At 41.2% G+C, this 216,344-nt stretch overlaps 7 protein-coding genes and 2 non-coding genes across 15 annotated transcripts; 2 read left to right on the top strand and 7 right to left on the bottom strand.

The window, feature by feature from the left end:
• Window positions 1-24,441: 24,441 nt before the first annotated feature.
• SERHL2 (serine hydrolase like 2) lies at window positions 24,442-41,602 on the top strand. Its single transcript, XM_063133636.1, has 12 exons — window positions 24,442-24,590; window positions 26,237-26,386; window positions 26,478-26,591; window positions 27,860-27,901; window positions 28,512-28,531; window positions 28,714-28,782; window positions 33,339-33,451; window positions 35,406-35,485; window positions 36,138-36,172; window positions 39,564-39,628; window positions 39,977-40,061; window positions 41,053-41,602. The coding sequence occupies exons 1-12, from the start codon at window positions 24,584-24,586 to the stop codon at window positions 41,170-41,172; spliced, it is 900 nt and encodes a 299-aa protein (XP_062989706.1). The 5' UTR covers window positions 24,442-24,583; the 3' UTR covers window positions 41,173-41,602.
• A 2,619-nt stretch (window positions 41,603-44,221) lies between these two features.
• Window positions 44,222-52,897, bottom strand: RRP7A (ribosomal RNA processing 7 homolog A). Its single transcript, XM_063133637.1, has 7 exons — window positions 52,811-52,897; window positions 50,466-50,608; window positions 49,363-49,488; window positions 48,537-48,660; window positions 47,274-47,371; window positions 46,600-46,798; window positions 44,222-44,655 (listed from the first exon to the last, which is right to left on the bottom strand). The coding sequence occupies exons 1-7, from the start codon at window positions 52,872-52,874 to the stop codon at window positions 44,570-44,572; spliced, it is 840 nt and encodes a 279-aa protein (XP_062989707.1). The 5' UTR covers window positions 52,875-52,897; the 3' UTR covers window positions 44,222-44,569.
• A 1,611-nt stretch (window positions 52,898-54,508) lies between these two features.
• On the bottom strand, window positions 54,509-70,590 carry POLDIP3 (DNA polymerase delta interacting protein 3). 2 transcript variants are annotated; one of them, XM_063133640.1, is made up of 9 exons: window positions 70,457-70,590; window positions 66,422-66,809; window positions 62,884-62,958; window positions 61,689-61,784; window positions 59,941-60,123; window positions 59,429-59,506; window positions 58,390-58,519; window positions 56,996-57,062; window positions 54,509-56,640 (listed from the first exon to the last, which is right to left on the bottom strand). In XM_063133640.1, exons 1-9 carry the CDS (start codon window positions 70,567-70,569, stop codon window positions 56,466-56,468), a joined length of 1,305 nt encoding a protein of 434 aa, XP_062989710.1. In that variant the 5' UTR covers window positions 70,570-70,590; the 3' UTR covers window positions 54,509-56,465. The 2 variants fall into 2 exon arrangements, with proteins under 2 accessions (XP_062989710.1, XP_062989708.1); XM_063133638.1 differs by having other exon boundaries at window positions 62,884-62,961.
• Window positions 70,591-70,953: 363 nt separating this feature from the next.
• On the top strand, window positions 70,954-71,103 carry LOC134404359 (U12 minor spliceosomal RNA). The gene has a single exon (XR_010025868.1). It is a non-coding gene; the product is annotated as a U12 minor spliceosomal RNA (small nuclear RNA).
• Window positions 71,104-77,384: 6,281 nt separating this feature from the next.
• LUC7L2 (LUC7 like 2, pre-mRNA splicing factor) lies at window positions 77,385-105,401 on the bottom strand. Of its 3 annotated transcripts, none has more exons than XM_063133642.1 (11): window positions 105,064-105,401; window positions 93,157-93,227; window positions 91,619-91,713; window positions 85,367-85,465; window positions 84,406-84,516; window positions 83,025-83,168; window positions 81,226-81,402; window positions 80,880-80,971; window positions 80,391-80,420; window positions 79,207-79,401; window positions 77,385-77,791 (listed from the first exon to the last, which is right to left on the bottom strand). In XM_063133642.1, exons 2-11 carry the CDS (start codon window positions 93,212-93,214, stop codon window positions 77,590-77,592), a joined length of 1,203 nt encoding a protein of 400 aa, XP_062989712.1. In that variant the 5' UTR covers window positions 93,215-93,227; window positions 105,064-105,401; the 3' UTR covers window positions 77,385-77,589. The 3 variants fall into 3 exon arrangements, with proteins under 3 accessions (XP_062989712.1, XP_062989713.1, XP_062989711.1); XM_063133643.1 differs by lacking the exon at window positions 105,064-105,401 and adding an exon at window positions 92,315-92,353 and having other exon boundaries at window positions 93,157-93,217; XM_063133641.1 differs by lacking the exon at window positions 93,157-93,227 and having other exon boundaries at window positions 105,064-105,400.
• A 3,335-nt stretch (window positions 105,402-108,736) lies between these two features.
• Window positions 108,737-110,590, bottom strand: FMC1 (formation of mitochondrial complex V assembly factor 1 homolog). The gene is made up of 2 exons (XM_063133644.1): window positions 110,432-110,590; window positions 108,737-109,029 (listed from the first exon to the last, which is right to left on the bottom strand). Exons 1-2 carry the CDS (start codon window positions 110,567-110,569, stop codon window positions 108,826-108,828), a joined length of 342 nt encoding a protein of 113 aa, XP_062989714.1. The 5' UTR covers window positions 110,570-110,590; the 3' UTR covers window positions 108,737-108,825.
• A 1,544-nt stretch (window positions 110,591-112,134) lies between these two features.
• On the bottom strand, window positions 112,135-112,207 carry TRNAR-CCU (transfer RNA arginine (anticodon CCU)). Its single transcript has one exon. It is a non-coding gene; the product is annotated as a tRNA-Arg (tRNA).
• Window positions 112,208-114,400: 2,193 nt separating this feature from the next.
• On the bottom strand, window positions 114,401-163,064 carry UBN2 (ubinuclein 2). Of its 2 annotated transcripts, XM_063133645.1 has the most exons (18): window positions 162,406-163,064; window positions 155,155-155,247; window positions 154,030-154,131; window positions 151,763-151,900; window positions 150,547-150,659; window positions 149,011-149,506; window positions 147,644-147,714; window positions 146,088-146,217; window positions 144,491-144,609; window positions 141,454-141,567; window positions 139,963-140,106; window positions 137,861-137,911; window positions 135,087-135,129; window positions 132,280-133,818; window positions 131,847-131,900; window positions 127,748-127,994; window positions 126,896-126,985; window positions 114,401-123,699 (listed from the first exon to the last, which is right to left on the bottom strand). In XM_063133645.1, the coding sequence occupies exons 1-18, from the start codon at window positions 162,895-162,897 to the stop codon at window positions 123,650-123,652; spliced, it is 4,086 nt and encodes a 1,361-aa protein (XP_062989715.1). In that variant the 5' UTR covers window positions 162,898-163,064; the 3' UTR covers window positions 114,401-123,649. The 2 variants fall into 2 exon arrangements, with proteins under 2 accessions (XP_062989715.1, XP_062989716.1); XM_063133646.1 differs by lacking the exon at window positions 131,847-131,900.
• Window positions 163,065-166,809: 3,745 nt separating this feature from the next.
• IFT56 (intraflagellar transport 56) lies at window positions 166,810-200,808 on the bottom strand. Of its 3 annotated transcripts, none has more exons than XM_063133648.1 (18): window positions 200,766-200,808; window positions 200,366-200,503; window positions 199,245-199,337; window positions 197,447-197,561; window positions 197,188-197,237; window positions 196,479-196,624; window positions 195,683-195,854; window positions 195,280-195,354; window positions 194,793-194,895; window positions 192,854-192,909; window positions 191,551-191,604; window positions 190,244-190,307; window positions 187,294-187,382; window positions 183,999-184,082; window positions 181,818-181,887; window positions 172,986-173,092; window positions 171,786-171,919; window positions 166,810-167,784 (listed from the first exon to the last, which is right to left on the bottom strand). In XM_063133648.1, the coding sequence occupies exons 2-18, from the start codon at window positions 200,501-200,503 to the stop codon at window positions 167,673-167,675; spliced, it is 1,662 nt and encodes a 553-aa protein (XP_062989718.1). In that variant the 5' UTR covers window positions 200,766-200,808; the 3' UTR covers window positions 166,810-167,672. The 3 variants fall into 3 exon arrangements, with proteins under 3 accessions (XP_062989718.1, XP_062989717.1, XP_062989719.1); XM_063133647.1 differs by lacking the exon at window positions 200,766-200,808 and adding an exon at window positions 200,601-200,665; XM_063133649.1 differs by lacking the exons at window positions 199,245-199,337; window positions 200,766-200,808 and adding an exon at window positions 200,601-200,665.
• Between the last annotated feature and the right edge of the window lie 15,536 nt (window positions 200,809-216,344).

Here is a 216,344-nt window from a genome sequence, read left to right on the forward strand (position 1 = left end):
GTTGCTGCGTGTGTTCATCTGTCTTCTCTATGATCATCTCCCAGAGAAGAACCCACAGATCGAAGGAAGACGATACTTTCAAGCCATCACTATCTGTGCCTTGGGCCCTGGAGAGAACAATATAAACGTTGGACAGTTACTTGAGCAAAAGGCATGAACTGAACATGTACGGAAACTAGAAGCAGCAGTGCCAAATTAGAAAGCTGAGGAGTACTATTATGCCATTTCATTCACTATCCCAAAATCCACACATGCTTGAGAGTCTAAAGGTTTGGGCAACTTCAGGGGGGGCCCAGGGTCAATCCCCCCCCTTCATGAGCCATACACCTGCCACTGTTGTGGCAAAAAAAATATGTTGGTTTGCTGCTGAATTAAAGGAGCAAATTGCAACAGAGACTTAAATGGGATAAACTTAGATTGTTTTCCATTTTTTCCTGCTACCACACCACCAAATTTCAGCAGCACAGTGGATGTGGGGGGCACTCCAGAGGACAGGGGGCCTGCATGTGGGTCACATGCTGACTACCTTGCTTTAGACTATGAAGGAATTTAAATTTTATTTTGTGTGAAACTAAGTTTTCTTTTGCAGAAAACTACTCAACTGTGATGACAATAAGCAATGAAAAGATGATGACGATAATAATAGCAGTAGTAGACTTTGAGGACTTCTAGAGTTTTCTAAGTATATCTTATTAATCCTTTCAACAAGCCTCTAAGGCAAGTCATTATTATTATTCCATTATTGCAGACAGGAGCTCCAAGAAGATAGTGGCTGCGTTCGGACAACACAATAGTCAATGGTGGATTAATAGCCAACTCCATGGTTGATTACTGAGGGGGTACTCCCCACATGATATTATCATAATCAATCACAGTATGGATTAAAGCCAGTGTCAAGTTGATTATTAGTCAAAAAGGTGTGTTTGATTGACACATTCCCTGCCCTCTCTACCCACCTCAGCCCTCCTGCTGGTATCTCATCAGCCATTGCGAGTTCTACCAGCTGGTCTAAAGTGGTAGCTGCCCCTTGGGTCACTTTTGCTACGGGACTTTGTAGTTGCCGAAAATAACCTACTGTGTGCAACAAAATAGTCAATGGTGCATGACATGATAACCAACATTCGCTCAAATAATAAACTTTGCACAACGTTGGTTATTAGCATTGGTTATTTCAGCCAAATAATCAACTGTGGTGTGAAAAAGTCTCAACAGACAACACAACAACCAACACTTGACTTTTTAACCTACCCATTGACTATTTAACCCACCATTGGTTGTTGTGTCATCCGAACCCAGTCAGTGCATTTTTAAAATGCCACCTGTGGAGTACATGGCAAAAGTGGGATCCGAACTAGGGATGTGACAGCTCAGGCTCTTTTAGTCATTAAACTACATTAACTCAAACTGATTCTACTACTAGTTCTCATGATTACAAACCAGACACAATCCTGAAAGGTTTATTCATAATTCTAAGAATTTTGGATCAGCCACACCAAAACAGCATAACAAGCTATAAGATTGAGCTGGAGATGCTTTGAGTTATTTATAGGAGTGATCAAGGCATTTCAATTTATGGACATTTCTGTGTTAAAGTGAAGTGACACAAGAGGAATGAAGTTAAGGATAAGTGGCTTGTAGACAAAACAGGGTTTTTTTCTTATTCATTACCATTTCCAACCCACATTATCTTGGGGGGCATAATGTAGAATCAGATAAATATTTGAACTATATAAACATACAAAGAAAATATCTCTAAACCTAGACCCTGATACATTAAACCCATGCTGAAAATAGAATCATAGAATAGTAGAGTTGGAAGGGGCCTACAAGGCCATCGAGTCCAACCCCCTGCTCAATGCAAGAATCTACCTTAAAACATACCTGACAGCTGTCTTATAGCATTCCCAATAACACACAAGGTACCTCCTTTCCTTGAATCAGATTTACAGATGATAAACTAACACTATGTATGTTGACTAAGAAGTAAGGTCCACTTAACTCCATGGGGCTTATTCCCAGGTAGGTGGGTATGGGGTTGCAGCCTTAATTCTCTTATATTAGTGATACTAGTTACTGGATTATCATTTCTAAACAGTCCAAAAACTGCCACCATGGTTACACTGCAAAACTCACAAGTAAGCCTCATCTATAATAAAACACTGGGTTATGGGATAATGGTTCTGTAGGGTAAACTATAAAAGCAATAGAGCAGACAAGAAGAAATCTAAGATGATACACTTAGCACAGGGAATATATAAAAGTAACTCTCAGTTTTCAGTTTCTTGTCAGTAACCTTTCAAGTGAATGTTAGCGGCATTTCGTTTTCTCAAAGCCTTTCCTCAGTTTAAGCATGGTATTTACTCATGCAGCATTTGATTCTTCTGTTCCCTTTCTCTCCCTCCCATTCAGCCTGAGGGTGTGCCCATTCTTTCCCAATGTCTTCCCACTCCAGCAAACAGTTTTCCGTTCCAGTAAACAACTGTTTGGGGTTCATTGTTCCTCAAGGGTGCTAGCTACCCACCCACTCTGAGTAACTTAGCCTTGAGCAGCACTGCAGGAAGACAGTTGGAGCTCAAAACACAATGTTAACAAGGTTACATATCATAAACCTTAATAACTACTAGTGCGTCAGAAGCTTCTACAAGACACCACTTGCAAGAGTTACAGAAAACTGGATCACAATGGTGACAAAGATATGGTGGGTAAGATTGGTTTTATGTGCCCAAATGAAGCCTCATGATATGTACCCTAACATGAATGCACAGCTGGAACGTAACCAGATCTAATGTTTGAGAATGTTAGAACAAAGTTAATAGCCAAGGAGTGTGTGTGTGCTATGTAAATACTGTTAGAAAATTCCAAGCAATAAGCTTTGTTCTGTTGATATAAATTATCCAATCTCTTGCATACTTTCTGCTATGATCATTATTTCTGATCTTATCTTCCTCTTACCGTTTTTTTGTTTACATAGCAAGAAAATTTCCTCTCTAAATATTTCAATGTTACTCTGGTGGACTGTAATTAACATTGTTATTACCGTCCACTGTTATTGCTGATAGCACTGCACAGGGCATGTCTAGATGGGGCGATATCCTGGGAATCATCCCAGGATCGTCCCTGTGCGTCCACATGATGCACAGGGGATCCGAGGAGCAGGGAGGGATGATTCCTCCCTTTCCCCGGGATATGGCCCTACCCTTCCATACCAGTTTTTCCCACTGTCTCGGGATGATCCCGAGACCGGAGGACATGTGGCCCGCCATCGTGGTTTTGTCCTGGCTCCTTGTGAGTAAATGCGAGGAGCTGGGACCCAGTCAATTTCAGCAATACTAGGCCAGGTGGACCAACAATCGCACTCTGCAAGACAGCTTCCTATGTTCCCTATTTCTAATGGGATATGCCAGTCTTCTCAACCTGGTGCACTCTAGATGTGTTCCACCACAACTCCCGTAATTCCCAGCCAGCATAACCATTGGCCAAACTGGTTGGGAATTACAGGATTGTGGAATGACAGATCTGGAAAGTACCAGGTTGAGGAAGGGTGAGCTAGGCTGTACAAAACTACTACTTCTGGACATTGCCAACAACTGGGAAATCATTCCAGGTGTGTGTGTGAGAGAGAGAGAGGGAGGGAGGGAGAATTGGCTTGTAAGGACAAACCCAACTGTGCCTTAATCCAGCCTTCTCTAATGCGCTGCCCTCCAGATGTTTGGGGCTAAAACTCCATTACCCCTAACCACTGGCCAAGGCTGCCGGGAGTTCTGATGCCCTTCAGATGCTTTGAACTACACTGGAGAAGGGTGGAACTGTTCTACCTTTCCTGAGTCAAGTTGTTCCCTCAAACAAGTTCACGATCAGAATTTCCTGTAAGAATACAGCTATCTAGCTTTCCCCAATGTTCCAGATGAAGAATTGAGGCCTAGTTGCTATTTTGATTTGGAATGTGACCATTGATCATGCTTTCACTTAATATTTCTTAAGACTGTTAGACTACATGCAGGTTTCACTTGATTTCAACCAAGGAAAGGCTATGGGGTGAAGTATAATTTAGAAGTGTGATTACCCTCCTAATATTTGAAGATTACAAGTCTACATCAGGAGTAGGCAACCTGGTGACTTCCAGATGACTACAACTCCTATAAGCCCCAGCCAGCATGGCCAAAATAAGGGTTATGAGAGTTATAGTCCAAAACATCTGGAGGGCACCAGGTTGCCCTATTCCTGACCCGTATTTATGCTCTTTGCAGTGGCATAAGTTATTTTCAACAGATGTTATCTCAACCAATTTCTAAACAGTATTTATGATTCTATTTATGGTTCCTCAAGTGTAATACATGACTCAAAAAGGTGTGAACTGAGTACTGATGTACAGCACTTCCAATTAAAGGGTAGGTTCAGTTTACTGTGTAACTGCTGCAGTCTCAAAGATAAGACATAAGCACCACATCTCACTGTCATTTGTACAATATTTACTGCTTTTTTCGTGAAGAGATTGTGTGGGTGGAGGGTGTTGCAGATTAGCTTCACTGCTTGCAAGTTTCAACCCAGTCCACTCCTACCTCCTGCCCTTTCAGATAGGAGGGCAAGCACAGTATCTTCTTGAAGAAAAATACAGGCTCCTACCCCAAGCTGTTTCATCCCATTCAGCATCACTTCCGAAAATGGCAAGAGTCAAAGAATGATACTTAGGCCATTCAGTGCTAGAGGTTTGATCCCTGGCATTTTCAGGTAGGGCTTGAAACACTGGAGAACAGCTGTCAGTCAGTGCCGACAACACTGGGTTAGATGGACCAATGGTCTGACTCGGTATAAGGCACTTTATATCATATGGTTGACTCCAATGCTCTGGCATGACTAACAATGCTTATGGGTGATCCAAAAGAGTTCATGGTTGTCTGTCTCACTCTGCTGCCAGGCATCTGGCAAAATTTGAAAGTTTCCACTATCCTTTGGCATTTTAAAACATATTTTAGAAATTTCCCCCAAGTTTTCAAGAGGCATAGCATTAAAAAAAAATCTAGCACAGTATGCCTTGTATTTACTGTATCAGTTCTTATAAAACATCGCCCCAGTGCCTTTAAACCTATTCAGAAATGGTATACCTCTGACTGCCAGATGCTGCAAACAAACAGTTCATGGTCATCTGAAACGTCTGGGCAGCCACTGTGGACTAGTGGGACCTGATCTATTTGCAGAACCAAAGTAGATAGTCTTTTTTTCCTAGAAAAGATTGCTTAAACCACATTAAAGTAAGTCTACCAGCCTTCTAATACAGGAAATGTTACCAAGCAAACAAAACTGAGAGAGAAATCTAACATCTCATCTGCTATTAAGTAGTCATAAAGAGAAGTTTCATCTTCTCAAATCAACCACTTCAGAACAAAGTGGGGATAATTCTTACATCATTTTCTCTGGCTTAGAATTAGTCCTAACATATTGGAGATGGACTAAAAAGGAAACAAGGCTAGCCTATTGGCAATACTGTTCTAAAATTAAATGGCATTCTCAAGAGAGGAATCCTACCAATGAAGTAAACTTCAGAACACAAAGAGCAGCTTTTCATACTATGTAGCCAGTGGTCCAATCCATATCTTTAGAAGACATTTTGGGAATGTTATTAAGATGCGTCAAGAGAAAATATGACTTCACTAGGGTTTTATATAACCTGATTGCTCATGATTTTGCAAAGCTCCTGGAATTTGCAGGTCACATCTATGGGTCAGGATGGAGTCCATAATCAGTTTTCTCTGCATGCATATGCCCTTGCATATTTGTAAATAAACAGATACAGAGCTCCATCACACCTACTTTTCCCCCCTGGGTTGCCTCCACAATTTCCACCTCCATTTCATTATCATGTCAAGCTAATGGTCCCTTTCACATGTGTTTGTGGTATCACCACTGTACCAGTAAAATCTCCTTTCGCTTGTTTGCCCCACCCTGCTTCACTTGTTCTCCTTCCAACTCCAGTTCATTGGTACTTGTCATTGATGGACATTGTGCTGGACAGGTGCCCTCCCCCTCACTCTGATTTTGTTGTCTAGTGTTTTACCGATTTAATGTTTTATCGGCTATGTGCCATTTCTGCAGGACAGGCATGACGTCATGTGAGTACCAAATGGCAATCCAGGCATGAAGCCCACAAGTAGGAACTGAAACAAAATACTGCAGTATCAAGTGCTCCTGTTCAGGATTCTCACCAGCCAGCCATGCCCTTTTTCACAACATTCCATTACACACACACACACACACACACACACGCACACACAGAGTTTCCTATCCTCCACCCCAAAACTCAGTGTTCTGAAGTCACTGAGCATACTCAGTCCTCATAGGGCTGCTTTGATTCCCGACCCGCAGTGGGTTCCCCCCCCTAAAAACAACAACAACAACAACAACAACATAAATTTAAAGCAACACTGAAGGGATCTAATCTTTATTATTTAAAGGTGGAATCCTATACATGTTTAGCCAGAAAAAATCCTCTGACTTCCAGCATGCTGCAACCAGCCATGTTGGTTGGGGCATGCTCAGAGTCAAAGGACTTTTTCTGACTGAGGCATGCTGGGAGACAGAGGGCTTTTTTCTGTCTAAACATGCATAGGATTGCGCCCTAAGGCACTCATTTGTTCTATATAACCGACACAATCTCACTATGGGATCATCTATGATAAACACAGACTCCAGGACTCAAATAACAATGTTATATGAGATATCTTTAACCTTTGGTTTTTATTTCACCACAGTCAACAAGTTAAAAGAAAGCAATTCTGAAACTTTGGCATTATGCTTCAAACTCAGAGCATCGGAAATAGTGCACATAGTAAGTATATGAATACTGCGAGAGTGTGCTGAGAATGAAGCAGAAGAGATTAACGTGTTTTATTATTTCCTCTTCTGAATAAAATGATAGATGCTTCTTCACAAAAGTTCAGAATTCCATAAGTTGCCGATAAACCTGCATTAAAGTATTTGAAACTATTATTCTCATCACAGTGCAACCATCACGGTCACAAATTATTGAACAGCTCCTTAACAAAGACAAGAAATGCATGGTATTTATTTTTGAGGACTTTTTATTAGCACATCAAATGTGGCCCTACATCCATCATGGGTGTCCAAACTTTGTTGCCACAATTCTATTCACCTAATATATGGTTTATAATGTTGCAGGTATCCTTGAGAATATAGGTAAGTAGGCCTTATACTACTTGGGTATTTCTCATCACCTGCTCTCAAAAAGTAAAGAGGGCTAAATACACAAATATTGCCTTTTTTTCTAAACAAGTTTTCCAGATGTTCTAAATTTTTCAAACACCTTTGTCCCATATGATGCCACTTTTTCTACAAAGGACTACAGAACAGTAGCTCTCAGTTGTACTTTACCAAGTGGGAATTCACTGAAAATTCAATACTCAGATCTCTTTTTATTGTGTTGTGTTCTTTTAACTGTTTGTATTCTATTTTACTCTTTTAATTCTTTATATTGTATTTTATTATTTTAACCATTTATAATCTGCCCAGAGAATGGCTGTTTGGGGGGGGGGGCTATAAATAAATAAATAAATAAATAAATCTCACCTTGCCCTAACCATGCTTAGGATCCTGTCCTAGCATTAACTGAAGGAAAACACCCTGGTGATCCACCCACAGTGACCCTATGACTTACCTGTGGGTCTAGAACCCAATTTGGGGACAGCTGACAAACTGAAAAAGGCACATTTTAAGGAAGTGAAAGGGATGTCTTGGGCCAGATCTACACCAAGCAGAATAAAACACTTTGAAAAAGGTTCGAGAACTGTATATGGAGTGTGTCCTGGGCCCCAACAGTTGTCACTACTGTTATAAAGCGTTTTAAAGCAGTAGCGTAGATCCTGCCTTGGACAGATTCATCAACATTTCCATCTGAAATAAAGAACTTTCGACTTTACAAATGGTTTATTTCAAGCTCTACGACTAGTTCTCAGTCACTAACCTTCTAGCCCAAATGCTCTCATCTTTAGTCCCATATCAAGCAATTAATTATTCAGGAGGCAAATGTGCAACATAAATACTAAACATTCAGTTGCACCAACAGACAGCCAAGGACTTGCCAGCAAATCTAATGTTACTAATGTGGGACTTTCTATGCTTCAAAATATAATCATATTATAATCAAAACACTTTAATTGCTTACTACCAGGGTTACTGCACCCCCATCTTTTCTAATTACTTAGCACCTGAAAGGGGGGGGGGCAATTACCCAGTGATCTAGCAAAATAGCAGCTGCTTCAACAGAAGTAGATGATATATCTAAAACAGGATGGCAAAAGAAGCCAACCTTTGAAAAAGAAACTTCGAGGGGTTCGCAGAGAACTCGTGTGGGTCTAACAAACAGATAAGAAATCCTCACCTGACACACACACAACGTGGGAAAAGAGAAGTCGCGCCTCCCCAAGTTCGTCGCAAGCTTTAACAACAAACGACTGCAAATCACAATGCATAGACTTAAAGCGGCAATCGCGTGCACACTTACTTCGCTGTGGACGTCCCATTGAACAAAGAGTCCTACTTCCAAATAAGCCTGGTAGGATCGGGTGGAAAGGAGGCCATTCAAAAGATGGGCTTTGATCAATTTGCGAGTGGTCGTTGCATCTGTCCAGCGTTAGATCTCCCAAATCAAGGCTGGACTCTAGGTAAGGGCAGGCGCCTGCGAATACCAGCGCCTGCTCTTATTTAGCCACTTTTGCAGCGCTCTCTTCATCTCCAGGAGCTATTAAAAAAGACTTTGAGGTTAGCCGCTGTTTCCTTCACGAACTGTGACTCAAACAACCCGTTTGAAGCAGGCAGGGGCAACCAACAGTAAATATTTCCTCTAGGGAAGAGGGGGAGAGAGGGGGGGGTTGAAACCTCCTTGTATTCGACGGCTCCCACGAGCAGAACAGCTCATAGGAACAACCCGCCGCCCCCCCTCCCCGCCTCTAATTGAAGCCAGATGCGGATCCTTCCGCGGGATTTCAGCCTGCTTTGCCAGCGGCCCTGGCGGCTCTCCGCTTTGTCTAAGTTGTAACCTCTGACGCCGCTGGCTCGGCAGGGACCCCCACGCGTTCCCAAGCGGAAAGGGGGAAGGGGGCTTCGGTCTCTTTTGTCTGCAGCCGTCAGGAAGTGCCAGGCAGGTAAACTACACGAGCAATGAGGGTCACACAACGGCAGCCAAAAGGCGCGCGCTCTGAACTCCGGATGCTCGTGCCAAGCTGGCCGTGAATGAATTCTAGTTCTAGTTGCTTCTTTCCTGACGCAAGTGCAGTGGACTCAGGTCTCCTTCCCCGGGAGTCCCCCTGCAAGGCGTCCGTCCCAGCCCCTTTCCTTGAGGTGCTTGAAGTAACAAAGGGAGTGTTAGAGGGGGCAAACTTACTCCAGGCTATGCGCTTTGGCCGAGGCAGGCGAATCGTCCCGCTGGTTTCCCGTTTATTGGAGCGCCCTCAAAAGTTTGCCGCAAAAAGGGGAAAGAAACGTTCTCCAAGTAAAACTTTCGAGAAGGGAGGGGGGTGGACACCTGCCTTCCTAACCTCCGCGCCTGGCTTGGGTTTTTTAAAACGTTGGTTCTTTTTTTGCAACTAATTGCCAAAAGAAAGAAAGAAAGCCCCTCCAAAGTCGCAGTAAGTAGAAATAAACAAAAGGCAGGAAAGTAATCAGAGACGGGTCTGGAGATCGAAATCCCGACCTAACGAGTTCTAGCGGCGACGAGAGCAACGCGCAGCTGCAGCGCCGACCTCCTGGCGGGCGGGCTTGCAGCCGGAGGAGGAGGCGGCGGCGGTGCGGGGAGAGGAAAGAAGCAGCCGCGGCAACTCCTTGTTGCACGCGTTCCCGCGATGCTGAGTTGCGCGCTGAAAGCTCGTGCGCTGCTCCAAGGAAACGACGAAGCTCCTTCTTTCCAGAATGGAAACTTAAGGGCCTAGTAGAAAGTGCCACCCCCTAATATGAAACGTAAAGGGCTGCCGGGTGGACCCACCGACCCACTCCCGTGACGCAGCAGCAAAATTACTGAAAATATAGTCGAAATGAGGGGAACTGCTTGAATTAATGATTACTGCAGCAATTGATAATCAGCATTTACACCATGTTGAACCTCCGCCCCCCCCCCCCCCGGTTCCAATGAAGCCCTCTTGAGATTGCCAGAATGGCTACGCCACCTTTCTAGGAAGCTGAAATGTTTCCCCTGAGGCTTAGTTACTAGACGCAAGAACTTTTTAAGTTAAAGTATGCTGGTGTTTTGGCACTATCCCTTGGGCTTTCAACCCACCCACACAAGAGCCTCTCTGAAATTGAATTTGGCCCTCTGACTGAAAGAGGTTCACACTATCCAGTTTTCTGAAGGGCCCTCCACAAATCCAGCCTGGGAGATATCAGCTGGCCAAAGTTACCAAGGCTGTAACGTATACACACCAACGCCTACCTGGGAGTAGGTTCCATGGAACTCCGTGGGACTTTCCCAGTAGACATGCATAGGATAGAACTGCAAGTGAATTATATAGCTAGGTTGAGATTTGTATCTGTGATTCCCCAACTTAAGTTCAATGATTTGTCTGCTGTATCACACCATAGTGGGGCAGGCAAAATCCCATAAACCTGCGAAAGGAAATTTAATGCTCAAGATTAGTAGTTAGAAGTAAGGCTGTCAACAGATGAAATAGTTTTTGTTTATTCATCATTTACCTGGATAGAGAATGGACTAATTTATTAAATTTATATGGATTTATTATGCCTTATGGTCTATCCTTTTAAAAACAACAATTGTCAAAGTGACTTACAATATCTGAAAAACTCAATGTAACTTCTTACTCTATTTTTTTAAGTCGAGAGAAGAGACAGATCAACATTGCTAAAACAAACAAGAGATTGTTAAAATCTTTCAACCCAGTTAGCCTATCAGAGAACAAAGGTCTTACATTTTAACCAAGTGGTGGAAGGTCATTATTATTATTATTATTATTATTATTATTATTATTTATATAGCACCATCAATGTGCATGGTGCTGTACAGAGTAAAACAGTACATAGCAAGACCCTGCCGCATAGGCTTACATTCTAATAAAATCATAGTAAAGCAATAAGGAGGGGAAGAGAATGCAAACAGGCACTGGGTAGGATAAACAGGCACAGGGTAGGGTAAAACTAGCAGTATAGAGTTCAAACAACATCAAGTTTTAAAAGCTTTAGGAAAAAGAAAAGTTTTTAGCTGAGCTTTAAAAGCTGCGATTGAACTTGTGGATCTCAGATGTTCTGGAAGAGCGTTCCAGGCGTAAGAGGCAGCAGAAGAAAATGGACAAAGCCGAGCAAGGGAAGTAGAGACCCTTGGGCAGGTGAGAAACATGGCATCAGAGGAACGAAGAGCACAAGCGGGGCAATAGTGTGAGATGAGAGAGGAGAGATAGGAAGGAGCTAGACCATGAAAAGCTTTGAAGGTCAACAGAAGAAGTTTATATTGGATTCTGAAGTGAATTGGAAGCCAATGAAGAGATTTCAGAAGTGGAGTAACATGATCAGAGCGGCGAGCCAAGAAGATGATCTTAGTGGCAGAGTGGTGGACCGAGACCAATGGACTGCTGTGAGAAGAAGGAAGGCCAGTGAGAAGAAGGTTGCAGTAGTCCAACCGAGAAATAACCAATGCATGAACAAGCGTCTTGGCAGAAGAGACAGACAGAAATGATCGAATCCTGGCAATATTATACAGGAAAAAACGACAGGATTTAGCTACTGCCTCAATATGAGGAATAAAGGAGAGCAAGGAATCAAATATAAAGCCAAGACTACGAGCTTCCTTGACCGGAGTAAGCGTAACATCATTGACAGTAAGAGAGAATGAGCGATGAGGGGAAGGTTTAGGAGGAAAAACAAGCAATTCAGTCTTTGCCATATTAAGTTTCAAACGACGATGAAGCAGCGAAGCTGAGATATCTGAAAGACATGCCGAGATACGATCGTGAACATCAGGAGAAAGTTCCGGAGATGAGAGATATAATTGTGTATCATCGGCATACAGATGATATTGGAGGCCGTGAGATTGAATAAGCTTACCCAAGGGCAACATGTATAAAGAAAACAACAATGGACCAAGCACCGAGCCTTGCAGGACCCCTACTGAAAGGGGAAAAGAGGAAGACGAGCTGCCATTAGCCAACACGCTGAAAGAGCGACCCGCTAGATAGGAGGCAAACCAGTTATAGACAGAGCCACAAAGACCAAGGTCATGAAGGGAATCTAAGAGAAGATCATGATCAACCGTGTCAAAGGCTGCAGTTAGATCAAGGAGAATAAGAACGGAATAAAGGCCTTTAGACTTGGCAGTGAGAAGATCATTAGAAAAGAAGCTAAGGTGAAGCATCCTAGCCAGAGGCCCTTTTCAGAAGACACCTTAAACCATGCCTTTAAACATGGTGAATAAGGCTTTTTATCTTATTCACTGTGGTTAAAGCTGTGGTTTAATGTGTTTTCTGAACAGAGCCAGAGAGTTCCATAGCCTAGATACACAGCTACAGAGAAGATCCTCTCTCACATCCCAGCCAGACATATGTCAGCCTCCGACAGGGCAGGTCACAAAGAAGACGCTCCCCTATGATGAGTCTTAAAGAGTGGGCAGACTCCTATCAGAAGTGATGGCTATCTAGATATCCTACACCCAAACCATTTAGGGCTTTAAAGGTACTGACCAGCATGTTTTGAACTGGGCCTGGAAACAAATCAGAAGCCACTGCATAACAAGTGTGTGACATGCTCCCAAGAATGGCTATTATATTCTGGACCTGCTGAAGTTTCTGGTCATTTTTCCAAGGCAACCACCATGTAGAACACATTGTCATAACCAAGTCTTGATGAACTAGCAGGTGGCTGGCTCTGACATCTCTAGGAACAGGCTTGGTACTTCTACTGAATCTGCTCTAAGTGTGGCATCCAAGTCAAAATGAATGCAAGCAATAAGATTCCTCATGAGTTTTTCTGCACCAATGCTCTGATTGTCATCTCTGCCATTTCATCTCCCCAAGCTTCCTGGAAAATCAGAGAACTTGTTTGGCTCTACCATGCAGAAGAGGATGCTCAAGACCGAAAATAAAAACTGCTCAGGATATTTCCCTTGTCCAGGGGTCGACCAGGGCTTAGACAGATTGGCTTACTAGAGTAACAGGAAAATCCCCCGGAGCCATCAGAGAGCTTCTGGATATGCTTCCCCACTTGTGGTATTGCTCTCTAGGATTTTGAGACTGGCTAAAAATTAACAAAAGCTATAAATGATACTGAAATACAATGCATTTGAAGAATACATGTAACATTTCCAAGATGCAGGTTATACGGGATATATTCAGATTCTTTAAAAATCTGTAGCATGATTAGACTTATTCTTCATCTTTCTCTTCACAGCTTCCTTTAAGTATTCTTATACTTGGGAAAGTAAAAGGGTGAGCCAATTTTACTCTTGCCAGGAATCATATTAGCAAGCCTTTGCACAGAAACAGGCTCCTCCCTTCCCTCTCCACGACCAAGGCAGTTCATTCAGGAACTGCAACAAATGCTTTCCAGGAAAGTGATGCCTGTTTAATGCTGGTGGAGAAATGACCCAAGTCCATGAGGCACTATTCATTCATTCATGAGGCACATTTCTTCTTACAGTCTGAATACCTAAACCTATTTTTCTGTGTTCAGGAAATAAGTCTTTTGAAACATAAACCATTGCTGGAACTTTGCTCTACTGCTAGGGGAACCTTTTCCTTTCACTGCCCTGGCTTTATTCCTTCTTGAGGCAGGGTGCTGTCAGTCTGATAAAGCTAACCTAGAGATTAGCACATTCAAATTAACAGAAGGACAGCATGTGTAATTAGGTATTTTGGTTTAGATAGTAGAGTGGAGCATTTTTGTACAGTTCCTGGGAAAGATCAGACTTCTTCCAGAAAATGTGCTTTATTGATAGAGCAAATGTAAGGTAAATTACTGAAAGCTGTCCTAGGGGCTGCCTATATGGCGCCGGGTTGCCGCCACCTTAAGCAAAACCCCACGCTTCCTCTGCAGCAGGTTGGTGACTAATCCCGATGCAGAGAAAGGGTGCAGGGTTTCCAGCAGCCATTTGCCTGCTGGGCCCGCCCCATGCCCGGGCGGATGGTGACCAATCAGGGGGCGCCATCTGCCCAGGAACACCTGTGCCACTCCAAAGTGAGGATGTGTTGTACTCGCCTGGCTCCAGGGGGAAAATCAGGGTAAGTCCCCAACTTTTAAAAGTCGCAACTTTGCAGGAAATCCTTGCAATGGCTGTGGTGTTGTATAACCTATGCAGCGCCACCAGGCACCCACTGCGGGGCTTCCAGACAATCTAGGCAGCCCCACAGATGGGGGAATGAGAGGTGAAAAGAGAAATAGAAGCAGCAACAAGGTGAATTAAACTGTATGGTGATGCAGGAGAGTGTAAAAGTTGGGAGCATCAAGATGGAGGAACTGAAAGAGAGAGGAAGAGGTTTTTATTTATCCTTCTTTGCAATCTGTCAAAAGCATGCAAGGGTGGGAGAATAGGGATCTTCACATGGATATCTGCTGGAATTTGGGGGGGGGGGTGTTGAGAGAAAAGCTGCACAGTTTGTGGCTGTAATTTGCATGCACAGCATATGCTGCTATAAGACACCTGTGCACTTTCCTTGCATGTGCTGTTTGTTTCTTAGTATCATATTCTATGACATTTCGAAAATCTATACAGCATAGTAGAAGATTCTGGAAATCGAATGGCACTAATACAGAAGACTGTTATATTCAAGAAGCATCATGAACACCAACAAAACTTTTTTTGGTATGAGGGATTATAAATACACACCCAGGAATAAGAGGAAAACCCCCAAAAGGCATAACACAGTACAGCTGTTAAGAATATCATATCATCTATTGCCCATATAACATTGACAACTTCACCTGACTCATCCTAGAATGATTTCTTTCATCTTGGAAATACTGGTGAACACACTCTAAAATATCTTCCCCAATTTGGTGCCCTCCAGATATTTCGTACTATAACTCCAGCATTCTGGACCATTGGCTGTGCTGGCTGGGGCTGATTGGAGCTGAAGTCCAAAACAGCTGAAGGGCCCCCGCTCGGGCAAGGCAGATGTTGAGAGTAGCTGTGGAATCTGTGGGGAGTGTCTTTAGCAGTGGAAGAAGGAAGGAGTATGCTTGAACAAGTTTTAGGGTCTAGGACTAATCACTTTGCTTTTCACATTGTTATCAGCCACTTTTTCCATCAGCTGAAGAATACAATTTTTGCATGGTTTGAAATCTGAGTGACAGCTATGTTATTTTAGAATTGCATATTTTTCTCGAAATGTATATTTTGTGTATGGTTATACATTTTTAAGATCTGGTGATTAAGGCCTGGGCACAGATCTAACAAGATAGGTAGATCTAGCCACTGAAAAATTTATATACCAGGTCTACTCTACTGTTATTTCTCAACAGGTAGAACTGGTGTCCAGACAATGTCTTTCCACCCACAGCCAAAAACCATGACTCCCATCACTCCTGCTATGTTCTTTTGGGCTCAATTAAGATATGGGGGCTGACCTGCTCAGCTTGCAGCCCACTGCTAGGCTCTACTCTACAGGCACGATAGATTCAGGTACCTTCACAAGAGGTTTTTTATTTCTACAATACATGAGAAAACACTATCTTTGTAGAGCTGTCACAGCTCCAAGGACATCACTAAGAGAGATGAGAGGTTCCACTTAGGCTTCCTGCAAGAGCTAAAAATGACAGGTTCTCTTAAAGATGAATATATTCACAACAACCTGTTTTAAGCCTTAATAAATTGCACTGCCACTACAGTCAGTTTCACAGCCCCATCTGCATTTCCCTAAAACACCCACAACATTGGACTGTGCTGCAAAGTTGTCATACGGTACTGTAACACACACACACACACACATTTCAAAACAAAGAATAACAACACTGAGCTACTTTGCAGGACTTTATTTATTTATTTATTACATTTTTATACCGCCCAATAGCTGAAGCTCTCTTGCCGACTTGTGCAATCCACCCTTTCTCAGCCATGGCCCTGTCTCTTGAAGCATGGATATATAGCTTCGTCCCCGTACCTGTTTCCCTTGAATTATCCCCTACAGCGCTAAGCTGGCATTGTTGTTGCTGCTGCAGCTGCTAAATCACACCCTGGGCGGTAGTGCTCCTAAGATCCTTTGCAAAGGGTTTAAGGGGGGAAAGGTAAAAAAATCATAAAAAATCAATGGATGACCTAATCTGATTCAAATTTGTTATACTTAAAGCTGTCCTTAATATCTATTACTGTGCCAATTTTGATGTCTTTATCTTTAAAGCTTACACAGATGTAAGCATTTGTTTAATTTTTCTTTAAACATATCAAATCCTGCTCCTGCGCCCCAGTGGCTGCTCGGAAAACCACAAATGATTCGCTTGAAAACTACTAGAAAAATAGCTTGATTCTTTTCCCTTTATAGCACAATTAAAGCAGGATGCATGGGAGTACTTCACAGTCAAAGCAGATTATAAACTGAAAAACTTCAGAGTACTTCACAATAAAAGCAGATTATAAACTGGAAAACTTCAGAGTCCTTTGCACGCAATTTGCAGTGATTGCACAGTATAACACTGGTGTGATAAAGCTCATAAAATGAAAGCTGGGAATCTGGAGACTTTGGCTCATCCCCTGGGGGGTCATTTGCTCTTCCTTGTCCTTTTCTGTTGGTTGCCCGTGAGCATGGGTGAAATTTGGAATGGCTATCATAATATGACAGTCATGTCTCCCCCCCTGCCTCTTATGTTCCCTTTCAGTACTATCAGCGGCTACTAGCCCTGATGCTTATGTGCTACCTCCAGTATCTGAGGCAGTAAGCCTGTGTGCACCAGTAACTGGTTAAAGAACAGAAAGCAAAAAGTAGGAATAAATGGTCAATTCTCCCAATGGAGAGAAGTAAATAGTGGGGTCCTACAGGGATCGGTATTGGGACCAATTCTTTTCAACTTGTTCATAAATGATCTGCAATTAGGAGTGAGCAGTGGAGTGGGCAAGTTTGCTGATGACACCAAATTCTTTAAGGTTGTTAAAACACAATGGGATTGTTAAGAGATCCAAAGGGATCTCTCCAAGCTTGGAGAGTGGCATCCAAATGGCAGATGCTGTTCAATGTAAGCAAATGTAAGGTGATACACGTTGGCTCAAAAAAACCCAACTTCAAGTATAACCTAATGGGATCTCAGCTGGTGGTGACCGAACAAGAAAGAGATCTTGGGATTGTGGTGGACAGCTCGATGAAAATGTCCACCCAGTGTGTGGCCGCTGTAAAGAAGGTAAACTCCATGATAGGCATTATAAGAAAAGGAATTGAGAATAAAACAACCAGTATCATACTGCCCTTATACAAATCTATGGTATGACCACACTTAGAATACTGTGTACAGTTCTGTTCACCACACCTAAAAAAGAATATTATAGAGCTGGAAAAAGTGCAGAAAAGGGCAACTAAAATTATTAAGGGGCTGGAGCTTCTCCCCTTTGAGGGAAGGTTACAACAACTGGGATTGTTAAGGTTGGGAAAAAGGAGGCTAAGGGGAGACATGATAGAAGTGTACAAAATTATGCATGTTATGGAGAATGTGGATAGGGAGACATTTTCCTCCCTCTCTCAAAATACTAGAACCCGTAGTCATCCCATGAAGCTGATTGATGGGAGATCCAGGACAAATAAAAGGAAGTACTTCTTCACACAGCGCATAGTGAAATTATGGAACTCACTACCACAAGATGTAGTGATGGCCACCAATCTGGATGGCTTTAAAAGGGGGTTGGATAAATTCCTGGAGGCGAAGGCTATCAATGGCTCCTATCCCTGATGGTTGGGTGCTATCTCCAGTATTCAAGGCAATAAGCCTGTGTGAACCAGTTGCTGGGGAACATGGGTGGGAGGGTGCTGTTGCACGATGTCCTGCTTGTTCATCCCTGGCCGATGACTGGTTGGTCACTGTGTGAACAGAGTGCTGGACTAGATGGACCCTTGGTCTGATCCAGCATTAGGGCACTTCTTATGTTCTCAACATGGGTGGGGTGGTGGTGCTGTTGCACCATGTCCTGCTTTGTTGGATTCTGGTCAACAGCTGGTTGGCTACTGTATCAACAGAGTGCTGGACTAGATGGATCCTTGGTCTGATCCCACATGGCACTTATGTACTTTTCCAGGCTTTGTGGGTGAAAGCATAGGGCTTTATGGTGCTTTTACATACCAACATTAAAAGCCCAGTCCTACATATGTTTTACAAGTAGAGGGGGAATGTTAAACCACAAAAAGTCAGTGTACATAAGGAGTGCATCTTTCCTTGTGATTCTGGGACTGGCAGGGATTATCCTTCCAAGCAACAACACCCCTTCCTAGATGGACATTCCTGTGTTTCCCCCTCACTTCACCTGTGGGCTTGGGGGGTGGGGACCCTCATTGATTCACATTAAAGTGAACTCAGCCAGGGGCCCATGTCAGGTAGAACAAGATGGGAAGTCAGTGACTTCCATAGTCACAATCAGCAAGGGATGTTTTATGAGGCAGGTGCTCCAGAAGGCTATCAAACCAAAAGCCTAACAGGCCTTGGTGCTGCCTGATTGGGCGTGCCAGGAAGCTAGCCTCGTTGTCCCTTCAAGGTCAATACTCTACCATTTGCCTTGCAGCTACTCTCAGCTGGGCTCCATGGAACCCCACCCCAGGTTTAATTTACTGACCTGACCTGGCTAGCCCTTGCCTGGTTTGGGGGAATTGGAGATGGGGCAGGCCTCTGTGGCATCAAGTGCTGTTGCCGCTCTCTGAATGGAGCTCCTTTGAGGTGGAGGAGCCTGGTTGTGCTGTTGCCTGCTACTACTCTGTTGCCTTGCGAGGAGGCACTCCTACAGGGGCATCTCCCCCTCCCATGGGTGCTTTACTGACCTCCTATCCTGTCCTGATCCTTGCCAGTATGGCATGAAATTGAAAGTAGAGATAGATGAGGGGCAAGCACAGCATGAGCAGCCTTTGTTGCCACTCTCAGAATGATGTCATGACTAGAATCCAGGGGAGGGGGCAGTAGTTGCACCATCTTGCTCCTATAAAGGGATGCCCATATCCAGGTGATTCTTGCATGTTCCTGGTAAAGGGATGAGCAGTTGGTGCGTGTGTGGAGATTTACTGTGTAGAGAGCTGCCTAGTTTGCATGTAATAGTGAGAAATTGTGGGCTAGTTAACCCAGCGTATGGCGAGCTTACACGCTGCCACCATCTCTAAATATGCAGCCTCCAATTGGAGGCTGTTCTGTGACTTTCTAACCCTGACGTTATGAGTTAATCATGGGTTAAAGAACCCAAAGTTAACCTACAATTAGTTGTTAGGTTAACTTTGTTTTGTTTAAACCACAAGTATCCAGGTTCAGATGACACAGAACAACCTTCAATGGGGCTGATTGGAGGTTGCACATTCAGAATGGCAGCAGTACACACCAGGCATGCACCGTGGCAAATGCTGGGTTAATTAACCTAAGATTTGCTGCCATTACATGTGAACAAGACCTATGTCTGGGTATGCACTTTGTTTGGAAACATTTCCAGAAAGGAAAGGATTGGGGGTTGTCACAAAAAATTATCACTAGTGTTCATGCAATTTTCAAGGATCCATCCTCCCCCTCCACTGCAGCTCACCCCATTCACAGGGTCCTCTAACTCTCAGTGTAACATTTTCAGTGGTCTGGAGGACTTGCCATGGGGAGGACAGGACAGGGACATCTGCTTCTGCCAGCTTAGTTGCATGTGCCTAAATCTAGATCCAAGCCAGTGAAACTTACTTCCAACTGCCTATGCTTAGCATCAACCTATTAGAAGGGCTATAACATATCCAGAAAAGTTTATTCCCAATTCTTGCATACAGGAATTGCTGTTTGTAGAAGCTGCTGATCAAGTTAAATTCTCTTACTTCTATTAGCAATTTTGCACAATTTTTCAAAAATTTATTTGTTTCAGGATACAAAGGTATTTGCCATAGCACCATTTAAATTAGTATAGCTAGTCAGCGATCATAGTCGGAAGTTAGTTGGTTATCATTTTTTGACTGTCTTCCCGTTGAGTGGTTCTCATGAAACAGACTTCATTGGAAAGCACTTGACACATAGATTCCACAAATAACAATGGTTTTCACTCTAATTCAAAGTCAGGAGTTTATTTATATCCATAAAGCTTTTAAAAAAAGAATTAGGCTATCTTCTATAACAATGTATTATGAAGTTTTATTTTTAATATAAAAATGTCATGTATAATAAAACAAACATAATTAATTGTAAATTGGAGCAAAATGAAATATGAGCACACAAAAAAGTCTCTGTATGTCTTTGTAAACACAGGTGCAGGCCAAGAGACACCTACACTTAAAAGTAACCCAGTCAAAGTTTAGTTAGTTTTTTCTCTGTGAATTACATTTGTGGGTAATCAACTGGTAATTATGTAAACAGAAGGTACTTCATGAAAATATATGAACATATGAAGCAGCCTTATACTGCTAGTTCATCTAGCCTAGTGTGACCTGTTCTGACTCTCTCTCTCTCTCTCTCTCTCTCTCTCTCTCTCTCTCTCTCTCTCTCTCTCTCTCTCACACACACACACACACACAGTTTCAATATATACCCGAGTTCCTACTGATGCTTAGTAAGGTGTTCCTTCTGTGAAGTATATTATAAAACACTTGCTTGTCCATGTCTTTCCCCTTAAATGAACATGAATTATCTTAGGATGATGTGATGCTTAGATCATCGAGCTTGTCCAGGAAAATTCATTTACTAGGATTATTTTGAATGGAGGGGTGTATGGCATTCACAGCTTTCCAGTAAATGCCTAGTTCCATTTATTCACTGAGCCTTTGTATGTGTGTGTGTGTGTGTGTGTGTGTGTGTGTGTGTTAAAGTGTTTATTTCTTTACTCTTGTCATCCTCTGAACTTTTTGCCTGCTTAGCCTTACTGAAAAGTAATGCATTTATGGTAAGTTAAGCCGTCTTGTGCTAGAGTTTTTGCTTAAAACAGTTTCCTATTGTGGGAAAGTGTGCTTTTGTGTTTAAATGAATGAGATTGTGGGAAATAATAATTTGCATTCCAGTTAGATTTACAACCTTAGTTCTGGCAGAGCTCCTGTGCCCTAACAGCTGAAATGAGCAGGTGAAGCTTTTCCTGGCATGCAGATGAAGCTTTTTCCTGGCATGCAGGTGAAGTAATGCTGAATTTCATCTGTTGAATTCCTACGTGTGATGATACAACTGTTCAAGGAACAGGACAGGAAGAAAGTTGGCAATCCTAGTTCAAATCCAGCAATTAAAATATTTGAGTGGTTGCATGGCTTTTGCTGCAAATAAGAAAATGGATCCTGTGACATATTGCTGGGGACTACAAAATCTGGCATGAATCTCTAGTGACGCCTGCTGTTCCGCATTATTTTTACTTGCTAATTACAATGTATGATCTGTGGCAGCATTCAGCAGCGATCATATTCAGCTTTCAAAGATGAAGTTACCTGTAGTGGCCACCAGGGGCTACTGTTTTCTATAATTTGGGCTGATGGCTGCAAGGATTTTTATTATCAGCAAAACACCTGACCTCACAAAAGGGTTTGTAAAGGTCAAACATCCTGAGGTCCTGGGTGCAATGCATCCCTCTGAGTCTGACTAATAGAGATAGTATGTGTGTCTGGCAAACACATACACACACAGGATGGCCAGGTGTCCTTTTTTATAGAGGTCAGTCCTCTATTTGAAAGACTGTTCAGTCCAATTCCAGTTTCAAGATAATGAACCATAAGAACTGTTGTCCATCGACAGTCAGCGTCTGGACAACAGGCTGAATTGCCAGGCACACAGGTCGCTTGGTTATAGTTTTCCACATTATGATGAAATGTATTTTTATTTAAATCATAATTTCTAAATTTGCTTCTATACAAATAAATTATGTAAATCACTGTCCTCTTTTGTCTTCTTTATTGGTGATGCATTGGTCAATAGCATAATGTTGGAACAGTGGGATGTATTATTATGGTTAACCCAAAGTGAGAAATTCCAGGAGAACAGACTTTACCCATTTAGTTTCCTTTGGAAGGAAGTCACAGGGAGTTTACAGTGCTTTGTAATATTTGCATTTACTTACAAGTATACAGTTTGGGCATAGGTGAAAGCACAGTTTAAACAGTCCGACAGATAGTCCACATTCCACTGCTCTCTCATAAGATCTCTTCAGAGAAAGCCAGCATTCCAAAACCTCTGTCTTTCAAACTGTTGCCTTCCCCTTTTGTTTTCTTTGGCACAGAGAGCTTCCCCCCACAACCCAGGTCTAAGGAGTGTGGGGAGAGAGAAAAAGCCCCCTTTCCCCCCAAAATGGTTGTCAGCCTTCCAGAAGAATCTCCAACTATCCTAGGAATTAAACATCTTCAAACATTAATTATACCCTTGGAGGAGGGAGGGCTACACATCAGCTCCTCCCTCAACATGCCCACACGTGTGGTCCCATCCTGACCTTCCCAGAACGAGCAGGAAGGTCTGAAGGGTGATTCTGAGCCTGTTTGGCAGAAAAAGATGTAGAATTCTCCCCATGATGTCTCAGGACTCTCTGTCATAGGGAGGATTTTTCTAAGTATGTTCGGCTGAATGTGCTTAGAATTCTGCTAAATACCTTTCCACTTAACACAGGAAAGTCAAGGTGGTCTGAATAGGGGCTACTTTTGGCCTGCTATTGGTTTGGCAGGTTGGGTGTTGTTTATCACTAATAATGTCACAGGTATTACCAGGGCCTTTTTAAGACACTGAGAGGCCTAGGGCAGAATGTTCATTTGAAGCCCCCTCAAATGCAGTCCACTCTGGTAGATCTCTGTGAGCACACTAGGGACTGTAGGCACCATCCTGTGCGCCCCACCCCCAGTGTATGTCTGAGTATGGTTGGGCTGGTTTGCTGCTATTAGCGCTGCCTGTGTCTGCTGCAACCATCTTGCTCATGCTGTCATGACAAAAGGAGACAGCCAACAGTAGACATATGTGAGGGCTGAGGCCGCCTGTGCCCCCCTCCCTTGAAAAGGCCCTTAGCACTATCCATTAGTATCCTATGAGGCTTATACATCCACATTCCCCATAGCACTTATGAACAATAGCAATGGAATAACAATAGCAATAGAACTTTCCCTAGTAACAAACTATTGTGGCGTGAGTGCTGTGAATATGAAACAACAGCAACACAAAAATGCTGCCCAGAGAAAAGATGTCTTAACAACTTGCAGTGTATGATTAACAAGGAGGCAATTATTGTGGGGGAGAAAATGGAGTCTCAAAAAGGTCCAGGTATTAAGGCTTCAGCCAATGACTCACTAAGGCACTAACTCAATGAGACTTACTTCTGAGTAGACATGTATAGGATTGTGTGAACCGCCCAGAGAGCTTCGGCTATTGGGCGGTATAAAAATGTAATAAATAAATAAATAAATAAATAAAAAATTGTGCTATGGGTGGTCTTGAGACAGTGGGGGAAAGTTACTTGCCCATTTCCCTGTCTTGGGGAAAAAACAACATAATGATGGCTTACAATGGAGATATGTGCATTAAAGACGGTGTTTTATTTATTTTATTTTCAATGTTTATATTTGGCTCAATAGCAAAGGTTCTCTGGGTGGTTTAAAGTAAAAAAAATGAAAAGATAAAAACAAATGGAATTTAAAATGTAATAAAACCAGCAACCAAAGTAAATCAGCAACAGCAAATAACATTAGCAAAAAGGATGTGTAAAGCACTAAAGGACTTTATGGCTGTAATCCTATGGGGGCAAAGTCCTACAACTCCCAGCATTCCACAGCCAGCCCTGTAGGACATTGCTCTGTATAAACAAGCCTAAAAAAACTGGAGAGGGGGAGGGGAGGGAAAGAAGTAGTAGCAGCAGTCTTCTGGTACTGAAAAGACCACAACACAGGCGCCAGGCGAAACTCTCGGGGGAGGGCATCCTACAACCGGGGAGCCACCAGTAGTCATTCACTGCATCTCATTTACACAAACCATGAGTGATGGTTTCAGCTCATGACGCTCTTTGTCAAGTTGCTTATTCAAACCAGTTGCCTTTCCTGCCGTTGGTAAAAAACAACCACCACCCCGTAACCCTTTGGATTAAAACCTCCTCTCCCAGTGCAATGCTCTGGTATACTTAGAAGTAAGTCCCACCATGTTCAATGGGATTTACTCTATGTAAGTTGAAGTTTTGGGATGCGATCCCACTGAACTGCAGCAGACTTACTTCCGAGTAAGCATGTACTGGATTTGCACCGCCCATCTATTTGAATTCCTCTAGTAATTACAGTCTACTTCCACGGGACTACACTGCGCAACAATGCAAAGTAGGAGCCAAGTAGCACCGGGTCCCTTTAAGTGTTGCAAGCCCTCGCTATGCCGGTTGCAAGGGGAAGAGCCTCCTCTGCGCTTCCGGCTACCGCTGATGGGAAAGTTGCTTTTCTTGTAGAACAGCCGGGGAGGAGCAAGAAGTTCCCGAGCCCCTCGTGAGTGAGCTGGACGGGTGACCGCAGGAGCGATGGCAGGTCAGGTGTGGGACTAAGCCTCTCGTTCTGCTCTTACTGTAACCTCGGACGAGATGACACGTCCATTCTTCGGCTTTCCTTGTTAATTCACGCTGGTAGGAAAGCTGGTGCTGCGGCAAGTGCTTTTGTAGCCAGGAGGAAGCCTTTGGCTAATTATGCATCACTGCAGCCCCCACCAATGAACGGTAGGGAATATTGATAACTAGGTGATACACCCGGAGTTGCCCTAAGATATATGTCTGCGGCCAGGGCCGGTGCCAGACTATTTTGCGCCCTAGGCAAGGTGAGCTACTTTCACCGCACCGCCCCCCCCCCCAAAATGCCAACTTTGATTTTTAAGCAGCTCTGGGAGGGTGGCTTCCGGGTGGAAGTCCGAACGTGGAGCCACCCCCCACCCCCACCCCAGCGTCCCTGGCTTCGCTTTGGCTGGGTGGGCGTGGGGTGCCATCTTGCCCAATGCGCGTGAGTGCTGCGCTGTGCCCGGCGCCCCTCTTAGCTTGGCGCTCTAGGCGGCCGCCTGAGTGGCTTCTATGGTAGCACCGGCCCTGTCTGCGGCGTCATCATCTTAAAGTAGTAGGCCAGTGCTAAGCCTGTGAGTTAACCTTTAAACAAAGTAAATACATTTCTTTTTTCCCTCTCTCACTACAAGCCTGCAAGGCAGGCTGGTCCTAGTTCTGTGAGGTAACTTTAAAACAAATTAAATTCCTTCTCTCTACCCACCCACCCTCACCCTCAATGCATGGCTAGGGCCTCCTTGAAGCTGCCACCATGATTTTCCTTGTCCTCGCAGAAAACAAAAACTTCAACTCCTGGCATGCCTTTCACTGTGGTTCCCAACTTGCCCAATGGGAGTCCTGCCACTGAGGCCCGTGGGAAGTGAAGTCTGGCAGAGCCAGTCCACACTGCACTGTCCAACTGCTGCCCGTAGGTAGGCATAACTACCCCAACCTGGTGGCCTTCAGATTTTTGGACTATAACTCCCATCAGCCTCTGCCACCATGACCAGTGCTCAGTGTTGGGAGTTTTAATCTGTATCATCTGATGTAATATCCAATGCTAGTCCTAGTTAGAGTAGAGCCATTGAAATGAATGAGGTTAGTCAAGACTTACTTGTCCCATTCATTTCAATAGGTCTACTCTACAAAGAACTAACATTAGATACTACTAGAGGTTGGGGAAGGTCTTGCTATTTACTGTGTAATCTGTACAGCACCATGTACATTGATGGTGCTATATAAATAAATAATAATAATAATAATAAAGGCTGTAATGGGGACTCATAAAAACTATAACTCAATAAACTTGCAAGGATGACTTATAACAGCAAGCTCATGAAACACTCACTGCAGAGGGACAGACAGCATTAAAAGCCTGCCTAAAAGGATGGCTTTCACCTTTCTTTTGAAGGCTGGATGAGAAGGAGCAGGCAGGCCTCCTCTAAGCTGGTGGCTTGGAGAGAGGGGCCAGGATCTGTTTATGAAATTGAGGTGGAGTCCAATTGGTTACAAGACATGAGCAAATGTCTTCACTGGTGGCACTTAGAAAAAACCTCTTTTCGGTGCTGAATAGTTGACTCACTTTCTCTGCATGTGCCCTGGTGTGGTGAAAGTTTGCCAGGACTGTGATCTGCTGCTGTTTCATTTCAGGCATGGTCTCGGAGCTGAAGTTCTTGGTGCCCTGGGGCCACCTTGCAGCCAAGGCATGGGGATCTCCACAAGGCCGACCTGTGGTCTGTTTGCATGGATGGCAGGACAACGCTAACACATTCAGCAGGCTCATTCCTTTACTGCCTAAAGGTGGGTTTGTTCTAATTAATTGGGGGGTCTCTGTTATCTGCTGGAGTGTGGATTAGTATGTGACTCATTTCTGTTGCCCTTGTTCTTTCAGACTGTTATTACATGGCAGTGGATTTGGGTGGGCATGGCCTGTCATCCCACCGGCCGGCAGGGTATCCGTATCACTTCCTAGACTATGTGAATGATGTGCGCAGGGTAGTAGCAGGTGAGCTTCTTACTCCCCTATAGCATATAGAAAGCTTCTCAGTGGTCTGAATCTACATTGTTCCTGGCTGCAGGTTTGTTTTCTCTCTGTCTCTGTCTTCCTGGCAAATCTAGTGAAAAATTATGCTCCTGGTTCCACTGACCTTCGTGTGATTCCTCATCAACCCACTTTCAAGGACAGACTTAAAACCGCTTGGCCCTGTTTCTACTTAGACAGGCCCCAAACTCTCCTAAGTAAAACTCACACTGTCTAGGGGCGCAAAGATTTCTCTGCCCATAATTAAAGAGCCTTTTAGAGGGCCACTTTGAGCACTTGCACCTTACTGGCACAGTTTTCCAGTTTGTGCATTGTTCCAATAGGGTTAGAATTGATCTCAAAAGCTGTAACAATAAAAACATTGATTTTTCACTAGGTTTGCCAGCAGAGGTTGGGCTGAAATGCCATGTGGCAAGTTACGACCTGGAACACTGAGTTGTAGAAGAGTGATATAAACGTTTTATGAATCTTTTTTTCAGCACTGTCAGGATACATTTGACCTTATCCATCAAGGGAAGGTTAAAGCATTTCTCCCCTCTTCCCCAGCATAGACAAAATTTAACATTTGGCCCTTTTTAGCCACTTTGATGGCTGAGCATGTTAGGGTGGGGGATCTTAGATCTTTCTTTCTTTCTTTCTTTCTTTCTTTCTTTCTTTCTTTCTTTCTTTCTTCTTTCTTTCTTTCTTTCTTTCTTTCTTTCTTTCCCTTCCTCTTGTTTCCATGTGACATAGAGTGTGAGCTATGGCCATTCAGCTTTCATAATGACAACATTTAAAAATTCTTGGGACCAAGGAGTCATTGTCCTGCAGATGTTGATGTCCTGTATGGAGCAGCTCTCTGCCTCTGAGACTCATACCATTTCCAAAGCCACCCCACCCCTAGGTTTTTAAACTAGGAATCATCCACTTCCTCCTAAGCGTCTTCTCAGCTATCTGCTCTTCAAAGGACACAATTAGACATTCCCAATCAGGGCATTTCTCTTGAATGGTGCAAAGGGACACTCTGAGTTTATAGCACATGCCAGTTCAGACTAGCCTCCCCCCCGGTTGGGTATGATGGGAGTTGTAGTCCAACACAACTGGAGGGCACCAGGCTGTGAAAAGTTGGTCTGGATGATGTGGGCTCATGTTCTTTTTTAGATGCTGCTGCCCATGTAGAGCATGTGGGGTTTAGACTATTTGGGTCTTAACTCAGACTCTCTTTTCTAAGGGAGATCTTTCTTTCGTTTTAGCATTGAATTGGAGTCAATTTTCCCTCATGGGTCACAGTTTAGGTAAGTGCCTCTTGGTTTTTTGGCAGCTCGATGTTTCTTTCGTACTAATGAATAATTAACTTCTAGCCAAACATTTTGAATATTACTGAAGCATTTCTTTCAGAGACATAGATCTCCTCTCTTTTTGTTCACCTGTTGTCACATTAACAGTGAGTTTCTACTCTTGAGATGCAAGGGGTGGGTTAATTATTTTATTATAATTATTTACATCTCACCTTTCAGGATATGGACCTCCAAGATGGTTTGTCTTATGAGTAACATCAAAATACATTCAAACACATACAGCCAATAAACAATATCAACATATTACAGGTCATGAGGATCCTTCCCACAGGGCAGTTGGTAGTAGATGGCCTATGAGGAAAGGGGGTAGCCCAGCTGGAACTGGAGCAGGCATATGGTCTTCACCTCATTTGGCTCCTTGCTCTCCTTGAATCCTTACCACAGGGCAGCTGGTGATCAGAGGCCCTGCGGGTGGGGTCAGGAAGGGGACAGGCCAGCTGGAGCAGGCTTCGAAGTCGTCTTTGCGTGCCTCCCTCCCTCCCACATGGGTAAGGGTAGTCTTGGTTCTGGGTTCATCCTAACCCCCACTTCCTTTTCTTTCATATAGGTGGAGTAGTTGCAGGCATGGTGAGTATGTTCTTCATGGGGTGTTCCCCTATAGAAGTGTTTTCTTTTTGGAACATATTTTCTTTTGTATCTAAACCAAAATGAAATTAAGAAATGTAATCCAGGCAGCAAAATTGATAGAAATGACACTTGTGCCTGGGATAAAGGAACTGAACACCTTTTCTCTTCCTGTGTCTTCCTAGTTTGCGTGTGTTTTCCCTGAAATGGTGGACAAGCTGATCCTGTTGGAATCATTTGGCCCAGGACCTAAGGTTAGCGTCCAAAGCCTTTCCATACATTTGAGAGACATGACATAAACTGAATGAAAGGAGGTTATATTTGGGTGGGTGGGGGAAGCCTGCGATGGGGCAGTTGGGAGACAGCATCACCTCTGCCTTCCTCTGTAAGGGGGGAATATGTGGCAAGAGAGTAGAACAAAAATACCTTTGCTCGCTTTACAATGGACAAGTTGCTTTTCGAGTTGCTGTAGAAACCACAGCTAAACTGTTTGCTACTTGGAATTGGGTTTAGGCCCACATTGTATTCTACCTTTCAAGACAAAATTGCAATGAACCCCCATTCTTCCCTTTGTTGAGATTTGGGGCTGATTCCTCAGTCCACTGCCTTTTTATCCCCGCCAATATTGTAACAGTGACGGTGATGGAGTTTTTCTGCTGCTGGTGCAGTGAGGAGGCCCCTGGTGACAAATGTCCTTCTTCACCTGCAGAGAAAAAGGTCCACAGGCAGGGAGGGAATCCCCCAGCACTCTCCCACGGAGTGTACAGTGGCTCCCTAACCCTTTGTGTGGCGTTACTGCTGTCCTAATCAGACGAAGAGGAGTGGTTTCCTGACCAGTCAAGACCAAACCACAATATTAAAAAGGGGTCAGGAGAACTATTATGATAACACCAAAATTATTTATCAACACAATGGTAACATGAAGTATATACAAATTCACAGCAAAGTACAAAAAAACATTTTTTTCCAGTTGCCAGACGTAGCAACAAAACTTCTAAGGGCACAATGCTATGCGTGTTTAGACAGAAAAAGTCCTGTATCTTCCTGCTAGCTGAGAAGTGCTGGGAGTTGTGGGAGTTTTTTCTGTATAAACCTGCATAGGATTAGGCCCTACATTCCATAGTTAAATACAGCGGATATTGAAAGACACAGGAAACAACCAATTATAAATGACCAATACTTCAGGTTCCCAAGAAAAATCTATTACAGATGATTGCTATCAATTGCCAGATGCGTTGTTTTTTCAGTGGCACATCTGAGAACTTGAATAAATTGCCTCAGAATGAATCCAGAAAACATGGTGTCCAAGCTTATACCTATGTTGTACTCCATTCAGTGAGCGGTGAAGACTTTTTTAAAAAAAAATCCCAGTATTTTAGCATCCTAGTCTTTTAGCTCTGCTGTTTCAAATGTATATTTTAAATCTCTGTATTGCTGCTAGGTTTTATTTTGGTTGTACTTTTCTACTGAGGTTTTAAGCTTCCATATTTTATATTTTATGCTTAACCTTGTGGTTTTAATTTTTGTGAACCACCCAGAAAGCTTTGGCTATTGGGCAGTATAGAAATGAAAATAATTAATATCAGTGGACCTGCTCTTAAAAATAAAATTATAAAATAGGTTCATTTTAATATCTTACTCATTTTGCTCCTTTATTTTATTTTTATATCAACCTTATTGTAAACGGAGAGCACCATATAATAAAAAAAAACCAATGAAGGGCTTCTGTGATACCTACATGCTCCATTTTTATTATTGGGTTTATAAATTATGTTAGTGTTATCAGGCTATTTTTAAGTAGAATTTGTAGCTTTTGTTGACATTTTAAAATATTATGACTGCAGTCTTGTACATAGTTACCTGGAAGTAAGCTCCACTTGAATTCAATGATGCTTATTTCTGAATGCCTAGTGTCAACTAGTAAAACACACTGTCTTTAATAAAGAGAGGTGGTTTCTCTTTCATTAACCAGATGAAATACAACATTTAGCTTTTAATTAGAAATGCAAATAATTTTACAAAGAAGTGCTACTGCCAGCTTGATGTAGGTGGAATCCCATCCATCAAACAAGCTGAGATTAAATCCAGGAAAAAGGCAAAGATGCTGTTGATCAAGAGAAAGTGTGGCTTCAGAACTGGGATTCAACCTGTTTTGGATGGGGTCACCCTCCTCCTGGAAGATCCGGTTTGTAGCTTGGCTGGGCTCTTACATCCTACGACGCCCCTGGATCTTCAGGGGACAGTGGTGGTGAGGAATGCATTTGCACAACTGTGACTAGTACACCAGCTGCAACCATTCCGGAGTCAGTCTGATCTGACAGCATAGATGCCCTAGGGCATGTCTAGACCACAAGCCTGGAGCGGGAGGATCACGCGATATGATGATCGTGAGAGCCTCCCCCTCAGTCTACATGTGGCGCGTGACGTCCCTGGGGGACGGAGGACGTCACGCCCACCATTTTGTGTTTTTATTGAAGATGAGCGCAGGAGCGCTCCATGCAAAGGTTCGTGTTTTTTACTGTTTTTTTAAATTTCCTCTCCCCACCCCCAATGGGCACGGAGCTCCTGAAGAGCTCCGTGCCTGGGTCCCCGCTCCTCGCGGTTAGTCATGAGGAGCTGGGACGAAAACGGAACACCTGGCCACACCTCCCGTGGTCTTGGGATCATCCTGGGACCGCAGGAAAAAACGGGATTAAAGGGTAGGGCCACATCCTGGGGAAGGGGAGGGATCATCCCTCCCTGCTCCTGGGATCCCCTGTGCGTCATGTGGACACACAGGGACGATCCCCAGAATATCGCCCCGTCTAGACATGCCCTTAGTTACACCACACTTCGCCTACTGTCATGTGCTCTATGTGGGGGTACTCTTGAAGAATGTCCAGAAGCTTCAGTTGGTCCAAAATGTGGCCCCCTTAGTTACATCACCCCAATTCTGATTGCCTGTTGTTTTCCTGGCACAATTAAAGGTGGTGTTAACCTATAAAGTCTTAAATGGCTTGGGGCTTGGCTACCTGCGAAACCACCTCTCTCTCTCTCTGAGCCTGCTCTGTCATGAAGATCGGCAGGAGAGGCCCTTTTGAAGACCTCCCCCCCCACCGCCCCTGCTCATAGAGCCCTGCTTGTTGGGCAAGTGGGAGACGGCTTTCTCCTGTCTTGCTCCCACACTCTGGAGTGTGCTCCCTCTGGTTGGCCCCTATTCTCTCTGCATTCAGGAAGAGAATTAAGATGCATCTTTTCAATTTGGCTGCTTAGATTTTTAGGTTTTAAAGGTTGTTTTTAATGTTTTACTATGTTTGTTTTTCATTTGTTTTCTGAATTTTTGGAAACCGCCTTGGTTGGTTACAGAAAGGCGGTATAGAAATACAATAAATAACAACCTAATATAATTGGTTAGGGCAAAGGGTTTTTTTCTCACTGATTACAAGGATTGTACTGCAGGCTCCATTCTCTGTTCTTCCAGCCTTGCTTTTAATCTGGGTTCTTTGCTTGTTCCAGTTGGTTAGCAGTATAAATACAACCAGAAAAAGTTTTCTTGTACAGAGAGACTTGCTCTGCTTCCCCATCTAAAAGTGGGCTAGATGGAACAACTATTAGGTAGATTCACAGTTGGCTACAGAATCGAACTCAAAGAGTACTTATCAATGGAACCTTCTCAAACTGGGGAGAGGCAACGAGTGGGGTACCGCAGGGCTCAGTCCTGGGCTCAGTGCTCTTCAACATTTTTATTAATGATTTGGGCAAAGAGGTGCAGGGAACGCTTATCAAATTTGCAGATGACACCAAATTGGGTGGGATAGCTAATACCCTGGAAGACAGAAACAAACTTCAAAGTGATCTTGATAGGCTGGAGTGCTGGGCTGAAAACAACAGAATGAAATTTAATAGGGATAACTGCCAAGTTCTACATTTAGGGAATAGAAACCAAAGGCACAGTTACAAGACGGGGGGATACTTTGCTCAGCAATAATACAAACGAGAAAGATCTTGGAATTGTTGTAGATCGCAAGCTGAATATGAGCCAACAGTGCGATATCGCTGCAAGAAAGGCAAATGCTATTTTGGGCTGCATTAATAGAAGTATAGCTTCCAAAACACGTGAGGTACTGGTTCCTCTCCATTTGGCCCTGGTTAGGACTCATTTAGAGTATTGCGTCCAGTTCTGGGCTCCACAATTCAAGAAGGACACAGACAAGCTGGAGCGTGTTCAGAGGAGGGCAACCAGGTTGATCAGGGGTCTGGAAACAAAGCCCTATGAAGAGAGACTGAAAGAACTGGGCATGTTTAGCCTGGATAAGAGAAGATTGAGGGGAGACATGATAGCACTCTTCAAATACTCTTCTCGATCATCCCAGAGTGCAGGACAGGAAGCCAGATTCCGGCTGGACATCAGGAAGAACTTCCTGACTGTTAGAGCAGTACGACAATGGAACCAGTTACCTAGGGAGGTTGTGGGCTCTCCCACACTAGAGGCCTTCAAGAGGCAGCTGGACAACCATCTGTCAGGGATGCTTTAGGGTGGATTCCTGCATTGAGCAGGGGGTTGGACTCGATGGCCTTTTAGGCCCCTTCCAACTCTGCGATTCTATGATCTTCACACCTCTAAACTGAAGCTAATCTGTCGGGAACAATGATAAACTGGAAATCCCCCTGATCGCCTCATTCACTTGCCAGAGGAGGGAGGGCTTGGGCCCATAATTATCCTGGCAAGTTGCTTTGTTGCCTTGTTCTGCTGGCTGCTGCTGTTTCTGTGTCTTGAGGGGCCTGGAGTACAAGGAGCTACAGAAAGCTGATCGTTGCTTCTGATTTCTAGGACTGGGGGAAAATGCTGAAGTTAAAGCGAATGGTAATTGAGAAACTGCTGGAATTTGAGGCCAACCAGCAACATCCCCCTAAAGTGCGCAGCCCTCAAGAGGCTCTTCAGAGGTGAGTTCTCTCCTTGGTCTCTGCAGTCGTTGTTCAGGCCTTGTGCTGGGCCACGGCAGGAGATGACCTGCCAAATGTGTGCCTTTAGGTTTAGCCCAATGGCTGATCCTCCTCATAATCTGCTGATCTGAAAGCTCTGCTTCTCAGCGTGGGGAATAGGAAAGGCACTGTGCTTCATAAGAGCAATTTGGTTGCAAATTCTCTTCCCTTTTGAAACAAACAAAACCACAGCTAGGATACTGGATGGGGAGCAAAAATGCAGGACAAGCAGGGAACTGATGCTCAGAATTTAAGAGCATAAGAAGAGCCATGCTAGGTCTGACCAAGGGTCCATCTAGTCCAGCATTCTGTTCACACAGTGGCCGACCAGCTGCCCATGGGAAACCTACAAGCAGGACATGAGTGCAACAGCACCTTCCTGCCCATGTTCCCCAGCAACTGGTGTATATCTCCTTACTGCCTCTGACATCGGAAGTAGCACAATTTAAGTATTTTGTTCAAATGCCTGCTCTGTCACAGACTTTTAAAGTTTTAAAAACTTACAGGCTTTTCAAACATAACTGGTTACTGTTTCATACCAATGAACCACCAGGCTGGAGCACGTGCATGGCACGCAGAAGATCCCTGGTTCGATTCCCAGTTTCTCCAGGTAAGGCGAGGAAAGAATCCTGCCTGCAACCCTTGGGAGCTGCTGCCAGTCAGTGTCGACAATACTGGACTAGATGGACCAATGGTTTGACTCTGTATAAGGCAGCTTCCTATGTTCCTAGTCTCTCAGGAAGTGCGCAAGGAACTAAAGTGGTGCAATAGCACGAGATGCTAATAAAGCAATCCAGGCTCACTTCAGGCTTCCGCCAGTCTAAGGTTGGAAGTATATATCTTTGTTGCAGCTTTTGGAAATGTTGCCTACTGTGAGTTTGTGAACCCAGTTAAATTGTGGTGTTCTACAATATTAGGGATTTGGATGAAAGGGTACACTTAGCACAAGGGTGCAGACCCTCAGGTCTGGGGTCAAATCCATCCCTGAGGGTTTCCCCAGATAGCCATGTCTCCTTTCCCCTGGCCACTGACCCATTGACTGCTTCCTGGCTTTTGTGCAGTTTTCTCTTCATTCTAAAAGGTTGAAATGCAGTAAGAGCTTTCAACTCAAATATCCTGGTAATTTTGGTATTTTGGCCCCACTCCTTTTGCCCTGACCACCACTGGAATGTGGCCCCCGACAGCTTCTCTGAAATGGAATTGGCCCTCTGGCTGCAAGAGGTTCAGCTAGGCCTGTGCAAGCCTTGGGATTTGGATCTGGAAATTCAAATCCTGGTGGCCATTTTATGATGGAGCGGACATTTCATGTGCACAGCCTGAGGGACCTGATCCTACAACTCCCAGGGTGCACTGCCTGGGAGGGAGGGGCTTACTGGGAGCCCAGGAACAGTACATACATGGGTGGCTGCGCAATCCATTCAGGGGTGTGCACGTCATGAAACACATGGGCAGCCAGGTGATCGCAGCAATGAAGTCACAACTGTGCACCATTCCTGGGGCCCCAGTAAGTTCCTCCCTCCCAGGCAGTGCATCCTGGGAGTTGTAGGATCTTTCCAATGTACTGGCTCCCTTGGGCTGTGCACATAAAGTGCCGGTTCTGTCAAAAAATGGCCACTGGGATTTGGATTTCCGGAGCCGAATCCTGGGGCTTGCACAGGCCTACATTCACTACCTCTGAGTTAGCACTTAACTGAATAAAACGAAACAAGGAGGACTTGCAAAAAGGGCAAGCTAAAACTTAACAAAAACAGGTAACTGGGCTGATTGCAGAAAGATGGGATTCAAGATGGAGAGCTTTGGCTGTGTAACATTTGATAAGTAGCTGGGATAAGTAGATGGTGGCACTTCAATGAATAGATTTCCTGCCCACTTATTCAGCATCCAACTTGTGCACATTTCCCCTTGACTCCCATAGGCTATTAGAGGCAAACAAGCACCTAACAGAAGAGAGTGGAAATATATTATTGCAGCGAGGGGCTATGGAAGTGTCAGGAGGTAAGGAGACACTGCAGTGAGCGAACTGTTGTGCAGGACTGAACCCTGGCACCAGGTGAGTGCAGTCCGCTGGCAGAGCGCGCGTCGTTTCACTCATAAGAAGCCCCCGGTTTAATAGCTGCCCTCTCTAATTAAGAGGTCTGTGGTAGCAGGGCTGCTGGAGAGTCCTGCCTGAGGCTGCTGCCGGTTGCACTAGTGAGCAAGCTGGACCAGTGATTTGACTCTGCCGAAGGCTTTGAACATCCCAATTGATCTCGTGCAGCAATTGAAGTATCCTGTGCTTAAGTATTCAGTTCTGCTTTTAGGGTTGAATCCAGGATCTGCCTTACATGGACGGAAGGGCTCTGCTCCTGGGAAGTGCCTCTGTCTGTTTTTCGGGGTCCCTGCAGCATGCCCCACTCAGCAGGATTCCCCAACCCTCGGTTTCGAGGGGCTGCCCTGGGGAGGAAGTGGTGGGGAAGCCTGCATCTGGCCGCGCAGTCACACACCTTTACATTTGGATCCAACCCTTAAACCCTAATCCAAGTTCCACCATTCACTCCAGGTTACCATTGATTATAATTTCCCTCAATACTGCTGTATTAGAGGAAAAGAAAATGGAGGGAAAGTTTGTGTATCACAAAATCTCAGATCTGCTTCTCTTGTTCTGCAGGTTTAGTTTATAACAGAGATGTGAGAATCGCTATGGTAAGCTGTGCTCTAATCTTATTTTCATTTCTGTTTTTCTCAAATGTCTTTGTTTGTGGGAATAGCAGGTTGGATGTAGATGAACTGGGCCCAAATCCCTTTTCAGGCTTGAGCTTTCTTAACTTGCCTTTGGTATGTTGGTCTCTCTGCCTCAGTTCTTCCCGTCAAATGAATTGCTATGATTTTCCAAATGATTTTCTTAATTTGATGTAGTCAGTTTTGCCAAATAACTTTCGAGAACAAATGTCCTCCCATTGTCCCTGAAGTCAAGGTGTAATATGGCCAATCATTTTATTTTTTATTTTTTTTGCAATTAACTATCCCAAATTTGCTGGTGGATAGTAGCTTTAGCTTTTGAATATCCAAGAGCTGAAAGAACATTAGGAGAGAATCCCAGATTCTGTAATTTCTTATTCAATGTCCTTTTCCATTTTGTCTGGAAGACAACAGTTAGTGTTACTGGGGCCAATCCCAAAGGAAAGAAAATCATCTTCAGCCAAAGATTTATCTTGTGTACTCATGAACGGGCCTCTATAGAAATTTGCCCCACTTCTAATCATAAAATTATATTGGATACACACCTTGGGGCTCCAAATATGACTCAGAAATGTGGTTTCTATAACTTCAGATGGGACATAATTGCTTTAAGCATATATCTGTGAACCGTATAGCATCTGAGCAGTAGCCTTAGTTATACAGTGCCTTGCATAAGTATTCACACACACCCTTTGACTTGTCCACATTTTGTTGTGTTGCAATCTGGAATTAAAATGGAGTTAATTGGCATATTTACCATTTGATTTACACAACATATTTAACACTTTTAAGGTTCAAAATATTTTTATTGTGGCACAAAAGTTATTTAAACAAAAATAAACTGGCATTTGTTGCTTGCGTAAGTATTCACCCCCCTGAGTCAATACTTGGTAGAAGCACCTTTGGCAGCAATTACAGCTGTGAGTCTTTTGTGCAACTGGATCCTGCAATATGTGCCCATTTTGGGGGGCAAAATTGCTCAAGCTCTGTCAGATTGGATGGCGACCATTACGAACAGCAATTTTCAAGTCTTGCCACAGATTCTCAATCTGAATGAGGTCTGGGCTTTGACTGGGCCATTCTAAGACATTCAGGTTCTTGTTTTTAAATTACTCCAGTGTAGCTTTGGTTGTGTGTTTAAGGTCATTATCCGGCTGGACGGCAAACCTCCGCTGCAGTCCTAGGTATCCTGCAAACTGAAACCAGTTTTCCTCTAGAAATGTCCTGTATTTGGCTCCATCCGTCTTGCCCTCAATCCTGACTAGCTTCCCAGTCCTTGCCAATGAAAAGCGTCCTCCTAACATGATGCTGCCACCACCATTCTTCACCGTGGGGATGGTGTTCTCTGGGCGATGAGCACTCTTGTCTTTGCACCGCACATAAGTGTTTTGCGCTAAGGCCAAAATGTTCAACTTTGGTCTCATCAGACCAGAAAACCTTTTCCCACTTGTCTGCTGTCTCTCCCACATGACTTTTAACAAAATCCAAACTAGATTTGCTATGGTTCTACCCCCTCTCCCCAAGCTATGGCTTTCTTCTCACCACTCTTCCATAAAGCCAAGCTTCATGGAAGATATTTGTCCGGGTGAGTTGCCCATGGATTGTTTCTCCCATCTCCGCTTTGGATCTCTCCAGCTCGTTCAGTTACCATTGGCCTCTTGGTTGCTTGTGTGACTAATGCCCTCCTTACCCGGTCACTGAGTTTTGGTGGACAGCCTTCTCTAGGCAGTCACAATTGGTGCTATATTCTTTCCATTTTGTAATAATGGATTTAACGGTGCTCCGGGGGATGTTTATTGTTTGGGATATATTTTCATAACCACCCGATTAGTGCTTCTCTAGAATTTTATCATGAGCTTAATTTGATAGCTCCTTGGCCTTCCTAATGCTGTTCATTTAGATATGCTCTCTAACAAACTCTGGGGCCTTCCAAAAACAGGTGTGTTGTATCTGAGATCATGTGACACTTGAATGTGGACTCCAACTAATTATGTGACTTCTGAAGGCAGTTGGTTGCACCAGAGCTGATTTAGGGGTATCACAGCACAAGAGAGTGAATACTTATGCAATCAAGACCTCTCAGTTTTGTATTTCTAAATCATTCTGTAAAACATATAAATTCTTTCCCCACTTCAGCATTATGGATTATTTTGTGTAGATCAGTGAGAAGAAATCCTGATTAACTCCATTTTAATTCCAGGTTGTAACACAACAAAATGTGGACAAGACAAAGGGATTTCTGTGAATATTTACGCAAGGCACTGTAAATACAAGCATGGCTGAAAGGATATTTGGTGTAAAATAAGCCAAGTTGTCTGTACATTGTAACCTGTTCCATAGAATGCTCATTTATCAGCCACCTGTTTTTGATCCTCCTCCTAGTAAAATCTAGGACCTTGGACTTGGCATAATTCATTAACAAGAATTCGTTTTGCTGTAGGTGTCCAAAGCTCTTAAAAGGTGCCTCAGACTATTTGTCAGTGACTGATCTGAGTAAAGGAGAATTGACAGAGGACTATTTGTCAATTTGGGATGGTGGGAGTTTATCTCTGCTACATTTTTAACCAAAGAATATAAAAATTAAACAGAGTAGGAGCGAGAATACTGTACGTTAACTCCATTGAAAGTTGGTTGGTATAGGTCCAGATAAGTGACTCACACAACTACATCTTACCCACAGATAAGTGTTTTCATAAAGGCTGCGGATGAGTGTTAGCAGTCGCCTATCAGTATTGGTAGCCTCAGTTTTTCCCCATAGTCTATCCCTTGAAATCAGGTCAAAGGCTGATCTGAAATCAATGAAAGCTGCAGAAAGCCCCCACCTCCAATTGTTGTTGTATATATATATATATATATTTCAACAAGCAGTACCCAGGATTGTATTAAGCAGTTGCTGCACCGGTGTAGAAATCAGCACCCTAGAAACCTCAGTGATTGTGCGTGAGTTTGGAGTAAACCCAAGCCCCATCTCAGCTTTGGCTGAGACCTTGAAGAGTCACTGCCAGTCAATGTAGAGATAGCAGAGCTAGATGGACCAATTTCATAGCTTCTCTTTCTCTGCCTGTTACTGGTTTCTTTTATAAAAGCACAGGGATTTTTAGTGTTTCACAAAATGCCTAAAAGAGGGAGAATGACTTAATGGCTGACTTTTGCAGACACTTCCTGGTATATTTTCAAACCTATTTCCTATATTATGAAGGGTAGTTGCTTGGACACATCCAATCTGATTTTCAGGAATGCAGACAAGCAAGCCATCAAGCTCTTCAAGAAATCCCATGTGCTCAGAAAAATGCAGAAAACTGGCTAGACTTGTCTGTTTCACTTGCTTGTGTGTCATTTTATATTCCATGTGTAGCAAATCCCTTGGGATGAAAATTTAAACATCTTGAAAGCAATCCAGGCTGATGTACTGTTGATCACGTAAGTGATGTATAAGTGCCTCACTATTTGTTGGTTTTTTTGCCTGAGAAAGGGGTTGATGGGGGTGATTCAGAAAAATCCATTGCTCCACCTGTCTGTTCCAAAAGTAAGGCTGAATAAACGCTTTGTAGAGAACTGCTGTGGTACCATGGACATATATTAAACCACTAGTCAATGCATCTTCCCAGTGTCAGTCAGGCCAAGTTAGTCTGTCCTTTATCAACAGCAGTCACACAGATGAATGCAAGCTACCGATGAATCTTACGTAACTATAGCATGCATATTACTTAACGTATTTCTGTATTTGTGCAACCAGAACCAACTAAAACTTTGGAGTTTTTTTTCTAGAGCACAAAGTGGGATTTCTTCTGGAAGTTACTATGCTGTCCCTGATGATCAACTCCAGGAAACATTCAGGACCTTCCTAAAAGAGGTGAGTAAACTGGGTAGCCTGGACGACACCCTTGGCTTGGCCTGTTTTTGCATTGGCTTTATTGTGCAGTGGCTTCTCTCACTTTGGTATGCATATCTCAGGCGCCAAAGGAAGATATAGGAATAGGGCTAGATGTATCTGACAGTTGTCATTACAAAGTTGGTAATGGGTGCAGAATTTGCTCTATCACTCTGCTTTGATGGGCTTGAAAAGCTAGAAGTAATTCTTAATGAAATATCACTAAATGGGGAACAGAGCAAACAGGAAAAAGAAAACAGGGCAGTTTGCACAGGATTCCAGTGTGCAGTTTTAGTGCCCTGCATGCTTCTGCTCTTCTCCTGGATAGGAAAAAGCAAAATTATGTAAAATAAGCTTGCATGATGGCTATAGCATAAGCTCCCTCTAGCTCAACAGGTTTTCCAGGTCTGTCCTGGAAAACTTGTTGCACCAGCAAACACTATTGGATTGTTAGAGGTAGTGTACACTAGCGTAACATAATTTACATTAGTACTAGTGCCAAATCTTATTTTGAGTTGGTTCTTTTTAAGCCTTTACTGAACACAGGTCATATTAAGAGTTCATTAAAACTGCTGCATGGCTTCTAAGCTTTCACTGCCAGATACAGAAGCTTCTGGATTACCCAGCCTGCCTTTACAAGCTCATTAATAAGACCAGCTGAAGTGCTTCCAGTTTACTCAGGCCTTCTAAATGACTCATGCAGTCTGGATCTCTGTTTTAAAATCTGTGTTTAATTTTGATGTGCTATGGGTTTGTCATATCGGGTTTGTATATTGCTCTTGATTGTATGGTTTCTATTTCATTCTGCTTTTAAATTGTTATGTTTATTAGGCACACAGAGATTTTTATGGGACACATACAAATGTCATTAATAATAAAGACATGTTAATAGCATCTGTCAGTTACACTATTTCAAATCCCTGGATTTTCTCTTGTGTAATCTGTTTCTCACCATTTTCTCCCTTGCCTTTAGCGTTTTCACTTCGTCAGAGTTGCTGGAAATCACTTTGTCCACCTGAATGAGCCTGAGGTTGTGGCTGGGATAATCAGCACCTTCTTAAGTAAGGACCAGCACCTCAAAGCTAATCTGTAGCCATCATCAACATCATAGTGGTCCTAACCAACAGATGGATTCCATGTGAAGACCCGGTCCTGCTTTAGAGAGAATAGTGTTGTTGAGCTCTGTGCAAGAGTAAAGCTTGTGCCCTAGTATTGACAGCTTGCACAGGAGAGAACTTCTGGACATCCAAGGTTCCTGTAGTAGGATGGAGTGAACAGTTGAACCATATGTACTATTGCCAAGAATGTGCCTTAAATTAGGAAAAACCTTTTTGCTGCTTATTCATTATTGTCTGGCCATGAAGCATTTAGTATGAACAGTTTTGTTATATTTGTACTGAATGGCTAAGTCAGATTCAGATTTTCCTTAATGCCTTGATGTTTTATACACAAAAGCTGAGTAGGAGCATATGTGCGGACTGTGGGATTGTCTTCAAATTTTAAATTCATGTGCTTGATATTAAGGTTCTTGTCACAGCAGATTTCTTTTTTAGGTCAGAGCCTGGTGTCCTTAATAGACAACAGCCGTCAAGTCAATAAAGGGAAAGGTTTTCGCTACTCAGGATGGTTAGGAGCTAAAAACAACTTTGTAATAACCTGAAGGTATTTTAGGAAATATGGTTTATTTCTAATTTTTAAAAAAAGCCCTAACCAGTTTCAGATTGCCTTTCCAAAATTTTGTTGTTTATTCGTTCAGTCGTTTCCGACTCTTCGTGACTTCATGGACCAACCCACGCCAGAGCTTTCTGTCGTCTGTCGCCACCCCTAGCTTCCCCAAGGTCAAGTCTGTCACCTCCAGAATATCATCCATCCATCTTGTCCTTGGTCGGCCCCTCTTCCTTTTGCCTTCCACTTTCCCTAGCATCAGCTTCTTCTCCAGGGTCTCCTGTCTTCTCCTTATGTGGCCAAAGTACTTCAGTTTTGCCTTTAATACCATTCCCTCAAGTGAGCAGTCTGGCTTTATTTCCTGGAGTATGGACTGGTTTGATCTTCTTGCAGTCCAAGGCACTCTCAGAATTTTCCTCCAACACCACAGTTCAAAAGCATCTATCTTCCTTCACTCAGCTTTCCTTATGGTCCAGCTCTCGCAGCCATAGGTTACTACGGGGAATACCATTGCTTTAACTATGCGGACCTTTGCTGTCAGTGTGGTGTCTCTGCTCTTAACTATATTTTATCAAGATTTGTCATTGCTCTCCTCCCAAGAAGTAAATGTCTTCTGATTTCCTGGCTGCAGTCAGCGTCTGCAGTAATCTTTGCACCCAGAAATACAAAGTCTGTCACTGCCTCCACGTTTTCTCCCTCTATTTGCCAGTTATCAATCAAGCTGGTTGCCATAATCTTGGTTTTTTTGAGGTTTAACTGCAACCCAGCTTTTGCACTTTCTTCTTTCACCTTCGTCATAATGCTCCTCAGCTCCTCCTCGCTTTCAGCCATCAATGTGGTGTCATCTGCATATCTGAGATTGTTAATGTTTCTTCCTGCGATTTTAACTCCAGCCTTGGATTCATCAAGCCCAGCACGTCGCATGATGTGTTCTGCATACAAGTTGAATAGGTAAGGTGAGAGTATACAACCCTGCCGTACTCCTTTCCCAATCTTAAACCAGTCCGTTGTTCCGTGGTCTGTTGTTACCGTTGCTACTTGTTCGTTATACAGATTCCTCAGGAGGCAGACAAGATGACTTGGTATCCCCATACCACCAAGAACTTGCCACAGTTTGTTATGATCCACACAGTCAAAAGCTTTAGAATAGTCAATAAAACAGAAATAGATGTTTTTCTGGAACTCCCTGGCTTTCTCCATTATCCAGCGGATATTGGCAATTTGGTCTCTAGTTCCTCTGCCTTTTCTAAACCCAGCTTGTACATCTGGCAATTCTCGCTCCATGAATTGCTGGAGTCTACCTTGCAGGATCTTGAGCATTACCTTGCTGGCATGTGAAATAAGTGCCACTGTCCAATAGTTGGAACATTCTTTAGTGTTTCCCTTTTTTGGTATGGGGATATAAGTTGATTTTTTCCAGTCTGATGGCCATTCTTGTGTTTTCCAAATTTGCTGGCATATGGCATGCAGCATCATCTTGCAATATTTTAAACAGTTCAGCTGGGATACCGTCGTCTCCTGCTGCCTTGTTATTAGCAATGCTTCTTAAGGCCCATTCAACCTCACTCTTCAGGATGTCTGGCTCTAACTCACTGACCACACCGTCTGAGCTATCCCCAATATTATTATCCTTCCTATACAGATCTTCCGTATATTCTTGCCACCTTTTCTTGATCTCTTCTGTTTCTGTTAGGTCCTTGCCATCTTTGTTTTTGATCATACCCATTTTTGCCTGGAATTTACCTCCGATGTTTCTAATTTTCTGGAAGAGGTCTCTTGTCCTTCCTATTCTATTGTCTTCTTCCACTTCCGCGCATTGCTTGTTTAAAAATAATCCCTTATCTCTTCTGGCTAACCTCTGGAATTTTGCATTTAATTGGGCATATCTCCCCCTATCACTGCCTTTTGCTTTCCTTCTTTCTTGGGCTACTTCCAGTGACTTCACCATTAAATGATGCAAGTTGACTGTACTGATAGAAGTGGGAATAAATTTAGTTTCCCCACCCCCACCCCTTTGCTTACTTTGGCAGTTCTTGATCTTTAAGGTGGCAATGGTTACCACCCTGACTATGGCCTGTACTTGCAGCTCATGTTCTGTTAATGCCCTTATATGAGACGGTGCAAGCAGGATCAAACATGTGCTCTGTAATGGACAGATATGTTATTTAGCTTGTAGCACAGATAAATTGTATGTCTGTCATGGTAAAATTCAGTAACACTGCTGGTGGTTCATCTCTGAGTATCCTGTTCCAGGCATAGCTGTTCTATATTGTTTCAAAATGTAAACCTGTATTGAAGATAACATTTTTCCAATCCACCACTTGAAGTCACTTCAAAACCTTGATTAGAGCTGCTACATTTTATATTTGAGATAACCTCCCTTGGCACTAGCTGAGTGTGTGGCAAAGTGAACTACTGCCTTTCAGCTATCTTCATTTCCCCAGAATTCCTCTTTGAAAAGTGGCAGATCAATGAAGTAGAGAGCACATAGAAAATTTTATTTACAATTGAAGCCACACATCTGCTTCACCCAGAAAACTGCCTCAGATGTCCTTACACCAGACGCCATGGAGTGAAATCAAGGTTGTGTCAGGGATTTGTTTGCAGTCTGTCATACAAGGATATCCACTAGTGAACTATCACCATTACACACAATCTTAGCAAACCCTCCAGCTGCTTCGTCTGTCACAATCCAGGAGATTATTAATAATGGTGGGTAAGCAGGTAACAAGGTTGACTCCCCCAAAGCCCCAGGAAAACCATGCTGTCTGTGCACTTCTTACTGTGGCTACTGTTCATTTGGGAACAACTGCAGATTCTGCAACTCAGAAGGGCCGAAACTTTCGCTGAGCCCGCATAAGTGCAATTTTCTGCTTGTCCTCTTCAAATTTCTTCCTCAGCTGAGCTATGTCTGAAAGACACAGAGAGAGAGGTGCAGTGTAAGACAAGACCGGTTAGGTAAATGAAACCTTAAGAGACATCATCAGTGTAGCACTTAACCATTCCCATCCACGCAAGATTTCAACCCTGCTATTTGCTTCGAAGTATGTTATGAAATCAGCCAGGGGGTTTCAAACAGGGTTGCAGTGAGAGTTCAGATGAAGTTCAAGCTGACCCCCACCAGTCAAAGAAGGTTCTACCAAGACCAAGCAAATGGACAGTCTGATGGGGTGAAAGTGGGTCAAGGGAATGCATTTATCACCTCCAGCTTAGTCACTGCTGCGTCACCAGTTGAGGAATCAATTAGGAGGGCTCTCAGCCAAGCCTGGAGGCCAAGGATGGGCACCTGTGGCCCTTGGCCAAATTTCATGCCGCCTTCTTCAAGCGATCTGTTCACACATGTCTACCAAAAACCATTTCACCCTCACTTGGCATCCCACTAGGCAGGGAGGAAAAGGGGGAGGAAGAGCAAAAGAAAGGGGTGGCCCCACTGCTGGGCTGCATCCCTGCCCACAAGGAGCATGTGGCACCACCAGATTACCCAAAAGGAACACGGGCCTCAATAGAAAAGGGTTTTTTTGCTCTGCTGTAAGCTATAAATTTTAGCAGTATTAAATGTAAAATCAAAGAGTTACCGCTTGCAGCCTTATGAAAATGCACACCATCCGCACCCTGTACAACTATTCATACAACAAAGTTCAATTTAAAGCAACAGGAATTTTTGCTGGAGACCATTATGCAGCCACCTGGTTCACACATCACAACCTACAGTGGGGCTGCACAAGAGCGAACAAGCTGTCTTCCATGCCTTTAACCAGACAAACTATGGGTTGTTCATCATATCACTTATTGATTGGCTATAGAGAGCCCCAAGATTTCATTGTCCTTTACAAGATAACTGAAATCCGTCTAAAGCTAGAACTTGTTCGTTAAACAGGAGCATTTATTTCTTTATTTTTCTGGAAATCGCTCCTCCAGAACCACCCTATTCTCTTGGGATTTATTATTTTTGTAATCGAAGGGTATAACTCCCTTATAACCCCTGAACTCAATGAATTTCACCAGTCCTCCAAGTGTACCACTTATGAATTTTGCTGGCAGATACTCAGCCTAGGTTTTGGAGGCTCCTGGCTGGGTGGCCCATTCTTGAACCCTCAAAGCCCTGAACAACAGGTAGTTCCAGGAAACAGTCCTGCTCTGATAATCCTAATCTGATTTAGCCTGAAACTACGGCTTTGAGTGCTCCTCTTCTGCACTCCTACTTCCAGTGGACTGTGTCCAGAAACGCCTTGCCAAAGCCAAAGCCTTTTTGGTCTTATCTTGGCATTAATGATCACCACTCTCCCTTTCCTGTGTTTTGGTCAGAGAATAAGGAAGGAAAACTAAAACCAACCCCTTGCTATGGTCAGCTTTTTAAATCTTGCTGCAGGTCCTCCCCTTCCCTGGAAGCCAAAGAAATCCACTGCTTTGCTGCAGCATCATTTTCCATCCATTCCCATCTCAAAGAAAGCCAGGACAAGCAATAGTTTTGTTATACATTTTTAAAATAAAAATCAATTTCATTCCTGTTGTTTCTTGGGTACATTACAAGGGTATTCTGCTACCTAGATTAAATGATCCTGAAATTACACAATCTGCTCTTTTATGCCCTGTACACAGGAAATGTACTTTGTAGACAAGTATAGAGACATGTGTCCTGATCAAGCATACAGCACAATGGAATGCCTACCGTGTGTAAAAAAATATATAACACAGAGACTTTATAAACCTGCCATTCTACAAAGCTAACCACGCCTATCTAACCATGCTGGAGGAACTCCGTGAGACATAATCGGAAGCCTGCAACTCTTGTTATATCCACTGACATTTCCCTGCATCAGCTCCCAGTGAAGGGATCTAGCAGTCAATTACTTACGTTCCCTCTTGGTGTCACGATGCTGCCAAGCATAGAAGTTGAGCAGCTCCTTGCGCGCTCTCTTGCGCTTCTCCCTCTCCAGGGCCCGCAAGTTGGCCGCCTCTGTCCGTGGGAGTCCAGGCCTTCGACCTTTCCTTGTGACCTTCACCCACCCTTCCTCATCTGGGATACCATCCTCCTCTTCAGCTTTGGCTTCTTCCTGTGTCAATAAAAGGGACACATGGAGAAATGGAAAACCAGAGCAGTTCAGGCTGTTAGAAAACGGTTGCTTCGATTTTAGTTACCTGAACTCAGAAATACTGTTTGTAATCCATTGGACAGTCCACCAGGACTTCATAGCCCTTGCGTGAAGGACTCCTTTGCCATGCACAAAGTGCCTGGAAACTGTCAGCCAGGACACATCCTCCAAATATCCCAGATCTAGATTTACCTCATCAGCACTGAAAAGGAAATAACCCTGGCCAAGCCCACTGTAACATATTGGGGGGACAGGACACCTCCTATCATGCTTGCATGCAAGAGTTCTTTGTTGTCATTTATGCATGTGTTACATTATACCTCTCCCATCCCTTCAAGCTCAATGTGGCATATATGGTACCGAAAAACTGACCTGGACTGAAAGGACCCTTCAAAAGTACTTGGTTAGCACAATTACAATTTCCAGTAGTCCATACCTTTGCAACCTTTTGGTCATAGGCTAGCATGAATGCATCCACCTCTGTCTTCAGCTCAGCAGGATCCACAATTGAAGTGGCATATCTGTCAATCCATTCTGAGATAAAGAGGAAAAAAGTCAGCCATTACCTTGGAGTGGAAGCATTATCAAGATATCAGAAAGGGGTGGGGCACATTGGGAGCCTGATACCTCTTCATTCATTCCAAAGCATGGACTGAATTGTGAGGGCCCACAAATGAAAGAAAGCAAATTACTATCTGAAGGAACTACAACTTGCGTAACTTGAATACTTGTCTGTGAGCCTCTTTGCTCTAAGGCCAATGAGTAGCTGTTTTAATTGCGGCTACAATATCATTCATTCATTTCATTTCTTGCCTTTTAATACTGCCCAATATCCGAAGCTCTCTGGGTGGCTTACAAAAATATACTAAATACAACAACATTTAACAATATACTAATCAACAATATCACAATAATATTCAGAAATATACTAAATACAAGTTTACAGCAAAACAGACCAGATAAGAAGATTTTAAAAATCTTGGTATGCAGGTGCAGTTAAGAAATACCAGTGCAATTGCACAAACCTAGTGCCTGGCTATTGAATTCGATCCTATTATAAGAAGATCTAACTTCCTCAAAGCAAGTTCTGATTGCCACCATTCCCTGGAAATCAAAGGAAGGAGATGCCCAGTCACATCATGGCAAAAGTTAAAAAAGAACATTGTGATGCAACCTTCTTTTGCTTCTCAGGGCTGCAGTCCCTGGCAATGCTATAAAACTGAATGCCCAGGCATGCTGGATTGATTGCCACTATTACCCCCTCATTCTCTTCCTTACTTTAGAGAATGGCGGTAGATGGAAATGGTGGCGGGGGGAGAATCAACCTGTTCTCTGTGGCTGTAGTTTTGCATTTGGGTGAGATCGGGCTGAATAAGGTGTCTACGAGGAAGGAATAAGACTAGGTTGAGGAAACTACCATAGCTAAATTGAGAGATGAGCACCTAATTTGGCTGACACCAGCATTTTATTTATTATTTATTTATCCCATTCCTCACAGCAGTTTTAAGAGGTAGGTAAAACTGAGAGATCATGATGGGCTGAAGTCAAGCAGCTGATGGGGGAGCTGAATCTTGATCCTCCTGATCTGTTCAACCCTTGTCAATGAGTGTCGTGTGCAGCCACAAATGGAATCCCTACACACCCATATACCAGACTCGGAAAACAAGAGGGAAATTCTAGACATCTGTGCTTTACTTACTATGAATACCAGTTTGGAGAGGATGCGTGCTTGAAGATATCACTAGGGGTTCTTGCGCTGAAAAAGATTTGGCAGCCTGCACCCCAGCAGGACTCTTGAATATCACATAAGCGACTTGGAATCCCTATGGCGCAAGAAACAAATTAGTATGGGCTAGGTCTATTTTCACTTACATATGGCTGAAGGATGAGATGCTCAGCCATGTAAATAAGCATTGAAGGATGGCAATCAAATATCCTTGCTCTACTTGGTTGTACATTTGTCTTCTTTGTGTCTCCCCTCCCACCTGGAAACCAGATCACACTTTCTTCTATGGATTGGCTCTTTTAACACTTGAGAGGGAGAGAAAGAGAGAGTCTCCATCATGCATATTGCCTCTAGGGTTCAGCTCTGTGTCTGGTTTGCTGCATGCAGGTGAATTTTTAATGGGGATTGGGAGGGGGGGTGCAATGGAAGAGAAAGAAAGAGAAGAGAGCCATGTGCATCTTCCAGAGCTAAATACCAAACCATGACCTGGATACTGTAGGCAGCGCATGCTCTCCTTCCCCCCAATATCATTAAAGGGCTATTTCCATTATAACGCCTGGGGAAGGGGAGGTAGTACATTCAGAGTCCAAGGTGCAATTCTGTGCTATGCAAGCTGCACTTCTTAGTTTCAGAGATCCTGACATACAGGCAAGCATCCATGTGCAAGTGAGCCCAGGAGTTTGTAACAAAAGGATAGTCATGCTGCATTTGCTCTGGTCTTTTTAGGAGAGCTCCCTTCCTCATCTCAAAATGCTGATCCCTCAGCGTTGTCCCATCCTGCTCAACGTTCTTGGTTTACCAAAGGCTTCTTAGAATTGAAGAACTTGGACTTGGGGGCTTCTGACTTTTCTCCCAGCCTTGGCTTTTCACACATCTCCACAGACTGTACAGAGCAGAAGCGAGAGAACAGCTTTGACAAACATTCCTTCAAGAAAGAAAATAAAAGTTCAGCACAATTCTTGGCAATCTAAGAGGCACTTTTAAAAATATATAAATGTTTTCATTTCATTTTATTGTAAGGTAATAGCAATTTTAACATATAACCAAATCACCAACAGTACACAATGTTTAGGCTGAAATTGTCCGTTACCCTGCCTGACAAATATACTAGGCTGTAACCTCTCTAGCTGATAACTGGTCACTGATTTCTCTTAAATGCCCTCAGCAGCCTAATCTACTTGGGGCATGCTGCAGTCTCCTACTTCGACTGACAATATATTTGAACAAAAGGACACCAGGAAGAGTCACCAAACGTGTTGGCTCAGATGCCTGCCTACTGTTATTTACCCAAGTGTAATACCTCCTCCCCAAATAACAATGGATCAGATAGGTCTACACCTGGAAATCAAAGATCTATTGTCAATATCTATTATGTATACATTTAGGTAGTTAAGGAATGGAAATAAGTCCAGACACCTAACAGAAAGAACTGATCCCACAGTTACAGGCCAAGACTAGTTTTTAGATTACTGGCACTGTTGATCCACCCTACACAGTCATTACTCCCAACAACCAGCTGCAGGCCCATACCTACAAACTCCTAATGCAGATGCCTACATTGCCTGTACTTAAGGAAATCCCAACAACTGGGACATTACAGCTGTCCCTAGTAATTCAGTCAATCAACACTGTAGTTCACTGACTTAGACAACCAAGGCAATCCAACATTTTTCAGTAGTCAGGGATCTGCAGCTCACAAGTTATGAATTCTATGTTTGCTATTTTAGACATATGTGTGTGTGTTTTTAAAAAAATAGCCACAAAGTAATTTTTAATTATCGTTTCAAAGCCAGAAGAACCCACAAGACTCACAAACCTCTGTCCTCATAAGATTATCTTCTCTTAAAAGATCTACTAATTATACATATTTGTAACCTTCTCTGCAGCTCCAAATAAGCTCACCTCTGTACAATATGGGGGGACATTCAGGACAAAAAGAGTACAGTTTTGAGGCCTGCTTGGATCTGTGTCCTCTCTGACTTTGTGTTCCTTCACATAGAGGTAGTGAGGCGACTGACGTTTTTCAGAAAACTTAACAGGGATAGCTAAAAAGAAAGAGAAACATTTTGTTAGCAAAGAACATCAGCGAGAACCATATCCTAAAGAACAGTATGATTTAAAAATAACCAGCCAATTTTAACAAATAAAGCTCCCACCCTCACAATGAAGCTATTAGTCCACAATTTCTCTGTAACATCCAGCTGTCCTGGAAATGCAGGTGTGCAAGGTTGTCTAAAAAAACCAAATCCCAAGCTTATAGGAATTTTGGGGAGTGCAGTCATACCTGAACAATGCAGAAAGGCCAAGAGACAAAGATCTAGTGTTCAAGGCCAAAACAGAAATGTTTATTGACATTTCTATACATGACTAAGAAAAGTAAGTGGGGGGAGGGTCTATTTTTTATGACAAAATGAGCTCAGTCAAGGAGAGCTTGACTGCACCGCTTCAGAATTTTTTCTCCTAAACCTGGCTCACTGACATCAGAAGAGAACTGGAACAAAAGAGCCTGAAGCAACAGAGCATGGTGAGGAAAGGCAGAGGGAGGGTTCAGCTCCCTTCACCTGTGGGCACATTTTGTTGTAGGAAGTAGATCTCACTCTGCACCATATACGAACTGGGAGGACAAAAAATATGACTGCAGGTGGCTCCCACATGGCTGAATACTCCATTCCAATCCCACCGCCGCTCCCCAGCCTTCCACATAGAAAACCAGGTGCAAGGGAAAGGTACTAGATATCCTTCTCTCTAGCATCATCTTCTATATGCAGGAATTTTTGGTTCAGGTATTTTTGATACAGATGAACATTCCATACTGATTTTATTATTATTGGCGTGTTTTGTTTTGTTTTTTAAATAAACTGATATTTTGCTGAAGGGTGATATATGGACAAACAAAACAAATAAACTCCATTATGTAAAGTCTTACTTGTTTACCACCATGGAGTTAAAAAGAAATCAGAAAGACTATCTCAATGTCCAGTATTGGGCAAAAGGTGGGATACAAATAAACATAATAAACATAATAATAAACATAATAATAATAATAATAATAATAATAATAATAATAATAATAATAATGTCTCAATGTACCAGTTCTTGGTTTTCACTGAGCAGCTAGTTTAGTGAGTCCTACAGATGGAAATCAAGGTAGAAATTCAAGATTTTAATGAAACTGTGGATGGCCTCCTCCACCCCCAATGGTAGCAGCAAAACCTTCAATTTCTTTCTAACTGAGGTCTTATTCATGTGAATATTTAGTTAGTTTTTCAGCATTTACAAAATAGCCTGACCAATGCAAATACAGTCCATTACTTTTCATGTTGCAGGCTGCAGAGGGCTGTGATTAGGAGAGGCTGGCCCACAACAGCTCTGCAGTGTGGTTCACTCTGCATGGTGGAAGTTGGGCTAAAGCTGAGGGAGTAGTTTTACAACTCTGCAGTACAGTGCACTGCTGTTATACGTTCACTGCAAGTTAAGGATCCTGCTGAAAGAGAGTTGGTTATGACAACCCTGCAATGTAGTCTACTGTTAATATTGCAGATCAGAGATGAAGCTAAGCCTTGTTCGGATCCCCAACCAAAAAGCCCTCTTACAAGCCACACCTCAAGTTGCACCAAAGGTGTCTTTACTAAAATTGCTCCCTTAGTCCTCCGCCCAGGCCAAACCCAGCACTCGGTTGCGTGCAGATAGATGCCTTGCATTCCACTGACAGGATAAACTAAAAATAAATAAATAAATCCACAAGAAGTAAGTCCTGAATTCCAAAGAAGCAAAAACTACAGTCTTTGCTGCTATTTTTTGTTTTTGCCGGGTTTCTTCCGGCAAGGGGGTGGCATTTCGGAGAAACCCGAACTGTTGGATCTCCTCCATAGATATGGGAAGGTCTCTCTTCCATCCTGGGGGGGGGGGGGGAGGGGAGGGCAGGGGAGGGCGGGCAGCGAAATGAGAAATACGAGCGACGGTCTTCTCGTGTGTGCGTGTGGCGCGCGCGCGCGTGTACATACACCCCATTTTCTGGTTTACCACCTCGCCGGGAGCCACGACAAGAACCTTATAGAAACGGCGCTGTGTGTACCCCGCTCAGCCATGGTGGCTGGCAGGCAAACAGAGCGAGCCCGGGCAAGCAGGAGAACCGCCAAAGGCACGTGGCCTCTATTCTCCCTCGCCCCATCGATTCTCCTCCCCAGTCGCGGAGGAATAACGACACCCCACCACCACCACCACGACCCGCCACGTTATTTCCTCACCCGTGTATCCTAGCTGAGGGACGGGTCCTCCCGCTTTTGCACGCTGCCGCCCAGACGTCGCCATCTTCGCTTACCAGGAGGAAGTTGTGTCGCCTTTAGTCAACTATTGTTTACCGCAAAGGTTCCTGGGAGTAGTAGTTTCCCCTTAGAGGGGCGGGTTGGAGACATTCTGCTGGTTCTTGGGAAGCAAATTGAGGACCTGTTGAGAGAACCTCTCCAGCTTTTGGCCCTTCAGCATAGAATTGGTGGACAACTTGGCGCCTTCCAGATGTCCTGGACTAAAACTCTCATTAGCTCCGCCAGCATGGCCAGTGGTTAGAGAGGACGGGGCTTATAGCTCAGACAATCGGGAGGGGACCAGATAATCTATCCTCCAATAATGCACGTTTATCCAGAAGTAAAGCCCACACATTAAGTAGGGGCGCCTAGAATTGCAGTCTTAGTTCCTAAAATGGTATGTGCCACCAATCAAGTTAGACTTTCTCCTCTTCCTGTTTAGAAGATGGTTTAGGCTGGGCAGGCATTTTGCTTGATGGCACATAAAGGCTGGAAACAGGCTCCGGCACTGAGCTCTGATCAGATTATGGCCCACACACTTTCAATAGAGGCTGGCCTTATTACCATTCTACTTCTAAAAAGTTTTACTTCCGGTTGTTTTGCTTTAAAATGTGTTGGTACTCCAAAGCTTTGTAATGTGCTGCTGCAGATAATTTTTTGTAACGTCCTTTTACTGGATAAGGGTGCAGCTTGCTTAGCACAATTTAGAGGTTCAGGCTGACAAAGAAAGACTATGCTGTTAAGAGCCTATGGCAGTGTTCATCACACATGTATTTCTGAGCTTAGTTGCATTTAACTTTTAACCAAAGCTTTGATTAAAAAATATTTTGTACAATTATCTTAACGAGTATTCAAAAACCTTATCAGTATTTAGAGAGTGTACTTTATTAATAGGCTGGTTTTAAGGTTTGAAAGTCTTATCGTATAGTCACTCACTAATTCCCAATGATAGCTCCTTTCCCTTGCTCATAATCATTATATACTTATAAATCTTTACAAGATCTGGATCTTGTTAGATCTAAGAGTCATAAAAGGTCTTTATCTTAAGAGTTCCATTGAATATTTTCCACTTTGACAGGTAAATGAGCATATGGTAGACCTGTGAAAATGCCCCTCAGTGTAAGCATGGAGCTAGTCATGCAAAACAGACAGACAGCTCCATCTAGTTAAAGGAGGGAGTTAAACAACGTATATTCTCATTTATACATCTTAAGCTTATTTATAGTCCACACAAGAAAGAATCTATTCTTTCTTGGATTTTTCAGACACTCCCACCCACAAAAATACTTTCTGCACATTAAAAAAAGCATCTCAAGGCTGCTCTGAACCCTGTTAATTTGACATTTTTAGTTATTTATTATTTATTTATTACATTTCTATACCGCCCAATAGCTGAAGCTCTCTGGGCGGTTCACAAAACCGCCTTTTCACGTACTGGGAGTAGGGTCTCCCCCATTGTTGGGCAGCATTTAAACATATCAGCCTCTAGAGGCAGGCTTAAGTGATATAGTTCAGGGAAAGCTCTTATCATTTCATCCTGTTGTTCGGCCAAAATAAAAGCCCTCCAAAGTGAAAAACATAGCCCTGCTCCACTGACTTATTTGTTGATTTTCCTTCCAATCTGAAAGAAGTAGGGCAGAATTGTCTCAATATAACAAATGTTTATTCAGAAACATAATACATAGTGTCCTCCAGCCCCAACCTTCCCTTCCCCTGTAGTCAACCACTGCTGCTAATGAAACATGGGTATAGGGAATAGCAGTTCTGCACAAAAAAATAAAATAAAAAAGTATCTAGTTCACAAGCACATCTCCCCAGTAACGGTGAAGTTATGATCAGTCCAAAATTAATAATCCAGATTAACAAATCCCATTGGGAACAAAACTCCTTCCATGTCCGTTTAGGGTTATAACATAACATAACTGGTATGTTCCTGCTAGATTAAATCAAGTGTACAGAATGAAAAACAGGAAAGAAGAATCCATTGAATTGAAGGCTTTACACGATTTTAGCAGAGAACAGAAATGCTTAAATCTTGTAGTTGGAAGGATAAAAACTTAAGCCCTCAACCAGAGGTTCAGTCTCCTGATTTACTATAAAATTAATACAATTGAACTGTTGTCAGTTTTCCATTTCCACTGGGTTAATCTGCTAGCAAAAAGGAGTGTGTCTTTGCTTTAAGTAAAGACTGGCATGTCACAGAAACTTCTACATGGATTAGTACATCCTCCTAGCTTCCCTAGAAGTAACACCTTTTATTTCTCACCTCCCTTCCCTGTTCTATATCAAACCGGTATGCAGATGCGGCATTATATCATCTACAGGGGGCACTCACCACTTTTCAATACAAACAAATAAGCAACAGTGCTGCATGGTGGCACCAGCAGCATCTTGCCCAAACAGAGTACAGTGCTGAAAGGTGAAATTATTAGAATTGGTAATTCCTTGAGAGCAGGTGGTAGGGTTTGTCTCTGGTATATTATATGTGACAAGACCAACTTCTGGCTACAATAAGCAACCTTCGTTGAGGGATGAGAGAAGGACAAGGACAATTGAGAATCCTGGTTGGAATAGTTTTAACAGGTCAATCACTGAAATTTGCTGTGATGTCACTATCACCTAGCAAGGTACAGGTGCAGCATAACATAGACGTGATTCCAATTCTATCAGGACAAGCAGAATGAGGCCCTCTGCTTGCTGCAGTGCTTGTCAAGCACCACACAGGAGAGGTAGCTTGCCCTCCTTCCTGTAAAACTGAACTGGAAGAAACTAGAAAAACTTTCCTCCCTAATATACAATTCCACTGTAAAAGTCTAGGGAGAACATAATAATATGGATGCTACAAAGTGAAAAGAAACGTTTTGCTGTTGCCCAAACAAAGCCCATACATTCTCATGGAGAGAGCATGCATTTGTGAGACATGTTGGATTGAAGTTCATACCAATGCTAGGGCTTGATCCTCAGCAATGCATTACCAATTATCACCATGGTAATGGAAGAGTTGAGGTGTAAAACAAGCTATATTCCTGTACCTATATATACTCCCAGTGCATTCACTGTCCCTTCCATCAGCTACTAGATGAACAGCATTTACAGCTTCTCCTTTACTAATTTTAGAATTGTAGAACAGCTAAACCTATCAAATGCATGGGAGTATAGTATTATACTTGGCATCAACCTCAGATGCAATGAAATGAAATGTAGTTTATCATCAGTAAAAAGAAAAAGGGACTCCATCTCTTACTCAAAGGATGCTGAGCCCCCAAAGATGCTTATCACACCCATTGCCAGGTGCACTTTTACAGGCTAGATACTGCCTAGGGGTGGGGTGGGCAAAGGAAGGAGTTACATGGTCTAAGCTTGGTGATATATATCTCACTGGAGGAAGGGAAGATTATTCCATTAGAAATATGTGGACAAAAACTCCAACTATGAAAACAGAACACACACATTAGGGAGAACACTATTGTACAGGAAGGTAGCAATTGTAGAAAAACAAAGGTTTCAGCACGGTCAAACACAACAGTTGTGTTCCCGCACTTGTCTCCCCATTTCCCACGCTCAACAAGTTTTCCAGTCCGCTCCTCGCCCCCACTCCTCAAAGTTTGATTTTGAACTCTGTCGGCTGCACAGAGGTGGAGGTGCCAGAGGATTTGAAGAGGGCCTTCAAGATGGTATCAGGATCCACTTCAGCTGGTGGATTTGAGGGGGCTCCTGCACTTGTCCGACGTGGTTCACCTTCCTTCTTCACTGAGGGGGTGTCACTCAATCGACTAGGGAGAACACCCAAGAGATACAATATTTAGCCTCATCATAGAGCAAATACTGAGCCAAACATCAAGTGTTTACTCTTTTCAGTAATTTCCTTCGATCAATTCACATTGTTGAACCAAAATCATTCATCAGATTATCAAGATGAGAATCCGGGAGAAGTACAGCAAAGACGCATACTGCTGAAAATCTGTGCAGCAGAGCATGAAAATTATAACAGGGAAATGAGTAGCGAGGCTCTAATCCCCATTTCAGCAAACCTCACTTGAATATCTAGCTAGTGAACAAGAATTCTAAGACATCTTGTCCCAGAGCCTCTCAGCACAGTTTTATGAATACAAGCCCATAAGCACTTACAGCAAGATAGGTTGGTCTGATGTGATGATATTTCCATTTAAATGAAGATTACATTTCATTGGTTGGCCTGATGGAGAGAAACAAAGGGAATTAAGCATGATAACCTAGAAAGATGCAAAACTATGGATTAAGGTATTTCACTTGCATTTAACCTCTCTTGCTAAGGGTAGTAGGCGAATTTCCTCTTCTATTGCACAACCACAGCTGTTCCAAGATTAGTGTTCAAATAAACCAAATGGCACACAGCAGGTTGGTTGAGCCATTTAAGATGAGACTGTGCAGATACAGCAATACAAAGACATTTATTCTTCATGCCTCGAAACCCAGAACTACAATTCTTGTATTAATTAAATTACTTTGTATTTAGTAGCAGAAGTATGTACATGCCAAAAAAACACCCCTTCTCCTTTTAGTAACAGGAAGGTAATTCATTGGCAAATTTCTGCACAAATGTATATAATTTATGTCAATGTAAGTTGCCTTTGAAAAACAATAAGCATTAGATTCATGCCCTAAAAACCTGGCAAAAGAGGAAACATTTTTATTGCCTGAACCTTGGTTTCCAGAAAATGTTTGAAGTGCAGCATATCTGCTGTTTATAATTTAAAATCATGCAAATGAAAACCCCTAATTCAAAAACTAAAGTTTAAAACAAAAACCTGTAAAACAATTCACCCAAGAGATAGCTGACCCTGAAGCATCTTGCTAGTACTTTAAGAAAACAGAGTCACAGAAGACGGACAGCTAACTGATTCAGACTGGTAGAAATTCAAATAATTTAAGTGGTAGCTAGCATCACTTTAACCTGAACACCGAATTACATATTATGGCAGTAAAATCAGATCTGCCCCAACCAGGCAGAAAGTGGGAGATTGTCAAGGTGCAATTTAATAAGCAAGAAAGGGTATATGGGCAGGAAGTGATGAACTCTCTGATACCAGTAAACTTACTTGGGAAGCCGACTGGCAGAAAGATAAATAGCAGGTGCTGGAAGGTTCTGCTCTGTGCACTCCTTTTTGCCTCTCTATTTTGAAAGCATCTTTTATGGACAATGACAATTCCCCAACTAGTTATAAAAACTATGGAACACTGAATTTTCCACCAACTTTCAATGGCTTTTATTCTGACAAACTTGGGGTGTATGCAGCCATTATAGGCCAAGCTGACATCTGTCTACATGCCTGCACTGCCTCTCCCCAACCTATGCAATTTTTCTGGCTTTATGCCAAGCTCCTGCTCCAGTAATAATCCTGGAGAACTAATCTTAACCCCTCACAACCGTAGTAAATATCACCTTTCCTGGCTTTCTACAAACAGAAGATACATCTGCAGCATTAATCACGTTCTTTGGTGAAGCAAAATACTCCTGCCTTCTACACGAGGCTCACACTTACCATCGAGACATCTGTTATTATATTTCTTATATGCAGTAATAGCATCTTCCTTTTTCACGAACACCACCTCAGCCATTCCGGGATGCACTAGACGGGCACGCTTCAGGGCACCACACACACAGAACAACTCCTGAGGAAAGAGCAAAGCGCAGTAGGTTTTGATTGGAGAGCTGTACTATTGTCACAGCTTTGAATCACAGCATGTGGAGGAGACAAAAAGGGCAGCGTCCAATAGGGCTGCTGCACATGCGCCACTGATGGAGCACTAGCATAAATTAGCACAATACTAATCACGTAAGCTGGTGCAGCAGATTTTCCGTTTCCAAATATCTTTAGGTAGTCAGCTAAGAATCAGGACATGAAGGCAACTGCCTTCTCATATTTGTTCCCAGCATTTGGTAATCAGAACATGGGTGCTGCATGTAGCTATCCACAGTTAATAGTAAGACTGATTTATCCTCTATGTCTATGCCTTTTTAAAAAGCCATTAAAGCCAGTAGTCTTCACTACATTGTGTAGCCATGAATTATTGTGCTTTGTATAAAGTTCTTGCATTCCTAATGTCACACACAACTAGAATAAAGCTACACTGGGTTCTCCAATTTTTCCACCAAAAATCAAAGAGAGAATGAGAAGTGAGGGAGGGAGAGAGTGAACATAGGTAACAGTGAGGCTGTTATCAGATCACTGCCTGTGCAGAGTTCCAGCTTCCACAAACTTTGGAAATTTTCCTGCTATGTCAAATTTAGACATTCTTATGTCTTCCAGGCCGTCATGCAGAAGAGTAGTTTAGGCACACACAGGGAAGGCTCTCCTTGGAGCTGCTATATTTCTGCCTGTATATACAACATTCAGTTGCCTGAACATATCTGAGGGTCTTGGAGCTTATTCAGGCAGCTACTTAGGTTCGTACTGCAGCCAGCTAAGATTCCCCAGGCTCTCCAGAGAAAGCACATAAGCAATGCTATTTTACACACTAGAAACAACATGGATAAGGGAAACACATTAACCCCAGATCCCAGCAATTTACAATACTCACAACAATGTCCTCTTCTGTGACTCGAGGGTGCAAATTATTCACAGTCATCTTAGTACCTTCTAATGGGCTGAAGGCCAGCTGCCAAGAAAAAGGTAGGTCATGTGCAGATAGTTGGAGAAGGCATGACAGAAAAACACAGACTGAAATAAACAGGACTCTTGAGAAGTGGGGGAACGATGAAGGGAAGGGGTAAGATTCAACAAAGACCAGGCTTCAGTTAAAATTCCATTGCTAAATGGAAATGTAAAAGAGTTAAAGATCCCTGCTAATCTCTTAGATTGTTATTTCATCCAACTATTCGATATAACAAAGTTCAGCCCAGTAAATGTGAGAAAAAAAGGTCTCAAATTCTGTTAGTTATTCACGTTTCAGCCATTTCTGTCCTTTGGTCTGGGTGAACAATAGAAAATGTGTCCCATCTTGCTGTACTTCAACAGAATTTTTATTTCCCCCCACTGTAGAATAGGCATCTAGCTGTCACACAAAGAATCTCTCTTCCCTCATTGACTCACCTCAACTGGCGGTGGCTCTTTAGGGGGTTCTTCCTTGGTCACCAACGTTCGGGACATGTTTGTAAGGCCCTTTGTCCGGATGGGGGAAGGTGGAGCTGGGGGTGCTGTATAGGCATCATTCTGAACCACTTTTGTGAGAGGAACCGTCTTTGATATAGAGAATTTGTTGCCACTGAGTCCAGCCTACATAAAAAGAGAATGAAAATCCCTGGATGTTGCAAGTGCCAGAACCAATTCCTTAAAACAATAATAGCCAATCAGCACTATTTCCTATCCCAGAAAGATTTAACCCCAAGAACCAAAGCCAATGTGAGGTACAAAAGTTTTGCAATTACTCATCCTCTAACTGTTGGTCAGTTAATGCATTCCAGGATATATTGGAAAATTCCCTCTAACATTTATTTAAACAAGGTGACTCAGAAGTACTTTGCATTTTATTTATGACTCAGAAATGCATGCATTTTAGAGTATTCTGAAACCTGAAGCATTTCACATTTTGCATAGAAATAGCATATCCCATGTTTTAACAATTTTGCAAGTAAGAATGGAATATAGCTTTCTTCCCTAGAAATGCCACAGATGCATTGAAGTTAGTGTAGTACAGCAGTGTCTCCAGCAGAACTTGCTGCCAGCTTTAGGATGTCACAGTATGATCACATATAGTCCGCAGGAGTCATTTGGTACCATGGAGCAGCTAAATTCAGCATCTTTGTAAGTCCTCGGAGGACTGTTAAATCTCTGGGAGATGGGAACTAAGGATCTGTACTACTTTGTATGGTTGCTGTTGCTGGATTAATTTGTGATGGTATTGGACCATAATAAAGTGATTGCTTGAGTCAGAGTAAGCCTATTAGACCAGTGGCACTGTTCCAGAGAACACTGTTTGTGGTGTTTTTGAGCTGGAGACTTCTCCAGCTTAAAGCAGGAGCAAGAGGCACATAATCAGATAGATCACAAATGGTGGTTTACTTTTATTTCATAAAATAATGTACTCACGGAAAATAAAGAAGCAATGTATTTAAGCTACAGGATGTGCTGCTATGGGATGCTATCAGGTACATTAAACAATTAAGGTTCAGTAAATACTTCTGACGTTCTTTCTTAGCCTCTGGAGGCAGAAGTGAATTAGGAGGGATCATTTTGCAACAGACCTGCAAAACACCTTGTGCTGTTGCAAACAAGACAGGAACTACCATATTGGATCATAACAATTTTGGAATGGATGTACTCCTTCCACATGACGATCACCAAAAGCTAAGTTGTAAATCTTCAAGTAATGACACCTCCAGAAATATGGTGGGGCAGGTTTAGTACTGACACAAGGGAAGAGTGGGCCAGGCTAAACTACAAAAGGAGACCACAGCTGTCTCCTTTCCACTTGCGTTTTTGTCCATCATTGGTCAGAATAAATGTACACTACAATGAAATCTAGACTCAGTGAGAAGACAAGATTTATATTTCTGGCTTGCCCAAGCAATGAGGAGATGGGTTAACTGCACACCTAAAAGCAAGAGATTACATTTTATGCCAGAGATGCAGGCTGTTGCCACTCGTCTGCGTTGTTTAGAACAGAATTATAATGGAATAGAGAGGGGCCATCATAGTTGCAAACCTGAAAAAGAATGAAAGGCCCATAAAACTGGAACCAGTATGCTCATCCACTATGAAGTCAGAGCATAGGTATGTCTGTCTGCATATGCCTGCTGGGGTCAAGGGGAGAAGGCAAGACCATCAAAGCACACCCTTACCGCACTGTGCAGAAAGCTGTTTGCGGTGGTGATTTTCATCTGTTTGTTAGGAAGGGGAGATACAGTTTCATCATCATCTTCTACATCATACAGGCACTAAAAACAGGTAGAAAACAAGTGACTCATAAATGCAAATGGTTGATTTGACATTTCTGATTCTTGGTAGGGATGGGTAAGAATTTTGTTAATTTAATTTTTTTGATAAGACGTAGCAAATATTTTCTTCATGTAAATGGGACAGAAGGAACTTGACATTTAAACAAAATTGAACATAGGAGTAACTAAAGGATTTGTCCACATAAGGCCAGGGCTTTGAGTGTTTAGCTCTTAAAAATTGTGTTTGAGTCCCTGTGTATTAAACTATGTTTGTGATGCCAAACTAAGGTTGCCATTTCTTTTTTCTGTCAGGCTCCTCATCTTTATCAGCTATATGGCAGGCAGGCACAATTCAACATTTCTCCGTGTTGAAAATAGCTGTATCTACTGAATTTGACCAGAGCAGATGGTAAAAATTTCATTTTGTTTTTTCTTTGTTTATTAATAAGAAAGAAAAATCTGCTAAGCTCATTATATACAGAATGGAAAGAACTTGAGATCTTAAAAATTCAAACATGGGAGAAAGCAAAAATGACAAATTCATCCATCCGAAGCCATTAGTGTGAAATGGGTATTCCAAGGAGTCTGGGCTACTTTGGGGTAGACTGTTAAATGCTTCCATTTGGTTCTCAGCCATCTATCAAGAACCGTAGGGACATTGATATGTGTGCCTATTTCACTGCTGTGACACTCACTGGCCAACTGTTTTTTCTGAACACATGTATCATCAGTAAAATAGACATGCATGTAGCATGCAAGTGACATTTGCTGCATCTTTAGACAAATTTTAAACATGAAAACATAAAGGATGTCTTATATATCAGTCAGTGCTCACGGAAAGGCTTCAAAACTGCACAAATGAATAATACCAGGTGTCATTCACAAGCCCACGACTTCTTGTAAATACTCATATTTTCACAAGAGTTGCTTACTGGTCATACAATTCAAAACGTAAGGGCCAAACTAAGTGTGGCATTAAATGGGTTTTTGGATTTGAAATGCAGACAGTAGTTGTAAGAGGGGGGGGTGACAAAGCGGATCAGGAGCACAGCAGGTGGGGAATGTAGCATCTCCCACCCTGCCACCGAATGACACGCACCTGTTTGTGTGTGTGATTATTCACGATGTTGACCTTCATACCTGCAGGGTGAGTGTGTGATGGAGTTGCAGCCTTCTGCTGTGATGGGGGTGGGGGAGAAGAAAGACACATCATTAATAATGGAGTACCCACCTCCTGGCCTTAATTTATAGAAAGTTACAAAGATTATTTATTTAATTAATTTTTATACTACCCAATAGCAGATGATGTGAGTTGCCTTTGTTCAATGCTAACAAATGTGCCAATAATTTGGGCAACATTTACCAAATATTTAAGGCAAGAAAACCACATTTTTTAAAAAAAACAGGGCTGTTGAATCTTCCAGCCCGATGACCAAATTCTATTTCAGAGAAGCTTTTGGGGGCTGCAGTCCAATGGTGGACAGGGACAGAAGAAGAGGGGGTATGGCCAGAATACTCACATATTCTGGAATAGTAGAGTTGGAAGGGGCCTATAAGGCCATTGAGTCCAGCCCCTTGCTCAGTGCTGGAATCCACCTTAAAGCATACCCGACAGATGGCTGCCCAGCTGCCTCTTGAATGCTTCTAGGGTGGGACAGCCCATGACCCCCCTAGTAATTGGTTCCATTGCCATAGTGCTCTAACAGTCAGGAAGGTTTTCCTGATGTCCAGCCGGAATCTGGTTTCCTGTAACTTGAGCCCGTTATTCCATGCCTTGCACTCTAGGGATGATCGAGAAGAGATCCTGGCCCTCCTCTGTGTGACCTTTCAAATATTTGAAGAGCGCTATCATGTCTCCCCTCAGTCTTCTCTTCTCAAAGCTAAACATGCCCAGTTCTTTCAGTCTCTTCTCATAGGGCTTTGTTTCCATTGCCCTCCTCACAACCCACTCCAGCTTGTCTGCATCTTTCTTGAAGTGTGGTGCTCAGAACTGGATGCGATACTCGAGATGAGGCCTAACCAGTGCCAAACAGAGCAGAATCTATACCTTGTGAGATTTGGAAGCTATACTTCTATTAATGCAGTCCAAAATAGCATTTGCTTTTTTTGCAGCCACATCACACTTTGCACTGTCGGCTCATATTCGGCTTGTGATCTACAACAATTCCAAAATCCTTCTCATTTGTAGTATTCCTGAGCCAAGTATCCCCCATTTGTAACTGTGCATTTGGTTTCTTTTTCCTAGGTATAGAATGGTATTTATCTCTATTAAATTTCATTCTGTTTTCAGCCCAGCACTCCAGCCTATCAAGATCACTTTGAAGTTTGTTTCTGTCTTCCAGGGTATTAACCATCCCACCCAATTTTGTGTCATCTGCAAATATGATAAGCATTTTCTGCATCTCCTTGCCCAATAATTAATAAATAAATATTTTCGCTTAAAGCTTTTACTAACTGTAATTAAACCTTAGGAGAGACATTTCAACATTTCAGAATGGCGGAAAGTCCGCACAAAACTGGAAATCCAAACTATTAGTGGTTGGGGAAAGGGGTTGTAGCCATCTGTGGAACCCCAGAAGGCCAAACTGGGACACCAGGCAGATCAAATTTGGCCGAGCCTGAAGTTCAACACCCCGTTTTACAATCTCTCCCAGTACTTGCAACTTTTGCTGGAAGGATAAATGGTTTTTTAATAAAACGTTGTGCAAGATAGTACAATCAGACTTCCTAGAAATTCAGCAGATCATTTTCTTTTACGTAGACAGGGAAAGCATAACTGCAACTTCTGCCTTCAGTTCTACATTTTCCAATTCCACAGTTTTTACTGAATCAGGCTCAGAGTAGGTTAATAAACCTATGATTTGCTGGGTTGCATGCTGTGTGTCAGCCACTTCTGCTTTGCATAATCAACTTCTGATCAGCCCAATCATAGGTACTTACATGATATTATTCATGGGTTAGTTCAAATGTTTAACTCACGAACAACTCAAAGTATTCAGGTTGACACATCACGCAAACAACAGCAGTTTATACACAGCACACAACCCAACAAAACAGTGGATTAAGCTATGTTTTCCTGCCTGTATGTGCAAACAGGACCTCCGTGATGAGTAAGCCAGCCCCTACTAAGCATGTTGAGCCCAGGACTTCCTCCCAAAGATAAGCTGCAGAAGGGGAGGGATGATTCCTAACCTCTGCCCAGACCTAAACCGAGCAGAAATCTGGGATTTGTTTTGGCTCTTCAATTGCCAATTCTGGCTTTGAAGTGGAGGGGGAAAGCAGAGGTGTGTGGTTTGTCTCTGTGCCTGTTAGGTATAGAGGCAAATCAAGCCAATATGCCTCCACCTGCCTTGACCAGCTCAGCATTGGAGGGGCGGGGGAGATGGAGGAGGGTAGGCTTGTTTCTACATGTGTCACTAACATATATGATGGTTTATGCATATTGCAAAGTCGTTAGTGGGCAGAAAGAGGATGCCTTGCCAAGCATTCTGCTACTTACGGCACTTATTTTTATTTATTATTGCATTTATATCCCGCCTTTTTTCCTCTAAGGAACCCAAGGCGGTCTACATAATCCTCCTCCTCTCCATTTTAACCTCACAACAACAACCCTGTGAGGTGGGTTGGGGCTGAGAGTCAGCGACTGGCCCAAAGTCACCCAGTGGGTTTTCATGGCCGAGTGGACTACAACCTGGATCTTCCAACTCCCAGTCCAATACTTTAGCCACTACACCACACTGGCTCTATTATTATTATTATTATTATTATTATTATTGTTGTTGTTGTTGTTGCATTTGTATACCGCCCCATAGCTGAAGCTCTACATGCACAATATGGGCTTCTCTGTGGGGAAGCTGTAAAGTGGTGCACAATCTAGCTTTGCAAGCCAGGTGGCAGACTAATCATTGTGCAATAGTCTGTACTTAATGTCTGGAGCAGTGCTGGGTTATCTTACACAGTACCATTTCTGTTTTAAGAGGTGCGGACTAATTTCCATCCTTCCCTTGCACTTCCATGACACATTTGAATAAGCTTAAGTGGGAGGCATAGATATTTCAAACATATAAAACTACCATTTCAATTACTGAAGATGCAAGGTAAATTAGAACTTCATACAAGCCTTCCTACACTCTATCCAAGGGGGAAAATATACTAGAAATTACATTATAAAATAATACAACTAAAGCAATTACATATAAAACAAATCTAAGTTCCCACATATATGTAAACTTGACTGAAAATTACTAGAAGCATATCTAGTAATATTTTCCAGACAGTTTCAGTAAGGTGAGCAGTAATGAAAGAGCAATAGAATTCTCTTGTATCTGACCTATGGATAAGCAAAGGAGACTACACCTCTGAGATACATTTAGTCATTTTGAAAATCCAGGTAAAGCACATGTGTTGTTTCATCTTGCAGAAAAAATATTCAACAAGTAGAACTAGGTTATCTATTCATTAAAGCTCAGATTAAGAAACAAAGCAGAACCAGGACTGACATGTAAGGATTCTTCTTCTTTTATTATAATTATACTCATTAATGCTTTCACCAATGGTTTCCCTTGAAATACCTGCACCAGCAGCTTCCAGTCCATACAGTTACTGTATGGACTCTTAGGGTGGTAACCCTAACCTACCTGAATGGTCTTTGTGATCTTCATGGCAGGGGCCACTGTTTCCACAACAGTGTTCACTGTGGCTGCAGTCGGAGCATTCCTTTTCAAACTAATTTTCTCTCTGGCATCAACAACTTTGGTCACCTTTTCGACACTCTGTTGCTTTCGGGAATTCAGCATCTCCCGGGCATCTTGCACTTTCCCTTGGATTTTGAACCTGGCATCTTTTTGAAGCAGTTTCTCCCGGGCATCTTTCACACCGATTTTGTGTCGGGCATCAGTAAGACCAATCTTTTGACGTGCATCAAATGTCCGCTGAAAGCCAACACTTGGTGCTGGTCTGCTTAGAAAAGTTTGTTGGACTCCAATGCGAGATCTGATACCTCCAAATACTGGCCTTGTGTTCAGTCTGGAACAGAAATGTCAAGTGTTAAAGGCAACATTCAAAAACTTAAAAACAATTACCTAACAGAAGAACTCAACCCACTGACAGAAGGAAGAGGCCGAATTGCAGACTCAGAGATCTTAACATCTGAACTGCAACAGAACAACTCTGCCTTTCCAAGGCCAAAGTTAATGACAAAAGAGTGCAGGAAGCAGAGACATGTGGAGGAGCTGCCAACTTTATCCAATATTACACTAGTAACGTGCAAGGATGATTGTATGTTCCCCTGAAACACAAAGCTGAAACAGAAGTGAATTATTTGCCTCTCTCGGCTTCCAAAATTTGAAAATCAGTTTTCTACATCAGGTCTTGTCCTTGAAAACTATGGGGCTGTTCGCATGACTCAACAGCCTAAAAATGAGGCTGTGGCACGTGCAGCTGCAATTTGAATGTACAACCTCTGCTCAGGGGTTATCGTCATATGAACCTATTGAGCGTAGGTTATGTGAGATTCAAACAACCCTCACATGACCCACGCTTGCCAAGTTTGTATGACTTGACAACCCCTGAACAGGTCTGGATATGCAACCTGATGCCCAGGGACATCACGTTTGTTGGGACCACAGTGTGTCATCCAAACCCAGTCTCTGCTACAAGGTATTATGCCAAAATTATGGGAAATAGCACAAGTTAAAATAATATGATTCAATCACTTCAACCCTTAAAGAAATGTCCTGGTATGTATGACTATCAGATGTTTTGTAAATTGTAACAAGAACACATAAAAATTAATTTCCAACCACGTTTCAAAGAACACATGCGCTGTCCCTGATGCTTCTATGTTCATCCCATTTCACTCACACTAACTGACTCTGGATAAAAATCAAAGCTAAAGATGTGTTGATTTACTAGGAAAATTATCTTGGGTTGTAGTGGATAGCTTGATGAAAATATCGAGCCAGTAAGTAGGTGCTGTGAAAAGTTAAATTTCACACAGAAGGTATCATTGGGAAAGGAATCCAAACTAGAAGTGCCTTTATAAAATTCTATGGTGCAACCACGTGTGGAATACTGTGTACAGTTCTGGTCATTGCATCTCAAAAAAGAATACTGTAGAGCTGAAAAAGATGCAGAAAAGGGAAAAGAAAATTATCAAGAGCTGGAGCATGTGGAAATGTTACAACCCTTGGGGCTTTTTAGTTTACAAAAAGTAGGGAGGGCATGATAGAGTATATAAAATTATGCACAGTGTAGAAAAGGGGGACAGGCAGAAGTTTACCTTCCTTTTTGAACCCAAATTGCTCAATGATGCTGAGTGGTGTGTGATTTGGGACAGAAAATACTTCTTCACACAACACCTAGTAGAATTATGAATTTGCTGCCACAAGATGTACTGACTGCCATGAACTTGGACAGTTCTAAAGAAGGCTTAGACAAATTTATGGAAGATAAGGCTATCAATGGCTGCTAGTCATGAAGGCTATATATTACCTCTAGTAACAGAGGCAATATGAATGCCAGTTGCTGGGGAACCTGAGCAGGAGGGTGCTATTACACTCATCTCCTGCTTGTGGACTCCCTATAGGCACCTGACTGGTCACTATGGAAACAGAATGTGGACTTCATAGATCTTTAGTCTGATCACACATATATCTCTTATTTTTTATGGTAAGTACCTGTTCAATTGGGAGTATAGAAATCTGATGCTAGCACCTGGAAATCTGAGCTCTTTGTTTAGCCCTGTGCAGACTCAGTACCTAAAAATCTAATCTTGACATCTGGCAACTATATCATATAGGATGCTCTGGTTTTCACAGTAGATAAGCAGAATACGACACATTATTTAGCTGAATGGTCCACCATGAAGCATATTGCTCTGCGATGTCACTTATGGATGACTGTCCATACTACAGCATTCTTGGAGACAAGGCTTCTGTAGGGTAAATTTAACCAATTTCTATGTTATCCAATACCAAATTCAGTCAAATGCACAACAGATAACACTCTTGGCTCTATTTTATTTATTATTGCATTTATATCCCGCCTTTTTTCCTGCAAGGAACCCAAGGCGGTGTATATAATCCTCCCCACTCCACTTAATCCTAACAACAACCCTGTGAGGTGGGTTGGGCTGAGAGTTTGTGTCCCAAAGTCACCCAGTGGGTTTCCACGGCCGAGTGGGGACTAGAACCCGGATCTCCCAACTCCCAGTCCGACACTCTAGCCGCTACACCACACTGGCTCGCAAAGCAATAACAATTGCTTAGGGAGACTGCAGAACCACCTTTCATTGAACCTTACAATGGGTACAGGCAGACACCTGTATTTTAAACGTGAGTTTGACTGGCTATCTTGGTGGGATGCTTCTAGCTCAAGGACATAACACTATCCAAATCCTGTACATTATTGCAAGGTTTTCTCCTTCATACGTTTAGGATAAACAATAATACTATAGCTTTGCTGGCAAAAACAGCTAAATGGCTTGCCTCATGTTATACCAAGGCAAAAGAATGTTCATTACAAACAGCACAGTGGCACCTATAGAATGTGAAGAACAGAAAATATACAAGAGAGAGCTCAAATATCCCATCTTACTACTAAGCATAATTTAGAAATGACAATAGTGCATTGAGAGCTAAACACAAGAAGACAAGAGCACTTACAATTTAAACAAGACCAACAATAGTGATGCAGGGAATTAACACACAGAAAGGATGATTTGGATAGCAGTGGAATGAGACGTGATTCAGGAAATATTTTGTTGTATTCAAAAAACTCCAGGTAGAACTGAGGAACGGGGTAGCCTGACAAAAAGAGAGGGAAACTATTCTGGACAGAAGGAAGAAATGGGTGTGTGTGTGTGACATTAGAACCGAATATAACAGAACAAAGAGCCCAAGAGGAGTGAAGGGTTGAGAAGCCACGGACAGAGAAGCAGAGAGTCTGACAAGCACAATGTGGAAAGCAAATTAGCAGGGCTGGCCCAACTGCACAAGCAACAGGGCACTTGTGGGTAGTTGTTCCTGGGTGCCAACGACACAGCCTGCGATCCAATGCAAAGCACTACAGTATCCTGCGAGGCACAGGGTACCTTTTGGCTTACAGAGCGGCAAAATGCATTGGGCCACCTCTGGCGGCAAAGGGCCAGTATCCATGCCCCAAAATGAGGTGATAGGAACAGAGTAATAGGGGGAACCATTCCGGAGACCTGAACGTGAGGGAAACGGGAGGGAGGCTGCAATGGTCCCTTCAGAGACTCATTGGTACTGACAGGCATATTCGGGGGCGGGGAAGCGGGTCAAAAGCTCTCCATTCAGACCCACGTACGCTGAGCCCCCTCCCCCCGCCCCACGGTACCGCATCCTGTGCCTGTCTCTGGGACCCCAGCCGGCCCTCCTCCCACCCCACCTCGGAGGTTCCCTCCCGCTGTCGACACCACTTCGCGGCTCAGGATGGTTCAACAGAACGGAACCCTCCCGTGGGCTACGACTGACAAGAGGGAGAGCCAATCAGAGGAAAGCGTGCCAGTCTCGGCCAGAACCTCCCGGAACAGAGCCCGGATCCAGCCTGAGGCGGAGGGGTGGGGGGCAGGGACACTCGTTCGTTGTTAACGGAGGCCCAGCCCGCGGCCTCTATCAGCCAGACCCCTTCCTCAGCTGAGCTCAGCTCACCTCCCTTTCACATTCACATTGACGCCGCGTTTCCTGATCAGCTCGTCCAGAGACAAGTCCGCCATGTTGTCGCTAGGCCCGGAGATAAGTCGCAACGACCGAAGCCCGGACATGAGACTCAACTACTTCCGATCTCACGCGGCTCCCTCCCACTGCACCCCTCCTCCTGCGCGCGCAACTGTACATTGTCTCGCGACTCTGGTTAGCAGGGCGTGCACGCGATTAGAGCCTGGAGAGCTTCGCGGGTACTGGCTTCCCATAAGGCCTCGCGGCAAGAATTCTTATTTGCATACAGATCGAAGGTGTGCGTAAGTGGTATTTTTTTCATCCCTAAGGCGCTTTTTTCTTTTCTTTTTTAATGAGATACAAGCTGAATGACAGAACTTGAAGTTGTATTCAGGAGCTGCTATGATTCTTTGTCTTCAACTTAATCTGTTCACCCTCACCTATAAAGTAGGTGGGCAAAGCCACATGCCTTCCCAGCAAGGCGTGTTTTTATGCCTTAAACTTATGAGTAAGGAAAATAACGATCCGGGGTGACGCCCGGGTCCTCACTGCTAATGTGAGAGGAATTTTTGAACGGGTACAGGTCGTCCCTATGGTGACCCGCCTACTTAGCGGGATGCCTGGGTGCATTGATCTGCCCGACCTATCCTGATGAAACCGTTAAAAAAAAGTTTTAGTACCTCGATTTAAGGGAGACAACATTCGTATTTGTTGAAGTATTTTTTTAATAAATGGCTGCGCATTTTTCTACGGCCTAGTTCTATTGCTGAAAAGCTTTTGATTAGGGAGATTCATACTTTTAAATTCCAAAATCCACGACTGGGTAACGTTTTTATTCTCACTTTGTTTGGCAGAAAAAAGGTGTTAAAAAAGGCAGGGGGAGAAACTGACATAATTTACGGGCAATTGAACCAAAGAACATTATTTCGTACATAGTAGCACGCTGTCATACCCACTCACACAAAGACATTTTTCCCCTTAACTCCCCCGCTTACAACCACCACCATAATCCAATCCAGTTGAGGGCAACACCCTGGCATTTTGCTTTTCTGGATGCTGGGTGAGGCTGCAGGCATGTGCAGTAGCTGAATATACTGTGAGGCATGCTCAAATGCATTCTTAAGATGCCATCTAACAAGTACATATTAATTCGAATTAAAATACCTCACTAGAATGGAGAGGAGATATGAGAGGTCAGTTGTTTACACTATATAAACCTATTAATTTATGGTTATGGTTTATAAAAAGTTTCTACAAGCCTCCAGTTAAATTGTGACAATACAAGCATAATCCCATGCAGATTTAGACAGACAGTCTAAACATGGATAGGACTGTGCCCTAATAAACTGAGCCTTAAATGATTATTTATATACATTTCCCCCTTGTTTCTGGAGTAACTGCTTTCTCTTTCTCCAATATATATATAGTAAATTATATTCCTGTTCCAAGAAAAAAAATGTTCCCAGACTATGTTGGTATGAGTATAGGGATTTCTGCAAGTCTGCCAAACATCCAAGAACAGCCTACATAAAACAGCATGAAAGGGACAAGCAATGTGGAATTTTGCTGTCAAGATTAGATACAGAACCTTGTAAAATCTCAGATTTTGAGTTTTTTCTAGCACTGAGGCATTTCCATCAGCCCCACATAGGCCCATTCCACTCCACATAGGTGTATGGTTCCACCCACCCCCAACCAAATGCGTCTCCGCCACCATCCTCACAAATACCCCAATATCAGCAATTCTACAAAACAAAAAGTATTTGTAATAAAACAAATGAATTGGGGGATTAAAAAACATGCTTCTAGACTTCTGTCCTTCTAGTTAGCACCATAGTCTGTATTTCATTGGGATCAATAGCATAGCTGAATGGAGTCCATCTCTGCATATATCTCACTAGCTCATACATGTGGAGCTTCTAGTGATAGTTTACCTCAATAATCAGCAATATGATCTTTGGATTCCACCAAATAAAGAAAATTATTTGCAGAATGTAACTGGCATTCTCCATAACTGAGCTATTTTCAGTCAGAATCAGTCTCATGGATGTACTGTGTGCACATTCCATCAACCCATTTGTATAGTGGCAATTTGTACATGTATACTGGTTGTTTAGCTTTCCTTAACTCAGGTTGTTGTCTATCTAAACTTACAGTTTAGCTTGTGTGTATATCTCCCAGCTATTTTATTTCAGCCTCCATTCAAGTCAATAGATCATTTATTTAAAGCATGTATTTAAATATAAACGATATTTCTACTTGATAACAGGCCTCCAAGGTGGGTTACAATAAAATCCTCTGTATGTGTTCACTTTGTGCGTAGGATGAATTCATATTACCATGCTTACCCTTAAAGCATTTTTGGTTGCTTTTTTTAAAAAAAAGTGCTTAAAAGTTGCAAATAGAACAGTTAGAGCTGATATCACTGTAAGATCTTCGATTTGCACCTCATTAATTGTAGTTGTGTTGAACACAATTTTATTTAAATACAAGAGTATGGAGCATGGCCTCTGAATTAAATCAGAGCAGCTGTGCTGATAGAGGGAAAGGGTTAACTTTTCCCCCTTCTGTTTCCCTAATCTTAATCCCCCATCGCTCCACAGAACAAATGTGTGCATATGGTGGTGTCACAAACAGGCATATTAAAAAAATTAGGAATAGCCACGAATGTTTCTAATCATCCCAATGGAATTAGCCTTCAAAATCCAGCCAGTAGAAGGTTTACACTAACTCCTCTTATGAGAAAAGGTTGAGCCAAATGCTCTATTCATATATAGTACAATCCATGGTTATTTGCTCATTACAAGTGAATATAGGATAGCTCATTTTTCAGCATGAAAGCAAACACGAGGAAACACACATTCAATCTCAAAGGAATCATTGATATGAACATTACAGATGTACAAGGCAGTAGGGACAGAGATCTGGAAAGGACATTGCTTATAAAACCAACAAAATCTACAAAATTTATTTTTCTTTAACCGATTAAAAGAAGTCAAACACAGCAAACACACTGCCATTCCAAGGTGGCAGATGAGACTGTAAGGAAGGAGGGAAGCAGACCAAGTCTAAACTATAATAGCCCATTTTCAAGAGGCAGAGTTCACAGATCTGTCATTACAACTAAAAAATAATAATTCCATACTCATTGTCCAAATTTATATACAATATACCTCTTATTTTCCAACATGGCAGAGACAAGGATGCTGAAAGAAAATTAAAATGCATGGGAGGTTGACTGATAAATGTAGGACACAGGTTGAAAGCAACAGAAAGCATTAGAGGTCTGTGGAGTTGAGAGGTCTCATATTCTGGTACAAGCTAACTAACCCAGACTTACTCTGGGTAGTGTAGGCTTGGTGGATACTGCCTAGCATAACACTGGGACCTCTTTGGACAGCTGCCCCATCCCCCATCTCATCATCCCTGTGGGCCACTAAAACCACAGATTAGAATGGGAGGCTATGACCACTATTACTGAATCCATTGTAAAGCATTTTCATTTTAACAACAAAAATTGGTTACTTAAATTCTATGCCATATTTACAGAGGCCAATCTCTATCCACACTAACAAAAGTCTGTATAATTTATACCTTAGCCAAATGCAAAGGGGTAGGGAGAAATAAGGTATGAGATTTTACTTTGAAACCATACTAGAATACAGAAATTAAGAATTACTTAAACATCTCAGAATATACCACAAAATATGACTATTAGTCCATCTTTAAAACCTTTAAAATACTATAAAAATACACATTATGCAGGTTCGTTTAACCTCAGCATAGGGTGTAAAGCTTAGTTGAGTTACTTCTAACTCAAGGCAGAAACCAATGTGGGGCTTAAACCCCTGCCGATTCCCTTCTGCAAGTGGTGGATCCTGCTGATTCCATTGTGCATGCAAGACCCACCGCTTACACAAGGAAGATTTAGTGCTTCCTAAGGGATGCCACAAAACAAGTGGAAACGCTAATTTCTGGAAGGCAGGTCAGCAGAGCTCTCTTATACAAGCTCCACTGACCTGCCTCCTTACAGAAATCAAGATTACTGTTTGCTTTAGTTTTCCCTAGAAGCATTAAAACAGTGGGGCGCTTGCACAGCACAATCACAGGGTGAAAGAGAATCAGCAAAGATCTAAGTGCCCTGTTGGATTCTCTCCTAAGGATCTCTTACATAAGGCTGAATGATCGAAGGGAAAAGATGGACAGTTGGGACTCAATTTATAAAGATAGCAACATGATTAAGGTACTTTACGCCAAACCAGAAAACTTAAATTTGGTACACACCTATCCCAAGATACCCTGAAAGTTAAAATATTCAAAAATAAGACATTTGTGTTTCTCCCGTGCAACCGGGGACATGAAGCATATCCTAAAAGTAGAGAAAGTGAATATACGTTTTTCTCCCCTTAGTACTAGAACCCAGGGTCATCCAATGAAGAATGGTGGAAACTTCAAGACAAAAAGTAGTACTTCACAGAGCACATTGTTAAACTATGGAATTCAGTTCCACAAAATGTAGTGGTCATCAACTTAAACGGCTTTAAAAGTGGATTAAACAAATTAATGGAAAATGATCAATGACTACTAGTCATGATGGCTAGAAACAATACAGTTCAATACAATACAAGTGACCCAGTTCACATGTAATAGCTAACTGTGGGTTGTTTGATTGTGCAAACCCTAACCCTAAACAACCCAGTGCCAGGCTTCGATATCACAATAGCCACCCAGTAATGTTCTTGGGTTGTTTAGGAAAGCAGAAGCAGGAGGGAAACAGCTTGCTTGCTCACTCACAAACCCATAGTTGCTATGGGAACTGTATTCCCACTTCTCATATGTAAACCCACCTTGAGGGAGAGACATGCATAGATGAGTGTAATGTGCAAGCTGAATTTGTTTAAGTGTATTATTAGCACTTTATATCTATAACACAAGTTAAATTCAGTATGCATCCTGGATAAAGCATATCCAAATAGATCAAAACATTGGCAATACTTGCTAGCTATTTTAAGTTCAGAACAAACAAGTTTAAACAAGCATATTTAAATGGAATGACTATCAGATGCCAACATGTTGCCCTAATTTAAGGAAATTGCTTTGTAGCATTTCAGTATCTGAGCTCTGGCCATTACATTGTGTCCTTAAGTATGTGTAGAATAGATGGGTCCAAAAAGATAATTCTTTGCTTGTCAGGAGTTAGCAAGCAGGCTGTGATGTCAAGGAGGCAATTTTGGGGCAATGAGCCTTAAAAAATTGTTTAGTTTTGGCTTATACTACCAGTAGTTTTAACTGGAAACTGATCCAGTTACCCAACTTCTTGGTTCTGAGGTACAAGCTTCCAAAAGGATCTCACGTTCTCAAAATGTTTGATTGGTGTTCAAGCCACTTGTTCTCTAGTCTTCAGTTTACAAGATAGTTTATTTCACTCTGATGTTGCAAAGATAAAAGTGCAATCGTACATGTTTAGACAGAAAAAGTCTTACAATTCCCATCATTCCTTAGCCAACATGGCTAGTTGGGGAAGGCAGGGAGCTGCAGTACTTTTTTTCTGACTAAACATGCATTGGATTGCACCCTTATTGTCCTAGAGATACTTACATTCTACAGCAAGGGGTGGACTGAAGGTATTTCTCGGTCCGTTGGCCACCTAGCACTTGCTGGGATTCTTGCAAAGAACACTGAACTAGCTGGATCTTGGCATGATCTAGCAAGGCACTTATGTTTTTAAGCAAAGGTCTGTACACAAGGTCACAGGCTATGGTTTATACAAGGGTTGTTTTAACCTTTGCACAACCCCTGCCACCTGGGTTCAGATGACTCAAGCTGTACCTTGAATATTCAAAATGGCCACCACACGTGAGGCTTAGCTAGAGTGGGCTGTTTGATTGTGTGAAATGACCAATGTGTATTTGTGAACATAAATAAATGGAAGGCAGTGTACACACTCATATTGGGATGCCAAGAATGCTTATCCAATCACATTTGTGCTGGATTAAGCTTCTGTGAGTATGGAAATACAAATATTCTAATCTTACAACTAACCTACCCAATTGGAAGCATCCAGTGTAATAGTTAGGATAATTTATCTTATCCTCCCTGTAGATAGTTTGCATTTAATAAAGGGAACCTATTTATAATATATGTATGTGCACAAAGTGCTATCTTCAATTTAAAAAAATACCACCGTGTAGCTTCCAGGATCATCTGACTTGATAAAGAGCACAGATGTTAGCAACATGCAGTTTAGTTGTGAAGAAGGAGTGGGGAACACACAACTATTTCACTTGACAAAACTGTTAATTTTTGTTTATTTTTTTATTATTATTGGTTGTGGTTTTTTATTTTGTTTTTTGTTTTTTTACAATTAAGGATGTGCAGTTAACACCCCACAAGAAAAAGCAGAAAAAGTCTTATGGGGGAAAAAAAACCAAGTATACTGAACACATACCAATCAAATGGTACAGAGATATGGGACTGGCTTTGATTTCAAAGTTGCAATAGAAATTTTAAAAAAAGATGAAATGCAACAACTTTTCAATTTCCAAGTTTAAATAGGCACTGTAAAAAAACCAAAAAAACATTTTTTTCCGTTTTCTCCAGCACACGTCCCCAATCTAAACATACTGCCAAACATCTTAGGCTCTTGAGAAGCAACTGAGAACACAATCTTACAGTGATAATAAAAGCTTGGGACCCACCCACCCACTTTAAAAACCACTCAGTGCTGCTGATGGGACAGGAGCAAAATTAGTGGAGCTTATAAAGGTTTGAAAGCATCCAAGGCAAAGAGCACAATATAGCTTGTTCACTATAACTCGTATTGAAAAAGGAGAATAAAACATTGAGATCTACATCTTCGTACATAAAATTGTTGTATTTTTGGGAGAGATCTTTGAAAATATGTTTTACAAGTTTATTGGAAGGGGGGAAGGACACTGCTTTAGCTGTCATCAATTGAAAGGGGTGAATTCAGGCTTCATTATAACCATTTTTATACACTGTACATCATCTAACCTAGTTGGATCAGTGTGTGGAACTGCTCATTGGTGTCCCTTTGAATAACTGTAAACTAAACCACAGTATGCAACTCCATAGGAAGCTAAAGGATCAAGTGAATGTACAGCCAGTTATATTTCCCCTGCTTCACGTTCCTCTGAGCTTCTCCTGTCTTCTGATCGGCCATTAGCACTTTCATAGGAACGCTTCCTGTCTTTGCAGTCTCGGTCTCTAGGTGACTTTTCTCTGGTGGGGCTCCTTTCTTTGTCACGTGATGTTCTGTTGCGGTCTCTTGATCGTTCTTGATCTCTGGAAGATCTTTCTTTTGAAGGCCTGAAAAAATTACAACACATTGAAAATCTACATTACTTCACAAACTTATTATTTATTAATTTTAGCTAGAGAGACCAGTCTACTAAGGTACTACACCATGTACAGAAAGCTCAAAATGAAGAACCAAATTGTTGCTGGCTAGCATATTAACTACTGGTCATAAACAGAGCAAATAAATTCCTTGAAAAGAGTTCAAGCTAATGTTCTCTTCACCTGACTTGTCAGGGAAAGAGTTTGCACATTTGTAGAATGACAAGGGCTGTGTTTGGACAGCATGGTAGTCAACGGTGGGGTAATAAATCAACTCGACAGTTTATCTTGGGGGTCCTCCCCACACATGATAATAATCAACTGTGGTGTGGATTAGGATCAGCGTTGAGTTGACTATTAGTCCATGCTGAGTTGACTCACTCATCCCCTGCCTTCTCTCCTCCCGCTAGTATCCCATCAGCCATTGCTGCCAAAAAAGCATCTATCTGGCTGAAATAACCCACACAAAGAATCAACACTCTGCACAATTGGCTGTTTGAACCACTGTTGGTTATCGTGTGGAGTGGCAGCCTCCACTTTGACAGCTTTTACCTTGCAACTCAGTGGTTAACAAAAATAATCGATGGTGGCTGCCACACCACACGATAACCAACAGTGGTTCAAATAGCCAACTCTGCAGAGCGTTGGTTCTTTGTGTGGGTTATTTCAGCCAGATAACCAACCATTGGTTAAAAAAATCCCTCCACACAACATGACAACCATCAACTATTTTAACCACCACTGGTTATCGTGTTGTCTGAACCCAGTCAAAGGCTCCCTGCTTCCGGTACTACAGCATTATTTTTTATATTCTGACACCATTATTACGTTTCAACCACAACAAACAAGAGATTCAGAACTATAGTACTGCCAATTATCTTAACTAGTGATGACCTATGGTTATAAATGAACTTGGACTTGGAGACTGGTCCCTGTACAAGTAGCTTTCAATCTAAAAATTGACACTGGAGGAGACAAAGGGCAAAAGAAAAGATGAGTTACTGACAAGAAATTTAAAGAGAAGATGATGATGATGATGAAGAATTGCATTTATATCCTGGCTTTTTCCTCCAAGGAACCCAAGGTGGCGTACATAATCCTTCTCCTGTCTATTTTATCCTCACAACAACCCTGTGAGGTAGGTTGGGCTGAGAGTCTGTGACTGACCCAAAGTCACCCAGTGGGTTTTCCAAGGCCAAGTGGGGACTAGAACCCGAATCTCCCAATGCCAAGTCCAACACTTTAGCCACTATACCACACTGGCTCTCAGAATTACTATAACGCCCCCCAGTTTGAAAAGAGTTGCATGCATGCTAAGAGCTGTACTCTAATATCAAAGTATCAGGGGATGATAATTAAAGTTTTGGGGCAAATCCAAATGTTACCCTTTTTTAGAACTGCGTTCTCTGCTCTTGTCCCTGGAACTATGCCTGCTCCTCTGGTGGCTGCGGCTCCTGCTGCGACTGGTAGAGCGAGACCTGTGACGGTGACGTTTCTCACGGGACCTGGAGCGAGTTCTTTTCTTTCGTTCACGTGAGGAGGAACGAGATCGATGTCTGCGGCGATCTCGGGATCTAGATCTGAAGAGAGTTTTAAGGTGAATGAGAAGCTACTGAGTCAACCCCACATGCAAGGTCTTTTCCTGGCAACATCTATTACCAAGAGTTTGCAAGTTTTAATGATCAGCAGAATGTCTGAGGCAGACGGGCATCACTATAACCCGAAAATCTAAATAGTAGCTGATTAAGAATAGCTACAGAGAAATCACTTCCTACACTGTCTGCCACTGCCAAGGCAGCAGCACTCTACACTTATTCCAGGATATGCTATGTAGGAATTTGCATCTTCTGGATTTAAAAAACCAAAACAACAACCTACTTCTAACTCTAACTAATATTCCCATTGATCTAAAAACAGCAGTCAATTCACCCCCATATATCTTAAACTTCAAGTGGTAGCTTACTATTCAACACTATTACTATTTTTGTACATCACTTAGAAATTTCTTTAATATAAGCAATTCATAACTATTGTTAAATAATTAAATAAAAAGCCAGTAATAATGTGCTCCACAGTCACAATGAGCCCTGTAGTATCTAGATTAAGCTTCAATTCTACAGCAGACTCACCTTGCCTTTTGAAACTAAAATGTCTACCCCTGATCTCAGCATTAATAAGAGCGTACCTAAGATTCCAAGTTTCCCAGCAACAAGCACAAATACCCAAGTTACACAGGAAACGAGGCATGGTTGTGACCCAGTGGGATTTCTTCATGGCTAGTGATGAAACACTAGAGCAGGGAAAAGGAATCTGTGGTACTCTAGATATTGCTGAATTACATTTCCCTTCATCCTAGTACATGCTGGCTGAGACTGATGGGAGCTGGTGTCTAGCATCTGAATTTTCCCTTCTCCATGCTATGGGCTTGTGAAGGTATCTGTTAAGAATTAACAATGGAAGCCCCATTGTTGGGTCCGGGAATCAAGATTATGCCTCTTGTCTTGAGAAAACCTTCTACACTTAATGGCTCAAACTTATGAAAATTTATAGGAAAAAGAAGACACCCTACCTTTTGGGGTTCTTGCTATGGGATCGAGATCTGCAAACAAGGGTAAAATAAAGATGGACATTAAAAGAGGACATTATTAATGAAAAGCATTTTGTTTGTTAACTGCACAATTGATGATGAAAACTGTCTAAAATCTAGGTCAAAAACTGAAGATACTGCACCAAAAAGATTCTTCCATGCGGCCTATTCCATTTTTCACTAATGAAATCCACACCTCTAGCTCTTCAAAATACATCACACTTGCCAAATACATGCAAGTAAAATAGTTCAAGACTGTTCAGCCCCTAAGAAAGGCTAATATTGAAATGCATCAGGCACATTTAAAGCTGTGAGCATTTTCATCTTTGCTGCTCCATTTATAAAAAAACTCTTAGTGGTAGCATTGAAGCTGCAGGACCACTTTCTAAAATGACAGAAACCTTATAAAATAGTGGCAGGAAGTGCAAATATGTACTATCATGCAGATCAACAACAAGACTAGATTTCTACCTCCTTAGCTTCTCCCTTTCTTCTCTCTCCCTTTCTTCTCTTCGTTTTAGACGTTCCTGATTTCGTTTCTCCTGCTTGTCAGCCACAATTCTCTGAAAAAGATGATTTTAAAATAAATAAAACTAAAATCTTCAGAAGATAGTTCTTAAACACAAGCCTAAGTCAAGTTCCTACCTACTTAAAGTGCAGTAAGGCATAATCATTCACACTGTTTCTTTTCTAAAGCAACCCCTCATTCCCAGCCGCACCAGTATGAATTTCAAATAAAGTATCAACTAATACAAAGCTATAAAAATAGTCTGACCAATAACAATCACTAAGTTTGAAGAAAGCAGTACGTATTTACCCTAAGTTCTTCAAGCTTCTCTCTTATTTCAATAAAACCCAAGTGCAATTTTCCTCCAAAGTGATCAGCAAGCCGCCTGTCATTATCATGTAGACCAAGATAAGCTGAGCACACTTCACAGACCCGAAGCTTCTGTTGTTGGAAGCTGGAAGCAGGCATGGAATTCCTGTATACCTCCTGGGAGAGACAACACAATACTTCTTTCAAATACATTAACAAAACAAAAATTCTTAATGGGTACAGAATGTTCTTTGCTAGCTGGAACAGTTTTAACAACATGTCCCTTCCTTAAACAGGAATAGGAGATTTGGCCAAGGATAAGAGATCCAAGCACAATCAGCACCCTCCAGTTACAAACTCTCAGTGAGTTCAGATTTAAAGACCTCCCTTTGCCTCCATTCTCTGTTATATGTGATTGTTTTCCTGGTTGTTTCTTCTGCTGTCACATTGTTAGGTAATTCTGAAACCAAAAGTAAAGAGGTTGTAATGGCCACTTATTTCTATCAAGTGGGACCTCCAACAAATTGTTGCAATGTATCTTTACCTCTTAACAGGAATGTTCCTGTTCAGGGTTCTAGCCAGCCACACTCTCCTCTGCTGTGCTATCAAGCAGGCCAATTCACTCTCCCTCTCTCCCCACCCCATTTTTTCTCTTCCATCCAACTGACACATCATTCTGTAGCTGCTGGAGGCCACTCAGCTTAGTCCTCACAGGGATCTGGGGGTAGAGGAGCTGCCCCCTTAGTATATCTTCTAAAGATGGTGTGTGAGTGTATTTCTGCAATCCTCCCTGTTGCTTCTCAGTGGCTCTATTTTGGCAACAAGTTCAGTATCTGAGGTGTGATTAGCTTAGGGAAGTGGAATAACTAGCTGATTACCTTCCCCATGTGTGATCCTTCCCCATGTGTGATCCCCCTTACTGTGGCAGCAGGTGTGAGGAGGAGCTTGTGGGGAGCCACCATTTTAGAGTGCATGTAATAACATTGTTGTAAGCCGCCTTGTGAGGGCTGCTGCCCTGACAGGTGGCCAAGAAATGTTATAAATAAATAAACAATTTAAAACTGATTCAAACAATGTTTCGTATGTGCATGGGAGAGAAAAAACTACATAGATCATGCTAATAAGCATTTTCAGGAAGAACTTAAGCAATCCTACAGTAACTAGTTAAAAAGCTGAAAAATGGGTGAAATCATACTGATGAGATTATTTTTGTTTCTGTACCTAAGTCATGACCTTTTTCTTGGCCAGGATTTGTCATCACCATTGACCCCGTCATCCCTGAATCTTTTGGAACACACAAAGGATATGGAGGGGAAGGAGGTCAATGTCTCACTTTGGACTGGTCTTTTGCAGAATAGTGGTTTTGCAATAGACCCTTCCCCAAATCTTCTGGCATACACAGGGGCTTCACTCTCACTATGCACCAGGCTTCCAGAAAGGGAAGAAGTAGCATGAGTTCCTCACACAACTTCTGCCTTTCCTCCATGCTTGGTAAGACGTGAGATTAGAATATATATATATATATATATATATATATATATATATATATACACACACACACACACACACACACACACACACCACCCAAACTGTTAAATCATATGCCGATTTCCTTGACTTTTAGGGACTATTAGTATAGTAAAAGCAATTTAAACCATCTTCCTATATGCTAACAGTGTGGATTAATCTGTTCATAGAGAATATTAATTGGAAGAATATTAAGGTTAGGGCCACTGTTTGAACCTTGTCACCCAAAGACCAACAGAAAGTAACTGCTGAAGAATGCAAATTCAGATTACCTCTGCTTCTCTCTTCTTTGCCCTAGCTTTCTCCACTTCATCCATTACTTTCTGTGACTCTTCTACATTTCCATCAGCTCCAAGTTGTTCTACTTTGGCAAGCAGCTTCCCAATTTCCTCATTCAATTCATGGACTCGTTCAGCCTTTAGCAGGGGAAAGTAAGACAAACACAAGAATTCAGAAATATGCAAAAGCCACTATACATAAGCAACAAATAGGACCTGCAACAAAATGATGCAGTGCAGGTGCTCCTGTTCAGTATTCCAGCCATGTTCTCTTCCAAGATACTTCATACCATTACCTGTCCCCCTATTTTTTTCCATTTTCCCCTCCAGTCAGCATTTTGTGGGCATGAGAAAACATAGTGTTTATAAGGCTGTTTGGTCCCCCGCTTAAGAGATTCTGTATTTCTGTATGCTGATAACTGCCATCTTTTTTGGGGGGTGGTGCCATTTTGGTCATGTACGAATAGGCACTTGGTGAATGAGTTTGCTGTTAATATAAAATTATATGAGGTCTTAAAATCACAGAAGTTTAACAAAGCCTAATTATGGTTTTTAAACAAAAAATTGGCTACTAGTCTCTCATTCCCTGAGTAAATAGGATGTAACACAAGATACTTAGAAGTAATTGCTCTTCATATTATTTTCACCAGAATTAATTTGTCTATGGTATTTCTTGAAAGAACAGCTGACATTGTTACAAGTCAATATAAAAGATCAACAGCACATGCAAATTGGCCATTAATCACGTAACATCAGCAATTGAGATGACATTGGGATAGGGGTTGGTGTTTCATTCCTTCTTAGATTATCTGCATAACCCCAGAAGATCTTCCTACCCCTCTAAGGGAAAAAGAAAAGAAAAATAAGCAGGGAAGTTTCAGTGTGTACAGGTTCTTAAAACCTGCTCTTGCATCTCTAGTTTATTGTTCTTTCTTTCAAGCCAATGCATTTATTTTCAGTCTGATTCAAGAAGCTTGCAATTGAAATATTTTAAAAATGACTAAAATCAAGAGAATTTGGCCCAGATCATTATTATTATTATTATTTATTTATATAGCACCATCAATGTACATGGTGCTGTACAGAGTAAAACAGTAAATAGCAAGACCCTGCCGCATAGGCTTACAATCTAATATCAGCAAACCTTAGGTCAAAATCCCATAGCTCTGCATGTTATCCTTTCTCAGCTGTAGTTCAACACCTGCAAAATGGAACTGCTAATAACCTCAGAGGGTTGCCAGGATGCTTAAGGAGACAAGTGGGATAATTCTGTTAAATTCTGTACAGTAAAGAGTTGCTGTAGAAATAATAGTAAGAACCAAGCTAGAAGAATTATCAAACGAGTGCCCTGAAGAATGAGAGTTTAAAACCTTACTTTGGCTGCAACTTCAGCACTGATCTCTTCTTGGGTTTCTGCCAGTCTTTTCTTTGCCACTTCAGTTCTTCTATCACAGTCAGCAATAAACGACTGTAGATGATCCATTGCCTACAGCATCAATCAAAATATGATCGCTATTGGAATTAAGTATTTCTTCATAAGGTAAAGTTAATTTACCAATGGCTAGTTTAACGTAAAAATGTTTGTCTTATGCTCTTTATTCTGTTTTCTACTTGAGTAACTGTGTACACCATCTGGGAGTTCCTAAAGCAAATGCAGCTAAGATTTTCATGAATGCGTATTTTCAGTGTACACTTTTAAGTCTTTGACACTCTTTCATGCACTGATCACACTGAAATCCAGTTCAAACATTCAGCCAATAGAGGTGCACTATCTTTTTGGCCCCAAGAGCTGCATTTGGGGTTGGCTGCACGGTCTGAGCTGCGCATGTACCTATATGTCTTTCAAACATTCTTATCTCCAATCACTAATCGGAAATAAAAATAGTGTTTCCCTACTTGCAGCTGAATAAAACCTCATTTCTTCTGTTTTCCATTCCGTGGTCTTTTCTTGCCATCCAGCTACAGCTTGTGCAGAGCCCACCTGCAAACTCCATAACCTGCACCCAAAGGTTGCATGCTGCCCATGAGCCACAGGTTGTGCACCCCGGGTTAGAGGGTACAGTTCTATGAGGGGACTGAGCCATATCTGTTACTGAATTTAAACTGACAAGGAAAGAGGCATTAAAAATGGGGAAGGAACAGGAGTAAGGATTTCTCATAAAGAGCAATACTGCAAGTTCTGGTCAAATAATTCTGAAATATTTGGCAGTCACTACAATCCCTGATAGAATTAAGGCTTTTAAAAACACAATTGTACCATATACTAGTCTGATATCCTCCCCATTCTCTATTTCTTAGCCTTTATAAGGTGGAGATAGTACAAAGGCAAAACATACATCAAGCTCAAAGAAAAAGTCTTGTTCTTTGGATGCGATTTCATAATCTGCTCTTAATGCTAAGTCATGCACCTTCAGACATTCTCCAAGATCCATCCTCTGAAAAGACAAAAGCAGCATTTTACAAGGAAATATTGCATAATTAGTGACTAGAGATCATATTCTGTTCTGATACAATAGAGAAGACCACTTTCAAATCATTTGTATAACATAACAATCCATAATTATTAGAACATGGTAGATTTATTCCCATTGTAAGTCTGCACTGAAGTCTCCACAAACCTCAGTACAACCATGCTCACAAAATAGAACAGCAAGTAAATATTTGTTTCAACTTCAGCCATATATGATGTAGCCATAGCAGCATTTTTTAAAATACTTGGAAAGCTGGAAAAGCCTCAATATGTTTTCCCATGTATGCCACTAACAATAAGCTGTGACAAATAACAAGATGACAATGGGCTGGTTCGCATGATCAAAATAAGCCACAGGTAGTTTATTTAAGTCACGGCATGTGCAGGGTGAAATTTCCATCATCACGCCTGGGCACAGCTTGCCGTGTTGTCTGAACTCGGGCAGCATGGCTTGTCTGAGGGAGAACCGTTATTTATTTACTATATTTCCATACCAACCAATAGCCAAAGCTCTCTGGGTAGTTCACAACAATTAAAAACATAACATACAAGACAATAAAATACAATATAAAAATGTAAAAGTTTAAAACTACAGTATAAAAAATAAGAACCAAACAGAATCTAGCAGCAGTACCAAGATTTAAAATACTGTATCACATTTAAAACAGCAACTGGAAAACTAAAATTAAAAACCAACACTAAAGCTAAAAACCTTCTCACTGATGGCCTCCATGATAGCATAGGGGAAAGTACTGTCTATCACAGAGTTTAGAGCAGCCTTCCCCAAACTCGTTCCCTTCCAGATGTTTTGGACCTTAATTCCCATCAGCTCCAGCCAGCATGACTGGAGGGTAGCAGATCTGGGAGAGACTAGGAGCTCCATCCGACGAGCGTTTTATTGCACACTCATTGCTGGGCACTCACGGATCTTCGCGGGTCCTTCTCACAAAGTCGTCTGCCTCCCGTCCCTTCTGGCCTTCCTCGCGCCAAAAAAACCACCCAGAAAGTCCAATATATTTTTTAAAATGGAAGTTACTGCTATCTCCTGCTGCATGCAGGAGAAGCAGCACAATCAGAACAGCCCCCTGAATGGGCCATATGTATGTTGTTTACTTCCTCTTTTGAAAAAGAAAGTATCAAGCAACGAAAGCGGGAGCAGAGAAGCGTGGGTAAAGAAGAGTGATTTCCCCCCTGTCTGATGGAGCTCTAGTTTAGAACAATACTCAAGAGGTGAAACAAGTTCCCTTTTTAAATACAGGTTCTCAAGTACCAACTCTGTGAAATAAATACAAGCATCAGGATTGATATCTAATGGCACAGTAGCATTTATATGGCACCCCGGCTAACCTCCCTAAAGAGGTTGGACTGGCACCTACACTATACTCCTTTAGATGCCAGGTGAAGACCTTTTTATTTTCTCAGCATTTTAACAGTCTAGTAACTTAATTTTAACTTTGCTGTTTTAAATTTGTATTTTAAATCTGTATTAGTTTCTGCATTGCTGCTTGATTTTATACTGGTTGTTTTATATTTTGAATGGTTTTTGTGGTTTTAATTTTTGAAAACCACCTAGAGAGCTGCAGCTATTGGGCAGTATTAAAATGCAATAAATAAATAAATAAATAAATAAATATCAAATGCATAGTGAAATAGATGGTAAAGGGGCTATACAAATAATTGGATGCCATTAGTTACAGCCAATATACACCGATTTGAAGAAAATACGATTTATGTACTAATTATCTTGAAAAAGCATTAAGAATTTGACCAGTTTAAATCTAAGGACAGAAGAGTGATGTATGTAAAAGATTGACATCTTTAATATTTATGATAATCAGTACCTCCACTTTAACCAGAACACTTAAGTCCAATAAAACCTATGCAGAATCTTACCCTGGAAAAGAAAATGAAATAGCATGACAGACTGTATATGCCCTACATACTTTTTTAGCCATGCATCCCATGTTACAACATTTGTGAAATATACTAAAACGATAACACCTAAGTGCTATTATTCACTTTAACTCTTATCAAGTTACTAGAAAAAATACAATCTAAGCTAGGAAAAGTGCAGAAAAGGGCAACTAAATGATTAAGGGGCTAGAGCATCTCCCCCTCTGAGGGAAGGTTACATCAACTGGGATTGTCTAGCTTGGAAAAAAGGAGGCCAAGGGGAGACATGATAAAGGTGTACAAAATTATGCATGGTATGGAGAATGTGGATAGGGAGACATTTTTCTCCCTCTCTCAAAATATTAGAACCCGGGGTCATCCCATGAAGGTGACTGGTGGGAGATCCAGGAAAATAAAAGGAAAGACTTCTTCACACAGCACATAGTGAAATTATGGAACTCACTACCACAAGATGTAGTGACGGCCACCAATTTGGATGGCTTTAAAAGGGGGTTGGATAAATTCCTGGAGGAAAAGGCTATCAATGGCTACTAGCCCTGATGGTTGTGTGCTATCTCCAGTATTCGAGGCAGTAAGCCTGTGTGCACCAGTTGCTGGGGAACATGGGTGGGAGGGTGCTGTTGCACCATGTCCTGCTTGTTCATCCCTGGCCGTTGGCTACTGTGTGAACAGAGTGCTGGACTAGATGGACCCTTGGTCTGATCCAGCATCAGGGCACTTCTTAGGTTCTTAAATATTATATAACTAATCAAATACATCCTTAAAAACCTATGATCCTATCTGATCATACAATTAGCAACTAATATAGAACTTAAGATCGACAATTCTCTCTTACTTGGAATGTTTATTAATGCAATGAATTATAGTCCAATTCAGCTCTGCAGCCGCAACCAGACTGTTCTTTTTTCCTGTTGGTATATTTAGTTACATAAATCTGATATTAAATCCTTAGAGAGGCTAGGACACTGGGGGTTTGCTTATACTGCAAACTGTCAAAATGTCTTTTTCTTATATTCTTGAGAAATGTAGCAAAATAATTGCTTTATGTGGTTTGATCATGCCCAGCTGTGACTTATGATGTTCCAGTTTGTTTCTGTTCGGACCAATAGAAGTTTAGCAATGGTTTTGGGACTCCTGAATTTGTTTGGTTCCTATTCACTTTGGAAAATTTAAATATTCAACCTTGGAACAAAGTAAGCATGGACACAGTACTTCGGTGCACACCAGGAGGGGGAGAGGACAGAGGAGTATATTTTGCCATCTAGCAGCAGCCTCTTGTGCCACATAGGAGGTTTCCTAACTTTTGGAGGAATTTTTCCAGTATGCATTCAGAGAAACACAAAAAAATCACCATATGCAAGCAAAAGCGACCTTGTACTTCTCTAGATCCAAGACTCAGATTACAATACTGATTTGTGCAGCCAAGGTGATTAATACTGGGATCTACATATTTGCTCACCATGGCAAACAACCCTCCTCCCTGCTTTTGCAAGCCCCTGTCATACTTCTGAGCTTGGCTGGAGATTGCCCCTGCAATCATGCGGCTCTATGGCAGCATTTCCCAAGTTCAATATGAATGCAGGAATAAGCTCCCAGCAGCCTCATGAGTTCTTTGTGTGTGGTAGAGCCTTGCTCCTGATATCATGCTGTGCTACTGAGGAACTGTGAGTGCCTTTAAAGCTCAATATGTCAAATATAAGACCCTGCCCTTTTTCCTAGGTAGGGAATTGGCTGATCTGGGGGCTAGAATAGCTTTTGGCTGCCTCTTAAGGTTGCTAAAACTTGTAGGCCCCTTATTAACATTATTACAGTATTGTATCATTATCTTAATACAAAATAGACCCCCCCCAAAAGAAAAATACTAAGATCTTCTTAGATCACTTGACACTGAAGGCTGCAATATGAAAAATGTATCAAGTATAAAAAATTATAGCCAGTATCTTGCAAACTCACACAATATTCACTTCTTTGCTATGATATTCTCTTTTTCTGGTCTTGTGAAGCCACATACCTCAGAGCTTGGATGCTGGCAGACTGCTGCCCAGGGCACTGCCTGGGACCCTGGAGCCTGCCGACATAATGGAGCTAATCTTTTAACCAGCAACTATATCAGCCTTTAGAAAGAAGAGCTTTTCACAACTTAACAGCTACTGAGGCTGGCTTATCATTAAAGCATAGAAGCACAGTGCTCTGCAGTTCAAAAGGATGGTACCCACTCCTTTTTTTCAAAATTCTTTATTCCAAGAAGCCTTTCCTTAATATGCAGCCTTGAATCTGTTTTTGCTTCTTTTAAATTTTGTTTTAACTATTTTATTCTGTTTTTATTTTCATTTTATCTTGTACATCGCTCTGAAATTTTTCAATGGGGAGCGGTATATAAATATTCTAAATAAATAAATAAATAAATTTGGCTATTTATCTTCTGCTGGGAGACACAAACTTCTTTGGGTTGTTCCCCTCACCACATTATTCTTTCGCATCCATCCTTTTTCTGCCTCCCCTGTTGCTTTCTACTTTTTCAGATTTCTCAGATCTATTCTGAACAGTTAATCAAATGGTAAACTTTACCCTACTCAGTATGTCAGGTAGGCTAGAAATGTTCTCAACAACATCTAGTCTTCTATGTGCGGAGATTTAAAAAAAAATTTAAAAAAATTGGCAGGCCAGTCAATCAAAACACACCCACCCCTGAAAACGCAGCAGTCTGAAGTGGTATTGCCCAGAATAGTTTTCTCACATTACAGAGCAGAACTGTTCCTGGGCTGTACCACTATAACCTGCCACTACAGAATGTATATTTCTATAAACCAGACAAAGTGAGACCATAAACATATCGGTAATATTGACAATAACTCACCACTCGATTTCATTTCTCGACCTACATTTTTTGTTTTCTTTCTTTTCCCCCAAACATAGTACAGCAACCCCTTCCCAAAACAAAATACATTTGGTCCCAAGTATATCAGGGTGTGATTAGAATTTCTTACAAATGATACTATGAGCAAAACCAAGAATAAAGAATTTTTCAATATGTAAGAAATAGAGAAAGTCCACATTTTAATGTTAAGTCTTTACATTTTTTAAATAAAATGTCCTAGCTATGCCTAACAGAATGTGCTCTGTAACTGTAAGATCTCTATTGCTAGATGCTGATAACTTTGTTATAGGGGAGAACCTCCATCCTGCAGGCTTATTCCAGCCCGCAGAATATTCTGGCCTATGGCACCTTCAGGAATTCTTCCAGGGGTGGGGGGATGGCCTCTGATCAGAGGTAATATTGTGGCCAGGAATTCCCTTATGAGCACTGTGGATGATAGGAGACTTGGCCAGCACTGGAAGGAGCATCTCTTTCCTGCACCATCCAAATCTGTTCATGCGCTGCATGTTTCCCCCATGGGACCGATGAAACAGCATGCAAGGCCCCACACCTTCTCCACTGGGGAAGATGCCACAGGGGTGAAGCATTCCTGGCCAAGCCAGCAGCTGGAGTGTTCCTCTAGCTGATGACAACGCAGTTGGGCTAGCTTCACTGTGAATCCTCCCACAATGGGGAAGGCTGGCATGCAGCAAGTCAGGGTCCCAGCTCCACATAAGGCCGGTTTACTCCTCCAGCTGTCCTTTCAGTTGAGGCCCTGTTTCACTGCACACTGGCCTCCCCAACAGGGGAACATGGTTTCCTGGCAGATGTGTCAGGTGGATGCACCTAATTAGTCTGTTGGGAAGCAAATGAAGGCAGTAGGCATGGCCTTGGCCCCATATGTCATTCATCCCATGGAGGGACGGATGAGAGGGTCATCCAGTTCCACACTCTACTACAGTTCTCTGCCTGTTATAGGACCTGGCCATCTGCAAAGCATTCAGCTTATGTGACAAGACACAGCTGGAAAATAAAGTGGATCCAGAGAATATGAAGTTGGCCACCCCCAATTTAGACACTAACACAAATTCTTTCATTTAGAATAGTGAAAGACCGTCTTCTTTCAAACAGATTGCTTATATGTACAAATGGCCCAAGATATAGTTTTAATGTTTTAATGTCTAAGAATGTCTGGAATTAAAGGCTGCTTTGTGTTGTTCAGAGTCTTGATACTACTAACTCTGATAAAATTGACATGATTGCCAACTGCATTCAAATCTTGATACTTCTTCACAAAGATACTGATAGGGAAGAGATTTCTGCCAAAGAATAATATAAAATACGCACTGTTCCAGAGAGGACATCATGAGGGCAGCAGCTGAGAAGATGACTTTTGCATACTCTGTCATCACTGAATTTGATTCGCTGACGGGTAGTATCCCCTGTAACACAGAAACACACATTTCTGATTAGACAGATATAAAACTCTATGAACTAGCGCTGTTTCACTATTGCTCAAAGGACTGTTCTCCATTTCACACAACAAGAATCTAATAAATTAGAAACAGAAGAGTTAATACTACTTTAATCTCAGTAATGGATTGCATGTGATAACTATTTTATGTACCACCCGACACTAAAGAAACGCAAGAAATCTAAAAATATAGCTACACTGAGTAACAATATATTGCCTCTAAAACATAAGTACAGATGCCGCAGATTTCTATTTCTATTCCTATTAATGTGGACTGCCCTTGCCATTAGTATGAAAAGCCTTGCAAGCATTTACTAAATATTTCTTGAGTGTCTACGGAATGCCAGCTGCCATTTCTTCAAGACCTTATTTATGGCATTGATGCTTTTACTTCGAGCAGATTCAAGACAGATTGAAGTGTTTTTATAAACCTAGAACACTGGAAGAAATAAAAAATGCCTACAAGCAGCATTATTTAAGAGAGCTGAAACCCCATAAGATGAACACTTTGCATCTGCATTAAGGACAAACTGAGACTTCTATGAACACAAAAGCATCAGCCTGCTTACCACACATTGAAGTCCAATTGCAAGTCTAATCAATCACATCTGTGAACAAGGTTGGAAATATTAGGTCTAAATGATAAACTCAACACCTGGCTACTGATGTATGGCAGGATTAATATTCTTTTCAGAAAAGGGATAGTGGAATAGTTACTATTTCATATTGAAAAGGAGGTCCCTGAAAAAAGTATTTTCAGTCTGCAGATGCAGCAGCAGTTCTACAACTCATGTTTTTCATTTTTTTAATTTACCCCTTAAATTGTAATTATGCAAATGAAAACCTACTGGTGAATTACTGAAGCAGATAAGAGCTGCTGAGAGAAGGATATTTTGCAACTTTATCCCAACTTCATTCACCTCAGAAGGTACAGATGTTTGCTGTTATAAATGCAGTCACTATCCTATTCCAATAAGCCTGAAATAGGCAACTTAAGTTTCTGCAGTGGCTCTACACTCTAAATCCTTGATTTAATCATTTCATTGTTTAATTCCAGTTTAATTCTCTGCCCTATGGAGAACTAAAATGTAACATTTTCAGATGGGCTGTATTCCACTTAAATATTTGTTTCAGAAATCAAAGTTTATCTAGAGGCTAATTATATGTAATTTACAAACTAGAACAGCTTCAGAGTCATTCAACAATAGGTTTTCAGAAGCTAACTCTCTAGATTTAATCATTTTCTACTAATGAAAATTTGGAGTTGTCTTTAAAAGTCATGCCTGCTACTGCAGAAGGTTTGAGAAACTGGGATATTTTCCCACTAGTTTCTCTTTCTCTCTCTTTTTTAAATACACAAGTCGCTGATTCCACATTAATTAACACATCTGAAAAGTTAGCGATAACTCACGGCTCGGCGAATGCGGGGCCTTTCTGACACTCCCTTGCAGAATGAAGTAGGCAGGCATAGATACATTGAACCTTTATAAATAAAACAAGGGGCCAGATTGTTCAGTTTGTATATAATAAAGTCTGCCAGCATTTTCATTACAGCATCTAGAAATACATGTTGAATGTAAAGAATGGTGGGAAAATTGAATTATTTTGTGCCTGACAGCAATGTGCTAGCTTGTTGTTCAGGGGAGTTTACTGAAAGAAATCTCTGTCCCTAAACTATGGCTGGAAAAATATTTTAATTCCTAGGTATCGATATTTTCTTTCTTTTTTTTTATTCCCATCTTCATTCATCTAAGATTATCCAGAATCCTAAGAATTTGATTTTGGGCCTAAAATGTGGATTCTGATGCCCAGAATTTAAAGTATTTTTTCCAGCCTTGCTGATGACTATTTTGTTTTTTAAAACCTTATTTTTCAGCTGTTGCAACTTCTCAAAATGTACATCATTACATAAAAATGAACTCTCATTGGAGCCTTGCCAATTTTTAAACAAATTTAAAACAGCATTTTGCTCATCTATTTAAAAGACAAGTTTGATTGCTACTATATCTATTCATCAGCACTTATAGTTACCATGGTATTTTTTTTTTTTAAAAAAAGAAGTGTTTAAAAAAAGAAGAAACTTTTACTGCTCTATAGTTACATATTCCAATGTCCTCAGAGGGGGGTTATTCTTGCAATTGTAGCAGTGAATGTATGCGAACACAAAACTAAGTTCATCTTTAGAAACAGCAGCTTCCTTTTTTGCAAGGTGTCTGGCCCAAACCATATTTCCATATAATATACCTAACTATGAGGACAATTGCTACATTTACAACGACCAGACTCACATGATCAAAAAGCCCACCACGCCATGATCAGCACATGCTGAGCAGGATTTGAATCTTGAATTAAACATTAATGTCTTGTGCTCCCACAAGTCCACTTACCAGCTCAGTAAGGGCCCTTGCTGAGGGTGAGCTACAACCCTTTCTCAAGGTAAAAAATCTCATTTTGTTTTGTCATTGCAGTACTCCCAAGGGCCTCCACCTCGCTTAAGGAACACCTCCTCGCATATGTACCTGCCCAGACCATCAGGGGTCCTTCTCCGAGAGCTCCTACCAAAGGAACTGAGGCAGGTGGCTACCAGGAGGGCCTTTTCTGTTGTGGCACCCTGGCTGTGGAATGAGCTCCCTAAAGAGGTTCACCTGGCACCTACACTATACTCTTTTGGATGCCAGGTGAAGACCTTATTTTCTCAGCATTTTAACAGTTAAGCTAATTTTAACTTTGCTGCTCTAAATTTGTATTTTAAATCTGTATTAATTTCTGCATTGCTGCTTCATTTTATCCTGGTTGTGTCTTTATATTGTATTTTATATTGTGCTTTTATACTGGTTGTTTTGTATTTTGAATGGTTTTTATGGGTTGTTGGGGTTTTTAAACCGCCCAGAGAGCTTTGGCTATTGGGCAGTATAAAAATGCAATAAATAATAAAGTTCTCTGGCTTTTTTAGGCTCGTTAGCCCCATTTTTAAAAAAATCTAGCCCTCTGAAACAACTTGTAATTTATCAGATTTTGATCAAATATGTCTGGCATTGCTAACATGCAAAAAATTATGGCCACCAAGACTCTATCCCTTCATGAAGGGGGAAAGGTGAGGGCTTGTCTCTAACGTCACAGTGAACATCCAAGGCACCCAAACATCTCTGAAATACAGTGTGAGTTAGGGATGATTCCTCACTACGAGCCCTTCTTCCAAGCTTGGGGAGGGAATTTATCAATATTGTGCTGCACTTCCAAGAAGTTTTGAATGTCTTAGAAGCCCAGCACACCTGCAAAAATAGCTCCAACATACACCAAGCTCAGTCACACTCACTTCGAGGCACGTTGGATTGATGTAAATCAAGGAAACTTAAATCACTGGTCATGATTTAAATCAGCAAGAAAAAAGGTAAATCTAAATCACTGAATTAAATAACATGTTCCACTGAAATGTTTTCATATATTTCCTGAACAATGATACAAATCTAACAGCTAAACCATGTTAATTTGCAACTAGAGGGAATATTATTTACACTGTTTCATGCTTACAAACATGCTCTACATCTCACTGTATATATTTTGCATGCTTATTTCCAGATAGAGGGGATGTCTTTTTTTAAAAAAAAAAAACTCACATATGGGGTCTTTCTTATTACAAGTACCCATGACAATTTGAGGTTAACAGGATAATTCTATGTATTTACTCAGAAATAACAGGCTGATCCATATTGTACAATTTTGTCTTTTTCCCCCGTTCCTATGCTGCTCCTTTCTGTTTTGCTCAGTCTTAGCCCAGCTTTGTCCTCCCAAAAGCTAAGTAAATGCCCATGACTGAAGGGTCAAAGTGATTTTTGATATTTATTGGGCAGACTAGAATAGTTTTTCATCAGGTGAAAATTAAATGGCTACCTTTGGTAGGTAGAACATTAATACTAACATTTGTGAAAAAACAGTACAGTCAACATGCTTATAGATTATTTAATGTAACCTATTCATTTAGAGAAACTTAGTATTTAATTTTTTTTAAAAAAAAAAAAAACAATTCTGCAAATACAATTTTTCTATACATTTATTTTAATCACAGATGTTTATCCACCCTGTGTATATATTGTCTTTCTGTCTTAACTAACTCCTCTGCCTTGCTTGGCCCCACTCCATTACCACATAAACACAGAATAATCCTATCCTATCTGTGTCTTTTCACTTTAGTCAGAGAAACAGAAACTAAAAGCCCAGAACTGTCAAGAATTAAGAACTGGTAGTTAGGTTGGACAGAACTATTGTCATGAGATGAAAAACTAAAATGAATGCCCATACTTGACTAAATTTTCTACCAATGTGTATGACAGAGCTATTCATTTTTATGACACTATGAAATGGAGGCTTAGCAAGTTTATAATGAAATTTAATTGTAACTGATATTTTTTTAAAGTAACTTTACTGTTTGTAAGAGATTTTTAAAGAAAAAAATCTGTTTTTAATTTTAAAAATCTGTTTTTTTAAAAAAAACACACCACCATTATTTTTATCCACCATGCTTGGCGGTGGGTAGATGCTTACCATTGTAAGCCAATTTTGGGTCCCAAGAACATACCGACTGCTGAAACTATATTTAGAAGGGTTGTTCTAGAATACTTTGATACCAACCATACATTTTACAGTTAGAACTATGCAAAATGCAACTGGCATTATAATAAGGGCTCAAATGTGAAAATAAGGTAGCAGACCAACTCCTCAGGATCAAGCCATTTTTTCACATAGCTTTAATATGCTGCCAAACCTCAGCAGTGCTAGCTGTGTTAGATACATACATATGAAACTTTAACATCACGTCTCCAAACCCTGTGGTATAAAGGGTGCCCTGTGGCACTTCCTACATGGGAGTGTAGGAGCAGCCATCAGAGTTATACAGGGCAGAGGGAGATACAGAGAGAGGAGAAAATTGCATCTTAATAAGAGAGGGTGCAAACAACAGGGTGTTGGTTGTTCCCAAACTTTCCTCCAATTCAAATAACTTGGATGGCCTTGGCAACAGACCCCCTGGGTTGAAATTGCTGCTGGTGAATGCCAGGTCAGTGAATGGGAAAACAACTCCTATCCAGGACTTGACCCTGCATGAGCATGCTGACCTGGCTTGTATCACAGAGACATAGTTGGATGAAGCTGGGGGAGTTAATCTCTCTCAGCTTTGCCCACCAGGATTCTCAGTCCAGCAGCAGGCAAGGCCTGGGGGGCAGGGAGGTGGAGTGGCAGTGGTCTATAGGGATTCCATCCCCCTGACCATGTGTCCTGTCCCACAATCTGCGGGGTTCAAATGTGTGTACCCGAAGGTGGATTCTGTTGGTGTACCGTCCACCCTGCTGCTCAACGTTCTCCCTTCCTGAGCTAGCCAGGGCAGTCTCGGGGTTGGTGTTGGAGTCCCCTCAGCTTGTTGTACTGGGGGATTTTAACATCCATGCTGAGGCTGCCCTGTCGGGAGTGGCTCAGGACTTCATGTCCGCCATGACAACCATGGGTCTGTCCCAAATAGTATCTGGCCCCAACCATGCTGCTGGGTACACTTTGGACCTTGTTTTCTGTGCAGGATGGGGTGATGGGGATTTGATAGTGGAGGAACTCTGTTGTCATGGACAAATCACTACCTGGTGGGGTTTAGACTTGCTGGCACTCAGAACCTCTGCAGGGGTGAAGGACCGATTAAGATGGCCCACGCCAGGAGGCTGCTGGATCCGAATGGTTTCCTGATGGCTCTTGGGGATTTTCCTGTTGCCTCGGCAGGCGATTCTGTTAATGTCCTGGTCGATCAGTCATAGAAATCAACCAATTTGCATGACTATGTTAATTTCTTGAATTATTTGATCATGGTAATATAACTTACCACTGGAGCTTGGAGACTCTGGCTCTGACTTTAAATGCCCAGGTAGCATTAGTGATATGAAACATCTTCCACTAACTTAAGCAGATGTGACAGATCTGTCATCTCCCAAACAGATCTGCTATTGTCCATGCCCTGGTAATTTCCAGCCTAGATTATTCAATGCACTGTATGTTGGACTGTCTTTGAAGATTACTCAAATTGCACCAGTTAAGTTACCGATTGATCCTACCTGCAGGGAACACATTTCAACAGTGCTGAAACAGCTCCACTGGCTTTCTATTTGTTTCCAGGCACAAATCAGAGTGCTGCTTTTTAAACTTTAAGCTTGGGACCCTAGGTATCTGAAAGACTACCTACTCCCATATGAATCTGCTTGGATATTAAGATCCACTTCAGAGGCCTTCAGAGATGGGGAAGATGGCAACCAAGGAAAGGATGTTTTCATTGGTGGCACTCAGATTGTAGAACAGGTCCCCATGAACTGTCTTTGTTAAGTTTTAGCTGGAAGGCTAGTATCTTTTGTTTGCCCACACCTTTTTATGAACAATTATTTACAGCTTCTGATAACTTTTATACAAACTGATCTATTACTGTTATAGCTGGTGTTATTTAATTTTTTATCATCTAAACTGGTTTATTGATATTCATTGTACACTACTTTGAAATTTTTAATCAAGTTTTAAAGCAGGATATTTTTGAAATATTAAACTAAATGATTTAAAACAGAGAACATGTTCGGAATTGGATTTAACTAAGGCTACAATCCTAACCACACCAATGAAGGAGTAAGTAATATCAAGTACAACTGTCCTTCTGAATACACATGCAAAACATTTGTTCATATAACACAACAGCCCACTGTGGGTTATTTAGCCCACAGAGAAGCTGAACATATGTGGCTGCCATTTTCTATATCTAATCCTTGCTTGTCATGTCATTGGATCCCAGCGAGTGTGGGTTATGTGAGGATTGTTAACCCCAGACCAAGAAAACAACTAGCCAAATCCAAATAGGCCTATCATTTAGCTCTTTTCCAGCTAATTGTATGGAGAAGAGAGACAGACACCTGTATCAAGAGTACTATTAAACGTATTTCATATCCATACCTTTCCCATTTCAAAAATAAGTAGGGCTCACTCCTAAATCAGAGTAGGAGTACAGCCTTAGTTATCTTTCTACTGCATTTGCTAAAGTTATATTGAGCTGAAACAGTCCTAAGGAACTTTGAGCCCAATCTACACTCTGGCCCAGTTTGCACATAAGGACAATCTATGGGCTGTTGGGGCTGAGCACAAGCAAACTGCCTCCTGCCTGCTCACCACTTCAGAAACAAGCCATTGTCAGTTGTGACATCCGAAACCTGTCCTCTGGGTTGTGGAAGGTTACACAACCCAGAGTGCCAGGTTCAGACATTATGACCAACTATCTAAGAATGGGTTGTTTCAGAAAGTAGATGCAAAACGGAAATGTTAAGCAGCGGGAGGCAGTGCTCACTCCCACATGCCCCTGCCAATTCATGGGTTGTTAACCCATGAACTGGCATTACATGTGAAACAGGTGTAGTGGTTTTGACCAGAAGAAATGGCGAGGAGGCTTAGTGAGTTCTCACATGTCTGTGCAGTATTATACAAATCTATATCAATATCCAATATACACACATTTATTATCATATTATGCATAAATAGAAGTCAGTATAGTCAAATGTAGGTAGCTGAAAGAGGCCTCTTCAATAGCAAAGCCCTCACCCCACCAATTAGTGCTAGGCAGCTGTAGCTTCATATCTTTTGCCTCTACTCTCAGTGATAAGGGTGTTGTGCACTACTTCATTCCTTAACCTGGGAGCCTTCTTCCCTTTGCTTAGGAAAGTTTTGGCTTCCTAAAGAAAACAGATCATCACGTTCCCAGGGTAGGGCAAAATGTCTGAAAGATATACATAACCTTGAGAACAAGGTGTCTTCACACTGTTCCCCTTCTACCCTCCTCCTCTATCTCTCACGTACCTGGTAGCTCATCCACTGAGCCCTTCTTCCTTGTGGTGCTACTCTTCAATGCCAGGTCAGTCCGCAATAAGACCTCTCTTATTCATGATTTAATCCTGGATGAGAGGGCTGACCTGGTGTGCATTACTGAGCTGGGTGGGGTTGATCTGACTCAGCTCTACCCATCTGGGTACTCAGTGCAGCACCAACATAGACTGGAGGGACGGGGTGGGGGAGTCGACGTGATTCATAGATCTTCCATCTCTATCACCAGGAAACCACTCCATCTTGGAGCGGGCCTTGAGGGTTTGCACCTGGTGTTGGGCCATAGAGACAGATTGGGGATGCTGCTGGTATACCGCCCACCCTGCTGCCCGGCATCCTCCCTGACCGAGCTGGCAGAGGCAGTCTCGAGTGTGGTGTTGGAGGAACCCAGAACGGTGGTTCTGGGCGACTTCAACTTTCATGCTGAGGCTGTCTCTGGGGCTCCGGCTCGGGACTTTATGGCCTCCATGACAACTATGGGGCTGTCTCAGTTTATCATTGGCCCAACACATAAAGCAGGGCATACCCTTGATTTGGTTTTTGCTCCAAGCTGTGAGATGGATAGTCTGAAGATTGGGGGGGTTGGTTTTTCCAAGTAACCCCATTGTGATGGTCGGACCATTTCCTGGTGAGATTTGAACTCACGGCATTACTACCCTCCTTCAAGGGTGAGGGACCCATTCGGATGGTCAGCCCCAGGAGACTGATGGAATCCAATGGATTTCTGAATGCTCTTGGGGATTTTCCAGTGGAGAGAGCTGGTGATCCAGCCGAGGCCCTAGCCTCACTATGGAACGGTGAGATGCGGAGGGCCATCGACTTGATTGCACCTGAGTGCTCTCTCCAGTCCTGTAGAGCCCGCTCTGCTCCTTGGTATACTAAGGAGTTGCGGTCAATGAAACAGGCTGGACGTTGGCTTGAGCGTAAATGGCACAAGACTCAAAGCGAAGATGACCAAGCACGCTGTAGAGCGCATAATCGTGCCTATTGCGTGGCATTGCGGGCAGCAAAGAAGGCTTATTTTGCTGCCTCCATTGCATCCTTGAGTAGCCGTCCAGCGGAGCTCTTCCGGGTGGTCCAGGGGCTGCTAACATCTTCCCCAGCAAATGGGGCCCTGGCCTCGTTGAGGACCCGCTGTGACCTTTTTGCATCACACTTTGAAGACAAGATCGCTTCTCTCCGCAGCGAGCTTGACGTTGTTGTTAGTGCAGCTCCAGTTCAGGTGTCCCATGCCACCATCTGCCCGATTTTGTGGGATCAGTTCCAGTTATTGCGGCCTGATGATGTGGACACGGTGCTTGCAGCAATGCGATCGACCACTTGCCCTCTTGATCCCTGTCCCTCCTGGCTTATAAAAGCAAGCCGAGGGGGTTTGACTGGATGGGTTCAGGGGGTGATAAATGCTTCCCTCCGGGAAGGGGTGGTCCCTGCTGTCCTTAAGGAGGCAGTAGTTCAACCGCTCCTGAAGAAGCCTACCCTGGACCCGATGGTATTAGGCAACTACCGCCCAGTTGCAAACACTCCCTTTTTAGGGAAGGTACTTGAGAGGGTTGTGGCAGAGCAACTGCAGGCACTCTTGGAGGATACTGATTATCTAGACCCATTCCAGTCTGGGTTCAGATCTGGTTACAGGACGGAATTGGCCTTCGTCGCCCTGATGGATGACCTTTATCGAGAGAGCGACAGGGGGAATGCAATCCTGTTAATCCTGCTCGATCTCTTGTCAGCTTTTGATACCATCGACTATGGTATCCTCCTGGATCGACTCTGTGGGATGGGCATCGGAGGCACTGTGTTACAGTGGTTCCAGTCCTACCTACGGGGTCGTTTTCAGAGAGTAGCATTGGGTGACCAGTTCTTGGCCTCTTGGCAATTGAGCTATGGAGTGTCGCAGGGCACCATCTTGACCCCAACATTATTTAACATCTATATGAAGCCGTTGGGAGCAGTCATTAGGGGATTTGAAGCTAAATGCCATCAATACGCTGATGACACGCAGCTCTATCTCCCTGTGACAACTGAATCAGGTGAGGCTGTGCAGGTCCTGGACCAGTGCCTAGACTCAGTAATGGGCTGGATGAGGGCCAATAAACTGAGACTGAATCCTGGCAAGACAGAAGCCCTGTGGGTGAGTGGTTCCCGAGTCTGGGAGACAGGCTCATTGCCTGTTCTGGATGGGGCTGCACTGCCTCTGAAAGAACAGGTTCGTAGTTTGGGGGTACTCTTAGACCCATTTCTGTCGTTGGAGGCTCGAGTAGCTGCCACGGCTTGGAGTGCCTTTACCATCTTCGGTTGGTTCACCAACTACGGCCTCTTCTGAACAGGGATAGCTTGGCCACGGTGGTACAGGCACTGGTAACCTCAAGATTGGATTACTGCAACGCACTTATGTGGGGCTACCCTTGAAGTTGCTCCGGAAGCTAGAGCTAGTGCAGAATGCTGCAGCTCGGCTGTTGTCTGGAGTGGCCATCTCCAGCATGTAACTCCTCTGCTGAGGGAACTGCACTGGCTGCCTATTCGCTACCGGGCCAGGTTTAAGGTTCTTGTACTTGTGTACAAAGCCCTGAACAACTTGGGACCTGAGAGAGCACCTTCTCCCTTACCAACGTGCCCGGTCACTGAGGTCATCCGAGGGCCTGCTCCTGGTGGTTCCACATAGATCCATCCTCCGATTGGAGTCCACCAGGGGAAAAGCCTTCAGTATGGTGGCTCCCCTCCTGCGGAATTCCCTGCCTCTGGAGATCAGGCAAGCGCCAACCTTGTACTCCTTTTGGCGCTTCCTAAAAACATCTTTATTCCAAGAAGCCTTTCTTTAATATGCAGCTTTGAATCTCTGTTTTTGCTTCTTTTAAATTTTGTTTTAACTGTTTTATTCTGTTTTTATTTTCATTTTATCTTGTACACTGCTCTGAAATTTTTCAATGGGGAGCAGTATATAAATATTCTAAATAAATTAATTAATAAATAAACAAAGGAGTCGTGAACAAGCCTGAAGAATCTGCTTCAACCCCAAGGAGAAGCATTCCATATGTCATACAACTAGTGGACAACTACTTTGTACCCTGAAGGGGGGTAAGCTTTCTTTGTTTATTCTTTCTACCTCCATATATCATCTTTTGTGTTTTCAATAAACTGTTAAACTGATCCATTTGTGATCTGTATCATTTTCATCACCCTGGAACCTAAGCTTAGGCGGGAACCAGATCAATCAGGATCCCATAAATTAAGCAATTCAAGCAGCAAGTCTCTTTGTTTATCAGTTTTCTTAACACCTGTTATACAAGAACAAAATTGTGAAACAAAAGAAGAATTTTAGTTTGGCATGAACTTTTAAGGATTTAAATGTAAACTGGCCCAAAAACACAAGACACCAGAAAACCTTATTTTACTGTGCAATACATCTTTGATTACACAGAAATAAGTCCTACTAAATTCAATAGGGCTTCCTCTTGGGATTAGGACTGCAGGCTTAGTGATAGAATATCGGGTCAGCATCCAATGGTGCCCTTGCATGGGCAGCCCAGGCTCATCACCACCAGTGCAAGCGCACTTCCCACCACTGGCAGCCATGGTGCAGCGCTTCTGGGAACAAGCACCTTAACAAGTGGAAATGCTCATTTCTGGAAGGGATAGGCATGCCTGGCTTGGGCTAATTCTGCAAGGGCACCATTGGATCCAACCCTCTATCTTTTTACTGCATTTTTGTGTCAGTCAGTCCTGGTACTAAACACAATTAACTGTCTATATAGCATTTAAACAAAACCGTAGACATACTTTGCCCTAAATAATGTTTGCATGAAAGATTTTTTTTAAAAATGGAGGTATTCTCTGAACACTGAATTTCATTTTATTACTAACCACGTATATTGTTTAAACTTTCTCACTATAATTCAGTAATATTATTATCATCATCCCCCCCCGCCCCCTTTGGTAAAAGGAAGAGCTGAAGTGATCAGAACAAAATCAAAGACGATACAAACAGAAAAAAAAACACAATCACAAAAAGTTAAAGAGGGGGTGAGAACTACCTAAACAGCCACACTGCCAGAAAATGTTCATATATTACCGTGGATCAACTGAATCTGAGTGGTTATGATATGATACTATACCAAGAAAAATGAATTGCTGAGGGGGATATGAGCATATTTTAGAAAGATAGAAGAGGGAGAATTCTATCATCATCCCCCAAGTAGAAGAACACATTAACTTAGATCTGCTTCTTAGTTTAGGTTGTATGGAAAGCCCATAAGATCACTTCACAGATGAAGCAAACTGCAAGTGGCTGTAAAGCCTCTTATTTGAACTTTTTATGTACAAGTATCTAGCTTTTTCATGTAGCAGCACACATTCATTCAACATTTCTGACCTTCCCAATACATCTTTTTAATTGTATCGGCAAAACAGAATCCACAATAAAAACTAAAATTATATTCACCACTATGAAACTTTGTGGAAAGCAGTATATAAATCTGATTAATAAAGAAAATATAGCTAATGGATGAAATTATTTTGAATTTTATTCAGAAGCATGAATGAGACATCAGAACATATGCTTACCTGTTGTAGCTTTATTGAGACATATTGTCAGAATGGCCCCTTGTGAAAGCTTATTCTTATATGGGTTTTAATTCCAATTAAATCATTCATTTTTCAAAGAAAAATTAAAAGGGCAAAAAGAAAATTACTCCAATGTTCTAAAACACAAACAATTCTCAGAACATAAGAATGCTTTCACACAACAAATTCAATCAGCTACCGATTATACCAGAATTACGCCAAAATGTCTACAGCTACTTCTTTGCAATGTTAGTTGCATAGCATTAACTTGAAATGCTGGTTTGGGTCAGATTCCCAGTAGAATGGCCATAAAAAAAAACCACAACACGTACTACACATCAGTTTTGTAGAGTGGCCATAACGAGCTCAGGCTTCTCCTCCCACCCACCCCCAGCCCTCAAAACAGCCCTTCCAGTCAGAATAAGGCGAACTGCTGTTTCACTGAGTCAAGATGAACTGAAAAATGGGGCAATGCACATTTTGATGTTAACTACGTCCAGATGCTTTAGTTACTCCAGTGTCACCTCAAAATCTCACCTTCGCGCGTTGCGGACGAAAGAGACGCCTCCCCTTTGCCGTAGGAAGCGGTATCCCGCCCCCGCGCCTTCATCCAGTAGAACCCAGCGGCGCTCTCCTGCCCCACCTGCGCCGGCATCCACAGAGCCCCCGACCATCGCCCACCCGAACGCGGGGGCCTCTCTCCCCCCCTGCCTGGAACCCGCCCCTAGCGGGGAGGAGGAAAGAGCCGAGGCGCAGGCGCTGCCAATCATCATCGCACTAGGCCTTTCCTGCTTCTGCTTTTTCTCTCCCCCTGCTCCTCCCCCGGCGAGACACGTCCCCGCCTTCTCCGAGCCTGACAGCAGGCAACACTTCTTACCGTCCCGGGAGGTGCCCATGAGCTGATCCAGCATCGCGCGCATTTGGGCCTGTGCCGACATCCTGAAAGCGCGCGGGGCCCGGGAGGGCCGGCCAAGTCCGAGTAAGCCCCGCCCACCGCGGCCTAGAGGATGTCGAACCCGACGCCGCGGTCGCTTCTCTCAGGGGCGAGCTCAGTCGGAATGGCTCTTTCTCGCTCCCTGAGGACGGAGCAGGTACAATGGCGCCGCCGGCTTCCGTTCTTGCCGAAAAGGAAAGTGGATAACCGCCTCGTGCCCGTCGCTATCTCAGGACCGCGAGTCCCCTCGCGCGCTCGCCCCCTTCACGCCTGCCTCACTAGGCGCGCGCCCGCTGCCTGGCGGTAACGGACATCCGTGCGTGCGCGCGCCCCCCCATCTCCCGCCTTCCCTGACGATCACCACCCCTCTCATTGGCTAAACAGAATGGGCCACCAGCCCGTAGCGTCAGGCGTTCCGGCTTTGCCTATTGGTGCTTGAGCTCTTTGGAGGATCAGTTCGTTGCTTCTTTCTGTGACGTAGCTCCTTTGAATTGGATGAGCGTCATTGGTCTACCATTGTCGAATTCATAGAAAATAATTCACCATCGCGCCCTCCCCCAACAATCCAGTCTATTTATCGCTCTGCCTATTGAAACTTCCAGAAGAACTTTTTGTTTCCAATCTGTTGTCAGAATTTAGGGAAGGGAAGGAAGTTCCCCTGAATTCAGTGGGGTTTACTCCCCATTTTGTGACGCATAAAAGGGGTGGGGGGACTTGCATATGTTCTCCTTTTCGTAGCTTTGCAGCGCAATCCTCCTAATACTGTTTACGCAAGACTTACTGGCTGAATTCGGACGGCACGCTAATCAACGGTTGATTTCCATTTTGTTCCTATTATCCCTCGCCGTTGATCATTGTGTCATCCGAACTCAAACCCCGGACTTCAAGTAAGGGTTAGATTGTTGCAAAGTGGGGCTGAGCTGTCCTTGAAGACGGTTTACATGTAGTTCACATAAAATTAGGGCAGCTTGGTTGCTAACTAGGATCCGGGGTCCGAAATACATTTTGCCAGCCTTAAAATAGGCGCTCTGGCTCCTGGTGCTGATTTTTACCTTGAGAAAGCGGGTTGGGACCAGGATCCTTCAAGAGCCTTATTCTCCACCCACCCCACATGAACTTGCCTTGGTACTATGATCCTCATCAAAGACCCTTCTGTGGGTCTCTTATTTTAATAGACTTACTCTAAGTGTGACAAAGTCTCCACCCAACCCTATGTTTTTATCGTATTAGCCTTTTGTTACTCTTTCTATTTTATGTTGTAACAATTTTAAGCAACAATATTGTCTACTGATGTTATTTATAACTATCGATCACCATATCTATTTTCTTGGTATGTGTCCAAATACCAACTGATCTTATTTTAGATGACTTTCTGTTGGTGCACCCTGAAGATATGGAAGACAAGGTGCTTGGTGGAGTATGGCCACTTGACCTTCTTAGCTGTTAACATCTAGTCTTGAAAGAAGCATTTGCAAGACTGCACTTTAATAAATCCTCTTTGGACCCCAAGGATCACCATTATTGCAAATATCCCTTTTCTTTGGGTAAGGTTTTTGAGAAAGTGACTGCCATACAACCCCATGCAAATTAATTTATTGATTTATTGCATTGTTATTCCATTTTTTCCAGACAATCAACTGTCTCCCAAAGTGGCTCACAGCAAGAGAGGCCCTGTCACCAGGCATACAAACTAAAAGGACAAGACACACAAGGGCAGAATAGTGGATGGAAAAGGAAGAGGAGGGTGATCAGTTTTTCAACAAGTCTGGAACAAGATGATGAACTATAAGCAGATATTTAAATGCCCTTTGGGCCAGGCTGACCTTCCCTTGCTGCTGATCTTGCTTAAATAAAATTATTGTTCCTTAGGCCAATGGATGGGGTAGAGAAATCTTTCCCTTGACTTTTGCAATTCCAGGGCAACTGTCATTTGCAATAGTGTATTGTTTCTCAGAGAGGAACTAACTGCTCCTTCTCTGGCTGATGAATGGGCCAGACTGATCTCCCCCTTGGCTTGATGTCATTCCTGGGAAGAAAGGGATGCAGCTTCCCAAAGGCCCCAAGAACCTAGCCGTTGCCACCAACTAGTCTGCTTTCCAATCTCAAGACAACTGTGTTAGAGCCAAGTGTTCTTTCTGGTAGGGAGGGGGGAGCACATTCCCTGCAACTGCTCCTTCTCTGACCAATGGTTGGGCCAGATTGCTGTTGCCTTGGGCTGTTATTCCTGGGAAGCAGAGTGTGAGAACAACTTCCCAGGGCCCTGGTTGAGATGAAATGGATTATTTCGATCCATTTCAATTGGCTTTCAAGCTTGGCACTGGCATGGTCATACTTTGGTCCCTCCAGTGGATGGCCTGTACTAGGAGAGGGGTGAAGAGCATAACCATTCTTTTCTTGGAACTTTTGGTACCATTGACCATAGCATCCTAGTTTCACTCCTACCTGGCCTGATGGTTCCAGAAGGTAGTGCTGGGAAACTACTGCTTGGTCTCGAGGCATATCCTAGGAGATTTGTCTCGCATGCTTTTTAATGCATTATTTATAAATTATGGAATATCACATGATCAGTAAAAACAATAAAATCACAACAAAATCACATAGAACAGGACAGCTAAAAAGTATTTTTTTAAACTATGACTTAATGTGATTTAACAGCTATATGGAACAACCAAATGACGTGAACTGGGTTGAGGTGTCATCAGTATTTGATAATACCCCGTTATTTTTCTTTTGTTGGCTTCAGGTAAAATGGTGATGTGTTGGACTGGTCAAAGGCCAATAAACAAACTTAATGCAGACAAACAGAAACTGCTGGCAGGTGATCTATCTTATCATGGCAGGAAGAAGGGATTCATCCTGGCCAGGTCAAGATTAAATTGTAGGATTAGGTTCACAATCTAGAGATGCAGTTAGATATATCATTGCCACTGAATTTTCAAGTGCCACCCATAGCATACAATGTCTTTCAGCAGCTTAGGGTGGTGTACCAGCTACAATCTCTCCTGGACAGAGATAGCCTGGGCAGTTATCCATAACCAGGTAACTCAAGATTAGATTGTGTTGTTTATGGAGTTGCCTTTGAAGACTTCATGGAACCTTCAGTTAGTAGAAAATATTACTGCTAGGTTAAGTAGACCAGCTGTATTTATTATATCTCATCAGTTCTTAAAAAGCTTGCTGTGGTCTTTCAGGAGATGATTTTCCTTTTAAAGAATTGTGAAGTTTCCAGGTTCTGACATTTGGGCCCTTTAAAACTACCAGATTCCAAGATAGTATTAACAGTGGAAGCCTATGTAGGTTTACTCAGAAATAGGTCCCACTGTTTAGTGGGATTTACCCTCAGGTAAATGTGCATAGAATTACAGCTTAAATTGGTATTTCTTGCTCAAGGAATCTGGGAAGATCTTAACTGAAAAGACAATGCAGTATTCATCACAGGCACATTCTACATTGTTTTCTCACTACAGCTAACACTTCACTTTGGTAGTGCTATCAGGCTGAAAATGAGCATTGAATAATTAACTCCGTACATAATTATCAGAAGATCTTGGAGACAATTGCTCTAAACATACTTTAAACTTAAGGGCAACACAAATACCTAATCAGAAATCCTATATTTAATACAAGCATTTTATTTAAACAAATACAGTGTCTTGGAAAACACTGTTCATTATAAAGTTATTGTGAAGTATTCTCCCTTTATATCTATGGCTCCCATCCTTTCCCTCCAGGTTGCCGTGGTAGTTTAAGGCCTACAAGTCCAGCCACTTCCTCTGCTGACCGCTCTCCTTTTCCATGATATTCTTTATGTAGTGCTAAGTGCTCCCGGACACTACGCAGAAGACAGAGATAGGTGGCAGCCTGAAAATGTAGGTCATGTTGAGCCCTACATAATTTTTCACTGGTTACCTGGAGATAGAGAAGAAGATGAACATAAGAAATTTAGTACTTTCATTCTAGATTTTCAGGAGATTTTTAGTATGTTGCTTAGGGACAAATAGAGGCTACATTCCTACATGATATAAAGCAGAGGGACCTTCAGCAGCACAGTGTCACCCCACTGGTGGATTCTCTCCTGTCTGCAAGAGTGGCACTTATACCATTCAATCATATTCTCAGAGCAGTTTACATAATAATAATAATAATAATAATAATAATAATAATAATAATAATAGAAAGATAAACCAGGTAACAGATTTAATACCGAAATCTTTAGGAAAATAAAACCGGTGCAGAAAGGATAATAAGTTTGCTGTCAGGCAAACCTCTCTGGGGAGAGCACTGCATGATTGCAGCACTACCAGCAAGATGGTGGGGACCATCACAAGAGACCAGAATGTATGGATGGATACATATGAAAATAGGCAACCCTTCAAGTACCCTGTTCCTAAGCCATGATAGATTTTAAAGGTCAAAACCAGCATTTTGAATTGGCTCTAGAAATGGACTAGGAGCCAACACAGTTGGTATAGAACAAGTGTAATATGACCACAACACCCAGTCCCAGTTAGAAATCTCAGAGCTGCATTGTGGCCTACCTGCAGTTTCCAAAAAAGTCTTCAAAGGCAGTCCCCTAAATGGGACATTAGTTTTCCAAAGCATGGAAAACTGAGGCCAGTCTATCAGCTTGGAAAGTTCGCACACCAGCACAGTTGGGGCACCAGCGTAAGGTGGTATGGCTGCTTAGCTCAGTTGTAAGAATTTGATCATATAAACACATCTGTGAGGATTCCCCTAAGAACATTTTTTATTCCCTCACATAAAGTTTATTTCCAGAGGACTCTATTAGCTGTGAAAGGAGAGATGAAAAGACAGCTTCCACCACTCAATGGAAGGCTCAAGTTGTTTAAAAGTGCAGCACATCACAAATTGTATCCAGAGAAAGGGGGTGGGGGCAGTAGATAGCGGAGGTACAAAATGTACTATACAATCTTCTCTAGTGGAACTGGAAGTTAGTCATCTAGGGCAGCCCCAGGCAGTGTGCATGACAGTAATCTACTTCCAAAAAGTAATAGTCATGAACATCATCATCATCATTATTATTATTAGATTTTAGTCATGGTTTAGCTATTAACAAAATCCTGTAAGAACATAGTAATTGTCATGCTGGATCAGACCAAGGGTTCATCTAGTTCAGATTGTTCTCAAGCCTTCAACCCAAAAGTTTGGAGCACCACTGTGGCTAGTCCCCCGAAATCGAAAACGGTGGGAACCTGGGACACTATCAAAGCAAATGATGTGAGCAGTTACGAGATAGCGAGTCCTAGAAAGGTCCCTTGCATCCAAAGCTGCCCCCGCCTCGCCAACATACCCGGTGTGCGCGGAAGGCCTCCCTCAAATACTGATAAGCCGGGGAGTCCCGGTAGGAGCGGCCGGCCTCTCCTTGAGCATAACGGAGCTCGTGCATTAGGCTACGAAAGGTGCGAAGAGGCGGCCCGAGCGCCGCCATCTTCCCTATCGAAAGTTCTTCGCTCGCCCTCTAGCCCGCAGAATGCAGCCAATCAGAGCGCTACTCCTTCAACCAACGACCAATAAGAAATAGGCCTTTCTCCTGCCAGAGGCAACGGCTCAACGAGTCACGATCCAAGCCGCGCCCAAACCTTGGTAGTCTCGTCCCTAACTTCAGAGCAGCTCAAGCGAATCGACTTAGGCAGTCTTTCCCAACTTAGCGCCCTCTACATGTGTTGAACTACAACTCCCATACTTCCCTGCCATCATGGCCATTGTCCATGCTGGCTGGGAGTTATGGGAGTTGCAGTCGTTGCCACACGCCTCAAGTTGGGGCAGGGTCAGCGTTCACTGGAAGTTACCGCAAAGAAGTTCGGTGCTGGTTAGGAGCAGCCGTAGAAAAAAGACGGTGTCTCCAACCCTGCCTCTCAATGGGCTTCAGTCGCCAGTAGTATGTCGCCCCTGAAAGTGTTCAAAGGAACCACCTCGATCCCCAAGATGATGACCCCCCATTTATTCATTCGCCCGTCCAATCTCAAGGCGAGCCTTATATTTAACCGCTCCCCATTCAAAATTTCCGAGCGGTGTACAAGGTAAAATTAACACATTAAAAATAGATTTTTAAAAGAAGCAAAATGCAAAGTGAGCCCTGGCTGGTTATCAAGGGAAGGCTTCCTGAAACATAGTTTTTCAGGAGGCTCCGAAAGGAAGACAAAGTTGGAGCCTGCCTGACCTCCACAGGAAAGGAATTCCATAGGAGGGGGGCCACCACTCCGAAGGCTCTTCCCCTGGTGGACTCCAATCGGAGGATGGGTCTATGTGGAACCACCAAGAGCAGGCCCTCGGATGACCTCAGTGAAGGGGCAGGTTGATAGGGGAGAAGACGCTCTTTCAGGTATCCTGCTCCCAAGTTGTAATGTCCTCACATTTAAATGCAATCCGCTTTAAAATGAATATATCCCCATAAAATAGCCAAATCCATACTATCTTATATTTAATATATTATGTATAACGTTTCAGCATGACCTTTTGTTGATATTTAAATTAAAAAAGGCGAAACCGTAGCATTTTTCCTGCTTGTAAAACATTATACGTCCATGGGTTGAACGACGCGCCCTTGTACGGGACGAAATTCTTGGCGGAGAGTATTATCTACCTCGATTAGAAGCCATTAGCTGGAATAATTTTTCGCGGACCCCAGGCTCAAGTATTGCTGATTCTCCACCCCCACCTCTATATTTTTCAATATAATCTCAAATATCACTTCAACACCATGCACTGTAGCAAAGAGAGTTTATTGCTAAATGGCAGTATAGCTTCATAGCGAAATTAATACGCAGCAGATTCGCATAGGTACCTCTGTCCTTTTGAATAAAAAGCAAAATAACAAACTTACTCTAGAGAAATACTTGGAGAAGTTCAGTCAGCCTATGTTACTATTCTGCCTTCCTAACATCACATACAGTAACGTTATAGTATAACGCTAGTTGGGTGCTGAGAAGTCCAGTGCATGGCATCAAAACTGTATCAAAATGTAAATTGAGCAGGGGGAGGGGGGAAAAAGACCACCCCAGATGGGACTCGAACCCACAATCCCTGGCTTAGGAGGCCAATGCCTTATCCATTAGGCCACTGGGGCTGACACGATCCGGATTCTTCCAATCATGCAATTGTAGCTCATGTTACAATTCGTAGTTAAATCCCACCCTTTTGAAGTACGTTAAACGTTATCATTCGGTGATTCTGTGACGTTTAAAAAAACGGAAATTACACCACAGATTTCTGGACGTATCACAGTGCGCGGCGGCGGCCATAGAAAAATCAGATACATTTAGAAGGTAGATTTCGAAGGTATAGCATTTTTTTCAGACAACACTTCCTGTTCCGATCAGAATCTTGCATACGTGGAGCAGGTGTTGGAAATATAAAGGAAGCGATGAGAGAATATACATCAAAGAGGCCAGGCTTTGAGGCTTCCTTTTTGTACTTCTTCTGTTCAGACGATGTGTGTCTACCTCATTGGCTATTAAGAATGAACTCTTGAGTTGTTGCTTTTGCTTATCAAAGTTTGCATGTTGATGAGCGTAGAAGAAAGACAATAGCCAGGAAGACTGTCAAAAGCGAGCATTTAGAGTTTCGTTGACAAACACATTGCAAAAGAATAACCGTTTTACAGCCTTTGCATGTTTACTCGGAAGTAAGTCCCACTGGTACTTTCTCAGGTTTGTAGCTTTAGAAAACGCAGAGCTTTGGTCTCTTCCATCTTAATTTTGTTGGTCATATCTGCTATGCTTGTACAAGGTATTTTTTTTAAAAAAAAAACATCCGTATTTTTTGCATGCATGCCTGCATGGTGGATTTGATCATTCTTCCAACTTTGAAATTTATCTTCTCATTTCAAGATTATTTATTGAGTAGACTGCTTATCATATTTTTAAAAAATATGATAAGACTACCTCTTGTAAGGGGTAGTCTCTCACTGGTGACCCAAAGCTTATTTTGGGATTCAAAACCCACAGTACCTTATTTCTAAATGGGGGCCCCAGGGCATAAAGGCTGAGCTGTATCTGAAATAGGACTGTCTTATGGTCATGGAGATATATGATATACTGTAGTTCAAAGCTTATTTTAGGGTGCAGGGGCATATAAACTTCAGCACTTTATTTAGACTGCTCACACATCTTTGTTGAATTAGGAAACCGGACTAGGAACAAGTAACTAGGAACCAGCTTCAGTTTTACTCTGATCATCCATCATCTAAACCAGACTTGCTGCAAACCAAGATCTGTACTCATCAGCTTATCTGAGACAAGCTCATAGCAGTGAGGAAGTACTGCTGGTTGGGAATAAATCTGATCCACATATAGATGTACAATGTGTTGTAAATGGAACTGGTTCACAGCTTGGGGGTGTTTCCACATCCAGTTCCACTCCTAAAAGCTAAGGCTTTTTTAAACTGGGAGAACTGGTGAGGTCTGACTGAACAGTCATGCATGTCTTGGTAACATCCATATTAGACAACTGTATTGTACTATATATGGGGGAATACGTGTTCTGTCTGAAAGCCTCAGCTGGTACAGAATACACCTGTAAGACTCAACTGAGATCTGACAGGCTGTTTATAAAACCCTCCTAGGTTATCTTTTCTGGCACTAAATCTGCTTGCAGGCTCAATTCAAAGATATTTAAAACACTAACCTGCCTAGGACCAGGATAGCTTAAATTAGCAGTGGGGAATATCTGATCCTCCAGTTGTTGGATCGTAACTCCGCATCACTCCTACCCACCATAACCAATGGTGAAGAATGATGGGAGCTGCAGCCCAACATTTGAAGGGCCACACATTTCCCATCCCTGGCTTAAGTTCTGCCTCTTCCAGATGAACCTACCCACCTCTATATCCCTGGCCAAAACCCTGATTCATATCCCCATGAGGTAGAAGAGCCTTTTCAGCCACTGTGAGTAAGCAGAGTATTTCTCTTCAGCCAAAAGATTACCTTGGCCCACTACTTACTTTCTGTTGTTCTGTGAATATGTTTTAGTGATTATTTGGGGTGGGACTAATCAACATTTGTTGTGATAGGTTTTATTTATTTATTTATTAATTACATTTCTATACCGCCCAATAGCCGGAGCTCTCTGGGCGGTTTTGCTTTTATTGTACTCTAAAGCAGTATTGGCTGCATTATTTCCCACCCCCCCATGGATTTGTCAGTTTATTTTTACTGGGTTTTAAATATGCATTTATATTTGTTAGCTACCTTGCATGTTTAGTTTACTAGACAGAAGGGTAAAATATAAAAGTTTAGTAAATAATTTACATCAAACAGGCTTATATGTACATTCCTCTTTTATTTAATACAGCACAGACACATGACACATACAAAAGAAAAACACTCATGAAGGCCCTGCCATGCTTAAAGACAGGTACATCTACACTCAATTGAACAAGGCTCCCACTTCAGATTAGATATCTGCTAGCTAGCTACAGATGGGTTCTCAGAGGAAGCCTGTTGCCCCCACCAAAAATAATCTGCACCCTGTTTGGAAGAGTGAAACTGGGAGAGAGTAATTTCTGGACCCTAGAGGCAGGTAGGTCCTTGAAGTAAAATCACTCTCTTCTAGACATCTCAAGCAATGAGATTTTAGAACAAATACATGTTACTTACTATTTTATTCTTCAGGTCTAACCCATGAAAAAGTGTGCTAGGAGGGAAAGTATTTGCTTCCCAGCTAATTCAGTTGCATTTTTAAAATGGAACAAGCCTGAATGCACATTTAGAACTGGTGCAGGCTTTTTGTGGCAGCAGCTTTCCCTTTTTCCTACTCCAGTTTTACATAGAAAGTAAGCAGGCACCAATTCTTGTGGTAAGGAGCCCCACATACTTAAAAAAAATACAAAAAGGAGGGTGACGGGTATTTACAAAATTCATGGCTGGTACAATACATTATTTAAGACACACTATGCTACAATCTTTCAGGTCCTGAGATTATTACAAAAAAAGTTAATTCAAATATTGTGTTCAGATTCAGTTTGAGAGAGGAGGAAAAGATAAAATCATTTCTTTAGAATCTAGTATCCCTTCACCTCAACAGAACACATCTCCCTAAAAAGCAAAACCAAAAGGAGTTGGCACCAGTCTCTAAGTAGCTGTGCTTGGCTACTCATACCCCTCATCACTTGGAGAAGCTATTTATGTTCATTGCATGGAGTACATATCACATGAATTTACTTTAAGGGAGTACTCTTCCCCACATGAAGCCACAGGCTTTCCCCTAGTTTTAGAAATATTCAGGTAGTAACTAGCAAGTAAGCCTATATATTGTGGAACCAAGCTATACACAGAACAGAATTACTGCTTCAGGTGAGTTTGCGAAGTATGGTTTATTACAGCACCACTACTTGATAAGAAAACTTGTTACATTAAAGAAGGCCACACAAAAACTATTGTGATTGATTGTGTATAAGTATTCATGTGTCAGTTTTATCAAATAGTGAGCTAACCTTGTGGAAGTTTCTTTGCTCCTCATTTTGTATAGTTGGCCAGCTCTTAAAAGCTGATTTTTCCACCAAATGTTAAAAAGAGAACACAATCACAGATACTATATTCAGCAGGGTTTGTACTACAATAGAATTGTTAGCTTTTAAATTTGGAAGTTCTACTGTTGATGAATTTTATTAGGAAAAGTATCTTATGCTTGTGTTCTGAAATGAATTATTTCAGCTTAACACTCCACATTTATAACCACACAGATGCCAAACAATAGAAATCATCTGATTACCTAGAAAATACTAACATTAAGTTAACCATTATATGTAATATCCAGGTACTGAGTGTGGTAAAAAATATTGATTGGGGGGAGCTAGTTTATAATGCTAACAATGTAACACTGCTCAGCAGCTTCTGAGAAAGTGAAGATAATCTTATTTAAGTAAAGTAAATGTAATGGACTTTTTGCTAGCTAGCAGTCGAAATACTTTTAAAACTATTTAAATCTATTGCCAACACTGAGATTGCAAGTAAAGAAGTGCACCAGTTGCCACATCAGGGCATCTTCTGAATTCTTCAATCCACAGAAGGTCCAACACTGGAGGGTGCAAGAGGCAGCAGAAAAATATTCGGATCCCAATGCAACTTACATTTAAAGGAGATTCTGCCTAGAGGGAGATCTAGTTAGCTGTCTGACATTGCTCTCTGTACAGGTGAGGTATTTATTCACTTGCAGATTTACTAATTTCCATTTGGTGGTGGTAAAAAGAGGAAAACTTCACCCTGTTACTTTTTATGTCTGCATATTCAATGCATAACACCATCAGATTTTAGTATCCCATGAAGCCTCTCGTGACATTAGCTTTGTACTACTGAAAGCATTTCAGATTTTTATCTAGAGTTTAATTTCCATGTTACAAAAATATTCCTGTAGTATACACATTCAAAGGGATATTGTCATGTTTCTTTGGGTAGATGTTACATTATCAGGGGGAAAGTATACATAATACTGAATGTGAAATCTAGCTATATGCATAGTTTATTTTACTGCTTTCTAAAATCAAACTAAGGCCTTATAGAGAAGGGAGAGGCTGAAAATAAAACTCCCTCTAGTGCTGGAAACCACTCACCTCTAAGCTTTGAGTGCCATGCCTACTATTTAGATCCTTAAAAGTTTGCTGGTTTCTCCCAATTTATTTTTACATTGGGCAAGAACACCCTCACTCATCTCTACTGTTAAGCATTGGCACACCAAGTGAAAATGCCTCAGTACTGAGCAAGGTGAGCAGTAATAAAATGTAGTGTATCCTAATGTTGTTTTTACCATTAGATCAACCGATTACAGTTAAGAAGGCTTCAGAAATTATTTTTAGTTAGATGGAACAAAGATACTCTTTCTCGCACAAAAATTAACATTTATTGTAAAATGAAGTTAGAGAAGCCTTGTTTTGCGCTATGGGAATAGAAATTCAACTAGAGTAAAGGACTGGGAGTGGTCTAAAGAAGGGATTGGATTCAGATTTAGGTATCTGCAACAGGATGGGCAGAAGTAGAATTCTGCTCACAGAGGCAATTCTTCCAATTTGGAGGGATCCCCCTTTTCCCTCTGCTCTCCACACCACAGCCTACTCCACTTAACAGGATCTCCCAGTCCTCTGTGTTAGGAGGTAGAACAGGGAAGTCCACTCCCACCAACCCCTTTGCACAAACTTAAATCTGGATTCAACCCATGAACTTTACATTTCCTGGAGAGGTGGGTCCAGCTGGTTCCTTAGCTGACACTCAAAGCTCTTCAAGTCACTTCAACTACAAAACATAGGAACTGTTAAAAGGGGAAAAAGAAAAAGAATAGAGCAATGCAGTGCTGAGAAAGGGTTCAGAACAGACTGACAGTAATTTATGAACTGTCACACTGATTCCATATAACAATTTTCCTATCCCCTCCATCCACAGAGAATGTCACATTTGGGAAATTCTTTTTAATGGATAAAATTAAGTTAAGAGCAAAGGAGATGCTCATTCTTTCCAAATTGCTTCAAGTCCTTAAAACTCAATTTTAAGCCATAGCTATATACTCCAACAAGCAGCAGCATGACAACCCATATCTTCCCTTCTAATAAGTGTATTCAAAATCTTTCTTGAGTGGAGGAAGGACAGTCTCCTCTACAATAAGAAAAAATGCTACTCTCTATATAGAAGACACATCCTGAGCTACCTTCACCTATTACTATGTGATGGTTATTTAAGCTTATTCAGAGTGCCCAACCATCCATTCAGAGTTGATTTTAGACAGTACACAGATTTGTTTCTAGGATATAATAGAATCTTGTTAAATAATATACTGTTAAAAAACCCAAATTTAAGTTTTACAAATATATAACCAGATTTAAAATACATGATTTTGATTTCTAGGCTGCATTCTAATTCTCACCAGTTAATTGATTTACCACAGTAACGTTTGTAAAAAAAAAGAAAAGGGAAAAAAAGGAATTTTGACATGAAGTGAAATCTTGCTGTGATCATTTGTATGAAACTATTTCACTACTCTTTAATTTAGCAAGTATGCTACATATAGCAAGATTATTTTGACAAAGATTTAAAAATACATTTCTGAGCAACACAAGAAAGATCTCGTTGTATTTGGTGAACTGCAAGTCTGATTAATTTAGAATATTCAGTTACTACTCTCACCACCAGACAGTGATCCAAAGCAGCAGGTCTATCAGGCACGGGTAGAGCCATATGAAAAGGATTCAGTTTTAGCTGCAGAGTAAGCTTCTTCTTTTTTTTTTTTTTGCTGCCAAAGCTGAAATAGCTTGCTAGTCTGATAATAATTGTACTTATTCAAATTTAATTTCTGTACCCTGTGGAAATGTTCTGGTCTAACTATTTCATGCTAAGAACATTCTCTTTTGTAGGGAATTACTTCAACTTTTAAGAATGCCAGCTCACGATTATTCAGAGATAGAAATGTAATAAATGAATGAATTCAATATTTATACCATTACCAGACTGGCACTATATTAACTTGCAACCTGAAATTCCAATGGGAATGCCTCAGTTGGTTTCCCATCAACCACTTCCTTACTGTTGCTCAAAAACATGTAGTTACTATATACTCTGACCTGTATCAGTGCTCACCTTCATAAGTAAACATTAATGCTACAGAAAACAGATGGAACATTAGGACTCTCGGGAATACTGCTGCATGTCAAAGCAAGCACATAAGAATGTATGTCATGGTACAGCAGCTATAACATTACACACATTGAACACTAATTACAGAAGGGAAAAGTCATTTTAACAGCCATATAGTCATCTTGGCAGGTTCAAGGTTCTTCCAAATACCTCCTAGCACTTTAGGACCTCTGAGTATACTTTGTAGGAAAAGGAGGGAACAAAAAGAAAAGGCACTTAACCAAAGGACAAAGGCCTGAATCAAGTAAGTTGGAGGGGTAACACCATTCAGAGACAAAACAAAATTATATAAAAACATTTAAAGGTTTCCATAAAATTATAATTGCATAAAACATTGGTTGACCAGTTGTTCATATACTATATTTACCTCTGTGTAACATTTTTGGAAAACAGAGCAAGTGACTACAGTGACCTCCTACATAGGAAGAGAAATGGATGAAAACCTTCCAAAGCTTAGCTTGATTGCAGGTTTTGCTTTTTTTCCTGCAATACTATCCTGAAAAGTCCAAAAATAAAATAATAATAAGAGGAATCGCTATACCTTTTGCCAATGCACTCCAAGAAACCAAGACACTCTAATGATCTTGTGGGCAAAGAACTCTAAAACCAATCTGTAAACTAGATTTAAATTGACTTATAGCCAAAAGTTCTTTTCATGAATGTAGCAGCAAACATGATAAGAGAGTTGGGGTTCCTAAAAAATTCTTCTGACAGATGGTTATGGTTCACTATAACTGATGGTAGCTTGGGAATTGCAGAATCTTTACTTTTACATCAGCTGCTTTGGATCAAGCGGAGGCTATATGTAGGTTGGATTAGCCAGCTAAGAACAGGAGGGAGCGTACCTTGGTTGCCTGCCCCACTCAAGCCTAAAGGATAAAAAATCACTTCTAATTTCATGGAAACAGATGTCAAACCCACAGCACCCACACTTGGGACTTTGACTCAACATTCCCATCAGTCTTCCTAGAAACAATACAATATAAAAGGCTGAGCAAAATGGAATGATTTAAGCCATTAACTTTTATCTTGGGGGTAGGGGAGAGCCATGTATTAAGACATCTGAAGTTTTGCATCTTGTAGTTCAATGCCTTTCTCCATACTTTGCAGACATCCCAAATAACCTAGTAATTGCTATTGTGCCCCTATAGGGTTAAATACACATAGCACAAGGCATAATTTAAAAGATATTCAGCTTCAAAACCTGTATTTGAAAATTATTGCTTGTATTTGAGGCTCAGAGTGAGCTTGCCATTTTAACTCCCAAGTCCTCAATCAATTCAGCTCAGCTGTCCAGAATGACAGCTTTGACTCTTATTGCTTGTGAATACTGAGGGGATTTATTACAAGAGCAAATTCCCATAGGCATTTAATACAAGTCAGATTCTTAAAAATGGCCTAAATGAAGACTTTGTGTGCAAGAACTACACCAAATTAAACTTTGTACTGGAATGCTGCTGATACCATTAGTAGCCTCTTCATCAGTTCTGGAATAGCCAGCTCATGTCTCTATGCCCCTTTATTTTAAAACAACACCACTGGGAATCACTGTTAAGATTCATTCCAGTCTCAACATCCTTTTTTTTTTTTAAGAGAGTACATCGGGAACACCTGGTATCTATCACTATTTTAACTCAATATGACCAGATACATCCAGTTGGTTGGTTGAGAAAGTTAGACATGTGCCCAGATTGTTCCGGTTTGGATATTTAGCCAAAAAAGCTCCAACTGAATTGCTATATTGTCTGACCCATTAACTCTTTAATCAATTTAATATACTACCAGAATATGCATGCAATATGTTGGATGACAGATAGAAGGCAACATATGCTATTCTATTCTGTAGGGCTAGTTTTCATTCTCTAGTAACTTAAACTTTCACCAGAACTAAACATTTGCTTTGAAAATATGGAAAACCTTAAAAGGAAGTAAGACTACTACGAATTCTCTTTAGCATGTTATTTCTAGAAGTGAAAAATGTCTGGAAGAAAAAGCTAAGACCTTGCCTGAAAAGGTTTGACGATCCATACTTTCTACCATCATATACTAGAGCAGGAGTGCAAAAAGTAGTCCACATGCCATTTCTGATGGCCCACCAGACCCCCTGCATCTGCCCTTGCAGTGGCACTTTTCATCTGTTGTTAATGCTAGCTTGGGTGTTGGGGTGGTTAGGGTAGGGGTCTCAAACAGCAGTGCTAAAGCACCGATCCATGCCACTTCTGGGTCACTGGGAAAGGGAGAAGGTTGCTGCAGTGACCCAAAACAGCCTGGATTGCTGCTTTAGTACTGCTAATGGGTAATATTCTCTTCCCTGCTTCATTTAAGTAGGTAATATTCACTTGTCCTCTTCTGTTCCCTCTAGTAACAAACAGAACGGGGAAAGTGAATACTATCTATCAAAGACGTAGTTTTCATAATATAGCCTGGAAAGGCTCACCATGTGTCAAATTCCTTGTATGGTTAGCAGATGTAACCTCATGTTTAATGGTATTTCTTGAAACAGATTGCAAACATGTTCCTCTGTCTCAAGCCTTATCTGTTATATATCATTTTGTGCCAGAGTAAAAGTTAGCAATTTCAACATATCCACAATTTAAAAATATATACTTAATTTGCAACACAGACTTTTTGTTGCCACAAGGGAGAAACTAACAATGTAGCAACAAACCCTCAGAGAACTGAAGACTTTGTTTATGCATGGAAGATATGCTTGTGGGGAACAAAGATGTTTTATCTTTATCTCAAGGGTAAGCAAATCAAGTAAGAAAAGTAAAGAAACCAATTAATATTTTGGGGAATCGAAGGCTTTGGAGAATATATGAGCCAAAAACTGTTTCAACAAAGTATGGCTACTTAACATTATAATTTCCTCTACCAAACTACTTAAGGAAGTTTTTGAAAAGCCCTTTGTTTACCTTGTATAAAGGTAAAAGTTCAAGATTTAAATTGAGCTTATCTGTTATTCACAATTTTGTGCAAAGTTCTTTATTAATGGGCTCAACCCAACATTCAGTTACTATGTATATATTATATATTTTTTAAATATATGCATGTTTTTACATATACAATTAGTGAAAAATCTAAATTAGTAAGATAAGCTATCTGGCTTTCTCAGAAAAAACAGCACACCTTTGTAAACCTGATAACTAAAAAAATATCTGGCAGAAGACAGCAGAAGTATAATCTTGGTCACTAGACAATAAAGCTATATGCAATAAAGCTATATGAAGTAGAACTTCTAGACAAAGCCAGAGAATCCTCTGAAATTTCTATTGTAGCTACTCATGCTGCTCAACAGACAAGCTGTATATAAGTTTGAAATGCTCTATTCAGCAGTGCAAGTGGATGCAGTTGAAGTTTCAAAGAAACCTCCAGTTATACAAGCTCTCCTGCATGTGCATATACCTTTGTTGGATGATGGTCTTTATTACCTGGGGTGTTAAAAACTGGCCAATTCTAACTCAAAGTTGAAAATATCTCTGGTCATATGAGATTTAATTGAGAGAAAAGGCTTTCTATTAGGGACTCTGGTTGCTAGATTAGAAGACCATGAAATATTTTACATCAGAATGTGTCACGCCTTCTTGATTTTTCATCTCACTTTATATTTTGACCCAATATTCTTACTGCACTAATTATAAGCTGCAATACAAGAGTTTCCTAAATTTGTTTCCCAAACATCTAACATACTGCTATCAAAAATAAAGTCAGCCAGAAGTTGTATCATTGTGCAACAGTGGAGTTAGGTTTTATACCTCCCAGCTATGAAGATCTTTAGGAAAACTGGAGATACGAATTTTAAGCCTAGGCAGAAGGCACCTCAACCACTCTTTGGAGAAAGCTTTGAACAGTACTGAAAAAAGCAAGGTCTTGTACAGAAGCAAGCTGCTCATAGTTTTTGTTTGCTGGGAATTCATACAGTGTGCAACTTTTCAGAGCTATCAGAAGAGGGAGAACCACAGACAGGACTATCTTCACAAAGGGTAGAAACTAGGAATTACTGGACTACAGTAATATATGAAAAATAAGGCAACTCTGAAGTAGTACAGTAAGTCTAAAGGGGAAAAAAACTTCAGAAGATATTGAAAGCAAGATCTGGGCTGATGAAGCCAAATTAGTGCTCATTGAATATCTGAAGTAAAATGGGAGGTTCTAGTTCCATTTTTAAAAATGGGATTTAAAACAGGTTACAAAACACCTTCCAATGTTTCCCATCCCCCTCTTGAACATCTGAGACATAAAAAGCCCTGTTCTGGTCAATGGCATTAACTATAGTGAAAGATCCTCAAAATAAGACCTTTGCAATCTTCAGGGTCTTCAAAGAGAAATAGTGGGCAAGTGGCCTTGGCTTTGTGTGGAGAAAACGTTTTCTTCCTTTCTGTTTCTACACAAATAACTATTTTTGCTCTACACTTCACAATATTCAAACCTATACAGAATGTTCCCGACTGGCATATATTGTAGACGTCACTGGGTCTCCAGCTTGTCAATAGGATGGATGGCCTCCCTTGCGTGATGTAGACATCTATTTTAGCTTCCTTTCACAGATCCTCTATCAGATATCAGCCTGAAAGAAGGTTTGTGCTGCTGTAGGTTTGACAACTGAACCTATTTGGCCAACCCTTTCTGAGCTACTCAAAGGATAAAAGGCTTTGGGAGTTCTTTAGGAGAGATCAAACTATGTGTCGCTTTTACAAGAACACTTTCCTCCTTTTCCTTCTCTCTTGGATCAAGTATTGTTTTCTTTTTCTTCTTCTCACCACAGTGCTTGGGATCAGAATATGTAAACATTGACAGAAACAGCAGCTCTGTGTCCATGTAAGCACTTTCCCAACTGGTCAGTCTCCACCAGCAAAGCAGAACCACTTTAACTCCCCCTGCTCATCAGGATATCACTGGGGTTTCCTCTGTAACTTAGTGTCCCCTTTACTTTGGCCTCCATCTGGAATTTGAAAATGAAAAGGGGAAAACATTTCACGTAAGGCATATTTGCTTATAATTATGGAAGCTATACCCATAAATGGCACATCCTAAAATGGCAGTCTTTAGAACAAAATGCATTTTAATTTGTGGAACTTATTGCCCCATAATGCTGCTGAATTCCAATACTCAGAACTGGAGGCTGAGTATTGTGGGGCCCTCTAAACTCCACAGAAAGTTTTTTTAAAAAATCCCCTCTCCTTTCTGGTGCACCCTCCATCGTTTGCTACTTTGGTGGCAACATGCAGCAGTACTGGCTGCCACTGCCAAGCAACTCCACTTCATTTTGTCATTTGCACATGCTTGAAATGCATGAATACATGGGAAAGGGTTAATATGGAGGAGGGTGCTTGGTCCCAGGGCTCGTTATCTGATGGAAGAAGTAATAATAATAATTTTAAAAAGCAGGAAAAGACCATCATCACAATACAGCAGCCAATTAGAGCAAGTTGAGGACTTTACAGAGGGCTGGCTGGGTTAGAACGGGTGCTGAGGAGTCTGCATGGGGAAATTATTACCAGCTATTCAACTTGATTGTCCTGTACCTTCCTGACTGATCTGTGGCAAAGAGTGGGCCGACTCAGACTGAAGTGGTGCCGCCGGTGGCCAGCACGGATCTACTGCGTTGCCTCTAGTTAAGCACGTTGCTTGTTTTTGTTTGTTTTTAATTCACTTTTTGCAGCCAGCAGCATGTCCCCTGGCTTCCCCACATTCTTTTTGCTGGCTACTGTACTGGCTGGTGCTTCCTTGCTCCTCAGTTGATGGGACTCACTCATGATCAACAGGGCCATGTTGCTGCCTGAGTGCATATTTGCTTGCCTTGCTTAATCACTGGGTTGGGTTTCTTCCCCCACCCCCAAATTTGTTGGGTTGGTAACTTAAAATATATTGATCAGTGTGTGGAAACCCTTCTAAAGAGGGCCAAAATATCTGCTTTACTTGCATTATGTAGTTCTGGCTATTATGTTTCCTTTATTTTTGTGCAAGTGCATGCAGTCCTGATCTGGATCATGAGGCTTTGGAAGAGGAAGATTTAAGCTTCTCCCCTCACCCATTTCCCTTCCCCCACCCCCACGGTCAAACTGGGGGGGGGGGAGCTTAAAACCAGCTTTTGGATTGAGACGGCAAGTGTTTATATGAAAATAAGAAAAATAGTAGCCTGAATTACAGCAATGTGATTAGTAGGGCCTCTGAAGGCAGTCAGGCAGCATGTTGGACACTCATAAGGCTAGAGGGAGAGCACTGCAGCCAGTTCTGTTCAGGCTGAGCAATGTTCTTTGTGTTTCTTCTTAACAATTATACCCGTATGTTGTACTGGAGCTTTTGTTGCTACTGCTGCTGTTTGCCTTTCTTGATCATTGATCTTGGCTTTCTTCTGCTGCTCTTTCTTCCTGTCTTTGCTATGTTTATATTGTCCTCCTCCACCACCTTTCCACAGGTATTTCTCTCCATTGGATTGTTTCCTGTCCTTCTTGGCTTTTTCCATTTCTGCTCAGTTTACACTCCTACTCCCCCTCGTTGCTTAAGAGAACAGCCAGCAACAGTAGCAGCTCCATCCCTGTCATTGCTTGTTCTGTTGTGGTGATGGTGGTGAAGGAGTGTATTTTACCTTAGGGTTGCAATAATCTATTGGAATGGCTACTAAAATATGGATTTTTACTGTAATCTCTGGAATACGGTGTGAGAGAGAAATTTTATCTTATGGCTGCAATTATTAATTTAAATTGCCTTGGCTGCAAAATGATGCCCCCATTTTTTAAAAAATAAAATTCTGTGGGGGTGGGGTAACAACAAATTAAATTAATCCATGAAAAATCCTCTCCCCACTTCCTGATGTGGGCTTTGTGGCTGTCCAATTGGGTCCAATTATTGTGGGTTTAAAAACTTTTTTCTGTGGGTTGTGACTGGAGAAATTCATGGGTGATATAATATGCATTTAAGTCTGTGTGCCAATTGTTATGCCTTTTATGTTACAATGTCTGCATATCCTCCCTTTCTTGCTCCCAGTAACCCCAGGCTCAACCTGCAACCCTCACATTGCCTGCTATTAGAATGACTGCAGACTACTCCACTTCATCTTTGAACTGTAAACATGCAGACCCTGACCTCGTCATCAAGTCAGAGGGTTTTTTCCTCTCTTATTCCCATCTGCTTTTTGTAAAATCTTGCCCAATGAGGAAAACTTGAAATCTTTTGGTTGGCCTTTTGAGATGATGATGATAGCAACAACCACTATTAAGACCATGCGTAGTTTCTCTCTCTCTCCTTTTTAAGTCACTGCGCTGTACCTGGCTTTTTGATGTGTTCCATCAATAAAAGTAATAATAATTCATTATTACAGAGAAATTCACACAAAGAGAAAAGCAAAGCAGAAGGAGAGGCAGAAATTAGTAGTCAAAGACTTGGGAGAGGGGATGTATTTTCAGTGAAGTTACAATTGATAGGAGGGGAAGGTATGCATGAAACCTTGCACACTGTCTTTGCCAATGGGCTTACTCAGGAAACACATCACATAAGAATTATTAGCTGGATTAATCTAGCCCTTTGAAACTGGGATAAATCTCTAGGCAATTAATGTTATCAGGGGACAAAACATAAGGAATCCAAAGTGCAGTAAAGGGTCTCACAACATCACAGCATGTGGCAAATGTACACTTGGCTCCGCTTCTGCCAGTGGCCCACCCTTTGCTCCCCATCCCCACCCTGCTCCATCAGAATCTAGCAACCACCACTGGTCAGAATAGGCCAATATCAACTCAAGTAGTCACTCAAGTAGGCCACTCTCTAGCAACTGACTTCCAGAAGCAGAAATATGAGACATATGATAATTGCCCTGTTTCACCGACATTTCACTCCAATACTTTCTGGGAACTGATCAGGGAGATACAATGTGAATGGGCCCACTTCACTAGTTGCTTTCTCCCTGCAATGACAAGAAGGGTGGGAAGGGTATATGAAAGCCCAAAATTTATCCCAGATTGAAAACTATCCCTGGGACGTAATGGCTGAACAGGCCCACGGACATTCTTAAAAGCAATTGCTGGGTTCTAATGTTTTCTGAAGTGCTTCTGGCAGCTCTCATGGACAGGACCTGAGATACAATGAGAAAAAATTATCCTTCCACGCTTAAAAAGGTGAAGATAGAATTATTTAGTTACCTGTATAAGCTTGCTGCAAGTGAGCAGGCAGAGGTGTGTGAGACAGGGCTGCTGCATGCTGAGCTCCTGGCTGTAAACCCTTCAGTAAATCTGGTGGCATAAATAAGAAAAAACAATTACAACCACAAGAGTTAAGAGCAAATGGATGCAAAGAATCTGCTTTGCATTGATTCAAAGAGCAGATTTACTCAATTCTGTCCAATACGTTTTCAGCATATGCATTTATCAGTAGTTAAGCTGCATGCACAACGTTGTCAACCAACATGATAACCTAAGGATAAATATTGTTTATTATCACTTCTGTTCCCAGGATAAGTTACCCAGTAGCAGAACAAGAAATATAGTTTAATATAATATTTAAAAAGAGGGAATCCATTCAAAAATAAATGCAACATCAGAACTAAAAGCTTTAGGAAAGATACATTCTCCCAAACAACTCAAATAGCAGCAGCTCTATGATGTCCATATCAAAGGACTGCTACTATCCATATACTGTTAGTAAGATCTGGAATATATAGAAGGAAAAATCTTTTACATAAAAGGTTAAATAAAATACAAAAAGCAAAGTTTTAATTTTCTATAAAGGACATACTGTTCATCTTAATCAGTTTTCCGGGATGAAGTATATCAGAGTCTATCATTATAAACAATGTTTTTTATATTCAAATTAGCATAGAGAAAATCCAGAAAGGAAACTACTCAGAAATATGTATATTTCTGAGTAGAAACATGACATTGGAAGTTCAAAGAAAACAGCCATTAACAAGAAATAGAAATATTACAGAATTCACAGCTAAGTATTTAAGCAGGAGATGTTTTTAGTTGAATGGCAAACATGTTAGCTTTACTTACTCTGAGCTAGGCTGTGGTGGAAAGCCGCTGAGGTAGATCCCGAGGTGGTTGTCACTCCAGCCGTGTCTGTTCCAAAGCCGAGTAGCTCCAATGGAAACTGAAAGGGCACAGTTACTGGAACAAGGCTACCCAGCATCCCAAAAGGAGCCAATGGAGCAGATGTCACATTCTGATTGGTTACAGACAAGGGTGATGTCATGAGAGTCAAAGGTGAAGCATTTGCCAGTAATGATGCGCCTGTTGTTGACTGTAAAGAGATAGGTGTTATTTTAAACATGTTTTTTTAGCCTTTCTCGGGGGCACATAAGAAATTTAATTAAAATGTGTCTGAAATCCAGATTTAATTAAAACTAATAAAGCTCAAGCTTTCCTCCATGTTAGCTCCAGATACAACTTTTATCAAAGATTCAGGTTCTGAGTGGCAAGTGCTCTCTTCCTTTTTCCTTGCTGTTAGTGTAAATGACTGGTTCATACGTAATAGTTTTAAAACGTGATAGTTTTAAGTTGGAAAGTTCCATAATGCTTTAACCATTCCCTCAGCTTTTCTTCCCCATAATGTTGCTCCAATTACGCTTCTGTTTTAAATAAACTGGGTTTTAAAGGTATATATTACATCACAGCACAATCCAATATATGTTTATCTAGCAGAAAGTCTCCATGTTTTCAATAGGGCTTACCCCTAGTAAAAGTGGTTAGGATTGCAGCCACAGTTTAGAGAACAAAGCAGCCATAACTTAAAAAAACAACAACCAAGCATAAGTAGAGAAGTGTTTCTAGAGTAACTGCAATTTATGTATGTGTCGTCAACCAAATGTATTCATTTCATATTGATCATGGAATGGAGAGCAGCCAAGAATCCAATGCAATTATTTACATGTGTGTACTAAAACTAAATTGTCTAATTCATTCCAGTCAGCCAGATCTTCCATTGCCCCACAACTTCACTAAAATGAAAACTAACCCATTAATGCTATTGATTTAAACTCAAAGATCACTTTGGTTCAGGAGAATGGAAGATCCTATTTGACTATATGGTAACTGAAATTTTAAGGCATTTCTTAAAGAACCCAAGTATACATAGATGGATTACTAGACCAATACAAAATGATGGTGTTAGAGAATAGAATATATGTGGCACAACCTAGAGAAGGCTAGGACATAACTACATCAGTTCTCAATATTCATCAAGTGTGACTTAAGGCACAATATTCATCAAGTGTGACTTAAGACTTAAGGCACAGCTAAAAAAATTCTGGATTAGACCTTTAGTCAATATCTGTCCCATTAAAAAAATGCCTTATTTGTAAATGCTTTGTCCATTATCATATCTGCCATGCAATGAAATCCTAATATCTTCCTACTATTCTCTCAAAAGAACTGGCAGGACAGTTTTCTTGCTCGTCAAGAGGGAACACATGTGTGTCTTGACAGAGTTAAGAATTTTCTAGGATTTTCAAGTACACCTAGTATTAATTTAGAGATTCCAATAGACAATAACATTCATGTTACCAGTAAACAATAGTTTTCAATATGTAACTACATAATTCAGAAGTTTACTGGTTCATTAGTCTGAATCACTGAGCTCAATTTTTTTTTAAAAAAAAAGAGTGCTATTTATTCAACGAAGTATTGGAGCTTTAATCCAGCTCCAGAGACAACCTGCCTCTTGGAGTATCGGAGGGATCATGCAGATTTTTTGCATATATTTTAGGTATGCCCCCAAAGGTTAAAGACTACTAGAAAGAATTTACTCTCAATATATCAAATCATGGGATATCAGTTACCCTTATATTCCAAAATAATTCCATTAGGATCTCTTAAAGCCACTCTTAATCCTGTGCACTTTCCTGGGAGTAAGCACCATCGAACACAGTGGAATTTACTTATGAGCAAACATAGATTAGATTGCACTGTAACCATAGTAGTAGAACAGTAGATTTACAACTAATTTTCAGTTTACTGGTAACTGTAAGAATATGTATTGCTAAATGCTAGAAATTAATATTTACTCCACAAGACTCGGGACTGGCTCAAAAAAGTTTGATTTATAGCAAAATGTAGCCTATTTTACTGTAAATTTCTATAAATCTATGAGTTTTGAAGTAAGATGTTCCTTATTTATTAACTTTTGTAACAAGAAGTATCACGTTTGTATCAATATCAATATTTTTTTCTGTTAAAATTATCTCTAGATATTTATCTATCTATCCTATTTCTCTGTTATGTTTTATAATGGGTTCAATATCTAAGCATTTGTATTTGGTTTTCTTCTGTGTTTTTTTTTAAAAAAGCTAAATATTATATACTATTTGAAATCCTTCACTTTTGTATAATATACATTAAGGCTGTGCTCTGCTTCAGAGCATAGAAGCAATAGTGAGGCGGCCTGATTCGCTTCCGACAAAGGCGGAGACAAAGCGGGTCGGGGGGGCTGCGGATCGAGGCAAAGAGGATTGAGACCAAGTGGATCCTTCGCCTCAATCCGGAGCTCCGAAAAGAAGGTAAGTGGGGGCTTACCTGGCGCTGCCACAGTCCATGTGGTGGCGGTGGCAGAGCAGGTAAGGGGGCAGGGGGGGAAGGGTCTTCCCTGAGTCTGACGCGTTCCGGCAGTGGCTTCACCTGAGCCCTCGGTCTCAGTTGAAGCAGCCTCCAGACCGCGACGGATGCAGGTAAGGGGGGGCGGCGGAAGGGGGGCCTTATCTGCTGCCGCCGCTGCTGCAGAGCTCCGATTGAGATCCGGAGCTCCGCAGTGGAGCAGAGCGGACCCGATCTGGAATTTTCGTGGTGGGTGCAGAGCGGATCGGGGGGATCCGTGCACAGCCTTATACATTATTTTTAATTTTTGCTTTAAGAACGTAAGAAGAGCCATGGTGGATCAGACCAAGGATCCATCTAGTCCAGCACTCCGTTCTCACAGTGGCCAACCAGCTGTCGAGCAGAGTCCCTTGATCATTTTAGTTGTCCTTTTCTGCAGTTTTTCCAGCTCTACATATTTTTTTAAGGTGTGGTAACCAGAACTGTACACAATATTCTAAGTGTGGTCAGACCATAGATTTGTATAAAGGTAATATGATACTGAGTTTTGTTCTCAATTCCTTTCCTATGCCTAACATGGAGTTTGTCTTTTTTACAGTGGCCACATACTGGGTTGACATTTTCATCGAGCGATCCACCACAACCCCAAGATCTCTTTCTTGGTTGGTAACCACCAGCTATTCTATCCTGGATCTCAGTCAAGCACATTATACCCAACAACTAATATTCTAAACAGAAACACAATAGCTGTAGAAAAAAATTATTATTTTTGAGTGAAAAGAGGTCAAAGGCAACATGCTGTATTAATTATTTTAATATCTAGCTTGTGCTTTTGGTAATCAAATACTTCTTACTCACTCTACACCCAAACTGAACTATTCAGAAGACAGTTTTACTTCAGAAGCTAAATTATTATACTTTGAATGTTCTGGAACACATATTTAATAAGAGCAAAATTATCCTTAACACACCACATGACTTGGCCAAAGCTCATATTTGGGAGGGGGGTTAAATTTTGTTAAGGGAGCATAAAATGGTGTGAATTTATACAGTTGTAAAAGCTTTTGGAAGATAAATTTGAGACCCAAGGAAAGCAGCAAGAAAAGGCAGGAGAAATATATTACAGTTAAGGTAGTTCGCTTTGGATTTAAAGGACCATGTACAAGACGACTTCCAGTAAAGCTACAGAGGCTGCATGTCCCCCTATCAGCATGGGGAACAATTTCAATTGGGATTGCAGGGGAGGGAAAGACTGAACTTTGTCTCTCCCCACAATCCTGACAAGTGAGAGCAAGAAAGAGAAAGTGAGGAAAAGAAAGGGGGAGGGGGTTTCTCGGCTCAATTTTAGCTCTGGTCCCAACCACTGCCAATATTCCTGACCACTTCCCCCAAGGAAATGCAGTTCTTGACTTAAGGGCTACCCACCCGCTTTATAAGAAAATGGTCAAAAATGGGATACATTTAAGAACAACAATATTGGTGGTCTTCTGCCAAGGGCAGATAGGGCTTTCTCCATCTACTTCAAATACTATAACAATTCCTTCTCTTGTAATGTATAACTTACTCTGTGTTGTGATGTCATCATGTGTGTTTCCCCACCCCACATCACTGGCTGCCACTGGAGGGGCAGAGAAATGCACAACATAAATCACCTTACAATATGGGGTAAGTGATCCTATACATTATGGATTAGAACAAGGGGATGCTATTTTCAGTGTTTCATAGTGTGTAGTTTCCCCCTCTACAGTGCAAGTTTTGTCTCTTCTGAAGTGCTTAATAACCCCCACAGTGTGACGTTCTCGACATGCATTTAGGTGGCAATCCTATATGCACTTACCTGGGAGTAAGTCCTGTTGAACTCAATGAAGCTTACTTCTGAGCAGTTACAGGATAGCACTGTTAGTGTAATTGCGTTTACAGAGGAAGGATAAATATCCAAGAACTTAATAGGTATCACGTTGTTATGCCTGTAATTAAATTTCACATTCAATACATACCTGTACACTGGCTGGTATAACGGTAGACCCTGAGGCAGAAGATGGTCTATGTGGAGTTGACAATTGTTTAGTAGCACCCTGTGTTCCACTTCCTGCTGCCCCAGAGATATTAGTCCTATTAGTTCCACTGGAATTAAGGTTGCTGCCCCTGTTGACAGGTACATTCATTCCAACTCCACTCAAGTTATTTTTGCCAATAGTTCCAGAGGCAGAGGAGTTGGATAGTTTTGAAGGGGCCTGAGGGTTCTTTGCTGGTTGAAGGCCTGAGGTGCGATTAGAGGGCAGTAAATTAATTGTAGGACACTGCCTACTGACACTTACTCCACTGGGCTGTTTATGAAGGGAATTGTTGCTGCTGGAGTGACTATTCTGAGATACTAGTGCACTTGAACTGGAAGAACTGGGAGATGATGTGGGCTTGGGTGTTGAGGTGGACTTAGATGACAGTTTAGGTGATGCAGTAGGTTTGGGTGCTACAGAAGGCTTGGGTGCTGTGGGCTTAGGAGAAGCAGCAGGTTTTGGGGAGGGAGCCATGGAGAAAGGAGGCTTGAAACCCTGGGCAGAAACTTGTGATACCATGGCCTTGGCTAAATAGTTACTAGAGGTAGAGGTGCCGGATGTTGTCCGAGACGCAAGTGGGTGAGCCATTTGGGAACTACTCCCAGAGGTGGTGTTAGACAAAGGAAGGCGGTATACTACTGGTTTATCTGAAGTCTTGGTAACTGGGGAAGAACAGGAGAGTTTGGGACTGCTACTTAGTTTTACCACAGGGTTGGTCTGAGATTTACTAATAGTTGCTTGTAGCGGAGAAACATATTTTTGTTGGGCAGCTGATTGCTGGTGAACCTTTGTCACTTGTAACGTTGAAGAGCCACAACTTTGGGCTTCTGAAGAGGTTACAAGGACAGTCGTATCCTTTGGCCTCTGTGAAGCAGAAGAAGCTGTGGTTTGGACCTTACAAGAGGAAGAAATATGGGTCTGTGAAGAGGAAGCAGCTTGAATTTGGCTTGACCTCTGTAATCCTTGTTGCAGAAGCTTAGCTGGCAAGGGCTCCAAGGAAACCTTGGGGTTTTGAATTGAAGATCCAGCAATAAGGCCTGAAGAGATACCAGTCTGAAGCATATCCTGGGATTTCTTTGGTACTGGACCTGAGTGCCCAGCTATAAGACTTGATGAATGTGGTGTTTGACCAGTCTCTACCTTTTTTGAAGACGATAGAGGTAACTTGCTCATTATACTTGCTAACTTCTCTTCTCTCAACCCAGGCCGAGGTCTTGAAGTTGGTGTCTCTGCAGAGGGTCCAACAGGCGAACTCTTGGCCCCATTATTAATAACAGCCAGAGCATCAGAAATAGAATCCAATGAAGGTGGATTGAAGGAAAGATCTTCATCCAGTGAGTCATCCAGGCAGATTGTCTCTGGAGCTGGGATACAACTAGAATTGGCCAGAGCACTAATAGGTATGCTGGTACTTGAAGCAGGAACACAAGTTGAAGTAAAGGGAGTACAGACTCTCTGCTCCTTCTTTGGACTAGAGTCCTAGTATGAAGATAGAGAAAAATTGAAATGCCCTTCCCAAAGAAAAGATGCAGAAATTTCAAGCAATGCTTGCTTTTTGCATATTTGTAATCATGCGTAGATCTAGTAATGTAGGTTTTCTTTAATTTCAGTACTATTTGATATCAAGTTGCAAATTTGTTTGCTTACTTGCTCATTTTGAATATTCTGGCATATACTGCAATGACTTTTCAATTGCAATTTTACTCTTTTCATATTGTTATCTATATTGAATTGCCATTACAAAATAATTGCAGGTTATAAAATGAAACCCAAGTGACATGAGATAAGCAAACACATGTCTTTATATATGGGACTTCCCAATCATGTCTTAAATAAAAGTGCAGTTTAAAGTATCAAAAGGGGGTGTAGGCAGGGTGACTGGTAATGGGGGAGATGGTTCAGCACCCCCTATGTGCCTTTTTGGCACTTTAATCACAGTCCCTACCTTAGATGTCACCAGGGCAGGACCATCTTTTAAAGACATAGATCCGCTGACATCACATGAGTTTGGACCATACAAAATCATTCTGATTTAATGGTCATGTCAATTAGAATCAATAGAAGACTTCATGACACTTATTTCTAGAGTGTTCATGGCATAACATGTACCATTAACTCAATTGTCACATTGCAATACGTTTGCCTTGTTCTAGTATCTTTTTCACAATAAAGTTGGGAAGCCAATGTTTTCTACTGAACCAGCTTCTCTTAAGATGTATAAAGCACTGTAAAAGAACAAACTTGTAGACACAGTTTGCATGTAACACTATCCCATGGTTTATTTAAACCAAGGTTTGTTGCCCTACCCAGGTATTGTCTAAGCAAACAAAAAAAAATCCCCCTGAATAAGAATTTTTAATTTTTCCACACAAAACCAATTAAAAAATGTACAATACACAAGAAAGAAAGAACAATTACAGAAATAACACTTACAGAATTAAAACTTTTTTCTTCTCAGTCCCTAGAGGTTGTTTGTTTCCTTCCACCTTCACCCGCTCCCTCCTTGTATCCCAAACAATGGGTTCTTTTCTATAGTTCTGAGTTCACACGTAATGGCAACCCACGATTCAACAAACCATAGATAATTAAACTATGCTTTCTCGTTACATGCGTCTTAGAATCGCAAGTGTGTCTTAGGATTTTTTTTCTATTGGTGGTACTGAAATTAGTGTGCATCTTACAATCAGTGGCGTCTTACAATCGAAGAAATACGGTATTTTACTTTACTAAGTGACTTCATTACTTACCTTCACTTTGGGTTTAGGTGCCAGAATCACCTTCTTCTTTGCCCTAAAGAAGAAGGCAAAGAGCTAGTTAGAAAGCAAATCTATCATTTGTAGTTGAAAAGGCTGTCAATACAACTGAAAATGCACTGGTGACAAACACAAAGCTGGTTAAGTGTGAAGCAGACATGTTCAAAGAGAAAGTAAAGTGAAAACAACTGAAATTTAAACGTTTTTGTTGTTGCAAAAAAACACCCTATGAAAGTACCCAGTGTTTTCCTCAGTCTGTTTCTCAGAAGGTGCCTCCACCAAACTCTGATCCATAAATTCCTATGTTTAAAAAACTTACTCCAAATTCCTTAACTTCTTTCTGAAATCACATTTTGCGAGGCACCTTTTGAGAAAGAAATTGAGAACAGGTCAGGTATGAACATGCCACACTGTGAATTTTCATTCTTCTCTTGAAATTATGAATAATTGTATTAATAAATCATCTATCATCTTGCTATAAGAGGCTCATAACACTTACAATGCCCATCTAAAATATATCAGATCATTTTTAAACTTAACGCCTGAACAAATGAAAATATAATAAAAAACATTTTTGATTGATTTGAAGAGAATGACCCCTCATGGAAGATTATTTCACAGTATGGACATTAACATGAAGAATACCAATGTGATTAAACTTACAGTTTCACAGAAACAATTCTTTGCTTATTTCTTTGTTAAACAACTAGTTTTCAGTAGCCTGCATATTCAGTAGCCTGCATATTCTTTGCATATTTACCTGGGTTACTGTGTCAGAGCCAGCATGCTACTTCACGCGACTCAATAGCTCCTGCACTGAGGCAGATCCCTAGTTGTTTAGCAGCTCCTACTGGCAGTGGGAGCAATCAAGCAGCATAAACTAGCACGCAGACTTATTCATGAGTAACCCAGGATTTACCCTGGGTTGCTGTGACATGTGAACTGGGCGCCACTGAGTAAACCAGTAATGTTAGAAAAGAAGAACATTCTGGTGATGGACCCACTACCAGTTCCATTGTTACAGCTTAATTTTGGAAATAGAAGTATCTATATATAAATATCAAGAAACATGTTGATTTGTAGTAGCTTTTTAGTGCTTGGGAATTTTCTCTGTAACACAAGTAAATATAAATTCAAATTTTAAGACAATTTCCCAAATAATTATCTGTACTGTTTATTGGATGACACAATAATCAATGGTGGGTTAAACAGTTAACGGTGGGTTAAATAGTCAATAGCTAGTTATTGTGTCATCTGTCGGGACTTTTTCACACCATGGTTGGTTATTCAGCCAAAATAACCAATGCAAATAACCAACGCTGTGCAGAGTTGACTATCTGAACAACTGTTGGTTATTGTGTCATGTGTCAGGCACTGTTGAATATTTCGGTGCACACAGTTGGTTACTTTTGGTGACTACAGAGTTCCCTGACAAAAGCAACCAAAGGAGCAGCTGCTGCTCTAGTCCATCCAGCAGAACACGCAATGGCTGATGGGATACCAGTGGGAGAACTGGGGGGGGGGAGAGCAGGAGATATGTCAATCAAACACACTGTTGACTAATAGTCAATTTGTCACTGGCCTTAATCCACACCATGATTGATTATAATCACGTTGTGTGGGGAGTACCCCCTCAACAATCAACAGTAGAGTTGACTATTAACCATTGCCTATTGTGTTGTCCAAATGCAGCCTATATCAAGCACAAAACTGAACATGGAGTTATGGGAAGCCTTTACCTTCCAGAAAAAACTCCAGAGGCCAGAAGTGAGTTTTGCTGCAAAAGCTGAGTCCTTCCTGAGTGCTAACAGTGTATTATAAAGATGTTGAAAATGTGTATGTTTATGTATTAGTAATTACATACAGAATCCAAGAGATATGCAGACAGTAAAGCATGGAGCATTGTTACAACCTAAACACCTTTTCCCATGAAGAGAAAACTATGGGTGAATATTTTACCATATATTGATTACAATTTCATAAGGCTGTGTTGTGGGATCCGAGAAGCCTGCAGAGCAACATTCCTCACCTAGATCAAGAATTCGAAACATCTCTTCTTACAAACACCCCCTTCCACACCCAACATTTCACCAAAAGTATCTGTTTAATTCTATTATGAGATGACTGTCTGGTAAATGTGAAACTTGTGGACTGGAATCTGAAATGATAAAGGCAACAACTTCTCCTCCAGAGGGGCTCCCCAGCTTATGTATTGAAGCACAGTGACGTAGTTCATATGATCAATGCAGTTAAACAAGCCACAGTGGTTTGTTTAAACTGCAGTGTGTGTTGGGCACCAGTTTCCTAATCACCCACCCAGGCACAGCTTGTTAGAGGGGAAGACAGCCCTCGAGTAACCCAACATTAGCCTAATAGTTATTTGAGGGTTATTTCCCCCTCCAACAAGTCATGCCACCCAGCTTTGGAAAACACAACAAGTTGTGACTGGGCAGGTTATTAGTCTTGGCTTGTTTGAGCCATGGTGATTGTGTGAACCCGGTGACTGTCATAAAAAGTGTTTCAGTCAAGGAAACCTATCACAGACATTGAGTTTGAACTACAGAAAATGCATTGGTTCAAGATCCCTACAAATGTTAAGATTAAGCCATCAATATAGCAAATTCCAGTCTTCATGACCCACAAGGGAAAAAATCATAAGCAGCAACAACCACTGCAATAAACCCAAATTATTATGAGATTCTAAGACAATCAGCATTAGAGAAAAGTAGATCAAAAGAGAAGATAACACGTATTGATGCTATACTCACGGAGCTGATGTAAGGTGACTATGAACACTTCGACTTTCTTTAAAGAGCATTCTGCAGAGAGGAGAGGAGAGGGAATAATTCCATAATTTCTCCAGAACAAACTTCAGATTATCAAATGACCATGGTACAAACCCACTGGTTCTTGCACAGTTACTTGGCACAACAGGATGGCTAAAAACAGCTATATTCAAAGATTACTAGTTTTTAGTACAGGTAGTTGCTACAACAGAATATTGCTTATTAAGTGCTCCTGTTTATAGTTAACAAAGATCAAATATCTGACATGTCTTGTCAAAACTAAACACAGCAAACTGATAACATGTTAACATATTTTAAAAATCGAACACAGCTTGTAATTGTCTCCCAGCATTCAAATATCTACACGACTCCCACAGGGGGAACAGAAGGACAGAAAGAGTGCTTAGACAGAAATATAGGGACAGTAACAGTGTAATGCCAAGATATATTTCATGTTCATAAATAGCGGAACATGATGTGTTTAAATGTGTGTGGGGAGGGAGAGTAGATTAAAACAAGCAATACTCAAACTTGTACTGACATCAACTGATTGGCATTAAAAGACAGACTATCCAGCAAGGCTGTTCTGGATGGTTTGGTAAATCTGGATTATTTCCATCTGGATACCTAGTAGTAATAATTTTATTGTTTACCTATAAACCATAACAAAACCAGAAGGGATGTTTAGAGTTGAGCAACCAATTTAGTTCTCAATTTCCCGGCAATCAACACAAACAAGGAAACATGCAAGGTAAGGTAATAAAATGTTCATGATCAGAAAACATACAAATTCACTAGGTGTAACAAAATTCTTCCTGAGACAAATACTTTGCATGTGGATATTGGGTAACGTAACAGACAACATGCTCAGAGAACACTGTTCAAATGGAAATTTCATACAGCTGCCCTCTGAAGATAGCAGTGGGTATAAAGTTAAATCTTAATTCTGAAAAGACATTCCTACACATGAAAACCTTAACTGAGATTTGGACATCAACTGGATCTTAGCCAGTTGACAATCAAGACTTCTAGCAAGTGTCTATAATGCAGTTACTCTCCTGAGCATTTAAGGGAGTCCATAAAAGTTTGCATTCTATTATAAAAGTTTAGAAGCTGGCGAATCTGTTTCTATAGGTTCTGGCTGTTGCACTCATGCTTTCAAGCACAATTTATAAGTTAGAAACCACGCTTATTCTACCTGATGAGTATCAGCCAAGACAGTCTGGACCCACTGCAGCATGGGATTATCTATGACTTCATCAGGAAGGACAAGTTACTAAAATGGCACCATCAAACCAGTTTTTCAAAAGAAAAAAATATATATCTTCCACTCTCTCACAAACACCCTGCAAACATCTTTCGAGCTTATAGGGGTCTTGCAATTGAGCTGCCTCTTAGTGGCTAGTTGTAATCAAGGACTGAGAGACAACTGAGATTGAATCCAAACAAGACTATTGCTAAAATACTGATAGGCAGCAATAAAATTCTCATAATCTTAGCTCCTTTGGACATATCTTTTGGAAAATTAGGGTATAAATATTTTAATCAATAATTCTGTTTCATTCTTTCAACTCCCATGGTTATTCAATCTTAACATTCTCCTAGATCTATTGTCATGCCTTGAACAACAGGTTACAGAGGTGGTTAAGAAGGCTTAAGATCAGCTTCACCTGCAGACTGAAGGGACTGCTTTCCTATTGAATTACATCAGATCAGTCAAGAATGCCCTTTTGATTATTCCATCGCTGCTCTATGACACGAAGCATTTGCAAAAGACTTTCTCAATTAGTATAATGGAACTCTAAATTCTTGGGAAATCATCCCTAGAATCTTTCAAGACACTTGTTTGGGCTTACCGTTGGTGGTTATAGTTAAGATTTTAAGGGTGTGACACCAATGTATGATTTGTTTGATTTTGCTGGATATTTATACATGTCAATTTTGAAATCATAACATACTGAGGATCTCAAGGATATGGAATAAAGAAATTTACAATACTGTAATGCACAGGCCTAAACTCTGAATGATATTTAATTCAGCACAAGTCATACTTTGCAATCTTTGAATCTGAACAGGTATCATACCTAGCTTGCATCCAGCCCTTTGGCCAAAGTGGCTTCACCTCTGTCTCCATAAAAGTCTTGAGGTAATCTTCAGCAGACTGGCTTTTATTTGGCTCTAGCTCATAACATCCCAGTTTAATCTTGACAAGGTTACACAGCAAAGCCCTGATGAACGAAATCCAAAAAGGTTTAAATACAACAGCCGTTAGTGTGCAAATGTTGCCCCTGTACCGTATTTCTTCGATTCTAAGACGCCATCGATTATAAGACGCACACTAATTTCAGTACCACCAACAGAAAAAAGCTTTGCTTCTAAGAAATAATAAACACACCTGCGACTCTAAGACGCACCCCGTTTTTAGAGATGTTTATATGGCAAAAAAAGTGTCTCAGAATCGAAGAAATACGGTATATCTTCCATGTGTAGAACTTTCCCTCCATTCACCAGATTTGTCTGACTTACTGTAGCTCTACACTCTTTTCCTTAAAGAGTTATTCAAATATAGCTTTTATGTAGCCAATGTAGTTACATCATATTCTACATTATATAAAACAGTTTACTTTTCAATTTCTCAATGCTATAACCTTGTTCTTTCTATAACTCAGGACTCTTATTTCCAGTTTAACCAAGAACTCTGCAGTCAGTAGATCCAAATTCCTCACAATCGAGAAGCAAAACTGCCATTGGGCTACCTCACAGTCAAACTGGATTTTAGAAATTAGGGTAAGCAAATAGGGATAATGCATAAATCACTAAGATGTGGAATGATATGAAATGTGAAGGAAGGAGTGGGAGATTACTGCTCAAGTAATAGGTAGTCATTATTGGGACAGGCATTTGGTATTCACTAATGGAGCAAAAAAGGACTCTTGTCACAGTAGTAAATCAAAAAGCCAACATGTCTGAGTCCCTTTTCCCCACTGATATTTTTTACAGCATTGCTTTATCCATAACAGGGAAGGCAGAGCCAATTGAGAGTGTAGAGCAAGTAAAAAACACATTTCAGTTTTCCATATTTTGCTAAGCAACAAAACAATTTGCATTTCATTCATACCCTTTCCCATTTCCCTCCTGCAATCCTGGGATAAGGGCCAAGACAATTTAAATAATATGGGTAAGCTGTATGCTACCAACACCTAAGCTGTTTGTATTAGGCAGCACTATAGCCAAGAAGCATAAGAGAGGCAGCAGAGAGATCCAAAAGGCCTTCACGTGATCCAAATAAAAGCAATGTTCTTGGAGTCTTAATGTTATGCCTTCCTGCAGTTTACTATTAATAAACTGCACTGCATTAGATACACATAGGTTTGAATTTATGACTATATCCAGAATTGTCATGCTTGGGAATGGGGGCAGAGTCACTTGTTTATTTATTACATTTTAATTCCTCAAAATAGCCAAAGCTCTCTGGATGGTTCACAACACTAGTATTCCTTTCCCTCGCAGCCAGGGTCTGAAGCAGGTTGCATCTAAACATTTCTTCTAGTAGATAAAACAATGTAATATCACACCTCACTGTCTCATCCCAGTGAAATTTCTTTCTTGGTCCTGCAATCCTCTTTCCTGGCTTCTCATCGTCCTCCTCCTCAGAGCCATTCTTGTCTCGCTCATCTTCTGCTTGCATTCTGGAACAAAAAGAGCAATTATGTTGTGGGCAAGAGGAGAAGCACATGTGTACTTAGTTCCCTGTCATTAGGTTCCAGTATACACAGGTTGCTTGCCTGTAATCGATGCTTGCGTGTAAACTGTGCTGTACCACATATGGGGTCTCTGCCTGTGCAAAGCAAACTCCAAGAGCATTTTAGAGTTCTAGTCAAGGAGCTGATGGTTGAACCCACTCTACTCAAGAGGAGATTAAGTATCTGTGTATCACTTGGGCAGCAGGGTGAGCACCTTCCCATTAAGACCAATATAAAGGTCTGAGGGCCACCTGAATCAGGCAAAAAAGGTGGGTTGCATGACTGCACAGATGAACACTTGAACATCAGTTGCAGGCACACAATCTGCTTTTCTCCATGATCTTGTGGACTTCTTGGAGTCCCATATATAGACAATTGATTAGCTGACAACCTGATGGGCCTGTCTCCTCAAAAAATAAAAACTGTATGACTGCTCAGCCAAAAGCTGTATCCTCCTACAACATTTCATGAAATTGGAAGGCACTGTGTAACTGCTTTCACATATATCAGTAACAGAAATGCTGCTTGAAAATACAGACTGTGGCAATACTTTTAATGGAACGGCCTTCGACAGCAGTCAGAATGGACTGTTTTGCTAGCTTATAAGAGAGAGTAACTGTGGAAACTAGCTCTAAGATCAGCTAATATGGTGGCCACCAGTACTTCCCCCCACCTGGCCCCCAAATGAGGCCCTAACTAGATTGCAACATGGTTTTCTGACCTTCAGGAAAAGGAGTCATGCCCAGCTGTGGTAAGGATTTCCCCATACAACTGCAGGATTTCTTTTTAAAAAGATTAGTGTGCCATGGGCACACAGGTAACACACACACACACACACACACACACGATGAGACAGCTTCTGACAAAGTCAAAAACTGGAAGAAAATAAAACTGGCAGCTAAAGCCTGACATTAAGAAAAACATTATGAAGAAAATTCCCCAAACAGCAGTCAGAAGAAAACTAAGTAGGTAAGAATTCACTGAAGACAGGTACAAATATTCAACTTCTCATTCTGAGAACAGGAGATGTGTGTGCCAGCTCCCCAAGAAGAGCTCTAGAAACATTCCCAAAGTTTATACTCTACACATATGCCACTATGCAAAGTCCACAAAGAAGGAATTTAATTTTCTAACCTGTGCTATTCCAAACATCATATATTTTTCTATGGTAAAGGAGGCAATTGCTGAAAGATGTCTCTCTTATCTTCCTGCCCACCCACCCTTACCCACACACACACACACACACACACACACACAGAGTTAAAGTTTGAAAAAAATTATCTAAGAGATATTGGGCTCTATTAGATTCCTATTATAACAAATGGGAAAAATAAATGAAATACTGCAAGTCCAAGATATTTGGAAAAGAGATTCAGTGATTATGAATATTGTGTAAACCCACACTAAGTACTAGAATAGCTGCTTTATGTTGATACAGAAGTTAAAACATGTTAAGCCTTTCAGTACTGGATCTTCCAGAAGTTGAGAGATGGGAAAACAAGTGCATGAATAAAGGTATCAAGGATTTCCAAAATCCGACATATGAATGATAGACACCATATATCCCTGCACCATAAACAATAACTCTTGATTCCACTTCTTTTGCGTTATGTTGTCTGTAAATGAATCTCATTGTACACAATGACCTACCTGACAGAGTTAGTATTGGATAATTGAGTGTGTGTGTGTGTGTGTGTGAGAGAGAGAGAGAGAGAGAGAGAGAGAAGCACTTTCAACATTCAAGAATCACTATATAGAGAAGCTCAGTATTGTTACTTTTTTAAAGGTCTTAAACTGGGCTCTGAGTCCTAGTGAAGTGGTTTTTCCAAGTGTAGGAGGCTTAAACCTGCATCCTTCCATATCGTGGACAGAAGGAAAGACATATCAAGGTTTATTTGTGCTATTAAAAATATGGAAATACAATATTAGTAAAAATAAATCCTAACCAATTGATTTATAGCACACACAAAATTCCTAAAAATAAATTTCAAATCTGCTCTAGCCCAAGGATTGATCAGAGGAAGGAAGCTGTCAAACTATTAATTTAATACATTTAGATAATTTTGTTTTGCATAATATTGCCTTCTTCCAAGAATTCAACACCTAATGAATTATTCTTCAAAGAATTCATAGTCTAATGAAATATCCTATCGTCTATAAAAGCTTATGCCATCACACAATTTGTTAACCTTTTATGTGCCACAAGACAGTGGCTGGATTCAGATGATCAGCAGAAGAAAAGAAGCCACCCACAGCCTGTTATAGGGGTAGTTTGGAAGTAACCTCCACCAAGAATTTTGCTGGGTTCAGACAATATGACAACCTGCACTGTGGCAAGGGTAAATTAGGGAAATGGCGGGCACGTGAGCAGCATGTGAGAATCGGGATAGCAAGAGATCTGCTGAAACTGGAGCTCAGTCTTTCTCAGGGCTTAGATAGACCTAAGGATTATCCCAGGCAAATGGAGGGGTCATCCCTGCCTGCTCCCAGGATCCCCTGTGTGTCATTTGGATGCACAGGGTTGATCCCAGGATTATGTCAGGATATAGGCCTGGTCTAGCCATGGCCTCAGTCTCTTTGTTGTGTGAAATACAACAAATCAAAAACAAACAATGACTAAAAAGTAACAAATTTATTTCCTGGCTCCTCCACTACCTCTTGAAAAACTTCAGTACTGCCCTGCCCTGTATTTCTTACATCGCAAATTATGTTCCATTTAGTTTATGTTTCAAAAGAGTAACCACACAACCAGTATAGAAGGCAGTAATTGCACCCTCTCCTGTGCAACTACCAGCATTGTCATCATCCCACTTTCCCCCATGAATTTTCCACATTAGTGAAATATATCCCACTTGATTTATGTACATACTTGGCATTCTTGGCCTGACTGCGTGCCTGGCAGTCCTCCTGATATTTGAGTAATTGTTCAGGCATGACACAGCTGACAGCCAATTTCAATTTTTGCAATGGTTCCTTCAAACGGTCATCCTAAGAAGACACAATCATTAAAATAGTGGTGCAAGTCACCTAGCAACTGATTTATGCACTGCTTCTCAAAGGCTGCCCATTTTGCCTTCTCCCTGAACAACCTTCAATAACTTTCAGGTTTGGAAGCAATCTTGGTTTTGATAACAAAAGTATTAAAATCTATTAACTCTGCTTTCATCTAGAACAAAGTTAGCCTATCATATTGGCAATAAAAGCACATACTTAAACTTTAATGTCATAAAGGAGAACAAAATGATATGGGACTAAAAATCATTTCAGAAAGTAGACAAAAGGTTTGTAAAGTAAAATGGGATTAATTCAAGACACCATGCCTGTCTTGTTTTCAAAACTTCTTTGCTATGATAGAAAAAGTCCTAGTTTACAGAAAAGTTTGTTTTTGTTTTATTTTCTCCATATTTATTTTCCAGAAGTTTATGTTAAATGTTTATGTTTTCCATAGTTAACTGCTCATGCAGTTCCAGTGCAATACTTTCTTAGCTACATCAGAACTATTTTAGAACTGCAGCCTTCAAAGCCTGCAGATGATCTTCCCTAGGAGCTCTTTCTCCAATTTTCTTGCTTCTTCAGCCTCTCCCAGCTTAGAAAAATGAGACACGGCATTGCTTACTATCTAGCAAGCAGCTTACCTATCTGTCACAAGAGGCACCTATCAGGTAAAAAGTGGTGCTATTCCTTGGACTCTCAATCTGATAAGTGGGGGAGGTCAGGAAAGAATTAAATGTGTTGACATTAACCTTTCAAGCAGTCCTTCCCATTAGGAGAGACCACCTAGGGGTCAGACTTTCCTTGAGCAAGTTTCTAATGATACATCAGAAGAGATCAAGCCCAAAGCCAGCTTAGCAAGGAGAGTCAGGCTTCCCTCCAGTGCTAGGCTTGTCTCAGTCTCAGCAACTACCATTTTTTTGCCGGTGCCATGTGGAGACAGGGGCAGCAGAAGTTGCAATCAAGGCCATGGGAGGGCCACATGTGGCCCCTGGACCACGTTGCCCAGACCGGCTCTAAAGAAAAATCTTTCCAGCACGCACAAAACCATAATCCCAAGGGTTCTTCTGGGAAAGCTATTTAAAGTACTATCCCATCTCTCCAGATTTTAGGCAGCTAAAAATTCAAAACACATTTTAAAAAGTAACGTTCAAAAGAGATAAAAAGTATTAACTATGAAAACAACACTATGTCCCTAATTACCTGCTCAAACAAGTGTGCCTTGCAATATTATAGGAAAGTTAAACTGGTATTATTTTGTTTATATTGGAAGGTTAAAAAGATCTAATTTTATTTAAAGAGTGCAGTAGAAATCTTTCACAATTCATAGGAGGTATAGTAGCACTACCACTGACAAAGACTTGTATAAAGAACAGCTGTAGGATTCATTCTACAGGGAAAGGGTTCATTCCACAAGGAACCCACTCTGACCCATTTTCCACAACCTATCTTGGCTAATATGGGCCTGCTTTTACCTGGACATTGAGGTGCAGTTTCTTCAAACGCTTTATCAGCGTGTCCTTATTGCATGGCACAAAAGCCTCGAGGTGAGAGTACACTCCATTGCGGATGGCAGGACTCAATTCCTGTAACTGCAACTCAATACTGACAAATAGAAAAAGAAATCACAACAAATGAGAAACAGTCAAGCACAGCTTCTGCTTACTGTCCATTCTAAAGGCATTTCACATTTTAGTTGCCTAGATGGAGGAATGGTTATGCTAGAATTTTCATGTTTCTGCATGAATTAACCTAGCTGTATTAGGATTGGCTGCACTCATCTTTCAGGCACTGACAGGACAATCGGCACAGATTCATAGCCTCTAGATTGGGTAGGTGTGAATTACACTGACATACCAACAGCATCATACCCTGTGCTTATTTACCCCAGCTTCAGTAAAGATGAAGTTAACCCCTATTCTTCCATACAAAATGTAGCATATCTCCCACTTTATTCACTATCCCTCCCTTCTCTCTGTAGTCAAAATTTAAACTGTAAGCTCTTGGAGCAGGTTTTTTTTGTGTGTGTGTGCTGATGTTACTTTATAAAACATTACACCAGTTGCGCCCCTTCCTAAAGTTGGAAGACCTAAAAATAGTAGTGCACACGCTGGTAACTTCAAGACTCGACTTCTGCAATGCGCTCTACATAGGGCTAGCTTTGAGCCTAGTCCGGAAACTTCAACTAGTGCAAAATATGGCAGCCAGGTTGATCACTGGTACATCTAGGGGTGACCACATTACACCAGTTTTAAAATCATTACACCGGCTGCCAACTAGTTTCCGGGCAAAGTATAAAGTGTTGGTTACCTTTAAAGCCCTACATGGTTTGGGTCCAGGTTACCTGTGGGATCGTCTTCTCCTGTACAATCCACCCCGCACACTCAGGTCCTCTGGGAAGAATTTACTTTAGCCAGCAAAAACTACATTAACTGTTACCCAGAGGACCTTCTCTACTGCCGCTCCCAGACTGTGGAATGGCCTGCCAGGAGAGATCTGCCAACTCAATAGTATTTCTGAATATAAAAAAGCAATAAAGACTGATCTTTTCTGGTGGGCCTACCCAGTCGAATTTTAAGACGTCTGGCTGTTATTTTAATAATGATTTAGTTTTTATATGTTTTAATCAGTTTTATGTATTTTATAATATTTTGTATTTTATGTCGTTCCCCACCTTGATCCAGACGGAGAGGTGGGTAATAAATAATAATAATAATAATAATAATAATAATAATAATAATAATGTGATTAATGCTAAATACATAAAATACAATTAGCATATGAACACTTTACAGATATTAAGATAGAAATCAGCTATGTTATGACTTCAAAACTTACCAGAACTACATAATAAGGATTCCTGCACACTGTTCTGTTCTCAGCTTGAAATATCTTCAGCAAATCAACATTACCAATGAACTTTTATATAGGTCATTAAAAGAATCTGCCAATTTGATGGACTAGAAATTGTTCAGGCAACCATTTCCTCCCTTAAGCTCAACGCTTTCCTCAAAACAAGGTAAGTACTTACTCGAGCAAGATATTATTCATGTCCTGTGTGAAGAATTTTTTTCTGCCTTCTTCATCAAAGAGCTTGGCAGCCTGGAAACAGCAATAAAACTGAGATACTTTAATCACACCACCCCAAAGACCTTTAGAATTTGTGTGATCCATAATTTATATAGCTGCCACTGAATTACCCTCTGATTTGTAATTGTAAGACATAACCATGGAAGTGTTTAGAAAAGTACTATAATTTATTATGTGTGGCAAGTTCTTAAACCAGAATGCCATAGTTATTACTTTTTCCTCTCTTGAAAGTAATCTCCACATTTGATTTACCAAATGCTGGCAAATAAAGTTGTGAAATATAAGCACTATGACAAACATCATTTGCCTCCAACCAAAAGCGCTTTAGTACAGCATATAGGCTCACTGAATCCTGGAAACCCTAGTTTATTTCATTAAAAGCTTTTCTAGGCTTGTCAGCTGCATAACATGGTAACTTAACCTGAACTGTTTGAAGCCTCAAGGAAAATAAGACTGCCAAGTCGAATTTCAAGTACCATGACTTTGACAACAAGGGACCACCTCAAACAGTTGAGAGACTGAGTTGGTAAAGAAGTTCATTGCACATTCTAGCATACCAGGATGTTTTCCAAAACTTAAGTTCCATACAGATAGAGCAAAATATAGATTGCTTATCTTGATATATTTCAGAATCTCAGGGCAAGTTGACAACTTTGTGTTCATCACTCAGGATGTGTGGAAATCTCTTCACTACTCAACTGCAGCATTATGTGAGGATCCATGTGAAAACAGCCACCACAAATAAGGAATAGATTTTACATCACCTCAAACGCAATCTTTTTAAGTGACAGTTCACATGTGAGTCATCAAATTATGACATTTCAAGCAATGTATACGCATCTGCAAATGAGCCTTCAATTAAAAAAAAGACAATTCTTTCATTTAATGAAACTGTTGCTTTTACTTCACTAGGCTCTAGTAATAGACCATCAGTAGAAATAACATCTATTACAAGAACTTTAGTCCTGCAAAGGCAGATGAGTAACCATCTCTCTTTGGTAGTACATATATTTCTGATGAAAGGTTTTATTTGATAGGCCTTAATAGGCAAGCAGTGATGTCATTTGTAGGAATTGTCATTTGTAGTCTCTCATGAGAAACAATAGTATCAGGGAATAAATGTAATATGTACAAATTTAAAATGAATGCTATTTATATATAATTAGAAGTGAACAAGTCTGCTACTATTCTCTGTTTTAATGTTTCCAGTCTAACACTCATTATGACGAGCATTGCCTGGGTTTATGTTAAGCAATTTGGGTTGCAACAATTCTTCACAAAATTCAGCACCAGGAAAGCTACACTTACAACTCTAAGGTCTTCAATACGCTTTTCCAGATGTGCTGGCAGACCTTCTGGGAGAGCAGGCACCTGTTTCAGTGTCAGGACCTCAGAGGTATGGGAGGGCTGAGTGACACTTCCATTCTCCCCGGATCGTTCTGATACTGGGCTGCCATTAGACGTGCCATCAAGCAGCCTATCAAAGTCAATGTCTCCCAGCATCTCCAGGGCACTTTCGGCTTCCTGTAGGAGCTCACGTTCATTTGTGCTGCCAAAAATGGAAAGGACTGGATCTGAGATGCTGAGGTTCAAGTCAGACACATCATTTCCACCAGCAGGGGCAGCAGGGAGTTTATTAGGTGTAGAACCAGTAGCTGCCACTGTGGGACTCAAGTTAGCTTCTTTCTTCTTAACAGCTTCTTTCTCCTTCTGAAATTTCCGGATCATAGCAGCCAGTGAAAAGGAGTCCTTGTATAGCTTTTTCTTTTTCTTTTCAGATTTGTGTGAATTTAAGGCCATTACACTGCAAATAAAACAAAAATAAGCAGTTGGGCAGAATTTAGTTTGTCCAAGTGGATTCCCAAATAGTAAAGAACCTGGAGGCTAGTTTTCATTAATACCACCATATTCTTCAATGTGCTAGAACATAAGAAGAGCCCTGCTGGATCAGACCAAAGGTCCATCTAGTCTTGCATTCTGTTCACAGAGTGGCCAACCAGTTGATGAAAAGGAACCTACAAGCAGGAGACGAATGCCACAGCACCCTCTCACCCAAGTACCCCAGCAACATAGGATTACTGCCTCTGCTACTGGAGGTAGCACATAGTTATCAGGACTAGTAACATAGTGAATAGGTCAACTTTCTTAAGTGAGGACACTTTGTGATCTCGTTACCTATCAGTTTGTTAGGGATATTTGTTGTGACAAAATATCCAAGGTCTCGTGGGAATGGAACATTGCAAAGTAGTTATTACGCACATATTTCTTTGGTGTCATATGATCAATTAACATACTTATTTATTTATTTATTTATTACATTTTTATACCGCCCAATATCCTTATATGATACTTAGAAGTATCATATTTGTATAAACTTTGGAACAGCATTCTTCTAGAAGCTCTAGCCATTTTACTGAGGGTTATGTAAGATGTCAAAGGAAAAAAATACAAAACCCCTTTGTTGTTTTATTTGTGATCATGCCACAGCTTTTTAAAAATAAATTTAACAACTCACAACAGTAACTCTAACAGGAATAATTTGGCATTTGTTCTCAACTCAGCCAGTGTGGTGTAGTGACTAGAGTGTCAGAATGGGAGTCAGGAGATCCAGGTTCTAGTCCCCACTCAGCCATGGAAACCCACTGGGTGTCTTTGGGCCAGTCACAGACTCTCAGCCCAACCCACCTCACAGGTGGGTTGTTGTTGTGAGGATAAAGTGGAGAGGAGGATGATTATATATGCCGCCTTGGGTTCCTTGCAGGGGAAAAGGCGGGATATAAATGCAATAATAATAATAAAATAAACTCATTCACCAAAATAGAAATAAGCATTTAAAAAAATTACCCCAGCTGTTTAGAAACTTTCATTTTCCGAGGCTTTTTCTCCTTTTCTGCCTCTTCCTCTTTCCGTTTGCGTTTCTTCATGCCACGATCCTCACCATCTTTCAGTTTAGCTACCTGAAAGTGTGTGGGCAGGGTGGGGGTGGGGAGAGAGACACACACACACACACACACTCAATAACCATTATAAAACTAAAAAAGTAAGAGTTGCCTTGTGGAATCAGGTCAAGGTCCATCAAACATGGCATTTTGTTTCCAAAAGCTAAATGCTTCTGAAAGCTTAAAACCAATGCATGGAGATGTCAGCTATCCCTTGGTTGTCATTCCACCATCGTTTCTCCTTTTGCAAGCTCTCAGTTGTCAAGTTTTGTTACATATGGGAAGCTTGCAGAGATTGTATTATGCCAGTGCTGCAGCACCTGCATTGACATGCTATTATTATCAGGTACAATTCAAGGTGCTGAATTTGACCTATAAAGCCCTTAACATGTTAGGTCTTACATACCTCAGAGACCAACAGCCTTTTCTCCTTTTAAACACAAAACAGTTAAGATCAATAGGAGAGGAACAACAGCTCTGCTTGCATGTAAGATCCCAGGTTCAATCTCTGGCCCAAGGACTTCAAGAATCAAACGGGAAAGACCCTTGCCAGTAAGAGTAGCTGGCATTGAGCTAGATAGTGATTGAACTCTGTGGAACTCCTTTCAGCCTACGGGCCAAATTCAATCTTGGAGAAGTTTCCAGGGGTCAAAGGAAAAAGGGGTGGGGCAAAAATACCAGTATATTGTAGCTTAAAGCTCTCATTGCCAGTAACTCAGTCTTAGGAGAGGCATTTCAACTTTTTCAAATGGGGAGAAAACTGTGCAAAAGGTGGGAAACCACTATCAGTAGTCAGGGAGAAGGGAGTGGGGCCATCTGGGAAACTCCTGAGGGCCAGACTGGGATCCCAAGTGAGCCCGATTTGACCTGGGAGCCTGAGGTTCTGCTGTAGAGAGAGCTTCACAGACTGAGCACCTTCTTACTATCCCTGCGCCACATTCAGAACAGCATGGGCATGTGGAGACAGCCAGTTCAAATAATATATATAATATTATTAAAGAGCATGTTTATTTTAATATAAAGATTACAGTGTGGATGATCTGTGAGATGCTTTATAGCCTTGACAGAAAGCTTGACAGATCTCCAAACAAATTAGTTCTGGGGATATTATAATTACTCACTTTAGATGGTCTATGCTTTTTGCCTCCTGTAAAGTCTTCCTCTTCAGAGTCAGATGCTTGGCGGAACTGTAGAGTTCCAGTGTTAATGTAGAAGCCTCCATATTTTGTAGTCAAGGATGCAGGAACCAATTCATCATACTGGAAAGGAAATGCAAAATGCAGGTTAAGAGATGACTATCATTTTTTAAACATGAAATAATGCATTTGCTATGCTGCAATGCAGCAAACAGGGTATTAAGACAACCAAATATGCTAATACCATCAGGTTACTGTGGGGGGAAATGCTGCTATGGATGTACAATGCACAAATAAAACTAAGAGAAGAATATTTGGATGAAGTTAACACCAAGATACTGTAGTGTTGACTATATCCGAACACACACACACACACACACACCAAAAAAATACAATAGTCTCAAACTGTGCAGTACACTGGTGGCAGCAAAGTAGAACCATAACATAATGTAAAGCTATTAGGGTGCTTTCAGTTTGTTATAAATATGTTGTATTTATTGGTTATGGTTTTAATGGTTTTTAGATTTTGTAAGCCGTTTCAAGCCACTTGTTTAACAGAGGAGGAATGCAGGGTATAAACTGCTTTAAAAGTAAGAGTCAGAAACTTCTGAAAATTAGTATTTATCAGTTATGAACATTTCAGAAAACCAGATGGAAAACAAAGTCTCAAACACCCATCGAATTACTTTGGCCAAATTCTATGCTAATTTCCATAATTTATTCCTAAATGTCAACATTTACTAGGGGCACTGTGGTAAACATCTCAACAAACCAAGGGACACAATTGTTTCTGGCAGTATCGTCAATCATAAAGATCTTTCAACTATCTGTCATTTCTATCCTTTACAGGTAAATGTTGACATTTACTAAGATTGTAAATCTCACATTTTAGAAAATCACACTAAGAGTGCAATCCTCACTCTTAGTTGGGAGTAAACACCATTGATCACAATGGGACTTGCTCTTGAGTAAACAGGCACAAGGTTACACTATAAGCAATTTGTCCTTTTAGTGTATCTCTCATATCCAGAAGGAATGCATTTACTTTATTCTAGAATGTGTTGTGCTACTTTTCCAAAACTCAAATTAGCTCACAGATAAATGTGATTTCAATTAATTTTTATAATAGTAAAATGCAGAAAAATCACAGCAATTAATATAAATAAAGCATAGCCACAACAAACTGAAATAAAAATATTTTGCAACTCTTACAGACAGATTGTTCAGAATCCCAGGAATCATGGCATAAAGGCCTTGCTCCTGACCATAGGTGTCCTAACCTCTTGTAGAGAGGGCTAATGCAGGGCCTGATCACCCAGCTTTAACTAATGTGAGGGCTGACAGATGAAGTATTACCCAATTCCTCAAGATGGATGGTTTAAAATAATAGTCAGAGAACATTTGATATATTTCACCTCAAAAGCAAAGGAGGCCTGCAAACAGCTAACACTTGGAAAGGAGACCACATGGGAAAGCTATGTACATGGTTTTGAACTTTTACCATCTTCGGTTGGTTCGCCAACTACGGCCTCTCCTGGACAGGGATAGCTTGACCACGGTGGTACAGGCATTGGTAACCTCAAGATTGGATTACTGCAACGCGCTCTATGTGGGGCTGCCCTTGAAGCTGCTCCGGAAGCTGGAGCTAGTGCAGAATGCTGCAGCTCAGCTGTTGTCTGGAGCTGCCCCTTTCCAGCATGTAACTCCTCTGCTGAGGGAACTGCACTGGCTGCCTATTCACTACCGGGCCAGGTTTAAGGTTCTTGTACTTATGTACAAAGCCCTAAACAACTTGGGACCAGGATACCTGAGAGAGCGCCTTCTCCCTTACCAACCTGCCCGGTCACTGAGGTCATCCGAGGGCCTGCTCCTGGTGGTTCCACATAGATCCATCCTCCGATTGGAATCCACCAGGGGAAGAGCCTTCAGCATGGTGGCGCCCCTCCTGTGGAGTTCCCTGCCTCTGGAGGTCAGGCAGGCTCCAACCTTGTACTCCTTTCGGCGCCTCCTGAAAACATCTTTATTCCAAGAAGCCTTTCTTTAACATGCAGCCTTGGATTTCTGTGTTGTTGTTTTTTGCTTCTTTTTAAATTTTGTTTTAACTGTTTTATTCTGTTTTTATTTTCATTTTTACCTTGTACACCGCTCCGAAATTTTTCAATGGGGAGCGGTATATAAATATTCTAAATAAATAAATAAATAAACTCTTGAAGGAAAGCAAAATGCAAGCACAACAAATAAGGTTTACTCACAGCTTCTGAATTATCAATGAAAGGATCAGTTTCATCATAGCCATAGCCAATGTCTATCAGATCCTGGACACGGTCCTTCCGATGCTTGTGGGTCTTGCCACCCTGAAACATAATATTTCTAACTTGAAACTACTGAGTTACTGATGGTAACCATAAAAATGTGAATTAAATATATGCACTGTAGGGCAACAGATCAAAGAAAAGTTTTTGACACCCCTTCAAAATTGACACAATAAAGCCAGTTAGATAGTTCAAAACAGTTGGCAACTAAGTCCACAATCTTCATTCAAAAACATAGATTTGAAAATTTACACTAGGTGCTTTTAGCATTACAGGTGAGCAATTCAAAGCTTAATAACTGAACAACAGCAATTTTATAATCTTCCCCTAGAGAGGATTTCGCTTATGAATTTTTTTTAAAAATATTACCTTCCCAACAAGAGAACTTAGCTATCTATGTAGGACAATTTGATTGCACACTATAGACATGGTTTTGCAGCTTCCACAATTCTTACAATAATATGCCACAAAGTTTGTTAGGGGGCCCAAAGCACTGCATGAATTCATTCCAGAATTGCAGAACCTGCATTCATAGAGACTGAAGGAACATGTGTGCATTTGGAATTAACATGAGATATCCCATCCGGCTTTGTGACTGGATAAAGGGCTGCTCCACCAAGCCATTATGGAAAAGAACAGTGTAGTTCCAAGTTTCCCTCACTTTGCATATAGCGCTCAGGATGTATCACAGATGCAGGACAGGTTCACACATGCAACCAGGAGCATATGAGCCTAAGTCTTGTTCTTGTCTTCTGTTCTACTTTGTATAGAACATTTAACAAAATGGTATTTCAGAACTACAGAGAATTCTGGCTTATTGTTTATGAGCAGGGGCTTGAAGTCAAGTGACGATGGCTGGTTTGTTTAGGATTCTCTGGAATTCTGGCTTATCGTTTTATGTAAAAGTGGCCATTGTGCCACCGTGAGCTGAATTCAAAGAGAAATTAAGATAGCTGAATTCCTCTGAATTTATCAAATGGATTAGTGGCAACGCCTATAAAATATTAAAATCCATGCTTGCAATAATTTGCAATAACAGTAATTCTAGCAGCCCTATTTACTCACATATTTTGTTTCAAATTTCTTAGCCAACATTTCCACTTCATGCCTCTCACGCTCTTCATCATTAAATGGGTCTTCAGCGGGAGCAGACTTTTTCTTAAGTGAAAAATACAGAATTCAGTCATTTGAATATTCAAAAATGCTCAATAAAAATGAAGAAATAGTCACAGCATTACTACATTGTTTTGATGATTTTATAAACACAATTTTGATGAGGAAGCAAATTAAATCTTTGTAACAAGTTTAACACCCAACACACCAGGACTAAACATCTTAAAGTAAATCCCAGTGAAATTATTAAGACTTTCTTTATAGCAGGATCAAGGCATCAGCATAGGTTGGTGTCTCCAGCTCAGCATGCAGTATTCAGAAACAGAACATATGTCAAAGAAGCCTAGTGTGCTTATGATATAATAAGTACCCTCTGATAAGAAGTGATCAAGTTAATGAAATATCAGTAATAAGACAATATGATAAACAATCTAAGATAACTGATAAATAGCAAGTTTTCCATTTGATTAAGCTTCTTCTGTCAACTTTAAACTATTCTTTTTGTACTAAAGCATTTATTTATAAAACTCATTTACAGTATAAGTCAATCAATTTTAGTACTCTGCTTGACATGAACATTCATTTTAACTGTAACAGTTAGAATTCACATTCAGCAAACTAAGCCAGCTTATCTACTTTTAATATCTATCCATAGCATGACATGGACAAAACCACTCAAAATTATAGTTGGTGATTTCCTACTGAGACACGATTTATATATTACATTGGTGCAGAGAAAACAGTTCTGCATCATTAAACTCCATGCCACAGTGGCAATGTATCTGTAGTCAGTGACATAGTCAATGAAATTACATTCAATAGCCCCGTTCGCATGTAACAGTGGCAAATTGCAGATTAACCCATATTTATCACAGTGCATGCCACTGCGTATAATCAACCTCTAATTGAGGATTGTTTCATGATGTGCATTCACTATGGGTTAATCTTGCTTAAACAACCCACAGTTAACCTAAGAACTAATCATAGGTTAATTAACCCACAATTTGCTGCTGTTACATGTGAACCGTTTCAATGTTACGCAGTTGGAAAAATTGCAAGATACCGTTGTTCCCCTAACAGTAGCACAATCACTAGCAGAATAACTAGCACATGCATAGTGTTGTGCTCTCAGCCTAACCTACCTCACAGGGTTGTTGTGAGGATAATATGGGAAGGAGGATAATATGGGGAGGAGGACTAAGTGAGCCATCTTGGGTTCCTTGCGCAAGAAAAAAGGTGGGATATAAATGTAATAACAGTAATGATGATGATCATGCCATGCACAATGCCCCGTGCAGCCAGAATTAAACTGCTGTATTTGACACATGCACGATGAAAATGGGAGTTTCTGCAAGCACTAAGTTTGCACAAGCAGAATGATACCATTCAAAACAATACATAGTTACATCCCATGTCATCAGTGATCCCACTAGTTTTTAATTTTGTCTGAATGGAGCAAGCCATGATATTAAATCATGGTTTAAATTTGGTTTAATATCCTGCTTGTTCTGAAATGGTAACAACAGTTTCCCAGATCGGGTTAAACAGAAAAGGATAATTAAATATGTCCTCATTTGATTGCTTGTGCTGCAAAAGGAGAAGCAAAGTGGCTTCATGCATGGACAAAAGGCTCATTCCTAACTCAGCCAGGACTTCACTAGCATTTATTTTCACTTTCAAAGAACTCTGGCTTGTTGATACGTACGAAACAGAAATGATTTAAAACAAACTCTGGCCAGTTTTAAACAAGCCAACTTTAAACCATGGGTTATGATGAAGCTGGCTTGTTTAGCTAACCAGAGTTTGTTTTAAACCCTGATCTCTGGTTCATATTGAAATCCTTCTCCTGGCCATGTGAGAGGAAGATGGGGAAAGCAAGTCAACCTAAGGGTGAAGATTAACCCATAGTTTGCTGTTGGATTAACCGCTGGGTTGTTTAGCCACAAACAAACCAGTGGTCTGAGTTCAAACATTATGCTGCACAAAGAGCTGATAGTGAGCTGTGCTGAAAAAGCTGAAGAGGTGGGTGTGTTGCAGGCAGCATAACCACTTGTACACATCAACCCACCAGTTTTTAAACAAATGGGTTGTCATTACATGGAAACAGCCCCACAGAGTTATCCAAAGAGGACTTAAAATATGCGTGCTGGCTTCCTACGTGGCATTTCTAAACACTGCATCTATCTATCTAATGGCAGAAGAGAGACAGAAAGAATGCAAGTCCATGCTCACTCTCCATAACACTGCTGTGAAAGCTGTGTGCAGGCTCACATTCTTTACCAAAAAGCAGTGGGAATTTCTGAGCCTTCATACTGTTGGATTATAGAGACCATAAATTCTAAAGATGACATGTTTTTTAAAGTGCTAATTATAAATCAAGTTCTAGAAAGGAGATAGAACTTGTACTGCAAAACCGAGATTTATTGTAATGTACTCAATTAAAGCTAACTTTTTACAGCACAATTCTGTACATGCCTCCTTCAAAATAACTCCATTTGGTTCAGTGGGGTTTTATTCATATGTAAGTTGGGTATAGGATTGCTACTTTAGTTACCTTGATGAAAGAACTTTTCCCATCCCAAACGGTAACCAATTTCACATTATGTCATGTGATCTTCTAAGACATACGCAATTAGGTTCTTCACAAAACATCAACGTTACTTTACTTTATCACAGTCTACAACATTTGTAGAGAAGTCATGTTATAACTTGCGAAAACCTTTCAGACTATATTATTCCAAGTACCAATAGAAAGTACATGTTTGCTCTCAAAACAAATCAAAGAAAGGCCCCTTTATCCCCTGTACTGATCAACTGGCTCTTAGGAGTCCTCTTTTAAGTTGTATTCAGTTGCACTGCTGCTTGAAAGATGCGCGAGCGTGCACACACACCATATTTCTAAGAGAGCCGCTGCAGGGAAACTCGTAAGTCTAGGAGGCAAAAGTTATTTAAACACTAAATTGCTCTCTAATGCTGAATTTCAAATGATGTTTTGAAGATGAAAGAAATGTTTCACATGCCAGGTTCTAGATGCCTTAGAGCAGTGGTTCTCAACCTTCCTAATGCCGCGACCCTTTAATACAGTTCCTCATGTTGTGGTGACCCCCAACCATAAAATTATTTTTGTTCTTCTCTACACGATCCATTGTCATGGGATGGTTTGCTAATGAAAATAATACATAACAATAGCTTTAATAATACAAAAGATGATACATGACATAGTTCAGTCAATACAGTTTCCTAAGACCATCGGAAATATGTGTTTTCCAATGGTCTTAGGCGACCCCTGTGAAAGGGTCGTTTGACCCCCAAAGGGGTCCCGACCCACAGGTTGAGAACCGCTGCCTTAGAGAAACCAGCTGAGCATGAAACCACCAGTATCTTCGTCATGGGCCGAGGACAACAACCAAACTGAGGAGCAGTTGCATGCATATATATGAGCAGAGGCAAGGGATGATCCTAGGCTTTGTGGTACAAATGGAGCAGAAGAGAAGCATCCTGCTATTTGCACTATGTTCATAAAACTAGGCAAAAGCAGAGAGTCTGTCTTGTTACTCTCTTCTCTGGCCCCTGACGCAGAAGGTATATGGAAGGTAGAAAAGAAACTTGGATGAATGGAGCAAGGACAGGATTTCAATCCTGATTTTTTATTTGCAAGACTGTACTGAACACTGTGTGTGTGTGTGTGTGTGTGTGTGTATGCACACACTCATAGAACACTAGTGTGGTGTAGTAGAGAGGAGCATCGAGTCCAGAGTTCAAATCTGTATACTCACTAGTTGATTTTGGGACAGTCAATCTCTCTCAGCCTAATTTAGTAGATAATGGCCCAAATTGGATGTCACAATAAACCATGGTTTATCATGACAAGAACAAGCCTCAGCATGCTTTGGCCTCAACACACTCTCCCTCCCATCTTCTCTTCCAGCATGGATGCAAGAAGATCAAAGCTTTTGCTTCTGTTTTTTTTATGTATCACAGTTTAGCATTATGTCTGAAACCTAAACAGAAATTAATCTTAATGATAATTTGTTGAAACAAGGCAGTTTATAACCTTATAGTTTGAACTTGGGATATTTTAAACAAATCAAAGTTAGGATTAACCATAGTTCATATGAAATGGCAAGCTATGGTTAATCAAAAACAGAAGTGAAAACTTCCAGTCTCCTCCTGGGAACCATGATAGAGGAACAGAGGAGGTGGAGGAAAGAATGGGAAGGGCATTGCCTGAGGTTCACCCTATCTCATTCCCGAACCAGTTCAGAGTTGATGTTAGGACAAAATGGAAAAACCTAATTTTATCTGTGTTCCTACAAGAAGAACAGTATTCAGCTGTAATGAATATTCTTATTCCTGCTTTTACATTCACATTCATAACCACCTAATAGCTGCACCATTTTATACTTCTGCTATTGGGCGGTATAAAAATGTAATAAATAAATAAATAAAAATAAATACTTAACCAAGCTGTTAACATACTATTTTGGTACAGGATGGTACATTAAAGAAAAAGCTACAGACAGCCAACTCTCACATGAACTGATTCCATGGGCATAAGATAAATGGAAATATTTTAAATAGAAGCAGCCTGAGCCACAGCCTTCTGCTATAGCAGCAATACCAGCATTGTTGAAATCAAGTGCTATGTAGGACATTATATACTGATTCACAAGTGATCTCCTGCCTCACCTTCCTAGTCTTGTGGAACAGGAACAGAGGATGGGTGGAATCCAGCTGCACAGAATTAATTACACTTAGAAATACAAGGCTCTGTTTACGTCATCCCTTTTGAAGTCACCTAGTTCTTTTGTTTTACTGACAGTTCACACTTATTCAATATTGACCCATTATGAACAGAGACTTGCTGTTCACATATGGCCTATGATCTCACAACATGTGGTCTCTCTCTATAGCTAGCCATGAGCATGCCTGTATTTGCCTCCATGAAAGTATGGCCACTTTCAGCACCATTTTGCAATGTACCTTTAAAAAAACCCTCACGTTTACTAAAACACAACTTCTGGGCAAAGCATCCATGGGAAACTATGTAATAGGCTGCTTTGCTTTAATGCTGCTTTGTGAGTAGAATTCACATTTTATACACACAAACACACTAAATATTATCCAAGCACACTAACCTTCAGAAAAGGGTGAACTACAGTAGCAAGGAACGGGGAGAAACAGAGGTCAAATAGAGGAGAAATCACTCCTTAGATCACCCATGGGTGATATCCATGTAAAGAGGAACATATTATTAAAATACACACAAAAGGGAAAAGTGGCCAATACTTTCTAGCAATTCACTACAATCTAGGTAATAGCTGCAGCAGACTGCGTGAACACATCTTCAGTGTAGTGTTTAGGAGTTGCTACAGCTCAGCTCTCCCTAGTGTCAATTTCCTTGCCCTTGAAGGATATAGCTGTAGTTGTCATCAATAAGATCCTGATTTATATGTTACATTGTTCACACATAAATTCTCCTATGGTAAGTAATGTCTTAAGTAGCTCTTAAATTCTCAACAATGCAAAGAAAGGGAGGACAACCTGTGGCTCTCCAGATGTTGCTGGACTGTAATTCCTATCAATTCTGGGAGCATAGAGTGGTGGATAACGGGAGTTATAGTCCAACAACATTTGGAAGGCCACAAGTTGGCCAGCCCTGATGTAAAGAGACTAAAGATTGGGTGCAGCTCTGGCCCTTATCACAGAAGAGCTGCGCAAGACCTGGACAGTTGTGGATTAAGCTGCAGCACCACTGCTATAACTCAATATTCACTAATGTGCACAGAGAATAATCAAAAGCATCAGTTAAAATCTCCAGAGAAGGATTAGCTATTTAAATAACCCAAATTTGTATTTGTCCCCAAAACAGAAATTAGGATCACAATACCTTCACATAGATAAATTAGTAATATAATTACTGACTGAATGTAATTCTTCTCTATTTACAAGATAATGATGCTATTCCTCACTATGGACTAGGCAGCATCCTGGCCTAGCATTACTTCTTCGATGTATTATAAATTAAAATAATTAAATATGTCTATGGAGCTGATGTAGGCTATTCAGTCTAGTGGTCCTGCCAATATTAACTGTAACTTCTCAATTAGTATTTCCACTAGCTACTCTGGTATCTTTCTCCTATAGTATTTTCTATACATTACAAGGGAGGATAGCCAGAACCTTACGCAGAATCTAAGGATCTGATTATACACATTTCTCAAAACAAGTGTGACAATAGTACTTTTTTTTTAACATTAAAAGTTGAGACACTTTCTGAGCTCTTTTCTTGGCAAAGAAATTCTTATAATCTTCAGTGCTATTAACCTGAGATCTAAAGCCTGGTTGTTGTTTTTTTAAAAAGACTATAAACACACTTGTCACCAACTTATTTAATACTTATAACCAAGTAGTCTCAATATAGTTCAACTTCCTTTCTCTAAAGCCACATTTCAACCTCCAAATTTCACAAACTGGACTGTTCTCAAGTATCTGAGCCATCTATGAGGATGTTCACAAGGGAGCTTCCCAACATCCTGATCTGCACACAATCTGAAGTGTGGAAATCAGTGCATATGATGAGAACTTCTTTACATATGGACTTCACAGACCATGTTCCCCTGCATTGGGGATCTGTGTAACTGTGCACAGGTACCACACAGCTTGCAAGGTGCACTGAAGAAATACTGCAGTTATGTTCCATGGGGATATTCCTACAAACACCATGGAAAGAAAAGATGTTATCTACTATGGGGGGAAATGTGCTGCTATAGACATAGATATTATTATTATTATTAATTGCATTTTTATACCACCCAATAGAAAAGAAAAATTATCCTCCCCCCCATCCCAATTTCCCATCTCTCTTGAGTTCCACATACAAATCAATACAGCAAAAGACAGAACTACTTTTTCACTTCCTTTGGAGTCCATTTCGTATCAAAAGGCCTTTAAATACCAGTCAGCAGAGAAGCTGGCTCCCTACAGATTCACCACCATTCTACTGGATCATTCCCTAGCAGCGATCAGACTTTTATTTCCTGGTAGACTTTTTCACGCTGATACTGTCGTTTCCCCATTATTCCCTCCTCTTTTCACATAGTTCTCAAGTTAAAGGAGAACGACCATACGGGACACGAGTGACAAAACCTGAGTCAAGATGGGGGATGGGGAAGAAGAGGGGGTGGTTTGCAGATCCCGTACCCGGGGCTCGCCACACAACAGCAAGTCGGGATAGCTGAACTCCACACAGCTCTCCTCGGTTGGGTCCTTCAGCACCAACTCCAGGCGAACCGTCTGACGCGGCGGGGGTGGAGGCGGCGACTCCTGCCGGTTGCTTTCGCGCTGCAAAGGCTGGTGAGGCGGAGGTGGCGGTTCCGGCCATGGGGGCTCTCGCTGAGGTGGCAGCAGCGACTTCGGCGTCTGCTCAGGCCGGATGATCTCACACGGCAGTGGCACCGACTGAGATTCCGGCCGAGGGCAGGACTCGAAAGGCTGCGGTGGCGGCTCTGCTCGGCCACTATCGTGGTGGCGGTGCTGCTGCTGCTGTTCTGGCAGTTTCAGGGCCTCCCGCACCAATGGCTGCTCCGCCTCACGACCTCCTCCAGGCTCTCGCTCTCGCACCGGAGTGTCGCCTTCACGTCGCCTCACGGGTGACAGACTAATGAACGGCACCCGGCGCGGCTCCGCCATCATCCAGCCCCCCACCCCCCTTCCCACCTGTTCGGTGACCCTCCCTCACCACCCACAGCTGCAGCTCCGACTGCTCCTCCTCTCGCTCCCTCCCCTTAACCGGGTCAGAGTACCTCCCCTCCGCTTCCCCACTAGCCTCTCCTCGCTGCTAACATCGCCGCCATCTTGGAGCCCCCCCACGTAAATAGAAGCAGGCCACTAGGGCACGCATGCGCAGACGCGGGGCCGCGCCGCCGCACTTCACTGTTGTTATTGCTCAGGTTCTTAGTACGTCACCACGATCGCACGTTGAGGACGCCGGGGCCCCGCCCACAGTTGCCTTGGAAATACGCACGCCGATCTACCGTAAGGTTCTTAAAGTGGCAGGAAATGGCCTTTGCATCGAATTGGAGATGGGCTGCTCTCAAAGCATTTCTCTTACTCCATCGTGGCCTGAAGGGGAAGGTTCGGCATAGGTAGTAGCTACCAGGCAGAGGATACAACCGCGCATGGTCATTTCTGACATGAGTTCTTGTTCTCTCTCTTTTTTACTTTGTAATGGATGAAGATGAATACTAAGTGCGTTCTTCGTTAAAAAAAATCAGATACTGGGGACATGCTAGCACGCCCCTCTTGAGATGGAGAGAGAAATCAGATTAGGCATCCAAAGTAGGCGTTGCAGTAATGGGTAACCGCGGTGGCTGCTTCGCTTCCCGAAGTTGCAAAGTAGACTTCGGAGAGATGAAAAGGGGAACCTCTCCAGCTCGTCCTGCTCCTGGCAGTGCGACCCCTCTAGAACAGGGGTGGGCAGAAAGTAGATCTCCAGATGTTTTGGACTTCCAACTCCTAGAAGCCCCTACCAGTGTGGCCAATAGTCAGCAATGCTGAGAGTTGGAAGTCCAGAAAGTCTACTTTCTGGCCACCCTTGGTCCAGGCAGGCTCAGACGCCTATCTAGAGGAAATAATGGACGACTGAGGCAAAAATTGTCTCCTTCACTCCTGCTCTGCAGGCAAAACACGATAAGCAGCATTCTTCTTCAAAGGGTACAGGATTGTGCCTTAAGAAATAAAATTTTAGATACCCTAACAATTGTACCCTAGAGCAGCTGGTAATGGAACCTACCAGAGAGAAGGCAACCCTTTGGTTTACTCCTGAGTAACACCCAGGACCTAGTGCAGCCTTCCCCCAGTCTACTGCCACCAGATGTGTTGGCCAGCAATCCCCATCATTCCAAATCAGCATGGCCAATGGCCGTGAAGGGTGCTGTATTTGGGAAGGCTGACCTACTGTGTGAGAAGTGTTGTTGAACCAGTTGGAAGCAGTGACACAATGCTATCAAACTGAATTTATATGTAACTGGGAAATTGCTAAGGAAGTGCTACACAGTCAGATTTGACTTCAAGAGGGAAATTACCTAAAATGAGGGAACTAGTAAAATGGAAGTTAAAGGTAAAGTCAAGTGGATCAGATCTTTTCAGAATGCTTGGTTACTCAAAACCACAATAGAAGCTCAACTAGAATGTATACTGAAGATCGGAGAAGGTAGCATGAAGTCCACGAGGTTACAAGCAAGGAAGTAAAACTATTAGCGAAAAAAGTCTTCCTTCAGAAAATGAAAGTGTAGCCCAAACAAAAAGGAACACAAACTTGCACAAAATAAATGCAAGCAGACAAATAAGCAATAGAAAAAAGGATTTTGAATGTATCGCTAATAACATTACAACCGACAAATCTTAAATACATCAGAAGCAGGAAACTGGCTAGGGAGGTATTTGGACTGTTAGCTAAATAGATTGTAAAGAAGGTGAATTCTTTGTGCCTCTTTTCACTGCAGAAGGTGTAATGAAGGTAGCTATGCCTGAACTTACATTTTCAGGAAGTCAGCCTATGGAATTGAAGCAAATAATGCATATTAAGGTTGATTGTTAATAATAGATCTTACTAAGAAATTGAAAATGAACAAATCACTGGGTCCAGACGGCATCCATCCAAGAGTTCTTAAAGAACTCAAATGTAAAATTGCTGATCTTCTAGCAAAATTACATTACATGTACTTAAGTACCTTTGTAAGAGAGGACTCAAAACTAGCCAATGTAGCATTCAATTTTAAAAAGGGATCTGGGGGATCAAAAACATAATAAGCCAGCTAGCTTAACATCTGTTCAAGGTAAATTGATAGAAAGTGCTACTAAAGGTAAAATTATGAAGCATATAGAAGGATAAATCTTGCTAAACAAGAGGTAACATGGGTTCTGCAATGACTCACTATTGTTTTCATATAAAGAAACATGTAATTTATGGAATTCTTACTTTTGCTGTCCCACAACTGCCAAATACCTCAGAGCTTTCTTTGGATCTGCTTTAGAACTCTTTTAAGCATCAAATCTCAAATAGTAAGCCATTTGTTAACACTGGTTAGAGTTAATTGAGCAGTGGTCTCCAGTAGCCTATTTTTTTAATAGAGACAAGGTAAAAGGAATTTCTTAGAATGCAATCCTATCCATGTTTAGATAGAAAGTCAGATAACTTCCAGCAATCCCAAGCCAACCTGGCTGACTGGGAAATGCTGGGAGTTGGTATGACTTTTTGTCAGACTAAACATGCATATGATTGTGCCTTAAACTCGGTTACACAATTTCCTTTGGGAAGGGATGAGAGTACTGGTTTTGAAAGTTAATTTGTTTTCAAGTTGAATATCTGGCTATACTAAAGAAACTGAGTGCCTTTTAGTATTATTTTCTGGAAATATCCCTGAACTATACCAGCTTTAAGTATCTTAATTCCATATAGCCGCTCGTTGCTGTTAAAAAAAACTTACAAAGGAGAAAACAGAAGGGAAATATTGTAGTCACTATGTGAAATGGAGAGACATATCTGGTATGTTACTCCTGAACATGGTAGAAGCATCCATTTATAGCACGGTCACTGTTTAAAAATATCCCACATGTCAGCGCCAATCACTCGGGAAGCAAGCCAGCTGTAGGCTGAGACCACACAATGAGCCAAATCTTACACGCCTAGAGTTACCCAGGGGAGAGGGGTCATTGCACCAATACTTTTTTCTCCTTATTGCTGTTCTTGTACTGGGCTAACCCAGTTTCATTAAGTTACTTCCTATCATCCACAACATAATGAAAGAGGTAGTAGGGAAGCTTTGCTGCTCATCAATAATGATGCCTCGAGCACTATCCACCAAGGGTTTACAACACCCCCATAGTCACATTCCACAACGCATTCACAATGAAACTGCATTCTCCAACAATAAATTATTGCTGTTTTACTAGGAAGATGTAGTGCAACAAAAGTGGTACCTTGAGGAAAGATGTCTGGAATCCCTAAAGAAATGAGCAGTTGCAGCTTATTACATTTTGCAAAATATCTGAAAAGGACTTAAGTCTTCCACCTATGGTAGACATTCTCCTCTTTAATATGAAGGTCTACTACTAACAAATCAATGTCAGGCATTAATTTGCATTTAAGATGGAGCTCAAGAGACTTGACTCTACTAAAACTGAATAATAATCAATTTGTTTTAGCAAAAGGGGGCTGGTAATCTGTCTTCTGAATAGGCATTTCAGATCCTGAGACAAAGCAGAGCTATTTAAAAACTAAAGCAAAACAGACTCATAACCATTTCTAGATTTAGCCTAGACACGCTTTTTCATGTGATATGTAATTTCAGAGGCAAACTTGTACAGCATAAAGGTAAACTGGTTTCATTTTCAACTGTGAATTGCCTATTTCATATTTAAATCCAGATCCAGTTCCATCATTCTAAATTGGCACAATATGTGTGAATACAGTATTCATTTAGTCCCATACATAGCTTAGAGGAGGAATTCTCTTTTTATAAAGTACAAAAATGCATTAGTAGTTATATCATAAGTTAATTTATTTGTTTGGGTCTTATCCCAGAATTAAAACTTGGGTCAGTTTACAAACATTTTTTTAAAACTGAAAGCATAAAGATCACTTTGAGCTATCTACATAAAAACTGTACAAATGTATTCTATCGTGTTTCAATATATGTACCTCTTCAGAATCATGTTTAGAAAATAAATATATTATCTGAAAGGAACTCCCCCACTTCCTCAAGCTATTCACAAGCATATGCAAGGGGAAGGTAGGCACCTTTCAGCCTAGCATGGCAATTGTAGAGAACATGAGCCTGAAGCCATGCCTTAATCAGCAGAAAAAACCTTGTAGAACCAGACAAAGAAATGAACAATGTAAGATGCAGCTTGAAGGGACTATTTTTTTGACAAAGTTTGCTCTCAGTGTGCATTAGGCTACAGAAATTAAAAGCTTTCCTACCATATGTCATTTCCAGAGTTTTGCTGGGATTCAGGAATATTATTCATAATAACAAAGAGGCTTGCTATAATTTTTTTTTTCTTGAGTACATTTTATACTCTGCTATGGAAATTAGTACAATGAAGCTTTGGGCCATCTGTACACAGTACAGGCCAGTCCTTGCACTGTCTCAATACAAATACTGCTCAATGGACAGAGCTGGAACAACCTGACGACTGTAGCTAGTGAAACAGCTGAACATTTGGAATTGTAATACAAAATAAAGTGGAACCTGGGATATGTGGCATAAAGTCACTCCTCACAAATACATGACATTCAGACAGCTTTCATTAAAAAAGAATTATTATTATAAAAATAGATCTATTTTGAGTATCTTCCATTGTTGTATTCTCCATAATGATGCCACTAGGTTGGAAAAGGCCACATTATTCCAGCCAGGCACAACACAGATGATGGCTGCTTCCATTCTCTTGGTGATGCTGGTTTAACAGGGGACTCTGTTTTCCTTGCCCCACTTCTTGATTACACGGACAATGTACTCTACCTGCGGATTACCCGTACTTCTCAGGAGATGCAGCACTTCCCTTAGAGTATCTCTGAAGACACAAAAGACAAACATTTTTTTAAAGGAGAGGACTAGACTGGAACATATTGCCAATTTCTAGCCAACTTTACATCCAAAACGCTTTGGAGTGTACTTGTACAATTGCTAGAAAATTGCATGTCCCTATCCTCATATGCATGGACGGACATGGGGACCCACACACACACTGCACGTGGTCAGACAACAAATTAGAAGGGGGAGGTCTTAGCCTGGCATTGAGGTATATATATCATGTATGCAAGTAGCCATTGATAGATACCCTTATCCTCCATTGTCTAATTTCCTTTTAAAGCTGTCTCACTACATTTTGTGGTAAAGAGCGTACACTTTTGCAAATGTACATTCCAGCATTTCCCAGTCTTCTAGCTGAATTCCCATTTACAAAGAATTTTGCAGAGCTAAAATTTCCCATATTTTCTGTTAGAAGCAATAGTATTTTTATTATTTATTTATTTATTTATTTATTTCATTTTACTTCTATACCAGCCATTAACCGAAGCTCTCTGGAGGGTTCACATTTATTTATTTTTACCGTTTTTAAAACTTTGTTTTCACTCAGCTAAAGTTTGAAGTGAAAAGGTGAGACAGTACTATTGGGTTTCAAACAAGCCCACAACTGTTTTAACTAACTGCCTAGACCTGCAGTAAAATAATCACTTACTGCTAAATTGGCCATTCTCACTCAGTGCAGCTTAACTACTTGGCCCAAGATTGTAGATGGGAATTGACCCTACCGCCTCTTACCCTACTTTTGGATGCGTTCCACCCTACTCTCAGCCCAAGAGCATTTGCTCTAACTTCTGACTTCTTGCTACCATGTGCTCAGGATATGCTGAAGTAGGCCTGCCAGTGTCCCTGCCTCAGAGCCCATTCACTTTGAGTTGGTGAGGTAGGCATGCCCCAAGGGGAAAGCTGGTTCCCTGTGTCATCTCCCACTACCCACCCTCCACTCCAAGCCCATGAGCATTGAGAGGCTGATCTAGGGAAGCTCCTTCATTCTCCAACTGATGAGAAAGAATGCTTATTAAAAATTGCCAAATTCCTTAATCCCAACTGTTCCTGCTTGTTGTGACCTATTTATAGCGTATCTATTTACTTACATCTGCCTTCACTTAGGCAATGTTACAACGCAATGTTACAATTATGTCCAATACAGGATGGAATGGGGGGGGGATTCTAGTCAGCCCCCACAAGCAGCTAGTTAGTCGTGCACTGTTTAATTGGAAGAATGGGTGAGTGCTGAGCTGCATGTATACTAGAGCATGGGGCGGCATTCTGGACTTCTATTTCCTGTCAGTGCCTGGTTCTCCACTGGCTACGCTGACAGCGCTGGAGAGGCCAATAGTTGACATTCCTCCTTTTTTTGGCAATCACTTGGTCTGTTGGGCTGCCAATTTGAATCACCCAGACATGTTTGTTTACTTGAACGTTTTTTATCTTCTCCCTCTTATCTGTAATTAATGATTGTTTGCTGCATTTTATTGTTGTAACATTGCTGGCCACCTTGAACATTGGTATGGAAAAGCTGGATAGAAATACTTCAAATAAATAAAAGCAAGCTGGTCAGAATTTTTATTTCCTCAGGCATATTACAATTTATTTCCTCTTGTTTATGCTGTCTCCTTGGCTTTTAGTGCTGCTGTATTCTCACATGTTTCATTTGTTTTAATTTTTTTACCATTATTATATTTATGTCTTTTCTATAAGTTGCTTTAGAAAAAATATTTTAAAGCAAGATATAAATAATTATAATAAATAAAACTGATACAAGTAGTTGAGTTTTTAAAGAGATTTCAGTAGTGTAATGTGGGTTGATTGGCTTTATTCTAATTTGTTATGCCTTTTTAAAGTGCTTTGATCACAGTAAGCATTATGCACTTATCATGACAGAGAAAGAAAAGTAGTCCAGAAGCCACCCTGTATTTTCCATACATTTTCCTTACAAAGCCTAACTCTTTTTTGTTAAACCATGTTTATGTGGATTTTTTAACCACTTGGGGATTTGGCTTCATTATCCTATTGTCTGAAAGCAACTAATCGTCTGAACATGTGGCTCCACACTGAAGTTAACTGAAACATAAGTAAATACTCTGAACTATTTTTGAACAAAGGATGACACAGAAAAACTTCATTGAAAAATCCTGGGGTGGACAAAACATCCTTTGATTAAAGATTAGGACTAGGATCCTAAATTGCTCTTCTGCAAACAGAAGGGTTCCTCCAACTCGTAGAAGTGCTTCAATCCAGTGGAGGCTCCTATTGGCAGAAAGTGTGGTGGGGAGGAAAAGGTGGCTTTTCCTGCTTCTCCCTGTAGCCTCCCCCGCCCCATATTCCACTTCCCACCCTGTTCTGGAGTCCCCCAAGCCTCTGGAGGAGCATGAAGCTGCAGTGGTACAGGGAACTGGCAAAAAATTGTTTCCCCCTGTACTTCCACCAATGGGAGTGTCCATGAACACAGCTCCATTCACAGAATCTCAAGATACAAGATCCTTTCAGACAGGCAAACGATTGAAAATATCTGAGATAACTTTAAAAGTGGATTAGATAGACCTATCAAATGCGATTAACCTTGATAGTTAAATGGAGCCTCCACGTTTGCCTCTTAAATTACCCAAATAGGAAGACTGTTGCATTCATGCCCTGCTTATGGGATTCCAAAAGCATCTAGATGGCCACTGTCGGAAACCAGCTGCTGGCCTAGATGGAACTTTGGAACTGATACAGCAGGGTGGTTCTTCTGTTTTAAGTAAACATGCAGAGGATTGCACTGCGAGATAATGTATGTGAAGCCCTTGAAACCCAAACAATTGGATCCTATACATGTCTACTCAGAAGTAAATCCCACTCTGTTCAATAGGGCTAACTCTTAAGTGGCATAGGACTACAGCCTAAATGTGTGGCATATTATTGGAAATTATACAAAACAGGCATGGGGAACCTGTGGCCTGCCAAATATTGTTGGACTTCAACTCCCATTAGCCTCAACCAATATGGTCAAAGGTCAGGAATAATGGAAGTTGTAGTCCTACACCACCCCTGGTATAGAAACAAGATCCATACAGAGGGAAAAGGGCCAGAACTTTGATCTATTTCTGATGTTCTTCTCTCTGTCTTGCCTTTTTAGTGGTGGCACCTATAGCCTTCCAAAGGAGGTAAGTCTCACTCCTTCATTGTGGTAATCTAATTTAGAAGTGACTTAGGGTACTTTCATTCCAAGCACAATCTGTTTGCCAGACATTATCATCGCTCTGTTATTTTATAGGGGGGTGGGGGCTTTTCTTCTTAGGGTATTCTCAAGCTAAGGTCTTTATATGTCTGCTTAACTTATAGCTGCTTTAGCTTCAGTTTTAAACTGTTTCTTCTGATGCTTTGTTTTCCTGTGTTGTATTGTTTATCATTTCATAAACATGTAAGCCTCTTTGAATACATGTTAATATAGAACAGTGGGATATAAATTATGTAATTAAACAGTGTGTGCATGAGTTTGCACGTGTACACATGAGAACGTGGTTAAGAGCAACATATTTACAAATTATTTACTCAAGTAACTTTGTAATAAAAAGGGAGTATACTAAAAAAAACAGGAAAAAATATAATTGAAAAGAAGAAACATTACTTCTCTTTTTCTGTTGGTTTCATCAAAACTATACCCAAGCTGATCTTGAACACAATAATATTTTAAGGAAGAAATGTCTACCTGAAAGCTAGCTCATAAGTATATTTCTCTTCCCTATATATCTCATTAATTCTTAGTTTTAGAATTAATGAGATATATGTACTACCTTTGAATCACCAGTGCTAAGGAACGCAGATAATACTTCCATTCACAGCTCATTAGTTATCAGGATTAGTGAATGAAAAAGCGCCTTCTTCCTTCTGTTATGAATAGGCATGCTATTCCCAAAGGCATTTGACATCAACAAGCACAACAATGTAAATGGTCAGGGCACTGACACCAAAGTACTGTAATAGGAAGAAATTCAATGTACATACTTAGGCTCTCTGCCAGCCACGATCATCTGGAAGATGCCTACACAGGCACCCCTTTTGCCTTCCCAATATTCAGGGTTAGGATCCAGTCTTTCAAGGACATCAAAAGCTTTTGCAGAATAGTAAAATTGACCCATCTGTGCAGGAGACAAAAGTTTCATATCTGAGACACCAACATTGCATTAAAAAGTAAAAGAATACAGCAAATTACTCATAAAAAAGCAAGTCACGGGGGGCAGTGGAAATTTTATGATTCCCGCCCCCGCCCGACAACTAGGGGCAAGGTAGCTTCAATTCAATTTCATAAATGCATGAATAATTTAAGATAGTAGCCAGTTTTAATATGCTCAAATTGTGTGCAGAAAACCAGGAAGATGCCTCTAACCATTTATTCGTTGCATGAAAAATTCTAACACTCTAGTTTTAACACGTTAATATATTCACAGTAAAGTTTCTTATATCACAATAATGTTTTCTTGAAAATAGCATTAAAAAAAACTGGCCTCAAGATACTATCTTGCTTTCTCTTGAAGTACTTCTCTTAAGATACTTTCTACAACTAATAAAACATCCTGCACCTACATGTTAGGAAACAGCCACAAGCAGAAGATAAGGTAAATTTCAGTTCAGTTCCTTAGTTGGAAAAAATCAGATAGAAATAATTTAACATTACTATTTTTCTAACATCTCTCAACATGTTCAAAGGAGTAGTAGACTATATCATTTAAGAGTAGGTTGCAAGAGCTTAAGAAATATGCTTGAGTTAATGTCAAGTAAGGTGATTGAATGAACTTGCTAATTGACCATGAGATAAAACCGGTTCAAATTCACCTTGTAGGTTAGATGATAATAAGAGGCCAAAATCTCAGAGGAGTCATCAGTTTTTCCATAGTCTCAGCAAGGTATTTACCACCTGTTCTTAACTGTGGAATACCTATTATAAAAGGTGTACTGAAAATCATATTTTTGGATGTAAGAATCTTTGAAGTCTTACCACAAAAGCTTAACACATTAATATGTGTATGTTTTAAAGCTAGATCATGCTAGGACAAATGCAAACAGACGTTGGTTAACCTGGTGACATTACATGTTCCAGCTGTTACCACCTATGAGTAATTTTATTTAAAAAAATACAGTATCTCTTACAAGGTTGTAACTGATACTAATCAGTAAGGATGGGTGAGAAAAGAGAGGGTGGCTCACTTTGTAGCAGTCATTTGCAATTAGCTGCAAAAGGCTAAAGGACTCTCCTGAGGTTTCCATCTTCAGGTACAGCTCCCAGGCTAATCGTGGCTTCTTATTCATAATGTCTGCAATTAACAATAAGGTAGAGCTAGTGGAGACGTATCATTACATAGTATTTGCTGAAGTGGGTAAGCATTCTAATCAGCAGTGCAGTTCTTTATTTTCTGCTGCTCAGATACACTGAGACATAACATAACCACACCTACCAACCAGGAGTATAAGGAGTAACACTCTAAAACCATAAAATATGAAAATGTGCTGGGAAAGGCATGACATGTCAGATTAGCACAGAAATAACCAACATGTTTCGACAGAGCAGAGGTCCATTTAAACTAAGCTTACTAAGTTTCCACTTGGAAATACAAGTCACTCCATTGATCTGTCTATTCTGCCTTAGAAACTGCAAAGGGCTAATGTGGGTGAAAAAGGTAAGCGTTTAAATGGATTGCAGTTATCCGAGCTTCCATATAAGAACCAGTGAGTCCACAATTTTGTAGCAAAATTGAAAAATCTGCAACCGGGAGATACAGAGTCTGTTAAACAATGTCCTAGATATATAGTGGCTGTTTTCAGTTTGAGCACAGCAAGTCCTATTCAATAGCAGGCTAACCATTTGAACAGACCACAGAAATTGGGTCGCATGAGAGTATGTGGTTAGTTGCCCTCCTCTGTTTTCCTCCCCCTGTTGCCCTTTTCTGTTCTGTATAATATACAGATACTGACATTAACACTTGTTTAATATCTACACTTATTCTGAATAAGCAAACCAGTGGTGGCAAACCCTTGTAATGATAGCTGTTATACGGACGTATAAACACATGCTGATTCTAAGATCATTTGACTGTATGTATCTAGCTTAGCTTGTACACCTATTTAAGCATCATATGTATACAATTTTCAGCTTCATTTAATCGTCTTGCTTATAAGATTCAGGAGTATAGGTGCAGGTCAAAATGTAACAGTATTCTTCAAAAGTAAGGCTAATAAATGCAGGTTGCTTACCTGTAACTGTAGTTCTTCGAGTGGTCATCTATGCATTCACACATATGGGCTTTGCGCCTGCGCAGAGACCAGACCGGAACCTTCTCTAGCTGAGTGGAACGTTTTTGGCGGGAACCCCTCCCCCACGCTACCGCGCATGTCCATGGGGTTCCCGCCCTTACCTCAGTTTACAGGAGTCCGACATTGTGCCCCCATAAACATGAGTACAAAAATAAAATAAAGTACATTTCACAATAAAACAGTGTCATTTTAGAAGTCTCACACCACCAAGAGGGGATGGTGGGTGGGTTGTGTGAATGCATAGATGACCACTCGAAGAACTACAGTTACAGGTAAGCAACCTGCATTTCTTCTTCGTGGTCTCTATGCATCACACATATGGGCGAGTAGCAAGCTGACATACCTTTGGAGGTGGGTTGGTGCATCATCTGAAGATCTCTGAAAGCACTGTCCTCCCAAATGAGCAGTCCTGCCTCGCACGGGTGTCCAAACTGTAGTGCTTGACAAACGTGGATGGAGTGGACCACGTTGCGGCTCTACAGACTTCTGCTAGTGGAGCACCTCTGGTGAAAGCCACCGATGTTGAGACGGCCCTTGTAGAATGAGCTGTCACAGGCTTTACTAGCTCTAATTTAGCAATAGAGTAGGCCAATTCTATTGTCTCCACTATCCAGCGTGACAACCGCTGGCAAGAGACAGGAAGTCCCTTAGAAGGCTCACCATAACAAATAAACAATTGCTTTGTTTTTCTAAAAGTGTCTGTCCTGTCTTTGTAAAAAGCAAGAGCCCTTCTTACATCGAGAGTATGCAAGGAAGACTCAAGAGGTGTAGTTGGATTAGGAAAGAAAGCAGGCAAAGTAATATGCTGGGACAGATGAAAAGTTGACACTACCTTAGGTAGGAAGGCTGGGTCTGTGCGTAGCACAACCTTATCCTTATGAAAGATAGTGTATGGGACATCTATCCTAAGAGCTTTAAGCTCACTTGCACGTTTTGCCGTTGTAATGGCTATTAAAAAGACAGTCTTTAAAGTTAGAAGCCTAAGGTCTGTCGACGCCATGGGCTCAAAGGGCTTGCGTGTCAGTGCTTGCAGCACAACTGACAGGCTCCATGGCGGCACGATACTTTTCACAGTTGGTATCGTGTTCTTCAGACCTTTTAAAAATTTCTTAGTTGTTGGATGGGTAAAAGGTGTAAAACCATCTATGCCCCGGTGAAAAGATGTAATCGCAGCTAGGTGAACTCTGATGGATGTAAGCTTAAGTCCTTGCTGGAAAAGTGTCAATAAATAACTGAGAATCAGGGATAAGTGGCAAGATTCTGGTGTTTGGTCCTTTTCTGATGCAAAGTTCTGAAATCTTTGCCACTTTGCTGCATAAGCTTTCCTTGTGGAAGGCTTTAGTGCTGCCAATATAATGTGGTCCACAGTCAAAACTCTGGTTCCAGAGGAGGAGTGGTTGTTATCCTCCATGCAGTCATCTTGAGGGTCGACAGATCTGCGTGTCGAACCCTGCCCTGGTGTCGAGACAGTAGCTTCGGTATCGACGGGAGCCTGATGTAATCCCCTCTCGATAACCGAAGGGCGTGAGAGAACCACGTCTGTCGAGGCCACCACGGTGTGATCAGGATGCAATTGGAGTTGTCCATCTGGATCTTGGCTAACACCTTCGTCAATAGTGGAAAAGGTGGAAACATGTACAGGATATTTCCCCTCCACGTCCTGGCGAAGGCGTCTCCTAAAGAGCGCTTTCCTCTTCCTGCCCTGCTGCAATACTCGGTGCAAACTGCGGTCTGTTCGGTAGCGAAGACATCGACAGCAGGGCGGCCCCAGTACCGAAAAAGATTCTCTCGGACCTCGACATCGAGCTCCCACTCGTGGTCGACATGGAAGGACCTGCTGAGAGAGTCCGCAATGACGTTCTCCTTGCCGGCTACATGGATCGCAGTCAGGTAAGTCCTTCTCTTTATGCACCAGTTCCATATCCTGAGTGCAGAACGGTTCAGGGGGTGTGATCTTGTTCCACCCTGCCTGTTGATGTATGCCACTACGGTAGTATTGTCCGTCGCGATCAAGACATTTTGGCCCTCGATCATCTGTGCAAATGCTTTTACTGCATTTTCTACTGCCAGAAGTTCGAGGTGATTGATGTGATGTTTCCTCTGGGATAGAGGCCAACGACCTTGAGCGGTAAGGGAGTTGCAATGGGCTCCCCATCCTTCTAGGGATGCATCCGTTGTGATCGTTACCGAGGGCGCCTGTTGTTGGAATGGGACGCCCTCCAGAAGCGTCGACATCGAGAACCACCATTTCAGGGATGCCCTCACTTGCTTCGGTATCGAAAGGTAAGTTCGTCGAGCATTGTGGCGAAGATCGAAAGTTCTCAAAAACCAGGCTTGCAATACCCTCATCCTGAGTCTTGCAAATCTGATGACTGCTGTAGTAGCTGCCATCAGACCTAATAGTCTCTGAACTGTCCATGCCAAAACTTTTCGGCGGCTCTCGGTATCGACGGCTAACTGCTGTAAGGTGTTCGCCCTGGTTGACGGTAAGTATGCTGTACCGTCTCGAGAGGATAGGGTTACCCCTATGAAGTCCAGTCTCTGTTGTGGAGTCAAAATGGACTTTTCCTGGTTGACCCACAGACCTAACGAGTCCAACAGGTTGAGGGTGGTTAGAATATCTGTCTGGAGCGTCTCGCTGCTGTCCGCTACGAGGAGCCAATCGTCCAGATATGGATAAACGTAAATGCCCTTCTGCCTTAGGTGGGCGCATACCACCGCCATGACCTTGGTGAAGACTCTCGGTGCGGTGGCCAATCTGAACGGAAGAACGGTGAACTGGTACTGGGATGCACCGATCGAAAACCGAAGGTAAGCTTGATGCGACTTCCTGATGGAGATATGGAAGTACGCATCCTTCAGATCCACCACTGCGAACCAAACTCCTCTTTGTAGGAGTTGCAGAATTGAAGTGACCGTTGTCATACGGAACTTCCTCGGGGTGATGAACTTGTTCAACTGTCTTAAGTCCATGATCGGTCGAAGACCTCCATCTTTTTTCGGGACCGTGAAGTATCGGGAGAAAAATCCCCGGTTGAGTTCCTCTGCGGGTACGGGAGAGATGGCTCCTTTCGACAGCAGGGTCTGTACCTCGAAAAGCAGAGGAGGGGATGGCGCCGTTACTTTCACGCCCGAAAAAGGAGGAAGGACATCGAGCTCGATGGCGTAGCCCGAGTTGATGATAGTGAGCACCCAGGAGTCTGTTGTTATTGACTCCCATTGATGGTAATGGGGTGCTAGGCGGTTCGCAAAGGGAGGTGGATCTGGTACCGAAAAGTCAAACCCACTGCTTCTTAGAGAAGTCGGGCTGACGTTTGTCCTGCTGGAATCGGCTTTGGTAAGGCCGTTTCCTCTGAAGTTGTTGCTGCTGCCTCGACTGCTGGTATTGAGGCCGTTGTTGTTGTTGTTGTTGGATCGGTGGCCTTGACCAGCGCTTCGGCTTGTATTGCGGAGGTGGAGCGGTGAAACCCATCTTTTTCGCCGTTGTGCGAGCCTTATAAATGGTGTCCAGTGTCTCGTCAGTCTTGGTGTTGAACAAGCCCTCGTCATCGAAGGGCATGTTCTCTATTCTTGTCTTTGTTTCATAGGTCAAGTTCGCTGATCTGAGCCAGGCGTGTCTTCTCAACGTCACTGCCCCCATCATGTTCTTGGAGTGGCAATCGACCTGATGCCTGGCAGTCGATAACTGCTGCCTAGCGATAGCTGAAGCCTCAGCTTGAAAGACGCGGGCCAGCTCCCTCTTATCCTCTGGGAGGTGGTCACACAGTGAACCTACCTTCTCCCAGAGGAAGAGTTGATAACGGGCCATAGTGGCCTGGTAAGTAAAAGCCCGAATGCCAAGGGACGCAGAAGAATAAATCCTCCTTCCCGCAATATCTAATTTCCTGCCCTCTTTATCTACCGGGGCGGAATGCGCCCTCTGTGACTGACCCTGTGCAGACTCAACGACAATCGAGTTCAGTTTAGGATGTTGGGTTAGGAAACCCACATCCTCCTCTTTAATTCTGTAGAGAGTTTCAAGTTTTCTGGAAGTGGCTGGTATGGACGCTGGAGTTTTCCAGGAGAGTTGTGCGGTTTGCTTTAAGGCAGGAGGAAGGGGAATTGCAACAGATGCACATTACCTTTCGAATAAAAGACATCGTAGATTGGGTCGTCTACTGGTTCATCAGGTTGCTGGATGTTTAAACCAAGTGCTTGGGACATTCTCATCATGTGATCCGAGAATCTACCCATGTCGTCAGAGGGCGAAGCAGGATCTCGTGAGTCTATTATGTCCTCTGGTGATGGCACCGAAGGGGCAATCGATACCCTAGAGTCGGTATCTGAAGGATAATCATCCTCGGGCGACGACACCGTAACTATGTTAAGCTGTTGTTGCTCTATATCAGGCTCTGGTTGAGGCGGTATCGCAGCGGCCGCTGCCGGTATGGAGGAGGTATGGCGTCGACGAGATGACGATGGTGAAGGATGAGGCGACGGAGGAGCCGGTGGGAGCTGAAAAACCCTCGAATTTGGAGGAGGATGGGCATAACAGGCCTCTGGAGAATATTCTCTATGTTGTGGGAAATACCTTTGTGACTGGTAGTACTCCCAATCATAATACTGATGTCTGGGCTGGGGCTCAGAATACTGGGAGGTAGTATCCCATTCTCATCTAGACCGTTCTGGTACCAGTGGTCTGGGAGATGGTTGAGTAATCGGTTCCTCTACCTCAAAAGTTTGAGGCGGGTCTCGTACCGTCGTTACCGAAGCTGAATCTCTGATTTCGCCCTCCGAAAGGCTATTTTGGCGTCTCGGTATCGAAGAGATCGATGTCGGTCTCGACAAAGGTCTCGGTGTCGAGAGGGTTGCTGGAACCGTCGGTACCGAAGGAGATGGTTGGATTGGCTTCGGGGCCCGTGGAGACCTTCTGGAGTGCTTTTCTCCATTTTTCTTCTTCTTCTTCTTTTCGACCTCCGAAGAAGATTTAGGAGTCCGGGCTTTTTTGCTGAGCTTTTTGGCCGCGGAACTCGCTAATGACCGCCCAGGCGTTAGGGGTATCGATGCCCTATTGTTCGCACTGGTAACATCGCACTGATCTGTGCTGCGGTCTTGAGCGGACTTATGCTGTGCCGCTTTATCCATTTTAGCCTCCGTTGGCTTCGACGTTGTTGGGTCTGTGGCTCTGAGTGCCTTTTCCCAAAGTATAGCACGCAAACGATCTGTTCTATTTTTTCTCGTTTGTTTAGTAAAGGCCATACAGTGATGGCAGGTCTCCACTTTATGGCTCTCACCCAAACAGATGACACACAACGAATGGCCGTCGGTGGGGGGAAGCTTAGCCCCGCACCGAACGCATTTACGAAGTGGCGCCTTCACTGCCATGCAGCTCAGGCCGCTGCTGAGGAAACTACAAACTATTAAATTTCTTTCTTTCTTTTTTTTTTTAGAAAGAGAAAAAAGAAGAATATATGAGAATTGAAGAAGAAGTAGAAGGATTTAAAGGATTTAGGAGAAGAAATAGCAAAAAAGACGCTAGAGATTCGTTCTACAGGTCTAGGCACAATGGCGGACGACAAAGAACTGAGGTAAGGGCGGGAACCCCATGGACATGCGCGGTAGCGTGGGGGAGGGGTTCCCGCCAAAAACGTTCCACTCAGCTAGAGAAGGTTCTGGTCTGGTCTCTGCGCAGGCGCAAAGCCCATATGTGTGATGCATAGAGACCACGAAGAAGAACTAGTGTACTTTAGGAATAACTGCTGAAAACATCTTTATTTCAAGAAGCCTTTCCTTAATATGCAGCCTTGAATCTCTGTTTTTGCTTCTTTTAAATTTTGTTTTAACTGTTTTATTCTGTTTTTATTTTCATTTTATCTTGTACACTGCTCCGAAATTTTTCAATGGGGAGTGGTATATAAATATTCTAAATAAATAAATAATAAATAATAACTGTCCATATTATGGTTACTATCTATTCAGTAACAGTTTTTTTAAAAGGTATTTGAAGGAATGCCTCCTCCCATATATACCTACCCGGACCTTAAGATCATCTACAGGGGCCCTTCTCCGTGAGCCCCTGCCAAAGGAAGTGAGGCAGGTGGCTACTAGGGCTTTCTCCGCTGTGGCACCCCGGTTGTGGAATGAGCTCCCCAGAGAGGTCTGCCTGGCGCCTACACTGTACTCCTTTCGTCGCCAGCTGAAGACCTTTTTATTCTCTCAGTATTTTAACACTTAATTTTAACTTAAATTTAAATTTTACTGTTTTAACTCTGTATTTTAATCTTATATCAATTTTGCTGCGTGGTTTTATCCTGCTTGTGCTTTTTATACTGTATTTTGTATTTGTGCTTTTAACCTGTTGGTTGTTTTATCATGGTTTTAATTTTTGTGAACCGCCCAGAGAGCTTCAGCTATTGGGCGGTATAAAAATGTAATAAATAAATAAATAAATAAATAAATTTGACTAGAGACTGCAGCCACTAGGCTTTGTCCCAGGCTAGAAACACAGCAAAAAACCCACTGCACTTTTACTAAAGGCAGAGGTTGGTACCAATTCACTATTTATTTGATATACTGACAATATTCTCTAATAGCATCAATATAATCAGTTTGGCAATTTTTCTCAGAGTCGCTCACAACCCTACAGTCATCAAATCAGGATCCTAAGAAGGCACTTAATACCACTTCTCAATGGAATTCATAACTAGTGCATACATTACATCCTTCAGCTCATTTGCACAATATTCTCATTGTAACACTGGATAAGCAGTCTCATATACATTGCAATGGCAGCTTCTGTGAGCAAGATTTCTGATAGCCCAAGGCTCCGGCTAATGGAAGCTGCCACTGCATCATCCACATTATGACATTTTACTGTTCTCACAAAAAGACCACTTGGATAGGCAGTGTTGCGTAAATGAACCAGCAGTTTTAATACATGAAATACAGGAAGTATTTCAGAATCCTCACTGGGATTTCTGTGCCCATCATTTCGTTTCCTTTGGATCTCTTATCTTAATAGAAAGCACATGTAATTAAACTGTTTTTATCCATAACTAAGCCTAGATACCCTCTTTCATAAAATTGCAAACTGTCGATGGTTAGCAAGAACCATGGTGGCTGAATTCCATGCTGTATTGTTTGCCAAGGTGGCTGAGAAGGAAATTTCAACCCACCCACTCCCAAATAAGTCATCATATCTAGCATCAACAGTTAATGAGGTCTTCACACTGCTCTCTTACAGGTGTAATTAAAGCAAAGCTAGTACTAGTACTAGGACAAGACAAATAAATGTTTTGACATTTTAACTACACTGTAGCTGTGTCAATGGCACTTTTCCAAAAGAACTGAGTTAACAAGAAGTTTATCAGTTCCTGTTCTGCTGAGATATTTTGCACGTGTTCAAGAAACTACCTATTCCCATAGTATAAACTCCTAGCTTCGCTTGTTTTCTCAAAGGCTGTGGCAAGATTAGCTTCTTGCAGGATATTTGCATATTAAAAGATATCAGCCTGGTTCAGACAACACGCTAAACCATGCTACATAATCACAAAATGGTTAACGGAATATGCATTCCATTAACCATTTTATGATTAAGCAGCATGGTTTAGCATGTTGTCTGAACCAGGCCAACCAGTTTTATATCTTTAAAATTAATTAAATCCGGCCACAAAATTAAAACAACTTTAAGGAGACAGATTGCCAAGTTTGATGCAATAGAGAAAATTCACGTTCTGTAAAGTGACTCACAGCAGCGAGCGAGCCAGCTGAGGTAAACAAAATCATTCTTTATTTTCTCACTTTGAATCAGGAGAAACACCTGAGGGGAAAAAAGAAAGAAAAAAGCAAGCTTCTATTTGCATTAAGTATTTGTTCTGCAGTATGTTTCCTCCTTCAACATGCAGGCAAGTTTCAGGTAAGACAAGCACTTAACAATGGCAGGACATAAAGTATTTAAAGTGTGAAATTGTCAAGTGTAGGGAAATTCAGTGTAAAATAGATGGATAATTGATTCACTAAGGGCACAACCCTATCCAAATGCCATCATTCTCCAAACTCGAAGGCTGATGGGCATCCTATGCAGAAAGAGAGGAGCACAGAGGCAATTGTCTGGGGAGGTCAGAGGATTCCTCGTAAGCCAACCTCCCTAGTCCTTTTCCCAGCCCACAGGAATCTCCTCTTTTCCTTACCTTGGAGAGGCAGCCAGCACAGTTCTCTCTGCACCGACTGTGAACTCAGACTCCGAGGTCTGAGCGCTGCCTCCAACCTCAGATCCAGGAATCCAAAGTATCCTATGGACCCCCAGACTCCCTAGGGGCCAAAAGACCCTCTCTTGTCTTGTCAAAAGATCTCTGGAGCTTTGAAATGCTAAGGGATAGTTGTGAGTTGCTTTGCAGAGCTGGCAACATGTTTTGGCACTCAACAAACCAAGCATGAAGAAAGGTGGGGTGAGCTAAAGGCTAGAATGAAAGGCAAAGAAAGGAATGATTCTAGACTGCCGTGTTTTAAAGAAACACTGGCCGCCAGCTGATATTTCAGAAAGGTCCAGCCCAAGAGTTTGTGATACACACACATTTATTACGCAAAATAAATAAAATATACATTCACACATATTCCTCCAAGGTAGCGTTGTTGTTGCAGGAATATTTAATTTTTTAAAGTGCTAAAAGCACATATTTTATACTTTCTCCATGTAGTGCTTCCTTGGTGTTTTTTTAAATTTGTGGTTATGAAAGTACTATTGGAGATTGGACAGCTACTGAATATTGTTTATAAGTAACATTCCCCTCCTAGCCAAACTATTGTGAAACTATTTTTAAAGGTTTTAAAATAATTGTTTGAAAACAATTGTATACAAAACCTGTATGGAATGCTCATCTAAACATGTAATTCTAGACGTGATGAAGTATGAAAAGAATAAATGCTCCCACAACAGTGTCAGTTTCATTTCATGAACTTTTTGTTTAAAGAACAAGCCCCTGTCTTTGAAGGTTAAACATTCTTTTCCAGTAAAACTCATGCACAGGGAGTCAAATTTTAGGGGGGAAATGGCAAACCACATGATATTTATCCATAAGTAGCAAAGCTATTTATTCCTACTTAACAACCTATTACATTTGAATGGAATATCTTGCTGCCACTGAAAAGTCACTTACGAAATTATCTGGCAATAGCCAACAATGTATGTGTGTCATGTTTTCCTGTGATAATGGAGAATAAACCTTACATACTGACATTAGCTATTAATACAATATTTTCCATGTTCTCTCTGTCATAGATTATTCAGAGGAGCCTTTATGACTACTTGAAAACATATCGGGTTTTCATTAAATACAAAATCTGTATAAAATGCTCATCTAAACATATTTATTTTAGAAGTCATGAAGTATAAAAAGAATAGAGGCTTCCACAACAATGTCAGTTTCATTTCCTTTCAGTTAAATTATCAGAAACTTAGTCAGGGGAATTAAGGCATTGTTACTGCTCCTAAGCCTTCAATTTCACTGAGCAAAAAGCTGAAATCCTATTTTGCAGAAAGAATTCTTATATTTCCTTGTTTTCCACCTGGACAATGTTCTCCTCTTATGCATCCTATTTAACAGGGAGGTATTTGGCAATGTGAGAATTCAGGAAGCAAAATAAATAAATAGCAATTAGTTTGTATACGTGTGCTTAAGGCTGCAATCTATACACACTTATCTGGGAGTAAATCCCATTGAACTCCATGGTACTTATTTCAGAGTGGACATGCATATAGGATTGCCCTATAAATTGCCACTTTAAAAATCCACAGTATTTTATTCAAAACCACCTCCAAAGTTATTGCAGAAAGGAAACTCAAGTCCTAGAAGACTCAAATGGTTCAGACAGGAAAGACAAATAGGAATTATTTTCCTTTCTTGCCTGCGTTTTAAGGAAGCAGATACATACCTCCTCAGCCTCACTAGTATTGCCAGTAGCAGCTTTGGCCTGGGCATAGTTGAAGTTAAAAGTGTCATCATTGTAGAAGTAACTCTGTAAAATAAGTCATGCACAATAAACAAACAGCATACAGCTTGTTAGCTAGAGTTTGTGACTGAGTACATAGCTGAAACATTCCATGGCATTAGACACAATGGATTTGTGGACAGTTCCAAGCCAGAAAATGCAGGGTAGCAGTTTGCTTTGCTTTGCCTTTCTTTCTGGGCATGTTAAATCCTGCTATGGTGTAACCTCCCCCCTCCCATCTCTCTCCCCAGCTTCACTCATCTCTTTAAAAAAAAAAATCATGGTTGATTCCCTAATTGTATTAAGTGAATGTTGAAGATCTCAGTTTTATATTGTTCATAACATAGTTTGGTTAATTTGTCAAGAGTCCCTTGTGAAACAGTCCTCAAACGCAAGAAATCAATTTCACAACAGCATATAATTACTGCAAGCACTACTCCTACTTGATGCAATCCATATGATTTCTGTACTTGAAACAAAATAGTATGATGAGAAATGTGCAGTGGAATCACAAGCAGGATAGATCTGTGATGCCTTGTACACATAATAGGAAATGTCAAATATGGTTAGAACTCCACAGGTCTTCAAAGAGACTTTTGTAATATGAAATAGAAGCTAAGTGCAATGTTTGTCATTCAGGAAAGAATTGCGTGTGCACATCCTCCCTCCTCCCCTTGCACATTTGACTTAATATAACACTTTTTGTACTTTAAACAAAAATCTGCCTCAAAGTAATCCAAATTCTGCGCCAAGAAAAGTTGAACTCTGTAATATGTATACATGCAACATTTTTTGCTAGTCATGTCAAAGGGCAAAAGGTTAGGCATTGCACTCAAGTCTGGCCCACCAAATACTGGAAATCCTGTTCAGTTTCTTTTCTCATTTCAAAGATTTCACTGACTAAGGGTTGCCCTTACATTTTCTAGTTTTTTCACAACCATAAATCCTGATGCTCCCTTTTCAGAAATTAAAGCTGATATTCTCAGAATGCTCAGTTCTGTGCCGAATACTTGCACAAGATGATCAATGATTCATAAAGTGCACCCTGCTCTGATTACATTCCTATCTAAAGTGCTATAGGATATGTATGTGGTTCTGCCGTTATATTAACACGGCCAAGATGACCACACCTGTGAAATGGTATAAATAGTGACTAAGAAGTTCAGAACAGTTGCAAAACAGCAGCCTCTCTGTACAACTGAGTGAATTGAAGTAGAATCCATTTTGCCCACATTCATGCCAAGTCCTTCCTTGCCCAGGTAGAAAAGCACTGTTCACCTCTAGTTGTGGGAAAGTCAGCTTCTTTGTACGGAAATCTTTGACTGTGTGGGAGGTATAAAGCATTACCTAGCCACACTGGCTTGGAATACAGAGAGTGGAAAGATGCCAAGTGACATTAAGACACAATCAGAATGGAATGTTTAAGCATTGTATATTAACTGTATTATCAGATTATGAATCAAGCTTTGTGCAGTGCCATCAGTCTTCAAGCATGCCTCACCCTGTGCTTACTCCAACACTTTTATTTTGATCAACTCTATATCCGACCCAGTAGTTTATTTTGTAGTTTCCTTTGTGTGCCTTCAATTTTTAATTTTCTTGTTTTCATCTCATTCATTCCTGTCTCCAATCACTGCATATTTTCTGCTTGAACAATATAAACAAAATCATAGCTGATCAAACACAGCCCCACTAAATATTCTGTAGGAGAAGGGTGTGTATGATTATAAACGTACATATACACCCCTTAGGAAAGGTCTTCAGCAGTAGAACAGATTACTTTGCCACTGAGCTATAAATGCTTCTATATTGGATGCCCCCGATAAGCAAATCTGTAGCTTATATAGAAGATCTTATTAATTATATTAATTTTCAGTTACTTGAGCTAGGAAGGATCTCAGTTATGAAATTCAAGATTTCTAATTTACAGCTGTAGTTCATTTCTTCGTGCCTCTTACTGGTGTGTAAAATCTAATTAAATCATTAATTTGCTAATGTGTCTCTGCCCAAAAGAAGCAAGCCACATACAAATAGATACATGAATGACTTTGTTTGATCTTCACCTCTGCCCCTTTCTGCTAAGCACCCCCCATGTACCCTGAAAAATCTGCTGCAGAGAGTCACCCAACTCTCCAGAGATTTTGAGGGTGCATGAGGGGGAGGGGGAATGCCCGCTCTCAGTTCCACTGACAGAACTTAATTGGTTTTCACCCTATTTTTTTTCAAACAGTCAAAGTTCAGAGAATGTGTAACTGACAATATGTCAGTCACCAAGCTTGGAAGGATTTTTTTTTTGAGCTTTCAATGCTCTTAACACTACATTATATAAGATGGTAAAGTCTGTCATTTGCAAACACGGCTATTATATTCAATAGCACTGGTTCTAGTATATATCTTTCAAGGGCTCTATTATTTGTTTCCCTCCAGTGTAAAAACTCTCTATTCCTACGCACTGCCAGTAACAAATCCGTAAAGAGGACTTGTCCTCCTGTTCTGTGACCACTACATTTCCTTAGAATGCTTCCAGGCACTTCCCACAATCATCACACACACTGATTCAGCAAGCCAAACACAAGAGGTGTGTGCAGATCCTGTGCTGATTATGGCTAATGCAGAGGGTTTGATAGGATTGTGGCAAGTGGCACAGTACAGTCCAAAACAGGGACTAAAATGTTAAACTCCTATGCTATGAAATCTAGGTGTAACGTATTCAGTGGCTCTCCCAAATTTACATGTTCATGTAGGAAGTATTTGCTATATATAATCTTTATTTCAATGATCTTCATATACAGAGTATTTTACTTTGATATAAAAAACTTCATGAGTGACACATTCAAGAATGTAAAAAGCTCTAAAAGATCTTTCCAAACTTGGTGACTAGGAAATAAAATGTCAGATGACATTCAACTGAAGTGCAAAGTGATGCATGGGAAGATAAAAAACTTAAATTCAAAGCTAGTGATGGAGTCTGAACTGGCATTAATTACTTAGGAAAAGAGATCTTGGGACCATGGTAGAATGCTCTCCGGGAGTGTCATCACAGCGGGCTGCAGCAGAATTGAAAGCCAAATGAAGTCAGCTTGTGAACTTTCTCTGCAACATGCTAGAGACATTGATCCCTGAGCTTTGTTAGATAGGTTTATGCATGATCAATCCTCTCACATTCTGCCAAATTGATACAAAGTAATATGTTCAAGGATGTATGGGAAGACTACTAGCCTTTGTCAAATTTACTAACCTTCACAGAGTTGAGATAAATTAGAACATCATCAAACTGTCTGAGCAGAAAGAAGCAAGATGCCATACACTGTCTTCCAGGGATTGTATCTGAAGAGCAGAAGGTAAACGTAAATATTCTGAATGCATCAAGGACACTTCCTAGATAATATAGTCTAACTTCTTTCTCTATAATAGCCCGGGACTACTGCCTAGTTACCAAAAAGCAGCACAATATATGCATATGGTTTACCTCTGGGGAAGAGAGGAGAAAGAGCACCATGCAAATTACAATAACATTGCTCAATGCACTACAGAAATGTAGTAACTAGAGAAAATTAAAACTAGAAATTAAATGTCTCACCTAGGGCAAAATCTTGAGAATCCAGCTTAACACATTACATCAAATGTCTAATCATGTGAAATTCTGCAAGCCCTGACTACAAATCATCCCTAACTTTTGTTATGTAATGTGTGGCCTTTGTGAGGCTACAGGGGCCTGATGCTTTGTACTGTTACTGTCAAAGACCTGAGGAGTAGTTGCTTATTGGGATTCTGAAGTGGGGGAGAAGTGAATTGCTTTGAATGTTGTTAAGAGGGTACCTGAATCAGATAAATTCAATTCTGATTGGCTGGAGATTATAGCTAGGTGGAAAAGAGTAGTTGGGAAATGACAGTTAAGGTATAACCGATGACAGTTGGGAATTAGTCTGTGGGAGTCTGAGAGGCAGAAGGTCAGCTGATAGGTGGGTGGTGTTTCAAAAGGACTAGGAGGAAGCTGAGGGGAAAGTGAAAACCTAAGATCTTGATGATATGGGATAACTACACCTTGCTGCTGAAGATCAGGTGTAGGGAGCAGGTGGCTGTGTTATGCCAGGAGATTACCCTAAGATCTTGCCAGAAAAGGCTCCACAGCCAGACAGTAAAAACTCAGATAACCTGTCCAAGCAGCCAAAAATACAACAGGACAAGCTTTGGTGTCAGAGAAAGATTGTATCAAGGTGCTGAACCTGGATGTAAGGGTATTTGGCTGGGGTGGAGGTTTAGGGGATTTGGCCTGAGGTAAAAAAAGTCATTAAGAGGCTTGTAGCAGCAACATGTTTCTTGAGTTTTAAGAAATGTCACAAAGCAGTCTTTTGAAAATTCCACAGTAAATACAAGTAATCCCTTATACACAAAATATCCCTTTAATAGATTACTTGTTTAATAGTTCATCTTGCCTCTAGTGTTGGTGCCCATCACACACCTAAGCTTCTTATTCCAGCTACTAGGAAGTTTTAAAGTATTCTAAGAGAATTGGTGACAGCGGAAAAGGGGCAGCTTGTGGGATTGAGTTATAGTGGCAGAGAGTTACTTAGGCCATGAAATGTAAGAATTTGCTATAAATAAGAAACCCCATAGGTGGGATTGCCCAGTGAAGGAGAGTTCCCCCATAAGTGGTGGCAGTACTCGGGAGAAGAACCCCCCCATAGCTCTACATGGGTCTTGCCCTTGAAGAGTGTCCTGAAACTTCAGGTAGCACAAAATGCAGCGTCCAGATAGCTTTCTGACTCATGCGTCAGTTGACCATATTACACAGCTTTTGTATCAATTGCACTGGCTGCCAATCTGTTTTCAGGCACAATTTAAGGAGCTTTCCTATAAAGCCCTAAACAGCTAAGGGGCAGTATATCTGAAAGTCTCCCTCTGCTCATATGAACTTGCTTTTAGTTTAAGATCTTCACATGCATATCTCACCACTAAGAAGTTAGGTTGTTGGGATCACAGGTTAGGGCCTTCTCTGTGGCAGCACTCAACCTGTTGAGCCAGTGTGGTGTAGCAGCTAAAGTGTCAGACTAGGAGTTGGGAGATCTGGGTTCTAGTCCCCACTCGGCCATGGAAACCCACTGGGTGACTTTGGGCCAGTCCCAGACTCTCAGACCAACCCACCTCACAGAGTTGTTGTTGTGAGGACAAAATGGAGAGGAGGATTATGTACCCCGCCTTGGGTTCCTTGGAGGAAAAAGGATGGGATATAAATGCAATAATACATAATACATACATACAACTCTCTCCCAATTTGTTAGGTGGGCCCCTTCTCTGTTCAGTTTTAGGCAGTCTCAGAGGCCTGACTGGCTCAAAATGCTTCACTGGAGAAACCGGAAGTGAAAAAGCCCTCCATCTAATGAACATAAATCATGGGGGGACTGCACTGTTAATGTATTAGCTTTACACTCTGCTTTTCAGATTCTCTCCTCCTCTTAATTCTGCAGTCGGTGATATTTTTAAAGTTTTCAAGTCCTAAGCTACCTTAGGGGCCCTATTGGGCTGAAAAGAAACTAATAATTTTAAAATAAATTTTAAAAATTGCATACAAGGTAAGACCTGGAATGCTTCCACTACACAAGGAAATATTCCAATATAAAAATACTCTCATGCATGGTTTACCTAAGAGTTAAATAAAAAGAAAACACACACACATAACATATGTTATATTGAAAACACATCAGAAAATTAGCCATACTAGTTCACTGCAGCATTTTAAAGTGCTTCGTATAACACAAGCTTTCATAACCTAGGCAGATTAGGATGCACAAATTTAAGATGGACCTAAATAACATCCACATGGCTCTCCACAAAACAACATCTGTTTAGCTGTTTCCTCAATCCCCACCGTAGCGGTCTAGTATAACTTTTCCTAATATTGGCTGTTGCTGGCAGGTAATGCACAGGGATGTGCAAAGAGCTCAGGGAAATGCAGTGTTGTTATGCCAGGATCCAAGGTTTAGACATTGTAGAGAACTAAACATGAGACTGCTATTCTTGGTGGCAGATGCAAGTTATTGTAATGTATAGTGCTGGCCACACAGATGGCGAAAGATACAATATTTTATTAAAACCTGGTAACATAAACTTGACAAAAGCTTGCATTCACTAGTACTATTGATGTCTGATATCTGAAGAAGAGAGAACACACAGAGGTTAAATCATACCACATTCACTGGCTGATCCTCCCACCAGCTGGAAGAATTGCTGAGCAATTTTCAAATGGTCTCTCTGGAAAAGAAACAAAGAAGCATGAAATCCACTATAACAAGCTGAGAAATGGAGTAAAGCAATAAAGATATTCTGCCCCTTGGGATGTGAGCAAAGCAATGTGCCTTTGTATTCTAGTTGTTAGGAGTATGAGTGGGAGGGTGCTGTTGCACTCATGTCCTGCTTATGGATTTCCTATGGGCATCAGAATGGTCATTGTGCAAACGAAATACTAAACTAACTGGCCTTTGGTCTAAACAGGCATGGCTCTTTTTATGTTCTTATACTGAGGCCAAATAAGAAGGTAACATTATTCTGATGCCCATTTTGTACTGGAAACGCAACTTCAAGTAGGATGATCATTCCTAATATACTGTCATTACATACAAAAAGCAAGGATTATACAGAGAGGCTCAAATTATTGATTTTCAAAAATAACAGCATGGCGTGCTCCTGCTCAGTGTTCCAGCCAACCATGCCTTCTTTCAGAATACTCCATTCTATTTCCTCCCCCCCTGCCAGCCCAGTTCCCCATTTTTCCCCTCTAGGCACTCTGCATTCAGAGGCTATTGAGCATACTCAGTCTTCACTGGGCTATTTCTTTTTAATTCCCCTTAGAGATTTGTTTTCTACTCCTGCGAACGCTGGGGTCCCTCTGAGCATGCCGATACCTCCCTCTTGTAACTCAGTAACCCCATTTTGACTACAATAACTCAGCACACAAATTCATTATTAGTATACATGTTTCCAGATGGATAGGTGTGTTATCTGTGACTGTTACAACAAAGAGTCTTGTGTGTTTCCTGCTTGTTAACCATGCAGTGTGGCTCATTTTCTTGAAGAAGGCATCTTGAGAACCAATGGTTTGTTCAGGTTCTTAAGAAGCCTCAATGTATAGTTAACAACCCACCCTGGCTGTGTTCAAACAACACAATAAGCCACCCTGTGGAAAACATGCTGCATTCAGACAACACATTAACCCACAGTTCAACAAACAATCTATGGTTCAAACCAACTCACACTCAACCCTGAGTGTGGGTTAGTATGTTGTATGAATGGCCTCAGTGACAATGACACTATTAATGGTGGGAATTCACAAAACAGCTGTTGCTGATAACACAAGCATCATGGCACTGTGATTAATAATTATTTGCTGCACAAAATAAAGGAAATACAGAAGAGCAAGGGTAAAATTACAGTCTTTAATCACCTTTCAGTTGTCTACACCTCATGAATTACCATTATAAAAAGTTATTATACTCACCGAACCCATTTCCTGCCCAAGGACTGCATTCACTACTCCCTTGAGGATATACTCCTAGGGAAAGATTAGATTTAAAAGCAAAATTATTAAAATGAGGCTCATTTATTTAAACTTCTTTACTGAAGCTTAAGGGTACTTGCAATTATTCTATTCAAATTACCTTAAAAGTACATAAATTTCTAAATCCATGGTTTCCAAATGTCCAAGTCAGACCATATTAAATATATAAACCAAAAGCAATCCTGACAAGTGAAACCAGTGACTTCATTGAAATGAGAGCCACATCATAAAAATCACCACCACAATAAGCATGAATAGTAAGAGTCTCAAGCAATTATGAAATTGGCCACCCATTTTATTCCTCTTAATTCAGCTACATAAATATAGTGTACGATGTCAGCATATGCTATGAGCTGAACCATTTTGGGGGCAGGAGGACAATTGTAAATTAGACAGACAAGACAATTATCTTCTTCCTAACTTTCAGATTCCTTCCTATGGCATTCACTAGCTCTGGACACTAATTTTAAAAGTATGCCCCAAAGAAATGTAGAATCAGTGATAAGTTTTAAGTTTAAATCTGTGCGGTACTCCTCAGACCCAAATATCATCTGTGTGCACATGAACAAACAGATTAAGATAACACATACTGCAGCAGAGTTCTAAAGATTAATAGTGTATTTGGAATAGACTACATAGTCCCCCAAAATCTCTATTGTAAAAAAAGAAGATGTCTATCACTTGCTAGTCATGCTATTCTAGTGCTTCTTACATTCGGTGAAAAGGTGTTGTACAACTCATACTGTTGTGGCTATCAAGCAAAATGCAAGTGTTAAGATAAGCTTTAATGAAAAGATAAGCTTTAACATTAATTTCAATGGGACCCAAGTGCAACTAATTTAATATGGATCCAGCCCAGAGAATCCCATCATGCTGGCTAACACTACAGGCGTTAGGGCAGAGGCCCCTAATGGTAGCACAATGTAACCAATTGGATACTGCCCATAGTTTTTAAAAAAGAGAAGACAACAAAGTTGAATGCTGTAGACATGCTCCTTTTTGGCTTTTTGCTCTAGTAAAAAAACCCAATTCCAGGATTCAAATACATTTGTATGGGAGAGAATATCCACTCTGTTCAAGATGAAACTATCTTGAATTTGTAAAGTGAACTAATGCTTTATTTTATACACAACAAGCTTGAGTTCTGTTCTGCAGCTATGACAGATCATATCCCAAACGACAATGTTTTCCTTTGTATAACCATGTATATTTTCCCCTTTATATAACCAAATCTTTGCTTTACCTGTGGGGTTGTAGGTTCCAGGTCTTTAATCAGGTTGTAAGCTTCCTGCACATCATCTGAAACAACATGTAACACTGTATAACACTTCCCACATCATTATTACGTCAAGTAAAAAATAATTCACATTCTTTTCTCTCCCACATTTATCCATCCTTTGAGGATGGGACAGAAAGAGAGGGTAACAATCCTGTGACTGAGCCTCACCTAAGCAAAATCCTTGTTTCATTAAAAGTTGACAATTAATGGTGTAACCGTAAAGAAAACTAGAGTAAATGATTCCTAGCATCCGAATCTTAAAACCATTAACCTCCATTAACCTCACTGGGACTTCTAAGAACTAGATATGTGCACTGGATTTGGACAAAGCCTGAAGTCCAAGCAGAATTGGGCTGCTTGGTCTGGGTCATTTCCTGAAACAAAGCAAAGAGAACCAAAGCTGCTCCAGAATGAGGCTTCGTTTGTGACTCATGTTTCAAAGACATGGGAGACACAGACATTATGTCTCCTGCAAACATTAGCATCTTTTGGTTTCTTTTCTCTAAACTTTACAAAGGGAAGGAGTACTGTTGAGTGGCTGACAGCTCCACCTCGGGTACATTTTACCATGGGCTCCAATCACTGTGCTTTGGGGAGGGACTGAGTTTTATTGAGTGTTTCAATAAAAATTCTCACTCTTTTCTGTTTCTCTATAACACGGCAGCTGAAAGTAGAAGAAAAGTGGAAGTGAAGGGGTTTGGTTTCACATTTTGATTGGTTATGATTGCATTCAAAATCATTCTTTTCTTTCTGTTGAAACTCAATCCTTCTCTCTCAGACTTTTTCCTGCAATACCCTACTTGGATTTCTCAGTCATTCCATTCTGCTGTATGTGTGTGTGACTTTCTGTACAATTCAGTAATGAACCCATTTCCTCGTTCCCTAATTAGGAAAAAGAAATTAAATAATTTGAATTCAGTCCTGCTGACCATTAGTTTTTATAGTGTGTGTGTTTCATTAGTCATCATATTATAGTAGTAATATTCCCCTTTTTTAAAAAAAGCCTTACATGCTTTTCAAGCATAACTTCCTAGTGTGAGTGTTTCATTAATCATGTTATAGTAGTAGTATTTCTTCCCTTTTTTTAAAGCCTTACACAGCTTTTCAAGCATTAACTTCCTAGCCCCTCTACCTACACTTCTGAAACTTCATGGGTTTCTGTTATGTGTCCCATCATCGTAGAAACTGACCAAAAAGCACAGGGGGAAGGTAGAGAAAGTGAATCACCTCTCCCCCAAATTGGAGAGCTCCCCTTCCATATGAACCACTGCAGCTATCTTTCCAAAACATTGCATATCTTTTACTTAGGGACATCTCTACAGTGTCCGTCATTTTCAGAACAATGGTCCAGAAGCAACATAGGGGGATAAACACACCCTCTTGCACATCCCCCATCCCAACCCCTGAGCTATCATTCTGAAACTTGGCAAGATTAATCCTGTCCCCACCCACCACCCCTCCAAGCCTCTGGTAGCCTCCAGGGGTGGAGCTTGGGGTGAGAAGTCCCCAGGCCCTATGGAGGGAGTCAAAGCCTCCGCAGGCCAAATGGAAACCTCTGCAGGCCCAATTTGGCCCCTGGGGCAGTTTTCCCATTCCTGCTATATTTCATGTCTCTCCTTGCTCCTACCTTAGGTGTAGGAATGCCACTAGAACACAAGAGCAGGAAGTGAGAAGTGCCATAGTAATGCCAATTTTTATAGTATCTTTCTTCACAAGCCAGGGATGTAAGTCAATTCTTAATTCCAATAGCACCACAAATAAAACAAACAGTAAGAAGCTGCAGTCCTCACCCCCACTCCAATCTTCAAAACAAAAAATACCTGTGCCATATATGGTATTAAAGAGTCACCAAAAAGGACACAGAGAAAGTAAGAGAAGATAAAAATCAGGATGATTTGTGTACCTTGCCGGAGGTAGTAAATGACTAGATTCAATCTAGCTTCAGGAATGACATCAACCAAGGGAGGAAGTACTTGAAGAGACCCTTCCCCTCCGCGGAATACCACCTGAAGAGGTATGAAGAAGTTAATCCCAAGGCTTCATTGAAAAACATGCTTTTGAAGAAAAGAAATAGGTGACACAATGCATATAAACAGGGAGAGAGTTCCAAGCCGGGTCATTAGGGAAAGTAAGACCACCTTCTGGTAGCTGCAAATGGTAGATTTAGAGAAGAGGAGGGATTTGGGAAACAACAGAATCAGGGAGACATGTGAAGGAATTCAGAAAATAAAATAAAGATATTAATAAAATACATTAACCATGACTACAAATATGTGAAACATTAATACCTTCTTTTTCTTCCCAACATTCAATTTGATTCCAGCTTATGGTATTAAGAGCTCTACAAGCCACATTTATACAAACTAGTGACTTTCACAATTGTTACTCACCAGATTATGCTTAATGAGTTCCTTAGCAAACTCAAAGGATGTTGAGGCACTGTCCATCAAACTCTTAAGCTCTGCCTTATAGTTTGTAAGAAATATAAAAAAGAGATGTAAAAAACAATGGATGAACAATAGGATACACTAACAATTATAACCAAGAGAAGTCATAATGATATTGCTTAAACATCTTATCTTGTGCATCCCAACTATTATTTGACTAATTCGCATAAAAGTTGCAAGTATACCAATTGGAAATACCTATATATAATCAGATAAACTGTACACTGACACAATGAAGGACTGCAATTAATTAGCACATCAAGAGCAGACACTAAAATATTACTGCCAAACAGAAGCTTGCCTCAAGAGAAAATGACTTGAGAGAAAAATAATTCTAACAATGTACCTCAGCAGCCTTCCCATTGTAGAGTCTGAAGTGATTACAAGCCTTTAGGTTAAGAGCAATGGTACTATCAGGAACCTGCTGAAGGTAAACGGCTAGCACCTCTTGTGACACATCATAGTAATCCAGTTTGTAGTAGCATAAGGCCACATATACATTGAGGGCCAAATATTCCCTGCAAAATTAAAATTAGTTAAGACATCAGTGTTTCTTGAGATAACTGCATTTCAAAAAGTTACTGTTACATTCAGTGGCAGAAAGCTCAAATTAACGCAAAAGGTTCCTTTCCCTTTAAAAACTGAGGCACAGACTTCTATGGAGTTCGTTATGCAGCCATGTTTCCGATTCAGTTTTAAGCAACTAAACCTAGCAAAGAAACTGCATGCACCAAATAACACTATTATAAGCCCTATCCCACACATTTACCTGAAAATTGAATCCCAATGGGATATACTTTCGATCAAATATGTTTTGGGATTGCTGCCTTAATACACTTTTTTTCCTTTAGCTATCCACATTTCAAGCAATATTGTGAGAGATCACGGGTAAAATTGCATGTCACTACTGTATTGCATCGGCCAGACTTTTGGTGATGTATGCAGTAAAATTTTAACAAAAAACAAGGATCTCAGAAGGCATAACTGCAACTGTTAGAAAGGTGCCCATTGAAATTTAGCAAAATGAGTATTAACAGCACTAGCAGAACTGGAAGAGTGCTTCTCCAATGAACTACTGCCACCAAAAAAATGTTAAATAAGTATAGAGAATAATAAACTGGGGAAGGAGAGGCTGGCCCAACCTGTTATCAAGCAGTATGCGTTTGTAAATATCAATAGCCTCTTGGTAGTGAGATCGCATATAATGAATAGATGCTAGGCTAAGCTGATCTTCTGTTATGTCCTGCAGATTTTGGTGGAAGCTCATCAGTTTCTTCTCATCACCAAACTAGAGTGAAAATATGATATATTTCAGAAGGAAGATAGTATTACACAGATGGCTAATATACTATACATACAACTGGCAGTAAATAATCATTCTTTACCCATATTTTCCTCCACCTCATCTTACCTTTAGAATCCACTTCTCTTTCCACTAACTTCATCCTACCTAACTGTGGGTCACCTGTCCCTTAGGTCACTTTCTGTCCCTTAGGTCGCACCTCTATCTACACTTCTAACAACACCATAGCTCAGGGGTAGGCAATTTATGGCCCTCCAGATTCAGCATACAACTCCCATGATCCCCCACCATTGGCTATCTTGGCTAGGGATAATGAGAGTTGTATGCCCAAACATCTGGAAGGCCACAGGTTGCCTACGACTGTGTACGTAGACAAGTGAGTTTCTCTTTCACTCAGACTACCCTTTCAAAAGTAAGATTTTAAATTAAAATTTGAGGAGGGGCTTGGAATCGGGGGAAGAACTGAATTTCAAAACATCTCAGGTGCACTCTATATACTTGCTTCTGAATTACAAACACTGTTTGTAATTTTTTTAATGCATACATACCTTGTGTGCTAGATGGAACAATAAACGATTCTGAAGTCTACTTTTGGGAGCTGAAAACAAAACCCAGAAGAATATATGAATGAATTTTATGCCAATATTTGGAGCAATTCAGGGTTTTCAAATGTATGTATTTACTCAGGCACACCACCCTAATAGTACAATCCTTTGCATGTCTTCTCAGAAGTAAACTCTGCTGAGCTTAACATGACTGAGACCCATAAAGTGTGTATAGGATTACAGCCTCAGTTACTCTTCTCACCTTTCAAGGCTGCCTGTTCAGCTTGTGTATACATTCCCAAGAAGAAGTAAGTGCACGCTAAATTCACCCAAACTTCCATGTTGCAGCCAGATTGCTTGGTCAAATTCTCATACTCCTGAAACAAATAATACTTTTTGATAGACTTTTGCTGTCGCCATGAAACACAAATTTAAAATCATTTAATTTCTTGTTTTAAGCAGCCCTGAGAATTTTGTTACAAATACTGTAAATAAATAAATAAACATGCAGATAATATTGCTGCTTGCTTCTATACTTTTATTTCACACATATTGGGCTGGTTCACATTATCAAAACACGCATAGTAGCTTGTGAGCTGCGGCGTGTGCCAGGCATGATTTGCATAATCACTGCCAAGGGCTTACTGTGTCATCTGAACCTGGGTGGCATGGCTTGTTGGAGGGTTTAAAAAAGCCTTAAATAACCAGTGGCCTCTGAGTTATTTGAGGGTTGTTTAACCCTCCAATAAGCCATGCTGCCCAGGTCTGGATGACATAAGCCATGGCTGGATGGTGATCAGGCAAATTGTGCCTGGCACGAGCCAGCCAACACCACTATTGTTTGTTTTGATCATACAAACTGAATCATTGTCTCAAAAATCCTTTCATCGGTGCTGTAAGGCAGATCAGTATTATTATAGCAACTTGTTCAACACTACCTATGCTGAGCATAACCCATGAATTTAACTGCAATGCTACACAGGTTCTCAGTTTTCCACAACCTAAAAAAAGTTCCAACTGATCAGGAACTCAAGATGCAAGATTATGAGGTAATTTTATTTCCACACTAAATTTTAACCCAGTAAATAAAATATCAAGTATTAAATAACCATACAGGTCTTTAGGAATCCATACAATTCGAACTAGTTAATTAATGTGAAAGGATTTAAAGCTAATTACAATCCTAAGTAGTGAACACCAGGACACAGTTCCACAGCCAGCTATTGATCTTTTAACCAAAACTAATGCACCAAATCTTACACAGAACTTCAAAACATGGAAGAAAATCTCAGCAATTTAAAGTTATCCCAAAGAAAATTTAAAATATTTGTGCTTGACAAATCAAAATCAACACTGCCACCTTGTGGTGAAAGAAACTCAAACAGAAACACTATTCAGTCCTAAAAAAAAAGGGGGTAATCATTGAGCTGCAGAAAGATTTTCCTATTCTAAAGTTCTGCAAGTTAATGTATGTAATCTAAAAACAATACCAAGGCCAATCAATTAGTTTGTAGCAAGCTATTAATTTGTACACCGCTTTCCTATTCAATATTCAAGAAAACTAGAATGTGTCATGTCCTCAATATCCTTCAAAGAGAGATGCAAACCTATTTGAAATACTTTGACATTTTATTTTAATTACTGCTCAGTTTATGAGTAATAGTTTGGTATTTAATTTCTTTCTTCACCAACATTAACTCTGAAGAGAGAAGTCTCATATAAGTAATACAGGTGATGTCCAAATTCTTTTCACACTTTCAGCACACTTTTACACCGACAGCTGTTTTTTTCTTCACATAAGCATAGGATTTTGGAAAATAGCATCACAAAACTGCCAATACAATCCTGTTAGCATGACTGATTTTCCATTTGTAAGCCAGATGAAATCATCATCATCCAGTGTGACAATATACAATTCTATCACAAGACATATAGCACAATGGTGTGCCTTCTTCCTTTCTCACTACTCCAGGACATGTCTTTCCCTCTCACTGTTCTTATTTTAGGGCAGCATCCCCCTTCCTTCCAAGAGGAAGCAGGATTTCCTCACCTCACCTCACCTCCAGTGCTCTTTTGTAGTCACCCAGATGGAAAGCACAATATCCAATCCAGAGGTCTGCATCTTCTTCCTGTTCCCCAACATGACGCTTAAACTTGCAAAAGAGGAAAAACAGATTAAAATGGTGCCCAATTGTGGGTACACTCAAGAAATTTTCAACATTATTTTATGGCAGCCTTGCAAACTGAAGTCATATGGTAGAAATACACAGTGTTTTCAGAGAGAAGGAAGGTTTTAACTCAGGCCTTAGCTAGACCTAAGGTTTATCCTGGGGTCGTCCCTGGCTGCTCCCAGGATCCCCTGTGTGTCATTTACATGAACAGGGATGACCCCAGGACGATCCCGGGATAAACCTTAGGTCTAGCTAAGGCCTCAGTCACTTTCAAAAGTCTTGTGTATACAATATGTAAAAATGTGTTAAGACAGGGTTGAACAGGGAGCAAACAAGCAGGCAAACATTCATATTGTGGTTTAATAAACCAAGATTCCCAGTTTATCATTTTGTATGAATGCAGCCATAGACTAATAGTAGCAAAGTCTTCTCAAAGAATAAACCTCTAGAAAAATGCAGCAGAAGTGTTATCATCTGGATATTAGAAACAAAAGTGGTTCAGAATAAGACCCTTATCCTAAACTGACATGAATAGGTATTCATAGACAACTTTGGTGAGCAACCTTGTTTATCCTCTTAAACTGGCTTAGTGTGTGTAGAACAACAGATTTCTTGTGGCTCAACAGGTCTTCCCTTTGGAGGCTCAGAATTACATACTCACCAACCATCCTCAGTACAACAAACAATACTGAAATGTATAAACAATCTTTGGGAACCAACCTTGTATACCCCAAAAAGCAAGGTATATAATAATGCCAACATAAATAGGCTGAGAAAGCACTGATGTTCCCTGACTATAGGTCTGGAGGAATCAGACAGAAAGAAGAGGACGGATAATCAATCTCCCCCCCCCGCCCCCGACATCCCCCCACCCCTCAAATTCAGTTACCAAAACAGCATCTATCCTCAACCAGTACGCCCATCCCCAGAACAACCCTGAGAGCTTGTCTCTGGCAACTCCTTGTGCAGGGCCTCGTCCCATTCCATTGTCCAAGTTGCATGCCTGGTACCTCCAGTAAGGCGATGGCCCCAGTGAAGTCTCGCTGGGTCTGCAGCTCTTCCAGCTGCGGGATCCGCTTGCCTTTCTTTTTGCGCTTCTCAGCAGACTGAGGACCACCTCCGACGGCGGGCTTGAGCCGCGAGAGCATCTGCAAAGGGCGAGGAAAACAGAGAGCAGAGACAGGTGAGACAAGCGCACACACTTCGCAGGAACCCTTTAAAACATCCCTGTCTCCTGCCCCTCACCATCTTGCCCGCAGGCCTGATCCGCAACTACTACCGCCGCCCGCTGCCTTACTGCCTCACCAAGGACTCCGTTACCCTGGCAACCGCGTGGGCGGGAGGTAGTTAGGGAATCTGGACAGGGAGACATCAAATAACGGCCGGGTGGCAACTGCCATCCATACTCACAGTTCCGCTGCCGATCCCACACCAGGTCCTTGTGAAGGGCCTCCGGAATTGCGAGCACGTTAGCGACGTAGGAGAGGGCGGCGGGCGGGGACTCAGCCTTGTTTTGGGAGGGCGGAGGAAGGAGAGGCCCCATTTGGCAAAAAGCGAAGGTCTCCATCGAGGCTGCGTTTCGCTGGCAGGAGCTGCGCAGTTCGTTCGTAAGAGCGCGGCGAACCTCGTGGTAGGGAGGACGCATTCCCCCTCCCAGAGGCGCGAGCGTACACACACAGACAGACAGACAGACAGACACACACACACACACACACACACACACACACACACACACACACACACTTGCGTGATTTGTATGTTTTTAGAATTATGCATACTTGAAAGGATCAAATGAAAAAAGGATTGAAGATGCCCTGCAGTTTAACCGTGTTTTCTTTATATTCTTTTAGATTCCATTCGGTATTAAATTTATTAAGTCCCAAGCTGTTTACAAGCAAGTCTGGAAAATTCAGCGCCTGCCTTGGATGGGATTGAACAGGGGGTTACAGTTAGGAATTGCAATAGGATTAACAACACACACACGTCCTAGTACTGCTGTAGCGTTATGAAGGAAGGCACGATCTGCCAGAAGTTTATGTCATAATATACATGTATTACAACTCAATCCTATACACATAACTACCCAGAAGTAAATCCCATTGTTTTCAATAGGGCTTTCTCCCAAGCGTTATAGGATGGTAGACTGCAGCTGGAACTCAATGGGACTTACTTCTAAGTAGACACGCAAAGGATGGCTTTTTTATTTTTAAGGTGCTACGAATCTCTCTGTTGTTTTATTGCGAGAGACTTAACACAGTTACCTCTGTGGAAAGTATTAGCCTTCAGAAATTTGTGATTGTGCAAAAAACCCGCCCACATTTTGAGCTTCAAGGAAGGAAGAAATTTAAGGTGGTTATTTGATGACAACACTTGATTTATGAACGAGTTACTTTTTAAAAAAGAATAAAGTTTAATTCAAGTACCTTGCTGAACCAATCAAATTGAAATCTATATGGCTATATATGGCTCGGGTCCAGGTTATTTGAAAGACTGTATTCTCCCTTATGAGCCTGCCCGTGCTTTGAGATCTTCTGGAGAAGCCCTTCTTTCTGTCCCACCATCTTCACAGGTGCGCTTGGTGGGAACATGGGAGAGGGCCTTCTCGGTGGCTGCTCCAGTGCTTTGGAACTCTCTTCCCAGGGAAGCTAGACTGGCTCCCTCCTTGATGGGCTTTTGAAAGCAGGCTAAAACATGTTTGTTCCAGCAGGCCTTTGGAGAATAATCTGGCCCTCCATCCGTGTTAATGACATAATTTCGTTGTGTATTTTAAACCTTTTTTTCCCAATGTATGTTTTAAACTTTGTAAGGCTGCCTTGAGGCCCAGTATTGGGCAAAAGGTGGGATACAAATAAATAAATATTATTATTATTATTATTATTATTATTATTATTATTATTATTAATAATAATAATAGCTATAGGAGGAGCCTGGCCTATTTTAGGGCATGTTTGTTGAAAAATGGGTTGAATATCAAAATCATTTTTTCGATTTCACTCTAGATTGTCAGTTACTTAGAGCAGTGGTGGAAATGTTTCTTTAATTATTTGCAAGCAGTTTTCAGTGATGGCTGTTCTTACAAAAATGGAATCAGCTGAAGAGTTCCTAGCACTAACAACCAGAAGCCATTGAGAAGCTATAACATCTTTCTTCCTTAACAGATTTTTTGTGGTAAGAAAAAAAGTCAGAAGAACCAATGGAAAAACATGGGGGGGTTATGAGTGGAAGATGATACCATCTAGATCCACCCCCATTAAAATTCCAGGAATGCGGCAGCGCTGTCTGGAAGCAGCATCCTAGGTTTCATCTGAAGGATGGAAGACATTTTAAAATACATTTGTCAACTCTCGTTCTGTTGTTCATTTTAAAAATGTATATAACATTTTAGCTCTTTATACCATTCTGAGTTTTGGGGGAAATGTTTTAAAAGAACTTTTTTTAGGCTTTTACGTGATCATGTATTGTTGCAATTAGCTCCAGTAGCAGCACTAAATTTAATTTCCTTTGGATGAGAAAGCATTGGAGATTTTAAAATGTTTTTGTAATGTTTACTTGATTTTCAAAAATAAAAAGAATGTAACTGGAATCAATCCAGCATTTATAGAAAGCAACAAATAAGATACCTCACAATAGATCCTCAGAAAAAGATATTGAACCATTTTCAGTTTGACCACAGCTCTCTGTCCCTCTGTATTTTCAAAACTGCCAGTGCTGTTTTACACAATCTGCCAAGTTTGTCACAGTACCCCACACCCTGCAGGTCAATTGTACAATTTAACTAAGAACTGTTATTGATTTGTCTAGGCCAAGATTGTCTGGACCAGGAGATTATGCAGGCCCAACCTCTCATATAGGCTTCTGCTGTAAACGTATTTATTTAAAATATTTATAGGCCGCCTTTCAGGGTAGGAGCCCTAAGGCAGTGTGCAACAATAAAATGTATATAATAAAATTCATAATACAAAACTAATGTAATAAAAGCAGCAAAAGTTCCACAAAACAAACATCTGCAGTAGACAGAGCATATAACACAATTACACCTATAACCCAGTCCTATATTTCAGGGGAAGGCCGGACTAGAGAAGCAAGTCTTCAGGATCTTCTTAAAGGCCTGCAATGATGGGGCTTGACAGATTGTTCATAGCAACTTATTCCAGAGGTGTGGGGCACGATGGCTCTCTTGTGCTTGCCCACCTAATTGCTCTCACAGGTTGGCAAATAAGAAGGGCTCTTGCTGATCTTAAAGTCTGGGCAGGCTGATGAGGGTGAAATAATTTGGTCCACACCGTTTAAGGCCAAAACCACCACTTTAGATTGGTCTCAGAAACACACAGGAAACCAGTAAAACAGTTTCTTCCCCTTCATTTGCATGGTGTACTAGTATTGAGGCCTTAAAGAGGCAATATACAACATTGGGGGTCAGTGTACCCATGTTTGAGTAATTACAGATATGTTATTTATGTAAGTTTTAAGAAGCTGAAGGGCTGCTTAATTAGGTCCCAGGACACTAGGGATTTTGTCACAAAATACTATACAAAAATGCTTGCAGCACTGTTCAGAGTATATTATTGGGATATGTTGGTTTATATTTACAACCTTATTTAGTTATTGCCAGACTGGGCTTCTGGCCAATAACCATATAGCAGAGTTTTTGCAGCGGTTTCCAGCAAAGTCAGCACAGACACAGATTAAGACTGAGACTTTCAGTAGGTTTAAACAAACCTTTACTGGCATATAAAAATATAATTTAGTTATGGCAATCACAAATACAAATACTTACATACGGTCAGTCAATACAGCTCTGATACAGTGATCATTACTGAGTGATCATTTCTGATCTCTGATACATGTACATGGGAATACATTCCTTTTTATAGGCTAACTGTACAGTGATGCAACTGCTTGCAATCCCTTAATTGAAACAAGTTACCAATTATTCAATCATGACATCAATGTCCAGGTGCAACATTGACCTTTAAGTTTTCTGCTGAGTCTTCTGATTCCTCCAGCTCCTCAGCAATTAGTAAATCCATGGAAACATAACCAGGATCCATTCCAGGATCCAACACCCCTTCTTATGTTTACACAGGATTTAACAACACATTGTACAGTTATTTACATTTTTCCTCCCTGAAACCTAAAGTTTCACAAACTTCCCTGTGTTTGGTGGGACCTAGTGGTTTTGTGAACATGTCAGCAAGGTTTTCTTTAGACTCACAATAAACTACACAATAAACTCCACTTGTTTTGTGTTCTTTCATGTTTTGAAAAATTGTGGCTATGTGCTTTAACTTTAACTGTCACTGGCTTCTCCACCAGGACCTAAAAGTCCTTTATTTAACTGGATTAGCCAAGCAACCTTACCATACACCAGCACAATACTTAGCCTCATAGGAAAAACTTCACTTGCTTCCTATCTTTTCAAACGTCATCATAAACCTGCTGAGAATAGTAACAAAACAGACAATCAAACTGTTCACTAAACATAACATTTTCTCACCACCAAATGATACAAGCCTGAAGTTGCTAAAGCTGTTTCTTTTGCAGGTTGCTTCACATATTCACTTCCATGGGGCTTTTTCCCTTTGCAATCCTGCAATCACATTGCTTAGCAAAAACTTCTTTCACCTGCTTGATCCTTTTTCAATCCTAGGAAAAACTCTTTCCAACAACAAAAGATTTAAACATTTGGAAGAACATTCAATTTCAAACTGCCTCCTTAACTTTTCTGACAACCAGCCGAGGCTTGAATTTCTTCACCCCTTCTCAAACTGCTTGTGTCTAAACACCTTCCTGCAGCTTAGAGATTTTTGCCCTGCTGGCAAACTCGTCTCTTCCTTAAAGACTCCTGTCTCTTTAAGACTGTTTCTTTTCTTTTGCTCGGCACTTTCCCACTGCTGCCTCTCTAAAGAATTCAACTTCTTTACTTCAGAGTAAGAATTAGGCTCATAATTCACACAGCAAGCTTCAAAGCCGTATTAACTATTAAGGTTATTAACTCTTTGACTGCGTCTTGGAGCTTCTTCCTGCTGCTCTTCCTGCCTTAACTCTTGAGCCTCTACACTCTGACGGTTAACCAATAACTCAGGCTCCTGCCTGCTTTCTAGTTCTACCAGCACTTCCGGGTTGTCGTGCACCCTTTTCCAATTCGCTTCATTAAATTTAGCTGATCTAGAGACCACTATCCTTCCCCCTTCGCACAAGAACCTCCAGTTGTTGTGATCATAACCTACAAGGCGCAATCTGATTGCTTTGGGAGAAAAAGTACGTCTCTGTGAAATTGGAACATTTACAACAGCAAAACTTCCCCAAGTTCTCAAGTGCTGTAGATTTGGTTTCCTGTTGTAAAGCAAAAAGAAAGGAATGTTATTTATGGTTTTAGTCCAAGTCCTGTTGCAAAGGTAATTGGCTGCCACAAACGCTTCTCCCCACAATTGTGGCTCTGCATCGGCGTCCTTCAACAAGCACTCCATTTTTTCTTTAAGCACGCCGATGTGCCTCTCAACATTGCCGTTCTGATGCAGTGTCCTTGGGCTGCATAATTTATGGCTTATTCCAGTCTTTTTACAAAACTGCTTAAAACGGTTCGATTGGAATTCACCTCCACGATCCGTCAATAGCTGCCGGATCTGCTTCTGGAGTTTTCTCTCTATGAATTTAACCCATTCCTGCACTGTGCCTAAACATTCAGATTTGTGCTTTAACAAATATACCCACGAAAAACGGGTTTTATCATCCAGAATGACTAAAGCATATCTGGCTCCTCCATAGCTCTCTGGAAACGGGCCGGTCAGATCCATGTGTACCAGTCCCAATACGTGTTGACTCCGCCAGTCTCTGACACGTGGAATATTCCTTTCCTTAGACTTGGCAACTTTACAAATCAAACAATCCAGAAAATTGTTGCACTTCTGAACTTTTACACCCTCTGAAAAATTCAGAGTTTTGTTCAGAACTTTAAAACTTGAATGTCCAAGTCTCCTATGTAAAACATGGATGCAATTGTCATGGTTAGGAACATTTTCAAAGGTTTCCATACAACCTGCTTGCACCTCTGGAGTTTCTTCCTCATTTGGATTGTCCTGTATAAAATACAATCCATTCTGCAGCCTTGCAGTTCCTCTTAGGAGTCCATGCTTCCGAATAAAGCATTTGTCTTTTTCAAAAGACACACAGAAACCTTTTTCTGTTAAACTTGACACTCCTAGAAGAGAATAACTTAAACTGGGAACAAACAATGCATTATCAAAGCATTCTTTCAAAAAAGGTAGTCTGCACGAGCCTTCGCCAGACACTTGAACTTTTTTGCCATCAGCCAGCGTGATTGATTTTTCAGAAGAGTCCCTGAAGTCCTGGAAGAAGTCAGGTCTATTCGAAATCACTGTAGAAGAACCAGAGTCTATGAGCCACTGGAAGCTCTTTCCTTCTGCTTGCTTGCAGAGTTGACTCCTTGCTTCTGCCGTCACTAGCTGCACTGATTTATTCTTCCCTCGGTCCTCTTTGTTGGGCTCTGATTGTAATTTAACTCTACAATCCTTTTGCAAATGTCCCAACTTCTGGCACCTGAAGCACCGTAGAGGTTTCTTAGGTTTGGGCTTGCTCGAAGTTGAAAACGCTGACTCATTTTCCTCCTTCTTCACCAAAGCCTTAACCCCTTCATACCCAGACCATTTTGCAAACACGTCTGGTTTGTCGCCTGAACTGCTTTGGGCTGACTTTCTCAAAGTCCTCTTTTGACATTCTTCTATCAATCTGCCCGATATCAAATTTAAAGTCATGTCCTGGATCCGCATTGCTTCTAAAGTTGTCACCAGCACGTCCCAGGACGGTGGTAAGCTCGACAGAACCACATACGTTTTCATTTCGTCACTCAGAGGTAAGCCTGCTGCATTTAGACTTTCAAAACAGTCTCTTAATTTCTGCAAATGGGCTTTTACATCTTCTCCCTCTTTCATCAGTGTACGGTAGAGCTTTCTGGTTAAACTTATTCTAGCTCCTGCGGTATCTCTAACATAAACAGTTCTCAATTTAGTCCAGATAACATCAACTGTGTCTTCTCTGCTTATATACGACAGTTGGTCATTTCTCATGGACAAAACAATGTGGGCTTTTGCCCGCTCAGCGCGACGTCTCCACACCTGTAAATCTGCTGCATTCAAATCTTCTGCTGGGGCATCTGTTACAACCTCCCACAGATAAAGATTTCTCAGGCTCATTTCTAATTTAAATTACCATGACATGTAATTTTCGTCTGTAAGTAATTCCATAGGGACAGTGTTCCCAATGTTTAATGCCATACTTTCAATTTAACAGGTTGTTTCTGATATACAACCCCTTCAGTGGTTTAATTTCTTTTAGGGCCTGACCAGCTATACAGTTTCAGCTTCCTCAGCGCCCCCTTAAATTCAAAACCACTCTTGCCAGTTCTCTCCGTGTGATTTTTCAGACACCAGCTATACGAAATAGCTTTCCGGCTGTCTGTTCCTACGACTTTCAACAAAAACGCTCAGGAATTTAATCAACCACGGCTTAATTCTTCAGTCCTACTGTTCTTGCTGTAACCACTCTGCTTGCTGGTTGTTTTTAGGGGCTGGGCCCATAACCTATTGGGATATGTTGGTTTATATTTACAACCTTATTTAGTTATTGCCAGACTGGGCTTCTGGCCAATAACCATATAGCAGAGTTTTTGCAGCGGTTTCCAGCAAAGTCAGCACAGACACAGATTAAGACTGAGACTTTCAGTAGGTTTAAACAAACCTTTACTGGCATATAAAAATATAATTTAGTTATGGCAAATACAAATACTTACATACAGTCAGTCAATACAGCTCTGATACAGTGATCATTTCTGATCTCTGATACATGTACATGGGAATACATTCCTTTTTATAGGCTAACTGTACAGTGATGCAACTGCTTGCAATCCCTTAATTGAAACAATCAAGTTACCAATTATTCAATCATGACATCAATGTCCAGGTGCAACGTTGACCTTTAAGTTTTCTGCTGAGTCTTCTGATTCCTCCAGCTCCTCAGCAATTAGTAAATCCATGGAAACATAACCAGGATCCATTCCAGGATCCAACATATATTTCATAATATTTCAATTATGACAATATTTCCCCAAGATTATTGCTAATGCTTACTTGCCTCAATAAAAGAGAAAGCCCCCATAGCTGAAAACAATCAATAGCTTAATGTCTCTGGTTTGTAATAGGTCTTTTAACTGCTGTTTTATTGATCTTTTTGTTACTGGTTTTTTAATTGTTCATACATTGTTTTTCATGTAATTGTATATTTTGTACAGTGTTTTGATGCTTTTTTAAAACTGGAAGAACAATTTAGAAATGTTATAAATGTATCAGCCTTTGTTTATGTAAACAGAGACAAGAGAAGAGCTTAATAGTCTGTGATGTGAAAAAGCCTCTTTATACTCAAATAAAAGCTTGCTATCTCAAGCCTGAGGCATAAGCAGAATGTCCTGTCATTCCTGGGCTAAATTATCTGTGCACAAATGAGATGATTTAACAATAATTTAAATTGCTTAGAATCCTTTTACTGAGTTCAATAGATTTTAGATCCACAGGCATTGCTATTGTTTAGTGGCGATGCACATGACTTGAATGAATAAAGGGTTATGTTCAGTCTCAGTGGATGCCAAGAAAGGTGCCTAGGAGTGCACTGGACCTGCAGGAATGCTCCCTACCTCTGGAGTAGATAGTATTGGAATAGATGGACCAGTGATCTGACTCAGGGAGTTTCATATGTTCATACATTGGTCAAGATCTTAATTTTCCAAGTTATTAAATTGCGATTGTCTAAGGTCTAATGCAATAATGTAATTCATTCATTCAAGATACTGCAAGCTTTCACCTGTATCAAATCCACTTGAAAATTATAGAGAGAGAGACTGTGTGTTAACATTCCCATTCAGCCATGAAGTTCACACCGTGATCTTGGGCTAGTTACTTTCTGACAGAGTTGTTAATGGAGAGCCAAGCAAGATCTGACACTTTGAAAACAGTTTGAAAACTGTATATGGAGTGTGCCCTGGGCCCCAACAGTTGTCATTAGTGTTATAAATGTTTTAAAGCAGTAGTGTAGATCCCGAGGGAGCAAACTTTAGAAGAAATGAGGATAGAAATGATAACTGCAACACACTTTAGAGAACTCAGATTGCTTCACATACACTATTTTACTCATCTTTCTTTACAAGTCCCTCATAAGCTAGTTGAGAGAGCAATCCCATAAGCTAGTTGAGAGAGCAATCCTATCTGGCCCCTAGACAGTGTCTAAGGGCCATAGGATTTTTCGAATTCCTGGACCTGAGGCCGGAGACAGTGCTCGGACGAGCTCCCCTCCCTCGCAGCCCATGGGGAAAGAACACGCTGCCCGCCCGGTGCCTCTGCTAGCTCGGAGAAAAGGGAAGGGGGCGGGCCAGAGGAGGGGACGTCTTAGCCGTATAGCTAAAATGCGGGAGTGGGGGAGCACCGAGGCGAAGCTTGCCTCCGCCGCTGCTCCTGCTGTGCTTTGGATACTCGTAAGCCTCCAAGTTGAGAGGCATATAAGCATCCGAGGGCAGATCCAAGCTGCGCCTTTAACTTGCTACATGTTGAGAGCAGCAAAAGGGTAAACCTTTAACAAAAATATGGGAGTTTGGTGAAGTTTTATATTAAAAGCCAATGAGAGGCTCAAAAAGGCAGTGTCTGGGCAAGTAAACAATTAAATCAATTCAGTAACCCAGGGGAGACTCCTCAAGGCTTCTTCTTTTTTAGCAGTGTACTCCTTGCAGATAAACGATCGTCTCAATATGTACTGCTTGCAATGTAGACGTGTACTAATAAGCAAAAGTCCTATGAGGAGCTAAGCTTTTTGCAGTAGTAATAACATAAAAAGCCAAAAAAGCACGTTTCTCTCTCTTTCAAATAGTTGCCATATGTCAAAGAGGAAAAGATTGAATGATTAGTACATTCTTGTTCTATAATTTTGATGCACTCCAGAAGAATTTTTCAAAAGGTCTTGGATAATAATTAGAAGGAGTGGTTTTCAGTAGACCTGTGGCAGGAACAGGGAACAATTTTGAGGGGGGGGGGATGATGTCAGGAGGTTCCCCTCCCCGCAATTCTCATACAGTCCCCAGACCATAGACAAACTTAGTTTCATTCTTTTGAAAACAGTGTAGTGGTCCAGGAGAATGCAGCTAATCCTGGTACTAAATTCTATTCACATTGGTGTTTATCCTGGCAGAATGCTTTAAGAACTGACCTTAGGATTGTTTTACATGTTGTATTTTTCTCATGAGGATTCCTGCCACATGGAATCATGGCCAAGTTATACCATGTCCCTGTATTGCTCAAATGCTTTTGTGTTGAAATACTGATACTACATTTGTATTGGAATACAAACATATTTCAGCATGTGGAGTATGGGCAAATATGAAGTAGTCTAAGGACACTGCAAAAATGTAGGAGGTTTATTGGATTTTCAAATGATTCTTATGCATGTATAGTCCCAGAAGGCAAATCCTAGTTCTGGGTTTGCCTTGTATTTGTGCCTCCCCCATATATATACTCCTCCCTTTTCCACAGCATCACCAGCCACACCCACTCAGTCCAACATTCCGTATTCCCTAGACGTATTCACGCAGGCATACCTAAGGGAATAGAAATGTGGGTAACGCCACAACAACCAATGAACTGGAGGAGGAAGGAGAAGGGGCAGTGTAGAGTGAAGCGGAAGAGCAAACAAATGAAAACACATGTGAAAGGGACCATGTGTGATGGAGCCCTTGCAGCGCTTATGAAACGGAGGTAAAAAATGCGGAGGCAAACCAGAGAGAAAAAAATAGGTGTGATGGAGCCCAGAGTCTCAATACTTCCCTTGCCCGTCCACTACCTGTCTTGCTCACCCCTTTTTAAAAAAATCCTCTTTCTTCTCCCTGTTATCTCTTTTCCTTCTATTCCACCTGCCTTTCTATCAGGTTCTTAGTCTCAGCCTCAGCCTATTCTGGATGCTTCCTTTGGCCACCTTTCTTCTGAGTTTTCTGTCCCTTAGCTTCCTAGGATTTATTCCCAATCCAGGAAGGAAAGGAAAGGAACCTCTCGTGCAAGCACTGAGTCATTACTGACTCTTGAAGGGACGCCAGCTTTTCGCTGAAGTTTTCTTAGCAGGCCTTATAGCGGGGTGGTTTGCCGTTGCCTTCCCCGGCCATTATTACTTCCCCCCCCCCCCCGCTAACTGGGTACTCATTTTACTGACCTCGGAGGATAGAAGGCTGAGTTGACCCAAGCCGGCTGCCTGAAACTAGCTTCCACTGGGATTGAACTCAGGCCATGGGGAGAGTTTCAGCTGCAGAAACTGCTGCTTTACCGCTCTGCACCACACAAGGCTCTTTCCCAATCCAGACTGACCCACAAAACTATTTTTCCTCAAAGGAACCCAAGGCAGTGTACTTACTCCTCCTCCTCTCCATTTTTATCACCACCACAACAACAATCCTGTGAGGTAGGTTGGTCTGAGAGTCTGTGACTGGCTCAAAGTCACCCAGTGAGCTTCCATGGCCAAGTGGGGACTAGAAACTGGATCTCCAAACTCCCAGTCCAACACTTTAACCACTACACCAAACTGGTTATTCCTCCTCAGATCCCCATGGAGGGATACCTGCACCCCACATTGCCTTCAGAGCTCACAGACTGCTCTCCACCTGCTCAATCCCTTCTGTCTCAAATTACAGTTTAATCACCTATAAATCTTGGACACATCCTTAATGGGGTCAGGGCAGGGGGGCTTATAGATCACCTGTCCATATAGCCTTCATATTACAGGGATGATGGAAACCATTCTCTAGCAATTACTTCCCAAAAACAGACATTCCTAGACCTCTAAGAAACATTAACCACTCATCCTAGATCCAGGGTGCTTCCAGATAAAGGGTTCTCTGGGCTAACAATTAAAAATCATTGTGTAGCTGTTGTATATTTCCTTCCTAGTTTTGTTTTGTTTTTTTCTGGTAAGAAAAAAAGACAGAAGAAACATTGGGAAAACACATCAGAGGTGCACAACACACAGCATGCATGTGGCCTCCAGTGCAGCCCCTGCCACCCCCACCATGCAGCCAAAAACCAAAAATCACCAAAAATTGACAGCAAACAACTATGGGATGCTACCAAGCTAAATTTGGCCATTGTATCATTCCATAATATTAAAAGCCCCATTCTCAAAGTCCTCTCTTTTTGGCTCCTCTTCAAAACAACAGTTAAATCAGTAAAATCCTAATCCAGCTTGCATTGTCCTTATAATTTAGGTTTTAATTTATTGCCCTTATAATTTAGCATGCTAGGAAATATATTGAGTATTTTAAAACTTGTAATTTGGTCTTGGAAAAATTTCTTTTATGAGCTAGAATGTAGCTCTAGATCATGGAAAATCACGATGGTTTTCTGTACCTAATGCTTCGGTCGTTTGCACAATTGGTGTTAAATTTCCTGTTTATTCAAAAATAATCTCTGAAAGGTTATAAAGGTTATATTGTTTGTTCAAACTGACTGTGAATGATCCCACAGCTCAATTATCAATTTTAAAAGATAATTTAACGGTGCAATCAATCATATCATATACGTGAAAGGAAGTACAGTTTCTCCTCAAAAAGAAGGAAGAGGATAAAAAGAAGGAAGAGAATGAAATGACTATTATGCAGTGTATTAACAGGGTTTTTGTTATCTCTACTTCCATGGACATTTTCTCTTTAAATTACCAAATTTAGTAAAAGTAAATTTGAATATATGACTAAATGATGTATTTTTAAAACTAAATCTGAACCTGAATCTCAACCTACCTCACAGGGATGTTGTTGTGAGGATAGGAATGGAGAGGAGGAGTATGTAAGCCACGTTGGGTTCCTTGGAGGAAAAAAAGTGGGATATTAATTAATTAATTAATTAAGGTGATGATCAGTTTAGGTTAGGGCTACCCTTACCATTAGGTAGAAACAACCCCCACCCACCCCAGCAGCATGTTTTGGGTATTTTTGAAGGGACAGCTTATTGTAAGTTATTTAATTCATTATTGCTGTATTTTTACTCCCAGGAGAGCTGTGGGGGGATTTTCTGCCTCAGATGCTAAAATAACTTGGCCTGCCTTGGAACTATGCAGCAACATGTCTTGGAGCTCCATCACACCTACTTTTTTTATCCAGTTTTCATCCGCGGGGTTCTCCCTCCATTTCCTTAGCAAGTGGAGCACAGGGCACTTTCATGTCTGTGCGTTGTTGCAGTCTTTCAGCTGATGTATCCTATCACCTGGAGCTGGTGAAATCTCCTGCCCCACATCCTACGTTCTCCTTTCCCCTGCAGTTAATTGTTTATTTTTTAAAAAAATATGTCTTTGTTTCTGCCAAATACAATAGTACAGCAGCCTGAAAGTGCGCAATTATGATAAAACACCACACTGTACAAGTTCATAAAATAGAGACCTGCTGGTTCCCTTACTCAAGAGTAAATCCCATTGATTTCAACTGCATTTACATCCAAGTCATACTAAAATCCCATGTATGCTTACCTCTGAGTATATCATTCCACAATGGTTTGCCACCCCAAATTGGTGGCAAATCAGAATTTTTTTGCTGCTGCCACCAAATTCCACAGATTGGTGGCAGCGGGAGCAGGATTCCAGGGCAAAAATGGACTTTGGACCTCCCCCAAAGTTGCCCACCCCTGTGCTATATGCATGTTCTGATATATATATATATATATATATATATATATATATATATATATTTATTTAGGGAAGCCAGAGAGCACATGCCAATTTATGAGATTGTATCCAATAGTAGTATAACTTAGGTCCCATTCATTCCAATAGGTCTACTCTAAGTAGGACCAACATCTACTGATGTTTTTTAAAAGCACTTTTCTTTAAGAAATAGAAATCCATAGATGTAATCTTTAACAAAACAAGCTGTGTATGCTTCAAGAGATTGCTTGTGTGCTGCTGGTCCCTCTGTCTCTGCACTTCTAATTGTGTATATGTGTGTGTGTGTGTATATATATATATATATATATATATATATATATATATATAGTATGACACATAGCATGAAGAACGGGGTATTCTGGACAAGGAGAAAAGATAAAGTTGTAGCTACCTTTGAAGATGACACCATGTCCTATTTGGGCATTATTAACCCCACTTACCTCCACAAGCAAGCAGGGCGTCACCACACAGCCATTCCCCCTGACATCACATAGGTAATGTTCTCTTCCCAGCCCCAAATATTCGCACATAGAGCACAAAGGTCTGGAGGAGAGAGGCCTATGTGCATACAGCACAATTATGACTGTGTGTGTGTGTGTGTGTGTGTGTGTGTGATAGTTCCCCTTTCTTTATCTCCTTATCGCTTCTTACAACTTCCAGCATGAAATGGACTTTTCTTTTTTCATCCTTCCATTCCTAAGATCTGTGAATATTCTCAAACAAGCTTCTAAAAAATGAAGCAGACCATGTTCACAATAGTTCTCAAATGACCAAAGCCACCTTGAAGGCACAAGTAACCTAAATGGTCACTTTTGACAGTAACAGAAGAATAATTAGTATTGTTAGTATGTCAATTAGTATGACAGTGAGAAAGTGTGGGATTTGAGAACTGTCTCCCAACAACCCTACACCTAACATTGCACAGAATCTTACTGTGCATGTGACTTACATCGTGTTGTGCAGTTGACTATCCTGTACCATTTGATATTTGGTTCATACATCTAATCTTTGAGCTGCTCCATCATCACAAATACGAATACAGCTGGTTTTAATCATAGCACTCAGCATGAGAATTGCCAGGCACTTAAAGGATTTGGGGCCCAGGCCCATGAGGCACTAATCTGCATATAATGTTCATATATATATATATATATATATATATATATATATATATATATATACATATACACACACACACACACACACACACACACACAAAGTTAGAGGGCAATACAACAATTCATTCACAGGAGGCAAAGCCAGCCAATTAATTTCTCATCCAAATTACCTCAAATAAAATAAAGTCTTCAATTAATTTGCACTCCACATGAGATCACCCCAAATCAGTAGCTTCTCTTCATTTATAGTTAATTTGCAATCTGTCACTATCTTTTCTCTCCCCTTCTTTCACTTTCCTTCCAGGTAGAAAATGTCCCCTACGTCATGTAATTAAACTTAGGGAAAAAAGCTTCCAATCACATCAATAGAAGTCTCCCCTTCTAAACTTAATTGCCTGGTTAGGGTGGAGCTTTTCTGAGGGTGTGTGTGTTCCAGAATGTGGGGAGGGTAGAGTTAACTCTTCCCTTTTAGCATCAATCCCTCTTGAAAATCATCCCTTGCAAGGCAGTTAAGCTAAGAAGGAAAACTTCCATTGGCATGAATGGACACTTAGAACCCTGGGGAATAGATGTGGAGCCTTGGGAATAGATTCAGGGCTGGGGCCAAGGCCTAACAAATGCCCCTGGCACACAGCAAAGAGAAGCTGGGAAAGTACGCTTATTTGTAACCCATTGAGGTAATTTATCTGAATTTGGGCACATTGACAAGAGGATTATATATGAGTGTTTCTTACTGATTGGTTCTTTAGAAATGCTATCTAATGAAAAGAGAGAGAGAGCAGAATGGTAGAGAATGCTATGACCAAGCATTTTTTTCTAGCAGCAGAAAGCAAACACAAAGAAATGAAAAATAGAAACTCAAAGTAAACCATAGTATCTATTTAGTATGCCTGGGAGCTTCCTTCTTGTCCCCCATTTTACAGCCATCAGGAGTTACTTGGAGAGGCAAAATAAACAAGCAGCCATCTGTATGTGTGTGTGTGTGTGTTCCTGCATTAATAGGCTTTCAATATTATTTCCATTTTAACTGATTTTGTTTTATAATGTTATTGGCCCTTCCTCTTTTCTTTTCCGTACCCATCACGTTGTATCCTTATCTAGAGAGGTGCGGCTAATGCCT

This window comes from Elgaria multicarinata, chromosome 9, assembly GCF_023053635.1.
Source record: "Elgaria multicarinata webbii isolate HBS135686 ecotype San Diego chromosome 9, rElgMul1.1.pri, whole genome shotgun sequence".
Lineage (NCBI taxonomy): Eukaryota > Metazoa > Chordata > Lepidosauria > Squamata > Anguidae > Elgaria > Elgaria multicarinata.

Excerpts from the sequence above, each read along its gene's own strand:
- SERHL2 (XM_063133636.1), top strand. Across the intron at positions 27,902-28,511 it reads CCTCATGGGTCACAGTTTAG|GTGGAGTAGTTGCAGGCATG; the intron begins GTAAGTGCCTCT and ends TCTTTCATATAG. Across the intron at positions 28,532-28,713 it reads GTGGAGTAGTTGCAGGCATG|TTTGCGTGTGTTTTCCCTGA; the intron begins GTGAGTATGTTC and ends GTGTCTTCCTAG.
- RRP7A (XM_063133637.1), bottom strand. The coding sequence starts at position 52,874 with ATGGCGACGTCTGGGCGGCAGCGTGCAAAAGCGGGAGGACCCGTCCCT. Across the intron at positions 49,489-50,465 it reads TCCCCCCATATTGTACAGAG|GAATGTTTGTCAAAGCTGTT; the intron begins GTGAGCTTATTT and ends TCTTTCTTGAAG. Across the intron at positions 47,372-48,536 it reads TCTCCAAACTGGTATTCATA|AATGGATTGACAGATATGCC; the intron begins GTAAGTAAAGCA and ends TCTTTATCTCAG.
- POLDIP3 (XM_063133638.1), bottom strand. The coding sequence starts at position 70,569 with ATGTCCGGGCTTCGGTCGTTGCGACTTATCTCCGGGCCTAGCGACAAC. Across the intron at positions 61,785-62,883 it reads ATAATCACACACACAAACAG|TGCCTGTATGATGTAGAAGA; the intron begins GTGCGTGTCATT and ends ACCTGTTTTTAG. Across the intron at positions 58,520-59,428 it reads TCACAGAAGAGGACATTGTT|GAGTTGTTCTGTGTGTGTGG; the intron begins GTGAGTATTGTA and ends CTCTTTCCTCAG.
- LUC7L2 (XM_063133641.1), bottom strand. The coding sequence starts at position 105,124 with ATGTCGGCACAGGCCCAAATGCGCGCGATGCTGGATCAGCTCATGGGC. Across the intron at positions 85,466-91,618 it reads ATGATGTCCTCTCTGGAACA|AGGATGGATCTTGGAGAATG; the intron begins GTGCGTATTTTA and ends TTGTCTTTTCAG. Across the intron at positions 80,421-80,879 it reads GAAAGGGAGAAGCTAAGGAG|ATCTCGATCCCATAGCAAGA; the intron begins GTAGAAATCTAG and ends CCTTGTTTGCAG.
- FMC1 (XM_063133644.1), bottom strand. The coding sequence starts at position 110,569 with ATGGCGGCGCTCGGGCCGCCTCTTCGCACCTTTCGTAGCCTAATGCAC. Across the intron at positions 109,030-110,431 it reads AGGCCTTCCGCGCACACCGG|GTAACCAGTGAAAAATTATG; the intron begins GTATGTTGGCGA and ends CTCTATCTCCAG.
- UBN2 (XM_063133645.1), bottom strand. The coding sequence starts at position 162,897 with ATGATGGCGGAGCCGCGCCGGGTGCCGTTCATTAGTCTGTCACCCGTG. Across the intron at positions 151,901-154,029 it reads TCATTGATAATTCAGAAGCT|TATGATGAATTGGTTCCTGC; the intron begins GTGAGTAAACCT and ends TTTCCTTTCCAG. Across the intron at positions 147,715-149,010 it reads GTATTGAAGACCTTAGAGTT|GCTGCCAAGCTCTTTGATGA; the intron begins GTAAGTGTAGCT and ends TGCTGTTTCCAG.
- IFT56 (XM_063133647.1), bottom strand. Across the intron at positions 197,562-199,244 it reads ACTACAAAAGAGCACTGGAG|GAGTATGAGAATTTGACCAA; the intron begins GTGAGGTGAGGT and ends TATTTGTTTCAG. Across the intron at positions 190,308-191,550 it reads TTGGGCAGGAAATGGGTTCG|AGAGACCATTTGAAAATTGC; the intron begins GTGAGTATAATA and ends TTTCTTTTCCAG.